At 40.6% G+C, this 243,793-nt stretch overlaps 2 protein-coding genes, 3 long non-coding RNA genes and 1 pseudogene across 16 annotated transcripts; 1 reads left to right on the forward strand and 5 right to left on the reverse strand.

Moving 5' to 3' along the window:
• Nucleotides 1-18,204: 18,204 nt before the first annotated feature.
• LOC108410184 (uncharacterized) lies at nt 18,205-42,609 on the reverse strand. 6 transcript variants are annotated; one of them, XR_012122353.1, is made up of 6 exons: nt 42,253-42,463; nt 41,554-41,683; nt 41,322-41,399; nt 40,572-40,649; nt 26,547-26,664; nt 18,205-22,072 (listed from the first exon to the last, which is right to left on the reverse strand). It is a non-coding gene; the product is annotated as an uncharacterized lncRNA (long non-coding RNA). The 6 variants fall into 6 exon arrangements; XR_012122354.1 differs by lacking the exons at nt 18,205-22,072; nt 26,547-26,664 and adding an exon at nt 28,609-30,472 and having other exon boundaries at nt 42,253-42,462; XR_012122355.1 differs by lacking the exons at nt 18,205-22,072; nt 26,547-26,664 and adding an exon at nt 30,491-36,690 and having other exon boundaries at nt 42,253-42,462.
• Nucleotides 42,610-125,587: 82,978 nt separating this feature from the next.
• LOC140843041 (nuclear envelope pore membrane protein POM 121C-like) lies at nt 125,588-145,551 on the reverse strand. 2 transcript variants are annotated; one of them, XM_073215584.1, is made up of 5 exons: nt 144,134-145,551; nt 142,051-142,378; nt 139,969-140,295; nt 137,846-138,217; nt 125,588-125,628 (listed from the first exon to the last, which is right to left on the reverse strand). In XM_073215584.1, the coding sequence occupies exons 1-2, from the start codon at nt 144,486-144,488 to the stop codon at nt 142,275-142,277; spliced, it is 459 nt and encodes a 152-aa protein (XP_073071685.1). In that variant the 5' UTR covers nt 144,489-145,551; the 3' UTR covers nt 125,588-125,628; nt 137,846-138,217; nt 139,969-140,295; nt 142,051-142,274. The 2 variants fall into 2 exon arrangements, with proteins under 2 accessions (XP_073071685.1, XP_073071684.1); XM_073215583.1 differs by lacking the exon at nt 144,134-145,551 and having other exon boundaries at nt 142,051-143,513.
• A 6,896-nt stretch (nt 145,552-152,447) lies between these two features.
• LOC140843856 (uncharacterized) lies at nt 152,448-183,173 on the reverse strand. Its single transcript, XM_073214276.1, has 14 exons — nt 182,719-183,173; nt 181,058-181,267; nt 180,598-180,738; nt 178,879-178,959; nt 177,165-177,336; nt 174,025-174,113; nt 173,334-173,404; nt 172,736-172,851; nt 172,507-172,609; nt 159,340-159,648; nt 157,268-157,594; nt 156,522-156,849; nt 154,460-154,786; nt 152,448-152,728 (listed from the first exon to the last, which is right to left on the reverse strand). Exons 1-14 carry the CDS (start codon nt 183,171-183,173, stop codon nt 152,569-152,571), a joined length of 2,889 nt encoding a protein of 962 aa, XP_073070377.1. The 3' UTR covers nt 152,448-152,568.
• LOC140843690 (putative nuclear envelope pore membrane protein POM 121B) lies at nt 170,194-172,075 on the reverse strand (annotated as a pseudogene).
• A 4,880-nt stretch (nt 183,174-188,053) lies between the features above and the next one.
• Nucleotides 188,054-238,204, forward strand: LOC118973198 (uncharacterized). 6 transcript variants are annotated; one of them, XR_012122361.1, is made up of 8 exons: nt 188,189-189,016; nt 189,913-190,088; nt 194,070-194,335; nt 195,112-195,319; nt 197,282-197,462; nt 200,565-200,631; nt 201,526-201,636; nt 229,044-238,204. It is a non-coding gene; the product is annotated as an uncharacterized lncRNA (long non-coding RNA). The 6 variants fall into 6 exon arrangements; XR_012122360.1 differs by lacking the exon at nt 229,044-238,204 and adding an exon at nt 206,518-206,623 and having other exon boundaries at nt 188,190-189,016; XR_012122357.1 differs by lacking the exons at nt 200,565-200,631; nt 201,526-201,636; nt 229,044-238,204 and adding an exon at nt 188,054-188,121 and having other exon boundaries at nt 188,262-189,016; nt 197,282-200,100.
• On the reverse strand, nt 206,718-215,440 carry LOC140844111 (uncharacterized). Its single transcript, XR_012122362.1, has 2 exons — nt 214,936-215,440; nt 206,718-209,351 (listed from the first exon to the last, which is right to left on the reverse strand). It is a non-coding gene; the product is annotated as an uncharacterized lncRNA (long non-coding RNA).
• Nucleotides 238,205-243,793: the final 5,589 nt, after the last annotated feature.

Consider the following 243,793-nt stretch of genomic DNA (forward strand, 5'->3'; position numbering starts at 1 on the left):
TATTTTCTCAGAGCGGTTTTAGGTTTACAACCAAATTGAAAGGAAGTTACAGAGAGATCTTCCACATACCCTGCCTTCCCCATTATCAACATCACTCAGCAGAGTGATAGCCTGTTAACCAAGGACGCACCTGCACTGACGTATCAGAATCACCCAAAGTCGGTAATTCACTTTGGGGTTCACTCTTGGTGGTGTACATTCTGCGGGCTTGGGCATATCTATAACGACATATGCCATCATTATAATACCCAGAGTATTTTCACTGCCCTGAAAACCCTCTGTGCTCAGCATGTTCATCTCTCCTTTCTTTGATGCCCTCTCCCAGCCCAGCAACCGCTGGTGATTCTTTTGTCACCATAGTTTTGCCTTTTCCAGAATGCTGTATAATTTGAATCACAATATGTAGCCTTTTCAGATTGGCTTTCTTTTACTTAGAAATGTGTATTTAAGATTTTTCCATGTATTTTCATGGAAATGATAGCTTAGCTCATTTCTTTTTAGCACTGAATAATATTCTGTTGTCTGAATGTGCACAGTTCATTCATTCCCCTGCTGAAGGACATCTCAGTTGCTTCTAAATTTTGGCAGTTAGGGAGAAAGTGGCCATAAAGACTTCTGTGCATGTTTTTGCGCAGACGTAAGTTTTCAGCTCTGGGGAAACAGTGAGGAGCTTGATTGCCAGATTATATGGTAAGACTGTGTTTAATTTTGTAAGAAACTGCCAAACCATCTCCCAGAGTGGCTGCACCATTTTACATTCACATCCATTTTTTTTTCTGTTTGTGTTTTTCATGACTTGTCATTTTTTAAAAGTCCAGGCCAGCTCTTTTGCAAAGTGACCCTCAATTTGGAATTGTCTGGTTGGGTCATTGTTACCAGTTTAGGTTAAACATTTCACTGGGAATATTACATAGGTTGACATTGTGTCCTCAGTGGACACAATGTCCTCATTAGGAAATGCACCACAGTTTGTTCCATTATTGGTGACACTCGGCTTGACCACTTAGTTAAGGTCGTGTACCCCACCCCCTCACCTCCTGTTTCTCCTACGTAAATGTGCCCTTTGCTCCTTGTAATTAACAGTTAATTACAAAGTAATGTGTGGGATAGTACTTTGAGACTGTTTCCCAACCATCTTTCACCCATGGTTTAATGATGATTCTTGCCTAAATAAATTATTATAAAGATACTTGAAATTAATGATTTCCTAATTCTGATATTCCTTCTCTATTAGTGGGTATTCTTCTGAAAAGAAAGACCTTCTTTTCTAAGGGAAGTAGTACTATGAACTCATAGATTATTTATTGTTTAGAATTGGAAAGGTGCTATCCATTACTGTCATTATTTTTGGTACATAGATTGTCTCAAACTTGGTCAGTGAGAGAGCCCATTCCGGGTGGCTTTTGTGTCCCTTTGACCTATCCCCCTTACTTTTTGAGCACGTGCCTACCTTCTGGCTGGGATATTTCAGGATCTCCTTATACTTTTCATTGTCCCAGTCCTAGAATTGACCCTTTCCCTAAGAATCCTAGGCTCCTCTTAGTGAGGAATAGTTTTTAGAAACCCAGATCTGAGAGCGAGGTGCGCTCTTGTCGCTTCAGTGTCGTTGTTTCTAGACCTTTTCAGTTAGGCAAAGCTGGAAAGTTTTGTTTTGTGTTTTAAAGAATTCCAGCCAGAAATAACCGTGCAGTGTTGAAGAAGAGAAACAAACCCAGAGGATTCACCTTACCAGAGATCAGGACCTACTACAACTACAGCAGTTTAGACAGATAAACATTCTGACCGGTGAAACAGACTAGAGGAACCAGAAAGAGACAGTATATTCAGTCACTAACTCATTACAAAGGTGACAAGGTGTGTACAATGGGGAAAAGATGGTCGTTTTCATAAATGGTTCTGGATTAGTTTTATAACCACTGAAAAGAAATTTGTCTGGAATTCCTACCACACACACAAAAATCCAACTATGAAAAGCAGTAAAGGTTTTAGAGGAGAACATCTGTACAGCCGCGGTGTGAGTGGGCCAACAGCGTCACCACAGAGGAAGAGCCCTATAGATTGCACTGTGTTCTGGTTACTAACTCCTGGGCACCAGGAGGTCATTGAGAGAGAAAAGACAGCCCACACAATGGGAAGAGATCCTTCTTAACACATATATTCATAAAAGTTTCTCCACCAGAATAACTAAAAGACTCCTACAAGCCAGTATTAATTAAATACGTGGACAAAAGCCTTGATGTGCACTTCTCGGAAGCGGAGATGCAAATGGAGCGCACATGTATGGACTTGGGTGTGTGTTCATCAGTCATTAGAGCAGTGTACGTGCCAGCCACAGTGACATACTGTCCCACGCCCGCTCGAATGACTAAAATGAAAAAGAAAACACCAGGTATGCCAAGGATATGGAACAATTGGTGGGCATGTAAACCAGTATAATCATTTTAGGAAACTGTTGTGCATAATTCTAAGTATCAGTAATTCCTCCCATAGATTTTACTCAACAGAAATGTATGCAAATTGTTCATCAGAGATGATGTATTAATTTGGATTATATGAAATTGCCATTTTTTAGGCACTGCCTGCAATTTTATATGGTTCAGTCTACTGGAATGCTCATAACAGCACTACTTGTAATAGGGGAAGACCAGCAGCCACCCAAATGCCCACCTACAGTAAAATGGTTAAATAAATTGTGGTGTGTCACACAGCGGGACACAGTCAGAAGGAACAGACGGCAGCTACATGTAAGAATACACGTGAATATCACAAAAATAAAATTGAGCAAAGGCAGCTTGTCACAAAATACTACGGACTACATGAGTCCATTTATATAAAGCACCCAAACAGGCAGGACTACTCTAGTGGTAGAAATTAAGATAGTAGCCCCCCTGGTGGGGGGAGAAGGGACAGGAGGAGAAGCAAAAGGAGAAACGTTTGTTTTCCTGATGCTGCTTGCGTGGGTGTGTGAGGTTTGTGACCATTCAGCGAATTGTACACTTAGCGCATGTGCATGTTATGTATGTGTATTACATTAAAACTACAGGTGGAAGAATAAAAATCCTTAAATCTAATTTCAATCTAACACCATAGGCTTTTTCCTCTCCTTCCTCCACTTGTTATTTGTATGTTTTTTTTCTTCCAAAATGAAAGCCCTGAATCCCAAAACATCAGAATGTTCACACTCATTTGCTCAGTTCTGCAATATACAAAGCAATTTCAGGATTACACTCCAACAGTACTATTAACAACAAAACTCTTACGTTCAAGATGGTTTGCAGTTTGTTTAATCCTGAGACTATATCCCATTGAGGGTGTGCAATCCTGACTTGAAGTTTCTTGGATTAATTCTTTCGTGACATTATCAGTTAGATGGAGAGTTAGGTTCATTTGTTTCCCTTTGTATTCAATTTTTATTTGTTCCCCATCTTTATTGATTTAATTTTATCTTTTAAATAAGGGGAAAAAAATCACCATTGTCCAGAAGTCAGAACTATGTAAGAATGATACTCCGAATCTACTTTGCCTTCTGTTCTTCAACCCCACTGCTCTCATCTTTCTGCTTTTTTTCACTATTATTCCCTGCACATTATTATTATTTTTTTACTGAAACAGGTAACATATTTCATAACGTACTTTTTCCATACTTTTGTATTTTGGGTAGATTTTCTTGGTACTCATTTGGAAGCAGGTCAGGTAAGAACATTTAAAATGACTTTTTAAAGAGATGGTTCAACTTCCCAAGTAAGAATTATAGGGAAATCGGTAGTCATTACAGCCTTGACTTCCGTCACCAATACATTTCCCAGTATTTTAGCATTGTCTGTCAGTTTGGCCTGGATCTAAGCCTGAGCTATATTCTTCCTAATGAGGGTGTTGACTTTTTAGTAGTGCTCTTTATTGATAGATAAAGGCCACATGTGAAAGCCATTTTTCCAAACAGTTACCATGAATTTATATTGCACTTGAAGAAACAAACTTCTATCCTCTTTCTCTTAGTTGCTTTCACTAGAAAGCATAGGTCTGAGGAAGAACAGTGGGTGTCCATGCTTACAGATGGCTAGTTATGTGGTGGGCACTTCACAGGGTGCTGTACCTGTATTACCCCACCTCAACCTCCCCGCAGTCTCGCAAGATAGGTAAGAGTTCTGTCTCCCACTCTACAAGTATGGAACTAGTAGGAATGAAGCTTGGAAACTTACCAGAAGTTACATGGCTGGAAGTGACAGGTTGGGGCTTGTCTGAACCCAGATCTTTAGGACTCCAAAGGTGCTTGATTATGAGCATTTTTCCTGTTCTTTAATCATTTTTAGTTGTGGTGTAGGGTTGACTCTGTGTGAGAAAGAAGAAAAGAGAAAAACTGAAGACAAATAAATATAGTATTTCAAATGATGTCTTCCTTTGTCTTCAAGTTTCAGGTTTGAGATCATAGCATTTGTTCCCAGGCTAACAAAGGTCAGACTTGATGCTTTCTTGGCTCCTGGAAGTGCAGCTCTCATGAAGAATTGCTGATCTTTCCTTTAAGATGGGAATGTATCTAGCATTAGCAGTTTATAAGTTTATATTATTTAAGTGCTGATATATTGTTCTGAAATTTAGTCAGCACTGCCAGTTGAGCATAGATCTCACAGTAACTGTAAGGATGACTTGAGAAACCACATAGGAAGATGACTTTTTTTTTTTTTTGAGAGGGCATCTCTCATATTTATTGATCAAATGGTTGTTAACAACAATAAAATTCTGTATAGGGGGGTCAATGCTCAATGCACAATCATTAATCCATCTCAAGCCTAATTCTCATCAGTCTCCAATCTTCTGAAGCATAATGAACAAGTTCTTACATGGTGAACGAATTCTTACATAGTGAATAAATTCTTACATGGTGAACAGTACAAGGGCATTCATCACAGAAACTTTCAGTTTTGATCACTCATTATGAACTATAAGCAATCAGGTCAAATATGAATATTCATTTGATTTTTATACTTGATTTATATGTTGATCCCACATTTCTCCCTTTATTACTATTATTATTTTTATTTTTAATAAAATGTTGAAGTGGTAGGTAGATGCAAGATAAAGGTAGAAAACATAGTTTAGTGCTGTAAGAGGGCAAATGTAGATGATCAGGTGTGTGCCTATGGGCTAAGTATTAATCCAAGCTAGACATGGGCAGCAAAACATCCACGGATGCAGAAGATTTCTCTCAAAGCAGGGGGGGTGAGGTTCTGAGCCTCACCTCTGTTGATCCCCGATTTCTCACCTGATGGCCCCCCTGTGACTGTGCCTGTCTTAGGTTGTTCCTCCCTTGAGGAATCTTACCCGTCTCTGGCTAACCAGTCAGAAAGATGACTTTTGATCTCTTGTTCCTCTTCCACCTTTGCCAACCTGGGGAACTGCAGGGGCTGCTGATGGGTCTGATCTTCATCCACTCCACATGACTGATGGGAGGTCTTCCTACTGTGTATATTTAGGCATGACACCCTGCCCACTGAGGAGTGACTCCACATTGCCTTTAAAATAGAATCCAACACTTTCGGACTTTTGTCCTTTTATGTTTCTAATCTTGCCTAGCTGTCCAGTCTTCTCTTGTACCATTCTGCACCCCACACCCCAGCCTTACTGAACCATGAGCTCTTTGCTGTACATTACTCACTGTTGGGACTCTGTGGTTGTGTGTGTTATTCTCCCTACCTTCTTACCCACATTCTCCCCATCTTTCCCTGTCCCTGTTCCCACCTCCGCAGCCCGGTCTGTGCGGCTCCCCCTTCCAGCACTCCTGCTTCTCGCACCGCACCCTGAAATGGCTTTCATCCAGCTGTAAACCGTTGTTAGTGGTCACGCTAAGCTGTAAAACAGTTAACAATCTTGCCGTGGGTGTTAAACCTGTATTTGTCATTTCCATAATGTGGATCTTCTCAGTTCCAGTACATTTTGTTATGTAAAATAGTGTTCTCTGTTTTTCAGATACTGTTTTGTAATTTAACCTTCTCTGAATGTTCTACTTGAAATGACAAGAATGCATAGTTTTTCTGCAATTAGAGCCATATGTTTCTATTTCTCTTTCCCCATAATTGAAAATAATTAGAGCATAATAACTTTGAAAGAAGAAATTGTTGCATTTGCTTCCTGTGCAGAACAGAGCAGCTGTTTCCAAGTGTGCATGTCAATCTTAACATTTAAAATTAACAAAAATAGGATGACATATTACTCTCCAATTACAGAAATCAGATGATGTCCTGGGATTTCTTCACCAACATCTTACTTTGAAAAAACTCAACCATACTGAAAGTTGAGAGACTTGTACACTACATACTCATAATAAACACCCAGACTCTATAATTGACATTTTTCTACACTTCATTTATTCTGTATACAACCTGTATCCATTTATAAATGCATCAAGTTTTTCATGTACTTCAAAAAAAAACTGGACATCAGTACGCTTTACCTCTAAACACTTCAGAATGTGCATCATTGCATAAAGTTCAGTAGCAGTTTACATTTTTTAAGGCAAAATATATATACTGTGTGCATGTAATGAAGTGCAAAAATCTAAAAGCACACCATTAGATGTGTTTTTGCATACATGTATACATCCCAAACCTTTGTCAATTAAGATAGAGAACACTGCTGTCAGGCCAGAAACTTCATGCCCCTTGCCGGTCTTCACCTCAACCCCTCAGAGACAAGCACGGTTGTGCTTTTGTTCACCCCAAAGTTATCTTTTCTAGCGTTTCATGTAAATGGAATCATACAGTATGTACTCTTTTGTGTAAGGCTATTTGCACTTGGCATAATGTTTTTGAGATTCATTTTATGATGTATCGGCACTTCATTTTTTATTGCTTTGTAATAGTCCATGGTACTTTACAATTTGTTTAGCCATTTTCCTTTTAGTGGCCACCCAACGGTCTCTGGTTTGGGGCTGTTAGGAATAGAGCTGCTATGAATAATCTTGTACAAGTATTTATTTCTCTATATGGGAGAGGAATTGCTAGGTGTTTGTTGTTTAGTTTTATGAAAATCCACAGACCTTTTCTAAAGCAGCTGTTTAACATTTTACACTCCCCATAATGCATGAGAGTTCTAGTTGGGCTGCATCTTCAGTGACAGTTTACAAAGTTAGTCTGTTTCATCTTTAGCATGCAGGTGGGTGCACCGTGGTATCATTCTGGCTTTAACTTGGATCTCTGTGGTACCTAATGATGTTAAGCACTTTTTTTTTTTTTTGAGAGGGCATCTCTCATATTTATTGATCAAATGGTTGTTAACAACAATAAAATTCAGTATAGGGGGGTCAACGCTCAATGTACAATCATTAATCCATCTCAAGCCTAATTCTCGTCAGTCTCCAATCTTCTGAAGCATAACGAACAAGTTCTTACATGGTGAACGAATTCTTACATAGTGAATAAATTCTTACATGGTGAACAGTACAAGGGCAGTCATCACAGAAACTTTCAGTTTTGATCATACATTATGACCTATAAACAATCAGGTCAAATATGAATATTCGTTTGATTTTTGTACTTGATTTATATGTTGATCCCACATTTCTCCTATTATTATTATTATTTTTATTTTTAATAAAATGCTGAAGTGGTAGGTAGATGCAAGATAAAGGTAGAAAACATAGTTTAGTGCTGTAAGAGGGCAAATGTAGATGATCAGATGATCAGGTGTGTGCCTATGGACTAAGTATTAATCCAGGCTAGACAAGGGCAGCAAGACATCCACGGATGCAGAAGATTTCTCTCAAAGCAGGGGGGGTGAGGTTCTGAGCCTCACCTCTGTTGATCCCCAAATTCTCACCTGATGGCCCCCCTGCAACTGTGCCTGTCTTAGGTTGTTCCTCCCTTGAGGAATCTTACCCGTCTCTGGCTAACCAGTCATCTTCCGGGGCCATACAGGGAGATGTAAAGTTGGTAAGTGAGAGAGAAGCCATATTGTTTGAAAAGGTTAGCTTTTTACTTCTTTGCAGATTTATGCCCTGTGGCTTCCATGCCCAGCACTTGTCTCGAAGTATCTTTACCACCTGGAGGAATTATGATACTCGGTAAATTCGATATGAGGCACGAATTCTATTTAAGGGTTGTAATTAGGAAGGAAGAAGAAAAGCTATAGATGTAGCATATGAAGGAAACATGGGAGGATTGATTATTTCTTTGACATATCTTCTTGTATAGTACCTTAAGTATGTATAGGTTTTAAACTACTAACTAATTTGCACACACATATTAACATAATAGGAATACGGTGACATAAACAAAGCAAATCTATAATTACCATCCATCTCCAGTGAAGCCAAGAAAACCATTTAGGCACCCTAGGCATTTGTGAAAATATATCTATGATATGATGGATATTGTCCAACTGTACTTGAACCATCAGACAAATTAAAGCAGCCCATTTCTGGGATCTGTTCACATCCCATATGTTCTTTTAACCATAGATAGTCTATAGTCATGAGATTTTGCAGTGCTACAACTTGCACCCCTCCCAACTCCTGGTTGAGTTCCAATAGTGCAGATCTGGTCAAATTCGTTGTCTCACTGTATGCACATGCCAGCCTAGACATCTGCTCCTCATTCCTATGGCAAGTCCAGGAGATGGTGGGCTGGATGCAGCCACAACCGCAGCATCGTCTGGATACCTGTGGAGGCTTTTTGATGATCATCCCCCGGCACAAGTCCTCCAGAGAGTGCTGATGCCGGAAGCTCCTCCTCATATCGTATCTTAGTTCATTTTCTGGGTATCCAAGCTAGGCCTTAATCTTCTGCATAGAAACAAACAGACCCTTTGCCCACACTTTGACATGCCCTCTATACCACTGTGCAGAACTCATTGGAGGTCAGCACACAATAACTGCTTTTTTTTTTTTTTTAATTAAGAGAAAGGAATATTATCAGAAAAGAGTACCTCCATAGCTGATCATCTGACACCCTTTAAGTGATCAACATTAAGGATATTTAAAGCATGCGTTGATCTTTGATTTACCAATAGTTTTATCCTGTCAAGGAGTAATCCCCCTTTTCTTTCTTTCTTTCTTTTTTTTTTTTAATTTTTAATCTACACTTACATGAAGAATACTATGTTTACTATGCTCTCCCCTATATCAGGTCCCCCCTAACAACCACATTACGGTTACTGTCCATCAGCTTAGCAAAATGTTGTAGAGTCACTACTTGTCCTCTCTGTGTTGTGCAGCCCACCCTCCCCTTTCTCCCTCCCCCCCATGCATGATAATCTTAATACCCCCCTTCTTCTTCCCCCCCTATCCCTCCCTGCCCACCCATCCTCCCCAGTTCCTTTCCCTTTGGTACCTGTTAGTCCATTTTTGGGTTCTGTAATTCCGCTGCTGTTTTGTTCCTTCAGTTTTTCCTTTGTTCCTATACTCCTCAGATGAGTGAAATCATTTGGTATTTCTCTTTCTCCGCATGGCTTATTTCACTGAGCATAATACTCTCCAGCTCCATCCATGTTGCTTCAAATGGTTGGATTTTTCCACTTCTTATGGCTGAGTAGTATTCCATTGTGTATATGTACCACATTTTCTTTATCCATTCATCTACCGATGGACATTTAGGTTGCTTCCAATTCTTGGCTATTGTAAATAGTGCTGCAATAAACATAGGGGTGCATCTGTCTTTCTCAAACTTGATTGCTGCGTTCTTAGGGTAAATTCCTAGGAGTGGAATTCCTGGGTCAAATGGTAGGTCTGTTTTGAGCATTTTGATGAACCTCCATACTGCTTTCCACAATGGTTGAACTAATTTACATTCCCACCAGCAGTGTAGGAGGGTTCCCCTTTCTCCACAGCCTCGCCAACATTTGTTGTTGTTTGTCTTTTGGATGGCAGCTATCCTTACTGGTGTGAGGTGATACCTCATTGTAGTTTTAATTTGCATTTCTCTGATAATTAGCGATGTGGAGCATCTTTTCATGTGTCTCTTGGCCATCTGTATTTCTTTTTTGGAGAACTGTCTGTTCAGTTCCTCTGCCCATTTTTTAATTGGGTTATTTGTTTTTTGTTTGTTGAGGCGTGTGAGCTCTTTATATATTCTGGACATCAAGCCTTTATTGGATGTGTCATTTTCAAATATATTCTCCCATACTGTAGGATTCCTTTTTGTTCTATTGATGGTGTCTTTCGCTGTACAGAAGCTTTTCAGCTTAATGTAGTCCCACTTGCTCATTTTTGCTGTTGTTTTCCTTGCCCGGGGAGATATGTTCAAGAAGAGGTCACTCATGTTTATGTCTAAGAGGTTTTTGCCTATGTTTTTTTCCAAGAGTTTAATGGTTTCATGACTTACATTCAGGTCTTTGATCCATTTTGAGTTTACCTTTGTATATGGGGTTAGACAATGGTCCAGTTTCATTCTCCTACATGTAGCTGTCCAGTTTTGCCAGCACCATCTGTTGAAGAGACTGTCATTTTGCCATTGTATGTCCATGGCTCCTTTATCAAATATTAATTGACCATATATGTTTGGGTTAATTTCTGGGGTCTCTAATCTGTTCCACTGGTCTGTGGCTCTGTTCTTGTGCCAGTACCAAATTGTCTTGATTACTATGGCTTTGTAGTAGAGCTTGAAGTTGGGGAGTGAGATCCCCCCTACTTTATTCTTCTTTTTCAGGATTGCTTTGGCTATTCGGGGTCTTTGGTGTTTCCATATGAATTTTTGAATTATTTGTTCCAATTCATTGAAGAATGTTGCTGGTAATTTGAGAGGGATTGCATCAAATCTGTATATTGCTTTGGGCAGGATGGCCATTTTGACGATATTAATTCTTCCTAGCCATCAGCATGGGATGAGTTTCCATTTATTAGTGTCCCCTTTAATTTCTCTTAAGAGTGACTTGTAGTTTTCAGAGTATAAGTCTTTCACTTCTTTGGTTAGGTTTATTCCTAGGTATTTTATTCTTTTTGATGCAATGGTGAATGGAATTGTTTTCCTGATTTCTCTTTCTATTGATTTGTTGTTAGTGTATAGGAAAGCTACAGATTTCTGTGTGTTAATTTTGTATCCTGCAACTTTGCTGTATTCCGATACCAGTTCTAGTAGTTTTGGAGTGGAGTCTTTAGGGTTTTTTATATACAGTATCATATCATCTGCAAATAGTGACAGTTTAACTTCTTCTTTACCAATCTGGATTCCTTGTATTTCTTTGTTTTGTCTGATTGCCGTGCTAGGACCTCCAGTACTATGTTAAATAACAGTGGGGAGAGTGGGCATCCCTGTCTGGTTCCCGATCTCAGAGAAAATGCTTTCAGCTTCTCGCTGTTCAGTATAATGCTGGCTGTGGGTTTATCATATATGGCCTTTATTATGTTGAGGTACTTGCCCTCTATTCCCATTTTGCTGAGAGTTTTTATCATGAATGGATGTTGAATTTTGTCAAATGCTTTTTCAGCATCTATGGAGATGATCATGTGGTTTTTGTCTTTCTTTTTGTTGATGTGGTGGATGATGTTGATGGATTTTCGAATGTTGTACCATCCTTGCATCCCTGGGATGAATCCCACTTGGTCATGGTGTATGATCCTTTTGATATACTGTTGAATTCTGTTTGCTAATATTTTATTGAGTATTTTTGCATCTACATTCATCAGGGATATCGGTCTGTAATTTTCTTTTTTGGTGGGGTCTTTGCCTGGTTTTGGTATTAGGGTGATGTTGGCCTCATAGAATGAGTTTGGGAGTATTCCCTCTTCTTCTATTTTTTGGAACACTTTAAGGAGAATGGGTATTATGTCTTCTCTGTGTGTCTGATAAAATTCCGAGGTAAATCCGTCTGGCCCCGGGGTTTTGTTCTTGGGTAGTTTTTTGATTAACATTTCAATTTCTTTGCTCGTAATTGGTTTGTTTAACTTTTGTGTTTCTTCCTTGGTCAGTCTTGGGAGGTTGTATTTTTCTAGGAAGTTGTCCATTTCTTCTAGGTTTTCCAGCTTGTTGGCATATAGGTTTTCATAGTAGTCTTTAATAATTCTTTGTATTTCTGTGGAGTCTGTCGTGATTTTTCCATTCCCATTTCTGATTATGTTGATTTGTGTTGACTCTCTTTTTCTCTTAATAAGTTGGGCTAGAGGCTTATCTATTTTGTTTATTGTCTCGAAGAACCAGCTCTTGGTTTCGTTGATTTTTGCTGTTGTTTCATTCTTCTCAATTTTGTTTATTTCTTCTCTGATCTTTATTATGTCCCTCCTTCTGCTGACTTTAGGCCTCATTTGTTCTTCTTTTTCCAGTTTTAATAATTGTGATGTTAGACTATTCATTTGGGATTGTTCTTCCTTCTTCAAGTGTGCCTGGATTGCTATATACTTACCTCTTAAGACTGCTTTCGCTGCATCCCACAGAAGTTGGGGCTTAGTGTTGTTGTTGTCATTTGTTTCTATATATTCCTTGATCTCTATTTTGATTTGTTCATTGATCCATTGATTATTTAGTAGCATGTTGTTAAGCCTCCATGTGTTTGTGAGCCTTTTTGTTTTCTTTGTAGAATTTATTTCTACTTTCATACCTTTGTGGTCTGAAAAATTGGTTGGTAGAATTTCAATATTTTGGAATTTACTGAGGCTCTTTTTGTGAGCTAGTATGTGGTCTATTCTGGAGAATGTTCCATGTGCACTTGAGAAGAATGTATATCCTGTTGCTTTTGGATGTAGAGTTCTATAGATGTCTATTAGGTCCATCTGTTCTAGTGTGTTGTTCAGTGCCTGTGTGTCTTTACTTATTTTCTGCCCGGTGGATCTATCGTTTGGGGTGAGTGGTGTGTTGAAGTCTCCTACAACGAATGCATTGCAGTCTATTTCCCTCTTTAGTTCTGTTAGTATTTGCTTCACATATGCTGGTGCTCCTGTATTGGGTGCATATATATTTAGAATGGTTATATCTTCTTGTTGGACTGAGCCCTTTATCATTATGTAGTATCCTTCTTTATCTCTTGTTACTTTCTTTGTTTTGAAGTCTATTTTGTCTGATATTAGTACTGCAACCCCTGCTTTCTTCTCACTGTTGTTTGCCTGAAATATGTTTTTCCATCCCTTGACTTTTAGTCTATGCTTATCTTTGGGTTTAAGGTGAGTTTCTTGTAAGCAGCATATAGATGGGTCTTGCTTTTTTATCCATTCTATTACTCTATGTCTTTTGATTGGTGCATTAAGTCCATTTACATTTAGGGTGACTATTGAGAGATATGTACTTATTGCCATTGCAGGCTTTAGATTCGTGGTTACCAAAGGTTCAAGGTTAGCTTCTTTAGTATCTTGCTGCCTAACTTAGCTCGCTTATTGAGCTGTTATATACACTGTCTGGAGATTCTTTTCTTCTCTCCCTTCTTATTCCTCCTCCTCCATTCTTCATATGTTGTGTGTTTTGTTCTGTGCTCTTTTTAGGGGTGCTCCCATCTAGAGCAGTCCCTGTAGGATGCCCTGTAGAGGTGGTTTGTGGGAAGCAAATTCCCTCAGCTTTTGCTTGTCTGGGAATTGATTGATCCCACCATCATATTTAAATGATAGTCGTGCTGGATACAGTATCCTTGGTTCAAGGCCCTTCTGTTTCATTGCATTAAGTATATCATGCCATTCTCTTCTGGCCTGTAGGGTTTCTGTCGAGAAGTCTGATGTTAGCCTGATGGGTTTTCCTTTATAGGTGACCTTTTTCTCTCTAGCTGCCTTTAAAACTCTTTCCTTGTCCTTAATCCTTGCCATTTTAATTACTATGTGTCTTGGTGTTGTCCTCCTTGGATCCTTTCTGTTGGGAGTTCTGTGTAATTCCATGGTCTGTTTGATTATTTCCTCCCCCAGTTTGGGGAAGTTTTCAGCAATTAGTTCTTCAAAGAGACTTTCTATCCCTTTTCCTCTTTCTTCTTCTTCTGGTATCCCTATAATACGAATATTATTCCTTTTGGCTTGGTCACATATTTCTCTTAGTGTTGTTTCATTCCTGGAGATCCTTTTATCTCTCTCTATGTCAGCTTCTATACGTTCCTGTTCTCTGGCTTCTATTCCTTCAATGGCCTCTTGCATCTTATCCATTCTGCTTATAAATCCTTCCAGGGATTGTTTCACTTCTGTGATCTCCTTCCTGACATCTGTGATCTCCTTCCAGACTTCATCCCACTGCTCTTGCATTTTTCTCTGCATCTCATCCCACTGCTCTTGCATTTTTCTCTGCATCTCATCCCATTGCTCTTGCATTTTTCTCTGCATCTCTGTCAGCATGTTCATGATTTTTATTTTGAATTCTTTTTCAGGAGGACTAGTTAGGTCTGTCTCCCTCTCAGGTGTTGTCTCTGTGATCTTTGTCTGCCTGTAGTTTTGCCTTTACATGGTGATAGAGATAGTTTGCAGAGCTGGTACAAGTGACCGCTGGAAGAGCTTCCCTTCTTGTTGGTTTGTGGCCTTCTCCTGGGAGAATAGCGACCTCTAGTGGCTTGTGCTGGGCAGCTGTGTGCAGACAGGGCTTCTGCTTCCTGCCCAGTTGCTATGGGGTTTATCTCCGCTGTTGCTGTGGGCTTGGCCTGGCTGGGGCTGTTCCTCCAAAATGGTGGAGCCCCGTTGGAGGGGGAGCGGCCAGGAGGCTATTTATCTCCGTAAGGGGCCTCTGTGCTCCCTGCTGCCCAGGGGGTTAGAGTGCCCAGAGATCCCCAGATTCCCTGCCTCTGGTCTAAGTGACCTGTCCTGCCCCTTTAAGACTTCCAAAAAGCACTCTCCAAACCAAAACAACAACAGCAACAATGAGAGAGGGAACAGAAAGAAAAAAAAAGGAAAAAACAAGCGATTTTTTTTTTTGTCCTCAGGTGCCGGTCCCAGGCACCCGCTCACTGGTCCTGCTGCCCTGTCTCCCTAGCACCAGGGTCCCTGTCCTTTCAAGGCTTCCAAAAAGCACCCACCCACCGGTCCCGCAGGGAAAGAATGCTCGATATTCTTTGTCCTCAGGCGCTGGTCCCAGGCACCCACTCACCAGTCCCGCCGCCCTGCCTCCCTAGCACCGGGGTCCCTGTCCCTTTAAGGCTTCCAAAAAGCACTTGCCAAAAAGATAGAAAAAAAGGGGAAAAATGCGCGATTTCCTCCGTCCTCAGGTGCCGGTCTCAGGCACCCGCCCACCGGTCCCACAGGGAAAAACGCGGGATATTCTTTGTCCTCAGGTGCCGGTCCCAGGCACCCGCTCACCAGTCCCGCCGCCCTGCCTCCCTAGCACCGGGGTCCCTGTCCCTTTTAGGCTTCCAAAAAGCACTCACAAAAAAGAGGAAAAAAAAAGAGGAAAAACACGCGATTTCCTCTGTCCTCAAGTGCCGGTCTCAGGCACCCGCCCACTGGTCCTGCAGGGAAAAACGTGGGATATTCTTTGTCCTCAGGCGCCGGTCCCAGGCACCCGCTCACCAGTCCCACCGCCCTGCCTCCCTAGCACCGGGGTCCCTGTCCCTTTAAGCCTTCCAAAAAGCGCTCGCCAAAAAGAGAAAAAAAAAAGGGGAAAAACGCGCGATTTCCTCCGTCCTCAGGCGCCGGTCTCAGGCACCCGCCCGCCGGTCCCGCAGGGAGAAATGCGGGATATTCTTTGTCCTCAGGCACCGGTCCCAGGCACCTGCTCACCGGTCCCGCCACCCTGCCTCCCTAGCAACGGGGGGCCCATCCCTTTAAGGCTTCCAAAAAGCACTCGCCAAAAAAAACCGCTCCGGTTTCTTTCCACCCGCCAGGAGCCGGGGGGAGGGGCGCTTCGGTCCCGCTGGGCCGGGGCTTGTATCTTACCCCCTTCGCAAGGCGCTGGGTTCTTGCAGGTGTGGATGTGGTCTGGATGTTGTCCTGTGTCCTGTGGTCTCTATTTTAGGAAGATTTTTCTTTGTTATATTTTCATAGCTCTATGTGTTTTTGGGAGGAGATTTCCACTGCTCTACTCACGCCGCCATCCTCTGTTAAGCACTTTTTAATGTTCTTTCTGGCTTTGTGAAAGGCTTTTTCAAACTTTTTGTACATTTTTTTCAACTTTTTATGATAGAAAATTTCATATAGTGAAGTTAAAAGAACTTTACTGTGATCCACCTGGGTTCTACTGTTAATAATACACAATGCTTGTTTTATCTTGTGTGTAATCATCCATCTTTCTTTTTTTGTGTCATGTTTCAAGACAAATTCCAGGTACCCTGTATACATCTCCCTAAAGATGTCAACATGTATGTCATTAACTTAAGAGTTCAGTATTTTTTTTAAATGTCCTTACTTTGACAAGAAATTATCTGCTTCTTCTCATGTTCCTTCACCTAGATCCACTGCCTGCCTCAGAGTACAACTCTGAGACTATAGGCCCCCTCAGGTCTGATTCTGAATATTCCTTAAAAAAGAGTAGTACTGCCCCAAACACTTAGGCCCATTTCAAAACTGAATTGTCTTTTTATTATTAAATTGTTGGAATTCTTCATATATCTTTGACACTTGTTAAGGAATGTGTTTTGCAAATATATATTCTCCCAGTCTGTGGCTTCCTTATTCATTTCCTTAAAGTGTCTTTTGAAAAGCAAAAGTTTACATTTTTGATTAAGTCTAATTTATCATTTTTTTATGATTATTGCTTTCCATGTCCTATAAAACCTTTGCCTGCCCCCAAGCCAGGGAAGTATTCTCTTTTATGTTCTTCTAAAGGCTTTATAGTTTTGATTTTCATGTTTATGATATACTTCAAATTAATATTTACATCTGGAGTGAGGTGAGGGTTGAGGCTCATCTTTTTCCACACAGATGTCTGGTTGTTTCAGTACCCTTGGTTACAAAGTTTCCCTTCCCCCTTTGGATTGCCTTGGCACCTTTGTCTAAGAACCAGTGTTTATTTGATCTCTGTCTCAGCTGTCTACTCAGTTCCATCAATTTGTTTCTTAATTCTCATGCCAGTATTACATTTTCTTGATTGCTATAGCTTTACATACAGTCAGTCCTGAAATCAGGTAGGAGAAGTCCTTCTTTTACAAGATTACTCTGAACGTTCTAGATCCTTTGCATTTCCATTTCTATTTTAGAATCAGATTGTAAAAAAAAAACCTAACAGGACTGTGAATAAGATTGTGTCAAATCCGTGGATTACTCTGTGGTGAACTGATGTCTTCAGTCCATCATAATGGTACCTCCCCATTGACACATGCCTCCCTTAATTTCTCTCATCCACATTTTCTAGTTTTTAGTATAGAGGCTTTATACAGAAATCTATTTTTGACAGTGTTGTTAATGAAATTGTTTTTAAATTTTATTTCTCCACTCTGACTTTACAACCTAAACACTGCTTTCTGCTCTGCTTTACTAATGACTTTGTAAACTCCTGATAACCCTTCTTAACCAATAGTCATCAGTGCAGAAATATGAAGACAGGCAAAGTTCAGTCGGGTTTCTTTAAGCGCAGGGCTTGGCAAGATCTAATATGCCCTTTTACAAGGTGATACATTAATGAGAGGGTATCAAGTACAATATTCCGGAAATGCATTTGATCCTGAAACTTTTTCCCCAGGCATGCTGTTTTGGGGAATAATATCAGTATATCTATTTTCCATTTATGAAGCTAGAGTTAGACCTCCAAGTCATGGTTTTGATTCTTTCTTTCTTTCTTTCTTTCTTTCTTTCTTTCTTTCTTTCTTTCTTTCTTTCTTTCTTTCTTTCTTTCTTTCTTTCTTTCTCTCTCTCTCTCTCTCTCTCTTTCTTTCTTTCTTTCTCTCTCTCTCTCTTTCTTTTCTTTCTTTCTTCCTTCCTTCCTTCCTTTCTTTCTTTCTTCTTTCTTTCTTCCTTCCTTCCTTCCTTCCTTCCTTTCTTTCTTTCTTCCTTTCTTCCTTCCTTCCTTCCTTCCTTTTCTTTCTTCCTTCCTTCCTTCCTACCTTCCTTTCTTTCTTCCTTCCTTCCTTCCTTCCTTCCTTCCTTCCTTCCTTCCTTTTCTTTCTTCCTTCCTTCCTTCCTTCCTTTCTTCCTTCCTTCCTTCCTTCCTTCCTTCCTTCCTTCCTTCCTTTCTTTCTTTCTTCTTTCTTTCTTCCTTCCTTCCTTCCTTTCTTTCTTTCTTTCTTTCTTTCTTTCTTTCTTTCTTTCTTTCTTTCTTTCTTCCTTCCTTCCTTTCTTTCTTTCCTTCTTTCTTCATTCCTTCCTTCCTTCCTTCCTTCCTTTTTTCCTTTCTTTCTTTCTTCCTTTCTTCCTTTCCTTCCTTCCTTCCTTTCTTTCTTTCTTTCTTTCTTTCTTTCTTTCTTTCTTTCTTCCTTCCTTTCTTCCTTCCTTCCTTTCTTTCTTTCTTCCTTTCTTCCTTCCTTCCTTTCTTCCTTCCTTCATTTCTTTCTTTCTTTCTTTCTTTCTTTCTTCCTTCCTTCCTTCCTTCCTTCCTTCCTTTCTTTCTTCCTTCCTTCCTACCTTCCTTCCTTTCTTTCTTCCTTTCTTCCTTTCTTCCCTTCTTTCTTCTTTCTTCCTTCCTTCCTTCCTTCCTTCCTTCCTTTCTTTCTTTCTTTCTTTCTTTCTTTCTTTCTTTCTTTCTTTCTTTCTTTCTTTCTTTCTTTCTTTCTTTCTTTCTTTCTTTCTTTCTTTCTTTCTTTCGTTTCTTTCTTTTTTTGTGAGTCATGGGATTTTTGTAAACAGATTTGTTCCATGTTCCATGGTATGAGGCATGAGTTGTATTATAGACTTGGCAGAAAAAGTTTAAAGCTCACCAAGTAGCAAATTTGGAAGTACTTTACCTAAATATAACCTTTGCCACCTTTTTCAATACCAAATTGAGGCAAGGGAACAGATACAGACCTCCTTAGAGTTCTTGAAGCTTGTGGCCTAGAGGAAAATGAATTATTCAGTCTCAGAGTTTTAGATCTAGAAGATGCCTCAAGAAATTTGAGAGCTGGAGGAAATGGAGAGGTCATCCAGTCAGATCCTTTTCTTAACATATGAGGAAGGAAAAGCCCAGGGAGATTAGGTACCTTTCTTAGTTTTGGGGCTAAAACTGTCTGATGTCATTCATGGCTCTTTTACGTTAAAATTTCTTCTCTTTCCCCGAAAAAGCTCAAGATTCCAGCTGCCTCTGATGCCTGTTTGAACTAACAACTGAGGGGGCCAAGAATCCAAATATCCTATTCAGAGCTCTTTGGGAATAAGCCTCTTAAATTAGACTAGATAGCTGCATTCTTTGAAATCCTGATTAGTTAGGGGTATTTGATTCTGATAACCCACCAGGGAGGAAATTATGCTGCGAGGTCCAGCGGCTGCCAGAAGTTGAGCCATCAGAGTCAGACCACACAGTCTCTCTTTCTCTCCATTTTATCAGCACAGCAGCTGAGAACAAAGGCATGGAGGGGAGAACTGCGTGAGGAGCTAGGCCGGCGCAGACAGCTGGCCTGTGCCCAGCTCTGTTCCTGTACAGGCAGTGCTGTTTTCTAATGTTATTTAATTAGACTGAAATACAAATATCAAACAAAACACCCATGATGTGTGACAGTAGAAGGTTATAGATCTGAGTCACCAAAGACAAAAATGTTCCCTTGTACTCTTTAAGACAACACTGTCCTCTTATCAGTTACATCCCTTATGCCATTGGAATGCAATCCGAAAGGCTCTGGTTGAGTTCATGAAACAGAATAATCATTCCCTTATCTTCCTCTCAATACCTCCCCCTGCCACTATCCCGTGCTCATATAGAAGCCACAGGTGACTCAGCTGGTATGAAGAATGGCACTGAGCTGACACAGTTAAAACCAACAAGGCTTACTCTCTCCCCTTATTTATGTACTGGGCACAACTATGTGCCAGCTACTGTCCTGGGCCCGGGGGTACAACACAGCCACAACCAGCCTGCCGCCCATTCTTAGAGGGAGTAAAGTAGGATTTTGAGGTAGAATGGATATGGGGTTGAAGGAATGGGGAGGACCAAAGATGACTCTTCCAGTAGCTTCCTAATCATCCTGATGCCCCACTCTAACGCACACAGGAATATTGCTTCTTTTTAGTTTGGTTCCAAAGGAGTCTCTGTCCCAAAGTGGTTTCCTGGCAGGGAGCGGAAGTCCATTTCCCAAGTCCTCCGGAGGCCCTGTCAGTGTTTTTAGATGTACTTTACAACTGCCATTCTTTCTTCTTTTCACTGTCCATTTATGAAACTAGTTGAGTTCTTTCTTTGTGTATAAATTCTCCACTACACTGTTTCCTTGGTTTTTTCCTTAAAATATTAGTTTCAGAAAATATTAAAAGAACTGGGTTAAAAAGGGGTCCTTAAGGATATATTTGGGAAAATGTGCTAGACAAACTTTTTTTTTTCCTTTGACATGGGACTTCTCAGAGCATTTAATATGCTAACGTGCATCTTCACCAAGAAGGGAAGCAGAAAATAAAGCATTTCCAACACTTATTTAGTTATGGAGTCCCTTTTGCCAGGAGCATCTACTAGGCTAGTGGCTTGGGGATGCTCTTTGGGAAAGGATGCTTCATGGCGACTACAGATGCCTCATCCTCAGTACTGCAAGTTCAGTTTTGCTACCCATATTTTGAGGTAAGAAGAGACTGTGTGTGTGTGTGTGTGTGTGTGTGTGTGTAAGAGATAGGACAATCTAGTTCCACTTCTTAAGATGCTTTTACTGAAATGCTCAGTCTTTGAAAGCAGGAATGGCACCGTCTATCTGTCTAAGCTTGCGGGTCCAGCTCTGTGGTACAAACCGCTGTGGCAGCTCAAAGTGTTGATCTAGGGCAGCATCTGGTGTGTCTGTCTGGGGGCAATGTGTCCCACCCAGGCAATGGATCTGGAAGGGGGGACATGGAGTCCTGCCCTGATGGACTTCAGTACCATTTGTGTGTGAGCAGGAAGTTTGCATTCAAGCTGAATGGCGAGTAGCAGTAATTATAAATGATAGCTTTGTGTGCTGAGGCCACCCTTCTTTTCATTCTCCCTTCTTGCTGGCCTTTGTAGGCAACCAGGGAGAACAGCAAAGAAAAGCCTTTTTCTTTCTTTGGTAAATAAGTCTCATGCACCTTTACACCTGCATTTGTTCACGGGTGATCCAGAGCAGAGCCTCTCAAACTAAGGTGCAAAAGAACCCCTTGGAGATAATATTAAAAGTGCAGGTATGGATATAGTCCGTCTGTGTGGGGCCAGAGATCTGCATTTCTAATCACCTCCCAGGTGAGGCCAGAGCTCTGGCGAACAGAATACACTTCAAGTAGCAGGGACATAGAGGTCGTTAGTTCTCAACTTTCAGTGTGCCTGTGACTCCCTGGACCATTTCCTAAAAATGCCTATCTTGGACCTCACTTCTGGAGATTCTAATTTTGTAGGTCTGGAGTTTTACCTTTATCTTTTTACCCTCATATACTTTAGTGTACATTTCTTAAAAATAAGACTATCCTCTTCATAATCACAGTGCAGTGATCAAAATCAGCAAATTAACTTTATTATAATAGTGTTATTTACTCTGCAGATATTATTCAGATCTTTCTAACTGTCTCAATAAATTACTTTATAGCACATATTACCCTCCCCAACCACCCCAAAGAAAATATTGGCCCAGGCAAAGGGCATAGGTATTTAAAATTCTCCAATTAGCTCAGACCTAAGTAATAAGAAATACTAGGAGATGGTGGGAATTGTGGCTACCTGGGATGAGGCCCTTGCCTGAAAGCATTTCAATGAAATCATCTACAAACCACAGTGCCTGTGGAAGCTGCCAGTCATTCACACACTCTCCCACCCCCACCCTCAGCCTCTCTGCCTCAACCATACCCTGGGCCATGACTTTGAAGTTTTAGACCTCCCAAGGGTGCAGTCTCCTCATTCACAGCTCTTAGTTCCCCTAAGAGAACTACTCTGCCTTCCCATGAAACATAACCACAGTCAGTTATGATGCCACTGAGGTGATCCATTACCCATTCAGACAAATGGGTAAATGCTGGTTATAAATGCCAGGTGAGCTTGTGAGCTTGTGAGCTTTTACGCTTGTTAAATGTGAGACACAACCATGCCTTTTTAACTCCTGTTGTGATGCCAGTTGTCAAGGATCATGACTGGAAAACTAGGTGTGGTCCCTGCAGCTGGTGAGAATCAGGTTCCATTCTGGTGTCCAACACTTCCTGGGAAAACAACAGCCACTGTCAAGACAATAATAGTTCTGATTAGACATGTCTAAAAGAAACCTCCTTCCTTCAGAAAGGCATTCTCCCCCGCTCTCATGTTTGGAGGAAGTTGCCTGCTCAGAAGTCAGACTTCTGACTTTCCTGTAAATGGGAATCTGGGCCATCAAAGCCAGTGAGCATAAATGAGGACGTTTGTCAATCCTAACCCATAAACAGGACACAGTGTCTGCCCATGAGCATGATGGTCTGCAGGTGCACACGGTCTTATCTGTTACCCTGGTGCCCAGACGTATTCCAGAATTCAGACGTTTTTGGAATTTAGGAAAGCAATACAGACCATGCACCATGATACTGTGCAACACCCCAACAGAATCTGGGGCCATACTTCATAAGCAACATTAATATTTCTGCAGCAAGACTGTGAATAGTCACAGTCAAATGCAATAAGTAAAGACTACATTTTCTCAGGAGTCCTGGTGAGGGTTTAGTGCCACATGATTTAGGTCAGCTCAGATTTTACTTTCAAGGAAGTTGTGAAAAAACTGCCAACTTTTTACGCCTTTCTGTATTTTAGAGTTGCAGATAAGGCATTATGGACCTGTTCACTTAACCTTTAGTGTGGGCTTTAGTCTGTAGTGCTCCATAACACAGATTTTTTTAAAAAGAGTTGGAATTATGAAAATGAAGGAAGTGAAGTGAAAGTGAGAGACATGATAAAATAGGTAATGCTAGCTTATTCTGTCCATTACAGTAAATAACATCATGTGGAAGCTCTGTTAGGAATTATGCTGGACGCTTTCCATTGATTACATCATGACAATTAAGAACCCAATGATGATGGTGCTATTATGAGGAAACTGAGGACCAGAGAGGGTAAGTAACCTGCCCACGGTTACCCTGCTAATAACTAACAGAGCTGGAAGTGGAGCTGGGGTCTGTCTGACCCCAGGGAGCCTCAGGTCTACATTCATGATGCCGCTGTGCCCTCACCAAGCTGCCAGGCAATGTGTTCTGTTGTCTGTGCTTATGTGTGCAGTTAATCGAGAGAATCACCTAATGTCTGGAAGTGTAATCGGCTATTGTGAAATATAATCAGATTACTTCTGTGTTCCTACTTCAATTTGCAACATTTCAGTCAATTCATTGATCCAGTCTGTTACCCCCATTACACATTATTACCACATTAAAATAATGTGTGTGTAGCTTGTGGAAGCGATTCATTGTGTTATTTATACTTTATTCTTAAGAGTAGTTGTGGATTAAAGATTTTCTTTTAAGTTTTGATATACTGAGGACTGCTAAAGAAGAGAGTAGCTATTGCCCAGTGTTAAACAACAGTTACAAATGGAGTCCCATGTAAGTGAGAGGGCTGTTACTGAGTCCCTATTTTGTGTGTTATACTGAAGGAGTTACTGAAGTGAGTGAAGCTCGGGCCCTGAGGCACTCGTAACTGGGTGGAAGGCAGGCAAGGAGACAAGTCATTTTATGGCAGTGTGGGAAGAGCCACACAAGGGATGTGCAGCAAGGAGCTTGGAGGGGAGAAGCCAGAGAGGAGACTGTCACCCCAGGGCACACACAGCCTTCCCTCAGGGCTGTTCATAATATTAACTGTTCCACTTAAAAGAAGCCACAACACACTTTGTTAATGCACGTGTGTGTGGAGGGGAGACAAAACCAGGCCTGACTGTGAAGTGAGGGAAACATTAGCATATCTTTCTTTAGGGTTATGTTTACATTTTCAAAATGCATGGCTTGACCAAATTCCCCCTCCTTGCCTTCTGCCTTCCGTCTGTGACATCACCTTCCTTCTCCCTCTCACTCACTCCACACCAGCCCCGCTGGGCTCCCCAGCTGTGCTTTCACCAGGCTTCTGTACTGGCTGGGACAGTCTTCTCCCAGGTACCCACACGGGAGGTGCTGGCTCCCTCACCTCCTTCAAGCTCTAACCCCACTGCCGCCTTCTCAGGGCCGCTTACCCTGATCATTCCCCTGCCCTGCGATTCTGTGCACCTTCTTTGTGCTGTTCTCCCCACCTCACTCATCATGAGGGGACACATTCTGTACTTGAGCTGTTTGTTTATTAGGTATGTGTGTGCAACCATAACCAGTAGCTCCCCGGGGTCAGGAGTTTTGATCTAATTCACTGCCGTATCCGTGCTTTGGGCTCAGTATTTGCTGAGCATCCGGCTTGCTCAGTATTTGCTGATGAATGAGTACGTGTCTATCGTCAGCCTGGTCATAGCCTTCTGACTATTGGTGTTAGTCAAGAGTTTATTAGAGTTGTTATCCTCTGTTAATAAGAAAGAACTCCCAAAGAATGCAAACATTTTACAATCCTCAAGCACCTGGCTCAACACAACACGTGCATAGCTTCTTGTGAGCATAACTGCACTATTCTGAGGACCATACAAATAGCAACAGAATGACATTTAGCCATCTTTATTTACTTTACAAGTATATAATGGATGTTTCATATATATGCAGCCTTGTACTAAGCCCTGAAGATACTGTGCCTCTAGAAGACATGATCTCTGCTTACACAGAGTTCACAGTCCAGGGGGATGGCCTGGCAAGTCACCAGGGCAGTGGCATAAGTGCTTTGTCAGGACATGCACAGGTGCTCTGGACTCACAGAAGGGTACACACAACCTAGGCTTTAACTGCGGGATATGAATGTCAAAGAAGACTTCCTGGAGGAAGTGGCTTCTACAGGGACTGTAGGATGAGTCACCTCAGCCTGGAAATGGGGATGGGGTCAGGGGACTGTGTCAGGCAGATGAGTCTTAACTTGAGTAAGGGCCAGAGGCAAGAGGGAGCCCTGAGAGGTCTGATAGGACCTGAGAGGACTATGCCAGCACGAAGTGACTAGAACTGAGGCAGGACTAGGGGACAGATAATGACAGGTATCTTAAGCAGCCTGTAGTTTGGCAGTGCTGTCATGACTTGATAGCAGAGGCCTTTGAGCCCGGGGGGTAAGTGACTTGTCCTGCCTCACACATACAGGTGGCAGATATCTGCCCTGCCCCCAAATAGGGAGCAATTTCTACATTAGTCCTCTGCAATTTTTTCTTTCTTCTTTTACTTGGGGAAAAGTTTGAATAAAATTTGTACCCAAATAAATCATGTATCTATCTCTAATAGACCCCTCTGCTCCATTTTGACCCAGAAGCCACTTGATCCTCTCAGGATTCAACAAATTGAAATGTATTTTAAACTATTCTTCCCTGATTCTGATGGAGGCAGCAAATCACCAGGAACATGGCTCTGTGCTCAGGCCTGAAGTCTCTGTGAGCAAAAGCTTGGACGAGCCAGGCCCTATTTGCCTATTTCTCAAATTTTGTCCGAGATGAGCCAGGGTCTGTCATGCCCCGGGGAGGGAGACATAGAATGGCTGCAGCGCAAAGCCCTGTGATGAAATGGAAATGGACTCTCCAAGTGAGAGAGTCCAGAGAGGAAAATGCACAGCGGTTTCTTTCATGAAATTTTTAAAAGAACCAGTTTGCTCATGGCCTTGGTTGATTCAGGGCAGGAACTTGTCATGATAATGCCGGACAGACCAGGAAAATTTGCTCACTGGCCGGTGCTCCTCCAGATCAGCTTCTCCCGCTTTAACTTCGCTGCACTTAGCCTGTAGGAAATACAAGTTGGTTTGAAGATTTTTTTTTCTTTGCCACTCTTAACATTTGGGGCAAAATCCAGCATAACTGCACATTTAAGTGAATACCACATACCACTGATAAGTGAAAAATAAAGTTCATTGAGAACAATAAACGTTGTCATAGCTCATTAAGAACTCACAGCACCTATATCCACATGGCTGCCTTCCTGGCCAAACATCCGAGGGCAGGCTTTCCATTTAATCACAGGGCTTTGCGCTGCAGCCACTCTATGTCTCCCTCCCCGGGGCATGACAGACCCCGGCTCATCTTGGACAAAATTTGAGAAATAGGCAACAAATGCCTATGAGGCTGTCAACTTGCCTTTTCTCCATCTGCCCGTGGAGGTTTACATCCCCTGGCTTAGATGCCCAGTGCCACAAAGTTTCTCCTTCCTCTCTCATCAAAATGACAAGCAAGAAGGAATCTCAAACCTAAGCATCAAAAGAGAGGAAGGAGTAACTATGACAATAAGAGCTAAAGTTAGTGCACCCTTTGTGCAAGACACGTGGTACTCAGAGTTTGGTGTGCATGACTCAGTGAGTTACTTCAATAAATCCTTGCACTAGAATCATTATTCCTCCATGTTACAGAGAGGTTAGTTTACTTATATCATTAGAATGTGGTAGAGCATGGTTTAAACCCAAGAAGTCTAGTTTTGTCCATTGTATTAGGAGAATGGGAATGATTTATTAATCAAGATGTTGCGGGCACTGTGTTAGATACCATAGTGCATTATTTTATTTAGTGCTAACCAGCTTCTGATAGAAGGATCTATAACTCCAGATTATGAAAAGGAAGACAGAGAGGATAAGTGACTTGACATTTTATACCTAGTAAGTGGCGGAGCAGAACTGAAGCCATGCTCTGAGTGACTGCCGATTCCACTGTCCACCACATCATTCCATCCAGCTCATCAATCACAGAGTGTCAGTCTCTTCAGATCTTGTACTTTAAAAAGTAGCAGAGTATTAAGTTGGACTATTGCAGCTATGATCATCTGAGGTGGAACTTTGGGTAGCAAACAGGAGGCTGGAGAAACACTGTATTTGGGAGTGGCAGAGCTCATGCTGAGACGTGTGTGGACACCGAATCGTAGTTTGTAGGCCAGTGACCACTTGGCCATGCTTGCTTCCCAGCCTCACCTAGAAGCTTTTTCTCCTCATTTCTAATCCAGTATATTTGTCTGTCTTCTCCCAGTTTCACAGCCTCCCCAAAGTGGCCATTTGTGAAACTAACCTCGGCTTCCTTCTGTTCCCATCCAGGCTTAAGAGCATCCTCTGGGCTGGAAACCCCTCTTCTCCTTCCCCTGTCACGTCTGATCAGCCTGTGAGTTCTGCAGATTCTGCCTTTCGCAGGTATTTCTAGGCTCATTCTCCTGTACCTCACCACTCACCCTTCTCTATTAGGTCGTTTATCATCATTCACCTAAATTATCAGAGTTGTCTCCCAAGTGGCCTCCTTACTCCCGGTTTTCTCTCTCCCCTAATGTGCCATCATTGCTGCCTCCGGGTAATTGCTCTAAGATGGAAATCTGATCTTGTCACTTCCTTGCTCAAAAGCTGTCAGAAGTGGGCCCCAAGGACTTATGCAATACTTGCTTAAACTTCAGGCTATGGTCTTCAGCAGTGCACTCTCGGGGATGATGGGACCTCTCGGGCATTAAAAAAACGCATTTTTAACTTCAAGGACAGTTTATAATTTGAGTATATGCATCTTCAAGGTCATTTGATGACCACTTGTAACCTGGGGCCAAGTAGCCCTATTTATTGTCCCAAGCTATGGAGAAAGGAGTAGAGATGAACTTGACACATAGGGGTGTGGTGGCCATATGACATCACATAGTTTCTTTTGATGGCAGTTCCATGCTAGTCTGACTAGAAAGGAGTGGGAAAGTTGAGTCATTACTTAGCACACATGGTCATAGATGTGCTGAATTTAAAATAGTGCACATGCATTTAGCAAGTGTCATGTTCACATGCCAGAAAACATTTGGCTTCAGTTGAATGAGAACATGCATTGCATTAAGTGAATTTCGTTAAATTACATTAGATTGGATTTTACTTTGTAAGTTTGGTTTTATTGTTTATAATGGCTGTAAACATTGGGAAGTTATACCTGGGTTATGTTGGTATATATTTAAGTAATGTTGCAATAAAAAGAAGTTGTCAATACCAAGAACATTTAATAAATTCTTTCTTTCAGTTGATCCATAGTTTTTCATACCCAAGTTCAGGAAATAATGATCCAAGGACTGAGGGCAAACTCCTTAGACCAGTACACGAGGCCCTTTGTGTTTTATCTCTCCACTCTTTAGCCTCATTCCTGTACTTTTGCCCTGTGCCTGCTCCTTCTTACTTGGCTAGAGCTCCTTGACAACACTACCAACCTACATGAATGAAGGAATTAACATGTAATGGAAGGCAAAAGAAAAGGAAGAAGGCTATTCCATAGACCTAATGGTGAACTCCTAATGTTAAAATAATAAGATGTCTCTTTTGAAATGCAGGCTGGGAAACCTTCCAGCCTCTCCTATCTCCTCAGCCACAATTTTATTTTTGAGTAAGTCATTTACAGGCAGAAAGGGAGGGAGGAAAGGAGGGACAGAAGGAGGAAAGGAGAGAAAGAGGTGGGAAGAGGGATGGGGGAGGGAGGGAAAGAGGAAGAGAAGGAGAGGGAGATTGAGATTCAAAACTAACACCCCTAAGGGTCAGATGCAGCCTGTATCCCAAGGGAAGGAATCACCTCCCCGTGGTGTTTCAACTTGGAAATTCTCAGAAGATCAGAGAGATGGTCCGCTTTGCCACTGGTCCCATAGCATGTCAGCTGTTCCCCTCCCACCCCTTTTAACTTCCAAAAGAAGACTGATACATTTTTTATTTTTATTTTTAATTTAATTTAATTTTTTTTTTGAGAGGGCATCTCTCATATATATTGATCATATGGTTGTTAACAACAATAAAATTCTGTATAGGGGACTCAATGCACAATCATTAATCAACCCCAAGCCTAATTCTCAACAGTCTCCAATCTTCTGAAGCATAACGAACAAGTTCTTACATGGTGAACAAGTTCTTACATAGTGAATAAGTTCTTACATGGTGAACAGTGCAAGGGCAGTCATCACAGAAACTTTCGGTTTTGATCACGCATCATGAACTATAAACAATCAGGTCAATTATGATTATTTGTTTGATTTTTATACTTGATTTATATGTGAATCCCACATTTCTCCCTTATTATTATTATTATTATTTTTAATAAAATGCTGAAGTGGTAGGTAGATGCAAGATAAAGGTAGAAAACAGTTTAGTGCTGTAGGAGGGCAAATGTAGATGATCAGGTGTGTGCCTATAGGCTAAGTATTAATCCAAGCTAGACAAGGGCAACAAAACATCCACGGATGCAGAAGATTTCTCTCAAAAGAGCGGGGTGAGGTTCTAAGCCTCACCTCTGTTGATCCCCAATTTCTCACCTGATGGCCCCCCTGCGACTGTGCCTGTCTTAGGTTGTTCCTCCCTTGAGGAATCTTACCCATCTCTGGCTAACCAAGAAGACTTTCATTTAAACACACTTTTATGTGTACCTTTAGTCCAGGAAGTTATTTGCTTTAAATGTTCGTGCATGGGAATGTGAATTCAGATCAGCTGATGATGGGGGCAGACACCTGGCTGCAGTGGGGCATAAACAACTTGGCACACAGAACTGCACAGCTTATGTGATCGCCAAGGCCCGTCAGTTCCAAAATTCTATGTTCATATGTTCAGATGATCAACCGCAGGGGGTCTCGGCTATAATATCATTCTCCTAAGGAGCATTTGGGTGCACTGTGTAGCCAATCTCACCCCCTAAAACAGAACTTTCTTCTTTTCTTCTTTCCTTCCACCATTCAATAATCGCCAGGTGCCAGGGACTGTGCTGAGCCTGGCTAGTCACTGATCCTGATCAAACTCAACAAAATTATAAAATAGGTTCCTCTTGTATCTGCATAAAGCTTTACAGAGAGACAATTTGGTTGTAATGAAAGAGGCTGCGTGCCTGGGTTCTTTCCCTAGAAATGTGCATTTTAATACTGCCTTTGGAGATGAGGAGACCTGGGTGTTCTCAGTTCTCTTACCTGGAGCAAGTCACTGACTTCTTATAACTTTATAAAATAACTCTTATAACCTCCATAAAATGATAAAGGAAAACACCTGCTCTTTTTTTACATAAAGTACAGTGATGAGGGATAAAACAAAATGAGATGATTCTTGTGAAAGCTTTGTTAACTGCATAATGTACTGAACAAAAGTCTGGGAGGGTTATGGTCCCTGGCATGTCTTTCCTGCCCCTCGTTAGAACATTGCATCCTATATAAATAAAGGTCATCATGTAAACAAGGCCTTAGCTTCATACTGTTCAACAGCTACGGTCGACACTCTCAGTCATTCTGCTGGACAAGGGTACCAGATGGAACCAGGCTGGGGCTGGCTGCCGCCAGACAGAGGCAGACACCTACTGCCGCTGGTGGGACACATCCAGGGGATGTGCACTGTGAATGAGGGTCCATTGCTGCTTGGAATCCTGAGCTCCAGGGAGAGATGGAAAGCAGCCAGATGCAAGCTGTCCATGCTTGCTTGTGTCCTCTCCCTGAGCGCTTTCCCATGGACGGCAGTGGTTCGAGAGAACTGAAGGCATTCCCAGAGATTCTCGGTTACTTTCATTCCATTTCTCACTGCACGCAAATGGTGAGACAAAGCCATCTTCTGCCTTCTGGGAGCTGTATGTAAACACTGGCTTTAAATCCCAGTGATAACTTAGTTTACTAATTCTGTATTGCCTACCCTCCCCCTACAGCCTCATTGCTGCCTTCTGGTGTGTCTACCACAGGCAGAAATGCACACCGGGGAGGAAATGCTGGGAATAAAGGGCTTTTCCTGTGATGGAAATACCCACTTTGTCCCCTGTTACCTGCCTTTAGGAAATACACACTTCCTCTTCAAGGGAAGAGACCTACACTATTAGTACCAGGAGGCGTTTTTCCCACTGCCACCTTTAACCTCATATTCAGCTACTCACTCATTCCTTCGTAAGTTTAGTACACAGTGGTTGAGGACCAATATGTGCCAGACGCTGTTCTAAGTGCTTATACTAAAGCAGTGAACACAAGAGACAGGGTCCCTGCTTTTATGCAGCTTTTGTATGGAAAGGACAGTCAGTAAAACAAGTACATGTGTAAGATGGCTTTATATACTGAGCAAAATAGAAGGAGTGACATGATAGAGGAAGGGGATATCTGGGGAGGTCTCTGAGGAGGTGCATTGCAGCTGAAACCTGAGGACAAGATTGTGCTGCAGGTGGGTGGGGGCAGCACATTCCACTTCAGGGAAACACCAAGGACGGTCTGAAAAGCTCCCATCTCACTTGCTCAGAAGCCAGCGATTTCTCTGCTGAAACGGACAACAGCTGAGTGTCCAGATTCCCAGGCCAGTTTTCTTCTTTCTACACTATGTCACTAACGGGTGCCCACAGATTTAAGAACATGCAAAAGGGGGACAATGGACTTGCCTGTTGATTGTCCCCCTCTCTCCCGCAAAGACAGTAACACAGATTATATAGCTGGTCTCAAGGCCCTGCCTTTCCTCCATCACCCCTATTTCTGGCTAAGCCTCTAAAACCTTTGCTGAGATCTATGCCTACAATGCTTACTGAGGCCAAAATTATTACACAATTATTCCTCTTAACTACTACTACTATGAGAAATCTTGGCCATTTATCTTCAGACATGGACCTCAATCTGGGAACTTACAATGGGCCTGAGGTAATGTCCATTTAAGGAGGGATACCGGTGTATATGGGTTTGTTTTGCCCTGATGGGCTTTCTCAAGAATGGAGACTGGGAAAACTCTCTTTACAAACCAGTGATACATAAGAAAGAGAAGCAGGCTTCAGATAGGAAAATTATTTACTAGATGTTAAGAGCTGTCAACTGGCAATGGAACACCCCATGAGGACATTTTTATGTAAATTCTTCCAGACGTGTAAAGGAAATGGCTTTACAGGGCCCCTCTCCATTCTTTTCCCCATTTACATGCCCATCAGCCCTGGGAGTATTTGAAACACACAGCAATCATTTTTCCCCATTATACAGTATAAGGAACAGAAGAAAATACTCTGCGACTCACATCAAACAAGGTGAGTGTTGCAAATAAACAAGATTTTTAGGCCAACTCAACTCAAGAGGCTCTTTTGTCTCTTTGACAAGTAATGCCACAGGTCTTCCTGCCTCCTTGTTTAAAACCTGCCCCTGAGTCCATCCAAGGGGCTGACTTTGCTCTTCTCCAAGTTGTGTGCTATGCCCATCTTCATTGGCATATGCTGCTCATTTCTTCTTCATGGTAAATCTTTGCATACATCATTCATTTTCTAATACTGATGACACGTTTATTAAGCATCTACTAGGAGTCTACAGCATGTCAGGCTGGGGGATACCAGCCTATTCACCATTATGGACAAGGACACATGGCTCCAGCCACATGAAGCTTGATACAAAGGGATGTAGACAAATAGGCCAGGATGACATGGGGTGACAAGTACTTTGATAGAATAAAACAAGAGGTATGGGGAACACAGAGGAGAGAAAGAGGAATGCTACTGAGGTGGGGCAGGCACATGGGGCAAGCATCATGATTAATTTTTCCTGCCTATGATAAAAATGCCAAGACATAAATAGTATAGTAAGAACAGGAGGGACTCCATCTTAAGGCTAAGATTCCATTTTAAAAACCAGGGAGTTAGGAGGTAAGGTTCCTAACGTATTTTATGGTAATCAACCAATAATCGACCCTATGTTAAGGCAGGGTAAGCAGTTCTAAATGATATGTCCCCACTGCTTGAGGGTAACCACTATCTTGGAGAAGAACAGGATCAATGAATTTCTTGTGTTAAGTTTATCTTACAGGATATCTAGAGGACTGACTGTGGATAGTGACATAATGTCTCTTACCGGAGATACACATCATGAGACACCACGTCAAGCCTTGCCCCTCTAGCCTGTTACCCCATTCTTGAAAACCTTAAAAGACAGAATCCTAAGCCCTTAAGCACACCTCCTCTCTAAGGCTGCCTGCACTCCCCTTTCTTCAAGTGTGTACTTTGCCTTAAATAAAGACTTCTCACTGCTCAACTTACTGTGTTTGGTCTCTGTGCTCTTCCGGTGGTAAGCATCTTTGTAACTTTGCTATTTCATTCCATTTTCTAGAATTTAAGCAGAAATCTTCACTTGCTGTTCTACTTCAGAAAAGTAGGGAAGGGCTACTGAGGTCTCTGATTTGGGCTTCAGGTTTCTGTCACCTGGGTGACTTGGACAGGACGGCAGCTGTAAGATCATGCTCTTAAGTAGCCTCCCCAAAAATCTTTCTTTGTTTGGGGAAATTCTCAAAATATAAACTCACTCCATCCAGTGCTCTATGGGTCCTCCATATCCTGGGGTGGTAGGTAGGGGTTTAGTTCTCATGCTGGGCAGATTCCAGCGGACACGGATGCCAGGTGACCGTGGCTTCAGGAATTGGGAAGGGACCTGCCCTGTGCCAAGCAGGAATTTAATCAGCTTTCCTTTCCTCCCTCTGCTCTTTCTGGCTCTGTACGGCCTGCATAGTTGCAGCCATGCACTACTACTCTTGCTTTAATGAGTTCCTTCCTTGCCTGCACTCATCAGACATGTTTGGGAATTTTTTCCCAGAGTCAAGAACCCTCCACCATCCAGGTTGAGGTTTCACCTAGAGCAGAGCGAGCGACCTCCACAGACGCAGCTGCCTGACAAGTACTATTCTAGGGAAGCGCAGAAAAATTTCCCCTTTCCTGCTGGTGTCATCTTCTGGGTATGCCCATTGCCTGTCTTCTGTCTTATGGCTCTGTCTGGCAAACCCCTGTTCTGCATCATTTTTGCCAAACAAAGCTTCACTCCTGGCCTCCCCTGGCTACCCCTGTAACAAATGGCCAATGGTTTCCTGTTTATAGGAATGGAGGCTTACTGTCTCAGCAGGACAAGGATTTGTTTCCCTTTTATTTTTAATATGCTGCTTGATGTCCCTCAATTTGAAGATGCTTCTGTGATGTTGCAGAGATAACGTTTGCCTGCTGATCTCAGCCAGAAGGTTGTCACAGAAGCAGCATTCCTCAGGACGTGAAGCGTCTGCTCCCATAACTTCCCAGGAGTTATGATGTCCTTGTGTTATATAGGCACCTTGTGACGTATCTAGATTAAGGGCTTAGAAGAAGAGTTTTGTGGCAGTGGAGAAAATTCTGTCTTAAGATGACAACCATATATGGGAATAAAACCAGCTCCTAGGCTTCATTAGACTTGAGCTCTAACCCAATGATACAGGGTAGAAATAACAATATTAAATCAACTATTTAAAAGAGGAGATGTGCATCACTTCCAAGTCCAATAAGTGTGACCTTCAGCACTTATTTATTACACATTGGCTGACTATACTGAGTAGAAAAAATGCATTCATAAAGTTTATTAGATAATTCTGGGGAGGGGTGAGATTTTTCAAGATGAACTGTGTATATTTCTGTGCCAATAACCACAGATCTCACTGTGTGATTCTTACCCAGCCCACATCAAATGCTCTGTTCTCTTCTAGGGACCCTCTTCCTTTAAGAGAACTGTTACTTTGCTAGGGCACCCATTGGATCGACACTGTGAATTTATAAGGTTTCGATGTTATTTCTTCCTCCACACAGACATCAGAGGCAAACACCCTCTCCATCTCTGACTCAGGCCTTATCTGATAAGCAAGCACCATAGAGCTGGGTGAGCAGAAATCTCAGACAAGGACCTGAGTCATCTTAGATGAGGGCCTCAGTGGGGGCAGAGTTCTGGGCCCCATGCTTTTCTTCCATAGCTGTGCTGACAGTATCCTCAAAGAATCCTTGGCCTCAGAACTCCTCCACTGGTCTCTCAATTCCAGAGCTTGGAATTATTTATTTTATATATAACCAATCCTGGTTTTTTTTTTTAGTATTACCCAGATAATATATGTTCCTTGTCGAATAGAAAATTAAAGTCAAAAGCATGAAGTTAATCAGAAATCCAACCTCTTTAGGTTGTTAACATCTTGTTGATTTTTCTGGACTCTTCAGTATGCACTCTGCATACATTGTATGTGTGCATGTCCACACACATTTTAAATGTCTGCTGTACTTGTTTGAGAATTTTTTTGTTAGTTCCTTATTATAGACTTTTAAATATAATCACATGTTCTTCTATGTCATTATAATGGATGCATAATTTATTATATAGAAAGGTTTGATTAAACCACTCCATGTGGGTTATTTAGAGTTTCCGGTTTTTCACAAATTAAAAAAAAAAGACCATTTCTCACAGTAAAATTTTTGTAAGAAATTTCTCAATGTTTATCTTTTGGAACATTTCTCTGGGTCAAAGCCAACTAGGGTGTCTTAGTACAGCTGGGCCGCTCTAACAAGTACAATAGTCTGGGTGGCTTATAAACAACAGAAATTTATTCCTCGCAGTCCTGGTGGCCAGTCTGAGGTCGGTCGGGGTGCCGGCCCGGCTGGGCTCCGGTGAGCCTTCTGTGAGGTGCAGACTGCAGGCTGTCACTGCCTCCTCACGTGGCAGAGAGCAGGAAGTGCTCTTGTGGCTCTTCTAAGGGCACCGACCCCATTCATGAGGCTCTGTCCCCACGACCTCAGCTAATTGCCTTCCAGAGACCTCACCTTCTAACATCACATTGTGCAGTAGGGTTTCAACATATGAATTTTGCTGGACACAAACATTCCATCCATAATACTAGGTAATCTATGACAGTAGATGCATAGAATCACAGATTCTTTTCAAGAGGAAAGTTAGTGATTCTGTTAGCTGAGATATGAATAATATTAATAAAACCTAATTCATCTTTTTTTTCTTTTTGTCTGCCCTGACAATCTATTAATGCTTGAGCAGCTCCAGGGATGGGCGCTCAATATGTTTATATAGATCCTTATAATCCACAAGGTTCCATACACATTATCTTATTTTAGCCCCAGAAGAACCTGTGGAGTAGACTGATATTTTTATGACCATGTTTTTTATAGATGAGAAGGCTGAACTCAGAGAGGATAAATGAGTCCTCTAATTTATGCTTCTGGGAAATGGTGGAGTCTTGGCCTCTCAATTAAGATGTGTGGGTCTATGTGTCGGGTGGGAGTAGAGGTCTTTTCTCAAAGCATTTTGCACTAATTCTCACTCCCTGTTCTAATTTTTCACTTCTGTCTAGATGGAGCAAATCTGTTCTTCTGTACACCACAAGTCCTCCCTGACTGTCATTGAGGAAGTACGGTAAGTCTTGAGCTGGGGCAGGGGGTGTAGGAATGGAGGCCGTGGGCCTAGCGCCCGAGGAAGCGGCCCTGGGTGTGGAGCCTGGCCGGTGCCTGAGTGGGACGTGGCGTTGTGCTCCCAGGGAGGGGGAAGTGGCAGTGAGGGTGAAGGGCCTCCCAGGGGATACCTGGCCCTGCCAATGGCCTCGTTGGCTGGTGCCATACCTGCTTCTAACTTTGGGCCAGACACAGATCACTGCGATCAAACATGCTCTCACTTCATTGTACTATATTCTTACCACTAGAGCATCAGCACAACAAAGATTGCTATGGAGAGAAGTCAGTTGAGATGTGTTTGTTGCTTCCCTTTTATTTTTAATATGTTGCTTGATGTCCCTCGATCTGAAGATGCTTCTGTGATGTCGCAGAGATAACATTTTCCTGCTGATCTCAGCCCGAAGGCTATCACAGAAGCAGCATTCCTCAGGACGCGAAGCGTTTGCTCCTAGGAGCACGCTGTGTGGAGGGCAAAGCGGCGAGCGGCCAGGTTCCCGGGAAACGCAGGGCTGCGTGCTGGGCAGACGCCCTCTTGTGGAAGGCAGCTCATTGTCTAATCTGCCTGGCAACAGGCTTGCTTGTGCAGCTCTTTAAACCAATGGTTTTTTCTTGCTGTGAATTCGAGTTTGAGGGTTTTGTTAGAAGATTCTAAATACAATTTCTGGCTGCTTTTAGTATCTACCAAGATTTGGTCATCTTAAATCAATGAGCAATTCAAAAGTTTGCATTAATTGTTTTGAGAGAGCCAGATTAACTGTAAATTATCTCTCAAATCGGCATGTTGGGTAATTATTTTCATATTTTGGTGCAAAGCCTTACCAAACAGTGTTGCAGTTAGAGTAGTTAAAAACTACCTTTCCCACCTGGGTAGGACTTAGGCAAAGCCCAGGCAGTTTGGGGCTATTTTTGGTCCTGATTAATTATTAGGCCAAGATAATTCCAAGTTCAGCAGTTTATTTGGAGGAGACTTGACAGCTGGGCTCTCAGGACAAACTCGGGTCAAAGCCAACATCTTTAGAACAAAATGGTGCTCTCCCCACCTCCAGAGAGCGGGCACGGGTAGCACTTTGTGACACTGGTGTCAGCTTTGCCAGCCTGGAGCTAGTGAGGGGAGGAGAAATTGCTGATTCAGGGGCCTGCAGACATGGCTGATCTCACTGCAGTGAAAATAGGTCACTAATGACACCTGGTGATAAGCCAAAAAACTGTGGCCAAGAGCTCTGAACCATTTGCTGGTAGCAGGATCCATTTTATTAGAACTCCAGAAAGAAAGCAACCTGCTTGCGTTTGTTGATAACCACCACAGGGTTGCAGAACTCACATGCCCAAATGGTGAACTGGCTCCCCCTTGCCTTTATTTTCCTAAGCATTCAAGTTGCTTATGATTTCAGCTTATCCCATTTCCATTCCCACGCCCTGAAGTAATGCCTGGGTCCCTGCTTCCTTTTTGAACAGTCAAGCTGATATGATTTTCTCTCTCTCTTCCCACTGAAGCAGCGAGGGGCAGAACGGAGACAAGGCTAACATTACCTTCTCTGATTCCTTATATGTTGACACTGGAATAGCTCTGGCCAGATACTATTCCCCACCACCCTGATCCTCAGGAAGCCATCCATCTCTGTTATTCTAGGGAGAAACTCTGTGATTCTGCTATTGCCATTAGTGACATAATAGCATTTTACTTCATTTTGGACAGTGTCACCCTGGGTTGGTGTTTCCTGACTCCAAGTAGCTCCCTGAGAAGGGGAATTGTGAAAGGAAGACTGAGGATGGCTGGTAGGTCTTCCACATATGCTGGGAGGGATTCAGTGTAGAGCTCAGATCAGAAATTCCCAAATGAAAATAAATTTCATCATCTTTTGCAGGGCCTGGAAAAACCCAGATTGCTGGGCTCCTGAGCTCTGGCTCAGTGCATCCGGAAGAGGGGCCTGAGACTGTGCATTTCTAAGCAATTCCCAGGTGACCACATCTCAAGGAGCCCGGGCTTAGGCAAGTCAACAGTGGCCTCAAACACTGCCCCACATAGGTGATTTCCATGGCCTAGGGCTTCTTCCACTCAACTGTGAGCAGTTTAAGGGTAGGGACCATGTCTCTCATTCATCTTTGAGTTTAGAGACTCCAGAACAGTGTCTAACATAGAGAAAGTACTCAAATCGTTGTTGAATTAATTAGTGACTGAATCCTATCAGCTGATCTTAAAACAGAAGGTTTCCTGAAAGCCTGGATTAACCTTAAATGGGATTTTGGACCCATTGAATGTAAATGATTAAGTCACCAAAATTAACATTAAGGCCACAACGGAGTAAGGAAAAACTGGACAATATGTTTTTCCCAGGACTGCCCAGGTTGAACAAGAAGAGCCGGGTTTTAGGAAGAGGCTGGGCAGAGGAAACCTGGGTCCATCACGTTTGACAAGGTGCTTTACCTGTAACTTGCAGTAAGGGACAGAAACTTTCCACAAATACCAATCAGGTGACCTGGCAGCTCCCCTCTGTAGCTCCCCTCCTCCTATGCACTGAATCTCATGGAAGGTAGGAAATGGTTCTTATATCAGAGAAGGGTTTTCAGCACGGTTCGTATTCTTAGGGACTGCTGCACATGCTGGGAACAGGTGTGTAATCCCTGGAGATCAGCTCCCAGGACTCTTCAAATCTGTCTGTCTGTCCGTTTAGATGGGAACAAACGGGAAAATGGAGTTTGAGACTGGTTTGGCCAGAACCTTGCATCCCCCCAAGACCTTACTCTAGCTGCCCCAGCTTGTCCTCTCCTCATGTCCTACCTCGCATTTTGCACTCTATCTAAACACCACTGTGATGGAAGTTTTCTAGCAGAGAGCATACTGCCCTTCTGCTTCTACCCTCCAATGAGCCCAAATCTGGATGATGTGGGCTGCTCATATGGGATTGCATTTAGCAGCCACCTCTTTCAGGAAGTTTCATTTGGTGTATTTCCTCTGTGTTCTCATAGTACCCTGTGAATACCTAGATCACTCATTCACTTATTCACTCAACAATTATCTATTGAGTTCCTGTCATGTGCTAGTCATTGAAGATACAAAGATGGATGGGACATGGCTCTTGTCCCTAACTAGTTCATTACCTAGTGAAGGGGTACAGATATGTAAACAAGTAGCTGTAATACAAAGTGCAAAGTCCTAAGATAGCAGTAAGCCCTGGGTGCTATGGTAGTATGTAGAAAGAACACCTCACCCCGATACGAAGTGTCGGGAGGTGGGGGGGTAGTTTCTAGAGTAAATATATCCTACTCAGGATCTAAAGGGTTGAAAAGCATTTAGCCAGGCAAAGAGGTGGGAGAAAAGCACATCAGGGAGAGGAAACGATTTGCAAAGGCCATTATCTGGTTATACGATTGGCTGTACATTATAGATTTTGGGGGCTGAGGGTATGTTTTATTCATTGGTCTAGCTGTCTACCCCCAATTCAAAGCACAGTACCTGGTACACAGTAGACATCCAAGGAAATGTTTACTGAATAAATGAATGAATAAGTGATTTAAAAATAGACACATAGATCAATGAAACAGAATAGAGTGTAGAAATAAACCCTTTTCATATGGTGAATTAATCTGTGACAAAGAGCCTAGAATATACAATGGGGAAAGGATAATCTCTTCAATAAATGGTGCTGGGAAAACTGGACAGCTACATGCAAAAGAATGAAACTAGACTACTACTGTCTTACATCATGCACAAAAATAAACTTCAAATGGATTAAAAATCTAAATGTAAGAACTGAAACTAAAAGAAAACATAAGCAGTAAACTCTTGAACATTGAGAATAACAATTTTTTTCTTCAGGTTTTGTCTCCATAGACAAGGGAAACAAGGGAAAAAATAAACAAGTGGGACTACAACAAACTAAAGCTTCTGCACAGCAAAGGAAACCATCAGCAAAATGAAAAAGGCAACCTACTGAATGGGAGAATATATTTGTAAATGATATATCTGACAAGGGATTGATAGCCAAAATACATAAAGAACTCATACAACTCAACATTGAAACAAAATCTGATAAAAAAAATATAGGCATTTTTCCAAAGATGACCTACAAATGGCCCACAGGCACATGAAGAGATGCTCATCAACATTAATCAGGGAAACACAAATCAAAATCACAATGAGATATCACCTCACATCAGTTTCATTACTTTAGTTTGTAATTGGTTTTCTATTAACAAGAAAAGATAAATGTTTCAATTGCTCAGATTTGTCTCAAAACAAGCTTTTAAATAAACATCAACAAGATAATAAAATTATTCTTTTCGTAGATCCCATCATGAGTATAGTAATATGGCAACATAAGAGAAAATAACTTTTTTATACTTGGAACATGGAAATAGGAGCTCTAGAAATATCTTTCAAAATAAATTGAGTCTAGACATTTTAGAGATAAACCTAATTTTCTATTTCTTAATGAATAAATGGAATACACTATTAAACATCACAATAGACTTTTTTTTTCCAAGGTACCCACCAAATTTTGCTTGCTCTTCTCCAGCGTTTTCAACTTCTTCTAAAGCTAGCTCTACCTCTTGAGCTTTCATCTAAACAACTAAAAAAGAGGGTTATATCAATATGCCTTGACACTAGAAGATAAGCAATGAAAATAAGTATTTTTTCATTTGCTATCCCAATACTTACCGACTGCAAAGCCTTGGCACACGTGAAGACTTCTAGTAAATATTTGTTGAATTAACAGACAATTTTCTTAAGGATATAATTTCTAGATTCCTAACAGTTTGAAACATCTTTGATTCCTCTTTATGCCTCAAATCTTATCTTTAGTATTGCAACTTTTCCACTTTTTTCTGTCACTATTATAGTCTATAATTTTATGTCTAACCTCCTTCATAACATTGTATTGCAATAGCTTCAAGTCCCTTCAGTTTGTCCTGTTAACACACCTAGTTTTATCTACTTAAGGTGTATTTTTTTATATATCAACTATTGCTCAGAAAACTTCAGTGGCTCCTTATTGCTGACACCCTGAGATACACCTTTAAAGCCCTTGAAAGGTTATTATTCTGTTTCCCCTACATATTCTTTAAAGAACTTTAGAGCAGAAACTAGCAATATTCTGCACACTACAACTCATGATCCATGTATGAAGATATCTTATTTTTGAGTGGCGCTTAAGACATTACACAGTACTTTAAAAGAGATTATTATTCATGAAATTTCCTCTAATAGTCAAAGCTATTGTTAAAACCTACTGCATACAAACCTTCATTAGTGACTGAGTAATTCTGAAAACGTGTATCACATTTTCTTGACTTTCATTTTTGAGCTCATTTACTTCTACCTAAGTAAACAGAAAAGCAACCATTTTACATTTTATAAATAACACCTGAGCAAAATATAAAAACTCTTATAGCTGTATCATTCAGTGATTTCAGGGACAAGATTAATCATAGTTGTATATATATATATCTATGCATTATTTATTAATTAATTACCTTAGATAAGGAAATCAGTAAATTATCTGCCAATTCTTCTTGATGAGGAAGGTCATCTGGGTCAACTTTCGTGATTTCTTTCCAGTTTATATTAGGGGCCATCTTGAATTATTTCACTATGCTTTACCTTCTGTAACAAAACAGGTAGGTGTTAGCATTTTTAAAGGTAAAAACATTACTGTTTTTACAGCACTCTGCAGTTTTTACATATTACATCTATGGTGTTAGCGAAGAGCTATGGCTCCTTAACCGCATAGCAGGTAAGTGGACAAAATAATCGTCATCAAAATTACAGCAATTAGCACAAACCATCAGATACTGTACTGGCTAAATAAACAATGACGGATTCCTTTCTAAAACTAATCTAGGTCAGAACTAAGGTTGAGTCCCCTCCTCCACGTCCCCATACCGACGCGTGCGAACATCTAAGGATGCCAAGCCCGGGGATCCTTGGAAGGCTGAAAATGAGCCCTGATTCGGAGAAACTGGAACTAAAGGTAAAATTTTAAACTACGGTAATTACTGATTGAAATGAGTGCAGTTGGGCCGGGGAAATCACAGGTGAAGCTAGAAGAAGGCAAACGGACTGCAGACCAAAGACTAAGGGGTCGGGAAGCTGGACTGTTGCACAGGACCCTGAGGCTTAAGGAACCTGCATGGGAAGGAACTCGCTGCTCCCGCTCACCAACATCCACCTACCTACACCAAGTCTGGCAACCAGCAGCGGTGTCTCATTTACTGCAACCCCCGAGCCCGGCCCCGCCGCCCAGCCTGACCGCTCCCTAGCGCGGTGACAACAGAACCCTAGATCCCGCCACCTGGTCCGGAGCGAAAGATAGCAGCGAAGGCTGCTAGGCGACCCCATTTCCCACCCCGCCAAGGCCGGGAAAAGGCCCCGGATGCAAGATGAGCCTACATTTCACGGCGGTGGATAATGCTTTACGTTTAGACTCCCCTGCGGGGGTCCCTGTACTCTGTGGCAAAGACTGTAGAAGGCGCGGGATGAGGGCTCCAAATCCCCGAGTGCACTTCTCCCTGGAGGCTTGTGCATGCTGGGAGCTGAAGTCTCTGGGAAGAGGAGGGAGGCCGTCCCGGCGTGCAGTGCGGCGGGCTGCGCCAGTACCGGGGCGCTGGGGGAAGGAGCTGGAGGCGGGAGGCGCAGGGCTCAGACGCTTCTCCGCTGGTGACCTGAGTGCGGTAGACGATGACTGCGACTTCCAAGGCGCCGCCCGCCGGACCGCTCTTCCTGAGGTTTCCCTCAGCCATCTCCTAGGATACAACTCCCAGGTGAGGTGGGACTGCTGGTCAGCGGCGGGGGTGGAGTTGAGGGAAGCGGTCCTGGCTTCGAGAAGCTCGGACCGTGTGGGCGGAAGGACTCGGTCCCGGTGTAGAGGTGGGAAAAGCCCGTCTTCTCCTTAGACGTTTGCAAGTGGTACTCCAGGGGGTCCCCTCTGTAAGGTGGTGGTGGTGGGGGGGGAGTTTTAGCCTTTTTTTTGCTGTCAGAATCCACTCCATAAGTGGAGTGGGGGCCTCGCAGCCGAGATCGTGGTTTGGGGTGAATGAAGCGTTGAGTAGAGGTCATCTCGTTCTCCGATACCGCCTGCCTTTCTTGTAGCACCATTGTCTTCGCGAACTGGAGGACTTGAAGGTTGAGGAGCTAGGATAGAGCGAAGGCTCTAGAGAGGAGTTTAGAATTTGTCCCAGCTAACTGCTGGGAGTGGAGAGACGAAGGGGCCTCACTTATCACCAGTCCTGTGCTGTAACCTCCTTGGTTACTAAGTGTGTCCCTACATGAAAGCGCCTGCTCAGGTGTTTGCAGCTCTTCTCGTGCAAGTGTTGCTCATCCCTCTGTTCTCAGCCGTTCTGGAGTATAATATGCCACTAGGTAACTTCCTTAAGCTGTACATTTGAAATCTAAGTGACATTTTCCACTGGTTGGACAAGCGCGTCTCATCTTTACCTTTTTTTTTTTAAAGCACTCAAAAAATATAATTGACAGTAGACATTCCTTTTGAAAATAAAAAAATAGTAGATATCTCCAGACCACGTGTTTGGGCAAAACAAGAAATAGCTCAGTAGAAAATCAAAACAGTACTGATTTTGTGAGGTATATTTTAAAGACATTCATCAGATTTGAAACTATGGTAATTTTTTCTAATCCTTTACTGAGAGAGTATATCCAAGTACCGTTCATTATTATTTTTTACCATGCTGTACATTACATCCCCGGGACTAGTCTTGTCTTTCTCTGACTTACTTTACTTAGCATAATCCCCTCAAGGCCCATCCATGTTGTTGCAAATGGCACAATTTCATTCTTTTTTAAGGTTGAATAATATTTCATTGTGTATATACACACATTTTCTTTATGCATTCATCTGTTGACGGATACTGAGGCTATTTCCATTTCTTGTCTGTGATAAATAATTCTGCAGTGAATACAGGATACAGATATCTCAAGGTAGTGATTTCGTTTCTTTCAGATTATGACCAGAAGTGGAATTGCTGGGTAATGTGGTAGTTACGATTTTAATTTTTTGAGAAATCTCCATAATGTTTTCCAGAGTGGCTGCACCAGTTTACATTCCTACCATCAGTGCCTGAGGGGTACCCTTTCTCCACATCCTTACCAACACTTGTTATTTCTTGTCTTTTTGATAATAGCCATTCTGACAGGTATGAGGTAAATATGTCATTATGGTTTTGATTTGCATTTCCCTGTGATTGGTGACTTTGAGCATCTTTTCAGGCGCATGTTAGCCATCTGTATGTCTTTTGAAAAATGTTCAGATCCTTGGCTCATTTTTAAATTAGATTGTTTTTTGTTACTGAGTTGTGTGAGTACTTTGTATATTTTGGGTAATAACCCCTTGTCAGAAAGATGATTTCTCAAATACATTCTCCCATTCTGTAGGTTGCTTTTTCATTTTGTTGGTGGTTTTCTTTGCTTTGCGAAGCTTTTTAGTTTGCTGTAGTCCCACTGGTTTATTTTTGCTTTTGTAGCCTTTGCTTTTCGTTTCAAACCCAAAAAATCATAGTCAAGACAAATGTCAAGGAGCTTACTCCTGTATTTACTTGTAGGAGTTTATGGTTTCAAGTTTTATGTTCAGGTCTTTAATCCATTTTGAGTAGATTTTTAGGAGTACTGTAAGATAAAGTCCCAGTTTCATTCCTTTGCTTGTGGCCATCCAGTTTTCCATTGATCAGAAAGACTAGCCTTTCTTCATAATATATTCTGGTCTTTTATTTCCAGGCTTTCTATTCTGTTCCACCCGTGTGTGTGTGTGTGTGTGTGTGTGTGTGTCTTTATGCCAATACCATACTGTTTTGATTATTACACTGTCATTATCCCATTAAATCTTCATAACAATCCATTGTAAAAGGAGCTTATATTGTCCTCATTTTCCAACTAAGTTAAGAAAATGAGGATTGGAGTGGGTTTATGCTGTGCTCAAACTTAAATGGTGTAATTGAACAGAGATCTTTCTGGCTGGAAGACATGTTCTTAACAGTTACGCTGTCTCCTAGGCATGCTGGGAACCCTATTTGTAAAGTGATTCTTCAGTCTTGCTATCTATAGTAAATATATTCTTATTATATAACTTTGTTCACTCAATAATTTGAATTACATATTCCTTATTTAGCAGGGGAAGGTAGGGATAAAGTCTAATAAATCTTGAGCACATATAATGTCATATACTATGTTTAAAACTGCTTATTTATTTTCATAGTAGGAATCTGTTGCAGCACCTTGTTTTTCCATTCATTATAGCTATTATTTTCCATTTATTCATTTACTAGTTTTGTTTTGTCACTATTGGTCTTTTCTTCACTTGCTCCCCTCACATTTATATTCCCAGCAACTCAGGTTACCTGGTCAAATGGTAAATTTTATTCTCATTTCTGAAGTGAAAACAGGTTCAGAGAAACAAGTAATTTCCTAATAGTTAATGAAGGTAAGATTGTAACCCATATGTCATTACAGTCATGACTAAATGCAAAATCTTGCTTAAATTTCATTCTTTTGCTCATTCTAATATTTTTGAGCTTGTAAATCATGCTACACATTGGAGATAAGCAGGATACATCATCTATGGTATAAGTCCTAATGCACTGTAGTATATTTGTAGCTAAGTGTGAATAAAATTTAGCTCAAGTTCAGTCACTCACTATATAATTTTGCAGAAAATTGCTTAAACTTGCCATTATTTTTTCATCAAATTTTCTGCATGAATCAATTTTTACCAAGAGAAAGGATTTATGTGACAATTTTATAAATGGCCTCACTACTAGAACACTTGTCTGAACTTTCATTCTTTCTTCTCTGTGGTTTTATGAGCAGTTTTATCTGACTAAAATTACTTCACAGGAAAGTCTTGACTTTTATAATTGCTTCATCTGTTTTCTGTACCAGTCAACCTATATTCCATTCACTTTTTGCTGCCTTATCAAGAAAGTGAATGATAACCTACTTCTTCAGCATCTCATATAAAACATGGCCATGAGAAATTTAAAATCCACTATTTGTAGTAAATGTTTCATTTTGCTGTGTTCTCAGGGAGAGAAATCAGTGTGCAGCAAGCTGTGGACATGAAAAGACTGGAAAGATGAGTTGTCCTTGTGAATGCAGACTTTGCAGATGCTGCCGGCCAAAGTTTTACAAACTTTAATAAAGTATCTTAGGTTGTTTTTATTAAAATAGTTAAAATCGTGAAATTATTGAACTGGGAGGACTTAACTTTCCAAGCTAAATATCCCAGATCCATGTAGTTTTTCTACAGGTTAATTTTTCCACAATTGTACTGTTGGATTATTAGAAAAAGTGGGCACTCAGTACAATTCTGTTGAGGAATTATATTAAGTTCTGGATCTCTGTAATATAGCTCATGAGTGATTTCCAATTGCAGTTGGATTTTTTGCACATATTTAGTGACATTTCACTTTTTTAAGCAAACATAAATCAGTCATCCTATCTATTCAGAATATGTGTTTCCTGTAGGGAAAATGCAAGTTCCTGTGGGCAGGATCCTCGCCTGACCCTAATCTACTTGCCCACTGCACACGTACAATGCCCACAGGCATGTGCTTGCACATGTGATGGCAGTGAGCCTTTATAAGAGCTCCACCCAGTGCTGTGTTGGGCTGGCAGAGACAGAAGCTCAGGGGAATTGCAAACTTGCCACTTGCAAATGTGATTCTAGCACTCGACCCGGCACTGTGAGAATAAAGCTTGGTATTAACCTTTTTACGTCCAACATTCTGTTGTCATCGCTCAGTCTCAGCGAATCCAGAGTGAACTTGTCCAGAGTTGAAATCCCCATCTGGCGCAATAGTTGTGAATATGCTTGTATGCGTAGAAAAAGAGCTGGAAGTTTCCAATTTTAGTCTATTCATGTGGCTATAAAGTACCCTAGATGAGGTAGTTTATAAACAATGGGAATCTATTTCTCACAGTTCTGGAGGCTAGGAAGTCCAAGATCAAGGAAAGCATCCACAGTATCTGTGTCTGGTGACAGCCCTGTTCCAGGTTCATAAAAGGTATCTTTTTGTTGTATCTTCACAAGGCAGGAGCAAGGGATCTCCCTCATGCCTCTTTTATAAGGACACTCATCCCATTGGTGAGGGTGGTGCTCTCATGACCTAATCATCTACCAAAGGCACCACCTCCAAATACTATCACATTGCATATTAGAATTTAACGTGAATTTTGGGAGGATACAAACATCCAGTCTATCATTCCTGCAACTAACATTTAACAATGATGTGCTACATTGTACAGTAATGCCCCTGTGAATGTGCTTCCTTCTGTCTATGCCTTTATGTAACCCTCTCCCCTTTGCTGGCCTCTGCCCTTACAAGTGGCTCTTTTGGACATAACTTAGGATGACTCCAAAACTGAGCTCCTGACATGCATAAGAACTAGCTCCCTCTCCCTTTCTCTCATAAAATACTTGGAAACTCTTGAAAAATTTGTTACCTTGTCTCTTGAGACCTCTTTCACATTGATTCTGTGTTTGCCTTGCTTGACGGATAGTAAAAAATATGCATTAAGCAGAGACTTGAAAGGGGTTTGTGCATTAAGACTTGCCCTCCTGAGAGCATCATTTAAGAAGTTCAGGTCAATCTACAGAGTATGACCTTAAGTAGCAGAGACTAGCTTTCCAAGCTGAGACCTGTTCCTTTTAGATATCCATCCTTAATTAAGCAGAAGAACTGTAAGCGCATAAATGACCACAGACACAACCAGCAGAAGTATATATATATCATTTATAAAGTATCATTGGTATACAATTTTATAAAGGTTTCACATGAACAAGATTGTGGTTTCAGCATTGACCCGTATTATCAAGTCCTCACCGCCCCCCCAACCGATTGCAGTCACTGTCTGTCAGTGTAGTGAGATGATATAGAGTCACTGATTGAGTCTCCCTGCTGTACTGCTTTCCCTGTGATCCACCTATATTGTAAGTGTTAATTATAGTGCCCCTTAATCCTTTTCTTCCTCCCTTCTCACCCACCCTTCCCAACCCCTTCCCTTTGGTAACCGCTAGTCCCTTCTTGGAGTTTGTGAGTCAGCTGCCGTTTTGTTCCTTCAGTTTTGCTTTGTTATTATATGCCACAAATGAATGAAATCATTTTGTACTTGTCTTTCTCTGCCTGGCTTATTTCATTGAGCATAATACCCTCTAGCTCCATCCATGTTGTTGCAAATGGTAGGATTATTTTCTTTTTATGGCTGAATAATATTCCATTGTGTATATGTACCACCTCTTCCTTATCCATTCATCAACTGATGGACACTTAGGTTGCTTCCATACCTTGGCTATTGTAAATAGTGCTGCAATAAACATAGAGGTGCATATGTCTTCTTCAATCAGGGATTTTGTTTTCTTCAGGTATATTCCTAGGAGTGGAATGACTGGATCAAATGGTATTCCTATTTTTATTTTTTTGAGGAACCCCCATACTGTTTTCCCAATAATTGAACTAATTTACATTCACGTCAACAGTGTAGGAGGGTTCCCCTTTCTGTGCATCCTCGCCAACATTTGTTGTTTCTTGTCTGTTGGTTGTTGGCCATCCTAACTGGTATGAGGTGATATCTCAAGATTTTAATTTGCATTTCCCTGGTGATTAGCGATGTAGAGCATCTTTTCTTTTCATGTGCCTGTTGGCCATCAGAATTTATTCCTTGGAGAAGGGTCTGTTCAGATCCTGTGCCCATTTTTTAATAGGGTTATTTTTTTTTTAGGTGTTGAGGCATCTGAGTTCTTTATATATTTTGGATGTTAACGCCTTATCAGATAAGTAGTTTACGAATATAGTCTCACATAGTGTAGGATGCCTTTTTTTTCTGCTGATGGTGACCTTTGCTGTACAGAAGCTTTTTAGTACGATGTAGTCCCATTTGTTCATTTTTTTATTTTGTTTCCCTTGCTGGAGGATATGTATTCTGAAAAAAAGTTGTCCATGTTAATATTCAAGAGATTTTTACCTATGCTTTCTTCTACGAGTTTTATGGTTTCATGACTTACATTCAGGTCTTTGATCCATTTCAATTTTACTTTGTGTATGGAGTTAGACAGTAATCCAATGACATTCTCTTTTTTTGTTCTTTTTATTTTGGTATCATTAATATACAATCACTTCAGCAACATTTTGTCCAGTTTCATTCTCTTACATACTGCTCTCCAGCTTTGCTAAAGAGGCTGTCTTTTCTCCATTGTATATTCATGGCTCCTTTATTGGATATTAATTGACCTTATATGTGTAGATTTATATCTGGAGTCTCTATTCTATTCGATTGATCTATGGGTCTCTTTGTGCCAGTACCAAATTGTTTTGATTGTTGTGGCTTTATAGTAGACCTTGCAGTCAGGGATCTTAATCCCTTGCTTTATTCTTCCTTCTCAGGGTTGCTTTGGCTATTCGGGGTCTTTTGTGGTTCCATATGAATTTTAGAACTATTTGTTCTAGTTCATTGAAGAATGCTGTTGATATTTTGATAGGGATTGCATTGAATCTGCAGATTGCTTTAGGCATGATAGCTATTTTGACAAGATTAATTCTTCTATCCCTGAGCCTGGGATGTATTTCCATTTGTTGGTGTCTTCTTTAATTTTTCTCGAGAATGTCTTGTAGTTTTCAGGGTATATGTCTTTCACCTCCTTGGTTAGGTTTATTCCCATGTATTTTATTCTTTTGGATGTAATTGTAAACGGAGTTGTTTTCCTGATTTCTCTTTCTGCTCATACATTGTTAGTATATAGGAATACAAATGATTTCTGTGTATTAATTTTGCATCCTGAAGCTTTGGTAAATTCAGTTTTTCTTGTAGTTTTTCAGTGGGTTCTTTAGGTTTTTCTATGTACAATATCATGTCATCTGCAAACGGTGACAGTTTTACTTATTCCTTTCCAGTTTGCATGCCTTTTATTTCTTTGTGTTGTCTGATTGCTGTGGCTAGGACCTCCAGTACTATGTTGAATAAGAGTGGGGAGAGTGGGCATCCTTCTCTTGTTCCCCATCTTAGAGGAAAAGCTTTCAGCTTTTCACTGTTAAGGATGATGTTAGCTGTGGTTTGTCATATATGGCCTTTATTATGTTGGAGTACTTGCCCTCTATACCCATTTTGTTAAGAGTTTTTATCATGAATGGATGTTGAATTTTGTCAAACGCTTTTTCAGAATCTGTTGAGATGATTGTGTGATTTTTGTCCTTTTTGTTGATGTGGTGTATGATGTTGATTGACTTTTGAATATTATATCATCCTAGCATCCCTGGAATAAATCCCACTTGGTCATGATGAATGACCTTATTTATTTATTTATTTATTTAGTTAGTTAGTTAGTTATCATTAATCTACAATTACATGAAGAATATTATGTTTACAAGACTCTCCCCTTCACCACGTCCCCCCCACAAGCCCCATTACAGTCACTGTCCATCAGCCTAGTAAGATGCTGTAGAATTACTATGTCTTCTCTGTATTGTACATCCCTTCCTATGCCCCCCCACCACATTATACATGCTAATCGTAAGGCCCCCTTTCTTTTTCCCCACCCTTATCCCTCCCTTCCCACCCATCCTCCCCAGTCCTTTTTTCTTTGTTAACTGTCAGTCCATTTGTGGGTTCTGTGATTCTTCTTCTGTTTTGTTCCTTCAGTTTTTCTTTGTTCTTATACTCCACATATAAGTGCAATTATTTGGTACTTGTCTTTCTCCACCTGTCTTATTTCGCTGAGCATAATATCCTCTAGCTCCATCCATGTTGTTGCAAATGGTAGGATTTGTTTTCTTCTTATGGCTGAATACTATTCCATTGTGTATATGTAGCATATCTTCTTTATCCATTCATCTACTGATGGACACTTAGGTTGCTTCCATTTCTTGGCTATTGTAAATAGTGCTGCGATAAACATAGGGGTGCATCTGTGTTTTTCAAACTGGGCTGCTGCATTCTTAGGGTAAATTTCTAGAAGTGGAATTCCTGGGTCAAATGGTATGTCTATTTTGAGCATTTTGAGGAACCTCCATACTGCATTCCACAATGGTTGAACTAATTTACGTTCCCACCAGCAGTGTAGGAGGGTTCCCTTTCTCCACAACCTCGACAGCATTTGTTGTTTGTCTTTTCGATGGTAGCCATCCTTATTGGTGTGAGGTGATATCTCATTGTGGTTTTAATTTGCATTTCTCTGATGACAAGAGATGTGGAGCATCTTTTCATATGTCTGTTGGCCATCTGAATTTCTTCTTTGGAGAAGTGTCTGTTCAGCTCCTCTGACCATTTTTTAATTGGATTATTTGCTTTTTGTTTGTTGAGGTGCATGAGGTCTTTATATATTTTGGATGTCAACCCTTTCACTGATCTGTCATTTATGAATATATTCTCCCATACTGTCGGGTACCTTTTTGTTCTATTGATGGCGTCCTTTGCTGTACAGAAGCTTTTCAGCTTGATATACTCCCACTTGTTCATTTTTGCTTTTGTTTCCCTTGCCCGGAGAGATATGTTCATGAAGAGATCACTCATGTTTATGTCCGAGAGATTTTTGCATATGTTTTGTTCTAAGAGTTTTAGGTTTTATGTCTTACATTCAGGTCTTTGATCCATTTCAAATTTACTTTTGTTTTTGGGGTTATACAGTGATCCAGTTTCATTCTCTTACATATAGCAGTCCAGTTTTGCCCACACCATCTGTTGAAGAGACTGTCATTTCCCCATTGTATATCCATGGCTCCTTTACCATGTATTAATTGGCCATATATGTTTGGGTTAATGTCTGGAGTCTCTATTCTGTTCCACTGGTCTGTGTGTCTGTTCTTGTGCCAGTACCAAACTGTCTTGATTACTGTGGCTTTGTAGTAGAGCTTGAAGTTGGGGAGCGAGTTCCCCCCTACTTTATTCTTCCTTCTCAGGATTGCTTTGGCTATTTGGGGTCTTAGGTGTTTCCATATGAATTTTTGAACTATTTGTTCCAGTTCATTGAAGAATGCTGTTGGTAATTTGATAGAGATTGCATTGAATCTATATTGCTTTGGGCACGATGGCCATTTTGACGAAATTAATTCTTCCTAGCCAAGAGGATGGGATGAGTTTCCATTTGTTAGTGTCCTCTTTAATTTCTCTTAAGAGTGTCTTATAGTTTTCAGGCTATATAAGGTCTTTCACTTCCTTGGTTAGGTTTATTCCTAAGTATTTTATTCTTTTTGATGCAGTTGTGAATGGAATTATTTTCCTGATTTCTCTTTCTATTAGCTCATTGTTAGTGTATAGGAAAGCCTTAGATTTCTGTGTGTTAATTTTGTATCCTGCAACTTTGCTGAATTCAGATATTAGATCTAGCAGTTTTGGAGTGGATTATTTAGGGTTTTTCATGTACAATACCCTATCATCTGCAAACAGGGACAGTTTAACTTCTTCCTTGCCAATCTGGATACGTTTTATTTCTTTGTGTTGTCAGATTGCCGTGGCTAGGACCTCCAGTACTATGTTGAATAGAAGTGGGGAGAGTGGGCATCCTTGTCTTGTTCCTGATCCTAAAGGAAAAGCTTTCAGCTTCTTGATGTTAAGTATGATGTTGGCTGTGGGTTTGTCATATATGGCCTTTATAATTATAATGTTGAGGTACTTGCCCTCTATACCCATTTTGTTGAGAGGTTTTATCATGAATGGATGTTGAATTATGTCAAATGCCTTTTCCGCATGTATGGCGATGATCATGTGGTTTTTGTGCTTTTTGTTGATATGGTGGATGATGTTGATGGATCTTCAAATGTTGTTCCATCCTTGCATCCCTGCAGTAAATCCTACTTGATCATGATAGATGATCTTTTTGATGTATTTTTGAATTTGGTTTGCTAATAATTTGTTGCATGTTTTTGCATCTATGTTCATCAGGGATATTGGTCTGTAATTTTCTTTTTTTGTGGTGTCTTTGCCTGGTTTTGGTATGAGAGTGATGCTGGCCTCATAGAATAAGTTTGGAAGTATTCCCTCCTCTTCTATTTTTTGGAAAACTTTAAGGAGAATGGATATTAGGTCTTCAGTGAATGTTTGATAAAATTCAGCGGTGAAGCCATCTGGACCAGGGGTTTTATTCTTAGGTAGTTTTTTGATAACCAGTTCAATTTTGTTACTGGTAATTGGTCTGTTCAGATTTTCTGTTTCTTCCTTGGTCAGCCTTGGAAGGTTGTGTTTTTCTAGAAAGTTGTCCATTTCTTCTAGGTTATCCAGTTGGTTAGCATATAATTTTTAATAGTATTTTCTAATAATTCTTTGTATTTCTATGGTGTCCAGAGTGATTACTCCTTTCTCATTTCTGATTCTGTTTATGTGTGTAGACTATTTTTCTTGATAAGTCTGGCTGGGTGTTTTTCTTCTCAAGACATTCTTTTTTCTATTTCTTCCCATGTTTATTTTCTCAAGACATTCTTATTTCTATTTCTTCCCATGCAGTCCAGGATTTCCAGTATATTTTGCATAGTGATGCTGACAGTACTACTATCATCTGTTCCTAACCCTGCAGATTATACATTTAGTGTCCCATTAAGAAAAATGTTTCCTGCAGGGTTTTTTGGGATTTTTTTTCTTTTTTAGTAAATTACACATAGCACACTTTCCCATCTTAAGCATTTTTAAATGTACAGTTCAGTGAGATTAAATACATTCATATTGCTGTGCAACGAGCACTCCATAACACTTTAATCTTGTAAAATTAAAATGCCACACCCAATAATACCTTCTCATTCTCCACTTCCCCCAACCCCTGTTAACAGCTATTCTACTTTCTGTCTATAATTTTGACTTCTCTAGGGACCTCATAAGTGGAATCATACAGTATTTGTCTTTTCGTGACTGGCTAATTTCATTTAGCATAATATCCCCAAGGTTTATCCATTTTGTAGTATACCGCAGAGTTTTCTTCCTTTCTAAAGCTGAATAACTTTCCATTATATGTACAGACCACATTTTGATCATCCATTCATCAATCTGTATTATTCCAGGGACACTATCGTATAAAAATTTATATTTTGCTATCATATTTTAGCTACTGTGAAACATGCTATGAACATGGGTGTACAACTGTTTCTTGGAGATCCTGTTTTCAATTCTTTTGGGTATATACCCAGAAGTGAAATTGCTGAACACATAGGATTCCATTTTCCATACATAAATTCCACTTTTAATTTTTTGAGAAACCACCATACAGTTTTCCATAGCAGCTGTAGCATTTTACATTTCTGCTAAGAGTACACAAGGGCTCCAATTTCTCCACATCCTATAAACACTTGCTGGGGTTTGGGTTTGCTTTTTTTTATAGTAGCCATCCTAATGGGTATGCAGTGGTATCTTATTGTAGTTTTGATTTGCATTTCCCTAATAATTGGTCATGTTGAGTATCTTCTCATGTGCTTATTTCCATTGTGTATCTTCCTTGGAGAAATGACTGATCAAGTCCTTTAGTTTGAATTGGGCTGTTTTAGAAGTCCTCCATATAATCTTGATATTAATTCCTTGTCAGACATATGATCTTCAAATATTTTCTCTCATTCAGTTGGGTTTCCTTTTTACACTGTGCACAGTGCCTTTTGATGCACAAAATTTTCATTTTCATGAAGTCAAATTTATCTATTTTTTCTTTTGTTGCCTGTGCCTCTGGTGTCATGTCCAAGAAATCATTGCCAAATCCAATGTCATGAAGCTTTTCTCCAATTTTTCCTTCTAAGGGTTATATTATTTGAGGTCTTACGTTTAGGTCTTTGATCAAATTTGAGTTAATTTTGTACATTGTGTTAGGAAAAGATCCCTTCTTTTGCATGTGGATATCCAGTTTTCCCGGCACCACTTGTTGGAAAAACTGTCATTCCCCATCGAGTGATCTTGGCACCCAAAAATCATCTGACCACATATGCAAGGGCTTACTTTTGGGGTCTCTGTTCCATTCCACTGGCCTATCTGCTTGTCATTATGCCAATACCACACTATTCTGATTTTTGACTTCTGAAATCAGTTAGTGTGAGTCCTTCAGTTTTGTCTCTCAAGATTGTCTTGGCTCTTCAATGGTCCCTTGTATTCCATACGAATTTCACTCTCTCAAAATCCTAATGACTTAAAAAGGTTGCTGTTGCTTAAAAAGGTGGGTTGACTGTTAGATTGCTTTGGGTAGTACTAACATCTTAGCAATATCACATCTTCTAATCCATGAATGTGAGATGTGTCTTCATGTCTTTATGTCTTCAATTTCTTTCAGCAATGTTTTGTACTTTTCATTGTAGAAGTCTTTCACTTCTTTGGTTATTTTAGTCTCTTTGCTGCTGCTGTAATGAACTGCTTTTGTAATTTCCTTTTTAGGTTGTTCATTGGTAATGTATAGACATACAACTGGTTTTTGTATGTTGGCTGTTATCCTACTACTTCAAAAATTTTTTTATTTTGATATCATTAATGTACAATTACTTGAACAACATTATGTTTACTAGACTCCCCCTATTATCAACTCCCCCTCACATACCCCATTACAGTCATTGTTCATCAGCATAGTAAGATGCTATAGAATCACTGCTTATCTTCTCTGTATGTACTGCCTTTTCCCATGTCCTCCCCCGCTATATCATGTATGCTAATCATAATGCCCCTTTTTCTCCTTTCTCATTTCTGTTTCTGTTTATGCATGTACACTCTTTTTTTCTTGATAAGTCTGGCTAGGGGGCTCATCTATTTTGTTTATTTTCTTGAAGAACCAGCTCTTGCTTTCATTAATTCTTTCTATTGTTTTATTCTCCTTGATGTTATTTATTTATACTCTAATCTTTATTATGTCCCTCCTTCTACTGACTTTGGGGCTCATTTGTTCTTCTTTTTTTAGTTTCATTAATTGTGAGTGTAGATGGCTTATATGGTATTGTTCTTCTTTCCTGAGGTAGGCCTATATTGCAATAAACTTTCCTATTAGCATGTCCTTGGCTGCGTCCCACAGATTTTGTGGTGTTGAATTATTGTCATTTGTCTCCATATGTTGCTTGATCTCTGTTTTTATTTAGTCAGTGATCCATTGGTTTTTTAGGAGCATGTTGTGAAGCCTCCATGTGTTTGTGTGATTTTTCATTTTCTTTGTGTAATTTTTTTCTAGTTTCATACCTTTGTGGTTTGAGAAACTGGTTGGTACAATTTCAATGTTTTTGAATTCACTGAGGATCTTTTTGTGTCCCAGTATATGATCTATTCTTGAAAATGTTCCATGTGCACTTGAGAAGAATGTGTATTCTGCTACTTTTGGATGTAGAGTTCTGTAGATGTCTGTTAGGTCCACTGTGTTGTTCAGTGCCTCTGTGTCCTTACTTATTTTCTGTCTGGTTGATCTGTCCTGCAGAGTTAGTGGAGTGTTGAAGTCTCCTAGAATGAATGCATTGCATTCTATTTGCCCTTTTAATTCTTTTAGTATTTGTTTCACATATGTAGGTGCTCCTGTGTTGGGAGCATAGACATTTATAATGGTTATCTTCTTGTTGGACTGACCCCTTTATCATTATGTAATGTCCTTCTTTGTCTCTTGTGACTTTCTTTGTTTTGAAGTCTATTTTGTACTGCAAAGATACAAGTACTGCAACTCCTGCTTTTTTGTCTCTATTAGTTGCATGAAATATCTTTTTCCATCCGTTCACTTTTAATCTGTATATGTCTTTGGGTTTAAAGTGAGTCTCTCATAGGCAGCATATAGATAGGTCTTGTTTTTTAATCCGTTCAGTGACTCTATGTCTTTTGATTGATGCATTCAGTCCATTTACATTTAAAGTAATTGATAGATATGTACTTATTGCCATTGGAGACTTTAGATTTGTGGTTACCAAAGGTTCAAGGTTAACTTCCTTACTATCTAAGAATCTAACTTAACTCACTTAGTATGCTATTACAAACACAATCTAAAGCTTCTTTTCTTTTTCTCCTCCTTCTTTTTCCTCCTCCATTCTTAATATATTAAGTATCTTATTCTGCGCTGTTTGTCCCTTGTTTGATTTTGTGTATAGTTCATTTAATTTTCCATTTGCTTAGTAATTAGCTGTTCTGCTTTCTTTACTGTGGTTTTATTACCTCTGGTGACAGCTGTTAAACCTTAGGAGCCCTTCCATCTATAGCATTCTCTCCAAAATAAGACTGTAGAGTTGGTTTGTGGGAGGTAAGTTTTCTCAGCTTTTGCTTATCTGGAAATTGTTTAATCCCTCCTTCAAATTTAAATGATAATCTTGCCAGATAAAGTAATCTTGGTTCCAGGTCCTTCTTCTTCTTTACATTAAATACATCATATCACTTCCTTCTGGCCTGTAATGTTTCTGTTGAGAAATCTGATGGTAGCCTGATGGGCTTTCCTTTGTATGTGATCTTATTTTTCTCTCTGGCTGCTTTTAATAGTCTGTCCTTATCCTTGACCTTCGCCATTTTAATTACTATATGTCTTGGTGGTGTCTTCCTTGGGTTTCTTGTGTTGGGAGATCTGTGCACCTCCATAGCCTGAGAGACTATGTCCTTCCCCAGATTGGGGAAGTTTTCAGCAATTACCTCCTCAAAGACACTTTCTATCCCTATCTGTCTCTCTTCTTCTTCTGGTATCCCTGTAATGCGAATATTGTTCCATTTGGATTGGTCACACAGATCTCTCAATATTCTTTCATTCTTAGAGATCCTTTTCTCTCTCTGTGACTCAGCTTCTTTGTATTCCTGTTCTCTAGTTTCTATTTCATTTATTATCTCCTCCACCAAATCCAATCTGCTTTTATTACCCTCCATTGTGCTCTTCAATGATTGGATCTCTGACCAGAATTCATTCCTGAGTTCTTGAATATCTTTCCATGCCTCCATTAGCATGTTAATCATTTTTATTTTGAACTCCCTTTCAGGAAGTGTCATGAGGTCCATGTCATTTAAATCTTTCCCGAGAGTTGTATTAATAATTTTACTCTGGACCAGGTTCCCTTGGTGTTTCATATTTGTATATAGTGCCCTCTAGTGTCCAGAAGCTCTACTCTCTGGAGCTGCTCAGCCCCTGAAGCAATGTTGGGGGTCGCAGGGGAGTGGTATTGCTGCCTGCCGGGAGGAAAGAGCTGTTTCCTGCTTCCAGGCTGCTATGCCTGTCTCCACTGCCTGAGCTAGTGGGCCGAGCACACAGGTATAAGCTTTTGTCCCAGAGCAGCCAGATCTGGATCCCTGCTTTCCACAAGTAGCTGGAATCTCAGTCTCTCCAGGAATTCTGCCTGTCTTACCTTTCCAACCCTGTAATCACGAGAGTATCATGAACGCACCATGAAATGTAGGTTTGTGCTCCCAGAGCAGGTCTCTGGAGTTAGGTTTTCAGCAGTCCCAGGCCTCCACTCCCTCCCCCACTCCATTTTTCTTCCTCCCACCGGTGAGCTGGGGTGGGGGAACGGCTTGGGTCCCCATAGGCCATGGCTTTGGTAAGTTACCCTGTTCCGTGAGGTCCGCTCTTTTCTCCAGGTGTATGCAGTCTGGCACAGTCCTCTTTCCTGTTGGTCTCTCAGGGTTAGTTGTATTAATTATATTTTCATATTATATGCAGTTTTAGGAGGAAGCCTCTGTCTCACCTCTCACGCCACCATCTTAAATGATGACCTTAAATTTAAAAAAATATTTTCCCCACAAATCATATTAACTCAGACCTTCCCAAAACCATTTCAATCACTAACACCTCTTTCTTTAAGCAGACAGATTTCATCCACATCATCTACATAAACCTTGGTCTGGCTTGACTACAAAAGCTTTCACAATTCCTGCTTCTGTGTCATAGGACTTTGAATAATCTCTACTTTCTGTGTTCAGTTTTTTTTTCCGATGCATAATATTGTATACCATCTGTGGGTATTACTTTCAGTAAACACAGGGCAAACATAGCCAGATGGACAGCATGTAGTTTAACCTTTTAAGCAGGCTTACTTTAACATTTTTTTTGTCCTCTTTGTTTTTCTTTAATTATTTTATTACTTCCAGGTATAAATCTTTACCTTTTGATTTGAATCTGACAAAAAATCAAATGCTGAGAATCACTGCATCTACTAGGCAGGAATTAAATCTCAGGAGATGGAACTGTGCTCCAAGGGCATGTAATAGCCTCTGGTTTAATGTCCCCAGTATCTTCCTGAAAAGAAATCAGTTCAATCTAATTAGGGAGCTTTGTTGTTCAATGACTTCTTTATGAAAAAGCCTTTTTGATATCACCCAGGACATTTGCCCACATCCTTCGAAGTGTTAACTGAGTACCTCCAGAGTCCCTGTTACAGACAGAATGCTGCAGTCCCCCAAATTGTGTTAAAGCACGAACCCCCAATGTGTTGGTATTTGAGATGGAGCCTTTAGGAGGTTATTAGAGTTATATGAGATCATAAAGGTGGGTCCTCATGGTGGGATTAATGCCCTTATAAGAAGAGACACAAGAGAACTTGCTATTTTTGTCTCATAGGGAAGAAAGGCCATGTGGGCACACAAAGAGAAGGCAGTCACCTGTAAACCAGCATTGGAGGACTCAACAGGAACCAAATTGGCCAGCACCTTGATTTTCCATTTTTCAGCCTCCAGAAGTGTGAGAAATAACTTTCTTCTTTAGACTACCCAGTCTGCTATTTTTGTTACGGCAGTCTGAAATGACTAGTAGAGTCTCCCAAACAGTCATAAGTCTATGTAAGGATTTTCCAAAATTGAAACCAACCCAGTAACCATTAGTTCTTCTTGCTTTGAGTAGTCCAAAAATAAGAATACATTACTAGATATTTTAGCAACTCCAACCTAAGTCTTCTTTTCTTTTTCCTTTTGTTATTTAGGCCCTGGAACCCTTATATAATTATAAGCCAATTCTACTCTGTCAGTTTCAAAAGTTTTTCCTGTGAATTTAGGAGCTATTATATTATCAATGTGGTTGAGTACATTTCATGAATCCAAGCCATCTGGCCCCAGTTGATTACAGTAGGTGTCCTTGAAGCAACATCATAAAAAATGATTGCATACCTAGCCATGTAAAGGTAAAATGGGATTTGACTTCCTGTGCCATACAATCGAAAAAGAAAAGACTTTTTTAAGATCTGTGATAACCAAATATTATACAGCAGCCTCCTTAATTTCCTGGACCCATGTTTGTATCTTTTACTAAATTCTATAATCCTCATAGGAAAGAAAAGTGGTTCTCACCCAGGGGTGATTTTGCCCTGAGGAGAACTATTGGCCACGTCTGGAGACATCTGTGATTGTCACAACTTGGGGGTGGTATTTGGGGAGCAAGGGGAGGTGCTACTGGTATTCAGTGGTTAGAGGCTTGGGATGGTGCTAGACATCCTTTAGGGACTAAGATAGCCTCCCACAACAAATAGTTATTCAAATTATCAGTGCTGCTCAGTTTGAGAACCTAGGATGCCCACCATCCCAGCTCTTAGTCTCCAGCCCTTTGTTTGTGGAGTTGAGTTGAATCTCTCTTCCCCATTACAATAGTCAAATAAAATCTTCTTTGCCTGGTTAACTTTGCCAGGTGCAATTTTTCTATACCAGCACCAAGCACCCTATTTCCTTAGGCTCTGGATATTTGCTGTTCCCTCCCTCTGGACTGTGTTGACCCCAAGGTTCATCTTCATGAGCTACTCCCTCACTTCCTTCAGACCTTTGTTCAAAACACCTCCCTATCAGTGAGCTCTCCTCCCTTACTGGAATAGCAAGTTCTATCCCCCAGTCTTCTCTCCACCTTAGCTTTGTTCATCCTTCTCCGTAGGATTCATCATCAAGACTTACTACATACTCATTGTCTGTCTCTCCCCAGTACAATATAAGCCCACAAAGGCAGGATTTTTTTTCCTGGTTTGTTGACTGCTGTGTCCCTGACATTTTGGCACAGGTATTGAGGAAGTACTAAAGTAAATATTTGTTGCATGAAAGAACAACAGTGAATTGAGCATCAGTGGCTGTCTGATGCCTTTCTGTGTCATTAGAGGCCAGACCTTAAGTTTTAACTTTAATAATGCAGTTATCTAAAATTTGGTGATCCTAACTTAAACAGGCTGAGCAACTTCATTGGTATAATCTATGAAATAAGTCTGTGAATGCATTTAAAATGGGATTTTACTAGGACATTGACAGATGCAAGGTAAAATAGGAAAAGCAATAATTAAAAAGTAGGTTCGATTAGAAGAAACACACACCTCATAGATTTATCAATTCCCTTTGCTTCCTCTTAATTTCTGATTCAGCGACTATAGTGAGGAATCTACTAAATGGAATGTTGTAAGACATAGCAATGAATAAAATGCACTTCCTATTATAAAAGATTATGCTGTAATAGGAAATAAGACAATTTTGAAAGGGAAATTAGGAAGAAAGTTAACTAATGACAGTAATTGAACATCTGAAGCAAAATGAGGGTATATTTTAAAAGAGAAACTTGTGAACTGCTGGCTAACTGGAATATTTAGGAGAAGAAGATACAATATTGGGGGTTAGGATCTTTACTGTGCCCTGGACTACACCCCACTCCTCAGCCCATTCCAAGGTCTATATACTTCAGCATTCTGTCACCTAACTTAAGAAATGCTGAAAGGTCATTCTTCCTTAGCTTAGGTCTCTCCAATGTTCAGAATAAAAATAATAAAAGCTAATATATAGAAAGTGCTTACCAGGTACCAGGTATTTAAAATACATGAATCATCTTATTTACTCCTCTCAACTATATGAGGTTTTATTGTTAATATCCCCACTTAGCTGCCAAAAGTCATGCACTACTAAAAGGCAGAATCATGACAATTACAAAAATCAGATGAAGACGTTGAATAAATTGCCATATAAAAATTGTGTAGGTACTAGATTAGAGAATCAGCGGTAGTTAGTATAAGAAATGTTTAATTACCCTATTTTCCACCACAAGACCCTAAAATACTTGTCTGCATCATTACTATCTACTCATAGTGAGCCCATGGGCTCCCAACACTCTCAGGAAAGTATCATTTATGACTCGCTCCTTTCACAACCTGTAGTGATCTCATTCAAATTCTGTGGCCAGTTTGAAACACTTTGTAGGAATCCTGTTGTCAATGGTAGAGCATCTTTTATTTTAAAAAATAAATTCTAATTGCCAATCTTGCATTTGCACATTGCAAAGCATGAAAATGAAAATGTGAACTCTCCAAGACCATTTTAAAACAAAAAAGAGGGAAATTAATGTTAACCTGAATACAGGTTAAGAATGGAGAGTCTATGTCATGATTGTCAATGGCAGCCATTGTATTCCACCATATGAAAGAACATCATCTGTTTGACCCTATTCTTGAGTATTGAGGTTATTCAAATATTTGGCCATTGAAAACACTGATAGTAAAAGATGAAAAAAAAGAATATAGATTCTTAAATCAGAAAGACAGGTTCAAAATAGAGCTTGACACTTACGGCCTTTGACTTAAGCAAGTTACTAAACTATTTGGAAGTAGCGCAGTCTTCTCATTTGTGAAGTGGAAGGCAAAATTAGTGCATATTTGAAAGACTGTTATGAGAATTAAATTCAATAATATATGTAATTTATTCAGTATATCCTACAATGGAATAAGCACTGTATAAAAGCTTTCTATTACTGTCAGCATTACTGCTGTTATTCTTTGCAGAATCACAAACATGTAACACATCAATAAAAATGTAGCTGTTGGTACAGAGATAGATTATTAATTATAGTATTATGGAATTTATTATAATTTTAACCTTTAGAAAATTCTAAAGCTTATTTATTATAATATGCTGTAATTTGTTTTTCTTCTTGAAAAGTCATTTGTTTCTTTTCCTGATAGACTTCAAGCTCATTGAAGACAGAGATTGTGTCCTTCAGTTCAACATATCTTTATTTCTTTTTTAAAATTTTTTCTTACTTTGGTATCATTAATCTACAATTACGTGAAAGATATGTATACTAGGCTCCCCCCTTCACCACGTCTCCCCCACATACCCCTTCACAGTCACTGTCCATCAGCATAGTAAGATGCTGTAAAATCACTACTTGTCTTCTCTGTGTTGCACAGCCCTCCCGTGCCCCCCACACACTATACATGCTAATCATAATGCCCGTTTCTTTTTCCCCTGCCCTTACCCCTCCCTTCCCACCCATCCTCCCCAGTCCCTTTCCCTTTGGTAACTGTTAGTCCATTCTTGGGTTCTGTGATTCTGCTGCTGTTTTGTTCCTTCAGTTTTCCTTTTTTCTTATACTCCACATATGAGTGAAATCATTTGGTACTTGTCTTTCTCCACCTGGCTTATTTCACTGAGCATAATACCGTCTAGCTCCATCTGTGGGCATCCCTGTCTTGTTCCCTATCTCAGAGGAAAAGCTTTCAGCCTCTCGCTGTTCAGTATGATGTTAGCTGTGGGTTTATCATATATGGCCTTTATTATATTGAGGTACTTCTCTCTGTGCCCATTTTGTTGAGAGTTTTTATCATGAACGGAAGTTGAACTTCGTCGAATGCTTTTTCAGCATCTATGGAGATGATCATGTGGTTTTTGTCCTTCTTTTTGTTGATGTGGTGGATGATGTTGATGGATTTAGAATGTTGTACCATCCTTGCATCCCTGGAATGAATCCCACTTGGTCATGGTGTATGATCCTCTTGATGTATTTTTGAATTCGGTTTGCTAATATTTTGTTGAGTATTTTTGCATCTATGTTTATCAGGGATATTGGCCTGTAGTTTTCTTTTTTGGTGGGGTCTTTGCCTGGTTTTGGTATTAGGGTGATGTTGGCTTCATAGAATGAGTTTGGGAGTATTCCCTCCTCTTCTATTTTTTGGAAAACTTTAAGGAGAATGGGTATTATATCTTCTCTGTATGTCTGATAAAATTCTGAGGTAAATCCATCTGGCCTGGGGGTTTTGTTCTTGGGTAGTTTTTTGATTACCTATTTCCTTGCTGGTAATTGATCTGTTTAGATTTTCTGTTTCTTTTTGGGTCAGTTTTGGAAGGTTGTATTTTTCTAGGAAGTTGTCCATTTGTCTTAGGTTTTCCAGCTTGTTAGCATATAGGTTTTCATAGTATTCTCTAATAATTCTTTGTATTTCTGTGGGATCAGTCATGATTTTTCCTTTCTCATTTCTGATTCTGTTGATGTGTGTTGATTCTCTTTTTCTCTTAATAAGTCTGTCTAGAGGCTTGTCTATTTTGTTCATTCTCTCGAAGAACCAGCTCTTGGTTTCCTTGATTTTTTTCTATTATTTTATTCTTCTCAATTTTATTTATTTCTCCTCTCATCTTTATTATGTCCCTCCTTCTGCTGACCTTAGGCCTCATTTCTTCTTTTTCCAATTTTGATAACTATGACATTAGACTATTCATTTGGGATTGTTCTTCCTTTTTTAAATATGCCTGGATTGCTATATACTTACCTCGTAAGACTGTTTTCGCTGCGTCCCACAGTAGTTGGGGTTTTGTGTTGTTGTCATTTGTTTCCATATATTGCTGGATCTCCATTTTAATTTGGTCATTGATCCATTGACTATTTAGAAGCATGTTGTTAAGCATCCATGTGTTTGTGAGCCTTTTTGCTTTCTTGGTATAATTTATTTCTAGTTTTATACCTTTGTGGTCTGAAAAGTTGGTTGGTAGGATTTCAATCTTTTGGAATTTACTGACGCTCTCTTTGTGGCCTGGTATATGGTCTACTCTGGAGAATGTTCCATGTACACTTGAGAAGAATGTGTATTCTGTTGTTTTTGGATGAAGAGTTCTATAAATGTTTATTAGGTCCATCTGTTCTAGTGGGTTGTTCAGTGCCTCTGTGTCCTTAATTATTTTCTGTCTGATGGATCTGTCCTTTGGAGTGAGTGGTGTGTTGAAGTCTCCCAAAATGAATACATTGCATTCTTTTTTCCTCCTTTAATTCTGTTAGTATTTGTTTCACATATGTTGGTGCTCCTGTATTGGGTGCATATATATTTATAATGGTTATATCCTCTTGTTGGACTGAGCCCTTTATCATTATGTAATGTCCTTCTTTATCTCTTGTTACTTTCTTTCTTTTGATGTCTATGTTGTCTGATACTAGTATTGCAACACCTGTTTTTTTCTCTCTATTGTTTGCATGAAATATCTTTTTCCATCCCTTGACTTTGAATCTGTGCATGTCTTTGTGTTTGAGGTGAGTCTCTTATAAGTAGTATATAAATGGTTCTTGCTTTTTTATCCATTCTATTACTCTGTGTCTTTTGATTGGTACATTTACATTATTGGTGATTATTGAAAGATATGTACTTATTGCCAATGCAGGCTTTAAGTTTGTGGTTACCAAAGGTCAAGGTTAGCTTCTTTACTATCTTACTGTCTAACTTAACTCGCTTATTGAGCTATTATAAACACTGTTTCATGATTCTTTATTTCTCTCCATTCTTATTCCTTCTCCTCCATTCTTCATATGTTGGGTGTTTTGTTCTGTGCTCTTTTTAGGAGTGTTCCCATCTAGAGCAGTCCCTCTTAAGATACCCTGTAGAGGTGGTTTGTGGGAGGCAAATTCCCTCAACTTTTGCTTGTCCGGGAATTGTTTAATCCCTCCTTCATATTTAAATGATAATCATGCTGGATACAGTATTCTAGGTTCAAGGCCCTTCTGTTTCATTGCATTAAATATATCATGCCATTCTCTTCTGGCCTGTATGGTTTCTGTTGAGAAGTGTGATGATAGCCTGATGGGTTTTCCTTTGTAGGTGACCTTTTTTTTCTCTCTGGCTGCCTTTAATACTCTGTCCTTATCTTTGATCTTTCCCATTTTAATTATTATGTGTCTTGTTGTTGCCCTCCTTGGGTCCCTTGTCATGGGAGTTCTGTGTGTTTCTGTGGTCTGAGCAACTATTTCCTCCCCTAGTTTGGGGAAGTTTTCAGCAATTATTTCTTCAAAGACACTTTCTTTCCATTTTTTTCTCTCTTCTTCTGGTACTCCTATGGCGCGAATATTGTTCCTTTTGGATTTGTCACACAGTTCTCTTAATATTCTTTCATTCCTGGAGATCCTTTTATCTCTGCATCAGCTTCTCTGCATTCCTGTTCTCTGATTTCTAGTCCATTAATGGTCTCTTGCATCTTGTCCATTCTGCTTTGAAGTCCTTCCAGAGATAATTTTATTTCTGTATTCTCCCTCCTTAGTTCTTGCATATTTCTCTGCAAGTCCATCAGCCTGGTTATGACTTTTGTTTTGAATTCTTTTTCAGGAAGATTGGTTAAATCTACCTCCCCAGATTCCTTCTCAGGAGAGGATGTGGACAGTGTCTGGGTTAGCCTGGTCTGGATCAAATTTTTTTGCCTTTTCATGTTGATAGATGCAGTGGTATGCTATTGACTCGCCTGTCAGCTGGGAGAGACAAGACCTTTTCCACTTGCTCCTGGCCTTTCTTTACTGGGACAACGGCAAACCCTAGCGGCTTGTGTTGGGCTGTTGCGCGTAGACTAGGTCTGTTTCTTGCTCAGCTGCTATGGAGGAAGCTCCCTTGCTGTGGGTGTGGCTGCCTCAGGCTGCTGCTCTGCTATGGTGGGGCGCCGGAGGGAGAATTCACGGGGGGTGCCATTTATCACCGTGAGGGGTCTCAGAACTGCTGCCCAGGGGTTTAGGGTGCCCAGAGTTCCCTGGGATTCCCAGCTGTTGCACTAAGTGTCCCGGGACACTTCCATCCAGCAGTGGAGTCCCTGTCCCTTTAAGACTTGCAAAAAGTACTTGCTTTTTTTTGTTCCCAGGGCACCGGCTGCAGGGACCCACTCACGGGTCTTACTGTCCTGTTTCCCTAGTATCCAGCACCCCACGCCTGGGTGCGGATGGCTAGGGCTGGCTATTTAGCAGTCATGGGCTCCCTCTCCCTCCCCGCTCCGACTCCTCCCACCGGGAGCTGGGGTTAGGGACTCTTGGGTCCCACCGGGCCGGGGCTTGTATCTTACCCCCTTCACCAGGCGCTGGGTTCTTGCGGGTGTGAATGTAGTCTGGCTGTTGTCCTGTATCTTCTGGTCTCTCTTTTAGGGATAGTTGTATTTGTTGTATTTTCAAAAATATATATGTTTTTGGGAGGAGATTCCTACTGTCCTACTCATGCTGCTATCTTGGCTCTGGCCCCTGTATCTTTATTTCTTATCTGCTATGTGTCAGGCATCATTTTAGGGTCAGAGAAATAAAAAATAAACTAAAAAGAAAAAATCCTTACATTCGTGAGGCTTTTACTTAGGGTAAAAACTGGTAATAAAGAAACAAAAACATACAACATAAATAATATACAGTTAGAGAGATATCCCCTATATCTTGAATAGGAACTGGTTCATAATAGGCACTCAATTTAAGTTAAATTCAATTTGATTACATGAAGTTATGTTATTATGAATATGCAGATGTGCCGGTGAACTCTTTCAGGCTCAGGAGAGTCAATTCCATGCATTTGTTCCCAGTTCTGTGTTCAGTGATTTTGCTTTGGTAGATTTAAATCTGGTATGCTGGGAGTTTTTACACACAGAATTAAGCAATGCTAGAAACTGCAGCTATTTTTTCCTAGAAACCATTTGTTTCACATTTATCAACACACACTAGATAAAAGGCTAATAAAGTGTGGAATCTGAATTTTATGCACTTCTGAAAAAATTACCCTTAATATATCACATTAATATGTTAACATGTTAATATAATAGCACATTAATGTTTATAAATTTCAGAAATCCAAATTCACAAATTATGTAATGCAATGTTAGTCTGAAGATTATTAAATATATATATACTTATGTAAATAGAATTATTTTCTCCCAATAATTATAACTATTCAGGCCTATAGAGTAAGTGAGACAGGGACCGTGGATGTAGTCAGAGTAGGGTGAGGGCCTCCAGAGGGGGCAGGGTGGGATATTTGCAGTCAGAGCAATGTAACTACATGCAAAGAAACCCCCCTGCTAAAACTCTATGTTAAACATTGAGCTCTAGAATCATTCTTCAGTGAAATCAGTTAATGTTCCCCAGATAAAGAAGAATAGCACATGTTTTATTATGCTAACCATTTATAATCATGTGTAAGGTTCACTTTAGCATACTAAAAGGCCCAGGCCTATGTGCTGTCTTTCCTCCTTCAGATCTGATGAAGTGATTTTGCAAACTGGGCAACTAATTTAGCAAGTAAGCCCAGGCATAAACAACACAGTAAAAGGCAGGAAGGATTCCACCTTAAAGATAAGATTGCATTTTAATACCCAAGAAGTTAAGATGTTAGAAATTCGTAACGTACTTTTTAGCAAACAATACCTTAGCCCACCTTGTGGGGCTGAGCAGGTGGCCTTATTTCATATGCTCTCACACCAAGATGCTGATATGTCAGAGAGAAATCATCAGAGGAAGTTGCTCGTGTTAAGTTAATTCTAAATATTCAGGGACCACTTAACAAGTCCACACCCCTAAGTTTTTTTCATGTTCTTGAAAAATCCTCAACTGCCTATAAAACCCCCTAGACAATGCACTACTATGGACTCTCATGTCCCCTCCTGGCATGAGCCGGGAGCTCTGTCCTTTCACTGTATCTCTAAATAAAAGCCTGTATCTTACTCTCCTACCTTGACTGTTTGTGAAGCTCATTCTTCGGCTCCTCAAACAAGAACCCCGGCATCATAAGCATAGTTTGGATAGCACAGAAAATCGACCAACTAAATAATGTTTTCTGTTTAATTTTAAATATACCTTTTCGATGACACAATTTGGATTTTGAATATGAATTTATTTGATATTAACCAATCTGGTATGCTTTAAACATAATAACCCACTAGCTATGGAGGGAAAAGAGAAGTTCTAGGTGTCAGGAGGAAGGATATTTGAAGTTATTTCCCTGTGGAAAAATCCCATGCAAATCATTTGGTAGACTCTAAGCAGAGCTATGATGTCCTGGGCTAGAAATTTCCCAGGGCTGCATGCCTGGGAAATATAAATTATTAAATCATGATTTTTTTAAAAAATGAAAAAGCTTTTAAATTCTGCTATATCATGTGGTTTATTGTTTAATTTTCAGTGATATAATGCATCAAATTTACTTTGTTCTTATGTTTTATTCCTACTAAAATATTGGAAATAGATTTGTTTCTGAACCAAAAGTGTAAGAAAGGGAAACATTTGTGTATCCTTAGTCAGCAGGAGATCTCATAGAAAAGGAGCAAGTAAGTCTGAGCATTATCAGTCTGTTCTCAAAAACAACTTTAAACTGTATTTCTAGCCTATGCCCCGGTTGAAACATCCGGATCTTATTATATTTAGTTGCTATCATGCAAATTAAATAGCATGTTAAGTCTTAAGAGAATGGTCACATTATTTCTATTACATTGATCAGCAAGTGGTGATAATATTTTTCAGTGATTTCAATTTTAAATTATTTTCAATTATCAATGATTTTTTTCAAAAATAATACGTATCATTTATCAAAAACCACTCCTGTCCCAGACATAACTTTTGGAAATTCATATATAATCTTGAGTGCTTATCACAACCCTATCAGAAATCTATTATTACAAATGAGGAAATTTATGCACAGAGAGAATAAGCATTTCCTCCTAGGTAACATGACTAGCAAATGACAAAACCAGAAGCCTAAAAAATACCCTCTGGCTCCAAAGCTCATATGAGTTTATTGAACTTACTGGCAATTACCTACTCTTCATGATAATCACCCTTAATTTGTTCTATGGCACCTTTTCCATGGGTGAAAGAGAATAAATATCAATTTGGCAATAGGGGCAATTATCTCCACCAACACTACAATCCAAAACCAACTCAAAGCATTTGAATTGGAACTAAAGGTTATCCCAGTCTTACTGTGGATGATCTGTTTTGATTAGTTTACAAATGGTACAAATTGTCCTTTTGAATTTACTCCAGGAGCAAAGTAGAAGTTTGGCTTTTATTTTTGCCAGGCTGTAGACTCGTTTGTGACAAAGACATTGTTAAGTAAAAAGAAACTGTCTAGCTAGAACTTTCATTTCCAAGTCAAATGGCAGCCTCTGGTAAAAGGAGCCAAAAATCTTTTTCAAAGGAAAGGTTGTCTCTAATGCTGGGGAGGAGGACATTTCCTCTGTCCCTCGAGGTTCTTGTAGCTGGTCCAAGAATCAAACTGACATGAGACATGAATAGGAGAAAAAAACTTCCATAAAGTTCAATTATTTATCTGTCCATTGGGGAAGCCATACACCTGGGTTGCAAAGATAGTCAAAGAGAATGAGGTATTTATGTCATCCTGAACCAAGGAGAAGGCAGTTGGGGTCTGAGACTGGGGTCATCAAGGAATGGCAAATCAATTCAGAGGACTATGAAAAAGTAAATGTTTAGTAAACAAAATACCTCTTGGGCCACCCAGAACCAATGAGGGCCAGAGAGAAATTTTAACAGACTCTGTCACATTCCTTCCTATCACTCCTAGATTACATTATAATATAGCTCTCTCTGGTGATGGTTCTTCTGGAGGAGTTCCTCCCTCCAACTTCTTGTTCTGTTATTGGGAGTGGAGGGGAATGCCCAAAGGATTTTCCTGAGTCTTTTGGGCCTTGACAGTTTTTCAGCTCAAAATAATCTTCATGTCACAATGGCACATCATGGGGTGGCATGCCCTTGGTCCCTACACTAATAAACTTAACTTAAAGGTAGCATAGACATATCCTAAGATTAGAGTTGAAAACAAGCAATTTAGGTCCCTCAAGTAAAGCTAAGAAAAGAGAATTTAGGTAAAAATGTACAATAGTTGTGAAATAAGTTATGTACAATCCAGAAATAATGAGTTCAGTGAGAAATACCATGAAACACACAGCGCCATAGTGATAAGCGCCAGAGGCCTAGTGTCTAATTTCCTGTAAACATGCCATTGTTAATTTGGGAAGCATATTTAGGAGGTCCGATGTCACTTTAGGAGTGTAATATGTTTGCCTTTCTCTCTTCCTGCCTTCCTCCATTTACCCAAACATTAACAAGCAGAGCAGTTATTTCAGGCTTATCAAACTTCATTCAGTGGCACATTTCTAAATATGCTATGAATTACGATTACACTCAACATACAGTTTCTGTAAATTTTAAAGCTTTGTGACATTTAGCTGTTTGATTCATCTGAAATTTTTGTGCGAGACTAGGGATCCATAGTCTTTTTTTTTTTTCTGTATGGATACTTAATTTCCCAAAATATTTAATAGCCTCTCCTTTCTCCATTAATCTGCAGTACCACCACTGCCATACATCAGGGACAGAGTAGTAATGTTTAAATGAGTCATGTTATGAGCTATAGTGCCTGCTAGATTGTAGCAACTATTATTTTTATTGTGCATAATAAAGGTAGTTGGGGTAGGCAGGAAAATGTCTCTCCAAAGATGCTCACATCCTGATCCCTGGAACCTGTGAATCATATGGCAAAAAGGAATTAAGGTTGTGTAGTTACAGGAGGAAAGAATGTTTCCAGCATGGGGTGAATAAACCAGTGAAACCAGTGAAGCCAAAATCAGTTGAGGGAAAACCTAAAGTGGGGGAAACGCATTTATTGATTACAAGAAGTCTGGTTCACGCCTCTCCTTCAGCTACTCCTACTCACCCGTTTCTCTCCATCCAGGGGCACACTCGCCACTCTCGCTGCTCATAAACACCTATTGATGTGGAAATGGCTAAGGAGAGAACAGTTTCTCTCCACCCCTTCTAAACACTTATTGATATGGAGATGGACGAAGGTCAGATGAGAGATTCTGGAAATACTGCAATTTTACCCTCTGCCCACCCCTCCAGAATTCTTGCCATACAGTCTACTAAGTTCCCATCTTCCATAACAGCCCCTAAAAAGCTGGAAAACTGGAGAAAAAAGAGTGAGAAAACTGGAGCATTGTAACTAGACCAATAACATACAATAAAAGAAGAAATAAATCATGATACTCCTTAAACCGGAGGATTCAGCTAGGTTCAAAGTCCTATGCAGATTAAGTCCAAGCTCCCCCATTCCACAGGAGGAGACCAGCAGCTGAACTAGTAGGGAGCTCTGAGCAGGACAGCAAGCAGCAGCTGCAGCCAGGGGGTGGGTCCAAGCTGCAAGGACTGTAGAAGAAAATAATCTTAAAGGCGATAAGATAAATGTCTTAATGACACCAGAATAGGCAAGTATTGTCCATCAGGTAGGATGCATGCTGGAGAGTGGTCCTGTGATAGGACAGTGGCAGGGATGGGATTTCATCCTGGTCCAGTGTACCAGACTTTCACCCTGGGAGAGTTACAGATGGGTCAATATATAGGGCTCCTGGAGGTAAATGTAGAGGCCATAAAGATAAGACAAAACTTCTCCATAAAATGCTGTCACCTCCCAGTGGTTTTAGGTACACTACTGTGATCTTTAGGGGCCACTCTGCTGTTACTCCAAGAACACACCAGAGACCAACTTCCAGGCCTTGTTCTCAAGGTGCTAGAAGGGCCAGCCATTGCTGGTCCATGTCTCAAAATGTCCAAGGCCACATCCACCCAACAAAGTTTACAGGGCTTAGTGCAGTTGGGACTGGCAACAGGATGTTGCTCTGCTGACCATATCCTGGCTTCAATAACTCTTCTTTGGTTTGCACAAAGAGTTGTATAGGAGAGGCAGCAATGTGTGTTAGCATATCCACAGAGCTCAAGGCTCTTTTTAGGGCTTCTCATTCAAACACCATATTACTGTCCATAAGCAAACTGACCAGATCTTTCTTGTTTCCAGCTGAGTGTCTTTGAACTCAACACATAACTCTTTTCTAAGTCTCCAGCCTGCTGGCCTCCTCCATCAGACTTTGAGAGTGGCTCTAAGGATGTGTCTTCTGAATTGGTTGTGGGGTTTCTGGAATTGACTGTCTAATCCGATTAGATTTAATGACTATTTCTAGTAGTGAAGAAAGCACTGATAGTCCATAGCAATAGAAATACACAAAATATCGCTATTGGGTTCTTGTAATTAAACACTTATAAGAATCAGTGGTCTAGTTGACCGTGTATTTAATACCTTTGAGCATTTTTGTCAAGCTAACAAATGTAATGAGATTGGTTGGTTCTTCCTAAGGTCACTGAACATAGTGAGGAAAGAAATGGATGAGGGCAAGGATTTGAATTCCTAGCTCACATCACATAAATGACTTGAAAGCTTCTGTACCTGTCCTGTATTAAGGCCTGTATCTCCCATAGGTAAGAACTGAGGTTGCTGAAAAACAAAACCAGAATCTCATCCTGTGAGTGACTAAATTACATTACAAATCTAAATGCCAGGCTCACAAGTTATTTACTGTTGAAGGGAGGGCATTGATTGGGAAGGAACACCCTCCTTAAAGTTAGATGGGGACGCGGGGAAAGATGCTCATGAAGCTTGGGAATGTTTGAGCTCCTAAATTCCGACGAATCTGTTTGGCCAGAAGAATTAACATCTCCACCCCGAGTAGAAGCAGTCCCTCCACCCCTGTCTCAAATTAATCCTGAAGCAGTTTCCATGCAAGACAACAGCTGATTCCCCTCAGGACTGACCCCCTCCACTGCTTTTTGCTATTACTGTAGTTACAGACCTACAAGTAGACTCAAGTCCCAGCTGACCACTAAAGGTAAGGTACAAAGTATGACCCATGAGGAGGTACACTACATTCCAAAAAACTATTTGAGTTTTCTAATTTGTACAGACAAAAGTCCTGGAATGTGTGTAACTAGGTATTAAAGATGTGGGATAGTAGCAAAAGGAACATAAAGTTGGATCAGACCAGAGTTGTTGATAGGGGCCTACTTAGCAGAGATTCTACATTTTAATGTTGCAGCTATTAAAGTGATAAGGAGCTTTAACAGTTTAGTTGGTTGGCCTAAATATGGACTAACAATATTTAGTTAACCATATTGCTCACTAACCAAAGTGTACAAGCTAGTAATGCCAGACATGCCTTAGTTGACTGCAGATGAAGGGATTCAAAGGCTTAGGGAGACTGGAGTGTTAGAATTAAGATCTACTCACAACCATAAAAGTGTCCCTACAAAATTCATTTGTTGCAGTCCTAACCCCCAGTACCTCAGAATGGGATGTTACATGGAGACTGGATCCGAACAGAGTAATCAAATTAAGATGAGGTCCTAAGGGTGGGGCCTGATCCAATATGACTTGTGTCCTTATAAAAGAGGAAATTTTAACACAAAAGTACACATAGAGGGAAGATGATATGAAGAGATGATCACATGAGGCAATCACACAAGAAGACACTGATCCAGAAGCTGAAAAGAGAGGTCTGGTGCAGTTTTCCCCTCCCAGCCCTTGGAAGGAACCGACCTGGCTCACACCTTGCTTTTAGACTTCTAGCCTCCAGAACTCTGTGACAATAGATTTCTGTTTGAGTCACTCAGTTTGTGGTGCTTTGTTTTGGCAGCCTTAGCAAACTAATATACTAAATGTCCAAGAAGTGCTATTTCTGTTCTTATTTTTATTACTGCTACATTTTGGAAAGAGTAAAATATCAGTTAAATTCATTGAAATCTTTAATCTGTCAGAAGAGCAACTGCCCACCATTGCCATCATAAACTTAAGTTTAAATGTACTACTTTTATGTTCAGGAGTCAGCAGGCCTACCTTCTTGCTGGCTTACTCCATTTTTTTATTTTCCACTTAATCTTTGTCATCCTTTATCTTTACTTATTTTGTGTTATGTTTTCTTCTTCCTTCTTGGCTACTAGTTTACACCATTTCAACCAATAGACTTTTCCCTTAACTGTAATAGGAATAGGATTGTTCATTGCCCTTGTCTACGTGGTCCCTTAGACCAAGTATATCACAAAATTTTCATTTATTCAGGAGCAATATGTGTTCACATTCAAAAGAATGACATTAAAGCCTTCCTTCAGATTGTTCTCATTCCTCATTGATTCTTCAGCATTTTGCGTGTAATAAAGATACACCCCAAGAGTCTGTACTTCAAGAAAGATATCTTTATTTGCCTTCTTAGAACCCTTTTTTCTTCATCACAAGGTGAAGTTTTAGAAGGACACAGGTCTGTTAGTCAAATGGAATTACAGGATGTTCCCTATTAGCCTCCATCTAGACAGCTTTTCAGCTCAGCTCTTTTCTTACATCTTTCTCAAATCTGTCTCGCCAAGATATTTTTCTGACACAGTTTTCATTTCAGTGTGTGCAAACAAAATGATCATACCCCCATGTATTTGAAAGTGGGTAGACAGGGCACCATCAGAAGCCAGAAATCACGGCCTGTTACTTCACAAGCTGGAATCACATCTTATAAAATATTTTAAAATAAAATATTTCTACAAATATTGACCGCTCCCCACATACACTGACAAAGAGGCTACCACTAAGCTCAAGATGCATGTAAATATAAATACAGGGTGTCTCAAAGTCTTAATGAAATTATGGGCTTTAATAAATTCAGAAGTGGAAATGCTACAAACTTATAAAAACATCATTTGAAAGGTTAATTACTTGTATTATTCTCACACTTGTTTTTAAGTTTGAAGAATACATTTTTAATTCTTGTTTCAGTCACCCTGTAGATGAAATTTAAAAAATTAAATGAAAATCTATTACACAATTCTAAGCAAGTACAAAAGAAAAGTTTTCAAATGATGTCTCTTTTATATTTGTAAGCATTTATACTTCTGGAGTTATTGAAGTCTTAAAACCACACTGAGACTTTGGGGACACTGTTATTAATTCACTTTTTCTCTATAATAAGTCCTTTACTCCAATATGACTGTATAATTTTTGCTTTCATGGTAGAAAAATGTTTATTAGTTTTGAAAAGGGCATATCTCAGCAGACAGACTTTGTAGTTGCCCATTAAAAGATATTGTTCGGCAACTTCCCTGCATAATAAACCAATCTTAGTCTCTTTCTACAATACATTAAAGTGAATTTCTATTGGAATTCCTCTAACATACTCATCCTAATCTGTAACTGTGGGACTTCATTGAATTTGTTTACATTTTATCTATTATTGTTGCTGAGAGCCTGGCTTAAAAATCTACTATAAAGAAAATGTGAAGTCTCTTCCAAAAAGAATATTGCAAAACAGAGATCAAGGACACAATTTTACTACTCAATCTGTGCAATATCAGTTTGCAATTAAAGAATGATTTTAATTGTCAAAATTTTAAATTTTATTAAATGTTTGTGGCAAGGGATTCAATAAATTCCAGACCTATATAAATACACAGGCAGCTGTTTGTAATTTGCATTTTGAAAAAGCACAATGTACTTCCTGTGTCTTATTTCAGAATTTGCATTTTATTATCTTTGCCTATCCACTATATAGTATGGAGTACTTGAACATCTTATTTGAATTTCCATTTTGATTGTAAATCAGATGATGTCTGACACTTTTCTCTTTTCTCATTTTTCCCTTCTCTCAACCTCCAGGTTTATTTGCTCCCATTTCTTCTTGGCTCTAGTAACAAAACACATGACATATTTCAATTATTTTCTTTTTCAGCATTCTTCAGTGTAACCAACATTTTATATGTCTTCGGCCATTACATACCATAAATCTAAAGACAAAACAAAAACTAAGCTTATTGTTTTTATTCATAGATTTTCAAAATGCCATTCAGCTATTTGCACGTCTTTCTGAAGCCTGCTGTGTTTTGAATTTGGATGGAGGGATGGAAAGGAAAGCAAAAAATACTATGTATAATACTGCACCATGGGCACCCAGAATAAACGGAATGGATGTTCCATCCAATGGAGACAGATGCCTCCAGTCACGCCAGCTGTCTCCCTATCAGAAAGGACATGTGACATCAAGGAAAGGCTGCCAATGACAATGACACCTCTACACACCTTCAGCTCCTTTCCTAGATTCCCACAGACACATTTTGCTCTCCTAGTGCATTATCTTCAGAGCATCCAACAACATCTTCCCCAGGGGCTCCTCTTACCCATTTCTACTCCTGTGGTCTTGGCTCCCAGATTTTCTTTAGAGGAACAGACCAGTGGTAGCTTGTGCTTTCTGCCTCCTTTCTCCAGCAGTCCAGCTGTCCACTGGGAAGTGTTGACTTTTCTCTCTGACCTAGCAGGATGTACAAGGGAGGAAACTCAAGCTAATGTTCTTCTAGTCTGGTGATGACCCCAGTTGGAAAGGATAGGAGTTCAGAGATTCCAAATTTCCCAGTCAAAAGCACAGGTAAACAAGAAAACTAACTTTATTTTGTTATAACTCTATTTAATCTGTCTTGACTCTTAGTCTCCCCATTCTGCTTGATGTAGAAAACTTATCTAGTCCTTTGTACATAAACTTAGTCCAAGTCAGTGATTTCTTAGTTACTTCACGTTTATATTTCAGTCACACTGAGATTTAAAATGTTCTCTCAGGGTTTTTCTCCCTTTCTCACCTCCTTGCTGCTCACCCTCATTTCTAGTGTTGGGACAGAGGAGAATGGTTGCTGCTGTGGGATAGCTTACAAGAGAGTATCATCTCGACAATCTTGCGTGTCAACAAGGTCTGGGTCATGTGCTAGTGAATCATGGCCCAGATGACGTAGTCTAGGGTCTCTCAAACTATAATGTGCATTCTAATCATGTGGGAGTCTGGCTAAAATGCAGATTTTGGTGCAGCAGATCTTAGATGGAGATTCTACATTTCTAGCAAGCTTCCAGGGGACGTCATTGCTGGTGGCCCTCAGACCATACTTCAAGTAACAAGGGTTTGACCAATGGATGATGGCTTGGTTTCCAATCAACTCCTTGGCAGAGCAATCTATTGAGATTCCAGCTGAGTTCTCCTCTGTAATAGGCTCCAACCACAAAGGCATCATTCTGATGCCATTCCTTTTGTCCCAGTCAGGAGACTTTGCATAGACCCACTGTTCCTCTCTCCCAGGAACTCACTCGCACTTGAAATTCACAAGAATATATGATGCAAGCAAGCTTGGAACTTGGAAATGTTAAGAAGCTTCTCATGTTCAACACAGCTGCTGTCCCCTCCAACCCACCACCATCTGGTATTGAGAAACTCTCTCTAAAACTTTTCTCCCTAGGCTGCATCTGGGAAGTGCAACGCAGTTCCTCTTTATGCTCAGATTCTTATAAACTTCAAGGAGAATTCTATTATTGACCATCGTACCAGCCACCTGGCAGAGCTGGAGGTGGTAAGAGACGAGAAGGAGATGAGTACTGAATAAGCGGCCCCACAGTGTATGTGTTCTCTTGCTGCCTTTCCATTCCCTCCTCTGTAATTTCCAGGTTGAAAGAAAAGAGCAGCTTTGTCAGCTGACATCCCTCGTTACATTCCCTTTCTTGTGCCATACATGGACGGTACATGTTTCATGCTCTGAAGTGACAACACCTTCCCCCAAATCCTTCTGTAATTCATGTTTAACTATCTGGGATGGGACAGGAGCTGTCACTGGGACCTGAGGGGGTGAGGTGTACATCCTTTAATTCTCCAAAACCATCCCACCTACAAGGAAACCATGGAAGAAAAAGATGTGGCTTGGCAATTTGCGGTTTCATCCAGGATTTTTTTTGTCAACTTTTCACCTCCTTCCTCCCTAAATTAAGTGCAACCACAACCCACACAAAATTAAGAGAAAATACACTCAGTCAAATAGTGCTACAAGCAGAGTTCTCTTGCAGAACAACAGGATTTGGGAACAGATGGGAAAAATGAAAAACAGTTAAGTTCAGTACATAAATATATATACAAGTTTGCATATTGTATCACAGTTAAAGTTCAAAGAGCTTAGAGAAATAATGCTTTAGAAGATTTCAGCAGTTTATTTTGGGAAGAGGATAGTCTCTAGTCTGGATGTGTTCTGTCTCATTTTGGGAAGCTCTTCCAAGAGCTTATGTATTTCAGATGATTCAGAAAGTTCTAGGCTATCAATTTAGGTAGGGACTCCCTATCAAGGGCTTTTTCTGAAAGTTTCATTTCTCTGAGAAGTAACTGAAACCATTTTATCCTGTGTGGCTTTCCAAAGCCACTGAGCCAGCTACTGGATTAGGTAGAAGAAGCTTTCAAGTCAGAGAACCACCTGAGGTCAGATCTGCTACAAGCCTCTACCCTGAGGTTCTTCCCAGGATCCCCACGCCTTTCTGGAGAACAGAGCACAACAAGGGGGAGACCACAGTTGCTCTGAACCTCCTGGCCTAGAAACTTCATCTCTGATGCCCTTTTAGTCTGTACCAGCCCATATTTGTCTATGGTGGACACAGTAAGGCTGTAATATTTTGGGTCAGCATATGGTTTTATATCTTTGCAGTTGAACAAAGAATGCGTCTTAATGTATTATAAAATTGCTGCAACTGCTATACTTATAGCCTAGGAGAGAAATACATCAAAAGACTTCTGATAACACATAAAAATGAACAAAGATGAACACAACAATACAAAGTAAAATGGCTAGTAGAGAAAATATCTAATTAAACAAGTACTTGTTTATATGCATTGTGAAAATTTTCTAAATTTTCTAAAATAAGTTGTTTGAGCTTAAAAACTTGTCATTCATTTTCAGAATTATATGATGCATTAAAATCACTAGTAAATATTTACCTGTATTTATCTTTTCAGTTTTTGAATATGTTTTTGAAGAAGGAATTCTTTTCTGCCAGGCTGAACCATTATATGATGTTGACGTATATTTATCTGAGAAAAAAGGAGACTGGAATTGAATATTTTATAACTTTAAAATCATAGTGCAGGAATATTTCAAAGTTACTCTTTCAAAGCTAAGGCATCAGGGACATGACTTTATTAAGACCATTTAAGTTCTCAATGAACATGGTTACACATCTCTTAATTAACTGTCTTGTTCCTCAAATTAGGCTCTCTCCTATGAGGCTAAGCTAGATGAGAATATATCTCGATGTAATGGAAAGATTACATTGCTTTTCTTTGCCATGATTTTACAATTTTTAAAAAGCTTTTTTAAAAACTGGGAGGAAGGAAGCAGAGAAGGAAGAAAAGGAGAAAGGAAGGAAGGACAACCTGGAAGGTACAGGTAAAGTCCCTTTCCTTCCAGGAAGTGACTCCATGATGGCAATAATCGCTTTGCCACAGTGAACTCTCTGCCCCGGGAAACCAAAGCATTTATATATTGACTTGGTCTTTAAATGTCTACTTTCCTCTAATGGCTCTGTATTTGAACAGTTAACTAACAGTGATATATTTGTGTTTTCAAGTATTACCACACAGCTGTGATTCTCAAATAAATGGTCCATAATAATACTACGGATTTATTTTGATTTTTCCGTGTTGACATTTGTAGGAATGGTGCAAAAGCAATAGCGAGTGTAATTGCAGCCACCTTCACACAAATCTAGATAATGGCACCAGACAATTCTGCTGACCATTGTATTCTTCACAGGTGTCTGCTCACAGTAAAATAACAATAAAATTAATTTTCTAAAATTAGTAAATAAAATGAAAAGCCTGCTTTACCTATTGGTATCCTTATTTTTATATGTAAATCCATACATCATTCTATTCTAAAAGAAGTAGAAGAAAAACAATTTAAATAAAAGTAACTTCTATTTAAATTATAAAAGAAAAGACCTAAAAGAAGCAGAGTTTTTACTTTTATTTCAGAAAGTACACAACATTCAGAACTGCACTGACTAGACTGTGAACACAGGAAAATACAAGCATGATATCACAGGGAGCTGAGTGGACTTTGCCACCCAACTTTAAAACAGCAAAATTCATGTGAGACAGGAAGAAAAAGAGATTTGGTTCTCTCCTCCCTTGAGGCCTGTACTGCCTGACACATATTGTGATTTTGCCTATTACGGGATGAAATGATTTAGAAGCAATCTGTGTATGGTGGAAGAGACAAGACGTTGTCAAAAATAATTGCCATTAGCCCCCAAACCTAACCCTTTCCAAAAGTAATCATGAGGTTCTCAAGAAAAGCTGAAGCACTAGCATGAAGTGATCATTGAACAGTGTAGTTAGTGGAACAAGACAAGGTCAACCATTTGAAAACAATCTTCAAGAGTGAAGTAAAGCTATCCAGGGGGAACAGAGTGCTGTGCTCTGAGACAAAACTCTAGGGAGGTTCACAACAAATGATGTCACCCAACATGTTTTCTTCCATATCCTTTAAATTATGTGTATTCCTACACATGGAAGAAATCCCTTCACTAGTTTTCTAAGATGTTATGGTGGTGATGGCCTCGAAAAAGAAGAGAAGTTGGGTAACAGTGAAGGTCAGTTGGACCATCCAGAAATTCCATGGGGATGCAAACTATAGACATGAGTAAATTATGTAAGTAATGAACCTCACCAGGACACTGTTGGGTTTGGGTTCCTTGTTAACATTGCCTTTAATGTAGGAACTATTCATAGGCCTGCTGTAAGAAGGTACATTCAACGGAACAGGTTTGACAGCATCTCTCTGAGCATGGATATAGGATGCATTTTCAGCATTTCTGTCTTTATAATTGCGATGGTCCCTCATTTTATTTTGGGAATTTGGTGCCTGTACCGCTGTAAAAGAAAGGGGGAAGGGAGTGAAAGATAAAAAACAAGCTGATTTCATACCCATAATTAACACATTGCATTTTTAAGTGCTTAACAGCACAATGGGAGACAATATAAGCTAAAAAGACTAAGTTTATTGAAGTTGGGTTGACATCTAAAATAACATCGCACGTCGTGATTAGTTTTTCAGGTAGAAAATACCATTTCATATTTAATCTCTTTTCAAATTATCAAAATACCAAATATAAAAGAAACTCTACCTCTCTGCATTCCTGGTCCAGGAAAGTTCTTTGGTTCATCATAAATCCATTTCCTTTTTTTCACACCTTTAAAATCAGGCTTCCTCACTGGCTGGATATCATACACTTAAAGAAGACACAGATTTTTACAGTTTTTTAAGAGATGCTTTCATCTGAAAACTACTAGAGGTGATAATTACATGTCTGTGCATTGACATGTCAAGCAAGAGAAAAAAAATTATGCATCACCCTAACACTTTTTTTTGGTAGAACAAAGGGTGATTTATTTTAAGTAGGATAAAAAACTATCTTGGAAATTGATTGATGAGAAAACTTCCAATAAGTAGTATTCCTTAGAGGAAAAAATACTTTTCTCCAAAGGAAAGAATGGATTCTTTTAAAAGAACATACAATTACATTCCCAATGTTGTTTTTGAGTAGTTTTAGAATTGTTATTTTGAACACTACTTAAGAAATTGACTTAAGGCAAAATACCTCTAGTGAATTTTACCTTATTGTTTTGAGATCTTAAGAATTTGGGTGTATGGATAGTTTGGTGAAACAAAACTGAAGAGTCAGATTCTGTATGTGCTAAGATCACTATATCATTCATATTTTACTTGCATTATTTACATAAAAAAATGTATGTACATGCCCAATTTTCCATGAATTTCTAAGGTACAGTTTTACAGAGAATCTTAAACAATGGTAGAGAGGGGCATTCTTTGTTAATTCTTTGTGTAGAGATCATGAACATTCCCAAGTAACTACTGTGCCGAGGAAATGAACATCAAGTTCTCAATGTGATGACATTAGCTCACTGCAGTGGACTCATCAATCTGTCTTTGCCCTAGTTCTCTACTTCAGCTTATGTGTTAAACCTTCAGTGATGCTAGGGTTCACTGCCTCTTCTCCAAATATCATACTCCACCCTTACTCTCAAGCTCCCACTCCTAGGATTTGGAAACTATATTTTTAACAAGTAAGCTGGACTTCTTGGAGTAAACCATCGTGGGCCTTCCCTTCAGTTCCTAACTGGCATCCAAGAATATTACAGGGGTTCAATAAAATGAAAGAGGGGAAAGAAGGAAAAAAGAGAGGAAATGAAGGAAGATTCATTATTCTTAATTATGTCAAGAGAAATGGCTCAGAGTACTGAATGGCAAGGAGAAGCCAAATCCAGAAAAATAATCTAAAACCTAATAAAAACCTGCCAATATAACCCGCTATGGGTTACATTTAAAGTGCTATACTAATGAATCTTCTGAAAAGCTGGCATATTATTAATGTTAACACCTAAATTAAACTAGTGGGAAAGTATGTAATTTACTAGGACCTACGTCATAATTCATTGTCAGAGTTAGTAGAAGAATATTGGGTTTTTAATTCTTAATCCTGAATAATTTCCAAACCTTCCTTTTTTCTTTCTTTTTAAAAATTCTATTTAAAATAAGCAAAACAAATCCATGGTAAGCAAATGTATACATACATACATATATATATATATCTAAGGCCAAAAATTATAGAGCTAATGTCTCACTTGAAGAGGGATCCACTCTGCACACTGACATTCTCAGTAGCATTTAACACATGCGTTGTAGGTACTAGTTGGGTAGTTAGGGAACACTCTGGGTCAGGATTGTCCTTGTTATCTTTCAAAGCAAATTAAGAAAATAAAATGTCAAAATTAGTAGAAGTGTTTCAGTAGGAATTTCACTTTCAAACATGATGGGTGCACCTCTTTAAAAAATATGTATATATATTAATTTTTACCATGTATCCCTGAAATTCCCTAATTACCACATTAAGCCTCCAAAGTTTGTCATTAACAAAACATTAAAAATTCAGAAATACAGCCCTTATCTTCAATATGTAAATTATATATTTCTGGCATTATTTTTAATCCCTCCAAAGTGTTAAAAGATGATCAATTTAACATCAAATGGTCTGACTTAAATTAAAGTTCCAGAAATATTTAAAATGTAACAACTTTCACATATTCTATGCTTACAGCTGGGCTATCCAACAAAGCTTTCTACAATGATGAAAATATTCTAAACCCGTGCTCTCTGAAGTGATTGCCACTAGTCACATGTGGATGCTGACACTTGGAATTTGGCTAGTGCAAACTGAAGAGCTGAACTTTTCAATTTTACTTCATTTCGATTAGCTTAAATTTACACAGCCACACGTGGATTGTGGCTATCATTATTGGTGCAGTAAGAGTTTTTGTTTTTATTTTTCCTTTTGATGGTTTGGGCAGACTTTCCCATCTCTGAATGAGAAAGAGGAAGAGAGATTTACAAGTAATTTTCCATAAGAATAATTTGGACACAAGTGCCTTAATCTATTCCTGAGGACATTTATTTAACAGTGGAGAAAATAGTAGGTGAAATGGTTAATATTTGAATGGAGAGTATGTGAAGCCATTCTGCCATCCAGTTACAGGACTGGTATACTTTTAGTCTGTGACTAAGCTGCCCAGTAGAGAGGTACCAGCTGGGATTTTGTAAGCATAGTAAGAGCAGTATAGAACTATAGAAGATGTATTTTATTATCAGATCTCTTGATTAGTAATACACCAAAGCTAGTAATAATTATAAATGGGGTTGTCATGAGATTAATACTCTTCACAGTATTAAAAAAAAAAGCTTTCTAAGAAAATTCAATCATACTGAGTATTTGAAGTTGGAAAAGAAACCAAAGTTAGGACTTGGTATTACCATTTGAGAGAACTAAGAACTGCAGAGCTAGCAAGACTCATATGGAGTCCAACAGTCCAGTATTTCAGATAAGGACATGAGCTAAAAAAAGTCCCATTGTCACACAATTAGGGACAGAGTCAGGGAACCTTAGGGCTCTTAACTCCTATATAGTGCATTTAGTAGTAATATATTTTTATTTATTACCTTGCCTCTTGTATTGGTTTCTAAAGCAGTCTAACTTTATGAATAACTTGTCTATTCAAATGACAAATGGATTAAAATTATAGAATGATTAATTACCTTTAGTATCTGAATGTTTTGACATGGTAATTTCTTTCTTTTCAGGTAAAGCTTTATTTTTGTCTACTCCAAGCACTATGATCCTCTGTCGGACGTGGCAGTCACCTCCTAGGACAACACCTTACTGTCAGTGACAGTGATGGCAGTAAGTTGTACAAAACCATCTTTCAACACAGGATTATCCACCCCCTACAATATCCCTTTTGCCCACTTTTGTCAAACACTTCTCAGTGATAGCATCCCCATCTCTATTCATATCGTATATGTTTAGATTAATACATGTGCAAATTTGAATATAAATATTCAATATGTACACTTGTATACAGATAATTTGCAAGAAAATTCATAGCACATTTTCCTTTAATATATAACAATCTTTATTTCCACTTCTTCCACCCTTTAGAGATACAGTAAATATAATTTATCTTCCATATAATATCTTCAGAAATATGAAAGTCATTTTTTATGTTCCTTAAAGGTCTTCTATTTTTCAGAATAAAAATCTATAGTTGCTTTAAATATTACTTATACACTAAATTTTCAGATCCTTCACCATACAAGTTACCCTTCCTAACATGAAATATGTTTCAAGTAGCCTTCTTTAAAAGTGACACCAAATATGGACTACACTATACAGAAATCAGTGGAACTGCTATAATAATAGTTCCCATTTATGGAGCATTTTTCTATTTGTCAGAGACTCTGTTGAGTACTTTAAATGACTTACCACATTTCATTATCTTCCTATACTACTCCTAATAATTCAGTGTGAATTTACCTTAGCTATTGGGTAGCTGACAGATGTTACTGCCTCATTTGAAACTCTGTGGCCAACAAAAAATACTTTTTTCTTCACCATCTCTATCATGTCAGCTCTTTCCCAATTTTAAGAAAACCCGCCATGAATATCTTGAAACTAAATAAAATGTAAGACTTTATGTTCATCCTTGTGTGAGTTTACCTTGTTAAATTTGACTCATTGTTCCAGCATATTAACTTCCAGTCATCTCTAAATTTTAAATACGTGTCCCCATTCATCCATTCAGTTGTTTAAACATAAAATCATTTATCCTACAAATATGTATGGCATGTACATCATGTACCAGATAGTCTACTGCAGGGATTCATTTACAGCAATTGACTATATACAGTTCTTGGCCCCAAGGAGCTTACTCAAAGCCAGCAATAAAAATGTCAAAAAGATTTTGAAGAAACTAAGTTAAGTTATGAGAGAGAAAATTCAAACTCATTTTTTAATATGATGATATATTCAGAATCAGCCAGTAATAAATGAACTCACCTCCATTTTCAAAAGCAGCAAGGTTAGTCCTTGGTTTTCCATCCAATGATGCTTCCATCTCCCCTTGCTTTTCACATAGACTAAATTTTTTTGGAACTGTAAGACCATCCCCTAGAAGTTTTTTAAGAAAGAAAAACTCATCCTGGAAACTACTACACACTTATGTAAGTTTGTGATAGAATTCATGATGATAGTAAAATCCTAAAAGTTAACGCAAGTGTTGTTTGCATGGTGATATGATGAAAAAAGTTGATTTATAAATACATAAATTTTAGGCAAATGTTTTAATTATCAGGAAAGCAGCAAGCAAATTTATTTGCATGTGTGGATAATTTATCAAATAGCAATTTAGAAATTCAAGCCTTCTAACACTATAGTTTGTACATAATACATTTAGTCTATTTGATTTGTTTTTCACATAATGAATTGTGAGACTTCTTTTGTTTTTGTTTATATACCATGAAAAGAAAATGAGTAAAAACTGTTTGTGTCTACTACCGACTAAAAAATGCTAATTGAACTGTGGTAACTAAATAAGTCTCACCATATTTCTTATATATCTCTAGATAATTTTCTTATAAAATAAACTATTAAAAGGAGAATAAAAGAGAAATGAAATTCTAATACCACATGTTATTCTGGATTGGATTCTAAACCAGAAAACTCTACATCTATTACACAGGGAGAATTGCTTCCAAAGAAATATGTAATCATAAAAGCAAATTATTTACAGAATTACTGCATGGAATGTAGTGTCACCATGTGTTTATGAAGGCTCCTCATTCTGTGGCATCTCTGGGAAAGCATAATTATATTAATAGCAGTTTTTCATGTTAAAGTTAAGGTCATCTGAGAAAAGCACTTCATTCTCACTCTCAATTCTGATGTCTTGTCATTTAACTCTAGTGTACATCTTACTAAATAATTCACAGCCTATTGGACTGAGTATCCTGCACAAATCACCTTGAAGCGCTGCCTTGTCATCCCTTACCTTCTTGCAATTCACTGCATTTTCCAAAGACTTTTCTAATTCTTTTTCTGCTGTAGAAGTTAGGCTTTTTGACAATGAAATATCTGGAGAAGTATAAAATCTGTAGTATTCACCTAATCTCCCAAAAGAAAAGTGATGGTTAGTGTATCTGTCACATCAAATATTAGAAAAATCCACAAATGTTTGATTTCTTACCAGATTTATAATATATCTCCTTTATTGCTCTTTGTTCTTCAATTTCTTTAGGGGTCATTGTCCGTAAACTAGATGCATCTATAGGATATATTTTTAAATTAAATTGTTCCAAAGCCAAATAATCTGAAAATTTATAAACCGTAACGAAAAATGCCAAATATTGTTTTCATGGATGGATTACTGGGGTTTTTTTTAATCTTTAAAATCAGTAATTTGCATACTGGCAAATGTTTCTGATTGCTGTTTTTCATGTATTAGAATCAGTTGAGAGAAATGAAATGCCTAAGCACACATTATGCGTCTGAGATGAGAAGCAGGAGGGATAGACTCACGCTGAGATCATGTTCTTTGGAGGAGGATGTGGGTTTGGGGATGCGGAGCTACAGCAGTAACATAAAGGAATGAGTAGTTCTGTGTATTACTGAGCACAGAGGCTGTGGTGGTCTGGAGCCCACAGGATGTGTTCAAGGACAGGAAGGAAGAGTCTACTTTTCAGCATGTTTCTCTTGTTTGTATGCATCTACTGGCACCACAGTTTTGTGATAGTATGGGAAGAATAGGATGCACTAGGCTGCAGAAGACCTGGGTTCTAATGCTGTTTATAATCTGGCAAGGTTTCCTTGGGATAATACAGATGGTAGTCTTTATAAACTATAAAATACTCCATGCATATCTAGAACTTCCAGGATTAAATATGAGACAGATGTAAGCATATATCAGACAGAAGGATATGTCAATATTTAGTTACATACAAATAAAAGATACATAAATCACTGTTATCAATGTTCAGTTATATATAAATAAAAGAGGTTATTAGTATCCCTATAAAAACTGTACATATTTAAACATGAGATCTGTCTCCCAGCTATTCTACAAAAACCTTCCAGTCCAAAAGAGCATAAGCATGTGTAGACATAGAACAAATTAGAACATAATGATTTTAATATACTTTATAAAATTGAAACCATTTTCACACCCAAATGTGCCTTATATATCATGAACCTCTAACAGTTAAACAAATGCATGAAATATTGTGAGGTCTTTTAATGTGCATGTAAATCTGAGAAAAGGCTTACTAACCATTTTGTTCATCATCTTCCTCCTCTTCTTTCTCAAAGTTAATTTTTATAACTTAAGGATGGTGAATGGGTAGTGATATATTCCTCCGAGGTTTCAGGGGTTCCTGACTCTGTGTTCGGGGTGGAATTCCTTGCTGAGTTTCTTTCTGTAGTCTAATACCTACGAAGAAAATGTAACATTTTCAGGCTTTTCAAGATACATATTATGCACATGTTCAATGATCAACCATTGTTCTCCTGATTAGCTACATAATTTGTAAAAAAAAAAGATGTGTCTCCTTATTTCTGGAAAGGTTATTAAGCAAACTTACAAAAAGTATCAACAATTTGCTAGTTTGTAGGCTTTAGATGGTAATTACAACCATAATTTAGTATACCAAATTTTTTATATGAATGCAAAGTGATATTACTGTATTCTTACATTAGATCTATGGGATAAAAATAACTAGTTGCATTACAACAAATTAAAAAAGACAAATTTACATAAGGCATAGCTTATAATGGTAGAATATGTATGTCCAACAAAGGAAAAATAATCCAATAGTTCTCATTTTCTGTGGCTTGGGGGATGATTTCTTGAAAGTAAGAAGAATGATATTTTCAAATTCTTCTATTAGCTACACTGCAGATTGGCCAAAGTCCTAGATTATATTTAAATGTTCTACAACCTTCAAAACCAACCTGCAAATAACAGAAAAAGCTAGAGAACAGTTGTGTCTTCTATTATTGCTAACTCAGCTCCCATTGTTTTCTAAACCAGTAGTTAACAAATCTAATTATCAGAACCAAGTAAAGAAATTATTCAAAACATCTTTTAGGTCTCTGCTTCTGAACTACTGATTCAGCAGGTCTACATTAAAGCCTGGAAAATCTGATACTCTTTTTTTAAATGTTTTAAGTAATTATGAAATCAGCCAAGTTTAGAAACCACTGCCCCAAATCAATGATCATCTTAGCAGGGTCCTGGGTTATAGGAAGCCTTTGGTGAATATGCCATCTCAGTAATTTGAAATAAATCAACCCTATTCCAGATTCTCAATTTCCACACATTTTTCCTTTAAAATTGGTTTGCTTGAGAACAGCCCTGAGTTCACAAAAGCCTTTCCTCCAATATACAAAAAAAAAGTCCTACCCTTCACACATGTCAAAATTTACTATAGTACATTCACCAAAAAAGAAATCTTCCTTTACTCCTTAATCAAACTTCCATGAACCTGTAGGGCTTTCTCCAGTATCTTCATTTATATGACATTTCTCCCCATAGAAAATCATGATGTGGTAGGCAGAACAGTGGCCCCCAAACGCGTCTATGTCCTAATCCCTGGAACCTGTCTCTATACTAGGTTCTGTGAGAAAGAGAAATTAAGGATGCAGATGTATTTAAGGTGCAGCTATCTTAAAATTGGCAGGTTATCCTGGATAATTCAGGTAGGCCCAATCAAAAGGGTCCTTAAAAGTGGAAAAGAAAAACAGAGGAAGAAAGCCAGGAAAAGAGATGTAACAAGTGAAGCTAGGTCAGAGTGATGCAGTGTCAGAAGGCAGTTTACTACTCATTGCTGTTAGAGGTAGAGGAAGGGGGCGTGAACCAAGAACACAGACGTTCTCTAGAAACTAGAGAAGGCAAGGAAACAGACTCCCTCCCAGAGTCTCCAGAAGGAATATAGCCCTTAATTTTAATCCAGACAAATCTGCACTGAATTTCTAAGCTATAGAACTACAAGACAATAAACTTGAGGTGTTGAATCCACTTGGTTAGTGATAATTTATTACAGCAGTGACAGAAAATGAATTCACATGGTATTAGAAATAGTGGTATTCATGTTGGAATGTTCTGAATTCAAATACACTGTCATAGTTAAGAATTTTTGTTGAAAAATTTGCTTCTATTTCTGAACTATTGTTAAAGAATATATTACTCTTGAAGGAAAGTCTCATACATCAATGATACGAGAGCACTAATAGGAAACTCTGAAGGGAAGACATGGTTTTAAACAAACCTTTTTAGCCATTCTCAGTGTTTTCCAATAATTATCATCAGTTGCAAAGAAAAGCTGCACTAAATATTTGAAGCAATAAATGTGAGTCACATTTTTTAAAAGCTTTATTGAGATACAATTTGCGTACAATTCACTCATTTAAGTGTTCGGTTGAAAAGTTTTAGTACATTCATAGAACCCCAAACCCATCAGGGTTAGTCTTCATGTCTTCCCAATGTCCCCAGCCCTACACACAAGCACTAATATACTTAGTTTCTATGGATTTTCCTATTCTGGATATTTCATATAAGTGGAATCATACAGTATGTGGTCTTTTGTACATGATTTTTTCCATTTACCATAGTATTTTCAAGCTATATCCATGCTGTCATCTATAATAATACTTCATCCCATTTTCTAGTCAAATATACCACAATTTGTCCATTCATCACAGGATGATACTTAGGTTGTTTCCACTTTATGGGCTGCTATAATGTAGATACAAACATTTGTGTTCAAGCTTTTGTGTGGATGTATGTTTTGCACCTCAGAGGTATACACCCAGGAGTGGAATAGCTTGGACATATGGTGACTCTATGTAGCCTTTTGAGGAACTGCCAGGCTCTTTTCCAAAGAAGCTGTACTGTCCTACCTGCAATGTATGAAGATTCTAATTTCTCCACGCCCTTATCAACACTTGTTCTCCTTTTGATTAAATCATCCCAGGGAATATGAAATGGTGTCTCATTGTGGTTTTTACTTACATTTATGTAATATTAATGACAATGAGCATCATTTTATGAGTTTACTGGCCATTTATATATATTTGAGAAATGTCAATTCAGATTCTTGCCCATTTTTAAATGGAATTGTCTTTATATTACGTCTATCACAGTGGTTCTCAGAGATGATTTTGCCACTGCCACAGTAGGACATATTTGGCAATGGCTAAATGTAGTTTTGTCTGGTAAGATGCTAATGGCATCTTGTAGGTGGAGGCCAAAGATCCTTCTAAACATCCTGAAATATGCACGACACAGAAATATCCAGCCCCAAATGTCAATAGTGCCAACACAAAGAAACCTGTTCCATCAGGTTTTCTGTGAATCATTGTGCCCTTTAATCCCCTTCTCCCTCCCCACATGGTCTCCCTAACCCTTTCCCTTTGGTAATGACTAGGCCCTTCTCAGTGTCTGTGAGTCTAGTGCAATTTTGTTCCTTTTGTTTTGCTTTGCAGTTATTTGGTATTTGTCTTTCTCTACATGGCTAATTTCACTGAGCATAATACTCTCCAGCTCCATCCATATTGTTGCAAATGGTAGGATTTGTTTCTTTCTTATGGCTGAATAGTATTCCATGGTGTATATGTACCACCTCTTCTTTATCCATTCATCTACTGATGGACACTTAGGTTGCTTCCATATCTTGGCTATTGCAAATAGTGCAGCAATAAACATAGGGGTGCATATGTCTTTTCAGATCAGGGAACTTGTTTTCTTTGGGTAAATTCTGAGGAGTGGAATTACTGGGTTAAATGGTATTTCTGTTTTTAGTTCTTTGAGGAATCTCCATATTGATTTCCACAACAGTGGAACCAATTTACATTCATACCAACAGTGTAGGAGGGTTCCCGTTTCTCCAGATCCTAATCAGAATTTGTTGTTTCTTGTCTGTTGGATGTTGGCCATCCTAACTGGTGTCAGGCAATATCTCATTGTGGTTTTGACTTGCATTTCCCTGATAATTAGCAATGTGGAACATCTTTTCATATGCCTGTTGGCCATCTGAATTTCTTCTTTGGAGAAGTGTCTGTTCATCTTCTCTGCCCATTTTTTTAATGGGGTTATTTGTTTCCTGGTTGTTGAGGCACTTGAGTTCTTTATATATTTTGGATGTTAACCCCTTATGGGATAAATCATTTACGAATATATTCTCCCATATTGTAGAAGCCTTTTTGTTCTGCTGATGGTGTCCTTTGCTGTACAGAAGCATTTTAGTTTGACGTAATCCCATTTGTTCATTTTTGCTTTTGTTTCCCTTGCCTGAGGAGAATTGTTCAGGAAAAAGCTGCCATGTTTATATTCAAGAGACTTTTGCCTATGTTTTCTTCTATGAGTTTTATGGTTTCATGACTTAATTCAGGTCTTTGATCCATTTAGAGTTTACTTTTGTGTATAGAGTTAGTCAATAATCCAGTTTCATTCTCTTAACATGTAGCTGTCCAGTTTTGCCAATGCCATTTGTTAAAGAGGCTGTCATTTCCCCATTGTATATCTATGGCTCTTTTATCATATATTAATGGACCATAAGTGTGGGTTTATATCTGGGCTCTCTATTCTGTTCCATTGATCTATGGGTCTGTTCTTGTGCCAGTACCAAATTGTCTTGATTACTGTGGCTTTGTAGTAGAGCTTGAAGTTCGGGAGCATAATCCCCCCAGCTTTATTCTTCCTTCTCAGGATTGCTTTGGCTCTTCAGGGCCTTTTGTGGTTCCATATGAATTTTAGAACTATTTGTTCTAGTTCATTGAAGAATGCCGTTGGTTTTTTGATAGGGTATTGCATTGAATCTGTACATTGCTTTAGGCAGAATGGCCATTTTGACAATATTAATTCTTCCTATCCATAAGTATGGGCTGTATTTCCATTTAATGTTGTCTTCTTTAATATCTCTCATGAGTGTCTTGTTTTCAGGGTATAAGTCTTTCATCTCCTTGGTTAGGTTTATTCCTAGGTATTTTATTCTTTTTGATGCAATTATAAATGGAGTTATTTTCCTGATTTTTCTTTCTGCTAGTTCATCTTTAGTACATAGGAATGCAACAGATTTCTGCATATTGATTTTGTATCCTGCAACTTTGCTGAATTCAGTTACTAGTTCTAGTAGGTTTTTGGTGGATTCTTTAGAGTTTTCTATGTACAATATCATGTTGTCTGCAAATAGTGACAGTTTAACTTCTTCCTTACCAAACTGAATGCCTTTGATCTCTTTGTGTCATCTGATTGCTGTGGCTAGGACCTCCAGTAGTATGTTGAATAAAAGTGATGAGAGTGGGCACCCTTGTTTTGTTCCCAATCTTAGAGGAAAAGGTTAAAGCTTTTAGCCATTAAATATGCTGGCTGTGGGTTTGTTGTATATGGCCTTTATCATGTTGAGGTATGTACCCCCATATCTATTTTGTTAAGTTATCATGAATCAATATTGAATTTTTTAAATGATTTTTCACCATCTTTTGACATGATATGTGATTTTTGACTTTTTTTTTATGTGATGTATGATACTGATTGATTTTTGAATATTGCACCATCCTTGCATGTTGAGGATTTTTGCATCTATGTTCTTCAGGGATATTGGTCTGTAATTTCATTTTTTTGTGGTATCTTTGCCTGGTTTTGGTATTAGAGTGATGTTGGCCTCATAGAATGAGTTTGGAAGTATTCCCTCCTCTTCTACTTTTTGGAATACTTTAAGAAGGGTTTGATAAAATTCAGCTGTGAAGCCATCTGGTTCTGGAATTTTGTTCTTAGGTAGTTTCTGATTACCAGTTTGATTTCATTGCTTTTAATTGGTAGGTTCTCTGTTTTTTTTAATTTTATTTATTTTTCTTCAAATATTGAGTGTAAATCTTTTTTATTAGGATCATATCACCACATAAGAAAATATCTTTTCATTCTGTGGCTTCTCTTTTTATCCTTTTAATGGTGTTTGGTGAATGGAAATATTTATTTTAATATATCCAAATTTACTCATTCTTTCTTTAATAATTTTTTATGTCCTTATTACCTTCTGAAACCTTTAAAAATTAGGCTTAATATACCTAGAATTGGTTTTTAGATACAGTATAAGAGTAGTCCATTTTTCCCTCCTTAACTGAAAAGGCCATCCTTTACTCGTTGCTCAACCATGCTACCTGTTACAAATCAAATATTCATCTCTGAAAGGATATTTTTCAGCTTTTCATTGTGTTCCACCTGTCAATTTGTTTAGTCATTGTCCTAAAGCCTATCACTTTTTAGGCTTTCATATCTTATTGAACAAGTCCTATCATTTTATTGTTTTTGAAGCAGTCTTGACTATTCTTGGTTCTGCATTTCCATACAAATTTTAGGACCTGTTTGAATTTTTATTGAGATTATTTTTCTTATATTTATTTACATAGATGATGAGTATCAAACCACTATGGCAATTCAAATGTCATTGGAATGAAATTTTTATTGTTAAATGTCAGTAATGAAAAATGGTCAAGTACATCCTTTGCAACTATTTAAATTTATGATGAGTTTAGTTAGTGAAAAATATTTTATGGAATAGTTCATTAAAAATAAAGACCACTGCTTATTATACTTTACGATTCAGTGCATATCAGAAGGAAAAATTGATAGTATAGGAAAGATAGCACATTTAATGACCAGAAACTACACAGTTAGAAATATGGAATAAGAAATTCAGGTGAAGTACTTGGTAATAAAGTAATGCCAAAAAAACCTTCATTCAAATAGTGGTTAAGTTTACCTCTCTAATTGTTCAAACGATGGTGTGCTGAGAACTTCGGTACTTATCATTATGCCTTTGTTGATCTGCAGTAACTTTCCCTTGACAGCCCAGAGACTGAAGGGTTTGCATTTTAAGGAACAACGGTAATGTACTTCCCATGAATTTTACAGAAATGGATAGCTTTTGTCACCTTTATTTTTCTACCCAAAGTGTAGCTTCATGATGCTGTCATCAACTGCAGTGTGTTCAGATATATCACATCTAACTTTTTGAAAAAGGTATTTTTTTTCTTTTGGTATCATTAATCTACAGTTACATGAGGAACATTATGTTTACTAGACTCCCCCTATCATCAAGTCCCCCCTACAATCCCCATTACAGTCACTGTCCATTAGTGTAATAAGATGCTATAGAATCACTACTTGTCTTCTCTGTGTTGTACAGCCCTCCCCATGCCCCCACTACATTATTTCTTCTAATAGTAATGCCGTCCCCCCTTTTTTTCCCCTTCTCCCTCCCTTCCCACCCATCTTCCCCAGTCCCTTTCCCTTTGGTAACTGTTAGTTCATTCTTGTGTTCTGTGAGTCTGCTGCTGTTTTGTTCCTTTAGTTTTTTTCTTTGTTCTTATACTCCACATATGAGTGAAATCATTTGGTACTTGTCTTTCTCCACCTGCCTGATTTCACTGAGCATAATACCCTCTAGCTCCATCCATGTTGTTGCAAATGGCAGGATTTGTTTTCTTCGATAAAGGTATTTTTTGTATTATGAAGCAAACATGATTATTTTTGCTTGCCACAATGTTATCCCTTCCCTTATTTTAGGTAAAGGACATAAGCTTTCCTTTAGAGAATCACCTTTTTCCCATCTTCAAGCTATTTGAGTGAGGATGACGTCTTAGCCCCAAGACTAGCCATTCCCATGACCTAAACAGTTGTTAGGGATGAACATGTTTCCCTGCCTCACTAGATGAGGTTCAAAGTTAAGGCTTTAAATGGAAAAAGATTTATTTCTTCTGAAGTTTACTTAGAATGATGATGATAATGATGAAAATACAAGTGCTTACTGTCTGCCAGGTACTCTTCTAAACTATTAATGTTGGATATCAATTCTTAAATACCTAAAACAATCCCATGACAGATATTTTCACTGCCTATTATGCAGATGAAGAATCTGGGCCACAGACATTAAGTTTCCCAAGGTTACAGTGACAAGTATGTGGCAAACTGAGATTTTTAACCCCAGTCTGACACAGAGTTAGTTCTCCATCTTTACTTATCCTGCCTCTAGGACCTACATCAGAGGCTTCTGGGGCAACCTTAGTGCATGAAGAATGTTGTCTAGCCTAGAGCCAAGCAATGGCAAAGGAAACCCTGGATCCAGCCTGGTCTGACATCAGCTCTGTCCCTAATCTCTTCAGTTACATGAGCCAATAACTTCCAGTTTTCCTTTAAATCAGATTGGCTTTCTCTTAAGATCAGTGGTATGCTGGGGTGGGGTCAGACCAATATATGGGAACAGATTGCTAAATTTTCAGGCATTTTGTAAACCAATTGATGTTAAATTTGTAGCGAAATCGTCTATGGCAAAGTATTTCCTCTGTGGAAACTTACAAATGCAGCCTTTTTTCTGTTTGTTTTTGGTAGAGTGGACATGGGTAGGAGAGCCAGTTTTAAACATTTAACAGGGCACCACTGCTTATAACCAAGACAGTCTTGTTTAGTACATATGATAGTCCACTGTGTCATGCCCAGACATTTCAAAAATGAAAAACTGCTGTCTGCTTTGTCAAATTTCAAAACAAATTATTTTCAAATAGATGTCTTGTATGCTGTCAAATGCAATGTTTCTTGCTATAAATCCCTTCCATAGCTATAAATGCAGAGGTAAAACATAAGTTATCAGAATCTTTTGCATGAACAATTCAATTATTTTTAACTAAGTTAGTTGTTTTTAATCATACTCTCTGGGATTTGGGCACTATCCTTTCCATTGCTTGAAAGTGTACAAAGTGCTTATTTTTGTATAATTTGTAGAGGAGAGTTTTCAATTCTTTTCAATCAATTCTCATTAATTTGTTAAGAGCACGCATGTGTCATGGTTCATCTAGGACATGAGAAACACATGCATAGATTTTTAAATATACTGATTTCATCTTCTTTGTAGTTTTATTGACAAACTAATTTAACTGGGAGTAAACAAGCAAAAAATTCCCACTGAAGGTAGATTCTGCAAAGTAACTGTCCTGAACACTTTAAAACATCAATGACATGGAAGGAAAAAAAATACAGGGAAATATAGATATTAAAGAGAGATGACAACTAACTGCAGCAAATGATACCTAATTGAATCCTGGATTGGCAAACAAAACACCACAAACAACTATAAGACTACACTGTGCAACACATGATCCTGGAAACTTGATAGCTTGATAGAAATTCAGTATCTCAGGCCCCAGCCTTGACATGCTAAATCAGACTGCAATTTCACTAGATCTCCAGGTGATCCCTATGAATATTAAATTTGGAGAAGTACTGCTATAATGATCATGATTGACAACTAGGGAAATTTGAGCATAGACTGGATCTTAGACATTAGTATTGTATCATTGTTAACTTTCCTGTATATGACGGTCATATGTGTAGTGTAGTTTTGGAGCTGCATTTAGGGATGAAGTGTCAGAATATTTTTAACTGACAAATAGTTCAAGAAAAAATGGTATATGCATATATATGAACTTGTACATTATATGAACATATATGTGTACAATAAAGGAAAAAGAAAGCAAATGACAAAATGTTTATTGGCAAATCTGTTGATGAGGATGTGGATAGGTGGTCATTGAACTATTCTTGTAACTTTTCTGTAGGTTAAAATTTTTTTGAAATGAAAAGTTGGAGGAGAAAAAGTACACTGATGTCTGAGCTCCAGCATTCATCAATGTAACTGGTGGCCTTGGTGGTGATCGGGAGCTGTTTTGGGTTTTTTAATTTTATTTCTTTGTTATTGTTAGTTATTGTTGTGTTTTTAAGCTCCTTAGGTGATTCTAATTGGGAGGCAGAATTGAGGACCTCTGGATTGGGTGAACACCAGATGGAGTACTGGGGCTTCTGGGCTTCAGATGATTAAGGGAACAAGTTCCACTGATGTATGGCCAGAAATAAATGGAGAAAATAAAGAGAAAGAAAGAGAAAACTTTGTTTGGGAATACACTTAACTCAGAAGTGCTATAAGTTGTCTATTGTTTACTGGAAGCTAAAGGGAAAAAGAGAGTCTTCTATGAAATGTAAAGGACCTTAGTAGGTCCAAAAGAAAAATATAGGGCAGTGTGGAATAAAATTCCCTCAGAGGAAGCCAAGTTAGAAGGTCTCATGGGCAGACCCATTCAAATGACCAGAAGGACTGGAGTACTCTTGAAATGCCATATCTGTGTTTTTGAGAGACAGTTTTAGAGTCAGACAGAACTGTGTTTGAATGCATGTGCAGCCACTTAATGAGATGTGCTATCCTGCCTAAAATATTTAGTTTCTCTAGGCCTCTGCTTCCTCATTTATTGTGGGGTTTTCTTTTTATTAAGGTATAATTGATATACACTCTATGAAGGTTTCACAAGGAAAACAGTGTGGTTATTACATTCACACTTATTATCAAGTCCCCCCATGCCCCATTGCAGTCACTGTCCATCAGTGTAGTAATATGCCACAGAGTCCCTACTTGTCTTCTCTGTGTTACACTGTCTTCCCCATGACCCCACACACACCATATGCACTAATTATGATACCCCACAATCCCCTTCTCCCTCTCTTCCAACCCACCCTCCCCCATCCCTCCCCTTTGGTAACTGCTAGTCCCTTCTTGGAGTCTGTGAGTCTGCTGCTGTTTTGTTCCTTCCGTTTTGCTTCATTATTATACTCCACAAATGAGGGAAATCATTTGGTACTTGTCTTTCTCTGCCTGACTTATTTCACTGAGCATAATACCCTCTAGCTCCATCCATGTTGTTGCAAATGGTAGGATTTGTTTCTTTCTTATGGCTGAAAAGTATTCCATTGTGTGTATGTACCACATCATCTTGATCCATTCTTCTGACGGACACGTAGGTTGCTTCTATATCTTGGCTATTGTAAATAGTGCTGCAATAAACATAGGGGTGCATATGTCTTTTTGAATCTTAGAGGTTGTTTTCTTTGGGTAAATTCCTGGGAATGGAATTCCCAGGTCAAATGGTTATTTCTATTTTTAGTTTTTTGAGGAACCTCTATATTGATTCCCACAATGGTTGAACTAGTTTACATTACCAGCAGCAGTGTAAGAGGGTTCCCCTGCTCTGCATACTCACCAGCATTTAATGTTCCTAACTGGTGTGAGGTGATATCGCATTGTGGTTTTAATTTGCATTTCTCTGATAATTAGTGATGTGGAGCATCTTTTCATGAACCTGTTGTCCATCTGAATTTCTTCTTTGGAGAAGTGTCTGTTCATATCCTCCACCCATTTTTTGATCGGGTTATTTGCTTTTGGGCTGTTGAGGAGTGTGAGTTCTTTATATATTTTGGATGTTAACCCCTTGTCGGATATGTCATTTACAGATATATTCTCCCATACTGTAGGATGCCTTTTTGTTCTGCTGCTGGTGTCCTTTGCTGTACAGAAGCTTTTTAGCATGATGTAGTCCCGTTTGTTCATTTTTTATATTGTTTCCCTTGCCTGAGGATATGCGTTCAGGAAAAAGTTGCTTATGTTTATATTCAAGATATTTTTGCCTATGTTTTCTTCTATATTGTGGGGTTTTAAGTGTATCTATTTTACAGTTTTCTGTGATGATTAAATTAAATTAGGCATGGTAAGTGTCCAGCATAGTCCTTTCACATAGAAAACACTTAATGTAAGAGATTATTTGAAAACACTGAATATGAGATTTTCTCATTTCTCACAGCCCTACTTCATTTTTTTTGAAGGTATTCTCTACCTGCTATTTATTTTATTTATTTATATATATATATATATATATTTTTTTTTTTTTGAGAGGGCATCTCTCATATTTATTGATCAAATGGTTGTTAACAACAATAAAATTCTGTATAGGGGACTCAATGCACAATCATTAATCAACCCCAAGCCTATTTCTCAACAGTCTCTAATCTTCTGAAGCATAACGAACAAGTTCTTACATGGTGAACAAGTTCTTACATAGTGAATAAGTTTTTACATGGTGAACAGTGCAAGGGCAGTCATATCACAGAAACTTTCAGTTTTGATCACGTATTATGAACTATAAACAATCAGGTCAAATATGAATATTCCTTTGATATTTATACTTGATTTATATGTGAATCCCACATTTCTCCCTTATTATTATTATTATTATTATTATTATTATTAATAAAATGCTGAAGTGGTAGGTAGATGCAAGATAAAGGTAGAAAACATAGTTTAGTGCTGTAAGAGGGCAAATGTAGATGATCAGGTGTGTGCCTATGGACTAAGTATTAATCCAAGCTAGACAAGGGCAACAAAACATCCACGGATGCAGAATATTTCTCTCAAAACAGGGGGGGTGGGGTTCTAAGCCTCACCTCTGTTGATCCCCAATTTCTCACCTGATAGTCTCCCTGTGACTGTGCCTGTCTTAGGTTGTTCCTCCCTTGAGGAATCTTACCCGTCTCTGGCTATCCAGTCATCTTCTGGGGCCATACAGGGAAATGTAAAGTTGGTAAGTGAGAGAGAAGCAATGTTGTTTGAAAAGGTTAGCTTTTTACTTCTTTGCATATTTATGCCCTGTGGCTTCTATGCCCAGCATTTGTCTTGAGGTGTCTTTACCACTTGGAAGAATTATGATACTCAGTAAATTCAATATGTGGCATGAATTCTATTTAAGGGTTGTAATTAGGAAGGAAGAAGAAAAGCTATAGAAGTAGCAGGCGGAAGAAAACCTGGGAAGATTGATTATTTCTTTGACATATCTTCTTGTAGAGTAACTTCAGCATGTATAGGTTTTAAACTACTAATTAAATTGCACACACACATTAACATAATAGGAATACAGCTACATAACCAAAGCAGACCTACAATTACCAGCCATCTCCAGTGAAGCCAAGAAAACCAGTTAGGCACCCTAGGCATTTGTGAAAACTTATCAATGATATGATGGATATTGTCTAACTGAATTTGAATAGTTTGAGAAAAATCAGACAAATTAAAACAACACATTCCTCGGAACTGTTCACATCCCATATGTTCTTTTAACAGTAGATAGTCTGTAGTCGCAAGATTTTGGAGCGCTGCAACTTGCACTTCTCCTAATTCTTGGTTGAGTTCCGACAGTATAGATCCAGTCAATTTTGTTGTTTTACTGTATGCACAGGCCAGCTTAGATATTTCCTTCTTCATTCCAATGGCAAGTCCAGGAACTGGAGGGATGAATGCAGCTACAACTGCAACAGCGCCAGGATCTTTGTTGAGGTTTTTTGATGTTCATCTTCTGGAATGACTCTTCCAGAGAATGTTGATGTTGGAAGTTCTTCTTCATATCGTATCTTAATTCCTTTTCTGGATAGCCAACTTAGGCTTTGATCCTCTGTATAAACACAAACAAACCCTTTGCCCACACTTTGATATGCCCTTTATATCATTGTGAAGAACTTATTGGAGATCACCACACAGGAACTGCTTTTTTTTTTTTTTTAAGAGAAAGGAATATTATCAGAAAAGCCCTACTTCATTTTTAAAAAATCATAATAAAATTTCAGTTTATACATTCCTCAGGAGCAATGTTGTGGAGGTCTCAGACAGAGCTAACAAATGTTAGGCCTAGCGAATTAATATTTGAGTACCTGCCTTAATTGTTTTGCAGTTTTAGAAGTACTTTGGACCATGGATGAGAAGAGACAGTGTCCATTAAACTATTCAAATAACAATAATTAGATGATGGCTTTTCAAGACTTAGAATAAAAAGGTCATGTACACATATTCATTTAGGAGAGATGTTTTTAAAGTGAGCTAATCCAAAGTTCATTTAAAGTGGCCAAATAGTCAGTTGTTTAAGGCATCTTTAAGACACTGCCTTAGGATGAATGAGAACCAAATTATCCCCGTCCATACTCATTATAGAAAAATAACATGGCTCTTAACCAAGGAGATTAGCAATTGCTTCAATGTTTGAGCTACCGTGTTTTGAACAAATGGTTTCTTAGCAAAACGTAGGGAGTTTCTTAAAAGGAAGTTTGTCGGAGTCCACTCTAATGTATCTCATAGGAACAAGAGCAAGTACTACCTAGCTTGCAAAGAAAACATGAAACATACTCAGAAATGCCTAGCAAATTCTTATAATTAGAGCAAGTATCAGCTGAATTTTGTTTTCTTAGCACTCTCATTTGGTTTAGCAGTTATTTGCTTTTAAACTTGGAGATGACAGCCATAGAGATTACACCTCTTTTTAAAATGTCCATTTGGGAATATTTAAATAAAGTCTCTTTCAAAAGTGTCCAAGATTTTTCTTAATTTGTTAGCAGGTTAAAATATAAATTGCAAAAAAGACTAATTGGCAGTTTTATATTCTCAGACAAAAAGTGCAAAACTTGATAATTACACTTAGTGCTTAAAGGTGACATACAATGGCAAATCAACTATTGAAAAACGGCTTTCTGCAAGTGCCTTATTCTTGAAGATCACAGTGGGTGACTTAGCATTGCTGTGGCTCCAGCTCACCCACTTAATATGGATCACCTGATGTGTCTCAATTCTTTGAGCAGAAGCCCTAGAAATTGTCTTCAAACTGTCACAGTTTGCACATTTCAAATATGTCCATTTTATCTTACTTTAACCTGAGACAAAGTTACACATAACCTGCACAATATGAATTGATACTGAATTATATTTTGTTACCAAAAAGTTTTGTCATAATCCCACCCTGAAATTATTAACTTATATGTACTTACTGAAACATGAAAAGGTGGATTTTAATAAAGGTACAGCTTTATAATATAATCTTTGTTAAAGGTGAGAAGAGTTATAGTCCCAGTTTTAACTAATAGGAACCTTGGTGGATCAGTGTTCCTGGAAATATTGTAGGAAATATTAGGTCTACAAAAGATCAAATTATACTTTCTGAGGTATTCAACTATTTCCAAAATGAATAGATGATAAAGTAGTTCAATACATAATTCAACTGGGCATGGTAGTTTCCTAGTCTGGAAATTAAATCCTCTTTCCTGCAGCACAGAAAGGTATCTGGGCAGAGGAAAAACAGTTGTCTGCTTAACACAAATGCATAGTGTTGAGGACTTGTTAGGGTGGAATTAGCCACTGTGTAAAAGGTCATACATGTTCCTATGTTAGGTGCTTGGGATTCATCAAGGAACAAAATAAAGACTCCTGCTCTTATGGAACTTTGGTTCTATAGGGAGGAGTCAGACAACAATAGATGTAGTAAACAAGTTAATTATATTTGAGAAAATTATAAGGGATATGGCAAAAAGAAAGTAGAGCAAAGCCAGGAAAATTATGTAGGGAGGAAGTAGGAAAGTTGACTACATATCAAATAGGGTGTTTGGGATAGACCTCATTTAAAAGTGATATCTGTGCAAGGCCTTGAAAACGTGAAGGAGTCAGCCCTGAAGATACTGGGAGAAGAGCACTTCCTGTGGAGGGGCAAGGGCACGCTACCCCAAGCGTGCAGATTACAGGTTACAGAGAGCTGAAAACAAGTCACTGCCCAAGACTCAGAAAGATACTTTGATCTCCCTCTTCCCACAGCAACAGCATAAAAAGGATTTACATGGAAGATCTGTTTTATCATAAATAATTACATTATAATGTGAACTAGGAGTGGTAGACAATTATTTTATCATAAATAATTACATTATAATATGAACTAGGAGTGGTAGAATATGCCGGGGTTCTTGTTTGTAGAGCTGAAGAATGAGCTCCGCAAACACTCAGGGTAGGAGAGCAAGGTAGAGGCTTTTATTTAGAGGTAAACTGGGAGGGCAGAACTCCTGGCTCACGCTGAGAGGGGACAAGAGAGTCTGGTTGGCTCATTGTCTAGGGGATTTATAGTTGGTTGAGGATTTTCAGGAATCTGGATGAAGGGCTAGGGATACAGACTTGTACCATCTGCCCTGCCCCCAAGGTGTTCTGGGTTGTTGTCTGTTTGCTAGAGCTGTTTACAGTTGGGATTGCTTACCAAATTAGTCTTTTGCCTATGTTGCAGATTACTTGATTAGGATTAGAGAAGGGAAAACAGCACACAGGTACAATTAAAATAAACTGGGCCTTTTAGCAGGCTAAGGTAATTTTTACATTGTCATGATCTAATTGATACAGTGAAGTCACGCGTTAGGCTGAGATGCTGTTCTTTATTTGCAGAACACTCAAACATTCCAGGCCAAGTTGCTCCTGGCCTTTTGAGGTTTAACTGATTTCACTGAAGACGTCTATATATGTAGTATGGTATCTTTACCCTAGAGAATGAGTGTGACTTTGCATAATGCTTAACAAAGCATTTCCATAAGGACTTCTTTGCACATTGTTACATTGTTCTGACTGTAATTATCTTGCTCTGCTTTCTCTCCGGAGACTGTCACCCTACTCTGCTAAACCCACAGTCCCTGTCTCATATTCACTAAAATCCCTGGGTCCCAGTGTTTCTGTGTGGCCTAGAAACACTTGTTTACTACACATTTACTCTTTCATATTTCCATGAATTGCCTCCTTTTCCCTTTAATGTCTCAGACCCCCACCTCCTCTAGTCCTTAGCTCAGGATGACAAATACACCTCATTTTGCCTCACTGCCTTTAGAATCTCATGTCTGTAGATTCTCTTTATGAATGTAATTAAATTTGATTTTCTCCTATTAATCTGTCTGTGTGTAAAATGGCAATATTTCCAGAATCTCTTGCCTGGCTTTAGTGCATCTCCATATTAATAGGTGTTTCCAAAGGGTGGAGGCAAGTAGTTCATCTCCATTTCAATAGGTGATTACAAGGGGGAGTGAGGGCATATCTGGACCAGAAAGGTTGGGTGGGGTCCCTTTCTTGCTGCCAGTTGTGAGAGACGGGCAAGCAAAAGTGGATGGCTGCTTGTAAGAAATAAATGGATTTCTCCCACTATATTTCTCCCTTTGACTGATTTCGGCTTCAAAGGTAATTTGCCCCAGGCTGGGAACATATCTTCCCCCAGAGACAGTGAACAGCTGTGCTAGGTAAGGACATGGTTTCTGGTGTCAAGCTCCTTGTGGTGGATAAAGAGACATGTGAATAGTTACAAATCTGTGTGGGAAAATAGGTACTGAGGTGATAGTTTAGAAGGGAGGGGTGATGGGTGAGAACTTCACAGAAATAATTTTGAATTGTCTTAAAGGATAAACAGGAGATGACTGATAGAACTACTAAAATCAAGAGCATTCTGGGTGAGTGTGTGTGCAGCCACAGAAGCTGTGTATCTTAAACCAATTCTCTCTCTTTTTTTCAGCCATTTAAAGTTTTGGCAACTGAATCTGTAAGTCAAAAGGCATTAGATGCAGATATACACAGTGCAATTCCAACAGAAAAAGTAGATGGTACATGTTGTTATGTTACTACCTACAGAAGTAAAATAAAACTGTACTACAAATTTTACTTATATTTCTTTAATCTATAAACTATATATATTTGAAGTGGGGCATTTGTTCTTCATAAACCCTTGAAAATGTAAGTGTAATAGCAAAATAATAAAGTCATGATTGTTATAGTTTACTTATTTATGATATTGTTATTTTCTCGGGGGAGGAAAGGAAGGTAACTATCATTTACTTGATACTCATTAAGAGGCAGACTGACTTTATTTGTTATCTCTAATAGCACCATAAACCTCTCCATTTCACAGATGTGGAAACCGAGGTTTAGAGAACTTAAACAATTTGTCCAAGACAATATAATTAATGAGGGGCTGAGCTGCTAATAGAACCTAGGTTTGTCTGACCCTGGAGCTTCTTCTTACTCCACTGATCCCAGTGCTGATTCCATTGTTTTCTTTCACTGTTGGCGGTGTCTATAATTCATTTCTTTTTAATGTGCCTTAAAAAAGGTAGAAATTAAAATGGGAATTGTCAGCAAATATGAATGTAAGGGAGAAAATACTATAAAAAGAGAGAAATAATCTTTGTGATTTTTCTGTGAAATAACCTCTGAATTCTAGCAGGAGAAACAGAGTAGTTAAATGAAAATCAAATGCATTCCTCTTACTAAGAAATCTCTTCTGAAATGCATGTTTTCATTTTTAATTATAAAATACATGACAAAATTTACCATCTTAACTATCTGTAAGTGTACAGTTTAGTGGTATGTACAGTTGACATTGCATTTCCCCCTCCTAGCCCTTGACAACCACCATTCTGTCTTGTCCCTGTGATTTTAGCTCCTTTGGATATCTCATATAAGTGAAGTTATATAGTATTTGTCATTTTGGGACTGGCTAGATGAATCACTTAGCATATTGTCTTCAAGTTTCATCCATTTTGTAGTACATGTCAGAGTTCTCTTCCTTTTTAAGGCTGAGTAGTATTCCATACATGATGTTTGTATATACCAGACAATTTCATGTATATACCCTGCAGCCATCAATGTATGCTTGGCCTGCTTCCACCTTTTGGCTATTGTGAGCAATGCTGCTATGAACACAGTATATAAATATCTCTGAGACCCTGCTTTTAGTTCTTTTTGTTATATATCCGGAAGTGGAACTGCTGAATCCTATGGTAATCCTATTTGTAATTTTTTGAGAAACTGTCATACTGTTTCCATAGTAGCCTCACCATTTAACAACAGTGTACAAAAGTTCCTATCAACAGTATACAAGAGATCTAATTTCACCACATTCTCACCAACACATTTTTGTTGTTGTTGTTGATAATAACCATTTATATGGGTATCAGTGAAATAAGTTTTTTACATTTACTAGTAAAAAGAGCAAAAGGTCCATTCAACCAGAAATGCAGACTATTTTTAACCTGGTTATTTATTGGGATAGCTAATTAGTAATACAGAAGGTCTAAACCGAACTAAAAATCAATAATTATTTAGTCTCTGATTTATATATTTGAAAAAAGTGTAAGAAAATTTTTAGACTTTTATATTTATATTAAGAAATGTCATTGTGCATCATTATGTGTGATTATGTATAATGGTGGCAGTTGAACAGGATTGCCTTGTCAGGACCCAAAATGGCAATGCTAGCAAATCCTGCTTATTACACTACACAATATAGCAAGGGCATTAACGTAAGGATGTGTACTGCAACCACAGACTATCTCAGCAGAGGGTCTAAGTGAGGCCAGCTAAAGTTCCTTTTGTCACCCCACCCTCAAGGTCCTGCAGGACACATTTTCTCCAATCAGGACCCACTGTGTGCAAGGAACACCTTGGAAATGGGATCCATAATGGAGTCTCACCTGGAGATTTGTTATCTTCTTGCTAAGTAACCAGCCTCAAAAGCAGAGCTTCCAGGGTACTCACTAGACCAAGTGCAACTCATTAGTCTTAGTTACCAGTAAAGAATGCAGGTACATTGCCCTGAAACTTCTCAGATCTTTGATTATAATGCATTGCTATTACTAGTGTTTCATGCCTTGATCAGGGGTCAAAGCTATGCAGGACAGTCCAGCCTAATTCCAGGTTTTTGGTAATTAACCCTTCTAGCATGTAGTTACATTTTAGGGAAGGTGTGAATGCAAGCATCTGGTTAGGATTCCATTTAGTAGAGAGGTAACTTTAGTTTCTCCAGTGCTAGTTACTCATAAAACATGGTTGTGAAATGTCCTTATGAAGGGGTAACTTACTTATTTTTTATTTCATCCCCATCATCCTTTAAAAAAAGATTTCAAGTCTCCCTACATCATCAGGTACCCCTAGGTAGGATATATCTGTTAGACTTCCCTGCCTTCTATAGTTACTTCCTTAGATGATCCCACTGTTCATTGACAAATTTCATACTGAAATGTCTTTCAAGATAAGTTTTATTGTTTTCATCTTGAACTTTTCTATCCTTTTATTATTTTTTTAGGTCAGCCATATCTTTGGGCTTGGCTAGATAGAAAGCCTAACAAACAAGCTGAGAAAAGATTTTAAAATTTTCTATTTTCAAAATAAAACTCAAAAGGTTAGTGAGTCTTTTTTTTTAAGCTTTTCATGATTTAAGTAAGCAGTAATTTTTGGCTTATTTCTTGTTATGGTATTTCTTACATCTTTTATACAATGTAAGCACCTTGGGAAAAGAAAATTACAATTGAGTATCTTAATATATAAAAGAATATTCTTGAAAAATATTTTAAGTTGTGTTCCTAACATTTCTGTGACTTTTTATTACATTATGTTTATTAAGACTACAAATTATTATTTATGTATTCTAATGAGCAACACATTTTGGTTTTGTGTGCCTAAGAGACAAATATAATTTATATTAGGCACAAATCTCAAAGCATTATTAATGTTTTTATTACATTAAAATGTCTCAGTATTATATAAGGTGATATAAGTCATCATTGTACGTCCACTTATTCATATATATGTGTTTTTATTTGTAGTGACTCAAAAAGCCATCATAAATCTACATATACTGGGACATTGCAACTTTAGTTACACTGTTGTCCACTATTTATAGAGAGTGGTGAGCTAAAAATTGAAAATTTGAAGTGTTAGTACCCTGACCCTGAGAAGTATAGTTACATAATGAATGGAGAATAATTATATACCTGTACAATAGGGTTTGTTAGCTGTTCCCACTTTGAATTTGTTCAGTATTTTATATTTTTTAAAGTGTTGCCACATGTAAGATTATTTAACTCTTTTTAGAATTTTTTTGGAATATTGAGGAGGACTTCAAACCTCTAGAGTGCAGGATCCCAGCGAAGGAAATAGAACAATTAAATGGGAATCCCTTGCCTGATGAAAATGGACACATTCCTGGTATCATGAAAATGCTTCTAAAATGCAGTTTTGTGTATAATAGTATAAAGAACAAAAGAGCCATTCAGTCAGAAATTACAGAATTTAATTTTAATCTGGTTCTTCATTATATTTATCTATATAGCACAAAATTTCTGAGTCTGTTAAGTTTAACAATATATACTAACGATGTATTCATATCAAGAATGTTCTCTCGGGTTTATAATCTTTTCTAAGAAGTGCCATTAACTACCTGTAGTCTGTAGAAATTAGTTAAGCATTGTGGGAGTAGTATATGTGTAGTTTTTGCAAAGATCTTAGAAGACTTTCTCAATAGAGGGAGGTGAATATAGGTGTCTCCCGCAGAGTTTTTCTGGGGATGGGAAAACTTTTGCAAAAGTGTGCTGAGTAGGATACCCCAGATTAAGGTTCAGTACAACAGGGGTGCCCTGAGTACCTGTAATACTCAAAATATTTACAGGTTCTAGTAATAAAAAAATGAAGATCAGAACAGTTATCCTTGATGATGTTTTAGACTTTAGGGCAAATCCACCACTAATAGTAGTATGATTTAAGAACTAAAAGGAAAAGGGAACTGGGGAGGATGGGTGGGTAGGGAGGGATAAGGGGGGGGAGAAAAAAGGGGGTATTAAGATTAGCATGCATAGGGGGGTGGGAGAAAGGGGAGGGCTGTACAACACAGAGAAGACAAGTAGTGATTCTACAACATTTTGCTATGCTGATGGACAATGACTGTAAAGGGATATATAGGGGGGACCTGGTATAGGGGTGAGCCTAGTAAACAAAGTATTCGTCATGTAAGTGTAGATTAATGATAAAAAAAAAAAGCAGTTCCTGTGTGGTGACCTCCAATGAGTTCTACACAATGATATAAAGGGTATATAAAAGTGTAGGCAAAGGGTCTGTTTGTGTTTATACAGAGGATCAAAGCCTAATTTGGCTACCCCAAAAATGAGCTAAGATACATACGGTATGAAAAAGAACTTCCAACATCAGTACTCTCGGGAAGACTCATGCCAGAAGATCATCAAAAAAACCCCAACAAAGATCCATGCACTGCTACAGGTGTAGATGCACTCATCCCACCAGTTCCTGGACTTGCCATGGGAATGAAGAAGGAGATATCTAAGCTGTCCTGTGTATACAGTAAAACAACAAATTTGAGTGGATCTATACTGTTGGAACTCAACCAAGAATTAGGAGAAGTGCACATTGTAGCACTCCAAAATCTTACAACTACAGACTATTTACTGTTAAAAGAATATATGAGATGTGACAGTCCCCAGGAATGGGCTGTTTTAATTTGTCTGATTTCTCTCAGACTGCTCAAGTTCAGTTGGACAATATCCACCATATCATAGATAAATTTTCACAAATGCCTAGGGTGCCTAACTGGTTTCCTTGGTTTCACTGGAGATGGCTGGTAATTACAGGTATGCTTTGGTTACGTAACTGTACTCCGATTATGTTAATGTGTGTGCGCAATTTAATTAGTAGTTTAAAACCTATACATGCTGAAGTTACTCTACAAGAAGATATGTCAAAGAAATAATCAATCTTCCCAGGTTTTCTTCCGCCTGCTACTTCTATAGCTTTTCTTCTTCCTTCCTAATTACAACCCTTAAATAGAATTCATGCCACATATTGAATTTACTGAGTATCATAATTCTTCCAAGTGGTAAAGACACCTCAAGACAAATGCTGGGCATAGAAGCCACAGGGCATAAATATGCAAAGAAGTAAAAAGCTAACCTTTTCACTTCTGAACATTTCCCTGTACCAACTGAACATTTCCCTGTATGGCCCCGGAAGATGACTGGATAGCCAGAGACGGGTAAGATTCCTCAAGGGAGGAACAACCTAAGACAGGAACAGTCGCAGGGGGCCCATCAGGTGAGAAATTGGGGATCAACAGAGGTGAGGCTTAGAACCTCACCCCCTCTGTTTTGAGAGAAATCTTCTGCATCCGTGGATGTTTTATTGCCCTTGACTAGCTTGGAGTAACACTTAGTCTACAGGCACACACCTGATCATCTGCATTTGCTCTCTTACAACACTAAACTATGTTTTCTACCTTTATCTTGTATCTACCTACCACTTCAGCATTTTATTAAAAATAATAATAATAAAGAGAGAAATGTGGTATCCACATATAAATCAAGCATAAAAGTCAAATGAATATTCATATTTGAACTGTTTGTAGTTCATAATGCATGAGCAAAACCGAAAGCTTCTGTGATGGCTGCCCTTGTAATGTTCACCATGTAACTTATTCACTATGTAAGAATTTATACTCCATGTAAGAACTTGTTCGTTATGCTTCAGAAGATTGGAGACTGATGAAAATTAGGCTTGGGGTGGATTACCGATAGTGCATTGAGCATTGACCCCCCTATACAGAATTTTATTGTTGTTAACAACCATTTGATCAATAAATATGAGAGATGCCCTCACAAAAAAATATATATATATATATATATGTATATATACACTTCCAATTGTAAAATAATTGTAAAATAAATAAGTAAGCGGGATGTAATATATAGTATAAGGAATATAGTCAAAATATTGTAAAAACTTGGTATGGTGATAGCTGGTACCTAGAGTTATCATGTATATAAATGTGGAATCACTGTGTTGTACACCTGAAACTAATGTAATACTGTGTGTCAATTACCCTTCAATAAAAAATAATTATCTAAAAAAAAAAAAAAGAACTAAAAGGAAAGATACACAGGGTACAGTTGGATAGAAGAGGAAGAATTCTAGTTCGACCTGCGGTGGTTAGAGGAGGCTTCTAGGCAGAGTGAGTGTCTGTCCTGAAGCTTAAGAGCCAGAAGTTACCAGCAAGGAAGAGGGAAGGTCGGTTATGTAGTCCTCTGGAAATATTAGGTAATGCTTCATTGTGGCTGGAATGTTGAGGGTATATGACATTTGAGGACCCTGAAATGTTGAGGATGAAGTTTGGAATCTACTCAGATCTTACAGGGGTATTAGTATTCCATCTAAAGACGTTTGAAGTTTATCCTGAAGGTGATTATTAGGGATACAGCAAAATGGAATTAAAATTTTTGAAATAGAACTATGGGGTGGGTTTCATTGGAGACTGGTAGACCAGACTGGTAGACCAGGTTATCATAGTGATCTGGGTGAGTAATGAAGGCCAAAGGTGATAATGGGCACAGTGGTACATATGCCCTAGTTTGTCTGTTTTGGGGTAGAGGGAAGGATTCTCTTCTGGCAACAGGAGTTAGCAGAGGAATTGTAATAACATTCAATAAATGTGGAATCAGTAAGTTGTGCAGTAAATGTTGGAACAATAAATTGTAGAGCACTTACTGTATATGTCTGTTCCTGAAACTGGAGAGAAGGAAGAGACATTAAAGAAGGTTTTAATGCTTTGTCTTGGAATGGTGCCCAATTCTTACTGAAAAGGTGAATTTTCTGGTAAAGGAGTGTTGGGTGCTCTGTAGTAAATAAGTAAACAGGTTAATTCCTCAGCAGAATAAAAAAGAAAACGTTACTATTAAAAAATCATGATTAAGAAAGTAGTAAAACTTACGATTTTAAAAGTGGTATCTGTTTGTAGGATATCCAGAAAATTGGAAAATGTACAACAAAAATAAAGATGACCTTGTCACAATCCAAAGAAAAACAGTGTAGTAAAAGCACTTTTTTCTTTAAAATGATAGGTTGGGTACCAGTGGAGAAAACCAGTAAACAGTATTGCTGGCATTCCTCTGTAGTTAACTGTGAGTTTGAAATCGCCCTGGTGCTGAAGCATCATCCTGATGAGCCTGGTCTTCTGGAAATTAGTGCAGTGCCGCTGTCTGATCTCTTAGAACAGACACTGGAGCTTATAGGAACAAACGTTAATGGAAATCCATGTGGTAAGTAAAGCCTTTTCCTTTGTCGTTGTAATAACAGTCATTTATAAAGAGAACTTTCTAGGTTCAATTTAAAAACACAGACTAAAAACAAGACTGATCAATTTGAGTTATATAGCTCCCTAGGATTATAACCATTTTTAGTAATTTTATGTACTTGGAGAAATTTACACATAATTCTTAACATTTCACTAACGGGCTGATATTAGTCCCTCATTCTTTGCTGTATTATATTACACTACTATTTTATGAAACGTAATTAAGGGTAGTTTCTTGTTGCTTTTTAAGATGGTGAATTGAGTTAAATGACAATCATGATGTGCTTTTCATGCCTAGATAATTTAGCATTAATTAAGAGCTAAGAGTAAAGTAAATAAAGAATTGGCAGTGAATACAATATCAAACATCAAAATGTATAGGATGGATTGAGTCCATGTCCTGAGGGCGCTATGGGGCACATTGTTGTCAGGGATGCAGAGACACCCAAGGATATTAAAGCTGGAATAGGGAAATGGAGATCGGGAGCCTACTGACTTGACTGGCTCGTGGAAAAGAAGCTAGGGTAGTGACTATACAGGGTCTCAGAGACAGGCGTGGCTTTGGGCAAACGTTAAGTCATAGTTGAATGTGGCTGTTGGTATAGAGCAGGGGTTGGGCAGACTTTTTCTTTAAAAGGCCAGATAGTAAACATTTAGGTTTTTGTGGGCCTAACCTCTGTAATAGGCTATAGGCAGTTCTTAAATGAATGGGTGTGGCTGTGTTCCATTGAAACTTAAAAAAAAACAAACAGGCATGTGGCTGGATTTGGCCTGAAGGTCATGGCTTGACCCCCTGGTTTTATCTGAGTACACGAAGGTGAATTTTAGATTTAATGGATAAGGTACCACTTCGAAGTGAGAGCACTTGTAGTATCTCTCTCTTCATGGAAATCAGCTAAACTGTTTGGTAGATTTATTCTTAGTTATTTTCAAAAGCTTTTTTATTTGGAGAGGTAAATGTTGTCATTCTTTTTGAAACTAGTATGGCTAATGGCAAATTTTTACCATTTAAGGTTAGGAAGCAAGAAGCATCTGTTACATCTTCTCATACCACATGGAGCATTTCAAATAAGAAATCTACCTGGCTTGAAGCACAGTGATCTGTTGTCCTGGTTTGAAGGTTGCAGAGAGGGTAAAATTGAAGGAATAGTATGGCATTGCAATGATGGCTGTTTAATCAAGTTAATGGCAGAAAACAGCTTGTGGGATTATGTTGTCTTATGTTCCTAAAATAAAGTAGAAACGGCACTAAAATACTCTATACAAATTGCAGTAATTCTGACATGCAGTGAAGAAATTTAATTTCCTCTCACATGCCACCGTCCTTTGTATGATGAAATTATGTTTCCCAGTGTGTATTGATTCTCTGGTGCACTGATTCTTCTAGATGTGCTTCAGAATTAACATGATAAAAATACCTGGAAAACCCTGCATACTGCATAACCCCTTCTCAGAAATTCATGTGGCACGTTATTGCTCTCTGAGACATTCTGTACCAACTTAGTTTAACTCATTATTTCCCAAACTTGCTTAACTATAGAACTTATGGAGTTAAAAAGTGCTAAGGTAACAGGTAAATAAATACAGAATGAATTATTTTACACTTTGTGCCCTTTTTGTCTCCCGGAATTGTCTATTTGATTTCTCATAGGTTCTTGAAATCTGTAATGTTCAAAACTAGACCTACTTACACCAACTCCCTAACTCCAACAGTTCACTGAAACCAAAAACTTAGATATCATTTTTAACTTCTCTCTATTACTTCATATATCCAGGGACCAGTTACGAAGTGTACGTCAGTTGAACCTGTGTACTTTTGTACAACCAATTGGCTGTTCAATTTTAAGTCAAGATTTAAGCTTGAATTATTACCCTCCTAAATTGAGAATGTTACTTCCCTGATTAAGACTGTTAAATGACGCCAAGATTTTCCTGTTCAACTTTCCAAAACTGCTCTCTTCCCCCATCTCTCTCTTAAACACACCCACGGTGTGTATATTGTAAGCATACTTAGTACAGTCAAAGCAAAAATCACTATTCTATCACGTGACATTTCCTTTGGTTAGAATGCCTCTCTGAGCACATTTTTCAATTGGCTAGCCTCTGTACTAAGCAACAGACTCTTTATGCATTAAATATTTATGGAGCCCCTGATTATGTTCCTGGCATGTTTCCAGGTGCTGGAAATACAGAGTCAACAAAACAATGTCTCTGCCTTCATGAAGCTCACATTCTAATGGGGAAGATAGACAACAAACAAGTAACTATGTAATATGTCAGGAGGAGAACAGCTGTGAAAAAACAAGGGTAAGATAAAGTAGAGCCTTACATAGTGCCTGGCAGATGGTAGGCACTCAAATATTTGTAGATGAATGAAGATAACATAGGCTAAAGCATTTTCTCTTTTCAGGTCCACCGCCATCATCTTGGTTTGTGCTGGCCAATCCCAGATACTTCTGAATTCACAACCAGTTATAATCAACATGAACCTGAACAAGTATGTTTATGCCTTTGATACTGTTTATTTAATTATTTTTCAAAAATAGATAATCAGAAATTTAGTAGGCTGAAAGATATAATACTTGATATATAAACTGGAAATGCCATTAAAAACCAGCTTTATTGTTATATTTGAATCTTCAATACCCCGCCATGTTCAAAAGGTAAAAATGGCTTTTATTAGGCACGGTTCCTAATTATTCAGTGCCTAATATAGCAATATGTCTTCCAGCATTTGAAGAAATGAATTCCCCAATTGCAAATATCTATTCAAAATTTTATTTAGAATCAACGAATGAATTTTACTTTGGACTTGAAAATATAATAGTAAGCTCTCCAGTTTGTACAAAGGTTGGATTCTATCTATCATAAGAGGGTAGGAGTTAAAAGACAACAATTAAACCAACAATTTTAGGTAATTTATTTTCAAAATTAAAAAGTTAAAGCTGAATTTAATCTTATATATTGAATAAAACATGGCTCAACTTCACAACATATATATAAATGATTTGAGAATCTTAACACATGTAAGTATATATAAAACTCCAATTTTAAAATCATTTTTTACCCTCATACCAAAAAACTTCAAACACGAACATACAGAAATGCATCATAGCTTATTGCCTGTTTGATAAACCATAAATTACTCTAAAAGTCTTCAAAAATATACTTTTCTAATATGTTAAAAATATCACATAGTTTTATGTACTAAAACTTCCAATTTAGGTAAAAGTACAAGGTATTGGGAAGGAATGTAGCTCAGAGACTTGCTTGACTTCCAGGTTGAATTTTAACTTAATGGGGAAATTAGTAGGACTTTCTTCTTCATCTTCCAGCTGTTCAGAAGCAGCAACAGGACTAGTTAATTCAACTCCAAACTGTTCAGAAACTTTTTACAACTTCTCTTCCAAGAGAATGTTTTTTTCACTTCTTCTTTGTAATTATACTTTAGATCTTTGATTTCTTGAAAAAATGAAGGACCAAAATTTTCCAGTTCTTTCTTCAGCTTTTTTACTTCCTCCTAATAGAAACATACAATCTTGAAAAGCTGTGTCGAGGAATATAATACATTTTCTAGATTTGAACGAAGGAGATTTAGTTACAAACATGAAAGCCAAAGTAACCTGAATGGTCAAATATAAAGGCAGAAGTATGTCCTTAAGATTTTGTTCTTAAGGCCTCATTGCACAGTATAACTCACTTAACTTGTTAACTGTCAAATCAAATTATTTGTTAGTTACGTCCTAGTCTTTGACTAAAATTTATCAACTCTTAAATTACAGGGGATTGACTCTTTCTTTAAGGAAGTACTCCCAATGTGGCAACCAAAAAACTTGGCTATTCACAATGTTGAAGTTATTTTGGTTAAAATTCCTTGGTTTATATTTTCTTCACAAATATCTAATTTTTAATGAATAATGGTCAAATTCTTATAAGTATATTTATGATCAGGGAAACTGTAGGGCTTCTGCCTGGAAAAAAGGCATCTGGTAAAGAGACAATTTGAGCTTTAATGACCACTTAGAATGGTCACTAGTCAATTTCAAATTCATGCTCCTCTGTTTACAGATTCTTAGATAAAAGATAGCAAATATCTTTCTTTAAAGGAGCTATTCCTGAAAAGTATTTCAAAATAATCACTGTTCTCAATGTGATTCCAAAATTACAAGATGTTGATGAGCTGTATCTGTGACAATTAAAAAATAAATTTACCCTTTAACTCTATTTGTTTTGTCTAAGTTTCTTTTGGTAGCTCTTAAGAAATATTTATTTTTAACACAGATGAATATAATGAACTTGGCAATATCAAGGTCAGATATAAGATGCATTTTTAGGATACATACTTAAAACTCAGATTACCATCATAGAACTAGTTTTCAAAAAACATAGTGCTATAATAGATATAATTAAATATCTAATTACCGTGAAGTGCTGCTTTTCTAGATCTGAGGTTTTGACCTGTGTTTCTAGATCTTTTACCTTTTCTTTAGTTGATAAGGATCTGCCAAAAAAATTAAAATCAGACTTAGCCCTTTCCCAATCTGATAAAGGATTTCTTTAAGAGAATAAGGAAAAAACTCAATGGCACCAGAGCCTGGAAAACATGGCATTTCATGGCTGAAACACTTCTCAGGCTGTGAATCCTGTATGCTATCAGTTATTATAATTCCACGGCAGACAAGGACGAGGCATCTGCTAGGTACCAGAAGCACAGAGTCAGGTTAACTCTTTATGTGGAAGAAGCTATTTTCCAGAGAAACCTACAAACAAGAAAATTTGTTAGGTACCAGAAGTACAACAGAAGCACACAGACGCAGGTACACCTGGCCTGTGAAAATACGCCGGTGAAATGCTTCTGTTCCCAAGAGTACTGGCTATTCCATGTAGGTACACTTAACAGTGTAATTACTATGTAAAAATATTCTAAATTGGTGGTTAACACAAAGATGAATAAATCCTGATGACTTTGGTAGGAAACACAAGTATACAACTACAGCACAAGGACTTCAATTTACCATAGTTAACACATGTCTAATATAACAAGAATCAATGGGCAATAGGACTAATTGTCATCTTTGCTAGAAACTTATACTTTCTTTAAATACTACATATGATGTGTCTTGTGGTCACATTTTACAGCCACTGAAGGGTAAAATTTTTTGAATAGTGCTAGTTAGAGAAAATACTGGGCAACCAGTGCACTTTCATGAATGGGACAGGAAGCACATTCTATTAAGGTGCCCTTGGAACAGTTTCCTCCCTAATTATAAGTTGGAGACAGGAAATTTTTTCCATATCCTCCCTTATGCGAATGGAGTCAGAACTCACCTTCCTTTGGAAGGCAGAGCAAAATCATCCTTTTCAAAGCTCTCTTCACCTTTGTAGAAAGTGCTGATTTTTTTACACAGTTGGTTCACTCTCACTGGGATGCTATATATAGTGAGTTGATTGTCTTAGTGGGACGCTACATGTTACACAGATTGGTAGGGAAATAATGCAGTAAAAGTATTTACTGTGCATCGCACTTTACAAAAGTTAGCTTAGTGAAAACTTGTATTTGAATAGTGCCTTAGAATTTGCAAAATAGTTTTGGTTTGATTCTGGGCTTTAACAGTAGTTTAAATATGATAGGATCCTTATCTCCTAGGAGAGGATGAGGGTTCAGAAATTCCCTCTCAGGAAACTGAGGTTTAGAAAGAACTTGCATAATGTTGACAGCATTGACAGGTGGAGGGCACTGTATCTAGTAAGATGAAGCTGGCTGCCCCAGGACTGTTGAGAGGTTTATGTATGCGGCAATGCAGTGCAGTGGACAGCAGGGAAAGGCAAACAGTGTTGGAGTTTCATAGATCTAGGTTTCATCCTGCCTCTGCCACTTCCTGGCTGCAGTGACCTTGGGGACAGGATACTTAACCTCTTTGAATCTGTTTATGGAGTCAGTGATACCCACCATACAGAATTATAGTCATTAAAAATGTAAAATGCTTGTAAAGCACTAAGCATAGTGTCTGGTACAACTCATACAGCATAGTCTTAATACAAAATAGCAACAGGACTGTGTGGTAGGATACTGAAAAAGCTATATGAAAATAGTCAAAACTGTAATATACAAATATAAATTGGTATTAATTGTTTGGAATAGAATTTGGCATTTCCATCAAGCTATCAAATATACATACAAATAACTGATTCTCATTTGCAGTTCTGTTCTAGAAAGTCAACATGAACAATGACTAGGTGACGGGTCATTTCTCTTAGAACACATACACATATATCACATAGATTATAATCTTAAATCCTGGAAACATTTCATCTTAGTAGCTTCTATGTTCTTTTACAAAAGAGAAAACGAAGTTGAGAAGTGTCAAATGACTTCTGAGGCTGCACTGCTAACAAGTGTCAGAGCAGGGATCTAAATCCGTCCAGTTGGCCCCCAAACCGGAGTTTCTTGGCTCTTTACGGCACTGCCCCCTACTGTTTCCTTTCTCTGATCACCTCTGTATGAAAGCTGGACAAGCGCAGAACCTGTTGGAGTTCATCTGTTAAGTGTGGGTCATAACTTAATTTTTCGCTGCTCTGTATCTCTGCAAAAGCACCATGAGTACTGACTTGGAGGTTATGAGTAAGTTTTAGTGAGTAGGTGAATTTGCAAGTACAGAATCTGCAAATAATGGGGATCAACTTCATTTTGTGTGTGTTGATATATTTATATACACATGCATTAAGTCTATATGTGTACACATACATACAGGAGTCATTACTTCTGAATGCAAATGGGAGGGAATAGAAGAACAGACTGACTTTGTAAAAGGAAAAAATGTAGGCAAGATTACTTACGTAGTTTTTAAATTATCAACAAGATGACAGTAACATTTAGAAGATAATGTTCAGAGGGCTTAAAAGGGCCTGTACTTAGAAACTGGAAGCAACAGACCTAATATTAAATATGTAACATCCATATGGAACACAAGGAGCAAAAACACTTGGAATAATTGCTACTCAATATTACAAACAGCTCAATTTATTGTTGCATGGAGGAAACATTTCTAAAAACTTACATTAGAGATTTGGTTTTCTAGGAAGATAGTTACCAAAAATCTGAAGAAACAAAAAAGGCAAACCTTCATTCAAAATCTTGGGTTAGTAAACTTTCCATTATTAGTTATAAAATATACTTACCAGGTATGGTGCTTTCAGCTCCACTTTGGTTTTTGTTAACTTCTATCTGATGGATTAACTCTGCTGTTTCTTTCTCCAGCTGACTATTAGCAAGCCTAGAACACAGTGGTGATGTGTTGAAACAAAAGCACAGACATTGCTCCATGAACTATATGGGCATTTCTAAAGAACTGTATGATGTACAGTGCTTAAGACTTGCTTATATTTATAAAGGTAAACATTTATTCATTTATCATCACTGCTGCAGTGCTACCATTCTCAGAGGTCATGAAATCAAAATTCTTCATGTTTTTCTTAAAATCTGACCTGATGTCATTTTGAAGAGCAGTTTTCCTACCGGAGGAGTCTCTTGAGAGTATGTTACACAGACCCTCGCAGTGAAGAATTGTTTTTCTCTCTTTCATTATTTTGTACCTCTGGAAAGCTAACGTCTGATATATTCTATGCTATTAAAATTTTAACTGAATTACAAGCTTGACACCCGTATTAGGATTTGGCTTGCCCTTTTTTTGTATCTATGATGTAGAAGAATGGCATAAGAATGAAAATAGGCTGATAAGTTATTTGGCAGCAAGGTTAAAAAATCCTCATCATCTCTAGACATAACAAACCTGGTTATATTAAAAGATAATTAAGGGAAAAAAAGCAGGTGAACAGATAATGTGCCTAAGAACTTGAAGCTTCCGCCGAAGACTTTGTTCTGTCTCATCACCTTCAGGAATATTTTTGAGAATCTCAATCTTTGGGCACAATGAAAAGTTGGAAGACAAAGTTGACATGGAAATGTATGAGGTTTTATAAAGATACACATTTTGAATAAAGCAAAACATTAAACATGAGCACACATTTATGGTGTTCTGTTCATTATTCGTTTAACAGTTATTAAGTAACTGCTCGTGTTAGGCTTGTCTGAGGCATAGAGGATACAACATGTGAAAGAGGAAACCAGATGCCAGATCATGAAAACAGCCTTTAAATTTCATTCTGGGATAATTAGGGAACCAATGGAAGGTTCTAAGAACGGGACTGCTGTGATTTTCTTTGTTTTGTTTGCTTGGCAATTACGTGGAGAATAGACTGAGTCAGGGAGAAGGTGAAACAAGGCAAGAGTAGGAGCCGGGAGACCAGTTAGGAAAATCTGCAATAGTTCAGATGTGAGAGAATAGCTTGGCCTAGACTGGCAGTGTTAGAGGTGCTGAGACGTGGTCACATTCGGGACATTTTGAAAATAGAGCTGAGATGATACAATAAAAAAGATGTGGGGTATGAGAGAAGGAAAGGAATTAATGACCCACGGTTTTTGGCTTAAACAAATGGGTGAATAGTGGCTCCACTCTTAGACGGGCCACCTGGGGAAGAGTTAATAGTTCATTTTTACCTTCAAAAGACAGTACCAAGAAGTGGCTTGACATACAACGGATTGTCTTACCATGTGAAAAAACAAAAAACAAAAAACAAAACTGCATTACTTGCCTGGTGCTCGAGGTCTTCAGTATATTTAACTTTTTGTTCCCTTTCTGTTGCTTGTTTTACAAGCTGTTTAAGATCAGTAAGGCTATGGTGTTTTTTTTGCAATATCAGTTTCCAATTTTTTCACCTTGGCTTCATACATTCTGAAAGTATAAAGAAAGAAAAGATAGAGACATGGAAAAAAATTTTTCTCATTGATTTAAAAGCTAGTTCAAATTATTCCGTTAAAAATAATGAAAAAGTTCTTGTCATATTGTTTCTTCTAGTCAAATCTTCTGTGAGTATTTATTTAGCACTAGGTGACAAAGGATGAATATCCCTAGTTAACAGGTACATTGAAATAGAGGATTTAGATGTTTCCCAGGGATGGAGCCTGAATTTGATCACTGTTAAATACTAAAATTAATACCTTTTTCAGTCACAAAAAGCAGAAAGGAAAATTCATAAGAATATCAAATACTATATTATTGGATATTGTTAGGAATATAAACACTGCAAACTAAAGCATTTCACAGACACATACATACACACAAACATACCAAAAAAGGAGGCATCCAAGTAGAAAAAAAAAACAGGGCACTGCTGGAAGGGGAATAAGAACATGCCAAAGGATGGATGAGAGAAAGAGCATGTGATGAGGGAGGAACAAAGCTTGTAAAATCGGAATAGATTTGTAACTCTGAAAGAAATGACCAACAGTTCAAAAAAACCCAGACTCCAAAAGAAATTTTATAACATTGTGCCAAAATGGTTTTGTAGCACATCATACGTAAAGGGAGACAACAACTAAATATTGAAACTTTTCCAGAGACAAGAAAAAGAACACTTTGGTAACAAAATCAGGTAAGGGTAGTACAAGGAAGGAAAATTATCTTAATGCAAGCTTTTGATAAGTCTTAGAAACTTAGAAGGCAATGATCTTAGCCTGACAACCACTGCCAAAGCGGTGGAGCATAGAAGTGGTTCACTCCTTTCTCATTCAGTTCCCTGCTCAAATGCCACCCAGTCAGAGAACCTCTCTCTCTGATGTCTCAGCAGTCAGTATAAGGCCTGACAAAATAGATACCATTAATTTGTTGAGTAAAGTATAAGGCAACTATAATGATTTCAGCATGAGGAAGACGTAGTGTGTCATGAGTCCCAGAAGCGATCTCCAAACCACTTCACTGAGCTGGCTGTGAGATCCCAGCTGCAGACCTAAGCAATTTTTTGGTGGATTTAGGGAAGCTTGATGCCAAGGATCAGAATTAGTCTTCTGTCCAGTGGATTCCACTAGGACTTAAGTCTTTTTCAAAGGGGTTTACCAAAGGCTTACTTTATGCTCACTACCTGTACAATTTGCAGCTTAAAAACCAATCTTAAAGGCAAAGACATCTTCAATTATGGTTAAATATCAACCACCCTCTCAAATGTTCATAAACTTTATAAACACTATCACATTAATAACCTTGTCTGCATCTTCAGAGCCCTTTTTAGAAAGTAGGACAGGGATTATCATTTCCACAGTTAAAAAAAACTTGGGCTCACAAAAGAGATGTAATTTACTTAAGGTCCCAGTGAGAATTAGGTATTTCTAAGCCATGAAAGCTCCCAGGTTCTCTGAAAAAACTTTGGCCAAGTAGGCCTTTTAGAAATACATTGAAATTAAAGGATGGTGTCTGGTGTGCAGTAAGTACTGAATAGGTATCTGCTGAATGAATACATCCAGAAATCTTTTGAGTCCATATGTGACTGTAGAAGGAAATAAAGGACCAACCAAGAAATCAGCCGTGATAGCAATGCTGGTTGAGAGCCTCTCGGGTCCAAGCAAGCAAAAGTGACTCCTTTTCCCCTTTATACTATCACACATGCTATTTCACCAAACCCTCGCACTTGCCCTCTGGTAGAAGTGAGAGAGGGCCACAGGGGGAACGAGTGGATCCTCAGTGCTCTTAGTAGGGTATTAGGATAGGAACCGAGGACCCTTCTCTAGGACTGCCTGGCCACCCGGGCTGCCCTCTGATCTACTTGCACAGCCTTCCCTTTGGCTGACAGGCAAGCGCAGTGCAGCAGGCCCACTGTGGGCCTTGCTGTAGCCTCGGTGCTGTGGCTCCTGTCCTAGTTGTATTGACGTGACCACCTATCCACCTCTCATCAAGTCCATTCTAATCAGCAGGTGGACATCAAAGGGGAAACTGGAAATATGTGGACATGAGGAACTCTGTTAATATGGTAAGATAAAGATGACTTTGCCTTTCCAAATAGGGCCAGCAGGTGTTACTTCATGCAGGATAACTTTAACGGGAAAGGACATAGCACAATCTCCTTGCTCTCTGGCTTCTATACTCCTTGAAGCAGCTGCTGAGCAGTCTGGAAATGAGAATGACACCAAAGCCTTTTACTGACTTATCAGAGTCATGTTAACCTACTCGTGATAGTGGCAGTGAATGTATGAATGCTTACTCATGAATTCCCATCACCCCTTCCATAGCCACAGTTTATGGGAAAGGCAGTCACATGTATTTGTAGAAATGGCTCATGGAGTGGAGAAAATCTAGTGCCAGAACACAGAGGCCAGGAAGACACTAGAGCTGTTGCTGAATTCATCCGTCGGGACTCTTTGAAGAACATGTTGCCCAGAATGTAACTGCCAATTGCAGCGCGGCCCAGATCTACTATGGCGCGGGTTGTGACAAGACATCTTAACTGTGCCTGGCTAATACTTGAGGTAGAAAATGAACACAATGAAGAAGTCGAGTTGTAGCTGGAAAAAAAGAGCAGGTAGGAGAAGCTGGGCACCATCAGTCCAAGCTCATGGCTGACAGCAGCTTCGTGCTGCCCACCCAGCTCTAACGCCCAGAGCCCAGCCTCTGCTCTGCTCTGTCCCGTGCCCTGCCACCTAAGTTCCTTAGACATTTTAAGGAAGGTAAAGACTTTGATGATGCGAGGAAAGGAAAAATCACCAACCAAACAGTTCATCGGGAAAGAGCTAAGTTAATCAGAACAGTGTCATAGTCTTTTCAAAACAATAATGGCAGAATTAGATCTGATTCAACTTTGTGCGAGTTTAAACTATTTGTTCCTACCTTGTAACAACACTAGATTTCCAGCTCTTGCTGTCAGCACCTTCAAGCTGTGGACTTCTGCGTTCCGCTGACTGTAACCTCTTACCAGTCTCTTCTAGTTGGACTGTCATCTTCTCATTCAATATCTCTATTCCTGGCTATCGGCAGGTTCTCTGCAGCTTCAGTTTCCTATCATTAGGAGCCAATTAGTGTACTATGGTGAAACATAATACTCTCATAGGTGCAATATATTCAAAATTATTGCTAGAAATTAGAAAACAAAAATAAACTCTAAGTGCTGATTAAAACTGCAATAAAAATCCAACATTTCCTTTACTCTCAAACAGCAATATGATATTAGAACCACCAATCATATAAATGAGGATAGAAAAATATATTTACAAGTATTTTACTCTAGTAGTTATTTTAAGTTTGTCACTTGGTTTCTTTACATTAGTCATCTTTGTAATATTTATAGAATAATGAGATAGAGATAGTTTGTCTTTACACATTTCAAAATGTTTTGACTCTAAAACTTGAGAGACCTATCCATAAACATAAACTATGTGTAAGTATCATAAATTATTGCCACTATTAAACATCCATATCCAAAGCAAAGTATCACTCTGGCCTCACAGTATATTTAGATACTATTGTATAGTAACTAGTTTAAAAATATTAATTTCAATTTATTCACTGCATCATCCATATAAATACCACCACCCACTACCCATTGTCTGGGGCAAGGAATATATTTTTGCCCGTTAAATAGAAAGGAATCTTACTGTTTAACAAAAAGTTTCACATACTCCTTTCTGTACATCAAACATTGCTCTAAGTCATGTGCACCAATATTACCTCACTTCCCGATGTTATAGATGAGGAAATGGGGGGATGGAGAGGGGCTAGCAGCTGGCCCTAGTTCCCACAGCTGACAAGTAACAGAGCTAGGATTTGAATCCCAACCGTGTAGCCTCTACATTTACTGGCTCTCAATTCATTAATTTTTTATTTTCAAGGTACCTCATGGTGAAAGTGGCAAGCAGAATCACAAACTTTCTAAATCTCTTTTACTATCTACTTTGAATAGACACTCTCATCACTTTTCATTCAGTTTTTATAAGATGTGTTAGTTAAAATAAAAAGTAATAATTAGCAATGAAAGTCATACTTTGTTAAGTTCTTTACGAAGCCTTTCGTTTTCAGCAACAATTTTCTCTTTGCCTTTGTTTGTGGAATGACGGTGCACGCTCAGCTGACGTCCCAGGAGAGCTTTGACTTGTTCCACTTCAGCCTAGTAGTAAAAACTATACATTATCGAAATGAAATAAAAGATGACCTTGTAAACTCACTAAACTTATTTCCAAATAGTTTTAGAGCCCATATTTGATAGAATTAAAGTCTTCCCTTTAATACCAGTCATCTGAAGTAAACATTCCCCACCTTGGCTACACATTAGAATAAAGTGATGACTTAAAAAAAATCACAATATCCCAAAAGAATCTAATCAATCTCAGAAGTGGGTGTGTAGGCATCTGCATTTTTGAAAAAAGGCACACGTCATTATGTTATGTTGCCAGAGGGAGAACCATTGATCTTCAAATACTATGACCAAGTGGAGTTACTCTAATTACTCTTAGCCTTGTCTCCATTGAAGTTGTTTCTCTGTAGTGTAAACTATCTATTGCATCCATTAAAACAATTTTATGCAGTACATTTAAAATTTTCCTAAAAAACTAATACAAATTACAGTGGTAAAACATTCTACCCCATGATCATATTTTAAATATTACCTTCAACTTTTCACTTTCCATCACAATATTAGCCATTTTTTCACTGGTTATTATTCCTGATGCTTTTTTCAATTGTTCATTTTCCCTTTGGACTTTTTCAACTACTTTTTTCATTAAACCAGTGGTTTTTTCTAATTCTGGAATTGTCTTTCCACTTCTACCAGACTGCAAAAGAATATATTAACTTTTTCTTTGACCAAATATTTTAGAGAGTATAATATAAAGTACCAATATCATAGGCTCATTATTATACTCGCTGTTAATTCCTAATATATGAAACCAAAGCTTGTATTACTTACATTCATTACAATAACCCTATGTGATGGGAATCATAATTCTTACTTTACATACAAGAAAATCAAGACTCAAGAGAAGTTGATATTCCTCAAGTCACATAGCTAACAGCTAAGTAACAGCTAATAATCTAGCCTTGATGTCTGTTCCAAATTAATAAACCTAAGAACCTAAATATTTTATTTAGCTAATGTCCTTTCCAGCATAGGAGTTTTCTTTTTTTTTAATGCATGCAAACCATGTTTATATTTTCTCATAAAAGGAAAAGATACTTCAACAGAAATAAGAGAAAAGTGCAGGATAACATTCCTCTTTCTAGAGAGGCTGAGGTGCTTTGTTACATTCCACTGTCTCCAAAATGTTCATCTCGCCCACAGGCACATCCCTGCTGGCACCAGGCTGTGCCAGGACATGGCAGAGGCCACATGTACAACAGCCAATTTGATTTTAACTCAAGGGACCTCTGGCAGAGAAGTGACACCACTGATATAAAATCACTATTACATGCTCAAATAATAATAAGATGTGCCAATTCAGTGATAAATGAGATTATTATTATTTTTTTGAAGAACATTAAGTTTACTAGGCTCTCCCTTACCCCAAGTTCCCCCCACAAACCCCATTACAGTCATTGTCCATCAGCATAGTAAGATATTGTAGAATCACTACTTGTCTTCTCTCTGTTGCAAAGCCCTCCTCTTTCCCCCACCCCCCACATTATACATGCTAATCATAATACCCCCTTTCTTCTTCCCTGCCCTTATCCCTCCCTACCCTCCCATTCTCCCATCTCTTTCCCTTTGGTAACTGTTAGTCCATTCTTGGGTTCTGTGATACTGCTGCTGTTTTGTTCCTTCAGTTTTTCTTTTGTTCTTATACTCCACAGATGAGTGAAATCATTTGGTATTTGTTTTTCTCTGCTTGGCTTATTTCACTGAGCATAATACCCTCTAGCTCCATCCATGTTGATGCAAATGGTAGGATTTGTTTTCTTCTTACGGCTGAATAATATTCCATTGTGTATATGTACCTCATCTTCTTTATCCATTCATCTACTGATGGACACTTAGGTTGCTTCCATTTCTTGGCTATAGTAAATAGTGCTGCGATAAACAGGGGTCCATCTGTCTTTTTCAACCTGGGGTGCTGCATCCTTAGGGTAAATTCCTAGAAGTGGAATTCCTGGGTCAAATGGTAAGTCTATTTTGAGCATTTTGAGGAACCTCCATATTGCTTTCCATAATGGTTGAACTAATTTACATTCCCACCAGCAGTGTAGGAGGGTTCCCCTTTCTCTGCAACCTCGCCAACATTTGTTGTTTGTCTTTTGGATGGTGGCGATCCTTACTGGTGTGAGGTGATATCTCTCTCATTGTGGTTTTAATTTGCATTTCTCTGATAACTAGCGATGTGGTGCATCTTTTCATGTGTCTATTGGCCATCTGAATTTCTTCTTTGGAGAAGCGTCTGTTCAGGTCCTCTGCCCATTTTTTAATTGGATTATTTGCTTTTTGTTTGTTGAGGAGCATGAGCTCTTTATATATTTTGGATGTCAACACTTTATCAGATCTGTCATTTAGGAAATATTCTTCCATACTGTAGGGTACCTTTTTGTTCTATTGATGGTGTCCTTTGCTGTACAGAAGCTTTTCAGCTTGATATAGTCCCACTTGTTCATTTTTGCTTTTGTTTTCCTTGCCCGGGGAGATATATTCATGAAGAAGTCACTAATGTTCACATCCAAGAGATTTTTGCCTATGTTTTTTTCTAAGAGTTTTATGGTTTCATGACTTACATTCAGGTCTTTCATACATTTTGAATTTAGTTTTGTGTATGGGGTTAGACAGTGATCCAGTTTCATTCTCTTACATGTAGCTGTCCAGTTCTGCCAGCACTATCTGTTGAAGAGACTGTCATTTCCCCATTGTATGTCCATGGCTCCTTTGTCATATATTAATTGACCATATATGTTTGGGTTAATGTCTGGAGTCTCTAATCTGTTCCACTGGTCTGTGGCTCTGTTCTTGTGCCAATACCAAACTGTCTTCATTACTGTGGCTTTGTAGTAGAGCTTGAAGTTGGGGAGCAAGATCCCTCCTACTTTATTCTTCCTTCTCAGGATTGCTTTGGCTATTCGGGGTCTTTGGTGTATCCATATGAATTTTTGAACTATTTGTTCCAGTTCGTTGAAGAATGTTGGTAATTTGATAGGGATTGCGTCAAATCTGTATATTGCTTTTGGCAGGATGGCCATTTTGATGATATTAATTCTTCCTAGCCAAGAGCATGGGATGATTTTCCATTTGTTAGTGTCCTCTTTAACTTCTCTTAAGAGTGTCTTATAGTTTTCAGGGTATAGGTCTTTCACTTCTTTGGTTAGGTTTATTCCTAGGTATTTTATTCTTTTTGATGCAATTGTGAATGGAATTGTTTTCCTGATTTCTCTATTGGTTCATTGTTAGTGTATAGGAAACCCACAGATTTCTTTATGTTAATTTTGTATCCTGCAACTTTGCTGTATTCTGATATCAGTTCTAGTAGTTTTGGAGTGGAGTCTTTATGGTTTTTTATGTACAATATCGTGTCATCTGCAAATAGTGACAGTTTAACTTCTTCTTTACCAATCTGGATTCCTTGTATTTCTTTGTTTTGTCTAACTGCCGTGGCTAGGACCTCCAGTACTATGTTAAATAACAGTGGGGAGAGTGGGCATCCCTGTCTTGTCCCCGATCTCAGAGGAAAAGCTTTCAGCTTCTCGCTGTTAAGTATGATGTTGGCTGTGGATTTATCGTATATTGCCTGTATTATGTTGAGGTACTTGCCCTCTATACCCATTTTGCTGAGAGTTTTTATTATGATTGGATGTTGACTTTCGTCGAATGCTTTTTCATTGTCTATGGAGATGATCATGTGGTTTTTGTCTTTCTTTTTGTTGATGTGGTGGATGATGTTGATGGATTTTCGAATGTTGTACCATCCTTGCATCCCTGGGATGAATCCCACTTGGACGTGGTGTATGATCCTTTTGATATATTGTTGAATTTGGTTTGCTAATATTTTACTGAGTATTTTTGCATCTACGTTCATCAGGGATATTGGTCTCTAGTTTTCTCTTTTGGTCGCATCTTTGCCTGGTTTTGATATTAGGGTGGTGCTGGCTTCATAGAGTGAGTTTGGGAATGTTCTCTCCTCTTCTATTTTTTGGAAAACTTTTAAGGAGAATGGGTATTATGTCTTCTCTGTATGTCTGATAAAATTCCGAGGTAAATCCATCTGGCCCGGGGGTTTTGTTCTTGGGTAGTTTTTTGATTACCGATTCAATTTCGTTGTTGGTAATTGGTCTGTTTAGATTTTCTGTTTCTTTCTGGGTCAGTCTGGGAAGGTTGTATTTTTCTAAGAGGTTGTCCATTTCTCCTACGTTTTCCAGCTTTTTAGCGTATAGGTTTTCATAGTAGTCTCTAATAGTTCCTTGTATTTCTGTGGGGTCTGTCGTGATTTTTCCTTTCTCATTTCTAATTCTGTTGATGTACGTTGACTCTTTTTCTCTTAATAAGTCTGGCTAGAGGCTTGTCTATTTTGTTTCTTTTCTCAAAGAACCAGCTCTTGGTTTCATTGATTTTTTTCTATTGTTTTATTCTTCTCAATTTTATTTATTTCTTCTCTGATCTTTATTATGTCCCTCCTTCTGCTGACTTTAGGCCTCATTTGTTCTTTTTCCAATTTTTGATAACTGTGATGTTAGACTATTTATTTGGGTTTGTTCTTCCTTCTTTAAATATGCCTGGATTGCTATATACTTTCCTCTTAAGACTGCTTTCACTGCGTCCCACAGAAGTTGGGGCCTTGTGTTGTTGTTGTTGTCATTGTCATTTATTTCCATATATTGCTGGATTTCCATTTTAATTAAGTCATTGATCCATTGACTATTTAGAAGCGTGTTGTTAAGCCTCCATGTGTTTGTGAGTCTTTTTGCTTTCTTGGTACAATTTATTTCTAGTTTTATACCTTTGTGGTCTGGAAAGTTGGTTGGTAGGATTTCAATCTTTTTGAATTTACTGAGGCTCTTTTTGTGGCCTAGTATGTGGTCTATTCTGAAGAATGTTCCATGTGCACTTGAGAAGAATGCGTATCCTGTTGGTTTTGGGTGTAGAGTTCTATAGATGTCTATTAGGTCCATCTGTTCTAGTGTGTTGTTCCGTGCCTCTGTGTCCTTACTTATTTTCTGTCTGATGGATCTGTCCTTTGGAGTGAATGGTGTGTTGAAGTCTCCTAAAATGAATGCATTGCAGTCTATTTCCTCCTTTAGTTCTGTTAGTATTTGTTTCACATATGCTGGTACTCCTGTGTTGGGTGCATATATATTTATAATGGTTATATCCTCTTGTTGGACCAGGCCCTTTATCATTATGTAATGTCCGTCTTTATCTCTTATTACTTTCTTTGTTTTGAAGTCTATTTTGTCTGATACTAGTACTGCAACTCCTGCTTTTTTCTCCCTATTGTTTGCATGAAATATCTTTTTCCATCCCTTGACTTTTAGTCTGTGCATGTCTTTGGGTTTGGGGTGAGTCTCTTGTAAGCAGCATATAGATGGGTCTTGTTTTTTTAATCCATTCAGTAACTCTATGTCTTTTGATTGGTGCATTCATTCCATTTACATTTAGAGTGATTATCGATAGGTATGTACTTATTGCCATTTCAGGCTTTAGATTCGTGGTTACCAAAGATTCCAGGTTACTTTCCTTACTATCTAAGAGTCTAACTTAACTCACTTAGTATGCTGTTACAAACACAATCTAAAGGTTCTTTTCTATTTCTCCTCCTTCATTCTTTATATATTAGGTATCAGATTCTATACTTTTTCTCTATCCCTTGATTGGCTTTGGGGATAGTCAATTTAATTTTGCTATTACCTCGCAATCAGCTGCTCCATCCTCCCTACCATGATTTTACTACCTCTGGTGATACAAAAACTCAGTTACCTTAGGTAATTGGATCATTTCCCTCTCTCTCCAACCCCAAGCCAGTATCTTCTTATTTAAAATAATGTACATGTATATATGACTCAGAATAAATTCTGTATTAAAATTTAATTTCTGCTCCTATGGTTCTCAAGCTGACCCAAGGAGCTTTTCTTTCTGTCAGCTATATATATAAATGGTATTTACTGTATGGGAAATTAAAACTGAGACATTTAAAAAATATTTATAAATTCAGTTAAAAATAAATATGAAGGCATTTTTGTTGAAAAATAGCCATGTGTACCAAACCAATTTAGTAAGAAGAGTGGCATCCTTCCATACTTGGGAATCTCTTCAGTGCCTGCCTTAATCAAAGACAGCTGGATTCTTACCTGCTTCTGCATCTAATTTGTTGAACTGTCACACCCATTAGTAAACTCCACTCCTAGTCTTGAGAGAGTGAGAGTGAAAAGGGAGGGTAACACCATAGCATTTGGTGAGAATAATTTTGACCCCAGTGTGTCCCTTGAAAGGGCCGTGGAGTTCCCCAGGATTCACAGGCCACTTTGAGAACTGCTGGTACAGACTATAAAGAGCATAACTTTACATTATTATCATAGGAATGTTAAGGAATGGGTGATAGGAGTACTGTCCCTAGATTTTAGATGTCAGTCTCAACCCACATGTGTAGGATAGGATTTAATTAATAATATAGTTACACTTAATAACCAAAAGACATATAGCTTGCATTTTATATAACCTGCTTAAACTTTATATAGCCTTAGACACATATCTAAAAGTCTATATAATCTTATACACTTAAAGTAAAAATCGTAGCCCACACGCTTAACCCACATGCTGTCTTACGCCATTTTCTGTTTAGCACCTAGCACGTAGCTATCATGAATTACTAATCACAATAGACTAGGGGAAAGTTAAAAATTAAATGTTAAATGGCTACTATTAGAAGAAATGATATTTACTTAAGGGTAATAAGCTGACATTATGTAAACTGACAGAAAAAGGATTGTATTATTCATGATTAAAAAATGTTTAACATTATGTAAACCTTAAAAAGATATTAAAATAAAGATCCTGCCGCTTGATGTCAGGAAATGTTACAACTTTAATTGGGTGTTTCATCTCCTCATTCATCTCACTTGCCGACGCTGTCCTTTCCTTTGTGACCCACACCTCGGCTGGAGCTGGACTCTGGCAAGTGGCGCCCATGGTGGGGCACGAAGGTAAGCTCTTTATACTATGGCATTTGCAGGGACAGATAGGATTCTGCTCAGGGTGCTCGAGACCCCTCTGTGAAGGAAGGCAGGGTGAGAAAGGGCAGATATGTCAGAACTTTGAGAAGCCATGGGCCATACTGAGTCTAAAGAAAGAGGACTCTTTATCAAAGTTTTAATGCATATGCTTGTAGGTAGAAGTATAAAAGCCACCAATAGACAATTAGCAAAATTCTTACATTTTGTCCAGGAATGTTGTCCTTGGTTTCCTGACCAAGGCACAGTGAGTCTCACAACCTGGCAGAAGGTTGGAGAAGAGAAAAGGGAATATTATGCCAGCCATGGACCTGAGAAGGTCCCTACAGATGCCTTTGCATTGTGGAATTTAATCAAAGAGGTTTTAAAACCTAAACAGCAGGTAGAGACCCTCCCATAAAAACCATCCAACTCTAGGTCTCAAGAGGAAGGCAACAGGCAGAAAACAAAAGGTAATAGGAAAGGATATGGCACTAATGAAATAAAAGACAAAAAGGAAGATCCCCTTGGGGAAGCTGATGAGGATACTCCTTTAGTTACCAAAAAGGAGAAACAAACAACACCTAAAGTCATGCTGGCATCAGCTCCTCCAGATGATGGTAATATTCCTGACCCACAGATCACACAGATTTGGAGGAGGAAGCTGCCAAATATAATAATGAAAATTATCCACCTAAATTAATTGCCCCTACTTTAAAGAAAAACCCTTCCTCCAAGAATCCCTTTGTAAGACCTTCTGAGTCTACTCCTATTAGTAAAACTCAGAGACCACCACCATTCCAGCCTCCTCCTCCCAGATTTGATCAAAAGACTCCTACCGGAGTAAGGGCTGCCTTAAAGCAAGCAGAACAAGAAGGAAACATAGAATTTGTGTGTTACCTAATTATTTTTGGAGGAGAATTTAACAATAAAAGCATCTCCTGGGAGCCCATCTCATATAAATTATTTTAAAAAATTAAAGGTTGCCTGCAAAAACCATGGTCTCTTAGCACCTTACACTTTGACATTAGTTGAGGCCTTATCCGGTAGATGGGTAACAGCACTCCTCACTGTAGCAAAACTTCAAGTGATGCTGGCCTCTGCTCCCCTTTATGCTGAAAAATTAACTCCATAAAAGAAGGAAATTTAGGAGAAAATGCAGCCCAATATAATCCTTTTAGAACAGGTGCTGCTCAACTAGTTAAAAAGCCTCCAGATTCCAAAATATCTATAATCGAGCAAACTAAAAAGAAAGAAGGCAATTAAATATTAGTAACTCAAGTCTTTGTGTCAGTTTGTCTGTGTATATGTTCTTTTGTGAAGTGTTGCTAACTGTAGTCATTGTGTCTCAATCTGTATGTTTATGTGTCTAAGTGTGTAAAAAATGTATTTTTTTAATCTCCAGGTGGTATTAATAACAATTGATTTAAAGACAAGTGCTTGTAAAAGTTGGGCATTCTAAAACTTTCAGAAAATTCTAATAAAAGATATTAAGCATTAATGCTAATTTAAGTTAAACTGAAACAGACATGTCCTTATGGTCATCAGCTGCCTAAGGTCATTGAAGCTAATTTATGTGTTAAATCTTTCAAGAAAAAATGCTTAAAGAGAGGCTTAACCTTGTCTATTGTTTTGGTAAAAGTTTTGTGAGTAATCTAGCATAGTTGTTAAGAATAAGTAAACTAAGTGTAGCAGGTAAACATCTTAATAATTGTGTGTTACAGTGTGTATACCTACAAACAGCAATAGAAATTTTGTGGAAAAATTAGTATGGTCATACTATATAAAATTAAAGCAAATGAGTCTTGATATCAGGCACACAGCAAAATTAAAATTTTGTTCTTAGCTATAAGGACAAAGTTTGTTTTAATTATTAGTCTGCTTTAATGTTAAAAAATTGCAAAAAGTTTTTTGTTTTATCAAAGTAGTTTCTCATGCTTAAAATTTCAATAAATTATCTAAAGTACTTAAAATAAGATCTTAATATTAAAAGAACTAAAAGCTAAATTTTACTAACAACTGTGTAGCCTTTTGTATTTGCCTTGAAATCTTTTCTTGCCATTCTAGTTAAATAGATAAGTATTGTTTCATAGTAACATAATTTTATTTAGGCTGTTTAGGCAAGTGCCTTAAAATTTTTCTGACAGCTTACCAAAATCAGATTTTAAGAAAGTGCTTTTACCTCTAGTTAACTCTGATATTTTCCAGAGGGCCCCTGGAACATGTCAGAGGAATTTTTTTTCTTATTGAAAAAATATTTGGCTAATTTGGCTTATTTATCTAATATATATTTACCTGGAAAACACTGTCAAAGAAGATAGTGCTAAACCTTATAACTAAATGTTTTATGTTACAAAAGTATCCAAATTTTCTTATGTCAATTGTCCTATAGTAAGCTCTTATCAAATCTTTAAACATCATCATTTATAAGTTTGCTGTCATTTATAGTCACTAATTATTTCTAAATTAGTAAAGAAATAGATTTTAGCAGAACAGGTATTGGTTACATAAGATTAAGTAAACTAAAGAAAATGATTTTGTGGCTTTTTGTCTTCAATTAATTCCAAACCTTTAGCAAAATAAAGACACCTGCTTACAGGGCAATAGAAAGAGCCTGATATTTTAATAACCTGGATATGCTTGTATTTTTAAACAGGACCCAGATACACCCGTGTGGGTACCAGACAAACTCATCAGACAAGTCTCAACCACCACCTCCTCCCCCACACAACTTCCTGAGATGAAGTGAAAGTCCCCGCCCAAGAAAAACCTTGAAGAACTTCTAGCACAGCATTTATAGAACCTCGCTCTGCAAGATTCCCGAAAAGCTCGGCAGTCGCGACCAAGTTTTCCCCCCGCAGCAGCAGCGATTAGCAAGATCAACTCCAGGAAGTGACCCTCTGACCTGAGACCAAATAAAGAAGCTGACGGAGAAAGCTGAAGCTGTAGATCGCCTTCAGGGTTTGCCTATTACTCGTAAAACTCTGTTTATTGCTATGCTTAGGTCCCACCCACATTAACTATATCTCTAAATGAAAAATCTTTCCTACAGTCTGAATTATGGCGAGTTGCAGCTTCTGTCAGACCAGCAACACTGCATAGACCCACAAAAAAAGCTGTTTATCAATTTCAAGCCTGTTTGTTAACTTTATATGCCTTTTTGCTATTTCAAAATTATATATCTATAAATATTAGCAAAATTATAGATAAATTCATCATAAATTGTAATAATTGTACTCGTATTTTTGTAAAACCTAATGCAAAAGTCATTTTTATTGTGTACCATCCCCCATATTTGATAATTTCTGTTGCTTTAAACTCTATGTAGTTTAATGATTATGGGCTACAAGCACTTCGTGGTACCAGCACTCTCTTACTTTGGGAAAGCGTTTTGTGGCAACTTTTATTCTTGGTATTGCTGCACTCATTACCTTAGCAACTTCCCTTTCTTTTTCAGCTGTAGCCCTAGTACAAGAGACCCACACTGCCACTTACTGATTAGTTGTCTAAAAATGTATCATTGGCTTTAGCCACTCAAAAGTTTATTGATCAAAAATTAAAGTCTAAAGTTAATGCCCTTAAAGAGACCCTATTTACGGTCCTAATGTTTTTATGCTTGTACATCAGCCTTCTTACGTTATTCTTCCTGTAGTTTTAAAAGAGCCCTAGTATAATGACCCAGAAATACAAGTTCTTCAGTTTATTAATTATGCTTTAAGCCACCCAAAGCAGTTTGTAGCTGCCTTAATATTAGGAATCACTGCATTAATTACACTCATCAGCTCATTTGCATTATCCCCTACAGCTTTAGTACAAGAAATCCACACACCCAACTACATAGACACTTTAAGCAAAAATGTTTCAGTAGCTTTATATTTACAAGAGCAGATTAATTTAAAAATTGAGGCATGAATTACTGTTTTAGAAAAAACCCTGCTGTATGTAGAAAATCAAGTCCAAAATTTAAAAACCCGCTTGATCACCACATGTTACAGTCAGTATAATAAATTTGCATGACTCCCTACTTATATAATTCCACCAAAACTTCTTGGGACAGTGTGAAAAATCATTTATTAGGCATTTTTGATAATTCTAATACTTCTTTAAATATGGCCAATTTACACAAAAAGATAAGAGCTATTAGTGAAACTCATGTATCCTCAGCCACAGCTCCTAAAGTTGCTAATTCTTTCCTGGCTACCCTGCGACTGTATACTACCCATACTGCTTGGTTTCCCTTTTTTATAAATTTCAGAATGTCAGCATTAATTATACTCTCCCTTCTACTCCTTTTCCCAGTCTTCATCCAACTGCTGAGCAAAAGAATATGAATAACCCATTTGAAATTGAAGATGCTTCAATTAGCTGCAAAAAATAAAAAAGGGGGAGATGGCCCAGGCCATGCTGCTCATGCTGTTTGACAAGGTCCAGGCACGAGGAGGAATCCTGAAAACAGGAAACCTCACAGCTGGCCCCTGCTAATTCCCGCACTTATTTTTACAGTTATGATGTTGGTGATTGGGTTCATATATGGGAAATCTTATGTACTTAAGATTTATTCATCCTTAGTAAATAACATAACCCAAAATATTAACCAAAGCAGCAATTTCAGAAATGAAAGCAATGTTATGGGACCAACTAACTGTTCCAGGCAGACTGCCGCAAATAAGTGAGGCAGAACAGCCTGGGCCTCTCTTAAAACTAGATGCAGTTTGTCCTCCCCTTTGTAACAATTCAAACATGACTAACTGGGATTTCTTTAGAATATTGGCAGAGAAGGAGTTATGGGAACCTAGGCCATGGAAAAACCCATTCTCCCAAGAAACTTATGTGAAACAGCAAAGTAATAAAGATTAATAGTCCCCACTGCCCAGGGCCCCCCTTATGTTGCTTATAATATTAGAAGACACCTCTGATAACCCCCTCATAGAAAGAATTTATGAGCAAAATAAAATTTATATTTACAAATACCCCATATATAAAAGTTTATGATAAATTTATAAAATATTACTATATTAATAGTAAGGTAGTAAGTGCAGATTTAGTGTTATTATATAAAGGATAGAGAGGACTGCAAGGCCCTCATGCCTGTAGATGCAGGAGGAAAGGTGTAAACATCTGAAATTGTGGAATTAATATTATAAAAGAATAAGGTGTTTTTATTGTATTCATATGAATGTTAAGGAATGGGTGATAGGAGTACCATCCCACACCTCAGCTGGAGCTGGACTCCGGCACCAAGCCCATTCCAAATCTGATGTGCAAACACAGACGTGTTCTGAGGCATGCTGGCCACGTGGAAGGCAAAGGGTGTGCTCTGGCCAGCTGCATGCAGGGAGTTCGGATTCAACCCTCCCCACAAAGGGTTCTTGAGACCAGTTCTCCCACTCTGTCCTGAACCAAGCTGAATGTCCCAGTGGTGGAGCTGCTGTGGGGGTGAGCCATGCTCATCCTAAAGCCCACACTGCCAGTGGGACCTGCTCACACCCTGGACGTGAAGGGCACTGAGATGGTGCTGCCGAACCCTGTTGTACTGGTCCCGCTGCTGGTGGTCAGGGTCATAGCTGCAAAGGCCGAGGTGGTGGCTGCAAAAAAGGAGGAAACATGGATCACTGTCTAACCCCATACGAAAAAGTTAATTTGAAATGGATAAGAGACCTGAATGTAAGTCATGAAACCATAAAACTCTTAGATATAATAGGCAAAAATCTCTTGGACATAAACATGAGTGACTTCTTCATGAATGTATCTCCCCAGGCAAGGGAAACAAAAGCAAAAATGAACAAATGGGACTATGTCAAGCTTAAAAGCTTCTGTACAGTTAAGGGCACCATCAACAGAACAAAAGGACATCCTACAGTATGGGAGAATATATTCATAAATGACAGATCTGATAAAGAGTTGACATCCAAAATATATAATGAGCTAACACAGCTCAACAAACAAAAAGCAAATCCAATTAAAAAATGGGCAGGGGAGCTGAACACACAGTTCTCCAAAGTAGAAAATCCGATGGCCAATAGACAAATGAAGAGATGCGCCACATCACTTGTCATCAGACAAATGCAAATTAAAACCACAATGAGATATCACCTCACACCAGGAAGGATTGCCGCCATCCAAAAGACAAACAACAAATGTTGACGAGGTTGTGGTGAAAGGGGAACCTTACTACACTGTTGGTGGGAATGTAAATTCGTTCAATCATTGTGAAAAGTAACATGGAGATTCCTCAAAAAGCTCAAAATAGAAATACCATTTGAACAAGGAATTCCACTCCTAGGAATTTACTCTAAGAATACAGCACCCCTATATTTTGAAAGAGACAGATGCACCCCTATGTTTATCACAGCACTATTTAAAACAGCCAAGAAATTGAAACAACCTAAGTGTCCATCAGTAGATGATGGATAAAAAAGATGTGATATATATGCACACTGGAATATTATTCAGCCATAATAAGAAAAAAAGTCCTACCATTTGCAACAACATGGATGGAACTACAGGGTATTGTGCTCAGTGAAATAAACCAGGTGGAGAAATACAAGTACCAAATGATTTCACTCATCTCTGGAGTATAACAACAAAGGAAAAACTGAAGGAAGAAAACAGTAGCAGAATCACAGAATCCAAGAATGGACTAACAGTTACAAAGACTAAGGGACTGAGAAGGATGGATGGGAATGGAGGGATAAGGGCAGGGAAAAAGACAGGGGGCGTTATGCTTAGCATGTATAATGTGGGGGGCATGGGGAGAGCTAGGCTACACACAGAAGATAAGTAGTGATTCTACCGCATGTTACTACGCTGATGGACAGTGACTCTGATGGAGTTTGTGTGGGGTATTTGGTAAAGGGGGAAGCCAAATAAACATAATGTTCTTAAGGTAATTGTAAATTGATAACAAAAAAAAAACATTTTAAAAGGCCAAGAATGATCTTCCTTTCTGCCTGTCTCTTAATGTCATTTTATCTCACTTTCCTTTTTAAACCTGTAGCCACACCTGGCTCTTATCTGCTCATGAAAACATAAACTCATCTCTGCCTTTGGGCCTTTGCTCCTGTGCCAACAAGGTTCTCCCCAACAGCTGCTGCCCCTGCTCCCAAATCTGGAACTGCGGCCATGGCCTCAGTTATCTACTGTCTCTAAAAGGCTGCTGCTGTCTACCTAAATAGCTCCTCCAGTCATGAGTTACACTGCTACCTGGTGCTGTTTATGGATAACTTCTGTGATAACATCTAAATCTTCAACACAGGGTCCAGCTCCAAAAGCAGAGACTGTGTCAGCACTTAAAAGAGCGATTGGCACAGCAGGCCAAGCCCATTCCAAATCTCACCTGCAATCCCAGACATGTCCTGAGGTGTGCTGGCCATGTGGAAGGGAGAGGGTGTGCTCTGGACAGCTGCACCCAGGGAGTTTGGATTCAAGGCTCCCCAGAAAGGGTTCTTGAGACCAGTTCTCCCACTCCGTCCTGACTCAAATACAAATGACCCAGTGGTGGAGCTCCTGTGGGGGTCCGCCATGCTGATCACAAAACCCCCATTGCCATTGGGGCCTGCTGACACCCCACACGTGATGGGCGATAAAGTAGTTCCGCCGAACACTGAGCTACTGGTCCTGCTGCTGGTGGTCAGGGTCATAGCTGCAAAGGCCGAGGTGATGGCTGCAAAAAAGGAGAAGACATGGATCATTGTCTAACCCAATACATAAAAGTAAATTTGAAATGGATCAAACACCTGAATGTAAACCATGAAACCAGAAAACTCTTAGACAAAGACAGGCAAAAATCTGTTGGACATAAACATGAGCGACTTCTTCATGAACGTATCTCCCAAGGAAAGGAAAACAAAACCAAAAATGAAAAAATGGGACTATATCAAGCTTAAAAGCTTCTGTACAGTAAAGAACACCATCAACAGAAGAAAAGGACATCCTACAGTATGGGAGAATATATTCATAAATGACAGATCTGATTAAAGGTCGACATCCAAAATATATAATGAGCTAACACAGCTCAACAAACAAAAAGCAAATATTCCAATTAAAAAATGGGCATGGGAGCTAAACAGACAGTTCTCCAAAGAAGAAATTCAGATGGCCAATAGACACATGAAATCATGTATCATATCGCTTATCATCAGAGAAATGCCAATTAAGACCACAATGAGATATCCCTCACACCAGGAAGGATCGCCGCCATACAAAACACAAACAACAAATGTATGCGAGGTTGTGGAGAAAGGGAACCCTCGTACACTGTAGGTGGGAATGTAAATTCGTTCAACCATTGTGAAAAGTAATATGGAGGTTCCTCAAAAAGCTCAAAATAGAAATACCATTTGACCCAGTAATTCCACACCAAGGAATTTACCCTAAGAATACAGATGCCCAGTTCAAAAAAAGACAGATGCACCCCTATATTTATCACAGCACTATTCAAAACAGCCAATAAATGGAAACAAACTAAGTGTCCATAAGTAGACGAATGGATAAAAAAGATTTGATACATATGCACAATGGAATATAATTCAGCCTTAAGAAGAAAACAAATCCTACCATTTGCAACAACATGGATGGAGCTCGAGGGAATTATGTTCAGTGAAATAAGTGAGGCGGAGAAAGAGGAGTACCAAATGATTTCACTCATCTCGGGAGTATAAGAGCAAAGGAAAAACTGAAGGAACAAAACAGCAGCAGAATCACAGAAAACAAGAATGGACTAACAGTTACCAAAGGGAAAGGGACTGACGAGGATGCGTAGGGAGGGATAAGGGCAGGGAAAAAGAAAGAGGACATTATGATTAGCATGTATATGGTGGGTCACGGAGAGCGCTAGGCTACACAGAGAAGACAAGCAGTGATTCTACAGCATGTTACTATGCTGATGGACAGTGACTCTAACGGGGTTTCTGCGGGGTACTTGGTGAAGAAGGGAGCCAAATAAACATGTTTTTAAGGTAACTGTACAGAGATACCAAAAAAAAAAAAAGCATTTGAACGGCTGTGAATGATCTTCCTTTCTGCCTATTTCTTAATGTCATTTTATCCCACTTTCCTTAATAACCTCTAGCCACACCTAGCTCTTCTCTGCTCATGAAAACATAAGCTCATCTCTGCCTTCGGACTTTTGCTCCTGTGCTGGTAACGTTCTCATCCCGACTTGCTGTCCATTCTCCCAGCTCTGGAAATGCAGCCATGGCCTCACTTTGTTATTGTCTCAGAAAGGCTGCCGGGGTCTATCTAAATAGCTCCTCTGGTTGATGAGTTACACTGCCTCATGACCTCATGACGCTGTTTACAGATAACTTTTGTGATAACATCTAAATCTTCACCACAGCATACAGCTCCGAAAGCAGAGACTGTGTCAGCACTTAAGACAGCACCTGGCAATGCACCCCGAGCCCATTCTGAATCTCACCTGCAATCCCAGACGTGTTCTGAGGCGTCCTAGCCATGTGGAAGGGAGAGGGTGTGCTCTGGTCAGCTGCACCCAGGGAGTTCAGATTCAAGGCTCCCCAGAAAGGGATCCTGAGTCCAGTTCTCCCACTCCGTCCTAACCCAAAGGTGAATGTCCCAATGGTGGAGCTGCTGTGGGGGGGCAGCCATGCTCATACTAAAGCCCCCACTGCCAGCAGGACCTGCTCACACCCTGGACGTGAAGGGCACTGAGATAGTGCTGCCAAACCCTGTTGTACTGGTCCTGCTGCTGCTGGTCAGGGTCATAGCTGCAAAGGCCGAGGTGATGGCTGCAAAAAAGGAGGAAACATGGATCACTGTCTAACACTATACACAAAAGTAAATTTGAAATGGATCAAAGACCTGAATTTAAATCATGATATCATAAAACTCTTAGACAAAAACAGGCAAAAATCTCTTGGACATGAACATGAGTGACTTCTTCATGAACGTATCTCCCCAGGCAAGGGAAACAAAAGCAAATATGAAGAAATGGTACTATATCAAGCTTAAAAGCTTCTGTAAGTAATGAACACCAACAACATAAGAAAAGGACATCCTACAGTATGGGAGAATATATTCATAAATGACAGATCTGATAAAGAGTTGACATCCAAAATATATAATGAGCTAACAGAGCTCAACAAACAAAAAGCAAATAATCCAATTAAAAAATGGGCAGGGGAGCTGAACAGACAGTTCTCCAAAGAAGAAAATCCGATGGCCAATAGACAAATTAAGAGATGCACCACATCACTTGTCATCAGACAAATACAAATTAAAACCACAATGAGATGTCACCTCACACCAGTAAGGATTGCCGCCATCCAAAAGACAAACAACAAGAAATGTTGGCAAGGTTGTGGTGAAAGGGGAACCTTACTACACTGTTGGTGGGAATGTAAATTCGTTCAACCATTGTGAAAAGCAATATGGAGGTTCCTCAAAAAGCTCAAAATAGAAATACCATTTGAACAAGGAATTCCACTCCTAGGAATTTACTCTAAGAATACAGCACCCCTATATTTTGAAAGAGACAGATGCACCCCTATGTTTATCACAGCACTATTTACAACAGTCAAGAAATTGAAACAACCTAAGTGTCCATCAGTAGATGAATGGATAAAGAAGATGTGATACATATGCACACTGGAATATTATTCAGCCATAATAAGAAAAAAAGTCCTACCATTTCCAACAACATGGATGGAACTACAGGGTATTATGCTCAGTGAAATAAGCCAGGTGGAGAAATACAAGTTCCAAATAATTTCACTCATCTCTGGAGTATAAGAACAAAGGAAAAACTGAAGGAACAAAACAGCAGCAGAATCACAGAATCCAAGAATGGACTAACAGTTACAAAGGGAAAGGGACTGTGGAGGATGGATGGGAATGGAGGGATAAGGGCAGGGAAAAATAAGGGGGCATTACGCTTAGCATGTACAATGTGGGGGGCATGGGGAGGGCTAAGCTACACACAGAAGATAAGTAGTGATTCTACAGCATGTTACTATGCTGATGGACAGTGACTCTGATGGAGTTTGTGTGGGGTACTTGGTGAAGGGGAAAGCCAAATCAAAATAATGTTCTTAAGGTAATTGTAGATTGATAACAAAAAAAATGTTTTTTAAAGGCTCTAAATGATCTTCCTTTCTGCCTGTGTCTTAATGTAATTTTATCTCACCTTCCTTTTTAAACCTGTAGCCACACCTGGCTCTTATCTGCTCATGGAAACATAAGCTAATCTCTGCCTTTGGGCCATTGCTCCTGTGCCTACAAGGTTCTCACCCCAGCTGCTGTCCCTACTCCCAATTCTGGAACAGCAGCCATGGCCTCAGTTATCTACTGTCTCTAAAAGGCTGCCGCTGTCTACCTAAATAGCACTTCCAGTCTTGAGTTACACTGCTACCTGGTGCTTTTTATGGATAACTTCTGTGATAACATCTAAATCTTCAACACAGGGTCCAGCTCCAAAAGCAGAGACTGTGTCAGCACTTAAAAGAGCGATTGGCACAGCAGGCCAAGCCCATTCCAAATCTCACCTGCAATCCCAGACGTGTCCTGAGGTGTGCTGGCCATGTGGATGGGAGAGGGTGTGCTTTGGCCAGCTGCACCCAGGCAGTTCTCATTCAAGGCGCCCCAGAAAGGGTTCTTGAGACCAGTTCTGCCACTCCGTCCTGACCCAAATCCGAATGACCCGATGGTGGAGCTGCTGTTCGGGGCAGCCATGCTGATCACAAAACCCCCACTGCCAGCAGGACCTGCTGACACCCCAGATATGATGGGTGATAAAGTAGTGCTGCCGACCACTGACCTACTGGTCCCGCTGCTGGTGGTCAGGGTCATAGCTGCAAAGGCTGAGGTGATGGCTGCAAAAAAGGTGGAGACATGGATCATTGTCTAACCCAATACACAAAAGTAAATTCAAAATGGATCAAAGACTTGAATGTAAGCCATGAAACCAGAAAACTCTTAGACAAAGATAGGCAAAAATCTTTTGGACATAAACATGAGCGACTTCTTCATGAATGTATCTCCCAAGGAAAGGGAAACAAAACCAAAAATGAAAAAATGGGACTATATCAACCTTAAAAGCTTCTGTAAAGTAAAGAACACCATAAATGGAAAAAAATGACATCCTACAGTACGGGAGAATATATTTATAAATGACAGATCTGATTAAGGGTCAACATCCAAAATATATAATGACCTAACACAGCTCAACAAACAAAAAGCAAATATTCCAATTAAAAAATGGGCATGGGAGCTAAACAGACAGTTCTCCAAAGAAGAAATTCAGATGGCCAATAGACACATGAAATCATGTGTCATATCGCTGGTCATCAGAAAAAAGCCAATTAAGACCACAATGTGATATCAGCTCACACCAGGAAGGATCGCTGCCATACAAAACACAAACAACAGCAAACGTTGGCGAGGTGTGGAGAAAGCGGAACCCTCCTACCCTGTCACTGTGAATGTAAATTCGTTCAACCATTGTGAAAAGCCATATGCAGGTTCCTCAAAAAGCTCAAAATAGAAATACCATTTGACCCAGTAATTCCACACCAAGGAATTACCCCAAGAATACAGATGCCCAGTTCGAAAAAAGACAGATGCACCCCTATATTTATCGCAGCACTATTCAAAACAGCCAAGAAATGGAAACAAACTAAGTGTCCATTAGTAGACGAATGGATAAAAACGATTTGATACATATGCACAATGGAATATAATTCAGCTATAAGAAGAAAACAAATTCTACCATTTGCAACAACATGGATGGAGCTAGAGGGTATTATCTTCAGTCAAATAAGTGAGGTGGAGAAAGACAAGTACCAAATGATTTCACTCATCTTGGGAGTATAAGGGCAAAGGAAAAACTGAAGGAACAAAACAGCACCAGAATCACAGAACCCAAGAATGGACTAACAATTACCAAAGGGACAGGGACCAAGGAGGACGGTTGGGAAGGGAGGGATAAGGGCATGGAAAAAGAAAGGGGGCATTATTATTAGCATGTATAATATGAGGGGGCACAGGGAGGGCTAGGGTAAACACAGAAGACAAGTAATGATTCTACAGCATGTTACTATGCTGATGGACAGTGACTCTAATGGGGATGGTGCAGGGTACATGCGAAGGGCGGGGCCAAATAAAAATAATGTTCTTAAGATAATTGTAGATTGATACCTAAAAACAAAAAAGCCATTTTAAAAAGCCGTGAATGATCTTCCTTTCTGCCTGTCTCTTAATGTCATTTTATCCCATCTGCCTATTTAAACCTCTAGCCACACTGGCTCTTCTCTGCTCACAAAAATATAACATTGTCTCTGCCTTCATGCCTTTGCTCCTCTGCCTGCAAAATCCTCAACACCAGACGAGGTACCGGCTCCAAACTCTGAAGTTGCAGTCATTTTCTCAGTTTCCTATTGTCTCAGAAAGGCTGCCACTGACTACCTAAATAGATCCTCTGGTGATGAGTTACACTGGTACCTGATGCTCTTTATAGAAAACTTCTGTGATAACATCTAAATATTCATCACAGCATACAGCTCCGAAAGCAGAGACACTGTCAGCACGTAAAACAGAACCTGGCACTGCAGACTGAGTTCATTCAAAATCTCACCTGCAATCTCAGACGTGCTCTGGCGTATGCTGGCCACATGGAAGGGAGAGGGTGTGCTCTGGGCAGCTGTACCCAGGGAGCTCGGTTTTAAGGCTCCCCAAAAAGGGTTCTTGAGATGAGTTCTCTCACTCTGTCCTGACCCACAGCCAAATGCGCCAGTGGTGGGGCTGCTGTGGCGGGCAGGCACGCGTGTCCCAAAGCCCCCACTGCCAGTGGGGCCTGCTGACACCATAGATGTGAAGGGCGCTGACACGGTGCTGCCGAACCCAGATATCCTGGTCCCACAGCTGGTGGGCTGGGTCACAGCTCCAAAGCCGGCAGTTATGGATGCAAAAAAGGAGCAAACATGGATCATTGTCTAACCCCATACACAAAAGTAAATTCAAAATTGATCGAACCCCCAAAAGTAAGCCAAGAAACCATAAAACTCTTAGAGAAAGACAGGCGAAAATATGTTGGACATAAACATGAGCGACTTCTTCGTCAACATATCTCTCCAGGGAAAGGAAGGAAAAATGAACAAATGGGACTATGTCAAGCTTAAAAGCTTCTGTACAGTTAAGGGCACCATCAACAGAACAAAAGGGCATCCCACAGTATGGGAGAATATATTGATAAATGACAGATCCAATAAAGGGTTGACTTCCAAACTACATTAAGAGTTCACACACCTCAACAAACAAAAAGCACATACTCAAAAAAAAATGTGGGCAGGGAAGCTGAACAGGAAGTTCCACAAAGAAGAAATTCAGGTGGCCAAGAGACATATGAAAAATGCACTACATCGCTTGTAATCACAGAAACGCATATTAAACCACAATGAGATTTGACCTTCACCAGTAAAGATAGCCACCATCCAAAAGACAAACCAAAACCAATGTTGGCAAGGTTGAGGAGAGAGGGGAACCCTACTACACGGTTCCTGGGAATGAAAATTCGTTCAATCATTGAGAGAAGCAATATGGAGATTCCTCAAAAACCTCAAAATGAAAATACGGTTTGACCTAGGAATACAGATCCTAGAAATTTGCCCTAAGAATACAGAACCCTAATTTGGAAAACGACAGAACGGATGTACCCCTATGTTTATCGCAGCACTATTTACAACAGCCAAGAAATGGAAACAACCTACGTGTCCATCAGTAGATGAATGTATGCACAATGGAATATAATTCAGCCTTACGAAGAAAACAAATCCTACCATTTGCAACAACGTGGTTGGAGCTAGGGGGGATTATGCTCAGTGAAATAAGTGAGGCGGAGAAAGACAAGTACCAAATGATTTCACTCATCTCGGGAGTATAAGAGCAAAGGAACAACTGAAGGAACAAAACAGCAGCAGAAACACAGAACCCAAGAATGGACTAACAGTTACCAAAGAGAAAGGGACTGAGGAGGATGGGTGGGAAGGGAGGGATAAGGGCAGTGAAAAAGAAAGGGGACATTATGATTAGCATGTATAAGGTGGGGGGGGGGGGGCGCAGGGAGGGCTAGGCTACACACAGAAGACAAGTAGTGATTCTACAGCATGTTACTATGCTCATGGACAGTGACTCCAATGGGGTTTGTGCAGGGTACTTGGTGAAGAGGGGAGCCAAATAAACATAATGTTCTGAAAGAAATTGTAGATAGATACCAAAGTAAAAAAAAAGATTTTAAAAGGCCGTGAATGTTCTTCCTTTCTGCCTGTCTCTTAATGTCACTTTATCCCACGTTCCTTTATAACCTCTAGCCACACCTGGCTCTTCTCTGCTCACGAAAACATAAGCTCCTCTCTGCATTTGGGCCTATATTCCTGTGCCTGTAACGTCCTCACCAACAGCCACTGTCCCCGCTCCGAACTCTGGAGCTGCGGCCATGGCCTCAGTTTGTTAGTGTCTCAAAAAGGATGCCGCTGACTACGTAATAGCTCCTCCGGTTATGAGTTTCAATGTTACCTGACGCTGTGTAAGATAAGTTGTGATAACATCTAAATCTTCACCACAGCATACAGCTCCGAGAGCAGAGACTCTGTCAGCACTTAAGACAGCACCTGGCACTGCAGACCAAGCCCATTCCGAATCTCACCTGCAAACCCAGGAGTGTTCTGAGGTGTGCTGGCCACGTGGAAAGCAGATGGTGTGCTCTGGCCAGCGCCATCCAGGGAGCTCGGTTTTAAGGCTCCCCAAAAAGGGTTCTTCAGACCACTTCTCCCACTCTGTCCTGACCCACAGCCAAATGCCCCAGTGGTGGGGCTGCTGTGGGGGGCAGGCACGTGTGTCCCAAAGCCCCCACTGCCAGTGGGGCCTGCTAACACCATAGATGTGACGGGCGCTGACACGGTGCTGGCGAACCCGGATGTCCTGGTCCCACAGCTGGTGGGCTGGGTCACAGCTCCAAAGCCGGAGGTGATGGCTGTAAAAAAGGAGCAAACATGCATCATTGTCTAACCCCATACACAAAAGTAAATTCAAAATTGATCGAACCCCTAAAAGTAAGCCAAGAAACCATAAAACACTTAGAGAAAGACAGGCCAAAATGTCATGGACGTAAACATGAGCGACTTCTTCGTCAACATATCTCTCCAGGGAAAGGAAGGAAAAATGAACAAATGGCACTATGTCAAACTAAAAGCTTCTGTACACTTAAGAGCACCATCAACAGAACAAAAGGGCATCCCACAGTATGGGAGAATATATTCATAAATGACAGATCCAATAAAGGGTTGACATCCAAAATATATAAAGAGCTAACACACCTCAACAAACAAAATGCAAATGTTCCAATGAAAATGTGGGCAGGGGAGCTGAACAGGCACTTCTCCAAAGAAGAAATTCAGGTGGCCAATAGACACATGAAAAGATGTACCACTGCACTTGTCATCAGAGAAATGAAAATTAAAACCACAATGAGATATCACCTCACACCAGTAAGGATCGCCACCATCCAAAAGACAAACCACAACAAATGTTGGCAAGGTTCTGGAGACAGGGGAACCCTCCTACACTGTTGGTGGGGATGTAAATTCGTTCAACCATTGTGGAAAGCAATATGGAGGTTCCTCAAAAAGCTCAAAATAGAAATACCATTTGACCCAGGAATACCGCTCCTAGGAATTTACCCTAAGAATACAGCAGCCCATTTTGAAAAAGACAGACATACCCCTACGTTTATTGCAGCACTATTTACAACAGCCAAGAAATGGAAACAACCTACGTGTCCATCAGTAGATGAATGTATGCACAATGGAATATAATTCAGCCTTACGAAGAAAACGAATCCTACCATTTGCAACAACATGGTTGGAGCTAGGGGGGATTATGCTCAGTGAAATAAGCGAGGCGGAGAAAGACAAGTACCAAATGATTTCACTCATCTCAGGAGTATAAGAGCAAAGGAACAACTGAAGGAACAAAACAGCAGCAGAATCACAGAAACCAAGAATGGACTAACAGTTACCAAAGAGAAAGGGACTGAGGAGGATGGGTGGGAAGGGAGGGATAAGGGCACGGAAAAAGAAAGGAGGCATTATGATTAGCATGTATAAGGTGGGGGGCGCAGGGAGGGCTAGGCTACACACAGAAGACAAGTAGTGATTCTACAGCATGTTACTATGCTCATGGACAGTGACTCTAATGGGGTTTGTGCAGGGTACTTGGTGAAGAGGGGAGCCAAATAAACATAATGTTCTGAAGGTAATTGTAGATAGATACCAAAGGAAAAAAAAAGATTTTAAAAGGCCGTGAATGTTCTTCCTTTCTGCCTGTCTCTTAATGTCACTTTATCCCACGTTCCTTTATAACCTCTAGCCACACCTGGCTCTTCTCTGCTCACGAAAACATAAGCTCCTCTCTGCATTTGGGCCTATATTCCTGTGCCTGTAACGTCCTCACCAACAGCCACTGTCCCCGCTCCGAACTCTGGAGCTGCGGCCATGGCCTCAGTTTGTTATTGTCTCAGAAAGCCTGCCGCTGACTACGTAATAGCTCCTCCGGTTATGAGTTTCACTGTTACCTGATGCTGTGTAAGATAAGTTTTGTGATAACATCTAAATCGTCACCACAGCATACGGCTCCGAGAGCGGAGACTGTGTCAGCACTTCAGACAGCACCTGGCACTGCAGACCGAGCCCATTCCGAATCTCACCTGCAAACCCAGGAGTGTTCTGAGGTGTGCTGGCCACGTGGAAAGCAGATGGTGTGCTCTGGCCAGCGCCATCCAGGGAGCTCGGTTTTAAGGCTCCCCAAAAAGGGTTCTTCAGACCACTTCTCCCACTCTGTCCTGACCCACAGCCAAATGCCCCAGTGGTGGGGCTGCTGTGGGGGGCAGGCACGCGTGTCCCAAAGCCCCCACTGCCAGTGGGGCCTGCTGACACCATAGATGTGACGGGCGCTGACACGGTGCTGCCGAACCCGGATGTCCTGGTCCCACAGCTGGTGGGCTGGGTCACAGCTCCAAAGCCGGAGGTGATGGCTGTAAAAAAGGAGCAAACATGCATCATTGTCTAACCCCATACACAAAAGTAAATTCCAAATTGATCGAACCCCCGAAAGTAAGCCAAGAAACCATAAAACACTTAGAGAAAGACAGGCGAAAATATCTTGGACATAAACATGAGCGACTTCTTCGTCAACATATCTCTCCAGGGAAAGGAAGGAAAAATGAACAAATGGCACTATGTCAAGCTTAAACGCTTCTGTACAGTTAAGGGCACCATCAACAGAACAAAAGGGCATCCCACACTATGGGAGAATATATTCATAAATGACAGATCCAATAAAGGGTTGACATCCAAAATATATAAAGAGCTAACACACCTCAACAAACAAAATGCAAATGTTCCAATGAAAATGTGGGCAGGGGAGCTGAACAGGCACTTCTCCAAAGAAGAAATTCAGGTGGCCAATAGACACATGAAAAGATGTACCAGTGCACTTGTCATGAGAGAAATGAAAATTAAAACCACAATGAGATATCACCTCACACAAGTAAGGATAGCCACCATCCAAAAGACAAACCACAACAAATGTTGGCAAGGTTCTGGAGAGAGGGGAACCCTCCTACACTGTTGGTGGGGATGTAAATTCGTTCAACCATTGTGGAAAGCAATATGGAGGTTCCTCAAAAAGCTCAAAATAGAAATACCATTTGACCCAGGAATACCGCTCCTAGGAATTTACCCTAAGAATACAGCAGCCCATTTTGAAAAAGACAGACATAACCCTACGTTTATCGCAGCACTATTTACAACAGCCAAGAAATGGAAACAACCTACGTGTCCATCAGTAGATGAATGTATGCACAATGGAATATAATTCAGCCTTACGAAGAAAACGAATCCTACCATTTGCAACAACATGGTTGGAGCTAGGGGGGATTATGCTCAGTGAAATAAGCGAGGCGGAGAAAGACAAGTACCAAATGATTTCACTCATCTCAGGAGTATAAGAGCAAAGGAACAACTGAAGGAACAAAACAGCAGCAGAATCACAGAACCCAAGAATGGACTAACAGTTACCAAAGAGAAAGGGACTGAGGAGGATGGGTGGGAAGGGAGGGATAAGGGCAGGAAAAAGAAAGGGGGCATTATGATTAGCATGTATAAGGTGGGGGGCGCAGGGAGGGCTAGGCTACACACAGAAGACAAGTAGTGATTCTACAGCATGTTACTATGCTCATGGACAGTGACTCTAATGGGGTTTGTGCAGGGTACTTGGTGAAGAGGGGAGCCAAATAAACATAATGTTCTGAAGGTAATTGTAGATAGATACCAAAGGAAAAAAAAAGATTTTAAAAGGCCGTGAATGTTCTTCCTTTCTGCCTGTCTCTTAATGTCACTTTATCCCACGTTCCTTTATAACCTCTAGCCACACCTGGCTCTTCTCTGCTCACGAAAACATAAGCTCCTCTCTGCATTTGGGCCTATATTCCTGTGCCTGTAACGTCCTCACCAACAGCCACTGTCCCCGCTCCGAACTCTGGAGCTGCGGCCATGGCCTCAGTTTGTTAGTGTCTCAAAAAGGATGCCGCTGACTACGTAATAGCTCCTCCGGTTATGAGTTTCAATGTTACCTGACGCTGTGTAAGATAAGTTGTGATAACATCTAAATCTTCACCACAGCATACGGCTCCGAGAGCAGAGACTCTGTCAGCACTTAAGACAGCACCTGGCACTGCAGACCAAGCCCATTCCGAATCTCACCTGCAAACCCAGGAGTGTTCTGAGGTGTGCTGGCCACGTGGAAAGCAGATGGTGTGCTCTGGCCAGCGCCATCCAGGGAGCTCGGTTTTAAGGCTCCCCAAAAAGGGTTCTTCAGACCACTTCTCCCACTCTGTCCTGACCCACAGCCAAATGCCCCAGTGGTGGGGCTACTGTGGGGGGCAGGCACGTGTGTCCCAAAGCCCCCACTGCCAGTGGGGCCTGCTAACACCACAGATGTGACGGGCGCTGACACGGTGCTGGCGAACCCGGATGTCCTGGTCCCACAGCTGGTGGGCTGGGTCACAGCTCCAAAGCCGGAGGTGATGGCTGTAAAAAAGGAGCAAACATGCATCATTGTCTAACCCCATACACAAAAGTAAATTCAAAATTGATCGAACCCCTAAAAGTAAGCCAAGAAACCATAAAACACTTAGAGAAAGACAGGCCAAAATGTCATGGACGTAAACATGAGCGACTTCTTCGTCAACATATCTCTCCAGGGAAAGGAAGGAAAAATGAACAAATGGCACTATGTCAAACTAAAAGCTTCTGTACACTTAAGAGCACCATCAACAGAACAAAAGGGCATCCCACAGTATGGGAGAATATATTCATAAATGACAGATCCAATAAAGGGTTGACATCCAAAATATATAAAGAGCTAACACACCTCAACAAACAAAATGCAAATGTTCCAATGAAAATGTGGGCAGGGGAGCTGAACAGGCACTTCTCCAAAGAAGAAATTCAGGTGGCCAATAGACACATGAAAAGATGTACCACTGCACTTGTCATCAGAGAAATGAAAATTAAAACCACAATGAGATATCACCTCACACCAGTAAGGATCGCCACCATCCAAAAGACAAACCACAACAAATGTTGGCAAGGTTCTGGAGACAGGGGAACCCTCCTACACTGTTGGTGGGGATGTAAATTCGTTCAACCATTGTGGAAAGCAATATGGAGGTTCCTCAAAAAGCTCAAAATAGAAATACCATTTGACCCAGGAATACCGCTCCTAGGAATTTACCCTAAGAATACAGCAGCCCATTTTGAAAAAGACAGACATACCCCTACGTTTATTGCAGCACTATTTACAACAGCCAAGAAATGGAAACAACCTACGTGTCCATCAGTAGATGAATGTATGCACAATGGAATATAATTCAGCCTTACGAAGAAAACGAATCCTACCATTTGCAACAACATGGTTGGAGCTAGGGGGGATTATGCTCAGTGAAATAAGCGAGGCGGAGAAAGACAAGTACCAAATGATTTCACTCATCTCAGGAGTATAAGAGCAAAGGAACAACTGAAGGAACAAAACAGCAGCAGAATCACAGAAACCAAGAATGGACTAACAGTTACCAAAGAGAAAGGGACTGAGGAGGATGGGTGGGAAGGGAGGGATAAGGGCACGGAAAAAGAAAGGAGGCATTATGATTAGCATGTATAAGGTGGGGGGCGCAGGGAGGGCTAGGCTACACACAGAAGACAAGTAGTGATTCTACAGCATGTTACTATGCTCATGGACAGTGACTCTAATGGGGTTTGTGCAGGGTACTTGGTGAAGAGGGGAGCCAAATAAACATAATGTTCTGAAGGTAATTGTAGATAGATACCAAAGGAAAAAAAAAGATTTTAAAAGGCCGTGAATGTTCTTCCTTTCTGCCTGTCTCTTAATGTCAGTTTATCCCACGTTCCTTTATAACCTCTAGCCACACCTGGCTCTTCTCTGCTCACGAAAACATAGGCTCATCTCTGCCTTTGGGCCTATGCTCCTGTGCCTGGAACATCCTCACCCCCACCCACTGTCCCCGCTCCCGACTCTGGAGCTGCGGCCATGGCCTCAGTTTGTTATTGTCTCAGAAAGCCTGCCGCTGACTACGTAATAGCTCCTCCGGTTATGAGTTTCACTGTTACCTGATGCTGTGTAAGATAAGTTTTGTGATAACATCTAAATCGTCACCACAGCATACGGCTCCGAGAGCGGAGACTGTGTCAGCACTTCAGACAGCACCTGGCACTGCAGACCGAGCCCATTCCGAATCTCACCTGCAAACCCAGGAGTGTTCTGAGGTGTGCTGGCCACGTGGAAAGCAGATGGTGTGCTCTGGCCAGCGCCATCCAGGGAGCTCGGTTTTAAGGCTCCCCAAAAAGGGTTCTTCAGACCACTTCTCCCACTCTGTCCTGACCCACAGCCAAATGCCCCAGTGGTGGGGCTGCTGTGGGGGGCAGGCACGCGTGTCCCAAAGCCCCCACTGCCAGTGGGGCCTGCTGACACCATAGATGTGACGGGCGCTGACACAGTGCTGCCAAACCCGGATGTTCTGGTCCCACAGCTGGTGGGCTGGGTCACAGCTCCAAAGCCGGAGGTGATGGCTGTAAAAAAGGAGCAAACATGCATCATTGTCTAACCCCATACACAAAAGTAAATTCCAAATTGATCGAACCCCCGAAAGTAAGCCAAGAAACCATAAAACACTTAGAGAAAGACAGGCGAAAATATCTTGGACATAAAAATGAGCGACTTCTTCGTCAACATATCTCTCCAGGGAAAGGAAGGAAAAATGAACAAATGGCACTATGTCAAGCTTAAACGCTTCTGTACAGTTAAGGGCACCATCAACAGAACAAAAGGGCATCCCACACTATGGGAGAATATATTCATAAATGACAGATCCAATAAAGGGTTGACATCCAAAATATATAAAGAGCTAACACACCTCAACAAACAAAATGCAAATGTTCCAATGAAAATGTGGGCAGGGGAGCTGAACAGGCACTTCTCCAAAGAAGAAATTCAGGTGGCCAATAGACACATGAAAAGATGTACCACTGCACTTGTCATCAGAGAAATGAAAATTAAAACCACAATGAGATATCACCTCACACCAGTAAGGACCGCCACCATCCAAAAGACAAACCACAACAAATGTTGGCAAGGTTCTGGAGAGAGGGGAACCCTCCTACACTGTTGGTGGGGATGTAAATTCGTTCAACCATTGTGGAAAGCACTATGGAGGTTCCTCAAAAAGCTCAAAATAGAAATACCATTTGACCCAGAAATACCGCTCCTAGGAATTTACCCTAAGAATACAGCAGCCCATTTTGAAAAAGAAAGACATACCCCTATGTTTATGGCAGCACTATTTACAACAGCCAAGAAATGGAAACAACCTACGTGTCCATCAGTAGATGAATGTATGCACAATGGAATATAATTCAGCCTTACGAAGAAAACGAATCCTACCATTTTCAACAACATGTTGGAGCTAGGGGGGATTATGCTCAGTGAAATAAGCGAGGCGGAGAAAGACAAGTACCAAATGATTTCACTCATCTCGGGAGTAGAAGAGCAAAGGAACAACTGAAGGAACAAAACAGCAGCAGAATCACAGAACCCAAGAATGGACGAACAGTTACCAAAGAGAAAGGGACTGAGGAGGATGGGTGGGAAGGGAGGGATAAGGGCCGGGGAAAAAGAAAGGGGGCATTATGATTAGCATGTATAAGGTGGGGGGGGGCGCAGGGAGGGCTAGGCTACACACAGAAGACAAGTAGTGATTCTACAGCATGTTACTATGCTCATGGACAGTGACTCTAATGGGGTTTGTGCAGGGTACTTGGTGAAGAGGAGAGCCAAATAAACATAATGTGCTGAAGGTAATTGTAGATAGATACCAAAGGTGAAGAAACATTTAAAAAGCCCGTGAATATTCTTCCTTTCTGCAGGTCTCTTAATGTCAGTTTATCCCACTTTCCTTTATAACCTCTAGCCACACCTGGCTCTTCTCTGCTCACGAAAACATAAGCTCATCTCTGCCTTTGGGCCTATGCTCCTCTGCATGTAACGTCCTCCCCCCCAGCCACTGTCCCCACTCCCAACTCTGGAGGTGCGGCCGTGGTTTCAGTTTGTTATTGTCTCAGAAAGGCAGCCGCTGACTACGTAATAGCTCCTCCGGTTATGAGTTTCACTGCTACCTGACGCTGTGTACAGATAAGTTTTGTGATAACATCTAAATCTTCACCACAACATACGGCTCCGAGAGCGGAGACTGTGTCAGCACTTAAGACAGCACCTGGCACTGCACACTGAGCCCATTCCAAATCTCACCTGCAAACCCAGGAGTGTTCTGAGGTGTGCTGGCCACATGGAAAGCAGATGGTGTGCTCTGGCCAGCTGCACCCAGGGAGCTCGGTTTTAAGGCTCCCCAAAAAGGGTTCTTCAGACCACTTCTCCCACTCTGTCCTGACCCACAGCCAAATGCCCCAGTGGGTGGGGCTGCTGTGGGGGGCAGGCACGCGTGTCTCAAAGCCCCCACTGCCAGTGGGGCCTGCTGACACCATAGATGTGAAGGGTGCTGACACGGTGCTGCCGAACCCGGATGTCCTGGTCCCATAGCTGGTGGGCTGGGTCACAGCTCCAAAGCCGGAGGTGATGGCTGCAAAAAAGGAGCAAACATGGATCATTGTCTAACCCCATATACAAAAGTAAATTCAAAATTGATCGAACCCCCGAAAGTAAGCCAAGAAACCATAAAACACTTAGAGAAAGACAGGCGAAAATATTGTTGGGCCTATGCTCCTGTGCCTGTAACGTCCTCACCCCCAGCCACTGTCCCCGCTCCCAACTCTGGAGCTGCGGCCATGGCCTCAGTTTGTTATTGTCTCAGAAAGGCTGTCGCTGACTACATAATAGCTCCTCCGGTTATGAGTTTCACTGCTACCTGACGCTGTGTATAGATAACTTTTGTGATAACATCTAAATCTTCACCACAGCATATGGTTCCGAGAGCGGAGACTGTGTCAGCACTTAAGACAGCACCTGGCACTGCAGACCGAGCCCATTCCAAATCTCACCTGCAAACCCAGGAGTGTTCTGAGGTGTGCTGGCCACATGGAAAGTAGATGGTGTGCTCTGGCCAGCGCAACCCAGGCAGCTCGGTTTTAAGGCTCCCCAAGAAGGGTACTTGAGACCAGTTCTCCCACTCTGTCCTGACCCACAGCCAAATGCCCCAGTGGTGGGGCTGCTGTGGGGGGCAGGCATGCGTGTCCCAAAGCCCCCACTGCCAGTGGGGCCTGCTGACACCATAGATGTGACGGGCGCTGACACAGTGCTGCCAAACCCGGATGTTCTGGTCCCACAGCTGGTGGGCTGGGTCACAGCTCCAAAGCCGGAGGTGATGGCTGCAAAAAAGGAGCAAACATGCATCATTGTCTAACCCCATACACAAAAGTAAATTCCAAATTGATCGAACCCCCGAAAGTAAGCCAAGAAACCATAAAACACTTAGAGAAAGACAGGCGAAAATATCTTGGACATAAACATGAGCGACTTCTTCGTCAACATATCTCTCCAGGGAAAGGAAGGAAAAATGAACAAATGGGACTATGTCAAGCTTAAAAGCTTCTGTACAGTTAAGGGCACCATCAACAGAACAAGAGGGCTTCCTACAGTATGGGAGAATATATTCATAAATGACAGATCCAATAAAGGGTTGACATCCAAAATATATAAAGAGCTAACACACCTCAACAAACAAAATGCAAATGTTCCAATGAAAATGTGGGCAGGGGAGCTGAACAGGCAGTTCTCCAAAGAAGATATTTAGGTGGCCAATAGGCACATGAAAAGATGTACCACTTCACTTGTCATCAGAGAAATGAAAATTAAAACCACAATGAGATATCACCTCACACCAGTAAGGATTGCCACCATCCAAAAGACAAACCACAACCAATCTTGGCAAGGTTGTGGAGAGATGGAAACCCTCCTACACTGTTGGTGGAAATGTAAATTTGTTCAACCATTGTGGAAAGCAAGAGGGAGGTTCCTCAAAAAGCTCAAAATAGAAATACCATTTGACCCAGGAATACCACTCCTAGGAATTTCCCCTAAGAATACAGCAGCCCATTTTGAAAAAGACAGATGTACCCCTATGTTTATGTCAGCAGTATTTATAATAGCCAAGAAATGGAAGCAACCTGAATATCCATCAGTAGATGAATGGATAAAGAAGGTGTGGTACATATACACAATGTAATATTATTCAGCCAAGAGAATAAAACAAATCCTACCATTTTCAACAACAGGGATGGTGCTGTTGGATATTATGCTCAGTGAAATAAGCCAGACAGAGAAAGACAAGCACCAAATGATTTCACTCATCTCTGGAGTATAGGAACAAAGAAAAACTGAAGGAACAAAAGAGCAGCAGAATCACAGAACCCAAGAATGGACTACCTATTGAAGTGGACTAAACGGAAAGGGACTGAGCAGGATGCATGAGAAGTGAGGGATAAGGGCAGGAAAAAGAAGGGGGGCCGTACAAATTGCATATATAATGTGGGCAGGGGGCAAAGGGAGCGCTGGGCAACACAGAGAATTCAAGGGGTCATTCTACAGCATCTTACTACACTGATGGACAGTGACTATAATAGGGTTCGTCGGGGGGACTGTTGAAGGGGGAAGCCTAGTAAACATAATGTTCTTCATGTAATTGCAGATTAATACCAAAAAATAAAATACGTTTTAAAAGGCCGTGAATGATCTTCCTTACTGCCTGTCTCAACGTCATTTTATCCCACTTTCCTTTTTAATCCTCTAGCCACACCTGGTTCTCTGCTCATGAAAACGTAAGGTCGTTTCTGACTTCGGGCCTTTGCTCCTGTGCCTTGAACGCCCTCACCCCCAGTCGCTGTCCCTGCTCCCATCTCTGGAACTACAGTCATGACCTTGGTTTCCTATTGTCTCAGAAAGGCTCCCACTGCCTACCTAAATAGCTCCTCCGGTCATGAGTTACACTGCTACCTGACGCTGTTTACAGATAACATCTGTCTCTTCACCACAGCACAGAGCTCCAAGAGTGTAGACTACGTTGGCATTTAAAACAGCACCTGGCTCTGCAGACTGAGCCCCTTCCAAATCTCACCTGCAAGCACAGATGTCTTCTGAGGTGTGCTGGCCACGTAGATGGCAAACAGTGTGCTCTGGCCAGCTGTACCAAGGGAGTTCTGACTCAGGCATCCCCAGAAATGGGCCGTGCCACCAGTTCTCCCACTCCGTCCAGCCACAAAGTCGAATGCCCCAGTGGTGGAGCTGTTGTGGGGGGCTGACATGCTTATCCCAAAGTCCCCACTGCCAGCGGGGCCTGCTGACACCCTGGATATGTAGTGTGATGAGGTTGTGCTGCCACCGCTGCTGGTGGTCTGGGTCATAGCTCCAAAGTCTGAGGTGGTGGCTGCAAAAGAGGAGGAAATGAGGATCATTGTCTAACCCTATACACAAAAGTATATTTGAAATGGATCAAAGACCTGAATGTAAGCCATGAAACATTAAACTCTTAGAAAAAACATAAGCAAAAATCTCTTGGACATGAACATGAGTGACTTCTTCATGAACACATCTCCCCCGACAAGGGAAACAAAAGCAAAAATGAACAAATAGGACTATATCAAGCTGAAAAGCTTCTGTACAGGGAAAGACACCATCAATAGAACAAAAAGGCATCCTATAGTATGAGAGAATATATTCATAAATGACAGATCTAATAAAGGGTTGACATCAACAACGTATAAAGAGCTCACACACCTCAACAAACAAAAAGCAACTAATCCAATTAAAAAATGGGCAGAGGAGCTGAACAGACGCTTCTCCAAAGAAGAAATTCAGATGGCCAACAGACACATAAAAAGATACTCCAGGGGGGCGGAGCCAAGATGGCGGCGTGAGTAGAGCAGTGGAAATCTCCTCCCAAAAACACATAGAGCTATGAAAATATAACAAAGAAAAATCTTCCTAAAATAGAGACCACAGGACACAGGACAACATCCAGACCACATCCACACCTGCAAGAACCCAGCGCCTTGCGAAGGGGGTAAGATACAAGCCCCAGCCCGGCGGGACCCGAGCGCCCCTCCCCCCAGCTCCCGGCGGGTGGAGAGAAACCGGAGCGGTTTTTTTTTTTTTTTTTTTTTTTTGGCGAGCGCTTTTTGGAAGCCTTAGAGGGACGGGCCCCCGTTGCTGGGGAGGCAGGGTGGCGGGACCGGTGAGGAGGTGCCTGGGAACGGCGCCGGAGGACAAAGAATATCCCGCGTTTCTCCCTGCGGGACCTGGGGGCGGGTGCCTGAGACCGGTGCCTGAGGACGGAGGAGGTCGCGCGTTTTTCCCCTTTTTTTTTTTTCTCTTTTTGGCGAGCGCTTTTTGGAAGCCTTGAAGGGACGGGGACCCCAGTGCTAGGGAGGCACGGTGGCGGGACTGGTGAGCGGGTGGCTGGGACCGGCGCCTGAGGACAAAGAATATCCCCCGTTTTTCCCTGCGGGACCGGTGGGCGGGTGCCTGAGACCGGCACTTGAGGACAGAGGAAATCGCGCGTTTTTCCCCTTTTTTTTTTCTCTTTTCTGCGAGTGCTTTTTGGAAGCCTAAAAGGGACAGGGACCCCGGTGCTAGGGAGGCAGGGCGGCGGGACTGGTGAGCGGGTGCCTGGGACCGGCACCTGAGGACAAAGAATATCCCGCATTTTTCCCTGTGGGACCGGTGGGTGGGTGCCTGAGACCAGCACCTGAGGACGGAAGAAATCGCGCGTTTTTCCCCTTTTTTTTCTCTCTTTTTGCCGAGTGCTTTTTGGAAGCCTTGAAGGGACAGGGACCCCGGTGCTAGGGAGGCAGGGCGGCGGGACTGGTGAGCGGGTGCGTGGGACCAGTGCCTGAGGACAAAGAATATTGAGCGTTCCTTCCCTGCGGGACCGGTGGGTGGGTGCTTTTTGGAAGCCTTGAAAGGACAGGGACCCTGGTGCTAGGGAGACAGGGCAGCAGGACCAGTGAGCGGGTGCCTGGGACCGGCACCTGAGGACAAAAAAAAAAAAAAAAAAAAAAATCGCTTGTTTTTTCCTTTTCTTTCCTTTTTTTTTTTCTCTTTGTTTCTGTTCCCTCTCTCATTGTTGCTGCTGTTGTTTTGGTTTGGAGAGTGCTTTTTGGAAATCTTAAAGGGGCAGGACAGGTCACTTAGACCAGAAGCAGGGAATCTGGGGATCTCTGGGCACTCTAACCCCCTGGGCAGCAGGGAGCACAGAGGCCCCTTACGGAGATAAATAGTCTCCTGGCTGCTCCCCCTCCAACGGGGCTCCACCATTTTGGAGGAACAGCCCCAGCCAGGCCAAGCCCACAGCAACAGCGGAGATAAACCCCAAAGCAACTGGGCAGGAAGCAGAAGCCCTGTCTGCGCACAGCTGCCCAGCACAAGCCACTAGAGGTCGCTATTCTCCCAGGAAAAGGCTACAAACCAACAAGAAGGGAAGCTCTTCCAGCGGTCACTTGTACCAGCTCTGCAAACTATCTCTATCACCATGAAAAGGCAAAACTACAGGCAGACAAAGATCACAGAGACAACACCTGAGAAGGAGACAGACCTAACTAGTCTTCCTGAAAAAGAATTCAAAATAAAAATCATGAACATGCTGACAGAGATGCAGAAAAAAATGCAAGAGCAATGGGATGAGATGCAGAGAAAAATGCAAGAGCAGTGGGATGAAGTCCGGAAGGAGATCACAGATGTCAGGAAAGAGATCACAGAAGTGAAACAATCCCTGGAAGGATTTATAAGCAGAATGGATAAGATGCAAGAGGCCATTGAAGGAATAGAAGCCAGAGAACAGGAACGTATAGAAGCTGACATAGAGAGAGATAAAAGGATCTCCAGGAATGAAACAACACTAAGAGAAATATGTGACCAATACAAAAGGAAAAACATTCGTATTATAGGGATACCAGAAGAGGAAGAAAGAGGAAAAGGGATAGAAAGTGTCTTTGAAGAAATAATTGCTGAAAACTTCCCCAAACTGGGGGAGGAAATAATCGAACAGACCATGGAATTATACAGAACCCCCAACAGAAAGGATCCAAGGAGGACAACACCAAGACACATAATAATTAAAATGGCAAGGATCAAGGACAAGGAAAGAGTTTTAAAGGCAGCTAGAGAGAAAAAGGTCACCTATAAAGGAAAACCAATCAGGCTAACATCAGACTTCTCAACAGAAACCCTACAGGCCAGAAGAGAATGGCATGATATACTTAATGCAATGAAACAGAAGGGCCTTGAACCAAGGATACTGTATCCAGCACGACTATCATTTAAATATGATGGTGGGATCAAACAATTCCCAGACAAGCAAAAGCTGAGGGAATTTGCTTCCCACAAACCACCTCTACAGGGCATCCTACAGGGACTGCTCTAGATGGGAGCACCCCTAAAAAGAGCACAGAACAAAACACACAACATATGAAGAATGGAGGAGGAGGAATAAGAAGGGAGAGAAGAAAAGACTCTCCAGACAGTGTATATAACAGCTCAATAAGCGAGCTAAGTTAGGCAGTAAGATACTAAAGAAGCTAACCTTGAACCTTTGGTAACCACGAATCTAAAGCCTGCAATGGCAATAAGTACATATCTTTCAATAGTCACCCTAAATGTAAATGGACTTAATGCACCAATCAAAAGACATAGAGTAATAGAATGGATAAAAAAGCAAGACCCATCTATATGCTGCTTACAAGAAACTCACCTTAAACCCAAAGATAAGCATAGACTAAAAGTCAAGGGATGGAAAAACATATTTCAGGCAAACAACAGTGAGAAGAAAGCAGGGGTTGCAGTACTAATATCAGACAAAATAGACTTCAAAACAAAGAAAGTAACAAGAGATAAAGAAGGCCACTACATAATGATAAAGGGCTTAGTCCAACAAGAGGATATAACCATTCTAAATATATATGCACCCAATACAGGAGCACCAGCATACGTGAAGCAAATACTAACAGAACTAAAGAGGGAAATAGACTGCAATGCATTCATTGTAGGAGACTTCAACACACCACTCACCCCAAAGGATAGATCCACCGGGCAGAAAATAAGTAAAGACACACAGGCACTGAACAACACACTAGAACAGATGGACCTAATAGACATCTATAGAACTTTACATCCAAAAGCAACAGGATATACATTCTTCTCAAGTGCACATGGAACATTCTCCAGAATAGACCACATACTAGCTCACAAAAAGAGCCTCAGTAAATTCCACAATATTGAAATTCTACCAACCAATTTTTCAGACCACAAAGGTATGAAAGTAGAAATAAATTCTACAAAGAAAACAAAAAGGCTCACAAACACATGGAGGCTTAACAACATGCTACTAAATAATCAATGGATCAATGAACAAATCAAAATAGAGATCAAGGAATATATAGAAACAAATGACAACAACAACACTAAGCCCCAACTTCTGTGGGATGCAGCGAAAGCAGTCTTAAGAGGAAAGTATATAGCAATCCAGGCACACTTGAAGAAGGAAGAACAATCCCAAATGAATAGTCTAACATCACAACTATTAAAACTGGAAAAAGAAGAACAAATGAGGCCTAAAGTCAGCAGAAGGAGGGACATAATAAAGATCAGAGAAGAAATAAACAAAATTGAGAAGAATAAAACAATAGCAAAAATCAACGAAACCAAGAGCTGGTTCTTTGAGAAAATAAACAAAATAGATAAGCCTCTAGCCCAACTTATTAAGAGAAAAAGAGAGTCAACACAAATCAACATAATCAGAAATGAGAACGGAAAAATCACGACAGACTCCACAGAAATACAAAGAATTATTAAAGACTACTATGAAAACCTATATGCCAACAAGCTGGAAAACCTAGAAGAAATGGACAACTTCCTAGAAAAATACAACCTCCCAAGACTGACCAAGGAAGAAACACAAAAGTTAAACAAACCAATTACAAGCAAAGAAATTGAAACAGTAATCAAAAAACTACCCAAGAACAAAACCCCGGGGCCGGACGGATTTACCTCGGAATTTTATCAGACACACAGAGAAGACATAATACCCATTCTCCTTAAAGTGTTCCACAAAATAGAAGAAGAGGGAATACTCCCAAACTCATTCTATGAAGCCAACATCACCCTAATACCAAAACCAGGAAAAGACCCCACCAAAAAAGAAAATTACAGACCAATATCCCTGATGAATGTAGATGCAAAAATACTCAATAAAATATTAGCAAACAGAATTCAACAGTATATCAAAAGGATCATACACCATGACCAAGTGGGGTTCATCCCAGGGATGCAAGGATGGTACAACATTCGAAAATCCATCAACATCATCCACCACATCAACAAAAAGAAAGACAAAAACCACATGATCATCTCCATAGATGCTGAAAAAGCATTTGACAAAATTCAACATCCATTCATGATAAAAACTCTCAGCAAAATGGGAATAGAGGGCAAGTACCTCAACATAATAAAGGCCATATATGATAAACCCACAGCCAGCATTATACTGAACAGCGAGAAGCTGAAAGCATTTCCACTGAGATCGGGAACCAGACAGGGATGCCCACTCTCCCCACTGTTATTTAACATAGTACTGGAGGTCCTAGCCACGGCAATCAGACAAAACAAAGAAATACAAGGAATCCAGATTGGTAAAGAAGAAGTTAAACTGTCACTATTTGCAGATGATATGATACTGTACATAAAAAACCCTAAAGACTCCACTCCAAAACTACTAGAACTGATATCGGAATACAGCAAAGTTGCAGGATACAAAATCAACACACAGAAATCTGTAACTTTCCTATACACTAACAACGAATCAATAGAAAGAGAAATCAGGAAAACAATTCCATTCACCATTGCATCAAAAAGAATAAAATACCTAGGAATAAACCTAACCAAGGAAGTGAAAGACTTATACTCTGAAAACTACAAGTCACTCTTAAGAGAAATTAAAGGGGACACTAATAAATGGAAACTCATCCCATGCTCATGGCTAGGAAGAATTAATATCGTCAAAATGGCCATCCTGCCGAAAGCAATATACAAATTTGATGCAATCCCTCTCAAATTACCAGCAACATTCTTCAATGAATTGGAACAAATAATTCAAAAATTCATATGGAAACACCAAAGACCCCGAATAGCCAAAGCAATCCTGAAAAAGAAGAATAAAGTAGGGGGGATCTCACTCCCCAACTTCAAGCTCTACTACAAAGCCATAGTAATCAAGACAATTTGGTACTGGCACAAGAACAGAGCCACAGACCAGTGGAACAGATTAGAGACCCCAGAAATTAACCCAAACATATATGGTCAATTAATATTTGATAAAGGAGCCATGGACATACAATGGCAAAATGACAGTCTCTTCAACAGATGGTGCTGGCAAAACTGGACAGCTACATGTAGGAGAATGAAACTGGACCATTGTCTAACCCCATATACAAAGGTAAACTCAAAATGGATCAAAGACCTGAATGTAAGTCACGAAACCATTAAACTCTTGGAAAAAAACATAGGCAAAAACCTCTTAGACATAAACATGAGTGATCTCTTCTTGAACATATCTCCCCGGGCAAGGAAAACAACAGCAAAAATGAGCAAGTGGGACTACATTAAGCTGAAAAGCTTCTGTACAGCGAAAGACACCATCAATAGAACAAAAAGGAACCCTACAGTATGGGAGAATATATTTGAAAATGACAGATCTGATAAAGGCTTGACGTCCAGAATATATAAAGAGCTCACACGCCTCAACAAACAAAAAACAAATAACCCAATTAAAAAATGGGCAGAGGAACTGAACAGACAGTTCTCCAAAAAAGAAATACAGATGGCCAAGAGACACATGAAAAGATGCTCCACATCGCTAATTATCAGAGAAATGCAAATTAAAACTACAATGAGGTATCACCTCACACCAGTAAGGATAGCTGCCATCCAAAAGACAAACAACAACAAATGTTGGCGAGCCTGTGGAGAAAGGGGAACCCTCCTACACTGCTGGTGGGAATGTAAATTAGTTCAACCATTGTGGAAAGCAGTATGGAGATGCATCAAAATGCTCAAAACAGACCTACCATTTGACCCAGGAATTCCACTCCTAGGAATTTACCCTAAGAACGCAGCAATCAAGTTTGAGAAAGACAGATGCACTCCTATGTTTATCGCAGCACTATTTACAATAGCCAAGAATTGGAAGCAACCTAAATGTCCATCTGTAGATGAATGGATAAAGAAGATGTGGTACATATACACAATGGAATACTACTCAGCCATAAGAAGTGGAAAAATCCAACCATTTGCAGCAACATGGATGGAGCTGGAGAGTATTATGCTCAGTGAAATAAGCCAAGCGGAGAAAGAGAAATACCAAATGATTTCACTCATCTGAGGAGTATAGGAACAAAGGAAAAACTGAAGGAACAAAACAGCAGCAGAATTACAGAACCCAAAAATGGACTAACAGGTACCAAAGGGAAAGGAACTGGGGAGGATGGGTGGGCAGGGAGGGATAAGGGGGGGGAAGAAGAAGGGGGGTATTAAGATTAGCATGCATGGGGGGGAGGGAGAAAGGGGAGGGTGGGCTGCACAACACAGAGAGGACAAGTAGTGACTCTACCACATTTTGCTAAGCTGATGGACAGTAACCGTAATGTGGTTGTTAGGGGGGACCTGATATAGGGGAGAGCATAGTAAACATAGTATTCTTCAGGTAAGTGTAGATTAAAAATTTAAAAAAAAAAAGAAAGAAAGAAAGAAAAGGGGGATTACTCCTTAACAGGATAAAACTATTGGTAAATCAAAGATCAACGCATGCTTTAAATATCCTTAATGTTGATCACTTAAAGGGTGTCAGATGATCAGCTATGGAGGTACTCTTTTCTGATAATATTCCTTTCTCTTAATTAAAAAAAAAAAAAAAAGCAGTTACTGTGTGCTGACCTCCAATGAGTTCTGCACAGTGGTATAGAGGGCATGTCAAAGTGTGGGCAAAGGGTCTGTTTGTTTCTACGCAGAAGATCAAGGCCTAGCTTGGATACCCAGAAAATGAACTAAGATACGATATGAGGAGGAGCTTCCGGCATCAGCACTCTCTGGAGGACTCGTGCCGGGGGATGATCATCAAAAAGCCTCCACAGGGATCCGGACGATGCTGCGGTTGTGGCTGCATCCAGCCCACCGTCTCCTGGACTTGCCATAAGAAGGAGGAGGGAGATGTCTAGGCTGGCATGTGCATACAGTGAGACAACGAATTTGACTGGATCTGTACTGTTGGAACTCAACCAGGAGTTGGGAGGGGTGCAAGTTGTAGCACCCCAAAATCTCATGACTATAGACTATCTATGGTTAAAAGAACATATGGGATGTGAACAGATCCCAGAAATGGGCTGCTTTAATTTGTCTGATGGTTCAAGTACAGTTGGACAATATCCATCATATCATAGATAAATTTTCACAAATGCCTAGGGTGCCTAAATGGTTTTCTTGGCTTCACTGGAGATGGCTGGTAATTATAGATTTGCTTTGTTTATGTCACCGTATTCCTATTATGTTAATATGTGTGTGCAAATTAGTTAGTAGTTTAAAACCTATACATACTTAAGGTACTATACAAGAAGATATGTCAAAGAAATAATCAATCCTCCCAAGTTTCCTTCATATGCTACATCTATAGCTTTTCTTCTTCCTTCCTAATTACAAACCTTAAATAGAATTCGTGCCTCATATCGAATTTACCGAGTATCATAATTCCTCCAGGTGGTAAAGATACCTCGAGACAAGTGCTGGGCATAGAAGCCACAGGGCATAAATCTGCAAAGAAGTAAAAAGCTAACCTTTGCAAACAATATGGCTTCTCTCTCACTTACCAACTTTACATTTCCCTGTATGGCCCCGGAAGATGACTGGTTAGCCAGAGACGGGTAAGATTCCTCAAGGGAGGAACAACCTAAGACAGGCACAGTCGCAGGGGGGCCATCAGGTGAGAATTTGGGGATCAACAGAGGTGAGGCTCAGAACCTCACCCCCCCTGCTTTGAGAGAAATCTTCTGCATCTGTGGATGTTTTGCTGCCCTTGTCTAGCCTGGATTAATACTTAGTCAATAGGCACACACCTGATCATCTGATCATCTACATTTGCCCTCTTACAGCACTAAACTATGTTTTCTACCTTTATCTTGCATCTACCTACCACTTCAGCATTTTATTAAAAATAAAAATAATAATAATAATAGGAGAAATGTGGGATCAACATATAAATCAAGTACAAAAATCAAATGAATATTCATATTTGACCTGATGGTTTATAGGTCATATTGCATGATCAAAACCGAAAGTTTCTGTGATGACTGCCCTTGTACTGTTCACCATGTAAGAATTTATTCACTCTGTAAGAATTCGTTCACCATGTAAGAACTTGTTCGTTATGCTTCAGAAGATTGGAGACTGACGAGAATTAGGCTTGAGATGGATTAATGATTGTACATTGAGCATTGACCCCCCTATACTGAATTTTATTGTTGTTAACAACCATTTGATCAATAAATATGAGAGATGCCCTCTCAAAAAAAAAAAAAAAAAAAAAAAGACAATCCCCAATAATAATAATAAAGGGAGAAATGTGGGATCCACATATAAATCAAGTATAAAAATCAAATGAATATTCATATTTGACCTGATTGTTTATAGTTCATAATGTGTGATCAAAACCGAAAGTTTCTGTGATGAATGCCCTTGCACTGTTCACCATGTAAGAACTTATTCACTATGTAAGAATTTGTTCACCATGTAAGAACTTGTTCGTTATGCTTCAGAAGATTGGAGACTGACGAGAATTAGGCTTGGGGTGGATTAATGATTGTGCATTGAGCATTGACTCCCCTATACAGAATTTTATTGTTGTTAACAACCATTTGATCAATAAATATGAGAGATGCCCTCTCAAAAAAAAAAAAAAAAAAAAAAAAAAAATACTCCACATCGCTAGTCATCAGAGAAATGCAAATTAAAACCAGAATGAGATATCACCTCACACCAGTAAGGATTGCCACCATCGAAAACACAAACAACAACAAATGCTGGCGACCTCCTCCCCTGGTGGTGGGAATGTAATTTAGTTCAATCACTGTGGAAAGCAGTATGGAGGTTCCTCAAAAAATTCAAAATAGAAATACCATTTGACCCAGGAATACCACCTCTAGGAATTTACCCTAAGAATGCAGAAGCCCAATTTTAAAAAGACAGATGTACCCCTATGTTTATCACAGCACTATTTACAATAGCCAAGAAATGGAAGGAACCTAAGTGTCCATCAGTAGATGAATGGATAAAGAAGATGTGATACATATACACAATGGAATATTAATCAGCCATAAGAAGAAAACAAATCCTACCATTTGCAACAATATGGATAGAGCTAGAGGGTATTATGGTCAGTGAAATAAGCCAGGTGGAGAAAGACAAGTACCAAATGATTTCACTCATCTCGGGAGTATAAGAACAAAGGAAAAACAGAAGGAACAAAACAGCAGCAGAATCACAGAACCCAAGAAAGGACAACAGTTACCAAATAGAAAGGGACTGGGGAAGATAGGTGGAAAGGGAGGGAGAAGGGGGTGGAAGAAGAATGGGGGCCTTATGATTAACATGTATAATGTGGGGGGGGCATGGGGAGTGCTGTGCAACACATAGTCGACAAGTAGTGATTCTGCAGCATCTTACTACGCTGATGAACAGGGACTAATGGGTATGTGGGGGGGACTTGGTGAAGGGGGGAGTCTAGTAAACATGATGTTCCTCAAGTAATTGTAGATTAATGATACCACAAAATAAAAAAATTGGAGGAAACACCTGTGGTGCTGCCAAAGGCTGTCTGGGTGCTGGAGATGGTGCTAAAAAGAGAGGCTGCAGGTTTCAACCTACGAAAACCTGACTACACAGTGCTGCCAAAGGCTGGCTGGGGTGGGACCAGGGCTGCTGAGCTTCCAAAAGGAAAGGAGCTGCCAAAGCTGGGGACCAGTGCTGGCTGGCAGTCCACATCTGCTGTCTGTCAGTGGCTCCGAATGTGTGCTGTGGCATGACTCCGGGATAGGATGGGATGGGGGCCCTGGTGCCAGAACTAAAGGGAATGTTGAAGGCTGGGGTGGTAGTGCTGCTAAATGTCAGTGCAGGCTGGCTCAGGGCGATGGGGGCGGAGGTCGTGAGGGTGCCACTGAAGCCACCAAAACTGGCGGTGCTGCTGCCGGCAGCTGACTGGATGGCGCTGGGCAGGGACTGGCTGAAGGTGATGGCTGTTGTTGGAGCAGGCGTGGCCAGAGCCTGCCAAACTGGGCTATGGAGCCCATGGCTGGGCAGAACTGGTAGCAGAGGCAAGGGGGGACCCAAAGAGGACAGGCTGGGCAGTGGAAGCAGTGGGGCTGGTCATGCTGCTCACAGTGCTGGTCACACTGCTCACACCAGAGCCAAAGACAGGCTTCCGGGTGGAGTCTGCGGCTGTGCCGGTGGTGGTCCCCCAAGCCGCTGCTGAGGGGACGCTGACACTGGCTGGGCCAGGGAACAGAGGGGTATTCGTGCTAGTGCCTGAAGTAGTTGTCTGACTGAAGGAGGAAGGAGTTGACAAGGGCAAAGATGTAGGTAGCCCTGTGCTGCTAAAAACAGAACTGAAAGTGAGGGGCAGTCTGCTGGTAGTCGGGATGTGGGCAGAGATGGAAGATGCCTCCATTGTGACTTGGGAATGGCTGGATGGCACAGGACCCTCCTTCCCACTTTTAGATGGAGCCACAAAGATGGGCTTGAACATGGGATGTGCTGAAGACACAGCAGGAGCTGCCGAGGCAGAAGGGTTAGCAGGTGGTCTGCTCAGCGTTCCAAAGAGAACCCTGGGCTTCAGGGTGGGGCCTGGGGCAGGCGGGGCCTGGAGTTTGGCAGATGTCTCAGCCTGAGAGGCCGGAGGTGACTTGGTGGCGTCACTGGCTGGTATTACGGGAGAGGCAGGGGTCAGCCCCGAGAAAGGGGCTGTGGATCTGGAGTCTGGGGAGGGGTCGGGAGGGGCCCTGGTTGTGAAGAGCCAAGAGGGCCCAGAAGGCCAGGTGTCTGCAGGGGCAAACGGGCCATGGGCGTGGCTGTTAGGCAGGGAAATACATATGAGTGGGGTGGAAAGAGTACAGGGTCAGCAAAGCCCCCTAGAAAGGACTCGGGTAACCAGTTAAATCTAGAAATCCAGAAAAGATTCAGAGTTAGTGAGTTAATCAGTTAAAGCTCAAAAGGTCAAGAGAAACTTGGCCTTGATGTTTGAATATTCCCCAGATAAAAGTGTCTGAGCACAGCCCATGTCTTCACTGTGTCCATTAGACCACTGTATGATTTACTCTAGCCTGCTAAAAGGCCCACCTATAAACAGCAAAGTAAAGACAGGGAGATCCCACCTTAAAGCCAAAATTGTATTTAAAAAAAAACTAGGAAGTTTCAGAAGAAAGATTCTTAACATGCTCTTTAGCAAACAAATAACTCTGCCCACCTTGGAAGAAAGGCAGACGGTCTTGATAAGCTAATTTTGCAGAATTACTTAGAGGACTGATGAGTAACTTAATGTCTCATCAAAGATACTTGAGACCACTGAACAAGCCCACCCCTAACCCTCTGTCACATTCCTGAAAAATCCTTAAAAGAGAGAGCCCCCAACCTTTCACTGTGCTCCTATGTGAGGTCACCCGCACTTTCTAAGTGCAGAACCTTTCAACTTTAAAGTCCCTCTTTTCAACCTTTCAGGGTACTGCACTCCTCTCTCTGAGGTCACCTGCACTTTCTAAGTGCATAACTTCAACTCCTCCCAACCTTTCAGGGCACTCCTCTCTCTAAAGTCACCCACACTTTCTAAGAGTGACCTTTTAATCTTAAACTCTTTCTCTCCAACCTTTCAGGGCACTCCTCCCTCTCTGAGGTCACCTGCACTTCTTTCTGGCTAAGTAACTTTAAATAAAACTTTTACTCTGCTTCACTACTGTGTCTCTGCCCTTCAATTCTTCCTCACAGCGGGGACAAGAACGGAGTAAAATTCACAATGCCTCCCCCCCAACATTGCCACTGTAGCAGATTCTAGGAAGAAGAACAGAAAATGGCAACTATGGTATCTCAAACGTGATGGTATTTGGTGCTCTAGAAGCCTTGCTGGGCCAGGGATTCAGGAGTCAACAAATATGACTCTGGGAACAGTCTCTGGAGTGTGAAATTAACCCATATTCCTTACCAGTCTTATCCTCGAAGATCCTCTTCAGCCACTGTGACTGAGCTTGCTTCTCCTGGTAATGCTCTTCGACCGTGATCGAGCGGCCGATCCAGGGAGCTGGAGGCTACCAAGAGAAAAAGGAGAAGCCAAGCCAGTCAGAAGGAATTGAAAGAAACTTGTACTGACCCTTCCGTTCCTGAGACGCAGGGGAGCCAGACTGGGTGGGCAGGGGTGGGTGGACAGACCATACCGAGATCAGCGGGATCCCTCGCCTGGAGGGCACCAGGGGAAACTTGCGTCTGTGTGGCTGGGAGCTGCTGGGTGTAGGTGGAGAATCCCAGTTCTGCTCCCTACATGTGGTTGTATCTGCAAATAAAGTATCAGACTTACTTTCTTCCTGCTCTCTTCCAGAAATGGAGAGGTTTGTCTACCCAGCCTAGTTTTTAATACTGAACTTTCACTAGGTGTCTCTGAGATTCTATCTTCTATGGTTTGGGTGCTTGGATGGTGTTGGCAAGATTATTTCTAATAGTCAAGACGACGTGAAGTGGTCATTGCTCCAAATGCATGCACATGGTTGCTTACTGGACAGAAATTGCCTGGTCTGCTCAGATTCCCCCACCTAGGCTTACCTTACCCCAAACCCCCCAGGTGGCGTGGGTTATGCTATACGAGTCTGGGCAACCTTTCTCCCTTACCAGACCATAAACCCTGAAGGACAGGAACATCTCTCTCTGTAACTACCAAGCCCCACACAAATCAAGGCTCAATACATGTTTCCAGTGGGTTGTGGTCCATGCGCCCTCCATACAATACCACCAACACATGCCATGCGTTCATCAACTTACCCTGTTCTCCCTGGGACTCCTTGTTTACCAGCGGAGTGGAAGAGCCAGATCCCTGAGAACCGTCCTCTTCTCTATAGTTGGAAGAGGCACAATTAAGTTTAGAAAAGCACTGGATAACTTCTTACACCCTCCTAACTACCAACTGACCAAAGTCTAGAACAATGATGACTAAGATCTCAGTGTGTCAAGACAACAAAAAGAAGCAAAGAAAATTCCTAAAGAAATGAAGGGAGGCAGTTCACAGTAGCCACAGAGACACCTTTGTCTTAAAACAAGCAGAAAACAATCTTCAGAACCTTACATACAACCTGCCAAGTTTCTGAGAGTCCTAGTCACACCTCTATCTCTAAGAAAGCAGCATTCTTGTCGGGCACATAGGGGGTCAGCTGGGGTCTAGAATGTGAAGCCTGCTGCCCACCCCCATCAGTCACTCTGTTCACTCTGTCCCATGCAAGCCCTTCCCCTTATGCCCCAGCCCCTCACGCTGCAGCATGAGGGGAAGCAGAGGCCGGTGTGGTCACACTGTGTGACGACTGCAAGAGACGAGAGCGATTCAGGGCGGCACCGTCTCTGCCCTTTAGATGTGAACCATTTTGATTCTCCAAATCGGAGTCTCAGAAAGCCTAAGAGCCAAGTAAATTTCCCTCCTTTCCCACCCTCTCATTAATCCACACAGCAAATCACCGATTACCTCATTTTCTTTTCTGGACTCTCTGGTGTCTGTGAGTGTGATGAGGCTGGGCTGGAGAAGGGTGAGGCACTGGGACGCCTCTTCCACAGCTAAAAGCCAAACACAAGTCACGTGACTGACCCTTGGGAATAACATAGGCTCTGACCTTCAACATAATTCTGTGGCTCTAATCCATCCCTGTATATAAAGTCTCCTTTTCAAGTAACTAAAAAAACATTTCTTTGTGAAGTGGGGCTTCTGAAAAGTGAGTCAATTGCCAGTATTTGAAAGGGTCGTCATTGGCCAAAGTTGGAAAAGTTGCATCAGAAAGAGCAACTAGTCTTTCTGAGGATCATGATATGTTTATAAAATATCATCAAGATACTGAGGATCATGAAATGTTTATAAAATATCATCAGTTCATAAAGATAACACAGCAAGAATCATACTGGTCATCTTTGGAGTTAACTATGGCATCAGTGCATGCAAGCCCATGCACCCCAGTGGCTTATTCTCCTGCCACTCCTGTAGATAGGGTTTGTTCTTCTGTCTAGAATTACACAGACCTTCAGTTAACACATGCAGAGGGAAGGACAGAATTAGAACATCACCATTTTGCCACAATGGACATAGACAAAGGCGAAAAATGGCCGCTAAAATCAGCAGGTGAAAAGCTCATAGGAACAATAAAGGGAAGGATCAGACTGACACCTGAGGCCAGTGGGAGGCAACCACACAGCAGTGCTCCCTGTGTGATGCGATCAGAAGTGCACAGCAGCACCTCTGCCCAAATCACTGAACTTGAAACTCATCAAGCCTCAGGAGCCAACTGCCCATTTACAGGGAAAATAGGGATAGAGTAATTGTCAAAATGGCACCATGACGAAAACAAAATCCAGAATGTAAATTCTACAGAACATAATGACTCAGACTTTTCAAAAGTAAGAAAAAGCGTAGTAGTAGTACCGTTGATTGAGTCTAAGAGAGGCCTGACGTCCCTGCTGCGGGGGAGTGAGCGTGAGGCCGCGCCCCAGCCTGTGTGCTCGGCGCCTGTGGCGGCGGCGGCGGCGGCGGCGGCGGCGGCGGCAGCAGCTGCGGGGGAAGCCTGACAGCTGGAGGCCACAAGGGGGCGCCGGCCGCGCGGGCCCGGAGCGCCCGGGGAGGCCGCGCTCTGAGGCCGGCGACCTGCCGCGGCGGCTCCTCGGGGGGGCGGGGCGCTGGGAGCCGGGGCCCGGCACATGGGATAGGCGGCATTCTGGAGAGGCCCGCGCACCCCGGGGCTGTGTCTGGCACGCCCCAGGTCCGCGGAGGGGTTCTGCCTCCGCGGGGAGCTCGCCGCGCCGGCAGGCCAGCCTGAGCATCGCGCCCGGGAAGGTGGAAGCCCCAGTGCACGCGCGCCTCCCGCGGTCGACCCCGCAGCTGCCCGTGATGCGGGGGTGTCTTCCCGCCCGGCTGCGTGGCGGGCCGTGGGAACGCGAGCCTCGCCCCCGGGGGACCGACGGGCGGCGGAGGGCGCGTCCCTCGCCCCGCTCACCCCCGGCGTCCCGGCGCCCCGCCCCTGGCGGCCCACCACTGGCGCGCAGCTCTGAGCATCATGGCTCGGCCCAGGCCTGTTAAAAAGTTGATTATTTTTACTCTGTCTGCTTGTTAGGCCATCAGATACAACCTTGTATAATGCTAAGTCTGAAGCTCTCAGTGTGAATTAAGTCCCCTGAAATGTAGATTTCGGTACTTACTTTGGTGGCACTTCTTGAATGCTTACTATGGACAGTGTAGACGCATGAACACTTTACATGTACTGCCTCACAACTACCTTATGAAGTAGGTCAAAATCATTATTTCCGTAAGTGTACAACCTTACCTTCAGACTTTTTGTTACATATATTAATTAAATACTTAATGCTCAAAAAAAAAAAAAGAGTCTAAGAAACATGTGAACCAAACTCAATGAGTTGATTTTTGGTCCCTGATTCAAAGTAACTATAATAAGACAGGGAGGGTAAGAAGGGCAAATTGGAGTGATAATAACTAACATTAAGTCATTATTATTCAGATGAATAGAGGCATTGTGGTTATTAATGTTCAAAAAGTTTTAAAAATACACTGAAGTACCTACAGGTGAAACAACGTGTTTGTACTTTAAATCACAAGAGGAAAACCAATTTGGGGTGGGGGTGTTGATGGATCAGGGCTGACAAAACACTGTTAACTGCTGGAGCCACATGGAGGTTCATTATGATATTTTTCTTTCCTTTTGTGTATGTATGACATTTGACATAAAATTGTAAGAAGGGGCAATGACTATGTATGTCAGGTCTGTTGTGATCACTGATTGAGGAAATGTGTGTACTGTGCTCAGCAGAGGGCCTACTGCAGAATAGATCCAGGCAAAGTACTATTATGCTCTGCATTGCCATAACTGCTTGGCCGGGGCCTTCATCTCCTATATTTGTCATTTATCATTAATGTGTCATTTATATTACTCTAAGAGCCTTCTGTACGGATGAAAACTTACGTCAAATTCTTTCTCCTCTCAAAAACCTCCTTCATGCATGTGTAACTTTTGTTACAGCTCCTATATATTGGGTGCCTTCTTACTGACAAGCACTGTAATGGGTGCTTTTCAAACATTACCTTCAATCTTTATAATAATCCTTTAGAGATGAGAAAAAGAGAGTTTAAATCATTTACCTGCCTAAGAGTCTATAGCTACTAAGTGCCAAAGCCAAGATTTGAACTCAAGTCATTCTGGTAGCAAAACTTGATCTGTTCTCCAGTCTACATTACATCCTTTCTAAAAATAATTATAACCACTTATTTTTAAAACTTTCATTAAATTCCCAGTGCCTAGAGGATGAATTTATGACCCAATGCAATTCAGACTCAATCTACCTTTTTAATCAAATTAGTACCATTTTTTGAATTGTTCATCCTCTGTCTATTTATCTATAATAATGGCTCTGGCTTGTTATCAGGTTTCCACATAGGCATTCTGGGCTTTCTAGTTTGTTCCACTGGTCCATAGCGATCATTCAAGGGTTGGTAACTGCTGTTAGCTTAGAGGTGATCTCAGCATCTGACAGAAGGTGGCTAGTAAACACTGCATAATCAACTAATAAATGCAAAGAACCCACTTCTGCCACACCACCAGGTGTGTGTACCTGAGAGATGCCTCCAGTAGAAGTGTAGGAACTGGTAATGGCATTGCGGCTGGACATACGGATGCCACATGTGCACGTGCCCTTCAAACAGCTCACAGCAGAGGTGCAGGTTCTCTTACGCAGCTCGCCATCTGAGCTCTGGGAACTGAGACCTCTCTTCAGAGGCCCAGGCCTAACAGGGAAATAAAAGGGGAAAACACAGATGTGCTACTGAAAGACACCAACATTGTTTTAAGGCTTCATCCACGGTCACAGAATCGTTCTAATGCAATGGAAAAGGATAATATTGTTAATTTTACTGTTAATTCACCTAAATATGTCTCACAAAGTCAGAAAGGGAAAGCTCAGTATTTAAAAAATTAAAAGTATGATTCTACTTATATATACTCTAAGAAATGCACACAAATCTATAGTGACAGAATGGGGACCAATGGATGCCTGGCAACAGGGACAGGATGAGAGGGAGATTTTAAGGCTTCACCAAGGGGCATGGGGAAACTTCTGGCAGTGATGGTCATGTTCATTATCTTGACTGTGGTGATGGTTTCGTGGGTGTGAAATTTAGACAAAATAGTTATTGTGGCAAGTTACTCAAAATGTTCCTCTCTGATTTCAAAGAGGAAAATTTATAGGACAATAATTCTGATAAGGATACATGTCAAAATTGATCAAATGGTACACTTCAAAGAGGCACAGTTTATCTATGTCAATTATACCTCAATAAAGGTGTTAAAAAAAGTTTAAGAGGAACCAACCACTTTTTCTAAGATACAAACTGAAACAGAAATTCCCTAAACATCTTTCCTGTGAAATAGTCATCCAACCTTTGTGACAGCACAGACAGCTCGCTGTCTCCTGGCTGATGAATACCAACCACAGAGCAGTTTATCCCTGCACTAGATGCAAACATACTTTCTCTTTCACTTACTTCACCTATGGATCCCATCTGGAGCCAAGCCAAGCCAATTGTCCTCCTCTCATGTGATAGTCCTTCAGGTTTTTGCAGGCCATTATGCTTCCCTCCCTCATTTCTTTACACCCCTGAGGTTTTTCTCCTCTGGGCTAGTGCTTATGTTCCTTTAGAACCCCCTCACCCACCACCACCCCGTGACATCTTGAGTTGCTTCACTCTCTCGCAGTGAATTTCGGTCTGTGTCTGCCTCCTCTTGCAGGGCAGCACAGCCCACCAGCAGCCCTCCTCGGACAGCAGGACGAAGGCATTAGGACCACCGCCGACCTGCCTCCTCCTGGTCTTTGTTCTGCCATCAGCCCAGAGGAGGAGCATGTTAAGCTTTTTTGGCAGCCATATCATAGTGCTGACTCAATTTAAAAATGTAACTTACCCCAAGCCTTTTCACACACATTTCCAGCCTTTTTCCCTCCCAGCCAATTCTTCCTCAAATATAATTAAGCTAAAAGGCAGAAATCTCACATTTTTCTTAAATTTCATACTGTTACATTCTATCCATTGCACAAACCCTGTGATCTTTTTGTTACATACTTGGTTATTCAGTGTATCTACAAATCCTCTTAGCCTTAGCATATTTTATGCATATTAAAGAAAAATAGTAAAAGGAATTAGACAAAATAGTTATTGTGGCAAGTTACTCAAAATGTTGGTCTCTGACTTCAAAGAGGAAAACTTTCAAGTCAATAAGTCTGATAATGACCCTTTCCCAAACAGGAAACCTCACCCAGATGGATTCTCACTTACTCAGGCACAAAAGCAGCAGGGACTCCATTGGCCACTTCGGGCTTAAAAGCTGAATGGCCACTCCCACTGCTGTCATGGCACCTGTGACAAATCACAAACCCTCAATTAGATGATACGACCTCTCCTTTAAAGCATACTCTCATATTCCTGGGATCTTATACTCTTTCTACAGAACATAGGTTCATGCTAGACAAGAAAAGGTTGCCTCAGATCTCAAAGATTCAGGAAGGTCAATTTATTCTAGGACTGTCCTAATCTAATAAGAAAAGTATAAAAATGCATCAAGACCTTTTGAACTATTCAGGTGTACTGATTATTTGCTAACTTCTCACCAAAGCACTGTAATCACAAATTTAATATCCTACCATCTGTAAACTAAAGACAAAAAAACGCTTTAGTGACCCACCTACACACATCCCCCAGTGCTCTCACTTAGTTCAGTCTGTAAGAGAAGAACTTCACAGGTCACAGATAAGGGCCTGCGCATGGTGCACATAATCACTGCTTATTCCAATTATGGGAAACACAACACAGAGCCTTCCGTTATAGGCTCACTGGGGTCTAGACAAATTACCAACCTGGAGAACATGAGAAACCTGTTTTGACCATAAGAATAGTTATTTTCTCTCTGGCCTCCAACACACCATCTCCCTCTGCCACTCCTGCTTAGTTGGCTGACATGAGCTCAGACTGCTCACTTGTAAAGCATATCCCTGTATTCATTACCTGATCTTCCAACGTTACTTCCAATCAGTCTTCCAATGAACACACTTGCATTTATTAGTATTTCCTTACCTAATGTTGCCATCTACAGTATCAAAGATGGCCAGCTGTGAACCTGCAGGTTATGGCTAACCTAGTGTAACTGATGAGGACAATGGTTCTATTTCTCAAATGTAGGGCCCACTGTCTCCTCAGAGCATGTTTCCTTGACCACCTTATATACAGAGCTCCCCCTTTCTCATGATCCTTTTATAGCACTTTTTAAAAATCTTCATGTACTTACAATCTATAATGACCCTGTTTCATTGATTACCCAAGTCCCAGGAGACCTTTGCCTAGCTCAGTGCTCTATCCACAGTCCCTGGAGTAGGCTCTGGCACATGGTGGGTCTTGGAATTTGTTGAATTACAAGAAAATTCTTAACTGACTTCTTGGAAAGCCACAAGCAGTTCTGCAGCTTACTCAGCACCTTCAACTTCCTCTCTTTCCATCGAGGAAACAGACTGCTTCCTCTATTTTCATTACATTTTCAAAAACCAAATAATGAAACTGGTTTTTTATTCTCATTACTCATAAAGCTACCATACTCCAGTCTTCACTGTTCTTTGCTAAGTATTTCCTTTGGCACAAACATGACACCTACGCTGATGGTCACCCAAATAACTGACCACCACAAGGGGAAGACTTTCAGCATTCTCTCAAAATAAAATTTAACACATTTATATCAAAAGTATGAAACTGATGTGGCCAGTAACTGTTGGCTTTTCTCTAGTACTTATGGAAAAGGTATATTACAAAATGTATGTAACCTGTGCCTAATGAAAGGCATAGCATTAAAGCTCTTGTTACCAAGCTCTTCCATGAAAGCCGAAGAAGGGGACCTGCCATTCACACACAGGAGGTGGCCTCTGATTCTTTTGGGGAGTGATCTCTTCTTTCAACAAATCCCAGGAGCCCGTGTGGGAGGCACGTTGAGTACTCTGCAGGGCATGTTACCTTCTTTTCTCCTCCTGAGCAGCAGCAGATGTTTGGTCTTCCTCCTCTTCCACTGTCCTTTTCTTCCTCTTCCAACGTTCGAGCGCAAGGAGAACAGCCTCCTTTGACCACGGGTCTGGGGCCTTAGGGATCTGCGCTGCTCTGTAACAGAAAACAGGATTCTAGCATTAAGATATTCTGATCATCATGCTACATAGCATGAACTTCAGGCACTGGAAATCAGAAGCTATCCAACAAGCAAAAGGGTAACTTATACACTCACACAAATGGCCCTTAGCTGTTAAGCTATAGTCTTGGGAAAAACCCAGAAAATAAAAAATTGCTCAATAACTGGAACTTGAGATTTCTCCCTCACATAAGGAGCTTCTTCCTTTCCTTTGAGTTAGTTATTCTCTCAGATGAACAACTGCAGGAGAATAAAGTGGACACACTGGGAGTCTTTTCCTCCAGCAATGCTTACATTGGAAAATGAGCCAGGTTGCTCCCAGGAGGAGCGATCCTCACTGTCGAAGGCCTGCACACCACTCTGGAATGACCGCGAGACAGCACACGCTTCCTGTGACCGCCATTCTGGCACAGCGTGGGAAGCACACAGGAATACTGGGCCTGCTGGACTGGGTATCGTCTTGGACGTGTTATGCCAAAGTGGTGTGGTGATGTCCCACAGACCCTGTGGAGAATGGGAGACACATTATGGAATCAAAGCAGCTTAGAAGAATGACAGAAAGTTTAAATTCCTTAAGAACCATGTGGGTTCAGTTATTTTCCAGAGAGCTTAAGCCTATAAGCAACACAAAATACAGCATTTTTATGGCAACTTTCCCCATTCCACGTAAGGGCAGAAAGTGGCAGGTACTTGACAGCTGTCCCTGCAATGGATTCAACAACTTTGAGGGGGAAATTGAAAAACTGCCCACACAAGTAAAACAACAGTGAAGAAAAGTGTGTGTAAGGACGTGCAGGGACAAATTTTACAAGAATCCTTCAATTTCTTATGCTAAGTCATCAGAAATATACACCCAAAGTCAAACATTTTAAAAACCTGAATGTTCACCTTTTCAAATAAATGTACTTATCAAGGATCTAGTGTCACAGAAGTTTTGAATTTTGTTGTTATCACTCAACTGGGACTAAATGAAACACAAGTCTTTTTAATCTAATCATCTTTATCAGCCAAGTTATATCCATCCAGGAAGTTTCCTGGGTACACCTCTTTGAGTTCGGCTGATACAATTTATTGGTCCAAAGATAAAAAAGTAATAAAACCTTTTAGAGTACTATACTTTACAGACAGAAGGTAGTCTCACCTGAAGCAGGGATATTTTAAGTGATTTACCAAGTATTCTGCAAAACCCATACTGTATTAAAGTTCAGAGCTTTAAGAACTGAAAGAAGGATTTGCAACAACGTGGATGGGGATAGAGGGTATTATGCTCAGTGAAATAAGCCAGGCAGAGAAAGACAAGTATCAAATGATTTCACTCATCTGTGGAGCATAAGAACAAAAAAAAAACTGAGGGTACAAAACAGCAGCAGACTCACAGAACCTGAGAGTGGACCAACAGATACCAAAGGAAAGGGATTGGGAAGGGTGGGCGGGAAGGGAGAGAGAAGGGGAATAAGGGGCATTAGGATCAGCATACATGATGTAGGGGGGTGGGCATGGGGAGGGCAGTATAGCACACAGAGAAGACAAGTAGTGACTATAGCATCTCACTACGCTGATGGACAGTGACTATAATGGGGTATGAGGGGGGACTTGATAATGGGGGGAGTCTAGTAACCACAATGTTGCTCATGTAACTGTACACTAATGATCCCCGCAAAAATTGAAAAGTAAAAATAAAAGGAATAGAAAAATGACCCCAAAAAAAAGAACTGAAAGAAGGGAACAGTTCTGGTAGCACATCTCATAGCAGAGGCTAAAGGGAGACAGGACACGGTGGACGCACACCAAGGTGTTTGAAGAGGTGAAAACAGCACAGAGCCCATTTAGGACTGAAGAAAAAAACTTTCAAAGTCAAGTCCTCCGTCTGGGGAGGGTCAGCGTGTCTTACCAGCGGGAAGGCCTTCGAGGGGACCTGAGGAAGCGAGTGGGGACTGAGGGCTGCAATGGATCACGGCTGGCCCAGGGGGCCGGCGGGGCGGGGCTTGTGGGGCGGGCGCGGCTTGCGAGGAAGGCCGGGCGCGCGGATGGGCGCCGGCTCCTGGCTTCGGGATCGGGGGCGGGCTCTGGGGGGCGGAGCTTGCTCAAAACTCCTCCCATTTGAAGCGACGAGCGAGCTCTGTCCGGCGGGCGAGCGACTTCCGCGGTTCTCTCCTCCAGACTGCCTGCCTGCGCTCTGGCGCGCCCGGGCTAGAGGCGGGAGGGCATTGTGCGCTGGCGGCGCGCGCTCCCGTTGCCGGGAGACGGCGCGCGAATGGCAGGCAGCTCCGGGCTCGCGGCTCAGGCACCCCCCAGGCTGCGGCGGCCCCCCCAGCCAGCTCGACCAGCGCGGCCGCCGTGGGCACCAGGTAGCACGAGACCCGTTGGCGAGACGGCGAAAAAGAAACAGGAAAAGGAAAATAAAAAGCATTTAAGTCTTTCATAAAAGTCAGTTGGTGTAATGTGAACTTTTTTTTTCTTTTTTTCTTTTTTATTAAGGTATCGTTGATATATACACTGCTCTGAAGGTTTCACAAGAGAAACAATGTGCGTAGTACATTCACCCGTATTATCGAGTACCGCCCCCCCCCCCGCCCGACCCCATTGCTGCCGCTGTCCAGCGTAGCACAATGCCACGGAGTCCCTCCCTGTCTTCTGAGCTACATTGTTTCCCCGTGACCCCACACACACCATGTGCACCAATCATAAATATCCCTGAATCCTCTTCTCCCTCCCACAACCCTCCCCTTTGGTAACCCCTAGTCTCTTGGAGTCTGTGGGTCCGCTGCTGTTTTGTTCCTTCAGATTTGCTTTGTTGTTATTCTCCACAAAGGAGAGAAATCATTTGGTACTTGTCTTTCTCCACCTGGCTAATTTCACTCACCATAATACCTTCTAGCTCCATCCATGTTGTTGCAAATGGTAGGATTTGTTTTCTTCTTATGGCTGAATAGTGTAACATTTTGTATATGTGCCACCTCTACTCTATCCATTCATCTACTGATGGACACTTAAGTTGCTTCCCTATCTTGGCTGTTGTAAATAGTGCTGCAATAAACAGACAGATGGAATTCTCACCTGAAGCAGGTGTATTTTAAGTGATTTACCAATTATTCTGCTAAACCCATACTGTATTAAAGTTCAGAGCTTTAAGAACTGAAAGAAGGATTTGCAACAACATGGATGGGGCTAGAGGGTATTATGCTCAGTGAAATATGCCAGGCAGAGAAATACAAGTAACCAATGATTTCACTCATCTGTGGAGCATAAGAACAAAGAAAAAACTGAAGGCACAAAACAGCAGCAGACTCACAGAATCCGAGAGTGGACTAACAGATACCAAAGGGAAAAGGATTGGGAGGGGTGGGTGGGAAGGGAGGGAGAAGGGGAATAAGGGGCATTAGGATCAGCATACATGATGTAGGGGGGTGGGGTGGGCATGGGGAGGGCAGTATAGCACACAGAGAAGACAAGTAGTGACTATAGCATCTCACTACGCTGATGGACAATGACTGTAATGGGGTATGAGGGGGGGACTTGATAATAGGGGGAGTCTAGTAACCACAATGTTGCTCATGTAACTGTACACTAATGATCCCCCCAAAAATTAAAAAGTAAAAATAAAAGGAATAGAAAAATGACCCAAAAAAAGGTACTGAAAGAAGGGAACAGTTCTGGCAGCAATCTCATAGCAGAGGCTAAAGGGAGACAGGACACGGTGGACGCGCACCAAGGTGTTTGAAGAGGTGAAAACGGCACAGAGCCCACTGAGGACTTAAGAAAAAAAAATTTTCAAAGTCAAGTCCTCCGTCTGGGGAGGGTCAGCGTGTCTTACCGGCGGAAAGTTCTCCGACGGGACCCGACGAAACGAGTGGGGACTGAGGGCTGAAATGGATCACGGCTGGCCCAGGGGGCCGGCGGGGCGGGGTTTGTGGGGCGGGCGCGGCTTGCGAGGAAGGCCGGGCGCGCGGATGGGCGCCGGCTCCTGGCTTCGGGATCGGGGGCGGGCTCTGGGGGGCGGAGCTTGCTCAAAACTCCTCCCATTTGAAGCGACGAGCGAGCTCTGTCCGGCGGGCGAGCGACTTCCGCGGTTCTCTCCTCCAGACTGCCTGCCTGCGCGCTGGCGCGCCCGGGCTAGAGGCGGGAGGGCGTTGTGCGCTGGCGGGCATTGTGCGCTGGCGGGCATTGTGCGCTGGCGGCGCGCGCTCCCGTTGCCGGGAGACGGCGCGCGAATGGCAGGCAGCTCGGGGCTCGCGGCTCAGGCTCCCCCAGGCTGCGGCGGCCCCCCAGCCAGCTCGTGCAGCGCGGCCGCCGTGGGCACCAGGTAGCACGAGACCCGTTGGCGAGACGGCGAAAAAGAAACAGGAAAAGGAAAATAAAAGCATCAAGTCTTTCATAAAAGTCAATTGGTATAACGTGGACTTTTTTTCTTTTTTATTAAGGTATCGTTGATATACACTTCACAAGAGAAACAATGTGGGTACCACATTCACCCGTATTATTCAGTCCCCCCATACCCCATTTTCCGCCGCTGTCCATCAGCGTAGCACGATGCCACGGAGTCCCTACTTGTCTTCTCTGAGCTATTGTTTCCCCGTGACCCCACACACACCATGTGCACCAATCATAATATCCCTGAATCCTCTTCTCCCTCCCACGCCCCTCCCCTTTGGTAACCCCTAGTCTCTTCTTGGAGTCTGTGGTCCGCTGCTGTTTTGTTCCTTCAATTTGCTTTGATACTCCACAAAGGAGGGAAATCATTTGGTACTTGTGTTTCTCCACCTAGCTTATTTCACTCACCATAATAACCTCTAGCTCCATCTATGTTGCTGCAAATGGTAGGATTTGTTTTCTTCTTATGGCTGAATAATATTCCATTGTGTATATGTACCACCTCTTCTTTGTCCATTCAGCTACTGATGGACATTTAGGTTGCTTCCATTTCTTGGCTATTGTAAATAGTGCTGCAACAAACATAGGCGTGCATATGTCTTTTTGAACTGGAATCTTGTTTTGGTAAATTCCTAGGAGACGAATTCTAGAGTCAAATGGTATTTCTATTTTAAGTTTTTTGAGGAACCTCCATATTGCTTTCCACAATGGTTGAACTAGTTTACATTTCCACTAGCAGTGTAGGAGGGTTCCCCTTTCTCCACAACCTCGCCAACATGTGTTGTTTGTCTTTTGGATGGTGGCGTTCTAACTGGTGTGAGGTGATATCTCACTGTGGTTTTAATTTGCATTTCTCTGATGATTAGCCATGTGGAGGATCTTTCATGGGCCTGTTGGCCATCTGAGTTTCTTCTTTGGAGAAGTGTCTGTTTGGACCCTGTGCCCATTTTTAAATTGGATTATTTGCTTTTTGTTTGTTGAGGTGCATGAGCCCTTTATAAAGTATTTTGGATGTCAACCCCTTGTTGGATATGTCATTTATGAATATATCCTCCCATATTGTAGGATGCCTTTCTGTTCTATTGATGGTATCCTTTGCTGTACAGAAGATTTTCAGCTTGATATAGTTCCATTTGTTCATTTTTGCTTTTCTTTCCCCTGCCTGGGGAGATATGTTCATGAAGAAGTTGCTCATGTTTATGTCCAAGAGGTTTTTGCCTGTATTTCTAAGAGATTTATGGTTTCATGACTTACATTCAGGTCTTTGATCCATTTCGAGTTTACTTTTATCTGTGGGGTTAGACAATGATCCAGTTTCCTTCTCTTACATGTACCTGTCCAGTTTTCCCAGCACCATCTGTTGAAGAGACTGTCATTTCCCCATTGTATGTCCATGGCTCCTTTATTGTATATTAATTGACCATATATGTTTGGGTTAATGTTTGGAGTCTCTATTCTGTTCCACCAGCCTGTGGGTCTGTTCTTGTGCCAGTACCAAATTGTCTTGATTACTGTGGCTTTGTAGTAGAGCTTGAAGTTGGGGAGCGAGATCCCTCCCACTTTATTCTTCCTTCTCAGGATTGCTTTGGCTATTCGGGGTCTTTGATGGTTCCATATGAATTTTTGAACTATTTGTTCCAGTTTGTTGAAGAATGCTGTTGGTAATTTGATAGGGATTGCATTGAATCTGTACATTGCTTTGGGCAGGATGGCCATTTTGACAATATTAATTCTTCCTAGCCATGAGCATGGGATGAGTTTCCATTTGTTAGTGTCCTCTTTAATTTTTCTTAAGAGTGTCTTGTAGTTTTCAGGGCATAGGTTTTTCACTTCCTTGGTTAAGTTTATTCCTACGTATTTTATTCTTTTTGATGCAATTGTAAATGGAATTGTTTTCCTGATTTCCTTCGTCCATTTTTTTATTGGGTTATTTGTTTTTTGGGCGTTGAGGCATATGAATTCTTCAGATATTTTGGATGTTAACCATTTATCAGATGAGTCATTTACAAATATATTCTCCCCTACTGTAGGATAAGGCCTTTCATTTATTATTATTTTTGTTTTGCTATTATTAATGTACAATTACATGAGCAATATTATGGTTACTAGACTCCCTCTATTATCAAGTCCCCAGCACATACCTTATTACAGTCACTGTCCATCAGCGTAGTAAGATGCTATAGAATCACTACTTGTCTTCTCTGTTATACTGCCTTCCCCGTATCCACCCGCCCTGCTACATTATGTGTACTAATTGTACTGCCCGTTTTTCCCCCTTATCCCTCCCTTCCCAACCATGTGGCACTGTGAATATAAAGAACAGTCTTATAAATGTTTGATCTCTTTATCCCAGTAATTATGCACTTCTAAGTTGTGTGTCTTAGGGACATGGTTGAATCTATATACAAAGATATTCAGTGAAGTATCATTTATAATACTTGGAGTGGGGGATGGAAACAAAATGAATGTCTTAGTAAAGGATTAGGTAAAGAAGTACGGTACAAACTCATTACAGCAATGTCATCAGCCATAGAAAAGGATTTTGTATAATAATATTATATACCCTGTCTAGAGTTTTGTCAAATGTTAGTGACAAACTCAGGACTTAAGTCAAGGTTATTTATTATCTCCTAACATAAGAACTCTGTGCCATGAGAGTGTGTGTACATGGGGAAAAGAGACTAAAAGTACAGATTTCATGATGTTACAGTGGTTATTACTGTGTAATGGAATAACAAGAGATTTTTTATTTTAACTTATTTTTATTTCCTATGTTCTAACAATGAAGGTTGGGTGTTAGACTGACAAGCGTTTCTACGTGGTGCGGTCCAAGTACTAGAAAATGTCCCTCCACCGCAAGAGGGAATGCGGCTGCTGCGGCGACACCTGGTGGCGACTTTTTAAAATAGCTTACTGTATTCCAGACCTTGAGAGAAACAAGAAACTGAAAGTACTAAACTACTTTGCTTATTTAAAAAAATCTTAAGGTAAGAATCAAATCTCACCCTACACTACAGGTACTACTAATTCTAGGCTCACCTGGAAGATGGACAATTAGCTTTTCCGTTGTCAAGTTCGTAGGATTAAGCTCCTTGGATTTAATTCTCCTCTCCTTGCGTTTTGGCAGCTTGCGTTTTAGGTCTAGGACTAGGCGGCCCGCATCTCAGCCCCAAGCCACCAAGCAAGGTGGGCTCTCTAAAGGCTCGGGGGCGAAGCCTGAGGCCAGGAGGGGACACCTGTCTGAGGCGCCAATACCTCCCAGGGACTCGAAGCATTGGCTCGTCTCGGCCTCTGCTCTTCCGCTGTGCCTGGCTAGCCCCGGTCCTCTCGGGCTCAGCTGACGCTTCTCTCAAGCTCGGCTCTCTTCGGCTGCGGTCGGCCAGTTTTCGGCTCTCTTCAGCTTCCTTCGACCGACTCTCGTCTCGGCTTCCTCCAGCCGGCTCTCGTCCTCGGGCTCAGCTCTCTTCGGCTAAACTCGGCCCGCTCTCCCCTTTAGGGCTCGGCTCTTTTCGGCTGAGCTCGGCCGCGGCCCCGGAAGGGCGCCAATGGAGCCGGGCCTACCGGCTCGCCCGACGGCCATGGCACCACTGCTGGAGTATTAGCGGCAGCTAGTGCTGGAGCTGCTCGGCACGGACCGGCTGGCCGTGTACGCCCGCGGGCTCGGCGCGGACCGACTCCTCTACCACTTCCTCCGGCTGCGCTGCCACCCGGCATGCCTGGTGCTGGTGCTCAACACGCAGCCGGCCGAGATGCGGTGCCGTCACCTCGGCTGCGTCGGGGCCTCCTGAGCGGACGCGAGGCCTCTGAGGGCGAGGCCGGGCCTGACGCGGGCGGGAGGGCGTTGAATGGGGGTCCCTGAGGCAGATGCAGGTCCCTGACACGGTGCGTGGACACAGATGGGGTAGGAGGGTCCCGGGGAGGGTGCAGGTCCCTGACGCTGAGAGGGGCGGAGGAGACCTGGGAGGGTCATGGGAGTCATTTGAGGAGGGAAGCCGGGAGAATGGGAGGTCCCTGAAAGGGATGGGGTTGTCTGGAGGTGGGTGTGGGTAGGAATAGCGAGGGAATCCCAGAGCCGGATATTCAGGGCTTGCTGGGGTCAGAGGGATAGGGTCTGTGAAACGGAACAATGATGGGGATGGAGGAACCTCTGGGGGGTAATGGGGATGTGTGAAAGGAGCCGCAGAGGCTGGGGCGAGCCCTCCAGGTAAGAGGAGGGACTGAGGGGGTCACCCGGGCTGTGGGAAGAGGGGCATGGGGTCAGAATTGAAGGGAGCTGGAAGCTGAGGATATTGGGGTGGGATACCTGGGGGTAAGGAGGATGGAGCCGCTGAGAAGGATGGAAAGGGAATATACTAGCGTTATGAAATCCCCTCTAGGGTGGATGGAGACAGATAATTAATAGACTAAACCCTGCCTGGGAAAAGGATTCCTTATTACCTCTTCACACAGTACTAGCTTGCCTGCAAAACCTGGCTTGGGTGGGAAGTATTTCTAGGTAGCAGAAGTCTTTGAACCCAGGGTTTTAAAAAAGTCTTTTTTGTTGTTAAAATGCTAGTAAAATCTCAAGGGCAATGATTTCCTTAATGCATACCCAAAAACAAAACTCTGGTTAAATGTAGAGTGGTTGGTTGATCACCGTGAAAGAGGAACTTAATTTGTGGATTTATTATTGTTTGTTATCTCTGAGAAAGGGCAGCCTATCATTTTAAATGCAAATGATGCCCCCTAATAAAAGCTGCCCAGTTTTAAACCTACTAATCAAGTTTGATTTGATTTAGGAATATTTTATCCATCAGCTGAAGATAGAAGGAACACCTCCCACGCCATGTAACAAATGAAATCCCAAGTAACAGTCGCTATGAGGGTTACACACAAGGCGGTGTGATATTTGCAACCAGTCGAATACTTGTGGTTGATTTCTTGACTGATAGAATTCCTTTAGATTTAATTACTGGTAAGAAACCTTATTATTTGTATATAAATCTGCACTTTTGGAGTGTCTGTCCCCTCTGCTACTCTAAACTAGAATCTTCTTGTGGGTAGCAGTAGGCGTTTTTGCTCAACCATGTATGTCCAAGGCATTAGTATAATACCAGACACATTTTAGATGCTCAATAAATATTTGTGGCCTGAATAAGTAACTTAATGTGAGACTGACTTCTATTTGTTTTCTCAGCTCATATCCAGTAAACACATAGTAGTTGGCTGGCCTTTGCTTTTCAAACCTGATCAGACTTGAAGCATTTGTTAAATATTCTTTGTATATTTCCTAAAATATTTGGTTTTCCTGTTTAGATACTGTTTTGTCCCTTCATTTGAAATTAAACCATATAGTTGCTTAGTTATTTTGAGAAGAAAAGTTTAATCTTAGCTAGGATTCACATAGAACCTGAATTATTTTTCGTTATTATTTGTCCTTTCAGAAACCTTTGATGATTTAACTAAAATTAATTCAGGGGCCCTGCTTCTGTGACCTCAAGTTACCTTGTGCTTCTCCCTAGTGATAGTGCTTCAAAACACTACACTGTATTTGCTGTTTATTTGCTCGTCTCACTCATGAGATAATAAGCTTTGTAAGCACAAGGAACAACTTACTCATCCCGGACGAAGTAACTGGTCCATAGCAGGTACTACACACATACCTGTTGGATGAATGATTCATGGCTATCCTGGGATTTTTGGTGAACCTCTGGAGGGCAGAGAGAAAATGAAATTCTTAATCGTACTTCCCACCGTATCTATCTTCTTGCCCGAGACTTAGATGATCCTGAAGAAATAGTTAATAAGCAAATGTATGAATGAATGCTTTATATGGTTCATAATAAACTGATGAAGGAAAAGTTTCATTATACTTTCATAACATCACTAATTATTACAAGCTATGGCACAAGCATGTGTGGTCAGACTTACCTGGCTCTGACTGGTAATGCTACTGCTGACAGACAAGTTACCTAATTGCATGAGCCTCCATCTTTCTCTTGTCTTAAATTGAGAGATTAAGGTGCTCCTAGAGTTATCATGAGGACTAAGACAGATAACATAAATCAGTTACTTAGAATGGTGCCTGGTACATAATATACAATTCATAAATAACAGCAAAAAAAGTATTGTCTTTTTGTAACTAGAAATCTTAATATGTGGTAAATTCTTTTACTGTTTGCTGCTTTCTTATAAGCTGTTTTTTAATTGGTAATTGGTATAATGAAAACAAAGTGTTGAAACTACCACTAGATGTCAGTATTACTCAGATATACAGGAACAGTTCAGAGAGCAATTTGAATCAAAGCAATGTCCATAGCTTAATGGGTAGTTCCTGATTAAAAATGCCAGATTCCATGCCCATTTCTGATTAGTTCCAACCAGTGATGAAGCTGGAGCTGCCACTGCTGCTCAGCTGAATAGAATGCAAATGAATGCCAAAAACGAATTCCTTCAAATTCTCTACCACCTGGGATCATGTCCCAGGAGCCCATTTGTGCTTTCACCCCAGCTTTTACAGATCAAAGAGCAGTCCCCAAAGCATGGATCATTTGGGAAGTGCTGTATGTCCCCAGCCCTAACTTGCCCTTGTTACTACCCATTATCACCACCCCAGCCCACCCTAGGGGCACCTGTCAACCACGTCTCCTAAACGAGAGAACTGTGTATCTACCCAGATTGTACTTTGAAAAGAGTGGGGACAGGAGGATGCTTTCCCTTACAGCACCTTACAGCTCCAAACAGAACTCAGAACACACTTTCTATAGGACACTTAAAAAAAGTAACTCATGTTAGATTTGTGCCCACCATGCCATAATTCGGCTTTGCATTTATTCAACAAACATGTAGTTCACCACGTATCCCATGTTTGGCAGGAATGTGGTAGGTGCTGAAGACAAAGATAAATTGCACAGTGTGGTTGAACTCTTTTAGGGCTGCCCCTGAGTTTGAGCTTATCTTCACGGTGAACTAAATGTGTGACCCTGGGCAAGTTTCTTAATTTCCATGTGACTCAGTTTACTCATCTGTCAATTGACAACACTAATAGTACCTCCCTTCTAAGGTTGTTGTGATGGTGAGATGAGATAATGCATGTCAGATTCTTAGCATCATGCATGGCACATTGCAAACATTTGTGTGATTTCTGCTTGTTAGAATGCTCTTGTCCCCAAGCAGTTTAGTGGAGCAGATAGATGGAAAGAAGTAATTACAATATGAAATAGGAGCTGTGATCGGTGCATAAAAATTTAAGTATGCTTTTGTGGGAATCTTGACTTGCCTCCAGAAATATAACCTGCTTGTGGTGTTTTCATTTCTATATTTTAAAGGGCAGGTCCTGGCTTGTCAGTTGCACATGATTTGGAACCTCTGGTTTCCCATTACTTGCTGGATGACCTTGATCAAGTTGTTTGATCAAGTTGTCTTTCCGTGGTCACATAATAATACCTACCCTATAGAATCACTGTAAGGGTTAAATAAAATAAAAAACTGTAGAAGTACTCAAACCCAGTGCCTGGGACATAATATTCTCTTCTTCCTCCTTCTGGGTTCTAAAAGAATGACAACCTTTTAGAGCACATTTCCTTAAATTAAGGGTCTCCTTTTCTTTAACAGTCCATTTTTATTATTTTTAACTTCACGTAATATTTCAATGCAGGCCAGCAAATGTGGCCCAGTACAATACTTGGAAAAGCTCACCTACTGGGTAGAAAATCTTTTCTGAGTAGGAAATTAGCTATATACATGGGTAACTCAAAATCCTTTATCTACAAATTCCTAAGTAACACTCTTAATTTTTACTGTATTTGGAAACCAGTTTGTTTAGATAGAATAAATTTTAACTCCATCCTCTCAATCCAAACTTTAAACACCAAAATATAGAATCTGCATTGAGTGTATTGAACTACTAGAAGCGATCATAAATTACTATTAGTGTCATTTTCCAAACCCTAGGAATGATGAGAACTGGAACAAAAACGCGTGAGCACATTTATACACACATGTAAAAGGTAACTGGCTTGATTTAAGTCCAGAAGACAGAATCGTCATAAATAATTGCACTTCTGGTCTGGAGAAGATTTTTATGCACTTGTATATCATCACATGTCTCTCCCTAATTTATCACTAATCACACTGCACCAAAATGGCACATATATATACATTATATAGACATTTTATAGATAGATGATAGGCAGATCCATCATCTGGTCGAGGGCTCTCATTTTATAAATAAGGAAACATGTATAACTGTGCTTGTTCTTGTGATTCAAAGGTGTCACTATCATACCATCTCCAAAAAAAAACCAGATGTATTAAATATAATATAGTCATTAAAGGTTAGTATTTTCAGTAGACTAATTTATCTCTCGATGGAATATACTCTGCTTCTGATAACTGAATTATTCTAGTAGGCAACACAGATGTTGCCCAGACTTCTGAAATGCAGCTCTTTTATGTAGCCCACAGCTGATTCAGATATAAAAGGAAAATCAGTGACCCACTTTGCTTTCAGAAACTCTCTTCCACCATTTCAGACACTCCTCACCCCAGGGCCTTTGTTCTTTGTTGTTTCCTCAGCCTGGAGCCCTCTTGGCCCACAGCTCACGTCCTCGACTTCACCTAAGCCTCTACTCAGATGTGAGGCCCCCTGTCTAAAGTTGCAGCCCACCGGCATACCTCACACATACTCCCTCTTCTCCTCTGGTTAATTTTTCTACTTAGCACTCATCACCTTGTATGCTACCAAATATTGTATGTACTTCTTTATATTGCTTATCATAAGTGTCATGAGGACAGGGGCTTGCATCTGTTTGTCCATGGCTGTGTCCCCAGCCTAGAACAGTTCCTGCCCAAGTTTATGCAGGTGCTGAAGAAAAATGGGACAAGTTAGTGAATGAACACGTGCAGGAAAATTCCATGTCTGTTCTGTGAAATAAATGGTAACTTCCTCCCTCAGGCATCTTGGTGTACAGAGCTCATAGAATCATCAAGTCCTGTCAAGAAGCATTCATCTTGCGCCTGTTCTGCCAGAAAAACAAACGTGGCTTCATTAAAGCTTTCACAGACAATGCTGTCGCCTTTGACACTGGTTTTTGTCACATGGAAAGAATCATGAGAAATCTCTTCGTAAGGAAGTTGTATCTGTGGCCAAGCTAAACAGCATTATGTGACAGACATCTGTGAGTGCATCTGCTGTCATTCAGTTTTGCACTTCAGTGAACGGTAATGTAAAATGTACTGTGATTGTGCTTGGCATGTGGTAGTCAGGCTCATAACAAGTGCCTCCAAAGATAAGTGTATGGGTGCCACATTTGTGATTCTTTTAAAGGAGAGAGAAATTTGATAGTCTTTTTCTGGTACCCCATCAAATCTCTCCAAGGGCAGCCACTGTATTCCTTCTTGTACATTTAGTGGAACCCTCAGGGCTCGAGAGACATATACACAACAGTAGCCAGTGAACTACAGATTTATATGGGCTAAGACTTCCACTTCCATTTGGAAAACAATGAAATAAAACAAAGATCTTGAAGAAGTTTTATATAACTTCTAGGACAAAAGCCACAGGTTTTAACTTTCAAACATTTTGCCGCCTATGCTTATTTGTGTTTTGGTTACACTATCTTTTTTCTTTCTTGATGATACCTTTTTTCAGGGATCAACGTACTTTTCCCATAAAAAGCCAGATAGTAAATATTTTGGGCTTTGCAGGCTCTGCCATCTGCCACAATTATTGAAGTCTACTGTTAGAGCATGAAAGCAGCCATAGACAATACATAAACAATGAGGGCAGCTGTGTTCTCGTAAGAAAATAAAAACAGGTGCTGGGTTTTGAATAATACTTTCATTCACTGAGATTAAAAGTATTCCTGAAAACATTGCCATTTGGCTTTCCATTTTGTTTCTTAATTGCATTTACAGAGAAACCATTAGCGTTTTAAACCAGAAAAAAGCAGCTCTTGAAACTCTAGAAAATATTTCAAAAATGTTTGTCTTTTTAGGTTCCATGTAGCAGTAAACTCATTTTTAGAACAGCACAAACTTGAAGTCCTAGAAATTCATGTCTCTATGACACCAGCCATGCTTCCTATATAGACTGCCATACTGGACATCTTAAATGCATGTTTGAAGGAACTGAAGTGCTATAACTCATCACTTGAAGTTGAATATTTATCTTTAGAAAACACTATTGGAAAATCCTTTGACAAGGTATTCTGTTTCTTTTCCCTTTTAAGCATAGCTTGTTCTGTTAAAACCATAGAGAATGCAAGTTAATTTAGTATTGCCATGTTCTTAATAGGAATTTGCTGTTATTTTAAAATTAAATTGGAAGTGATTTAAAGTATAGCTTCTTTGGTTTAGTGGAAAGTAATAATTTATAGTGACATACATGGATTGGCATATCTACATGACTCTAATTTTTGCAGTTATACAGTGATAATCTCTCATTTTAAGTATAATGAAGAAAAAGATCTTTTTGCTCTGAAGCAACCTTTGGATATCTTCAGGTAGAAGAGTTTTACATAAGTGCATTTGTCATTTATGATCTCTTGTTTCGAGTAAATAATTTGGATGAGGTTTCACTATTGAGGAATGTGAAACTTGCTCTGTTCTAAAATTACATTCAAAATTGAGAAAATGGTAAGACTTTAGTTCAAGGAATTTTTATTCTAACTGATTTTTTCATCATAGATTAATATTAATACAGACACATAAATGTCTAAGATTGAATTGTAGATCCTGAAAATGCTGACTTTTTAAAAATTCCAGGCCTTACTCTAGATATTTTGGTAGAACAAGTTCCTGCCTTTTTAAACTCTGAATCGATCCCTTTGTGGCTGGAAAAGGAAAAATGTAACTCCTCATTTCTCTGATTCATCCAAAAATTATTTTACTGTGGAATAATGATACATAAGACTAATTTCATGTGTTTTCTTCCTCTATTCTTAAAGCTTAGGACATAGTGAAACCAAAAAAAATTCCACATCTTCACATTTTTTTAATAGACTGTATATTCCTAGAAAAACAAAATGTAGCCTAGTATGTTTTGCACTAAATCTCTGTTTATCATCCCCTGGCTAGTAAAAGTCAAAGTTACTTTTAGTAACCAAATCTACATACAACTTGGATCTTGTTAGAAATTTAATTTTTGTAGATGATTTTATAAAACAAGCATGCAAATATATGTCCCAGTATATCTAAGACAGCCTTGGTATCTGCCTGTTGTCCTGGAGTAATCATTAGTAGTAGCACTTCATTTTCACAAGAGTTGTGTTTTGAGCAATAAATCTTCTAAGTATTATTCCTGCTCAGTATTAAATTTGTTAGATAAGATGCCATGTAGTGATACTGCTTTCCTATCATGTTGTGTATCATCTTTTTTAATTACAGAATCAGTTTGTGAAGGACAGGAAGTGTGTGTGTGTGTATGTGTGTGTGTGTGTGTGTGTGTGTTTGTACACCCACATAACCCACATAGTATATAAAAAAAGCTGTTCTGTGTTTTAGGCAACTTTTTAGGATCTTAAAAGATACTCAAACTTAACTCAGTGTTAATTTAACAAATATCTTCCCATCCATGAAGCACAGTGGTAAAAAAATTAACAAATATTTTATGCCACCAAATTAAGATACATTGTTGTTTAATTTGATACATTGCTGTTTAATTTTATACCACATTGTTTCTCTGGTTTATGCCTTCAGCTTCATCATCTCTCTGACTGGATCCCACATCTTTATCTATCCAGGATAAGATCTCAGCCCACCTTTGCAGAAATTGAATGTTTCTGAGCTACCTGCTTTGACTTTTCATAAAAACAAACAATTGATTATCTGATTCTTATCAGGTCTTTTCTCTCCTGACCAATAAAGTAAATGTAGATAATTATGAATTGACTATCTGATCATAAGGATTTTAGTGGTAAGATACTCTGTCATTTTTGAAAAATTAAATATATTATTAGAATCTTAGGAACTGAAATTTTCTGTCCACCTCCTTGGGAGATAATGTTTTGAATTTTTTGTATGTGTGTGACAAAATATACATGAACATAAAATTTACTATTTTAACCATTTTTCGGTACAGAGGGATAATGTTTATTGAGACTATAGTGTTAACAGTAGCTATATAGAACATATTTTTAGCAATATTAAATTTTACCCTTATTTTAGACAATCTGCCATTATCTGGATCCTTTGTGGCACCAGCTTGGAGCCAAGACTAAATCCTTGGTTCAGGATTTGAAGATACTACGAACTTTGCTGCAGTATCTTTCTCAGTATGATTGTATCACATTTCTTAAACTTCTGGAATCTCTGAGAGCAACAGAAAAGGCTTTTGGTCAGAATTCAGGTAGGAGATAAAAATGCTAATATTATTTAGGAACTAACTTGAATGCAGTGCTGGGTTTTTTTTGGGAATCAGGTGTGGGGAGTACTGTATTCAACTACATGGTATACTAAGATTTCAAATTAAGTTTTATGTTCATAGCTCAAGGATGTAGGTTTTATTGATAGCTAATGTTTCCACTTACTTAATGTCTGTTCTGTATAATAATAAATATTCATATCCATTCCAGGCAATTTTATTTCTAGAAAACACTGCATATTATAGGCAGTCCCCAACTTAGAAATAGGTGTGTTCTGGAAGTTTAGTTGTTAAGAACTTCAAATTCATTTTCTCCAAAGAAACAGCCAGAGAGTGTGGTCCATTAGCTAGACTGCTAAAGACTGAAGAGGAGAGATTGATTGGAAGAGAAACATACAAATACAACTGGCCACCATCTTGTTTTCCTTTCAGCCACATTTACCCACACTGTTTTCTGTCACTGGTTAGATCATTGATTTTCAAAGTGTGGTCCATGAGCCCCTGGGGCCAAGATTTAATACAATTAATAATTTTTACTGCTTCATCAGGAACATTCATGAGTAATAAACTGCAAACACTTAGAACTAAAGAATACATTGATTGCTAGCACACTTTGGTTTGGGTGCCATGATTATATTTAGGCACTAGCAGTGTTACCCACTAACACTTTTTTGCACCATCTTTGGAAATGGCAATACAGTGGGAAAAAGTTAAATAATGACTTAGTATTGTAAGAATGGTTTTGAGGTTACAGACCCCCTGAAAACATGCTGGGGGCCCCCAGGTATCCATAGGCCACACTTTGATATATGTAAGTCACATGACCATCAGAGATTCTTTAAAATGAATCATAAATTGAAGGCTTTTTAAAACTTTTCATACTAGGTTGACTGTTTCTGGACTCCTGCACCTCAATGTTTTTAAGTGATCGAGCAAGGGTTTATCATGTTCCAGATGCCAAAATGAGCAGGAAAGGAAAAATGTCTGAAAAAATAGAGTTTAAAGAAGGGCAGGGTATGTCGTAGGCTTAAGTCTTTAAATGTGTCTTTTATTTCAGTGATTGGTTGGAAGTACTTAACAAGTTAATGTGTGATTTTAAGTCTCCTTCAGCCATCAGAAAATGTATGCCTGTATGATAAATGTATGTTGTATGTAATTCTGTTAAAAGTATTAACATGACAAGTCTTAGAATCTGTTGCTGGGGATTCTGGATAACAAAGGCCATGTATCAATCAAGAACATTCTTACTTCTACTTAAGAACTAGATTGATTTTTTGTAACTTTAGAGTAATAATTGCCACTTCTGTCACTTAAATTCTTAATGGAATATTTTAACATCCCTCTGGGCTTTTAAAAGACATAAATATACTAGAATGAGCAAATATGAATTTTATTCCAACACTCATCTAGTAGATATAATGAATATTGTTTTTTTAAGGTATGGGAGAGGGCAAATGCTTGCTTTCTGCTAAGTTCAAAGGTCTAGTTCAAAAGTTAAATATTTTAGGGATGTGTTTGAGTACTTTACTAACAAATAAAAGTTTGTTGTCTACTTCTATTGCATGTTCAGGGTTGTGAAAATCATGATGATTATAGAAATAATCAATGCTATTATTCTGTTCTGGTTCCTTTATCTGTATAGCAGCTTATACATAGTGTCACAGCTGACAGTTAACACAGAATAATCTAGTATTAGTAACCATGCATATAACTTTCTATTGACACATTATAAAGCTTGTATTAATGTTGAAGCATCTTTCCTTTAGACCATAACTAGACAATTTTCAGGAAAATAGATTGTCTAGCATTATGAAGGCCCCACAAAGGAAAGGGATAAGAGAATGATGCTTGAGTTATCTCTTCGATAGAGGAAACTTGACCCTGCCCTCCCAACTCCCTGCCTGCCTGTGCCTCACCTGAAAGCTGCCTGTGTCCTTGGATCCCCACCCTCTGGATATAAAATAGTTTGCCTCTAAACTTTTGTAGTTAATTCTTGTATTAAATTCCTTTGATCATCTAATGTGAGTTTTGTGTTCCTGGCTGCACCCTGACTAATATAAACACCTTTGCAAAAAAGCACATCAAGGTTGACATCACTAAAGGTGTGCCTATGTTTCACTGTTTGAATGTTCTATGAATGTTATAATATTTATTTAATCATTTGGCTATTGGTGAACATTTAACTTGTTTCCAAGTTTTTTGCTACCACAGTTTGTGCTGTAATGAATATATCTGTATATATGTGTATTTCTATAGGATAAAGTAAAATTGCTGGGAGTAATATTGCTAGGTCAAAAAAGGGGGTATATACTTAAAAATGTAAATTTAATTTTAATTGCCAAATTGCTCCCAAAATGTGTCAGAATCTATACTTTCAACAACTCTGTGCCTTAAGAGTGCCTATTTCTGTACCCACTGGGCAACTCTTTGTCAATAACATAGTGAAAAATGTTTTCTTGCTTTCATTTGCATCACTTTACATTCTGAATGAGATTAACTATCCTCTCATATACCTACTGGCCACTTGCATTTCTCTTGCTGTGAACTGCCTTGTAACTGGTTCTATTTTTTGCTTTATATCATGACCTTTATCTAGAACAATAATAAAAAGCAACATCAATCAGGACTGCACCATAATTACCGTGTTCCATGACTATACCGTAATTACTCTTTTATTACTGAATGTTTAGGTTGTTACCAATCTTTTCCTTAACACAAATTCTTAGATGAGGCGTTATTGGGACATAAGGGTTTGTGTGTGCATGTGTGTGTGTGTGTGTGTGTGTAAGGTTTTTGAGAAGCATCGCCAGGTTGCCCCATGAAAAGTTCACTCCAGTTGGCACTTGTACCAGCAGATTATGAGGATGCCCATTTCCCCATACAAAGATATTCAGCCCAGAGATACCTTCTGGGGTCTGTATCATGAACTACATGTAAGATGATTCCCCTGACTTGCTGTCCAATTAGTTTCCAGAATTGCAAGCTTGTGGCATCTCACTCTCCAGCATGAGCAGATTCCTTTGACCATCATTGTGAAGTTAAAAATATAGACTAGCCCTTTTTGCTTATGTTCTCTTTATTCCACAGCTATCTATTGAGAATCTGTTCTGTGTCAAGAGGTTTTTTCTTCCCCTGGAGATCTCCCATCAAAACGGTGAGAGCTACAGTTATATCAAACGAGAAATACCATCATACTTAGAAATGGCTTGAGTTTTGGAGAAAGCCCAATTATAGACTGTGAACTTGGGCAGGTTGCTTAATTTTTCTGAGTCTCAGTTTTCTCTTGCATTCAATTGAGATTACAAAACTGATGTTGGAGGACCTGATGGCCCAGCACATGGAGGTGTTAACATAGGGATTAAAAGTATAGACTATCTAGGCTGACTAATATGGTTTGAATCATGTTTGCACTGCTTACTGGCTTTATGACCACAGATAAATAATTTAACCTTACTTCCCTCATGGGTAAAGTGGACATGATTATACTTACCTCACAGTGTTATTGAGTGGATCAAATTAGACGATAAATGTAAGGTATTTAGCATAGTACCTACTAAGTGCTCAATTAATATTAGTTTTTCTTAAAGAATTTTATTATATAATTTGCATACCTCCCTGTATTGCACTTTGGTTTATTATGCTGTGCAGCTACTGTGTGGAAGGAACTGCAGGTGAGGTAGAAATAGCAAAAGGACTAGAGCTGGAAGTGGGGCTTGAGGATGTGACTGAATTGCTGCCTCCAGTGGTAAAAATTGAAGGATGAGGAGTTGCTTCTTATGGATGAACAAAGAAAGTGGTTTTTTGAGATGGAAACACTCCTGGTAAAGATTCTGTGACAATTGCTGAAATAACAAGAAACAATTTAGAATATTCCATAAATGTAGTTGATGAAGCAGAGGCAGAGTTTGAGAGGATTAACTCTAATTTTGAAAGAAGTTCTACTGTGGGTGAAATGCTATCAAACAGCATCTTGTGCTGCAGAGGAGTCGTTCATGAAAGGGAGAGTCAATCAGCGTGACAAACCTCATTGCTGCTGTCTTATTTTAAGAACTTAATCCAGCCGTCTCAGCCTCCAGCAGGCACAACCCTGATCAGTCAGCCATCAGCGTGGAGACCAGGCCAGGAAAAAGAGAATGACCCCTTGAAAGCTCAGATAACGGTGAGCGTTTTTTTAGCGATAAAGTGTTTTTAAATCACTTAATTAACATTAATAATTAAATAAAAGATTTAACTTCATGATACCATGTCTAAGAGTGTACTTAATAGCATACATAATATACTACAGGGTAGTGTAAATATAACTTTTCTATGCACAGAGAAATGAAGGAATTCAGTTGACTCACTTCATTACAATATTCACTTCATTGCGGTGGGTGGCCTGGAACCAAATCCACATCCCCGAGGTCTGCCTGTATGGTTATGGGCTGAACTACAATGCCCATATGTTGATGTCCTAACCCCCAGTACCTCAGAATGGAAGTGTATTCAGAGATAAGGTCTTTAAAGGTAGAATTAATTTAAAATGAGTTAATTAGGGTGAACCCTAATCCAGTATATCTGGTGTCCCCATGCGAATAGGACATCTGAACACAGACTTGTACAGGGGTAGGACGCCGTACAGATGAAGGAGGAAGGTGACCACCTAGAGGCCAGTGAGGGGCCTGGAACAGACCTTTCCCTCCCAGCCCTCAGAGGGATCCCACCCAACTGCCCCCTTAGCCTCGGACGTCCAGCCTCCAGAGCTTGGCACTTTGGTACAGCAGCCCTAGCGAACTGAATGCACCCCATAGAAGTCACCCGTTTTAGTGTACAATTCAATGACTTTCCATAAACTAACAGTTGTATTATTTTAATATTAGAATATTTTCATCACTCCTGAAAGAAAGCAACCAGTTTGCAGTCACTCCCATTCTCTTCTTTACGCCCAGGCTAATTTTCACTCTGTCTCTATAGATTTGCCTTTTCTGGGCATTTCAGTTAAATCATCTCCAATGATTAGGATAATTTATATATTAAGAGTCAGCCCATTCTATATGCTGATTGTCTATTTGTTAAAACTTCTTACATTGAGTCCAAATCTACTGTCCTATAACTTACACAGTAACATATTTCTATTTGTAATTTAAGTAAGTCAAAAACTATGTACCACAGAGTAGTTGAAAAGGGATTGAAATACTCAGCCAAAATCACCATTATAATAATAAATTAAGAAATTATCACTTTGTTTTTAGCAATTGATAAGGAAAAAGATTGACAAAAGAGACTATAAGGATTGCATATCAACTACATTTCAATTAAAAAACAAAGAGATTATGAGGGAGAATGTTTTTTTGAGTCGCGGGAGGATAAACAGCCCAGGAAAGATCTCCATACCTGCTAATGAGAAACGTTTCTCCGTGGTGAGACCTGAACCAACAAACCATTCCTCAGAGCTGTTCAGGCACATCTGAAAACTAAGGGGGACATTAGGTCAAGACCATATGGGTGGGGCCACACCCAGATAGCGGAGCATCCTTACTGCCAAAGACAGTGTTGACACTGTGCAAAGATAGGGCTTTGGGCAAAGTCCCTTTGTTGAAAACCTCCATTTAGATGTAATCTATATAGGGCATTATGTCAAACTTGCAAATGAAGAATTCCTTGCTTTTCTCACCTAGAAGAGTTGGCCTCCTGGTTAACCTTACCAACCTAATAGTAATGATAAATTGAGACTATGTACTATGTACATATGCAGGCATCTGTAAACATTTCTTCAAAAATCTTTATTAAGCACCTGGTGAGTGCCAGGTACTGTTCTCAGCACTTGGAAGTATATCAGTGAGTAAATAAAGGTCTCTGCACTATGGTGCTCGCATTCTAGAAGAGAAAGTCAGAAAATAAACATTAAACATAGTAATAAGTAAGTTGACTGAAGTATTGCACTGGGAGTGTTAAGTTAAAGAAAATTAGAGCAAGGCAAGGAATTTGGGAGTGTTGGGTGTGAGCACGGAGGAGGCTGCAATTTTATCTGTTACTTTTTTTCGAAAGCACGTTAGTGAGGTATAATTGATACAAAGCTGTACATATTTAATGTATAACTTGATGAGTTTGGAGATACGTAAACATCCTTGAAATCATCACCACTCTCTATGCCATAAACATCATCTCCCGAAGTTTTCTTTTGCTCTCTTTATTTATTTATTTATTTATTTATTTTTCTAATGAGGTTGCACTTTTTAACAGGATGACTGCATAGGCCTTATTGAGAAGCTGGCTTTAGTGAAGACATGAAGGAGCAGACAGAGCTAGTTAGTAATTATCTCTGGAAATAGTGATCCATGCAGAAGGAGCAGCCAGGGTAAAACTGACAAATACAAGAGTAATTCCTGGTGTGTTTGAGGATCACCTGAGAAGCTGATGTGGCTGGAACCAAGTGAGGAGCCTAGGGAACAGTCATAGAAGATGAAGACAGGTGGATAAGAGAGAATCAAGTCAGAGACTTTAGTTGTTTTCTAAGTGAGATGGGAAACCATAAAAGCAACATGATGTGTTTAAAGTTTGGAAAAGAACCCTGTGGCTGGATAGGAGGTGAGCAAGGACAGAAACAAGAGCATTGGTCAGAAGCTGACTACAGAATCCAGACATGTGATGATGGTGGTGGGATCAGAAGCAGTGGACATGCTTGGTGTGTGCAACTGGAGCTTCGTGTATCCAGTAAATATTCAAAGACACTGTGCCATGTGCCAGGAGGCTGTTGTGGCCAGCCTAGTGACAGTCTCTCCCTTATTTCTGTAAACAATGGTAATAGTATGGATGGAGGGCTTGCCACAAGTCAGGTTTGCTGTAAGTGCTGGAAAGGTATTCTTTCAGTGCAAGTGGGTGGATCTCCTGCCAGAGCTCAGCTGCCACTCTCGTCCACATTTAAAGGTGAAAAAAGTCAAACACGGAGAGGGTTAGTGGGTACCTGAACTTGCATGGTCAGCAAGAGTCAGAATGTCAGTGCACAGGGTCAGGCTCCTGAGTGCCTCTCTTGAAGGTGGTGGGCATGATGAGTGTTATGGAAGGAGGATGTGGGAGGGAGGAGGTGACATTGAAGCTGAAACTTAACATGTGTTCTTTCAGGGGAAGCGTAGGTGAAGGGAGAGGAGAAAGCAAGGATGAGAAGGGGAGTGTCCAGGAACAGGGATGGGCACATAGAAAGACAGACCTGAAAGTGAAAAGCAGGACCTTAGAGACTGAAAAAAATACCCATAATGTTGTGAGGGTACCCTAAGTGTGTGAGGGGTAATGATATGGAATGAACTTGAAAAGCAGGCAGAGGATTGAACTTTGGGTTAATAAATCTATGGGTCTACTAATAATCTACTAATTGCACATTTGTCTTTAAAATTTTCTTCCTAGGATTTCACATTGCAAGTATATTAATTGAAAGAGTATATCTCAGAGTCAGAAAACCAATGGCAGCCTAAGAATTAGCTTACAGTGGGGAGGCCAAAGGCCTCCTGCTCTCCATTACCCACTTGATCTAATCCAAATAAATACACTGAGTAAAACAACGAGAGCTGTGCTAACACAGCTTCCAGAAAAGTGCTCTGTCCACATTTCCATCCAACAGCTGCCCCTAACTCCTTTAATGTAAAAATGTCAAAGCCTCTATTACAGACAAGCCAGACTGAATCCTGCTCTACCATTTACTAGCTTTGAAATAACATGAATTATTTCACATCCATAAACCTCATTGATCTACTCTATATAAATTGATATATTACCCATCTCTTAAAATCAGCATCACACTGAACTAAGCTAAGGCATACAAACTGCATATTTGACACTTTCTATTCACTTGCCAAACTCAAATATCAAAGCAATTGCATGTTCTGATAGAGTGCATTTTTTTTATTATCCCAAAAATTGGACAATTGATTTAGTCTCAAGTGACAAAGGAACAGAAAAAGATTCAAATGTTTGAGTTCCGAAACTCTATTCGCTTCTGTTCAGATTTTCTATTTAATTTACTTCAAAATAAGATGGGAATTTCTTAGCCTGCTGTGTCTGGAAGCAGGAGAATGCTGTAAATTCGCCAGAAGGGACTCGCCTGGACTTCCAGGGCAAGAGCTGGCTTGGCCCACTGAGAAGTGCTCAGACTTTGAAGCTAAACTGATTTGGGATTAACTGGGGTGATGTAGTTGATTGCTCATCAGTGGCACTGGGAGTTGTATGCACCACTTTGCACTTGCATGACTTTCTTTCTCAGGGAAAATGTTGCCATAACTTGTGAGTCAGCAACAACTTGGCAAGGAAGATAGTCTTCCACAAAGTATTGCCATCATCGAGAGGGCAAAACTCTGGGAAATCCCACCCAGATTCTTTCAGGATGCGGACAGGAGTCCACAAAGAATAAGAGCAGAGTGACTCGGAAGCCATAGAATCATGCCTGGTGTAAGCCCACGTTCACACACCTAAGGAGCAGTACTTGGCCCTCAGAGCCAGGGACCCTGAGGGCAGTAAGAGAGAAAAATGAGAACTTGTCTTTCCAGTCGGCCTCTGTACCTTGCTATTCCAGTATTTCTAACTTATGTTGTTAAGTGGGCAAGAGTCCAGTGTATTCAGTTCCAAACCAACATTAGGCTCACAAAAGTATTTGCAGCTAGTAATGCATCCAGTGACAGCGACAATTTCAAAGCAAATATGGATCCAAAAATGGGAGAGAAGTGGCCTCCATATTTGGTAAAAAGTGATAGATCTAAAAGCTGAGACTGTCTGTGTATGGGGACAGTTTAGAGGAAAGAGTGTATGTAGGGTGGTGACCACATGGAAATGGATTCTGAGGGAAAAGATGTCTGGAAGGGCAATGCAGGAAGGGAGGGGTTAGGGGAACAGAGTGGGGGAATGTCCAGGGGATCCCAGGCAGGAACAGCAGCCCTTCCTTCAATGCCATTGGCATCACTGCCTGAAGGTGGCATTGCTCACTCTGAAGGATTCCTGTGAAGATTAGGAAGCTCTGAAATACGTTTTTGGAAGGTCAATTCATATGTGTTTTCTATTTGTCATGTTCTGTCAGCACTTCTGTGAGAACAGAGCCATTATACCAGCCCTGGGAGCCAGAGACAGCTGGATCCTTCAGGCCCGTGGTTCCATCTCTGTGGAGAAGAGTGGAAACTGTCATTTGTCCCGTCCAGCGGGACTTAGTTATTTGTGGGGACGAGGGGGATCCGACCTGAAAGAAAATGGGGGCGAGAGAAGAGCGAAGGCAAGACAGTATTCTGATCAAGCCTTCAAATTTTATTGTAAGACGGGGGTAGATATACACCAGTGTTCAGGGGCAGAGTGGGCCATAGGATACTTGTAGGCAGGGGATTGGCTGCATAGCAGGGGTGGCGCAGCGAGTTACATTCTGATTGGTATATGATAATGGGGAAGGAGGGGGAGAAGAGTATCTCTTGGCGCGCGCGGGCTTCTTTGTTGGCGCGCGCGGGCTCGTAGCTAATCTCCAAGAAGTGAAGCAGGAACCTCATGAGCTGTGGCCATCTTGTTGTCTTTGTGTGGCTCCCAACATCTCCTCTCTTTCTATTTATTTTAGAAAGGTGGGCCTTAATCGAGTGAGGGAATAGAGGCCTGGTTCCTCCAGCAGGGTAACATCCTGCAAATGCTCTCGGTATCTTTTAGGGAGGAGAGGCAGAGCTGAAAGCCAAATTGACCTTAATATATCAAGGCTTTATGTACATATGGATACCAACCTCTATGCAAGCCAGGCGTATTCTCAGGGAGGACCAGAGAGGTTCTAGGAAGAACCCTCCCTTGCGGTACTTTGTCTCGCACTCATCTCGATGCCCATACCCTCATAGTTAGGGGTATGTCTGGCTCTGGCTGACCAGCATATGGGCCACATTAAGTACGGTGCCAGAATCGATGGTACCATGGTTGAGGCGCCTGTAAAGTTGAAAACCGGAGACCGGGAGCATTGGTTGGCTCGGTGTAAGACTCTTCATCACAGGCTGTAAGTCTGTGATAATGAACAGCAACCGCTGGCTTGACAAGCTGGTCAACTTGCTCTCGAATAAAAACTGTCAGTTTTCTTAAGGCCCAAGGGCCAAGAGACACTAAAAGGAAGAATCCTGCCAAGGGTCCAAGGATGGTGGGGATCAGAGTAGTTAACCAAGGGGTGGCAGAGGTCCAGTTTTTATACCAGGCCTCATCCTTTTCTCTTTGTTTTTGCCTGGCTTCTAGGTTTTTCTTAACTTTATCAATGCTATCTTGCACTAACCCTGTTTTGTCTTTATAGAAGCAACATTCTTCTTTAAGAGCAGCGCAGAGACCTCCTTCTTTCAGGAAAAGGAGGTCTAACCCTCGGCGATTTTGGAGCACTACCTCAGAGAGAGAGACAACAGATTCTTTCAGGCTGTCTAAACCCTCTTGCAGATTTTGTATGTCTTTATCAATAGCCTGACTAAGAGCATAATATTGTTGTTTAGAAGTAATTATGGAGGCAATGCCTGTTCCAGCCCCAGCTGCTCCTAATCCTAATAATACAGATAAGGTAATGGCGGTTACTGGCTCACGCTTAGTGCGAGTAGAGCCCGAGTAATATGGAAGGAGGTCTTCGGTGGGATGTATGGAAATCTTGGGCATGAGCATGACTAAAACACAATATTCATTGTTAGATATTAATAAGCGCGGGTTAACGGAGGGCGTTATGCCAAAGGAGCAAGCAAAATAAGTACCGTTGGGCGCGACAAGGAATTCATAGGACAGCGGGGGTGAGAAGGAGCTGTTACAAATGGGTACTAGCTGAGGGGGTAGACGCAAGAGGGGGCTATGTATACAGAGGCCTATTCCCGAAAGCTGCGTCAATGTGAGACCCGGAGAGGTTTCTGAAAAACGGGAGGGGTCTGACCAGCGAGTCTTGCTGGAGTCATTGGTAAGTATGAGGTCTGCTGAGGTGTTTACTAAAACTGCTATCCCTTCGTAAAACGGGGGAACGGGGGAGAAACATAACCAGCACTCGCTATATCCAGTGGAGTTAAGGGATTTTGCAGTCACATTAGCCAGGCCTTTAAGGATTTCGCCTGTGGAGGGTAAAACCGGGGGGAGCAAGGCCTGGAAAATAGTACTAGTAGACAGGGGAGAAGGGTTAGAAGGTCTTGGGTCTCTTGCCTTAGGGGCAATAGGGCCAAGGACAACGTGCTTGTTGGCGTTTGGAATGGATCGAATTAATTTGATTTTAAAAGTGAGCCCAGGGTCCTTTCCTGAAACATAAAGCCTTAGCCCCCATTCATGTCCCCTGAGCCATCCATCAATAGGGGCCCTTTTTCCCTTGTCAGTAAAGGTAATGGAGAGCGGTGTACATCGCCCCCTTGTGGATTGGGTGCTTTGACATTCTGGGGTAACAGTTGAGTTAGGCTTGGGATTCCAAGCCCTACTTACAGTTATATAATCCCAGGTGGAGCTAGGCTTCCAACTAGCATCTCCCGTAGTCTCACACCCCCAGGAGTCACAGAAATAGGAGTCTCTATATCCACATTTATAGTTAAGGGCTCGATCTCTATGAGCTCCCGGGCAGACATAAAATTCTGTTTCTCTGAGGTAGGTTCTCCTAGGGGTGTTGTTACACCCAGGAGAGGTGGTAGATTGTCCCTCAGGGTAGGTCTCAGGGGAGGTGGAAAAAGGAAAGTAAATGTCTGGGGTCCCCCAGGCCGCAGAAGCTCCAGCGGCCAAGTCACAGAGATCAGGGGCAAGAACAGGCCATGGGGGGGTACTTGCTAAGGTGGAAGAACTGAAAACGACGTCTCCTGCTTCATTGGTGACTGTCCAGGTGAAATTGGAAATCTGATGGGTCCAAACGGGGCGAAAGGTCATGACGAGGGTCAATAGTGTACATATCTTCATTTTTGCCTCCTGAAAATAAACAGAAAGGGAAGGCTTCTCAGGGGTTAATATGCCCTGGACTGGAATTATTATTGTTTCTGCCTCTATTTGTGTCTAGGAGTTTAATGAGCCTATCTGGGAGCCATCGGGCATTTTGTGCCTTAGCATCATATATACAAGCATGTCCTTTCCCCCATATGAGCACAGGGTCAGGCCCGTGCCATGTATTGGTCATCGGATCTCTCCACATAGCTTGAGCATAATTATCTGCCGTGGAGGGATGCCAAAGGCGATCAGCAGCGGTTTTACCCGCGGAGTCATAAGTAAGGAAATTGAGAACAAACAGTGCATGATTTAGGAGTGTCTTTGCATTACCTGTTCTCGGATAGAGTACTCCTCCCCCCGACTGAAGTTTGAATAACATGTTTTTAAGGGTTAAGTGGGCTCTTTCAACAATGCCTTGGCCTTGGGGATTATAGGGAATTCCTGTTACGTGCTTAATATCTAACTGCGCACAGAACTGTTTAAAGCTAGAGCTGGCGTATCCAGGCCCATTGTCAGTTTTTAAGATTTTAGGTGGTGGTAGATATGCCAGGCATGAGAGAACATGGGTAATAACATTTTTAGTTGCCTCTCCCGTTTGCAAGGATGCACATAGGAAACCACTACATGTGTCAATAGACACATGGATATATTTTAATTTACCAAAGGGAGGGTAATGAGTGACATCCATTTGCCATATCTCTCCTGGAACTAACCCCCGGGGGTTGATTCCGTTATGAGGCTCTGGGAGGAGAGTTAGACATCCTTGACATTGTCGAACTATTTGGCGGGCCTGTTCTCGGGTGATTGAAAATTTGAGTCTAAGAGTGTGAGCATTGAGATGATGTAGTTCATGAGCCCGTTGGGCTGCAGCCAAGGGTGAGTCTGGCGTGACAGAGGCTACTAATTGAGTCGCCAGATCAACCCTGTCATTGCCTTTGGCAAGCGGCCCTGGAAGGCCAGTGTGAGCGCGTATGTGCCCAATGAAAAAAGGGGCATCGCGGCTTAAAATTAATTTTTGCAATTTTGCGAATAGGGGGGAAGCATTTGTAGAGGGACGTATGTAAGGCACTGTCTCTAATAGGGGAACAGAGGTTGCTACATAGGCACTATCAGTGTAAAGGTTAAAGGGGGCATCTATTAAAAGCTCAAAAACCTTGATTATTGCAGTTAGTTCAACAAGTTGTGCAGAAGAGAGGTCTGTCTGTATTCGAGTAACTTGCCCATTAATACTGAAAGCGGCTATACCGGAGGAGGACCCATCAGAGAACACCATTACAGCCCCAGCAATTGGCGTGGTTTTAGTCCTTTTGGGAAAGACAACCGGGGTCTTTTGAAGGAACTGGACTAATCTGTCTGCAGGGTAATGATTGTCTATTGTCCCCTGGAAGGAGGTGCAGCTAATTGCCCAATCATCATCATGTTGAATAAGCCATTGTAATTGAGATGTATTGTATGGGAGGGTTATAACTTCAGGGTCTCTCCCAAACAACTTGAGAGCTGCCTCTCGGCCTAAACGTAAGAGGGCAGCAACTAATTGAGGATAGGTAGCTAAGACTCTAGGGGGGGAGGCTGGCAAATGAACCCAAAATAGTGGATGGTTCTGCCAAAGGACTCCTGTAGGGGAGAAGGGGGTAGGGAAAATGAGCAGCCACAAACTTAGATGTGGAGAGAAGTAGCTAATGGTCTGTTCAGAAATAGCCCGCTCTACAATGGTTAGTGCCCTTTGTGCTTCTGATGAAAGCGAGCGGGGGGAGGAAGGATCAGGGTCTCCACGTAGGACATCAAACAAAGGCTTTAACTCTCCGGTGGTCAGCTTTAAATAAGGCCTGAGCCAGTTGATGTCTCCTAGCAGACGCTGAAAATCATTAAGAGTGTTTAAGGAGCTTCTCTTTAACTGAATTTTTTGAGTGAGGATTTTATTAGAAAATAATTCAAAGCCTAAAAATAGTTGGGGGGGGTGGACCTGGACCTTTTCTGGGGAAATTTGTAGTCCTCGATCTCGGAGGGCAGTGACTAGCTGTTGACTGGCCGCATAGAGCTGTTGCTGGTCAGGACCGGCAAGAAGAATATCGTCCATATAATGGATAATATACAAAGTGGGGAAGAGCAACCTAAAGGGGTCTATAGTCTGGGCTACAAACTTTTGGCAAAGAGTAGGGCTGTTGGCCATTCCTTGTGGGAGAACTCTCCACTGAAACCGGGGAGAAGGCCCTACACAATTGGTAATGGGTATACTAAAGGCAAAACGTTTGCAATCATCAGGATGCAAAGGTATGGAGAAAAAGCAATCTTTTAGATCAATTACTAATTTGACATACCCTTTAGGAATGGCTATTGGAGAGGGAATTCCCGGTTGTAATGCACCCATAGGGACCATGGTCTTATTAACCGCCCTGAGGTCTTGTAGGAGCCTCCACTTGCCTGATTTCTTTTGGATCACAAAGATTGGGGTGTTCCAAGGGGATGTAGAAGGTTCAATATGTCCAGCAGCCAGCTGTTCCTGCACTAACTCTATGGCTGCATTTAATTTTGTAGTGGTAAGGGGCCATTGATCGATCCAGACAGGAACATCACTTTTCCAAGTAATCTTGTCTGCCTGGAGTGCAGGAGGAGCAACGGCCCTTACGAAAAATGTTTTTCAAACCCTAAACCTGAGCGGTCTATCTTAGGCGTGGCCAGTATCGGGTTGGGATCTCCCTGTTTTAGTTTGCCCAACCCCTGACCAGGGAGGTAACCCTGTGAAAGCATCTGCTGTGTTACAACTTCATTAGGGCTACACATGATGACTTTCATTTGAGAAAGGATATCTCTTCCCCAAAGATTTACTGGCAACCCAGGAACTACGAAGGGTTGAATGAATCCGGTATTTCCTTCTTCGTCTTCCCAGTTTAGTAACTGTGAGCTCTGTAAGGTGTTTCTTGACTGTCCAATTCCTTGTAGATGGGTCAAGGAAGCGTGTAAGGGCCAGCTGGAGGGCCATGAAGCCTGAGATATGACCGTAGAGTCGGCCCCCGAATCTAAAATTCCTTCAAATACTTTTCCTTGGATCTTAAGCTTAAGAGTGGGGCGTTCTTTAGTAATGGCTTGGATCCAATATAAGTCTGAAAAACCTGGGGTAGAGGAGCCTCGCTTCTTATGAATAGCAGGGTGAGATGTACTTAAAGGGAGGGGGAGTGCCTGCGCAAGGCGCTGACCTTTCATAATGCTGACAGGGCACCGGGGAGCACTAGCAAGAATTTTTATTTCTCCAGTATAGTCATTGTCAACTAAGGAAGGGTGGACAATAAGGCCGTTTATTGTGGTGGAAGCTCGCCCTAAAATTAGAAAATAAGTATCTTTGGGAGGTGGGCCATAAATTCCTGTGGAAATAATTGTAACTCCCTCTTCAGGCGTTAATATTGTTGAGGAGGAGGCACAGAGGTCAAGTCCTGCACTCCCGGGTGTGGCCCGATAGAGGGCGGGAGTGCTACAGCTAGGCTGTTCCCCGAGGCCGGCTGAAATGGAATTGGCTGGGGGGCCCGGGGCTGGCCCCTCAGCCCGTTTCCCTGAAAAGGGGGGGTGAAAGGATTTGTGGTACTGTAAAAAGGATTTGTTGGATTGTTACGGCACTCTTTGGCCCAGTGCCGCCCCTTATGGCAGCGAGGGCAAATACCGGGGACTGACCCAACTCTAGGAGGAGGAGCTGTGGTAGGGCATTGGCGAGCGAAATGGCCTGGCTGTCCACATTTAAAGCAGTTACGCATAGGCGGTGCGCCCCTGGGGAAGGAAGGAGGATAAGAAGCCGGGGGAGTCTGAACAGCGGCACCTACAGCTAAAAGGGCTTGGACTTTGGATGTAAAAGGATCGACATCTCTACACATTCTCAGCATTTCGTCAAGAGTTTTGTCTCGAGTCTTACCGCGGAGGACGGCTCGACATGCCGAATTGGCGTTTTCATAGGCTAGCTGTTTTACAATCTTATCATTGGCAGCCGCGGAACCAAGGGTCCTTTCGGCGGCCTCTAACAGTCTGCTAACAAATTCGCTATAGTCTTCTTGCGAGCTTTGAGTGATCTTAGTTAGAGGAGTGTTAGCAGTCCCGGAAGCAGGGAGTGATATCCAAGCGCCCAAAGCGGCATCTTTCACTTGAGATAAAAGACCAAGGGGAAGGCGCTGCTGCCTGGTTTCAGAGATATATCTGCCCTGTCCCGTAAGCTTATCAAACGTCCAGGACGCTGTTGGGGAATGAGGGTCTTTTACATTGGCAGCAGCGATGGTCTGACAGCGGTCAGCAAAATCTGCCTTCCAAGTTAGAAACTGACCACGGGTAAGCACAGCCTGGACTATACGCAGCCATTCACCTGGGAGTAAATGTCCTCCTCGAGACAGCGAATCAAGAACAGAAAGGGTAAAAGGGGCATTGGGGCCATAAGCTTTAACGGCCGCGTTCAGCTCTTTTAAGCTTTTGAAATGGATTTTGTGAAATTCTCTAGGGCCATCGGCAGGCTCGGCCGGCTCTGGCTCAGCCTGCTCTTCCCCCTCACTTTCTAATTCCTGAGCAGCAGGGGCGTCTTCACCATCGCTTTCGAGATCGCCCTCTTCTGGGCTACGTGTTGTGGAGGTGGGGCCAGAGCGGGCGGAGGCCCGGGTAAGAACAGGAAAGAGCAGTTTTTTAGGTTTTGTGGCTGTAAGCGGTTTCTTAGAGAGGCTCCTTTGAGAAGATAATGAGGGACGAACTGGTTGGGAGACAACCAATTTTTGGAGATGGCAAGTTATTCTTTGTTCTACTATCTGTGCTATTAGGTCTTCAGTGCTGGTAGGGGGGCTAACAGGACCGGGAGCCGGAGGGGGTAGCGGAGGGGCCGACGGGGGCAAAAAGGCCGAGGCGCAAACATTGGGAGGCCGAATAGGGGGAGTGTAAGAAGGGGGGTTAAGCGACGGGGCGGCAAGGGGCCAATCTGGGTTGTGATACCTGGCCGCCTCGTCTTCTAGTTCGGCCGCGTCTCCCGGATCTAAAGGTTCGCTATTTTGGCTCTTAGTCACGACCGGAAAAACCTTTTGTGTATCGACAAAGTCTGAATCTCGAGGGAGAGGCGGATAAATGCAACATTTGGGAGGGGTATCATGGAGGGCACCGAGCAAAGATGGTGTTAGGCTAGGGGAGGGGGATTTAGCTGATTTTGGAGCAGGGGGATCACTCGAAAGAGACGATTTTGAGGCCGCCCGAGATAGGGGGCGGAGGCAATATTCTGCCACTGACAAGAGTTGACGTTTATCAGGGTCAGTATTTTCAACAATATCTCTGATAAGACTCCAATAGGAAAATACTGAAACAGGAACAGAGTCAGGGCCGTTTTTGATAAGATAATCATTTAAATCTCTACCTACTTTCTGCCATTTTTTAGGATGAATTTCGGGGCCATTAACAATAAACCACGGACAGACTTCATCAATAAAAATAAAAAACTTTACCAAGTCTTTCTTTTTAACTCGAACTCCTCTCTCCCTAAGCGAACTTTTTAGGTCTCTTATGAAGACCGCTTCTTTACTTAATCTAGTTCCCATTTTCTTATAAGGCGGCCGGTACTCACCAGGGACGACGACCTCCGTGAGCGGCGAAAGGCGTCTCCTATTGTTTCATCAAGAAGGGGTCTGGCCAGACGATATCTTACTCGGGGGTCCGCCTGCGAAGGATCCGCGCCTCTGGCCCCACGTTGGGCGCCACTTGTCCCGTCCAGCGGGACTTAGTTATTTGTGGGGACGAGGGGGATCCGACCTGAAAGAAAATGGGGGCGAGAGAAGAGCGAAGGCAAGACAGTATTCTGATCAAGCCTTCAAATTTTATTGTAAGACGGGGGTAGATATACACCAGTGTTCAGGGGCAGAGTGGGCCATAGGATACTTGTAGGCAGGGGATTGGCTGCATAGCAGGGGTGGCGCAGCGAGTTACATTCTGATTGGTATATGATAATGGGGAAGGAGGGGGAGAAGAGTATCTCTTGGCGCGCGCGGGCTTCTTTGTTGGCGCGCGCGGGCTCGTAGCTAATCTCCAAGAAGTGAAGCAGGAACCTCATGAGCTGTGGCCATCTTGTTGTCTTTGTGTGGCTCCCAACAGTCATTGCACCCAGCTTGCTTTCTGTTTCTGCTGCCCTGCCAACTCTCATCTGTACACTGTGCTTCAAAAAGCAAACAGGTACAAAGAATTCAACCTGGTTAATCAGTTGTTCTCCTGCCCACAAAATCACACAACTTAGAGTCTTTTCAATCCTCTGATGTGTCTGATTTGTTATCTGGCAAGCAAGAGAAAGAAAAAGAAATTCTCCTGAGTTTTCTATTTACAGTCCTATAGCTAGGGAACTGGAGTTTGCCTGAGAGGCATATTGCAGAGTGATTGTCAGGCCCAGAACTCAGTAACACAGTGGCCTAGTGAGGTCTATCAATATGCTGAAGACTTCCTAAAGGTGCTTATCAGCATGTGGAGGCACTTATCACAGGTAAGGAAAGATTTCCATTGATTTGGTTCAAAGGGCAACTTAAGACACACAATGGGTCACATTCCCTGCCCATCTCCCTGTAGACAGATCCCTGCCCTCCCACTGAATGACAGACGCTGATTTCACCAGGGGGTCTAGATTTGAAATTACAAGGCATCTTTTGACAGTCCACGTCCCTTTCAGGTCAGGTATCCAGTGCTTAATTCTGATGGTATGAATTCATTTGGTGGGAGATGGAGGGGCAGTACCCAGTCCGGTCAGGGCTAAATCATCTAGATCATGGTTGAATACCTTTGTAGCTTCTGAGAAAGGATGACAAACTACTAATGCATGAAGGCTGCACGCAGGAGGCTCAAACTCCTGTGACTATTAATCTTTTGCTTTTGAAGTCTAATTATCAGTGTTCTCCACTAGCAGTTCTGTGTTTTAGGACTAGATGTTTTAGGACTGGCTTTAAAATGAAGAAATAATTTTATTGGTCACTATCTATGGGCTGTTTTGCTAGAACTATTTATTTATTGGTGTTTCTGTAAAAACAATAGCAAATACTTGTTTTGGTGGAAACAGTCCCAGTGGAAATCAGCCCGACTTAATTTGATGTTGGCATTTTTGCTGCATGCCTCCCCCTCCCCAGAAATGCTTGACTTAATATTTTTACAATAGGAGAAAGGCAATAAAAGCTTTTGAAGCCAGATGTCTCAAAAGAAACCTGCTGATGGGGAATCTTTTCTCATGTAGGAAGAGATGTCAGTTAACATGATCAAGTGAAACCAGTTATATTTGAAGTTTCTGGCTTTTTTGTTTATCTTAGTCAAATAAAGCTGCATATCATAGTAAAAAAAACCAAAGGTCATTCTTCTGACAAAGATTCTGGCAATTGCCGTGTATTAGGAAACTTGATTGGGCAGTGACTTCAGCTTTGGCAGGTGATAATGCTGCTCAAGTCATGTTCAGAGGCCGGAAGAGACTCAAAGTCTAAGTCGGTTTGGACCACAGATACTGTGCTTGTGATTTGTCTAAGGCACTTTTTACTATTTTCTGATCTGTACCAAATTTTGATTGCCACCTCTATATCTCTCTTTTTTTTTTTTTTTTTTTTTTTTGAGAGGGTATCTCTCATATTTATTGATCAAATGGTTGTTAACAACAATAAAATTCAGTATAGGGGGGTCAATGCTCAATGTACAATCATTAATCCATCTCAAGCCTAATTCTCGTCAGTCTCCAATCTTCTGAAGCATAACGAACAAGTTCTTACATGGTGAACGAATTCTTACAGAGTGAATAAATTCTTACATGGTGAACAGTACAAGGGCATTCATCACAGAAACTTTCGGTTTTGATCATGCAATATGACCTATAAACCATCAGGTCAAATATGAATATTCATTTGATTTTTGTACTTGATTTATATGTTGATCCCACATTTCTCCTATTATTATTATTATTTTTATTTTTAATAAAATGCTGAAGTGGTAGGTAGATGCAAGATAAAGGTAGAAAACATAGTTTAGTGCTGTAAGAAGGCAAATATAGATGATCAGATGATCAGGTGTGTGCCTATGGACTAAGTATTAATCCAGGCTAGACAAGGGCAGCAAGACATCCACGGATGCAGAAGATTTCTCTCAAAGCAGGGGGGGTGAGGTTCTGAGCCTCACCTCTGTTGATCCCCAAATTCTCACCTGATGGCCCCCCTGCGACTGTGCCTGTCTTAGGTTGTTCCTCCCTTGAGGAATCTTACCCGTCTCTGGCTAACCAGTCATCTTCCGGGGCCATACAGGGAAATGTAAAGTTGGTAAGTGAGAGAGAAGCCATATTGTTTGCAAAGGTTAGCTTTTTACTTCTTTGCAGATTTATGCCCTGTGGCTTCTATGCCCAGCACTTGTCTCGAGGTATCTTTACCACCTGGAGGAATTATGATACTCGGTAAATTCGATATGAGGCACGAATTCTATTTAAGGTTTGTAATTAGGAAGGAAGAAGAAAAGCTATAGATGTAGCATATGAAGGAAACTTGGGAGGATTGATTATTTCTTTGACATATCTTCTTGTATAGTACCTTAAGTATGTATAGGTTTTAAACTACTAACTAATTTGCACACACATATTAACATAATAGGAATACGGTGACATAAACAAAGCAAATCTATAATTACCAGCCATCTCCAGTGAAGCCAAGAAAACCATTTAGGCACCCTAGGCATTTGTGAAAATTTATCTATGATATGATGGATATTGTCCAACTGTACTTGAACCATCAGACAAATTAAAGCAGCCCATTTCTGGGATCTGTTCACATCCCATATGTTCTTTTAACCATAGATAGTCTATAGTCATGAGGTTTTGGGGTGCTACAACTTGCACCCCTCCCAACTCCTGGTTGAGTTCCAACAGTACAGATCCAGTCAAATTCGTTGTCTCACTGTATGCACATGCCAGCCTAGACATCTCCCTCCTCATTCCAGTGGCAAGTCCAGGAAACGGTGGGCTAGATGCAGCCACAACCACAGCATCGTCCGGATCCCTGTGGAGGCTTTTTGATGATCATCCCCCGGCACGAGGCCTCCAGAGAGTGCTGATGCCGGAAGCTCCTCCTCATATCGTATCTTAGTTCATTTTCTGGGTATCCAAGCTAGGCCTTGATCTTCTGCGTAGAAACAAACAGACCCTTTGCCCACACTTTGACATGCCCTCTATACCACTGTGCAGAACTCATTGGAGGTCAGCACACAGTAACTGCTTTTTTTTTTTTTTTTTTAATTAAGAGAAAGGAATATTATCAGAAAAGAGTACCTCCATAGCTGATCATCTGACACCCTTTAAGTGATCAACATTAAGGATATTTAAAGCATGCGTTGATCTTTGATTTACCAATAGTTTTATCCTGTTAAGGAGTAATCCCCCTTTTCTTTCTTTCTTTCTTTTTTTTTTTTTAAATTTTTAATCTACACTTACCTGAAGAATACTATGTTTACTATGCTCTCCCCTATATCAGGTCCCCCCTAACAACCACATTACGGTTACTGTCCATCAGCTTAGCAAAATGTGGTAGAGTCACTACTTGTCCTCTCTGTGTTGTGCAGCCCACCCTCCCCTTTCTCCCTCCCCCCCATGCATGCTAATCTTAATACCCCCCTTCTTCTTCCCCCCCCTTATCCCTCCCTGCCCACCCATCCTCCCCAGTTCCTTTCCCTTTGGTACCTGTTAGTCCATTTTTGGGTTCTGTAATTCTGCTGCTGTCCTGTTCCTTCAGTTTTTCCTTTGTTCCTATACTCCTCAGATGAGTGAAATCATTTGGTATTTCTCTTTCTCCGCTTGGCTTATTTCACTGAGCATAATACTCTCCAGCTCCATCCATGTTGCTGCAAATGGTTGGATTTTTCCACTTCTTATGGCTGAGTAGTATTCCATTGTGTATATGTACCACATCTTCTTTATCCATTCATCTACAGATGGACATTTAGGTTGCTTCCAATTCTTGGCTATTGTAAATAGTGCTGCGATAAACATAGGAGTGCATCTGTCTTTCTCAAACTTGATTGCTGCGTTCTTAGGGTAAATTCCTAGGAGTGGAATTCCTGGGTCAAATGGTAGGTCTGTTTTGAGCATTTTGATGCACTTCCATACTGCTTTCCACAATGGTTGAACTAATTTACATTCCCACCAGCAGTGTAGGAGGGTTCCCCTTTCTCCACAGCCTCGCCAACATTTGTTGTTGTTTGTCTTTTGGATGGCAGCTATCCTTACTGGTGTGAGGTGATACCTCATTGTAGTTTTAATTTGCATTTCTCTGATAATTAGCGATGTGGAGCATCTTTTCATGTGTCTCTTGGCCATCTGTATTTCTTTTTTGGAGAACTGTCTGTTCAGTTCCTCTGCCCATTTTTTAATTGGGTTATTTGTTTTTTGTTTGTTGAGGCGTGTGAGCTCTTTATATATTCTGGCCGTCAAGCCTTTATCAGATATGTCATTTTCAAATATATTCTCCCATACTGTAGGGTTCCTTTTTGTTCTATTGATGGTGTCTTTCGCTGTACAGAAGCTTTTCAGCTTAATGTAGTCCCACTTGCTCATTTTTGCTGTTGTTTTCCTTGCCCGGGGAGATATGTTCAAGAAGAGATCACTCATGTTTATATCTAAGAGGTTTTTGCCTATGTTTTTTTCCAAGAGTTTAATGGTTTCGTGACTTACATTCAGGTCTTTGATCCATTTTGAGTTTACCTTTGTATATGGGGTTAGACAATGGTCCAGTTTCATTCTCCTACATGTAGCTGTCCAGTTTTGCCAGCACCATCTGTTGAAGAGACTGTCATTTTGCCATTGTATGTCCATGGCTCCTTTATCAAATATTAATTGACCATATATGTTTGGGTTAATTTCTGGGGTCTCTAATCTGTTCCACTGGTCTGTGGCTCTGTTCTTGTGCCAGTACCAAATTGTCTTGATTACTATGGCTTTGTAGTAGAGCTTGAAGTTGGGGAGTGAGATCCCCCCTACTTTATTCTTCTTTTTCAGGATTGCTTTGGCTATTCGGGGTCTTTGGTGTTTCCATATGAATTTTTGAATTATTTGTTCCAATTCATTGAAGAATGTTGCTGGTAATTTGAGAGGGATTGCATCAAATTTGTATATTGCTTTCGGCAGGATGGCCATTTTGACGATATTAATTCTTCCTAGCCATGAGCATGGGATGAGTTTCCATTTATTAGTGTCCCCTTTAATTTCTCTTAAGAGTGACTTGTAGTTTTCAGAGTATAAGTCTTTCACTTCCTTGGTTAGGTTTATTCCTAGGTATTTTATTCTTTTTGATGCAATGGTGAATGGAATTGTTTTCCTGATTTCTCTTTCTATTGATTCGTTGTTAGTGTATAGGAAAGCTACAGATTTCTGTGTGTTGATTTTGTATCCTGCAACTTTGCTGTATTCCGATATCAGTTCTAGTAGTTTTGGAGTGGAGTCTTTAGGGTTTTTTATGTACAGTATCATATCATCTGCAAATAGTGACAGTTTAACTTCTTCTTTACCAATCTGGATTCCTTGTATTTCTTTGTTTTGTCTGATTGCCGTGGCTAGGACCTCCAGTACTATGTTAAATAACAGTGGGGAGAGTGGGCATCCCTGTCTGGTTCCCGATCTCAGTGGAAATGCTTTCAGCTTCTCGCTGTTCAGTATAATGCTGGCTGTGGGTTTATCATATATGGCCTTTATTATGTTGAGGTACTTGCCCTCTATTCCCATTTTGCTGAGAGTTTTTATCATGAATGGATGTTGAATTTTGTCAAATGCTTTTTCAGCATCTATGGAGATGATCATGTGGTTTTTGTCTTTCTTTTTGTTGATGTGGTGGATGATGTTGATGGATTTTCGAATGTTGTACCATCCTTGCATCCCTGGGATGAACCCCACTTGGTCATGGTGTATGATCCTTTTGATATACTGTTGAATTCTGTTTGCTAATATTTTATTGAGTATTTTTGCATCTACATTCATCAGGGATATTGGTCTGTAATTTTCTTTTTTGGTGGGGTCTTTTCCTGGTTTTGGTATTAGGGTGATGTTGGCTTCATAGAATGAGTTTGGGAGTATTCCCTCTTCTTCTATTTTGTGGAACACTTTAAGGAGAATGGGTATTATGTCTTCTCTGTGTGTCTGATAAAATTCCGAGGTAAATCCGTCCGGCCCCGGGGTTTTGTTCTTGGGTAGTTTTTTGATTACTGTTTCAATTTCTTTGCTTGTAATTGGTTTGTTTAACTTTTGTGTTTCTTCCTTGGTCAGTCTTGGGAGGTTGTATTTTTCTAGGAAGTTGTCCATTTCTTCTAGGTTTTCCAGCTTGTTGGCATATAGGTTTTCATAGTAGTCTTTAATAATTCTTTGTATTTCTGTGGAGTCTGTCGTGATTTTTCCATTCTCATTTCTGATTATGTTGATTTGTGTTGACTCTCTTTTTCTCTTAATAAGTTGGGCTAGAGGCTTATCTATTTTGTTTATTTTCTCAAAGAACCAGCTCTTGGTTTCGTTGATTTTTGCTATTGTTTTATTCTTCTCAATTTTGTTTATTTCTTCTCTGATCTTTATTATGTCCCTCCTTCTGCTGACTTTAGGCCTCATTTGTTCTTCTTTTTCCAGTTTTAATAGTTGTGATGTTAGACTATTCATTTGGGATTGTTCTTCCTTCTTCAAGTGTGCCTGGATTGCTATATACTTTCCTCTTAAGACTGCTTTCGCTGCATCCCACAGAAGTTGGGGCTTAGTGTTGTTGTTGTCATTTGTTTCTATATATTCCTTGATCTCTATTTTGATTTGTTCATTGATCCATTGATTATTTAGTAGCATGTTGTTAAGCCTCCATGTGTTTGTGAGCCTTTTTGTTTTCTTTGTAGAATTTATTTCTACTTTCATACCTTTGTGGTCTGAAAAATTGGTTGGTAGAATTTCAATATTGTGGAATTTACTGAGGCTCTTTTTGTGAGCTAGTATGTGGTCTATTCTGGAGAATGTTCCATGTGCACTTGAGAAGAATGTATATCCTGTTGCTTTTGGATGTAAAGTTCTATAGATGTCTATTAGGTCCATCTGTTCTAGTGTGTTGTTCAGTGCCTGTGTGTCTTTACTTATTTTCTGCCCGGTGGATCTATCCTTTGGGGTGAGTGGTGTGTTGAAGTCTCCTACAATGAATGTATTGCAGTCTATTTCCCTCTTTAGTTCTGTTAGTATTTGCTTCACATATGCTGGTGCTCCTGTATTGGGTGCATATATATTTAGAATGGTTATATCCTCTTGTTGGACTAAGCCCTTTATCATTATGTAGTGGCCTTCTTTATCTCTTGTTACTTTCTTTGTTTTGAAGTCTATTTTGTCTGATATTAGTACTGCAACCCCTGCTTTCTTCTCACTGTTGTTTGCCTGAAATATGTTTTTCCATCCCTTGACTTTTAGTCTATGCTTATCTTTGGGTTTAAGGTGAGTTTCTTGTAAGCAGCATATAGATGGGTCTTGCTTTTTTATCCATTCTATTACTCTATGTCTTTTGATTGGTGCATTAAGTCCATTTACATTTAGGGTGACTATTGAAATATATGTACTTATTGCCATTGCAGGCTTTAGATTCGTGGTTACCAAAGGTTCAAGGTTAGCTTCTTTAGTATCTTACTGCCTAACTTAGCTCGCTTATTGAGCTGTTATATACACTGTCTGGAGAGTCTTTTCTTCTCTCCCTTCTTATTCCTCCTCCTCCATTCTTCATATGTTGTGTGTTTTGTTCTGTGCTCTTTTTAGGGGTGCTCCCATCTAGAGCAGTCCCTGTAGGATGCCCTGTAGAGGTGGTTTGTGGGAAGCAAATTCCCTCAGCTTTTGCTTGTCTGGGAATTGTTTGATCCCACCATCATATTTAAATGATAGTCGTGCTGGATACAGTATCCTTGGTTCAAGGCCCTTCTGTTTCATTGCATTAAGTATATCATGCCATTCTCTTCTGGCCTGTAGGGTTTCTGTTGAGAAGTCTGATGTTAGCCTGATTGGTTTTCCTTTATAGGTGACCTTTTTCTCTCTAGCTGCCTTTAAAACTCTTTCCTTGTCCTTGATCCTTGCCATTTTAATTATTATGTGTCTTGGTGTTGTCCTCCTTGGATCCTTTCTGTTGGGGGTTCTGTATAATTCCATGGTCTGTTCGATTATTTCCTCCCCCAGTTTGGGGAAGTTTTCAGCAATTATTTCTTCAAAGACACTTTCTATCCCTTTTCCTCTTTCTTCCTCTTCTGGTATCCCTATAATACGAATGTTTTTCCTTTTGTATTGGTCACATATTTCTCTTAGTGTTGTTTCATTCCTGGAGATCCTTTTATCTCTCTCTATGTCAGCTTCTATACGTTCCTGTTCTCTGGCTTCTATTCCTTCAATGGCCTCTTGCATCTTATCCATTCTGCTTATAAATCCTTCCAGGGATTGTTTCACTTCTGTGATCTCTTTCCTGACATCTGTGATCTCCTTCCGGACTTCATCCCACTGCTCTTGCATTTTTCTCTGCATCTCATCCCATTGCTCTTGCATTTTTTTCTGCATCTCTGTCAGCATGTTCATGATTTTTATTTTGAATTCTTTTTCAGGAAGACTAGTTAGGTCTGTCTCCTTCTCAGGTGTTGTCTCTGTGATCTTTGTCTGCCTGTAGTTTTGCCTTTTCATGGTGATAGAGATAGTTTGCAGAGCTGGTACAAGTGACCGCTGGAAGAGCTTCCCTTCTTGTTGGTTTGTAGCCTTTTCCTGGGAGAATAGCGACCTCTAGTGGCTTGTGCTGGGCAGCTGTGCGCAGACAGGGCTTCTGCTTCCTGCCCAGTTGCTTTGGGGTTTATCTCCGCTGTTGCTGTGGGCTTGGCCTGGCTGGGGCTGTTCCTCCAAAATGGTGGAGCCCCGTTGGAGGGGGAGCAGCCAGGAGACTATTTATCTCCGTAAGGGGCCTCTGTGCTCCCTGCTGCCCAGGGGGTTAGAGTGCCCAGAGATCCCCAGATTCCCTGCTTCTGGTCTAAGTGACCTGTCCTGCCCCTTTAAGATTTCCAAAAAGCACTCTCCAAACCAAAACAACAGCAGCAACAATCAGAGAGGGAACAGAAACAAAGAGAAAAAAAAAAGGAAAAAACAAGCGATTTTTTTTTTTTTTTTTTGTCCTCAGGTGCCGGTCCCAGGCACCCGCTCACTGGTCCTGCTGCCCTGTCTCCCTAGCACCAGGGTCCCTGTCCTTTCAAGGCTTCCAAAAAGCACCCACCCACCGGTCCCGCAGGGAAGGAACGCTCAATATTCTTTGTCCTCAGGCACTGGTCCCACGCACCCGCTCACCAGTCCCGCCGCCCTGCCTCCCTAGCACCGGGGTCCCTGTCCCTTCAAGGCTTCCAAAAAGCACTCGGCAAAAAGAGAGAAAAAAAAGGGGAAAAACGCGCGATTTCTTCCGTCCTCAGGTGCTGGTCTCAGGCACCCACCCACCGGTCCCACAGGGAAAAATGCGGGATATTCTTTGTCCTCAGGTGCCGGTCCCAGGCACCCGCTCACCAGTCCCGCCGCCCTGCCTCCCTAGCACCGGGGTCCCTGTCCCTTTTAGGCTTCCAAAAAGCACTCGCAGAAAAGAGAAAAAAAAAAGGGGAAAAACACGCGATTTCCTCTGTCCTCAAGTGCCGGTCTCAGGCACCCGCCCACCGGTCCCGCAGGGAAAAACGGGGGATATTTTTTGTCCTCAGGCGCCGGTCCCAGCCACCCGCTCACCAGTCCCGCCACCGTGCCTCCCTAGCACTGGAGTCCCCGTCCCTTCAAGGCTTCCAAAAAGCGCTCACCAAAAAGAGAAAAAAAAAGGGGAAAAACGCGCGACCTCCTCCGTCCTCAGGCACCGGTCTCAGGCACCCGCCCCCAGGTCTCGCAGGGAGAAACGCGGGATATTCTTTGTCCTCCGGCGCCGTTCCCAGGCACCTCCTCACCGGTCCCGCCACCCTGCCTCCCCAGCAACGGGGGCCCGTCCCTCTAAGGCTTCCAAAAAGCGCTCGCCAAAAAAAAAAAAAAAAACCGCTCCGGTTTCTCTCCACCCGCCGGGAGCCGGGGGGAGGGGCGCTCGGGTCCCACCGGGCTGGGGCTTGTATCTTACCCCCTTCACAAGGCGCTGGGTTCTTGCAGGCGTGGATGTGGTCTAGATGTTGTCCTGTGTCCTGTGGTCTCTATTTTAGGAAGATTTTTCTTTGTTATATTTTCATAGCTCTATGTGTTTTTGGGAGGAGATTTCCACTGCTCTACTCACGCCACCATCTTGGCTCCGCCCTCTATATCTCTCTTTTTAAAACATCACTAATAAATAACTGCTAGTCTAAAACATTCATCCGTCAACAAAGTGATGCATGTGTTGGAGGGAGTCCGACAACCAAGAATGAGAGTGACTTCAGCTGGCTTCCCCACCACTTATTTCCCTTGGTAGAGTCCATCCCTATGTGATAGTTAACTCCTGCTTATCTGTTTCATACCAAAGTAAGCCTACATAATCCAAATACACTTGGGCTAATTCTTCAGCCTTGTTACCTTACCACCATCACAGTTGCCAACAGGTTGTAAATAGAGCTGACTCAAGTTTCACTTCCATCATTTTTCCTGCCTGCCTCTCTGACCATTCTTCCTTTAGTGCCTGATTCGTATGTCACAATTTCTGAGGCCTCATTTTCTCATTTTCAATTACCCCTCCACAAATTAATCCTTTCTTACTTCGTATCTACTTCTCTTGTGCTCATCATCCTTCAGTCATGTATTTAAATATCATTCTCACCAGTTTGAATGAGAACCCCATAGAGCTGTGCCTCATTCATCTTTGTACGCCAGCACCAGGCTTAGTGTCTGTTGCTGTAGAAGGCTTGTCTGAGTGCTTGTTGATGGAAAGGATGCCAGGTGCTGGGCACTCTGATGGGATAAATGGTGGAGAAGGATTCAGTCCTACTCTCAAGGAGTTTACAATGTAGTAGGCCAGAAAAGACCTGGCCATAAATACAGTGTAAGAATGTGTGTGACTGGTGGCATTACCAATGAAACATTTGAGAAGGGCCTTGAAGGATGCTGGGAGGACCTTCCAAACAATGGACCTGTATCAGCAAAGGGAGAAAGCATGAGGTATATTCAAGTTACCTGGTGAATTTCAGGTTGTCTAGGTGACCATGAGGTAGATGTTAGGAAATGGTGGGAAATAAACTTGGAAACCTGGTTGAACCCAGATGACTGAAGGTCATACGTTTTGGATTTTCTTCTTCGAGTGATTTAAAAAACTAAAGTTTCCGACCCACCAAGAATGGTGTAGGGAGGGTAAACTGCCACTGCTTTCAGGTTTAAATGTAACTGGATTATTGAGAAGAATGGGGATGGGAATCTTGAATAATTATATGTCTCATTTTTTCAGCTACTGAATGTAGAGCAGTAGGAAGACATTATCATAGCAGTGTTTCAGAAGAATGATTTTGCCAGGGTTTAAGGGATGAGATGCAGAAGTCAGGGAGGCCAGTTGGGAGGCCAGAAGCTTTGAGGGCTTGAAGAAGTACTTTGGAGATCAAAGAAAAGAGGCAAAGTGCTTTGCAGTTAGGGTCAGTGTGAGAACTCTGTCAACAGTGAGCCAGTCAGGAGGAACCTGGTCTGGTCAGATAAAGAGGGCAGGAGTCATGATGATGAGTAATGTTTCAGATGGCTCAAATCTAAGGTACTAAAAATACACCCAGGAGGATATTTCCAGATCACTGGATATCTATGAAAAGAACATGAGGAAGAGACATTAGAGAAAGAAAGTTTGGCCACTCCTCACATGATGAGGGAGATGGCAAGAGTCACATGACTCAGTGAGCCCATGGAAGTGAGTGGGGTTCTAGATAGAAAACTCCAGAACCAACCTTAGGAAAAGCTTTTGCGTGGGGTTCAGGAGGAAAACAGCCAGCAAAATCAGCACTAGGGGCCTAAGAGAACCAGGAACATAATGTGCTAAGGAAGCTAAGCTAGGTGTGGTTGCTAGAGAGGTAAAAGATGCAGAAATCTCAAGGACAATAAGGAGGAAGCAAACACTTGTGCATCTCATGTTAAAAAGAAAACCATAGATTCAACATGGGGTCACTTCTCCAAGGCCAAGTCACCAAACAGGGCTTACTTGCAGTTTTAGCCTCTCCCAGGAGTAGAATTTGTAAGCCAGTCATTCTGGAATTTCCTAATCACTAATGAGGTCATCTGCATAAGACCCTCCCAACCCACCACCCTGCTTCTTCTAAGTGAGGGTGTCCTTACCTGAAACAATCCCTAATCTTCTCTTTTGCTGATAATTTTTTGCCACAGCCTCCTGTCTGTAAAAACCCTCCATTATGTACAACTACTTGGAGCATTTCTCTGCTTTCTAGATGGGATGCTGCCTGATTCTGAATCATTTAATAAAACCACTTAGATCTTCAAATTTACTTGGTCAAATTTTGTCTTTTAACACACATAATTGGAAAATCTTTTAAGAGTGACTTTTAAGAAGGCACTTCCAGATGAAAGATAGGGATAGAACCAAAACTCTGGCAGGGTGAGGATAAAATTGTAATATTTCCAGAATATCTAGCCTTGCTTTAGTACATTTGCATATCAACAGGCGTTCCTGGGTGGGGGTGGAGACAGTAGTCCATCTCCATATCAGTGGGTAATTACTTACGTGGGTGACTGAGGGTTTATCTGAACCTGAGAAGTTAGGGGAAGGGCTCATTTACTTCTGCCAGAGCTGGAAAGAGAGATGGCCCCAGACTCCAATTTGTAAGCAATAAACAGGTTTTAAACTTTATTTCTCTCTTTGACTGATTTCGTTTTAGAGGTATTTTGCCCTGAGATTTCCTTTCCCTGGAGTTATATCTGGCAGTATTCAGCAGGACCTCTGGACCCAAAATCTGTCATAATGGGTGTGATCTTTGGGAGGGCCGCCCCTAGAGATGATGGGAAGAAGTGGCGCTCGCCCTGAGGGACGAGTATCTGCACTCCTGTGTTCGCAGAGGTGCCACCACTGCTGCTGGCCATGACGATGCCGGCCTGTGGCCTGAGCTGAAGGCTGCTGCTGCTGCTGCTGCTCCTGCCGCTGGCCAGAGCCCTGTAGGTCAGGGAGGCCAAGGAGAGGCCCGGAGGCCAAGGAGAGGCCCGGAGCCCATGGAGAGGAGTGCCTTGTGTGCTCTCAGGGGGACTTACACCAAGTCCCTCAGCAACATGGGACAATAGTAAGGGGGCCAATAGCCCTCTTCAGGTGGTAAATAGACTATACTGGGCCTCTGCCCATATCAGAAGGATATCAGTATGCCATAATTTGTGTGGATACAGCTACTGGACTATTGGTTGCTTTTCCTGCACATCATGCAGATCAGCAAACCACCAAGAGGGCCTAAAACATCTCTGCAGCCTTTGGCCAGCTGCAGGTGATTGAGAGCGATCAAGGCACCCACTTTACTGGACGTGCATTACAAGGATGGGTGCAACAATTAGGAATAAAGTGGAAATTTCATGTACCATATAACCCTACTGGGGTAGGCATGATAGAGAGGTACAATAGTTTGTTGAAATCTGGCCTGAAGTCAGACACCAATAGTTTACAGACTGCCACTTCACCTATGGGCAGTGCTATGGCGTTTGAATGAAAAGCCATGTAAAGGAGCTTTGAGCCCTGTGGGTATGCTAACACACCTTGCTGCCTCTCCTAGACACTGTATGTGCAAACCAAAGAAGAGTTATTGAAGCCAGGATATGGCCAGCAGAGCAGCATCCTGCTGCCAGCCCCAACTGCATTAAACCCCGGAGATACTGTTGAATGGACGTGGCCCTGGACAATTTGACACATGGACTGATGATGGCTGGTCCTTCTGGCACCTTGGAGAAAAGGCCTGGAAGCTGGCCTCCTGTGTATTCCTGAATTAACAGCAGCGTGGCCCCCAAAGATCACAGTTATTTTCTTCTACAGTCCTTGTGGCCTGGATGCACCCCCTGGCTGTAGCTGCCACATGATGGCTGGAATGGATGAGCTTTGAACTTAATCTGCATAGGACTTTGAACCTATCTGAATGTTCCAGTTTAAGGATTATTGTAATTTTATTGCTGTTGCTATTGTACGTATTTTCTTCTACAGTCCTTGTGGCCATGATGTGCCCCCTGGCTGCAGCTGCTGCATGATGGCTTAAATGGATGAGCTTTGGACTTAATCTGCATAGGACTTTGAACCTAGCTGAATCCTCTGGCTTGAGGATTACCATGATTTTATTGCTGTTGCTATTGTATGTCATTAGTCTGCTCACAATGCTCCAGTTTTCTCACCAGGGATATTTTGCCCAGGGGGAATGAGTAAATTTTAAGGCGAGATTTCTGGAGGGGTGGCCTGTGGGTAAAATTGTAATATTTCCAGAATATCTCACCTGGCTTTAGTGCAAATGCATATCACCAGGTGATCCTCGGGGTGGAGAGTGAAGTCCATCTCCATATCAGTGGGTAGTTACCTGGACGACCGAGGGCTTATCTGAATCTGAGAGGTGAGGGGAAAGGCTGGTTTGCTTCTGCCAGAGCAGGAAAGAGAGATGGCCCCAGACTCCAGTTTGTAAGCAATAAATGGTTTAAACTTTATTTCTACCTTTGACTGATTTCACTTTTAGAGGTATTTTACCCTGGGCTTTCCTTCCCCTGGAGTTACACCAGGGGTTACAAACTCAAATGCTTACAATGACCTGACAGGTAGCAGAAATGAACAAAAGGGGTCAGAGGAGACTGTGATAACCCGGTGATCACATGCCTACTCAAAAGGAGCAGCTGCACCTGGACCACTGTTGCCATGTGGAAAGAGTGACCAGTGCAGCCAACTGCCTGACCTTTACAAAGATCAAAATCCTATTTTTAAGTGATATTTCCCAATTTTAAAAACATTGTGAGAGTAAGTGAAACACTTCTATAGGCTGTATCTGGTATTTGAGCCACCAGTTCTAGCAACCTCCACTAGGTCTGAAGGCACTGATGATAGAACAAAAATCTTTTGAGATGTAAGGCAGTGCAACAGTAAGCACTCTGAGGAGTGTTTTAGAGACTGGGGTGCTAGCAGATATGAAAGGGAAGATTGAAGATTCTGTAGAGGGAGGCCCAAGGAGGGGGTGAAGATATGATATCCTGTAGCTCCAGGCTGTAGGGGATTCCTAACTCTGGGCAAGTTCACTCTGAATTCAATGAGACTAAATAACAAGAGGGGAACATTGAAGGAGTTTAACTCTGGGGGAAAATATGTTCCCAGCCCAGGGCAAATAACCTTTGAAGCCAAAGTCAGTCAAAGGGAGAAATAAAGTGGGAGAACCTGTTTATTATTTGCAAGCAGTTGTCCACTTCTGCTCGCCTGTGTATCTCACCACCCAGCTGCAAAAGGGGCCCCGCAAACCTCTCTTGCCCAGATATGCCCTCTCTCCCCCAACCCTTGTAATCAGCTATTGATATGGAGATGGACTACTTCTCTCCACCCCTTGGAAACACCTATCAAAATGGAGATGCACTAAGGCCAGGTGAAAGATTCTGGAAATAGTGCAATTTTACCCACAGAAAGGTTTACACCAAGCTTTATTCTCACTGTGGCAGGTCAAGTGCTAGAGTCACATCTGCATCCAGCAAGTCTATCTCTGTCTCTATCTCTGTGTCTGCTTCTGCTCCAGCCTCGTCTTCACTCCAGTGTCTGCTCTCCTGCAAGCACTGGGCAGAACTCTTTATTTGGTGAAATGACACCAAATATCAGACATTTCCTCTCTTCCCTTCCATTATTTGCCAAGAGAGGATTCTTCAAACATCTGAAAGATCTTGGATTCTGGAGTTGAAGCTGCTCCATAGGAAGGTGGTTCCTTTAACCAGTAGCCAATGCCCTGTGGAGGTAATAGGTAGTCATAGAAAATGTGTGTGTGTGTTATAGTCCATATTATTAACATTCTGGGGGTAGAAACTGGGGTCTTATTGTGGTGCATAATAACAACTTGTCTTCACTTAATTTGAGACATGGGACAAGTCTCTTTTCCAGTATTATATAGACACACATAACAAAAGACTGAACCAGCTGCCTTATAAATGCTAAGGCCTTAGGAACAAAATTTACTGTGGCACATTCTCCTCATTCAGTGCAGATGTGCAGCCTATCTCTTTGGGAGGAAGAGGGACCTTTAATAAATCTTGCTTAACACCATAGACAAAGTCATGGTCTATTTGTGGTGGTGGTGGAGGTGCACCACTCCATTCCCAGGGAGAACCTCCTGAGAGGAGCACTGTTAGCTGACAGCTTCGGGTGCCACACCTCTGGTTCCACCCCATGGCATTCGCACCAAGGCTATGGTCTTCCCAGACAGCTCTCAGCCAGTGAGCAAGGTGGGGGTAATAGCAGAGGGCCATTCCTGCCTGGTCCAGGACTCCTCTAATGGACCATGCATGTCCATTGCCAAACCCAGGCAAATTGGCAATGCAGTAGGCCAATTACATCATTGAGTAGATTAAGGTCAGGTGAGGATGCTAGCCATAGGAACTTCCATTTTCCCTACAAATCCTTAGGGAGATAAGATACTTTTTCCTTTCAGATGAGAGGGATGAAGAAAGTGAGAAACAGAAATGTTAAATGTTGGGAATGAACATTGAGGTACATGAGGGAAGATTAAGAAGTCTAAACTTAATGTCATAAATGAACTCTAAGAAATAGATGCTGAGATTGCCCGCTGAGGAGGAGGGAGGTGAAGACTGTACTTGGGCCATGGGAGGGTGGGGAGTGTTTCTAACACTCCCAGAGTCAGGATTCAGGATTCAGCAAATGACAAATCAAAGACCTAGTTGAGATTGATAGCGTATATCTGTAGGGATTTTCCATTTAACCAGTACTTTTTAAGTGGCTTCTGCATTCTGGGCATGGCCTGGGGATTTTCAGTCAAGTTAAGGAGATGGATGAAGAAATAAGTAATTACCACAAGGCTGTGTCATAAAAGGGGTATAAACAGGGTGCTATTGGGGAAAGAAGAAATACATCCTGGAAGTTGTGCTGAGGAGGGGGCATTTAAGTTTGAAAGATAAATTATAGTTGCTATGAAGACAATGAGGAAAACCAGAATGGAAAATACACGCAACACTTTAGAGGAAAAACCAAACATGGTGCATTCAAAGAATTTCATGTAATATCATGTGTCCAAAACGGAGTGCTCTTTGCAGAGTGGAAGATCAAAGTGAAGAGTTAATACGAAGAGGAATGGAATGGTCATGGAACTTGGACTTGCTCTATACACAAAGAAATGCCATAAAAGGATTCCAGACATGACAGTGATGTCATCAGTTTGTTTGTTAGGAAAGCACACTGGCTAGAAGCAAGACCAATAAGGAAGCCAATTTTAATGTGCAATAATGTACTCAGCCATAGAGGATACATCTTGATTGATTTAAATTAATGGCCATCTTAATTTATTTACCCACCGATTGATCTAGGAGAGGGTCATGCAAACCACTTTAGATTAATAGGGTATAAAAGTATGTCTGCAAAGGGCCTCTGGGAGAGAGTTCTTTGATAAGGAAGTATTTACCTTAAAAATAAAAGTTATTTTTGCTAGCAAAAATGGGTTTATTCGGGAATGGCAGAAAATGGCAATCTAGGACATGCAAGCTACAGTAGAACAATAGGTGTGTTGGGAGAACAAAGGGAAGGAACACTCTTTTATAGAGGAAAATGGCTGAGTTAGAATGCCTGTTTTCAAGCAAAAAGGCCATTGAAGTAAACAAAGTCCACAGCTTCTCATTGGCTGAATAGTACAGTCTCTCATTGGCTGAGCTATCACTTGGCAGAAGGTAGTTGCCTTCTTCCTGCTGGGTGGTGAAATAGCTGAAGCAATATGGCACCCATCTCTTCTTGTGGGATCTGAGATTTACAAGGAGTAGGGGACATGAGAACTTCTCCTGCAGACTTCCTGATGCCATGTACATGATGCTTACCTTAATTAACTTTCACAGAAATGCTTGGGGAGAAAGCTTCTTTTGTCCCTTTCCTTCCTCTCTTTATGGAATTTGCTCATTAACATGTAATATTTGGAGCTACGGCAATCATTTTGAGATTAGGAGGCAGTAAGTCTAAGAATGAAAGCCAATTAAGTTGAAGATGGCAGAGCAGAAGAAAGATCTTGGGTACTTGGTGTTAGATGAGGTCACCAAGAGGACATAACTGCCAGTTGACCTAAAAACTGTCCCTGGGGAAATCAGAAGCTCTTAGCACCCTTCCTGTCCTTGGAATGTACATTCTGCTCACCATTCTCATAGTTGGAGCCTTTTCAATGATACAATCTGGAGAAAGCAATCTGTTGTTGTGACCATCTAGGCTGTGTATGCAACTGAATCCAGTTAAGGCCTTTATATAAACTTTTAAGATTCTGGTGGGCAGGTATAGAGATCTCCTGGACTTTCTGTCACCCAAGAGCAGCCTCCTATGGAAGTTCCCTTGCTTATTAAAACCAATAGTTGGTGACACTGTTTTGTTTCCAGAACTATTCTGGGATGGCCTGCCTTGAAGTTACCAAGTCAATAATGAGTGTCTTTATGCTTTAAATTGTGATTAGTTGGATTTTTTGTTAATTGCCACATTGACTTATATGTGGCCTCCATAGTAGAAACTTTCAGGGGCAAGAGATCCTCAACTGCTACAAGTAGTCATAGATAGTCCTATTTCTGTATTCCTACTTATCTTCTACATCTTTCACTAGTCTTTATCTTTCCCTTTCACATGTCTTACCTAGATTAGACAAAGCTTTCTTTCTCATCCATGTTCTCTTCTTTGTAGCTTTCCTTGATCTCTCCTAAACAGAATTTATTTCTCTCATTTAAAGTCCTACTGTCTTTGTATTTATTATATTAAATTATAGTTAATTATGAGGCCAAGGGTCTTATTTTCTTCATCTGTGTGCCCCTGGAACAAATAAGAGATGCTCAAAAAGTGTGTTCTGAATGGAATTTTGAGATGGGGGCCTGAATAGCAATAAAAAGAATATTAACCTATTTTATATGTTTACCCAGATTTGCCTCACTGGCCCCCAAGTTGCTCATTAAAGGGTGAAGCCTGGTGGTATTTACCTCCCTGGTGTGAGGGCCATCTTAGGCATGGCCTCCACTGCACCCACACAGTGAGAGCTGCAGTGGGACCATGAGTCTCAAGCCAGCACAACTTGCTGCAGGAAGTTTCGGACTCCTCCCACCACTTCCAGACTCAGAGGCAGCACTGTGCCTCAGGCGGGGCTTCTCCAGAGGCTGCCTGGAGGGATCTTGGTTTACACATTTCAGGAATGCAGGGGAATTATTACCCTGGGAAGTCCACTTTGAACAAAGAAAGACAGGAGGTGAAAAGGAGCCAGCACAAACTCTTTTCCCTTCTTTGATGGGCCTCTCTGAACACCATGATTCCCTAGGGTTTGACCAAGCAATTCACTATGTTTTTTCATGAAGCTGCAGTCAGTTCCCTAATGTACCACTTTGTACCTGCTATTTCTCCATCTCTGATTGACTTCCTTTTTACTTGTTCCTGGGGCTCTGGAATTGTATTCCCTCTTCCCTTGCCTCAACCATCATTTTACAAACTAGGGCAAAGATTCTATTATTTGTAATCAGTTTTCTAATTGCATATTTGTGGATGCCACTTCAGTTTAAATTCTCTTTCAAATATAGGCAGCCAGGGTGCCAAAACAACACAGGATTTTTAAAAACACTTTTTGTTTAAGTAAATCATTACCATGAGGGAATTTTCTTAACATCACTCTGCACGTTTTTTAAACATTCTTAAAGTAGGTGAAATGAGGTCTCAAGGACAATAAATGAACTCCTAGGATAAGCAAATATTTAATTGTCCTGGATTTTAAACACTGAGTTTTCATTTTGAATTTAATAATGACTCCTTTAAAGTTATATTATTTCTCAACGCATCAAGCCTGTGTTGACAAGTTTCTTCAAAGAAAGTTGGAAGAATAACTGAAAGATACATAATTATTCTTCACTTGATGCTTGGTTATCTTACTGTCATCTAATTTCAATAAAAGCTACAACAAATGATGTCAGAGTATCTGAGTCATTTTCGTTTGACAGATGTGGAACACTACATTATTTTTTATTCTGTTTATCACAGATATCTTTTCAATATAGTTAAATTTGTTCTAAATTGAATATATGTAGGAGTTATGTATAATTAATAGAAATGTGTTCAGGGGAAAAAAATGAGGCTTCAGTCTCAGTGGCAGCATAATCATCTTGAATTTATGGATGCCTCTGCCTGGGATCATTAACCAAGATGAATGAAAAACATAATTTACAATAAAGATATTAGCCTACATAAAAATCTTATCTGAAATAAGAAACAAGGTCTGAAAATTTTAGCTTATTGCTAAACTACACAGAACAGAAACACTTATGCAAAGGAATAAAGAATAAATATTGGCTCTGCTCTGGGAAGGCCAGCAGGGAAGTCATACGAATTGAAAGGGACAAATCAAGAAAAAAATGGATTACAGAAAATTTGGCAAAGATGTTGTGATCATTGGAATTTGAAAGTATTTAACCATACTTTCTTGAGAATAGGAAAATCTTCAGAATTCTCCCAAAATGAGAATGGAAAATAATAACATTCATGCTGAAATACCTACATGTCAAACACAATCAACTCTCAACCATCCTGCTAATGGATGAGGTACAGTGGGCTCAAAATCAACAGCAAATGTTTGTTAAATGCTAACCGTGACAATTTTATCTAGAGACCACTGCCTAGGTTCCTGCAACTATGTTCCCTGATCGAACTGGAAATTATCAGCATCACTAGGAACTGCTTTATAGTTGAGTTTGCCTAATCATGAGGCCCTCTGGGGAAGAAAATAATAACAAGTAGGGAAGGAATGGAAATGAGGTAGGATGGTTATAAGGAAGGAGAATTTTAAGAAGACAGTGATCCAAATGATGACCCAAGAACAAGAGGAATAACTTTGGAATTACTTAGAAGCAGTTATTGTTCTTCTAAAGAGCAGTTTCAGACACTCCAACTTCTGGCCATAATGGACTAATTGGAACTGAAATAAACCTTGAACAACTAGAAAACTGGACGAAATATATGAAACTACTGTTCTCAGACTTTGGACAGCAGGTAGTGTGGGGCTGTGATGCCTGAGAGAAGGTAGCCCTAAAATCACCCTGGCTTTCTGCCTGGTGCACATGCCTGGCCATGGAGCAGGGAAGAAGATCCCGTGGTAAACACAATGATCTCACTAGGGTGAAAAGATGAAGTGCAGAGTTCAGGAGGGCTGAAGCTGCTGGAAGTTGTAGGGCAGAGTTGCACAGAGAAGAAAGCAACCTAAAGGAAGAATTCCAGAAATCTGTATGGGCTCATTTTAAGTTAAATACAGTAAAACACCAAACTTTGGGTAAAGAGATGTTGGGGAGCTGTGAGTGTACACACAGCTGGGGTTGCTCAGGTTCTGACTGGCCAGAGAGGAATGTCACCATTGATCAGTAAATTTGAAGTTTATCACTTTAAATTATATACTTTAAAGGAGTCATTATTGATCAGTAGGAGCTCCACTGATACAACAGAGACCCTGGAAAGGCCATAATTTAATAGTGTTACTAAACTATTGTTAAAATAAAAGCTACTTTATGTCTCCTCTAAAAAGGCTTAAAAAAAAGCTCCAAAGGATCTAGTATCTTTACTTTCCTGTGCAAATAAAAACACAACTGTCTTTAAAGGAAGACAACAAAATCCAGACACTCAAACATGTAAAATCCACAATGTACAGCATCCAATAAAAAATTACTAAACATGCCAGATGGCAGGAATGTGTGACCTATAACTAGAAAAAAATACTACTCAAAGGAAACCACCCAGAAATGATAGAGATGGATGGAATAGTAGACAAGAACGTTAAAGCAGTCATTATAACTATGTTTGACTATTTAAATGAAAACATGAACAAAGTGAGGAGAGAAATAGAAGACATTTTTTAAAAAGTGAAGTTTCAACAGAATAGTGGAGAGGTAGACCAGACAAAAAAAAGGGAAGGAATGAGGAGAACAAAATGAAGGTTGTGGGCAAAGACTGTTTATTCAAGAAGAATTGCTGCAAAGACAGAAAGGGACAGAAAAATCCAGCAAAGGCTGGGATTGTTGTTAATCCTAGAAAAAAAAAAGAGAGAAGCCAACAATGAAAGCAAGGGAGAAGGAGGCATTTGAGAAAGAAGATGTAAATAGTAGAAAGAAGAAATTAGTGAGGTCAATTGACCTAGGAAGCTTTAAGAGAGAAAACTTTTATCTCTAAAGAGAAAAGGAATTATTTTTTCCTTGAGACAATGGAAAGAAGGTAAATATAAAATAGAGACAGAAAGTTCAAGGAAATTAAACAAGACCAGGATAATTAATGAAGCTTTAGTAAACAGGAGGCAAAATAATTTTCTTAGTGGCTTCAGGATTAGGAAATCCAATGAGTGAAGAAATAATTAGAGGGATCCCAAATCTGTGACTGTGAGAAACAAGCCCCAGGGAAAAAGTAAGAGATGAATAAAAGGATTGCAAAGATGCCCCATTTCCTCAAACACTGAATTTATTGGATGCCAGAATTAGTAAAAAGGAAATCATAAAATGCACATGAGGAGAGATTTGAGTTTAAATGTTATGAGGAAAATGATTTCCTTTTTTATTTTAGTATATTAAACCCTGGGAGATAATGGTGTTTTAGGGGCTTGGAGTTGTGAAGAAATTATGACCTGGGAAAAAAGAAGGAAAACAAGAGATGGAAAAACTTTGGATGAGTTGGACAAGGGTTAAATGGCCATAATCTTCAGACCACTAAATTTTTATTTTGCAGGTACATTTGTAAACTTGGAAAATAAACTTATGCAAAAAAAACTACAAAGTCAATGACTTTTGTGTGTTGCTTGGTGATATGAAAGGGCCAGGCTGGAAGTCAGAAGACATGTGTCTGGTCTCTGACACTGACCATCTTGATGGGCTAGTCATCTCATCTCTCTGAGTCTGTTTCTGGATCTGTAAAGTGGGCAAAATACCAATATCCCTTTTCCAGGTGGATTTGCACAAATCAAATGAGAGTATACATGAAAACTTTGTATGCTGCTAAATGCTATAAAGCACAAGATATGTGTAAACCTTTTTTAGATGGTTATCTACCCATCTCACAATGATTCATCTCTCTGAGAGCTGCCTTCCCAATTCCCAGTTGTATTGACTCTAACACCCCACCCACCTACCCACAACTGATGGGACCAGGATTGAACACCTAATCCTAGATTAGCCAGATTCTCTCTCCTGAGAATTTACAACTGGGACCATGACTATTCGACTTGAACCTGTCATTTAAACAGAAATGTAAACTCTAGAGCAGTGGGTTGGCCATCTGCTGCCTGCCAAGAACATGGAGATGCAAAGAAGGCCAGTCTAGAGAATGAATGAAGCTGAAAGGCAGAAGAAAACTGCAAGGAGAGGAAGAGAGGAGGGCTGATACTTCTGATAAGTTCCCCCTGAGGCTGACTGCTTTACTGCCCTCGAATTCTTAAAACACTCCTCTGTCCTGTAAATTAAATTCTTTTTTTTTCTTTTTCTTTTAACATATTACAGCTCAAGTATTTTTCTGCAATTTTCAACTAAAAAGTCTTAACTAAAGCAATATAGTGGGTTGACTAGTTCCCCCGCAAAAAACATCATGTTTACCCAGAACTTAGATCGTGACTTTATTAGGAGATAGGATCTTTGCAGATATAAGTAGATAAGATGAGGTTATACTCACTTGGAGTGGGTTTTAATTCAATGACTGATGTTCTTAGAAGGACCGAAGAGGACATAAGAAATACACACAAAGAAAAAGGCCACATGAAGATAAAAGTAGGCAGAAATTGGAATTATGTTCCCACAGGCCAAGGAATGCCCGAGGCCAGCAGAAGTTTGAAGAGACAAGGAAGGATTCTTGCCGAAAGCCTTCAGAGGGAGCGTGGCCTGCTGACACCTTGATTTTAGACTTTTGACCTCCAAAACAGTGAAAGAATAAATTTATGTTGTTTTAAGCCATCCAGTTTGTGGTACTTCATTACAGCAGCCCTAGAACTAATATAAGGAGTATTAGAAGACAATTTACTTCAAAATTGCTGTTTTCAAGCTTTGTTGTCATGGAAAGGGCTAGACTCCAAGGAGAAACCCTTGAAGCTCTTGAGTGCTTTCTAGGCCCACAGCCCCCTTCTGAGAAATAGTGATTTATTCTGCAGAAAGCTGTTATATTTCTTGCCATGTGAAACCAGCCCTATTCCTCCAGCCACACGTGGTTGGAGTCCAAGTCCCCTGGGAATGGGCTACTCAGATGGAGGCCAAAATGGTTGGTGTCAAACTGCCTAATGGGGACACTGTATTGGACAGTAACAAGTCAACTCAGCCAGAAAGTATAAATACTATATAAACAAAGAATGGGCAATATCCTAATCCATGCTAATCATTCATTTCATTTCTCCACGAGCCCATAGGTATCTCTGTCTGGTAAGGTCTGTGACCAAGAATGGCTGCCAGGAGACAGAGGACATCCTGTACTGCTCCATGAATTCTAGCAATAAACCCCCATTATCAGGGATAATCTGGGTATGCTTCTTGTTTCAACCTGTCCTGGTGTGCTCAGGATGTTATAACAACATACTATAGTCTAGGTGGTTTAAACAACAAAAATGTATTGCTCACAATTCTGGAGGCTGGGAAATCAAAATCAAGATGCCAGCCAATTCAGTTCGTGATGAGAGATCTCTTCCTGACCTGCAGATGGCCACCTTGTTGTGTTTTCACATGGCCTTTCCTTGGTAGGTGCATAGAGGGAAATCCCTTTCCCTCTCTCTTCCTCTTCTTATAAGGCCACCAATCCTATGATGTTAGGATCCCACCCTTATGACCTCATATAACCTAATCACCTCCTAAAATCCCTATCTCCAAATATAATCACATCCAAGGTTAGGGTTTCAACATCTGAGTGGAGGGTGTACACAATTTAGTTCACAGCAAACCTTAAAAAACCTAATATATGTTAGGCCCTTGGTACTCTTGTATGAATATGATGATCACAGAGATTTAATATGCGTTTTGGGGCTGGTGGAGGAGGCAAATAAAACACTTGTCCTAGACTTTGCCACCACTTCTTCCTCCTTCACACCTGGTGGTGTGACATGAAGTCCCCAGTTCTCTGAGGTCTCCCACAATGTCTGCTGGGAAACTTGTTTCATGGGATTGGCTCAGCCATGCTGGAAGGCCAAATGTATGCTGGGAGCATGAGTACAGGGTCACATTTATTTTTCTCCTTAGCATCTTGATAGACTCTTTTCACCAAACAGCTGGCTCATCTATTATTCCAATGCAGGAGTCACACTGAGAGACAATATTGGATCATTTCTGTCTGGCAAGACACAAAGTGCTTCTGACTACATAAATGAGGGCACACAACACACACACACATATGTATGTGCATAAACACACATAGCCATTTGTGAATATGTATTTATACTATGTGTTCACACTTCCTTTGTGTCAGATGTTGTTCTAACTCATCTATGTATTAATTCATTTCAACCTTGCAACAATCTCATGAGCCAGGTAATATTATTATGCTCATTTAACAGTCCAGAAAATCAAGGCACAGAGAACACTAGCTCAAGCTCATATACCTAGGAAGTGTGTTAACATTGAGGCTTGACCCACACAATCTGGCTTCAGAGTTCATGCCCTGAACTATTATACTTCAGTATAATATATGACAGTAGCCCCATCTATGAGAAACTGCTAGTGCTGTTGGCAAGGGATGAGTAAGAGGCATAAATAGGAAGATTGGAATCAGAAAATTATTATGGGAAATACACTCTTTGGGGTGAAACATTTCTCTGACTGCTAGTCTCTGTAGACTTTGATGGCCATATAGTGACTGACAGTCCCAGAGGTAAACATGACTGCCTTGGAAGAAAACTGTCTCAGTGTATGGATCCATGTGTTAACTTTATCTGTTGCCTGATAGTGGGCAAGCCATCCGAAATGTGTGGGAAGACACGTGAAGTCTTTCTCATTACATTCTGTGTGTCCTGCGCAGAGAGCTGGTAGCTCTGAGGTTTTGTCCCCAGGGCAGAAAGGGAAAAAGATTGTGCCCCTTCTCATGGCTCTGACTAATCAAGTGCCCCTGTGTGCTCCAACAAGAGCTTCTTCTTAGTTGGATGAATGGATGTGTAGAGAGGCAAGAGGCCAGGACTTATGGGCTCAAGAATGTGTAAGATTTATTGGAGCTGCTAGTTAGAACACTGCTGTTTTCGTGAACTGGACCAAAATGCTCTCACACCAAGCTTTCCCCAATAAAATAAATACCCTCAGGTGTCTGTTGACCTAAGAGGACCTGCTTGTAGTCCATATAATGGCCAAACCACTCCATAGGGAACTTGACAGACAAGTCATTTAGCTTTCAATTCAGGCTGAGAATTTGCACCAAAAAATAAGATTAATGCTTTTTAAAGAGAAATATAAATTCCTGTTTTCTTAATTTTTTATTCATTCATTCAACAAATATTTATTTAGAGCCTGTGATGTGGTAGGCACTGTCCTGATTGAAATACATCAGTAAGCAAAACAAAGATTCATGGCCCTCATGGAATTTTTCCTCTAGTGTGGGGAGATAGATGATTGACAATAGGCATAATAAATAAATAAATGATATGTGCTAGAAGGCGATCAGTGTTTATAGAAAAAGAAGGAAGAGCAGAATAAGAGGGACTGAAAGGGTTGGAGGCTGGTTGCAATTTAAAATAGAATAGTTAATAGTCACCTTATTGAAAAGGTAACATTTGAGTAAAGACTTGAAGTAGTTGAAAAAAATCAGCCAAGTGGGCACCTGGGGAAAGAGCATACCAGGCAAAGGAAACAGAGGGCAGGAGTGTGTGTCTAGTATCTTTGAAGAATAGCATGAAGCCAGGGTGGCTAGAGCAGTCAGGGTTGGGGGGAGGAGACAGTGGAAGATTGGAAGAGGTAGCACGGCCCCGCTCATGGGCAGGCTTGTCAGCCACTGTACAGACTTCTACATTTACACTGTAGGACTTCTCCCCTGAATGAGAGGGGACTGCACTAGAGAGTTTTGAGCAAAGGAGTGACATGTTCCTCTCTCAGGTTATAACCAGATCACTTGCTGTGTTGTAACTTGACTGGATGAGAGTAAGAGTGGAGGTGAGGGAACCAGATAGCATACAATTTCAGTTATCAAGAAGAGAGATGATGTAGGTATGGACAGGTTGTAACAGTGGAGGGGGTGAGAGGTAGCCAGATTTTGGGTAGAATGTAAGAAAGGGAAAAAGAAAAGATGAATCAGATGGCTGTAACCATCAAGATGGAGAAGGCTGCTGGTGGGACAAGTTGTTGGTTATATAGTCTGGAGGTCAGAGAAAAAGTCTGGGCTGGAGATGCAAATGTGGGATTGTTGGCATACTGATGATATTTAAAGACAAAGGCTAGATGAGATCACCAAGGAAGGGAGTTTGGATAGAAACAAGGCCCAAGGATTGAACCTTCAAGCACTCCAACATTAAGGAGTGAGGAGAAAGAGGATTCAGCAAAGGAGATCAAGACAGAGTTATCACATAGGGAAAACCTAAATGGTGAATTCTGGAAACCAAGTGAAGCAAGGATGTCAAGTACTAGAAATTTATTGTCTTATGGTTTTGGGAGCAAGAAGAAGGAAATCAAGATGTTGGCATTATTTGTTCCTTTTGGAGGCTGAGAGAGCATCTGTCCCATGCCTCTCTCTTAGCACCTGCAGCTTGCTGCCCGTCTTTGGCATTTCTTAACTTGTGGATGCCTCACTCTGATCTCTTGCCTGCACCTTCGCCTGGTGTTTTCTCTATGTGCTTGTGTGTACCTAAGTTTTTACAAGAACACCAATCAAATTGGATTTGAGGCTCACCCTATGCCAGGATGACCTCATCTTAACTAATCACATCTGTAAAGACCCTATTTCCAAATAAGGTCACTTTCTGAGATTTTGACATATGAATTGGAGGTGGGGAACACAATATAACAGGATTCTAATGTCACATTTATTGAGTGTCAGCCTTAATGGCAATAGATTAGGCAATTGCTAACCAGGTAGGATTGACGATCAATGGGATTTGAAAAGGTCTTCCTTGTGCATCCCTTTAATGCCTGCCAAACCTATCATTCGAATTTGTTATCAGATGTGATTGTTTAGACCTGTTTTAGAAAGCAGATCCTTGAAGAGTAAGAAGTAAGGACTGGGAAAGTGAAGAGTGAAGGATTTGAGGGGGCAGAGGAGTGAGGATTGTGCTCTTAACACAGGAACCATGTGTTTTGAATACATTTTCTTTACAATATAAAAGCAGCTTCCCCAGGCATCACCCCCTGAGATTCTGTTTCTGTAGACCTGGAGCCCAAG

The sequence above is a fragment of the Manis javanica genome, chromosome 10, assembly GCF_040802235.1.
Source record: "Manis javanica isolate MJ-LG chromosome 10, MJ_LKY, whole genome shotgun sequence".
NCBI lineage: Eukaryota > Metazoa > Chordata > Mammalia > Pholidota > Manidae > Manis > Manis javanica.

Bases quoted from the DNA above. Each gene is read 5' to 3' on its own strand.
- LOC140843041 (XM_073215583.1), bottom strand. From the start codon at position 142,087: ATGGCTAGGACGCCTCAGAACACGTCTGGGATTGCAG. The intron at 140,296-142,050 runs GTGAGATTCAGA...CCTTTTTTGCAG, and splicing joins GAACACGTCTGGGATTGCAG to CCATCACCTCGGCCTTTGCA. The intron at 138,218-139,968 runs GTGAGATTTGGA...CCTTTTTTGCAG, and splicing joins GGACATGTCTGGGATTGCAG to CCACCACCTCGGCCTTTGCA.
- LOC140843856 (XM_073214276.1), bottom strand. From the start codon at position 183,173: ATGCTTTTTATTTTCCTTTTCCTGTTTCTTTTTCGCCGTCTCGCCAAC. The intron at 181,268-182,718 runs GTGATCCATTGC...CATTCTCCACAG, and splicing joins GCCGGCCCCCTGGGCCAGCC to GGTCTGTGGGACATCACCAC. The intron at 157,595-159,339 runs GTGAGATTTGGA...CCTTTTTTGCAG, and splicing joins GAAGACATCTGTGCTTGCAG to CCATCACCTCCGGCTTTGGA.